General features: G+C 43.0%; 6 protein-coding genes, 1 long non-coding RNA gene and 1 other non-coding gene across 15 annotated transcripts; 1 reads left to right on the top strand and 7 right to left on the bottom strand.

The window, feature by feature from the left end:
* Window positions 1-21995: 21995 nt before the first annotated feature.
* KCNC4 (potassium voltage-gated channel subfamily C member 4) lies at window positions 21996-60700 on the bottom strand. Of its 2 annotated transcripts, none has more exons than XR_013230360.1 (4): window positions 58688-60700; window positions 49526-50468; window positions 38606-44487; window positions 21996-25037 (listed from the first exon to the last, which is right to left on the bottom strand). XR_013230360.1 is itself a non-coding variant. In XM_077334178.1 (4 exons), the coding sequence occupies exons 1-4, from the start codon at window positions 59348-59350 to the stop codon at window positions 22616-22618; spliced, it is 1812 nt and encodes a 603-aa protein (XP_077190293.1). In that variant the 5' UTR covers window positions 59351-60699; the 3' UTR covers window positions 21996-22615. The 2 variants fall into 2 exon arrangements, 1 of the variants encoding a protein (XP_077190293.1); XM_077334178.1 differs by having other exon boundaries at window positions 21996-22635; window positions 44302-44487; window positions 58688-60699.
* LOC143835843 (uncharacterized) lies at window positions 45039-51335 on the top strand. 3 transcript variants are annotated; one of them, XR_013230363.1, is made up of 5 exons: window positions 45039-45328; window positions 45455-45589; window positions 45984-46125; window positions 50608-50652; window positions 51120-51335. It is a non-coding gene; the product is annotated as an uncharacterized LOC143835843 (long non-coding RNA). The 3 variants fall into 3 exon arrangements; XR_013230362.1 differs by lacking the exon at window positions 50608-50652 and having other exon boundaries at window positions 45040-45328; XR_013230361.1 differs by lacking the exons at window positions 50608-50652; window positions 51120-51335 and adding an exon at window positions 49572-49705 and having other exon boundaries at window positions 45040-45328.
* Window positions 60701-70485: 9785 nt separating the features above from the next.
* On the bottom strand, window positions 70486-115754 carry SLC6A17 (solute carrier family 6 member 17). Of its 2 annotated transcripts, none has more exons than XM_077334180.1 (12): window positions 115474-115754; window positions 100187-100567; window positions 95061-95218; window positions 90323-90449; window positions 88550-88731; window positions 87644-87754; window positions 84592-84833; window positions 84018-84210; window positions 80913-81105; window positions 80052-80211; window positions 79615-79777; window positions 70486-78624 (listed from the first exon to the last, which is right to left on the bottom strand). In XM_077334180.1, exons 2-12 carry the CDS (start codon window positions 100464-100466, stop codon window positions 78256-78258), a joined length of 2178 nt encoding a protein of 725 aa, XP_077190295.1. In that variant the 5' UTR covers window positions 100467-100567; window positions 115474-115754; the 3' UTR covers window positions 70486-78255. The 2 variants fall into 2 exon arrangements, with proteins under 2 accessions (XP_077190295.1, XP_077190294.1); XM_077334179.1 differs by having other exon boundaries at window positions 115087-115753.
* A 9343-nt stretch (window positions 115755-125097) lies between these two features.
* UBL4B (ubiquitin like 4B) lies at window positions 125098-125841 on the bottom strand. The gene has a single exon (XM_077336326.1). It carries the CDS (start codon window positions 125785-125787, stop codon window positions 125254-125256), a length of 534 nt encoding a protein of 177 aa, XP_077192441.1. The 5' UTR covers window positions 125788-125841; the 3' UTR covers window positions 125098-125253.
* A 5666-nt stretch (window positions 125842-131507) lies between these two features.
* On the bottom strand, window positions 131508-153006 carry STRIP1 (striatin interacting protein 1). The gene is made up of 21 exons (XM_077334181.1): window positions 152582-153006; window positions 151963-152032; window positions 150253-150327; window positions 148298-148432; window positions 146419-146539; window positions 145687-145755; window positions 144980-145086; window positions 144474-144601; window positions 142099-142281; window positions 141777-141994; window positions 141456-141521; window positions 140834-140897; window positions 140583-140654; window positions 139059-139133; window positions 138647-138744; window positions 137269-137395; window positions 137070-137170; window positions 136440-136506; window positions 136190-136294; window positions 135816-136020; window positions 131508-134523 (listed from the first exon to the last, which is right to left on the bottom strand). The coding sequence occupies exons 1-21, from the start codon at window positions 152861-152863 to the stop codon at window positions 134276-134278; spliced, it is 2616 nt and encodes an 871-aa protein (XP_077190296.1). The 5' UTR covers window positions 152864-153006; the 3' UTR covers window positions 131508-134275.
* Window positions 153007-156206: 3200 nt separating this feature from the next.
* On the bottom strand, window positions 156207-215326 carry AHCYL1 (adenosylhomocysteinase like 1). 2 transcript variants are annotated; one of them, XM_077334182.1, is made up of 17 exons: window positions 215042-215324; window positions 181086-181197; window positions 177847-177990; window positions 177288-177388; window positions 176671-176773; window positions 172714-172808; window positions 168098-168204; window positions 166054-166170; window positions 165801-165864; window positions 164957-165045; window positions 163048-163118; window positions 162639-162733; window positions 162453-162551; window positions 161783-161851; window positions 160330-160408; window positions 157824-157944; window positions 156207-156618 (listed from the first exon to the last, which is right to left on the bottom strand). In XM_077334182.1, the coding sequence occupies exons 1-17, from the start codon at window positions 215150-215152 to the stop codon at window positions 156612-156614; spliced, it is 1584 nt and encodes a 527-aa protein (XP_077190297.1). In that variant the 5' UTR covers window positions 215153-215324; the 3' UTR covers window positions 156207-156611. The 2 variants fall into 2 exon arrangements, with proteins under 2 accessions (XP_077190297.1, XP_077190298.1); XM_077334183.1 differs by lacking the exon at window positions 156207-156618 and having other exon boundaries at window positions 157820-157944; window positions 215042-215326.
* Window positions 167908-168015, bottom strand: LOC143836937 (U6 spliceosomal RNA). Its single transcript, XR_013230850.1, has one exon. It is a non-coding gene; the product is annotated as a U6 spliceosomal RNA (small nuclear RNA).
* A 19797-nt stretch (window positions 215327-235123) lies between the features above and the next one.
* CSF1 (colony stimulating factor 1) lies at window positions 235124-261175 on the bottom strand. 3 transcript variants are annotated; one of them, XM_077334186.1, is made up of 10 exons: window positions 260690-261172; window positions 257405-257543; window positions 254842-254967; window positions 248308-248370; window positions 247282-247452; window positions 245531-245708; window positions 242768-243846; window positions 242233-242291; window positions 241888-241943; window positions 235124-238159 (listed from the first exon to the last, which is right to left on the bottom strand). In XM_077334186.1, the coding sequence occupies exons 3-9, from the start codon at window positions 254962-254964 to the stop codon at window positions 241889-241891; spliced, it is 1728 nt and encodes a 575-aa protein (XP_077190301.1). In that variant the 5' UTR covers window positions 254965-254967; window positions 257405-257543; window positions 260690-261172; the 3' UTR covers window positions 235124-238159; window position 241888. The 3 variants fall into 3 exon arrangements, with proteins under 3 accessions (XP_077190301.1, XP_077190302.1, XP_077190300.1); XM_077334187.1 differs by lacking the exon at window positions 257405-257543 and having other exon boundaries at window positions 247282-247449; window positions 260690-261175; XM_077334185.1 differs by lacking the exon at window positions 257405-257543 and having other exon boundaries at window positions 260690-261170.
* Window positions 261176-288358: the final 27183 nt, after the last annotated feature.

Below are 288358 nucleotides of genomic sequence, written 5' to 3' on the forward strand. Positions count from 1 at the left end.
AATCAACAAAATTACAGGCAGAAAAATGTGTACATTGGAAGGAGCAACGAAACATACAGTGAAGAATAATTGGCTCAGTTTCGCGCTACTGTAAAGGGCCCTGAAGAGTTATCGCTAATTAGAGTAATAGAATCATAGAGTTGGAAGGAGCCATACAGGGCATCTAGTCCAACCCCCTGCTCATTGCAATCTAGTCCAAGCATCCAGGATAAGTATATGTCCAGTTGCTGCTTAAAGACCACCAGTGAGGGGGCGCTCACTACCTCCTTATGCAGCCAATTCAACTGCTGAACTACTCTGACTGTGAAACATTTTCCTCCTACATAGCCAGTACCATTCTACATGTAGTTTAAAGCCATTACTGCGGGGCCTATCCTCTATTGCCACTAGGAGCTGCTCCCTGCCCTTTTCTAAGTGACAACCTTTCTAATACTTAACGACAGCAATCATGTCCCCTCTCAACCTCTTCTTCTCCAAGCTGAACATCCCCAAACTGAACAAAAGATATCACTGCAAAAGCGGCTAATCCTTTTTAGAATGCAACAGGAGAAATCCTATGAGCGTGACAAGGGAACCCTTGTTTTGACCCTTAGAACATGAAGTTAATACCCTGCTATGTAGACAATTGTTATATTGTTATCCAAATCAATGCCACTTAAAATAGTTTCTAGCAATAGGCAGAGCAATCTGGGAGAGTTAAATTTAATACTGCTATGCCAGAGCACATAATCGTATAACTAATTAAGACTCTTGCCCTCTCCCAACAGCAACCTGAAAAGAACAGTGTTATGAAGAATGAGGCAGAGTAGGAATAACAGCTGTCTAACAGCATCTCTAGTAACTGTACTGCTGCCCGTCAACCAGAATACTTAATCCAGATTAGCCATGCATGGAATATGCCAATTAAAATACTGCACTAGTGAGAGCATCAAAATGATGACACACAACCATTCCTGCCATTGGCAAGTGACTGGGGTGGGGGGGGGGTAGCTTCCCATTTCCAGACTGGGAAACTCTTGGCAATTGGGGGTGGAGCCTGGGGAGGACAGGAGCCTCATTGGGGTACAATGTCATACCATCCATTTTCTTTAGGGGAACTGATCACAGTAGGATGGAAATAAGGCGTAATTCCAGAAGCTGGCATCCTTAAATCTTCATCATCATAGTCATCTGTAATCCAGTGATTAGGAATACAACATCTGTATGTGTTGGGACTTCTACTGCTTTTGTTATGGGAGAGGCCTTGGCACCCATGTCCTGTTGTTGGTCCTAACTGGTTGGCCATTGTGTAGGCCACTAGATTAGATGGACCACCAGTCTAATCCAGCAGGGTTTTTAAAAAGCAGAGAAGGAAGGATTGCCATTGTAGTCTGAGTTACATTAACACACTGAGGCCAATTCCACACTCTGGGCTGCCACCAGTGCATTGCTGCAGAGCTGCATGCACCACAGCTTCCTGTGTCCCCCCAGGAAACACAGTGGTGGCAAGAAGGTTCTGCTGCACAAGGAGCAGACGGCGGGGGGGGGGTATTTTGCTGGGAAGTGGGATTGCATTCCCAGCTTCCTGCAAAATACAAAAAGAATGCCCTGGTCACCGTGAAGCTGTCTGGGGCATTTTTTTTTTTTGCCCTGCAGGCCTCTGTAGGGTGGGTAGGCCCATTTTCCTGTCCAGATGGGCCTGCTGTAAGACAGACCCCATTGGCCCTGCAGCACCAAAAGGAAGAATCTGTGTGCCCTTAGTACAGGGGTTCTGGGGCCCGATCCGCATCAGGCCCAGGAGGGCGGCATCCTGGCATCCTTTTCGTATGGACACAGGGATTAGCCCCGGGTCCCTTCTGATGCTACCCCAGCCTTTTCCACCCATGCAGAATCGGCCTGAGTTGTGCCGATGTAGACAATAGAGTTATTCCAGCACTAGAAATTCAGTACTAGCTCAAGCCTCTTACAGCCAGTATATCCAAAAGATAATTGTTAATGATATAATATGTAAGCATAAAACAAAATTAGAAACACTTAAGTCACAGTCCACAAAATAATTGAGGACTGCTGTAAACTACTATGACTTCTGATAAGAGCCAGAACTTTCAACAGCACATCTGGATACATGAGAGAGCACAAGGGAGAAGGGGAGCAATCTTGCTGAAAGGAAAACTCCAGAGGATATTTAAATTGAGAAATTCTGTTTTTCTCATTCTAATTACACTTTGTATGCAAGTGGGTATATGAACCCTGATTTCATTTTATAAGCTAAAAATAAAACAAGAGATGTGAAAGGGTGCCTACTGGCTAACTCCCAATCCCACGTATGTCATGCATCTCAGCAGTTTACCACAAAGTTACAAAAACAGTCTTGAGACACTGTGGTGGGAAATGGCACCTAGGTAAGCAGATGGGGGCAGATAAATGGTGGTTAAGGAAAGCACTCCACTCCTGGATTTCTTCACAACAGTCTCCTCTCACAAAGCTATTTTTTCTTTTAAAAAGAGGTGTTAGTATTCTTCTACTTGTAAGGCTTGCCAGCTCCAGGTTGGGAAATACCTGGAGATTTTGTGGGTGGAGCCTGAGGAGAATGGGATTTGGGACACAGTGACATAGAGGTCACCTTCCAAAGTGGCTGTTTGCTCCAGGCAAATTGATCTCTGTTACCTGGAGATCATCAGTTGAAACAGTGGCAGATCTCCAGCTACTACATGGTAGCTGGCAACTCATGCATATTAGTGAAACGTGAGGCCCAGAAGCCATACCATGTCCTTCAGGATCGTACCATGCCATTCCTCCTACAAACCTTCACACAAATCACCTTGACAGTTATTAAGATATAAATTCCCTCTCTATGTACATGGCACAGTTTTGATCTCTTTTTTGATAGCTGGTTTGAATTCTTGCTCCTAGAGGCTTTAGGTCTTGTGACGTCATTCACCTCTGCTCCTAAAGGGCTGAGGCAAAAGCCAAGAGGACAGAAGAAGTCAGAACACAAATAGAAGCAGCTAGACAGACAGCACAGTAAGGTCAGTCTGTGAGAGTTCTTTCCAGAGACTGCCTCTGGGGATTTCAGCACTTGACTAAGTGCACTCTTCATGTCACTATCACACATACAATATTTTCTTAAAAACAGAAAGGGGTAGTGGTGCCAAATTGAAGAAGAACATGCTTGTGGAGCAGATTAGCTTGGAACTTACTACATCGCAAAGTCCCCTCTGTCATTTCCCCACATCACTTCAGGTTCTTAAAACTGATAACCTGTGATAGTTTAAATACATAATCATTCATGCTGCGCTTAATCATCTAAGCACTTTAAACAAGTCAACAGACTCCACCTAAGGAAGAATGCTCATCAGAAGCACACACAGCAAATGTGAAAAATAGCATATTTGTGTTACATTTATATCCCACTATTCTTTGATTATGGGACTCAAGACAGCATACAAAGGCAACCTCTTAACCAGGCGCTCACCATAACTAAAGGCCTTTGAGGTATGCATGAGGGATGGGGTCAGATTGCACATAAGGGCATAGCCCATAATGACTCATGTGTGATACTTATCCGTGGCTGCTTGTACATGGATATTTGGCTCTCTGGTTTTATCTGTGTTCAGTATGTTCTCTTAAACCCACATTGCCACAATCTTTTCCAAAATAATGCAGTCTAAGTACATTTTTAGCAAGCCATTCATTTCCTTTGACCAGTGCCTTATTGGTACCATTTCCCCTTCTGCACCACTGGAGGGATTTTTGAGGATTTTTTTAAAGCTTGGTCATTGCTATAACACTATAGCAATTATCAGTTGTTTTTTAAAGCTCTCCAAAAGCACTTCAGGGGCATGGCAAAGAAAAATGCATAGAAAAATCGCAAGTGATAGGGCAAAGCATGCAGAAAATACCCATGTGGATAAAACTATTACCAGTACTCATCCCTCTGCATTTGTATATTGGTAATAAAGGGAAGTCCTCACTATGTTGATGCAGCCTGTATGCACTGTATTATTGAAAACTCCAAGGAAGTGTGTTATAAGAGCTTACTTAACACATGAAAACCTTTAGCATGACAAGCAAATATAAATATCATGAAGATATTGACCCATCCTGGGCTAATAAGATTTCCCTTATTGTCACTCAGCCCTTATTCATATTCATTTACCAGCCTTGGAGCAAACAAAGCAGCCATATAACTGCTTGCACCTCATTATCATACCCACTGCTCTGTGACATAAATCTCTTTGTAACTTACATTCATACATGGATTTCAGTTGCGATAACAGCTTTCCCAATGTGTAACTGTTAAGTAGTACAACTAATAGTTGTGAGTAATGGGCAATAATTTTCCCACTGAAGACTTTTAATAGACCGGACACGTACTTGCCAAAGACTGTTTAAGTTTGCAATTAGGCTAACAGTTCCCAAAGGGTGAGTCAAAGGAACCACAGGCAACTTGTAATCAGTGTGATTAGTTAGTATGACATGTTAAGGACAGGCAGGGTACAAATCCAACTAAGGGTACAATCCATGGGGAGTTCTGCAGTAAATGGGAGCTGTGCTGTTGTTCTGTGGTTCCCATTCCTTCCAATAAGGCTTGTTGTGCAGGAGAACTGTCTAGGGAAGGAATAAATATGCACAGTTGTTACCTAATATGAGGCATTTAAGTATATGATTATGCACATATTTAATTTAAAGGGCCAGAATATGTGAAGGAAATCAGCCCTAACATTTTATTTTCCCTTCTCAAACAAGGAACAGCATGTCCTTGTTTTCCGGGCAAAGATGTGACAGCAGCAGACCTATCTATTTAAATGGAAGTCTTTGCCAATATATATAAGGCAAAGGGTGGGATGCAATTTAAAGTTCAAAAGAAGCACATAGACTTGGGTGATGCTGCCTCTTCAGCCTATCCCTAGGGGCACTTTTCTTTTAACCAGGCTTAAATTCTGGAAGTTAGCCCTTCTGGGAGAAAGGCCAGTGGTGGTGAGGGACCATAGCAAGGGGAGGAGGGCTCAGCAATCCCTTATCCATGGGCTCCTGGGGATGATGACACAAACTGGAAAACACTGACCTACCACTATCTCATGCTACTTGACTCTTATTTGAATTGAGTTTCAGTTGAGTTCCAGGCAAAACTATCCAGCTGGGTGAACTGAAAAATCAAGCAGTAGAATAAAGGAAAGAGTACTTCTGGTAGTGGTGGTTGATGTCACTGGGTTTTGATACTGCGTGATCAGCCTCAGGGCAGAAAGCTGGGTTAAATTACCCCAGTGATCACTTTCAACTTTTCTATTTTTTAATGTGTCTTTATTCTTCTCTAATGTCTTCTGTCTTTTTTTTCTGTCAGTGTAGACCTTACAGTGCTACCAAAAAGGTTTAGGCAACTTCTCCACAGGGTCTTGAACTTTTAGAACTACTAAGAAATGGTAAAAAGGGGGGAAAGGAACAAAACAGATATAAGGCAATAAGGAAATATGCATACTGCTTTGGTTATTCTTTTCAAATCCAATTTCCTCATCGGATTTTCAGGCCAAGTATCGTAATTCTAGCTTAGCCTCTTTTTTCCAGATGAAGTATATTAAATATGTTTATTTTATGAAGATGAATCATCTAACATGCTCTAAGATGCTTAGGTTTCTGTTGGGCCATCTTTCTACCTGTGTAGCCCCTTTTTGACAGTAGGTTCTGTTGCCCTGGAGCTGGGTCTCCATGGTAACTCTAGCTTCTCAGACACTCAATGGAAAATGCTGGTATGGAGAGACACATGCTAGAATACTGATTCAGTCCGTGTCTGTAATACAGACTGAATTTTAATACCACTAAGCTATCCTGTTGACTAAAAATACACATTGTTCATTCTCTTCCTGAACTTTAGTAAGCATCTTAAAGTGAATCTTTTGCTGTGACTTCTGCTATAGCCCCGAATTTCTATGAATCAGCTGCAATAAAGTCTCATTGAATGTTTGAAAAAATGTCCATCCCAGTCACCACAGACCTGGGCAGAGTCTGCACTTATTTTGTTTATTCCATTGTCAATCCTGTTGAATTCAGATTGTTTTGAACTCGGGTCTTCCTCTCCCCCCCCCCCATTGAAAGGGAAAAATCTTCTGCCCGTGGTTAGGGTAGTTCAGAAGGGGGGGGCAAGCCTCTTTCTTTCTTTTCTTGAAGGAGGGGAGAGGAGCCAAGCAGGGAGCCTCTTTATTTTTTTGGAGGGGGGGGGGGGCGGGAGAGGATCGAAAAAGGCAGAGAAGGAAGAAAATATCCAGGACCCACAGAAGTTGAGAGAAATTAGGGGCTTCTCCTTTAAGGTAAGCTTGTCACATGACCAGGTGTGACCTATCAGAGGTTCTCTACCACGGAGCTTTCTTTCCCAATCCGGATTTGAAAAATATTGAGCATTAAAAGCACTCTAAGATATCGCACAATAAAGGTAGGGTCACTCCGGATCAGTCCTTCTTGCTGCAGAAGGGAAATTTAAATTCTGTGTAGAGGGCAGGGACTGAATCAACCTGGGATTGGAATAAAAGCTCCGTGCAGCTTACACCCTGGTAAAGATCTTGCAATTGTTCACTGAGGAATTAAATAGGTTTCAATACTAACAACGCAGTATGCATTGTGATATTATCCTCTCTGGCTTCATTTCTTGGGGCTTGATTGTCTCACTTTGGAATATGTCTCAACTGTGTGTTCTCCCAGATTACAAAATGTTATCTAAATGTAGGGACCACTGAGTAATGACACACTGTGATATCAATATTAGTAGATCCAGTTTAGGACTGAACTACATAAACCAAGACATTATCAGAGACTAAGAAGGTAATTTTCTATAGTATAAAAATACAATTAGAGAAGACTGAGTTATTAACAATATTGAGAACATCATTGATGAGGATATCGAAAACGGATTATACCTGGGAATCTGTTTTGAAATTGTTTTGAACATTGGAAAATTGTTTTGAACATTGAAATAAATAATTTCATCATCGCCACCTTGAGAATTTTCTTCTGCTTGCCTTTTAATGAAGCCTGAAAAAGGGGGAGCCAGTGATGTCTGGCAAGGTAGCTGAACAATTCATATTGAGAAACTTCCATCATTTTTTGTAAGCTAGTGTTTCTCAAACTAGGGTATTGGAACTGCTGGGGGGGGGGGGGAGTCCACAGGAATATCCAGAAGGTCGGTAGGCCTTTTGTTAGGAAAGAGGAATCTGTCTCATGCCTATCAAGCTAACAAAAAAACTGAGCCTTCTCAGTATTCTAGGAATGGGAGCACAAATATCCGTGGAAGGAAACAAAATTGGCGTTCCCTTCTTTCAAAGGACAAGAGCTCATATATTCCAATAAGCAGGTGATTCCTGACCCCAAAGAAATCTGTCTGGCCTCAACCAGAGCCACAGCCTTCTCCCCTGTGGCCCCAGCCTGGTGGAATGAGCTCCCCAAAGAGATCAAGGCCCTACTGGAACTCAAACAGTTCTGTGGGGCCTGCAAAACAGAGCTCCTCCACCAGGCTTTTGGAAAATGAGCACTCAGACCCGACACAACCGCCAGGAGACTACAACACCAACAGCTAAATGTCCCCATCCCTTAGACTACTCTCTGTGATCTGTTAATTGTTATATCTCCTTTTTTGATAATTTACAAATGCTATTAATATTACAGGGTATTTTTTCAAGTTCTATGTTTCATAAACACTGCCCTGAGACACCAAGTGAGGGGTGGTATAAATATCAGATAGAGTTGCCACTTTCAGCAGACACCTTGCTTCCAGATCACCACAGAATACAAACCAGAATTGTTTGCTGGGAACCAATAGGTCAGCCCTAGGAAATATAATTAGTTGAATTACAAATGCAGCATAGCCCTAAAGCAGGTATTATTATCTGTAAACAGCATTCACTGTAAACATAAAAAGCTAAGCCCTTAGTGGGCGGGGATGGTCTGGGTGATTGGCCCCTCACCAGGGCAGACAGCATTCCTACCCAGTCGGGTGAGGGCCCAATCGGAAGGCACAGAGCACCTTCCGATTGGGCCCTCAACAGCACAAGCCAGAGCTATGCCCAGAAGCCGCACCAACCACTGTGAGTAGGCTGTCAGTCCAGCTGCTGGCCTCACCGCTGGGGAAGGCGGCTGGGGATGGCTTCTCCGGGGCCTGCTGAGCACACCCACCACCTCACAGAGGCAGTAGGTGTGCTCAGCGGGCCCCGGGGAAGCCACGGCATCAGCTGGGGGAACCAGAGATGGTTTCCTCTGGGCTCGCAGAGGGGGCGGCCCTGCTCGGAGGGCCCAGGGGAAACTGCAGCATCAGCAGGGTGGGGGGTGGGGGTGGGATGGCTTACCCTAGGCTCGCCGAGCAGGCCCGCCGCCTAACAGAGGGAAGCCGTGGCATCAGGTGTGCTGGCCAGCTGTGGTGGCAGGGGGGGGGCTTCAAAGCCCGTTCTTAGGAATGGGCTTTGAATTTAGTTCTGTTATAAAATTGACATGTTTTCTCTTTCCATTTTTCAAACACAAGGATTCATAGAGGATAATTGTCAATGGTGGTTTGCAACTGAATATCAGAAGTTCAGTTTTTGTATGGTCTTTTCTGTTTCTAGTAAGAAGTTCTGGATTTTCCTCCCACACCCTTTCCTAACACTGTTTGACAAGCCCCTACTTGAAATGTAGGACCTTTCTTGCTGTCTCCTGTGCAATTAAGAGTGAAATTGACTAGAATTTGGCCCAAGGTCTTTTCAGTGAAGCCTTGGAGGATAAGATATGCTCTGAATCCTAACATTGTCAACTATGTATGAACAATAAACGTTTTATTTAAATGTTTTATTTTCAGAGTGCAGCTCAGGGGTTCCCAGTGTTGTACCTGGGAATACCATGCCACCTACACAGTGTGGTGCCTGGGAATACCATGACACATTTCCTGGTACCTGCCAAGTGTGCTTAGAAGGTGAGTCAGACCAGCAAGGCTTTGCCCAACAAGGTTTCTAATGGGCCTCTGGAGATTTGATTGGCTGTGCAGATTTTTTTTAATTGCCTTAGCAGCAGATGCCATTACACTACAAGGACCTTCACTATGTGACTGAAGATAAGCTGTGACAGCCATTTTGTAGCTGTACCCAACACTCTGTCAGAATACCAAAGGTGCTCAAAAATTCCAAAGGATTGGGGATCCTCTTGTCCCTCTGCTAACCATTATTCCCACTCCTACATCCTCCTATCTATCTCCTACCCAAACCAATCTTTGTTTTATCTTCTTCACATTCTCCTGTTTCTTCCCTAACACTCTCCAACCCGTTATAGTCTTCTGACATTCTCCTGTCTCTGTCCAACTTGCACGACCTTCTGACACTTTCCTGTATCCAAAAATAAACTCTATGCCCTTAATTCCTGATCTCTTATTTCCTTTATCAATTATCTAATTATCTTATCTAATCTAGGAATTAATTAATGTAACATTTAATTCCTCTGTTTTATGTAATAATACAATATACTCTCAGTTAATAGCAATTCCTCAGGAAAAACTTTTTATATAATAGTTAATGAACCCTGATCTTCACCATAAGGGCATCTCAGTGGCTGAATTATTTAAATGGGCAATCAATTATTTCCTCATCTGGAGAAATTGGATTCTCAAAAATAGCCCTCCTTGTGTTGTTCTCAATTGCGTCCTGGCTGTTGGTGGTAGCTGCTGGGTTATTGTTCTAACTGAACATGATGATGGCCACTGAGTTGTCATTCCAGCTGATCATGAGTGGGGAAGACAAGATGGCCAGTATATGGGGGAAATCAGATGGATCGAGTAAGGGTGGGATAAAACACAACCATTCCACTTTCCCACGTGGAAGTCCTTAGTGTTGTGCTAGCCCCTATAAAATTAACAAAAGGTCCTCCAACTGCAGTCTCATGTCTCTACCATTATTAAAGTGTGCCCATTCCCTGGTTTTCCTTGCATTGTTTGTGATGTGTATACAGCATCTTTCACAGTTCCAGACACGTGTCCTTCAGCTCTTTAGTTGGTGGTTTTATTTCATTCTTCCTCTGTCGGGCACATGTTCTGACTGCACATCTCAATGTACTTTAATGAGTTTTCAGGGGGAAGTCTCTGGTGCAGAATCGCTGACAAAATTTCACCATCTTGAACAACCAAAGATCTTTCCCCCTTAGCCAAAAACATTGGGCGGAACAGTTCTACACCATGCCTCATTCTGCTGAATCCCCAGCACCACCACTCACCTGCTCCTGGAGAACACCAGTGCAGGTAAGTTTCTAATTTGGAAGGTTTAGGGTGGTTGCATAAACAGAGGGGCTGTGGGTTTTTTTATGCCTGGTAGATTATGAGTGAATGGGACTGCAATCCCTGGATTTGGGCATATGGAATTCCCCAGCCGATGGGCCCCTTGTAGTGGCTGAGTCTGCCGTCTTGACTTCCCTCACTGTGCAACGCCTTGAGATGTCACAAAAAGGATGGATTCTTTGACCAGTCATGGCCATGGTTGCGATATCCATACTCTCCATCAGTTTTTGATGCTAGTGCTGGATTTCTCAGTAGCTGCAGTTCTCCAATCACGTAGCATTGACAGACAAATTCAGCCAGGAAAATAACCAGGATTACGGGGCTCTTGTTCGGCTCTTACTGACTCATCACCATTTTGAATTAGTGCCAAGAATATTATGCTTGTGGTGTAGTAGGTGTTTTGTTTTGTTTTTTGCCACTGACTTCTGATGACCCTGTAGGCAAGAGGTGTTTGGGAGTGCCTCCATACTGGCCCTACTTAGCTTCTAAAATCTGATGAGATCGCTCTATTGAGGACTTCCATGTCAGAGATAGGCTGAGAGTAATGTGATTGGCAAACTCCCATGGCATGAATAGGGATTCGAACCTGGATTTCCCAGATCCTAGTTGGACACTACCACACCATGCTGGCTCTCATGATAGAATAGCATGCTGGAATTTGAATTTTTCTTTTTTTACTGTCATGATTTTATATACAACATTTCTATACAAATAAAAGAACATTTTCACCATCTGTATTATTTTCTGGCCATTATCATTACTATTTCTTTTATTTCATGGTCATTACGGAAAAAATTATCGGCCCTGGGTATCACATAGGCAAGGTATGCCACTGTACACATGAGAAAGCTGGATAATGAAGAAAGCTGACAGAAAGAATGTTTATTAATTTCAAATGTGGTGTTGGAGGAGAGTTTTACACACACCACTGACTGCCAAAACAGCAGATCAGTGGGCTTGTCATCAAATCAAGGCTGGACTCTCCCTAGAAACTAAAATGTGGCTATCATACCTTGGTCATATTATAAGAAGAGTCACTGGAAAAGACAATAATGCTAGGATAATTTGGAGGCAACAGGAAAAGAGGAAGACCCAACTTGAGATGGATTGATTGTATAAAGGAAGCAATGGTCCTCAGTTTGCAAGACCTGAGCAAAGCTGTTAATGGCAAGATGTTTTGGTGAGTGTTAATTCACTGGGTCATCATAAGTTGAAAGTGTCTCAATGGCACTCAAGACACACATACAAATTTACCACAATCGATAACAGCAACTTCTGATGCAATTTTACTTCCATGCAACAATTTTTGAGATCCTTGTGTGAATATGCATTGAATGACACATTAATCATTCATGTTGTTTTATGAAGGACCATATGAAGCAATATCCCAGTTCAAATATTCTTATTGGCTTATCTCAATTACTCTTCCCACCTACCCACCCACCCAAAAAAGGTAGTGAAATATTTTGACTGAGTAACAAAAGGCAAATTCTCTCCTGTTTTAATACGTATTTAGTTGTAACAGTGTGGCCTGGCCGGGCAGTTTTCTTTTTCTTTCCCCCCAGGGATGACAGGAGGAATGATTTCAAGCCAATTGCTAGAAAAGAAGGATATTTGTTTTAAAAGCTGTACACTTTAGGTGAATCAGTAGCTTTTCTGCTAGGCTCTTATTCTGCTGCAACACAGAACCACTGGGCTTCAAGGCTTGTATTCACCTCTGGTTCCATTCTGGGCTTTGCCCTCAGGCTCTGCCCAAATATCAGATCTAAAATAATAATAAGCAAGAATTGGAAAGTTGAGGTTTGCAATTGTTACATTTCATTATATGTTTCAAAAGTGTAATGTGTTTGGTATCCAGGTCTGTCTTTTCATGTATTCATCCACTTATTCATGGTCATATAGGGAAGCACACCTGCTTTTGCTGCCCACACTGGCTTCCTCCTATACTAAGGTTTATACTTACCCTTTGTCATCTTGCTAGCTCTTGGAAGTTCAGGGGAGTCAACCCTGATTAGTACTTGGATGGGAGACCACAAAGGAAGTTAAGGTTGCTATGCAGAGGGGGTCAACTTCAAACCACCTCTATTCATTTGTTGCCTTGAAAACCCCACAAGGAATTGCTATAAATCGGCTGTGACTTGATGGCAAAAGAAAAAGAAAGGCTGAAATCAAATGGCTTGTAAATTGCAGGAATTTTGAAGTAATATTTATTTCTTTATTTAGAATGCCTTTCCAGAGACCTGCTTGAAGCAAATACAATACAATAATAAAAACAACATCCATCAAATTATCAAAACAAACCAAAAAATGGCTGTTAAAAGTACATTTATAGCTGTCTTTAGAAAGGGGGGAAGGGTCTGGTTCTTATCCCTTGCTGAAAAATCAAGGCTTGATTCTTTACAAACTTGTTCTCACCACAGCAAAAGAAGTTTGACAAGCACCTCAAGACTCTGCTCTTTATTCATCTCTTTCCCTTTAGAACTAGAAGTAATATTCTTTGTCTTTTTGTTAATGGATCTACGCAGGCAATGAGATGATTAAGATAGAATACTGCATTCATTTTGCTTAGAATGTAAGTTAAACAGGATTTTAGTGGCTTCATAGCTGAGGCTCAAGTCTTATATGTCTGACAGTGTTGCCATGTGAACACAAACCACATGGCCATTGCCATATGGTTTGCTACTCATATGAAGTAGTGTTCATATTGTCACACTGAATTTTGTTACAACAGCAAATCTCATTTTTTGCTGGCTTCACTCATTTAGTAAAACTTGATCTACCTAGTATGGCAAACACCGTAGCATGTCCCTGGGCACCATTTTCAAATACATATTGCAGTGCATGCAACTAGCCTACATGCAATCTGAAGGAAACAAGGTGTTGTGGGCTGTTTGTCTGATGCAAGTCAGGTAAAGGGATTCAAAATTTTTGTGGGGGAGCCAGTGAGAAAGAATGTTCAAGCACGGGAAAAGGGACAACCAGGTTTGGTGTGGCGAATGGGGAATGTACTTGTGTGGGGATTTCTCAGCCCCCTTGAGACTACTGAAGTGCAACAACACTTCAGTGCATGCGCAAAAAAAGGAGAAAAGAACAGGGGAATGGAAAACCAAGAACAGACAGGACACTGATGGGAGAAATTAAGTAAAAATGTAAGTGTGTGATGACTGTACCGATAACAGAATAATCAAAACCACCACAATACTAATGAAGATCCAAAAAGACGGCTGTAGAATGGAAAACATCTGTGTTTGGATCATACATTCCTCACATTATAACTGTATTTTTAAATGGTTGCCACTAAATGACTGCCTAATAATTGGTGAAGAATCAATTACATTCAGCAAAAGGAATCCAATGCAATAGGAATTGCCATGACCTGGATAACACTAGCCCAACCTTGTCAGATCTTGGGAAGCTAGGTGAGTTTACCCTGGTTTGTACTCATCTGGGAAACCCAAGGTCCCTGTGTGGAGGCAGGCAGTGGCAAGCCAACTCTGAATGTCTCTAGCCTTGGAAACCCTGCAGGGGTTGCCATAAGTCAGCTGTGACTTGACAGCACTTCCCATCAATAGGAATTCTGTAGGAAGGTTCATCAACAAACAAATGACAAAGCAGAGGGAAAGGTCTAGCTCTTATCCCTTTATGAGAAATCCCATCATGACTTGTTTCTTTACAGGCTTTGTGTTAAGAGAGCTGAAATGGTTATAATGTTCCCAGTCATGCCAGACATCTGTACTATCACCTGTGGACTTCTTGTGTCATGAGAGGCTTGTTTCCTAAGAAAAGTTTCCAGATCTGCTGTGTTCCTTGCAATGGGTTACAAGAGGAGTTTGGGCATGCTGCATGCTTCCATTGATCCTGACTGCAATGCCCCAATGGATGTGTTTGTCCACAAAGCTCCTGATTCTTGACTTTGTTAGTAATTTTAATATTTCATAATTATCTTTGGCTTTGAGCATATTAAACAAGACTGAAACGGAAATTGTGAAGCTTTCTGCAAGAGAAAGGCTCTAGCTATTTAGTTACCAATTGCAGTTTCTATCTGCTACAGTTTTGTGACAGACCATAAAATCTGTGTTCAGTTCTGATGTTTCAGTTCTGGATTAGGAAAACAATTCAACAGTGTTCTATTGAGACTGGGGAAGCAAACCTGACATCACTTTGGCTTGATCCCCAGTCCACAATTTGTGCTGTTTTCCTCCTCGGTTCAGCTGAATCCCATTTTACAGTACTTTTATTTACTAAAATGCTTCCATTATATTTAATAACAACTCACCAAGTTGCAATCCAGGCATGTTCTGATACTGGGATTTCAGTATGCATTCTTTTTCTTTCTGCGCTTTATTCTTGCTTCCCCCTTTTTCTTTTAGTGCCTGTCTTGCTTTTATCTCTTCTCATCCACTTCTCATCAGATTTTCATGTTTTTTTAATCCCCCCTTCCTTCTTCAAATACACTCTGTAAAATTCAAACATCCTCAAAAGCTATTAATTCTAGTTTTGCTTGGTTCACTCAAATATTTTCTTCTCTGGGAACTAAATGAGGACTCGTATCCACTTATTGAATCTTTATTCACACACCCCCTCACACACCCCAATATTGTTGGAGATAGATTTGTTTCAAGAGTCAATGAGCAAAGCAATGCCAGTCAGCCAAAGATAATTCTTCCTAGGGCTTTGCGACATATGCTGAATGGGAAGTTCAAGGAAAATCATGTTAAAATCTTAGCTGAAAAAATCACTTTTTAATCCATCTCCACACACAAACCCCAAGCCCCTCTCAAAGGAGTAGATAAGACCATTGCCTAAAATTCTTTACATTAATGCTCAATTCAGATGGGTAGCCATGATTTTATTTATTTATTTGTTAGTTTGTTTGTTACATTTGTATACCGCCCTCCCCTCCAGACAGTTTACATGGAACATAACAAAACATCAAACTCAGTTTTGTGGCAAGTAAAATACAGCAATAGTAATAATAACAACGACAACAGGGAATAACAATTTAACAGAACAACAATCAAACAGGTCCATGGTTCAATTAAGGTACATGGATTCCTGGGAGGGAGGTACAGGGTCCCAGCGGGTATTGCTGGTTCCAGTTGACCTCAAACAATCGGCTGGCAGAAGAGCTCCATTTTGCAGTCCCCGTGGAACTGTTTTAGTTCCATTAGGGCCCTGATCTCCTCTGGAAGCTCATTCTCCCAGGTGGCTGGCAGGACAGAGATGGCTCTGGCCCTGGTTGAAGTCAAGCAGACTTCTTTTGGGCTAGGGATCACTAGCCAGTTGGAGGTGGAAGAGCGCAAAGCACTTTGAGGGGAGTAGGCAGAAAGGCGGTCCCTCGTACACTGGGCCCTGACCACATATGGCCTTGAAGGTGATTACCATAACCTTTAGCCTAATCCAGATTTTGACTGGTAGCCACTGTAGTTGTTGGAGGATGGGCCAGATGTAGGACCTCCATGGTGTTCCTGTGAGGACCCTGGCTGTTGCATTTTGGACCAGCTGTAGTTTCCATATCAAGATTATGTATCAGGCCTGTGTAGAGCAGGATACAGATGTGCAGTCTAGAGGCGACCATCGCATGGATCACTGTGGCAAGGTGTTCTAGGGCCAAGTAAGGCACTAGTAGTTTGGCTTGGTGAAGATGGCAAAATGCCAGCCATGCTACTCTCATGTCCTGAGTTTCCACTGAGAGGGAAGCATCCAGGATCATGCCCAGGTGAGCTACTGATAGCTGCACACCAGGTGGGTTCTGAAGCAGCAGAACAAAATCTGAATCCAGTGGCTCTTTCAAGACCTTTTAGAACAGAAGGGCATTGTTAGGCATTTAATGGCATTTACAATGTTAGAAAATAAGCCAGAGATGAAGTAGTTGATCTTGTTATGTTCAGTGATTATATTGTCTGGGTGCATGTGCCAGAAAGTAGGCATCTGGGTTTAGTTCAAGCTCTGATACCAGAGCCCATGTTCAATGGAGATGTATTATTATTGTGGTTGAGGTGGTGTTTGAGAATGGGGGGCTGGAGTACAGGGCAATATTTTTCACAGAGAGCCTATGGACGGGATGTTGTGGGACACTGGTCAATGGAGTGGGCATAGGTGCATGAGAAACTCAAACACAGTGTGACACATACTAGGAACATGGAGGACAGGAAGGAAGCAGAACTGGATGCTAAAACTGGAAGGAGGACAGGGACAAGATTTATACTTGTGAACAGAGGAGGTGGTTGACATCAATATCATGATTCTTCAAGGAAACAGCAGCTGACAGGCAGAGACAATATTTAGGTGGAGCTGATGAAGGGACTAAATGCGTATCTTCAAGAAACATTAAGTAAAACGAAAGAGATTTCAATCCATACTATGCTTTGTGATTACAATTGCAGAGCAATAACCTAATTCCAGGAGTCATCATTCCACTCTGGGGGCTGTGATTCCAGGCCCAGAACACTTCTCCTACTCCCAGGGACTGTCATTCCAGTCTGGGGATTTCATTCTCACTTCAGTCTCAGAGCACTAATTCTATTTCTGAGGCCCATTATTTCAGTGTCAGAACAGTTTATCTGGCCAAAACACATTAACTGAAATTCCATTCCACATTTTCATTGTGACAATTTTTATGTCGTAATGTATTTCAATGGTGTCCATGCAAATTGGCATTCTTGGCTTCCATTATCTCTAATGGGCCTTCAAGCTTCTTCCATTGTTTCCAATGGGCAATCCCATTCCTTTTAGTACATCCCTCTGCTGGGCATTATTAATTGAACTGGTTCTGCTGGGCTTTCAAAAATGCCCACCAGTTTCTTCTGAGAGTTTCTCTGGTTTGACCTTAATCCATTTGAATCCTTCTTTGAAGGTGCTATAACTCAGGCCCTATAAATCTAATCCTTACAAAACTGAAAGGTAGGTAGAGGAGAGTCAGCCGGAGGTCTCCAGTGAGTTTGGTGTCTCTAGCACACTGGAAGGTGGTTCTACTACATCCCGAACCTCACAAACTGATTCATTTGGCCCTTAAATGTTTTTGATGGTTCATAGTTTGTGAACTGGACATGCGATGAACTGCAACAAACCACATTTTCCTGATTCATGCCCATACCTATCATATTAGATTTGTAAATAGTTTGGTTATCTTTTCTGACCCACCTTATTTTGCTATCAGGAGCGGGTAAATAAAGTCACTGTTTTTTTCTTGTTTCTTTTTTGGGTACTGAACTTACTACATTTAGAAGCCACTTGTTTGTCAGACAGCAGGCTGAGGTACAGAACACACTGGTCAAGGTTTGCATCACACAAACTCTGTATCATTGTCATTTAAGACCCTAATTTTCACAGAAGCATGGTAGAGTGAGACATGAAACCACCACAACTATGCCTTTCTATCTTTGCATGCACTCCTGAATGAACATGCATCCCAATCTAAGGAAGCAGATTTCTCTCTGTGTATATCTGTGTATAAACGTGGCTTCACATTACTCATGCACCTATAGTCTCCACAGTCACCAAGGCATAGAACTTGCATGTGCTCTCTTTTCCAGAATCAATGTTGATGTGCTTGAAATTCCAGTGTCCATGACGAATTCTAGATCAGCTGCACAGAACACACAATTCTGTCTGTCTAGGAACAGTATATATTAGAGTATTTTCCTAAAATCCTTTGTTCAGACATCCTAACTAGAGACCCATTTAACATAGCTTATTGAAACATATACACTCCAAAAGTCCCAACACATACTGTAGGCCTCTGAACACTCAAGTACACATTTTAAATGCTACTCTTACACACAGCCCAGTAATAATTCTTCCCCACATATACTCACTTGTCTGTTAATTCAGTCTCTCAGTGGTACCAAACTAATTTTTGCATAGCATCCCACCCAAGTTTTTTACTTTGCCTATGTAAATTATCTTTTTGTGCATGCAGTTTAAAATCCCCCAAACCAGAAGGCTCCTGTATTTGGCATATAACAGGTGCCTCCCCCTTGTAGCCCGTAGCCCCCCCTCCCCCGGCCAGGCCAAACAGCATCTGTGGACATCTATTAGGTCAAGAGCAACTGTTAGTACAAGGATTGAGGGTTTGCATGGGGAATATAAATTGTTGAAAATTGCTGCCAATATTGCTGTACGGTGGTCACCACAATCAAAGCCTCACCAGGGAGACTGGAGCCCAATGAAGGAGGACTTTAGTTTTTTCCTCAAACAAACTACTATTGATCAGTAGCAATTTAGGAAACATACTCTGCTGTACAATATTCTTCATGCTCCAGCAATGCCGTCCCTGTAATTATGGACCCAGTGGTGGATCTTTCAAGCCAACTGGACTTGCAAATGACTCCCCCCTCCATTTCACTGCACTAAGAACTACAGTCTCTCTCCACATCTTTGAGATGGTTGAGGGGGTTGGAATCTATTCCTTACAATGAAAGGTTGAGAGAGTTGGTTAGGTGTAACTTGTTTACTACAGTTACTACAGTTAGAGAAAAGGACTGGGAGCAATGGGTTCAAATTACAGGAAAGAAGGTTCCACTTAAATAGGAGAAAGCATTTTCTGATGGTGAGGGCTGTTCTTAGGTGTAATAGGCTGCCATGGAGGCTGGTGAAGTTTCCTTCAACAGAAGTTTTTAGAAGGTGATTGAAAAAAAAAGGGGGGGGAGGAAAGATGACCCGGGAAACTACAGACCAGTGAGTCTGACCTCTGTTGTGGGGAAGATAATGGAGCAGATATTAAAAGGAATGATCTGCAAACATTAAACATATTGAGCAAATATAAATAAACAAACAAACAAACAAACATCTGGAGGACAATTTGGTGATCCAAGGAAGTCAGCATGGATTTGTCTCCAACAGGTCCTGTCAGACCAACCTGGTTTCCTTTTTTGACCAAGTGACAGGTTTGCTGGATCATGGAAATTTGGTTGATGTCATTTACTTGGATTTTAGTAAAGCTTTTGATAAGGCTCCCCATGATGTTCTGATGGATAAATTGAAGGACTGCAATTTGGCTTTTCAGATAGTTAGGTGGATAGGGAATTGATTAGAGAACCGCACTCAAAGAGTTGTTGTCATTGGTGTTTCATCAGACTGGAGGGAGGTGAGTAGCGGGGTACCTCAGGGCTCGGTCCGGTACTTTTTAACATATTTATTAATGATCTAGATGAGGGGGTGGAGGGACTACTCATCAAGTTTGCAGATGACACCAAATTGGGAGGACTGGCAAATACTCCGGAAGCTAGAGCCAGAGTTCAACGAGATCTGAACACAATGGAAAAATGGGCAAATGAGAACAAGATACAATTTAATAAAGATAAGTGTAAAGTTCTGCATCTGGGTCAGAAAAATGAAAAGCATGCCTTCTGGATGGATGCCTACCCACTTCTAGGTAACACTGTGTGTGAATGAGACCTTGGGGGTACTTGTGGATTGTAAACTAAACATGAGCAGGCAGTGTGATGCAGCAGTAAAAAAGGCAAATGCCATTTTGGGCTGTATCAACAGGGGCATCACATCAAAATCACAAGATGTCATAGTCCCATTGTATACAGCACTGGTCAGACCACACTTGGAGTACTGTGTGCAGTTCTGGAGGCCTCACTGCAAGAAGGACGTAGATAAAATTGAAAGGGTACAACGGAGAGCGACGAAGATGATCTGGGGCCAAGGGACCAAGCCCTATGAAGGTAGGTTGAGGGACTTGGGAATGTTCAGCCTGGAGAAAAGGAGGTTGAGAGGGGACATGATAGCCCTCTTTAAGTATTTGGAAGGTTGTCACTTGGAGGAGGGCACGATGCTGTTTCCGTTGGCTGCAGAGGAAAGGATGCGCAGTAATGGGTTTAAACCACAAGTACATCGATATAGGCTAGATATCAGGAAAAAAAATGTTCACAGTCAAAGTAGTTCAGCAGTGGAATAGGCTGCCTAAGGAGATGGTGAGCTCCCCCTCACTGGCAGTCTTCAAGCAAAGGTTGGATATACACCTTTCTTGGATGCTTTAGGATGCTTTGGGCTGATCCTGCGTTGAGCAGGGGGTTGGACTAGATGGCCTGTATGGCCCCTTCCAACTCTATGATTCCATTATTCTATTCTATGATTTGTGGCCTTTTCCAGCTCTGTGTTATTCTGATTCTGAGAGGAGTTTTTATCTGTAATTGATGCTTGGCCATCAGCCAGAAAGCATGGACTGCTCAGGAATTGATACTGTTTTTCTTCCTAGTTTTGCTGAGAACCTTGGGCTTTTGATGAGCAAGGCTGGTGCCAGCAGCCAAACACACTGGGCAGCTTGCAGCAAAGAAAATAAGGGACAGAGTGGTGCTGCAGAGAGCAAGTACCTAGAGGAGCTTTAGGATAGGTGGACATATGTAATCTGGAAATGTTTTTATGATGTTAAGTGATTGTTGTCTGAGATTGCACATTCTTTTATTACTGATTTGAAATGTTTTAAATCCTTTTATATTTTCCTTTTGTTTTGTAATGGCCTATGGCTACATGCAATAAAATCTGACTTACTTACTTACTTACACTGGGCAGCTTTCCAAGACTTTTTGGCTGCAAAAGGGATTGAGGAGGATGTACCAGGGACTGACCCTCCTGCTGTTGTTGTCAAAGGAGGAGGAGAGGGAGTGAGGGTGGTTTCTGTTCTGAACCTGTAGCATTTCAACTTCCTGACTGGGGCATGAAAGAAAGAGATAATCTGAAATCAAACTCCCCCTCAGTTGAAGTATGACACAAACAGGACTTCTTTGGTATGGGCGTGTCCCTATCCATTTCCACAAATGCAAGTACCTGTGGATAGGTCCCTCCTCCTTTGGCCCCTCCCCCTAGGTTTTCTTGATTGTCAGGGAGCAGTGCCAGCCAAAAACATTTTAGCAGCTCAAGTAAAACAACTGAAAAGATTCTCCTCCCCCCACCCCATTTGTTTGTACATTTTGACCAGCTAGGGAAAAAATTCTTGGACACAGGAAAATAATGCCTCTTATGGAATCTGCTATCCAAATGTTTCCCTTCAGCTCATTTCAAACCGTGGAGCAGTGGGAGAGTCCAAAGCCAATGTCTCCCAGCAGTCCATCCTTTTTGCTTGAGTACACTCTGGCTGTTGAGAGTGAATGCAGCCAGCCTGCTGAGAGAGACTCTGAGCTTAGAACGCAAACAAGCAATCATGTCACATTACAAGTTGTGCAAGCTGTATTCAGGTTACTATATAAAAGGACCTCCTGGCTTTGCAAACATCTGACATAGTAGCTTTGGGAGGAATGAACTGCTAGAGTGATGTCTCGCTGCCAAAACATGCAGGTGGCAGTTCAGCTTGGTTGGTTTTGGATGTCAGATGACAAACCTTAAATATAACCTAATATTTGAGTATTCTGAAAGAGCACTTCAGCAAAAGAAAAAAAAACATGTCAGGCAGTGCTGGTAACCATTTTTAAAAGCATTTTTTAAATGAACATATCAGCTATCTAAGACATAATTTTTATTTTTGTGGGCAAGGTATTTACCCTGGAAGGGGGAAGGTAAACAATGGTAAACCATTTTACAATTAAAAGTTTTTGGAAGTGATATCAATAGTAATGGCTTACAATTGCCCATAACAGAAGTTTTTTGGTTTCACACCTCTCCCAAATAGTTAAGCCAGTTAGAAGGAAGAGAAGGAAACAGGTAAGATTCAAATGGCAATGAATGGGCCTTCTTTACACAAAATGTTTGCAACAAAGAAAGAAAGGCAACAGAAGGAACACACCAAAACTAGATCTCAGCTCCCAGATCTCTTTATTAGAACAGTTTGACAGGAAGAGGTATGTGTACAGTGCAGAAGATAATGATATTATATACTGTCTGGGATGTAGTAACAGTATTGGGGAAAACATAATCACCTCTCTAGTCTAATGCTTCTGTCTTTTTTCAGTTATACACACCCACAGGGTCTTTTGTCAGGAAGCAAAAGTTTCTCCTCACAACATCCACTGGTTCAAATCCCAAAAACAATTTCATGAATATCATTTATGGCAAGGGAAGTGACCGTTGGAAACACTTGGAATGCACACAGTGGAGTCTTTAAAAAAGGCAAGATCTGCAGACATCAGTGGGCACTTACATACTGAAGCATCTGCAGGAAAGGACAGCAGTTATGCCAGCTAACAGATCAGTCAATACAATAAGAAGGAGGTGGCTGCCAACGGAACCACTCAGGCATTTTGGGCAGCATGATGACACTGGTCATGTGGGGACACCCTGGGATGTCTCAAGTTGTTATACATCAAATACAAAGCAAGCAGGATTACAGCAAAGAGTCAGGTTCTCCCAGTTTACATTCTCCCTCTTTACATTTCAAATAGGAGAGCTGCTTGAGCCAATCCCAGCTTCTAGTGACAGTCAGTGAGGCTTCAACAGTCCTGCAAAAACAAGGATTTTCAGAATCTTTCCCAGTAATAGATTCCAAACAGGCAAAGAAGTGTTCCAACCAATGCTACTGTCTTTGTGTGTCTCTCTGTCCCATGACCAACGCTTCCCTCAGAGCTACTCAGATGAGAGGCTTATCTTTTCAGTTCTTTGTATTTAAGGGACCTGGCATTGAAAACACCATTATATACTTTTTTACTCCCACTGATTCCTAGATATGAATAGTTTTAAAGGAAATGTAACAAGGGAGAAAATGAGATCTGTGTGCTGCAGAATCCAGAGGGGTTTCAACAAGAAGAACGATGATGAATCATTCAGCTTTCTAAAGGCTGGAGAAACAGCCCAGACAGCACACAGGGCAGCTTGGCTGAGTCAGAGGGGGAAGACAAAGGCTCAGCAGGAACTGATATCCTCATGTCCTATCAACTGCAGAGGGGGTTAAAGAGCATTGTTACCCTGCCTGTATCTGCCTGAAACTCAGTCATATCATGTTATGTCTTAGGCTACAAGCAGAACCACCATATCCAGATATAGAAACTACAGTAGCTTCTGTGTGCAACCACCCCATGTTTCAGACTGTGTGTGAAAGTTCCTTAGTTAGGCCAACTCGCTGGCTGTACACTAAGTGATCAGTTTGGTCAACGTTATAAAATTTGATAAGAGTCAGCAATTAAATGAGCCTATGTAGTAGATGTACATGCTAAAACTAATGGCTTCAGTGGGATGACTGATCAAACTGAGCTTGGTAACACTTCTATACTACTCGATAAACTGTTGTGTTATTTGCAGTTTCATGTTCAGTATATCCAGGAGCAGGCTTCTAAAACGTCCTGAGAATCTTGCATATGGAGGTCTTTTCCCATGAACACTGATATCACACTTGTACTTCTAAAGCCAAAGCTGAATAACTCTAAAACGATTAACAACTCAAGGGAAAGGCAGAATCTGGATTGTAAACCAGGGAGGGTAGAGCTATGTTATCCTAGAACAGCATCCCTCAAGGCTGAAGAATAACATTTTCCTGCCTGAGCTTTGCCTTGATAAACAACCCACCACTTCATCCTCTATCCAGAGAAGAACACATAGTTCAGTAACCCAAGCAAGGTTCATCAGGATATCTCAGCTTTCCCTAACTAAAGACATCATGGCACAATCTTGTAATCTGTTTCTTCCCTATTAAACATATAGGAAAGTCTTGTTAGGATATAATAATAAATATTACATCTAAAATTGTTATCAGAATTAAATGAAAATGGGTCTGAAGAGCTGCACTGACCACCAATAGATGAAATAAAAGAAAGTCACATTAGTGCTCAGATTTGTTTTCAAACTTTAATGACCACTGAAACAGCTATGTCCCTATTCTAGCCATAAAAGGGGGCAGTTTAATTGGCTGGCCAGCCTCTGTTGGGAAAAAATGTAACCCACTAATTCTTGACCTGTTCCTTGTGTCTGTCCCACTATGGACTCGTAGTGTGATCTGTGATTTACTTAAAAGTTTGTCATCCTTTTGCCTGATGTGTGTCTAACAGCAGTTGAAGGCAGGAAGCCCCATTCAGGAAAGAAGCAGCTGCTCCAAAGTGTATGTGAGATGGAGAGGTTGACTGTCAGAGTATCAATGAATCCATTCCTAACTGTATGGCATACAATCCTCAAATATTTCTTTTCTGATTTCTGATAAAATCCTATATCAGAAGCAGCTAAGGGCTGATTCACACATGCATGCACCTCATTCAGGGTCACGTGATTTTTTTGCTTAAAAAATCACCATTTTTGAGGCTGATAATATGAAGATGTGCTGTCTGAGCCATGATGTCTGCTTCACATGTACAAGGTATCACTTAAAACCATTATTTATTTATTTATTTGTTTATTTATTTATTTTCAATTTTCTAAACAACCCCTATCAGCACAGCTGTCTTGGGGCAGTTTACAACAAAGTTAATGTAAAAAGATCTCACAGAAGTCTATCTTGGTGCATGTACATGTATTTGGAAATTGCAGCATGAATCCATTTCCAAATATATGTACCACAGCTAAATAGATTTTCACAAGATAGTTTATACTCCCTCCTCATGCCATTGTTCTTGTTACTTTAGCACAGCCTTTCTCTATCTTTTTATCATTGAGAAACTACTAAAATATTCTTCAGGCTTCAAGAAACCCCAGAAGTGGCTTGATCATCAGGAAGCCTACTTGTCTATACGCCCACCCATGGCTCCTCCTCTTCCCACCTTCTCCAGGTCTATCATTGGCCATTTTGGGAGGTGGGGGCATGTAGACAAGACTCTATCTGGTTGACTGCCCAAGTAGCAATTAATCCATTCCTAACAGTATGGCATACAATCCTCAATTATTTCTTTTCTGATTTCTGATAAAATCCTTTATGGAGCCTCTTGTGGCGCAGAGGGGTAAGCAGAATGGTAAGCAGCAGAAATGCTGTCTGAAGCGACGTCCATGAGGTTGGGAGTCTGATCCCAGCAGCCGGCTCAAGGCTGACTCAGCCTTTCATCCTTCTGAGGTCGGTAAAATGAGTACCCAGCTTGCTGGGGGATAAAACGGTAATGACTGGGGAAGGCACTGGCAAACCACCCCGTATTGAGTCTGCCATGAAAACGCTGGAGGGCGTCACCCCAAGGGTCAGACATGACTCGGTGCTTGCACAGGGGAGACCTTTACCTTTTACCTTTATCTGGTCATATCTCCCGATGTTTAACCAATTTAAAAATATATTAAAATTAATTAACTTCCACCCATTCAGGAAACCCTTCCAAGGCTGTCAAGAAGCCCCAGGGTTTCATGAAACTCTGCTTGAGAAAGTCTGCCTTAGTGTTTCCGTAATTTCCATTTTAAAAGTTTATGGGGATATTTGTTTTTCTCCACCCCCAAAATAGATACACATGAAAATTCATTTGATATTGCTCTCTTTCATGTATATTTTGTTTTCTAGCTGAATTTTGTCCTCCTTGCTCAAAGGACCAGGAGTCCATGTTTGCTTTAAAAGGTCTTCCTTTTATACTGTGGTTGCATTTGATCTGATTGATCTTTTCCTTCATTATCAGCAAAGCTTTACTGATGCTTTTACTTTAACACTAAGAACAGAGGAGTCTTGCTGGCAATGCAGGAAAACAATTTGCAAAGATAATTTCTGGGCAGCTCAATTATTGCTTTGACATTTATACTTCTTGGCTGGCTAGCAGTTTGTCTTTCTTTTCCCTTCCCCATTTTTTCTCCAGAGGCTCCTTGAAGAAAAATAAGTAATAATAAGATGTAGGAAACTTATATTAAGAAACAAAATATTTTTCTTGCACTATGAGACCCCCTCCCTGGAGCTTAATGCAAAGCAAAATTTAGTACTTTAGTTATACTTTTATTATACTTGTAATCTACTTTAAGTGCCAGTGAGAAAGGCAAACTATTATTATTTTAAAGGATTAGACAAATTCAGGGAAGAGTTCAACGGATATCAGCCAAGCCAAGTCAAATGGAGCAAGATGATGGATGTGGGGAGGAGCAAAAACCAGGAAATACCTCCATCCCGCCGTTCCCATGTGCATCCCTTAAAGCTGCAGCTTCTGTTAGAGACTGCTGTACTAGGGAGAGTGACTTATACACTTCCAACTCCATTGGTCTAAGGGCTTAGAAGGTGCAAGATAATTTCTATCTTCCTAGTAAGTGGAACTTGATGGGGTATGCTCCAAAAATATTCAAGTTTATTTTCAATTTATTTTCTTAAAAAAACATTTATTCATTTCTTTTATTTGCCTTATTTCATGTATATTTTATTAGATGTCATGGTTTCCCAAGGAATACACCTTTTCAGTTGTAATACTTATTTCCAGCCAGTTTATGGTACAGCTTTCATTGACTTGCCATAGAGGATTCTACCTGCCATTTTCTAGCCAATTAAAATGAGGACACATCTCTATTTTTCCCTTCACTGAACTGGAATAAAATTGCTAGGCATTATATCTTTCACCCAAGTAGTCATCCCTGCCAACTTTGTGTATAGAGTAGGCTTTCTCAACTAGGGTTCCATCAAACCACGGAGTTTTTAAAGGGTTTCGATAATTTTAAATATATTTGTAAATTGTGTTACATGTATTTTATTTATTTATTTAGATTCTTATACTGCCCTTTCATACAGCTCTGGGCTGTTTACATAAAATGTCATAGGTTAATTACATAGAACATCATAACAAATATAACAATCATAACATAACATATCAACCAGAACAATATTTCAACAGGAATGGTAACTTTGACAGAGCCCTTAGGTAGGTCAGATTATTCAGTCATGGAAGAGAATGTCTGAGGGAGGGATCAGTGGATGTCGATGGATTGGTCAGCCTCAAGCAAATACCTGGTGGAGGAGTTTCCTTTTGCAGGCCCTGCAAAATTGTGGGAGTTCAGGCAGGGCCCTGATCTCATCAGGGAGTCCATTCCACCAGGTGGAGGCCAGGACAGAAAAAGCACTGGCCCTCATTGAGGACCGACGTGCTTCTTGGGGGCCAGGGATCACCAGTCAGTTGGCAGTGGTGGAGTGCACGGCTCTTTTGGGGGTATAGGCAGTCTCTCAAATACACTGGACCCAGATCGCATATGGATCTGAAGCTAATTAACCAAACCTTAAACTTAATCCAATTAAGAGCCAGATGAGTTGTTGGAGTACAGGCCAGATGTGGGATCTCCATAGTGTATTAGTAAGAATCCTGGCCATGGTGTTCTCCACCAATTGTAGTTTCTGGATTGAGGATAAGGGTAGGCCTGTGTAGAGCGAATTGCAGAAATCCAGTCTAGAGGTGACTTTTGCATGGATCACTGTGGCTAGGTGTTCTGGGGCCAAGTAGGACACTAGTAGTTTGGCCTGGCGGAGGTAGTAAAATGCCAGCTGTGCTACCTTTGTGACCTGGGCTTCCATTGTAAAGGAAGCATCCAGGATCACATCCAGGTTCCTGGTGGAGTGAGTTGCTGAGAGTTGCACACTGTCCAGGGTGGGCAGAGGCACTTCTTCACATTGTCCCTTCCTACCCAGCCACAGGGCCTCCATCTTTGCAGGGTTGAGCTTCCCCTCCTTCCCAAAATGGCCACTGATGTGCCTGGAAGGGGTGAGGAAGGGAGAGGCTCCAGGTGGGCCTGTACACAGCTATGTTTCCCAACCATGTTATGCACAATTGTGCCACTTTTGGGGTTTATTGAAGCTTAAAGAGTATTTCAGGGGGTTTCTCAATGGCAAAAAAAGTTGAGAAAGACTGCTATAGAGAAATAATCCCATTTTTATAGGCAACTAAAATTCTACCTGCCCAGCAACCACAGGGAAGCATCTGAAGGCAAGCAGTGTTATACTGTGGACAGAGTCTTGAGAGTCCCAAGATGGGCATTCTTTTTCAAACAGCTCACAATGCAACCTTGTGCTTTTGCAGCTGGATTTTCCAATGCGAAACAGCAAAATCTACTTCTAAAGTGCATTGAAAATACATTATCCTATGCATGTGGAATGAGACAATCCATTGTTTGACTAAGCAATGGACTTAGACTAGCGTAAACCTGCACAGATTGCAGTCACACCAGTAGCAGCTGGTATTAGCGAATAATAATAGCTGTTTTTTTATACCCCACTTTTCACTACCCAAGTCCCAAAGCGGCTTACAAGCACCTTTCCCTTCCTCTCCCCACAACAGACACCCTGTGAGGTAGGCGAAGTTGAGAGAGTTCTGAGAGAACAGTGTGACTGGTCCAAGGTCACCTAACTGGCTACATGTGGAGGAGTGGGGAATCAAACCTTGTTCTCCATATTACGGGTTGCTGCTCTTAACCATAACACCACGGTGCTTGTAAATACACAGATTCAATGAGAAAGTACTCAGTGTGTGCAAACAGAAGTGATAGTATTATGGCTGCTAATGTAGAATGGAAAAAAAGGTGGGAACATTCTTGTCATTCATATTTTCTGCTAATATTGTCTCCCTGATTGCTGCCCTCAACTGAACCCTGAAATGGCACTGTGAGGTATCAGAGCACCAAAACTTAATGATAGTATGTGTGTTCCCACCAAATTCTTGTCCATTGGCTTAATTCTATGTAGAATGTATATGTTTTTTTCTGCTTATGTAGGAAAAAAAACTAGCAAAAAAGCCTGTTGTACAAAAAATACAACAGCCCTAGCCTCTCCCCTCCCCCCCCAACTCGGGCTGCCCAGCCAAGGCCTGGCAAGGCTGAGGCAGGGCTGTTCAAGGCGGCGGTGAGCACTAGCAGGGGCTACCCCCCCCCCCCGACCCAGGCCTCCAGGACCAGGCCCTCCTCCCTCCCAGCTCGCACTCGCTGGCTGCCTTACCTCTCACGATCAGTCCAGTAGAGCGGGCTGGCACTTCTTCATTATGGAAGAAGTTGGAGGGGGATGCAGTCTGGGGCAGGACAGCATACCTGATTGGCTGTTCATTGGCTGGAAGGCCATCAGGTAGGCAATGAGTCCCAACTCCTCCCACCACCTCAGTCAGGCTTTGTTTATGTTACAGATACTGAAGCAATGGGAAGGCACTTTCCCTCCTGATATGCAATTTTATTAATCACCCATTAGAATTTCTTGTTTCTTCTACTGAGTTATGATATTTCCCAGTTCAGCTCCTTGGAGACTGCTCAGATTCAGACACATTTGGAGTCAATTGCTTTTGCACAGCTGTATCTTGCAATCACTGATAAAAGCCAAAATAGCTTTTGGCCCATGGCTCCCAGCCCACGAAACCCAGAACCTGCCTATGACAAGCTTTTGTGCTTTTTGTTTGTTGATCTGAAGTGCACTTGATTTGTTTGGTTTGTTTACATTATTCTTGGGTACCTTTATAAGCCACATTGGGTCCCTGCTCTGGAGAAAAGTAGCGTTATAAATAGCTTTATTGATATTATCTCAATTTTCTACATTGTCTAGTTCTAAAAAGAACTCACTATGCACTAATTTCTCTTTCAAAACGATTACTATAAAATAAGGATCTACCTTTACATGGGTTGATTGAGTGGGAGAAAAAAGTAGCTCAGGGTGGAATTCTCAGGAATAAGGTAGACACAACCCCACCCCACCCCCAGTGATATGGGATAATTCAACCTATCACAATCCAGATTAGAATAAAGTGCTGCAAACAGAAAGAAGAACTAGACATATGTGAAGAGATGATGCACTCTGTACTCTCCTTTAAAGTGTGTGGAAATTCTGAACCTTTAAATTCATGTAATGTCTAATACTGTGGTGGCCAAACTATGGTCTCCAGATGTCCAGAGACTACAATTACCATGAGCTCCTGCTAGCAGCATGGTATTTGTAGTCTATGGACATCCGGAGAGCCATAATTTGGCTACCCCCTGATCTAACACCACGGTAATAACTAAGTAGGCTGAGCCTGATTCAAATTGTACTAATTGTACTACAAGTGCACCTGCCTTTTCCTTTCCTGGGCCTTTTGTGTTGCCATCCACTGCCTGTTGCAGGGAAAATATGGACTTCCACTTCCAACAGCAAGCAGGGTGAATGAAGGAAGAGCCAGGGGAAAAGACAGGACAACTGGCAACTACCATTTCTCATTTATTGGCACATTTAGTAGGAAATGTGTGCTCTTAGGTTGCTTCTCAGCAATGCCGGGCAGGATGGCAGCTTGGGAGGAGTGGAGTCTGTGGCGCGGCGTTCGGGGAATGGGCCAAGTGTCCAATAGGGAGGTGCGCTTTGCGTGCCTCCCAATTGGACACTTGGCCCTGGAGTGCCACTCGGAGGAGCGAATTAGGAGCCGCTTTGCGGCTCCTGATTCGCTCCTCTGAGTTTTTACCCCAGACAGAGCCCGCTCTAACTCCTCCCCACCAGCCCTTACTGCTTTATTTAGTCCGTGGCGCCCGTGGTGCTGCGGGCAGTTTAAAGATAAGAGCTGAATTTGTGTATGGCCATAGGCCCTAACAATATAAAATATTAACAGTATATCTATCCTTACATACTTGTGGGAGGAAAGGAAGAGAAAGAGAGAAATCCTTTGTTTTCCCACTGTGTGGAGTCTTCTTCTAAGCTTCCCGGTATCTGATTCTCTAATTCCAGTTTTGTTCTCAGAGCAACAGGACTATTAGTCATGCTTTATATACGAAGTTGCATAATGCCAAGTCTAAAAATTGCATAGCATAGCTACATGTCAGTTCTAATAAACCTTGCCTGAAACAATATTATCCTTGCTGATTAGGAACGCTTGGTCCACTGAGGATTTTCCATGTCAGAGAGCAACAGACTTGTCCTTGGTTTAAAGCACAAATCAATTTCAGCTCCCAGCTGTCTAATGGCACCAAGCAGCAAGCAAGTAACATAATCCATCTCACCATGTCTATGTAGATTCCTGCTCCCAAGTCCTCCTTAGCATTTCCACCCTTCTGTCCGGAGACAAAGGCCTCCTTTAGATAGTTAGCAGAGCATTCAGCATATCAAGTTCCGTTCCTGGTTCCCTTACGAACATGCTGCATGAATACAGGGACATTATTTGTGAAGCATGAGAATGGTGAAGGGGAAGGCTTACTTGCCTTCCTGAAATACAAAGGCCACAGCTGTCTAATCAGTGATGGCTGTGGCTAAACCAAAGCTCTGACCAAAGGGACTGTGTATACACTCATTTTCATAGAATCATCGAAGAGTTGGAAGGGGCCATACAGGCATCTAGTCCAACCCCCTGCTCAACGCAGGATCAGCCCAAAGCGTCCTAAAGCAAAATTTTCCAGTAAATTGCTACATGAACAGGTAATTGCTACTTACTTTTTTGAGGCTAACCCTTGCCTTTAGTCTCCCGTAAGCATTTCTCCCCTGCTCTAATCAAACTGATTACAATGCATATTGGACCTTTGCCTTCTGAGTTCCTTCTCTGCAATATCCCATCCCCCACATTCTGACTGGTATAGAAGGTCTTGAAGATCTCCATTTCAATTCCTATCTGACAAAGGAAGTGTTGATTGTCAAAAGCTCATACCTCAAAAATCTTGTTGGTCTCTATGATGCTATTGGGTTCGAATCTAGCTGTTTGACTGCATCCCACAGGTAGCTAGAAACAAGAGAGTATCTGCAGGGAATAGCTGCAGCTGATGCACAACTTCTGACTCACCTTGTCAAGTCCTATGTACCAAGTCTTGCTGCCTGCCTGAGACAGTAGAAACAGGGACATTGTCAAGCATCTCACAAGCCATAAGACATGGTTCAGGGACTGGTGGGCTACAAATTGCTCAGGACAGCTCTAGCCTGTTGCAACGACAATTGGCAAGTTACCTGATCCAAGGTAGATCATATGCTCCTTGGGGGTATGGGCTTCTCTCTGCTGTGCTTGTTTCTCTGTGTAACTGAAAGCATTATATACCAAACTGATGCATACTGAAACTGTTCTTCTACTAGTGTGGACACTGCAGAAATGAAACGGCCCAAATGCAGGTTCCTGAAAAGTGCCTGGCCTCCACATCACAACCCACTTTTTCTTTCCTTCGGTTCAAAAGAGGATTTTCAAGACATAGAGGCACAAGGGTGCATAGGCATGAAAGTGAGAGGTAGAACAAGAAGCCTGTCTTAAGAAACCTGCACAAAAGAGGGGCTTGATTAGATAGTATTAAAGACCTGCAGGAGTATTAAAGATCTGCAGGAGTCCAGCTTGGGATGCAGGAAACCAAGGACCTGAATGTGATGCATAATTTCCCCAAGGGAGACTGAATTCAGAACAGAACAGGGCTCTGTACCTTTTAATAATGGTGCAGAAGAGGAAATTGCAGCAAGTGTGGCTTGATCTGCCCTGGCCAGTTTTGGTATCTGCTTTTCTTAAGTACATCCAGTCCTTGAAATAAGGGCTATGTGGCTTCCCATGTGCATAATTGGCATTATCTAGGCTTTCCTTCCACAATGGAATGCTATGCAGTTGAGTCATTACAGAATATGATATTCTCAGACACCACAGTGACAAGAAATGCATATCAGAGGGTTATCATTATAACAACAAGCTGAAACCGATTATCTTCCTCTCCGTTGAATAAGGAATGCTGTATTAAGCATGTTTATTGCATGACTCACTAAGTGTTGAGGATGGCAGGATTAATAGGTAAATGAATACACTTAATTATACAAATCACACAAGTGCAACCTGCACCCCTACGGAACAAATGCCTAGCAAACCTGCTGGCTATGAATAGCAGATTGTTCACTGGTATGGTGCAGAGTTCACAGGCACCAGAGCACAAGGATTACCAGCTGGTGAAAGCCCTGGCATTTTATCTCTCTCAGGTTTTTAAAATAGGGAGCCTTGTTGCATCTGAGAATGATTTTAAGAGTATTAAAACATGTGTGTAGCCAGAAAACCAGGATCTGTGCAATTCAGATTTCTTTTTAAAATCATCATATCATACATAATATATAATCATCTAATTATAGTTTTAAATAGTTATCTCTTTAAGAAGTATTGTGCCTGGCAGGCACCAATTTTACAATGCTTATTTGCCATGATTGATTCAATAAGCCTGACAAATGGTGAGAAGCTATTGTAGTTCCTACATACAAGACTGGCTCGTCCTCAGACAAATAGACCAATTAGCCTGTTGTCCATACCAGGAAGCTGTATGCTGCCCACCTAGAGCTAAAACACTGGAGCTAGTCCTAAAATTGATCAGTTCCAGGCTCAGAACAATTCAGTTTTTAAAAGGGTTATTTGACATTACAACATGCATATACACTCTCCTTTCTAGCTGATAAATATGCATCATATCCTAAGGAGAATTTGTTTAGTGCTTTTATGGCTCTCAGGACAGCCTTTGACAACATCTCATGCACAAAGCTTTGGAACAACTTAGACCAACTGGGAATTCCTGAACAATTATTACATCTGATTGTCTCTTTATATATTTAAACTACCATGAAAATAAGATGTCCAACTAGTTGCCTCTCAGATCTAGTCCCTGTCCCATAAGGTGTTGGACAAGGTTGTATTTTGGCAAAAGATTTGTTTAATTTATTTAATCTGTATTTATATAACCTCCCAAATAAATTACAAAACTAATAATGTGCATGCTCCTAGTGTGACTGCACACCCTATTCCGCTTTTACTTTATGCAAATGATGCAGCTTTCTCATTTAAGGACAGAATTAAGATGTCTTCTCCAAGTGTTTGTTTCTTATTGCCCATTAACTACACCAAATCCAAAATAATATGTCTCCAGAAATACCATAATGGGAAAAAGCAGACCCATGGATCCTGGATGGGCATTTGATTGAGCTAGTGTCTAATTTCAAGTATTTAGGCCTTCATTTTGCCTCTCCTAATAACTGGAAATGTCATTATTCTTCTCCTCAAGCCCACTACAGTACATCTAGCAGCAATCATGAGATTTTTTTTTTATAATTCCAGAGGGCAATTTGTATATTTTGCTCTGAAAGTCTACAAAGCACAAATTATATAATTTTTGCTCTACCAGGTTCCACTCTGGTTTCTAGCTCTTATACCAAAACTAAATCTTTACAGTCAGAATTTCTCTGGGCCACCTTTCAATTGCCACCTATTTGCATTTTAAGCTCCAACTTGTATTCAGAAGCTGGCCTTACTTTGATCTCTTTGATGGCATGAAAGGTTGTGGTGAAATTTAGATTTTAATTGCTAGATCTAGATTTTTTTCTGGACCTTCTAAAATGGACTGAACATCTTTTTGTTAGTAGACAAAAGCCTCTAGTATCTGTATATTTCTAATCCTTGTTTTCCATCAGACCTTCCTTTAGTTATGAACAAATTCATTACTAGCCTAGAACAATGGGACCATCTTGAGTTATGCAGCAATTTAAAAAGTAAACATGCACCCTCTTTTTGGGATAATCTTCCAGATAATCTGAATTGTTAACCATTCAATTTATTGAAGCCTTTTCTCCTAGTTTGACACAATGTTTTCCCCTTATATTATTCAGTAGATTTTCAGGTAGCCTGATTGAACAGAGGGCCTGCCCATGCAGAAACACAGAAACAGAATTATTCACTCACTATTTATTTAGCTATGATTTATATTCCTCAATAAAATTATTTTTTATTTCTTCACTAATACAGTACTTCCCTGTATTCTCTCATGATTGCCATCTAATATATTTTTGTCTGGTAAAGATAAGGATATCACCAGCGCTGTAGAGATAAATCAAATGGGTGTTAGTCTGTCCATAGCAGTAGAAAACAGAAGGAATCCAGTAGCATCTTAAAGACTTAACAAAATTTGTGGTAAGTTATGAGGTTTCATGAGTCACCATTCTTCAGATACAGCTAAAATTATTCTGGAACGATGGACTTTGGCTCTTTTCTACACTATCCATGTTCCATAATCTAAGAGATCCATCCAAAGACATAACTAACTTTTGTCTAGATGCTCATATGCATAGAAGGGCTCTTTCGAAACTGGAACTGGAGTAATGTACCCATGATGCAGATTGTTTTATAAACTATTTATTACTATTACTATTACTATTTTTACTGTGTCAATAACTTCTGCCATCAGTTCATACTACCAGGATAGCCAGCTCATAAGCTTGATGAAACAGAATGGAATTTACTACTGAATAAACACGCATAGGAGTAGATTCAGGTAGGTAGCAATACTGATCTGAAGCAGCTGAACAAAATGTGGCACTTTAAGACCAACAAAGTTTTATTCTAGGTATGAGCTTTCATGTGCAAGTATCTAAAGAAATGTGCGTGCGCACAAAAGCTTATACCAGAAATGTTGGTCTTAAAGATGCTACTAGGCTTACATTTTGTTCTGCATAGGAGTAAGTAGCATATGTTCAAGGCACTAGCTTTCAGGTGGAGGACAGCAACATGCCCAGAAGACAGCATCTCAACACAAGGTGGGACACACAAAGAGCAGCATCACAACCAGGTGGAAAAGAACTAGGAAGAAGTAGGAAAAGGAAGGAAAGATAGAGAAAGAGGGGAAAATGTCTCCGGTTAAACAAATGAACTGGTCTCTATCTCCCACTGCCTGCTAGAACTGCCAGCAGCATAGGGAGGTACTGCCCTTTAATGCAGGCAGAATGGGAAGTTATTTACAGTGATGCTCTGTACCTTCATGCCATGAAAAGCTTCAGCTGCCTATTTAAGCTACTTTTAAAGAAATAGGGTTTTTTTTTTCTCCAGGCTGTTGGCAACTTCACTCCCTGCTGTAGGGCAGAATTGGAGTCCTTCTGGTCACAGCAGGCAAGGGAGAGGGTAGGTAAGGAGCCAGGTGGAGAAACAGGGTGTGAAACTGGGGAAATGTAGCATGATGGGCTCCAACCATTCCAACATTTATATTTTACACAATACAGATGGAAAGTAATAACAACGATTTAAGGCTGGCAGCTCAATTTTGGGTCACAAGCTGTGTCCAGACAATAGCATCCCATGCTGCTAGGGCACTGCTTGCAAGTTAAATGTGGGAAACAAATGGAACAGTTATTTTCAAAAGCTCTCTTATTTTTTTAAAGGCTATACCTTAGAAGAACACTGGGAAATGAACTGAAAATATCCTGTTCTTTAATGCTGTTACTATAATGAATGCAAGGTGGAAAATAAACAACAGTTGGTAATATTTAGGAAACATCAGAGTCTGACTGGAAGTTCATGGAGGTCAGGGGGAGGAAGGAGAGTGTGACTCAGCAGAGATTTAATTGACAGTTCGGAAAGCCATCAGTACAAGCCACAGACAGATCTTGCCATCCAAGAGGAATGACATGATAGCTCTCTTTCACCCCAGTGTCATTACACCAGCCACGGAGGGAGGGGGGGATCTTTGCTTCTGTATAGGTTGCAGTGGCACTAGTGTTCAGAATCTGAAGACATTTACAACAACAAGGAGTCAGAGACAACTCTGGGGGAAGACTAGCAGGAGGCTCAGAGGACCTCCAACACAAACTATACTCAGAGCCCCTGAATTCCATGGCCCCAGTTGAAGGACCTGCCCCCCTGAAGGTATAGTTCTATGCAATGATGCCAACATGCTCCCGGGCAACCAATTCCCTTTGGGGTAGGGCCATATCCTGGACTACCAGCCCTCCAAGTTCTCCCCACACCCAGCGAGAGGAATAAAGATGGTGGGCCTGTGAAAAGGCAATTCATTGACAAAGAAGCCTTGAGCTGGCAACTTGTGTTCTAGTTTCGGAGCTAGAACACATTCTAAGTGCACACAGTGCTTCACAGGATTGGGGGTCAATAAAGCTCCAATCCTGGCCACAGGAAGCCCAGGACCAACCAGGGACCTTTTGCCCTCCAGGATATTTAAGCTCTGAGATCCCTACTGGTTCATCCTGCTCGGGTGGCTTCTGTACTGCCTGCAAGACTGGACCCAGTACTCAGCTGCTAGGTCTTCCTTAAGCCCTGCCTACCAGAGTCAGAACACATGTCTGGTTGCTGTGTTGTGCTGTACCAGGTTGTTACCCAGACAAATGGCTTCCTTCTGCACGCTGGAATACAAGCAGGAAGCTGTGCCTTTCCCTTCAATAGAGGTCTCATATGTAGAAATGGGCAGTTGAAGCTTTTCACATGGTAAATTGGATCACCTGCTAAATAATATCCCATTGAGTCTCTATTAAACAGACATGATATTTTTTCTCCAGGAAGCTGGGAATCCTGCAGGAAGCACTGTAGATGGGAGGGGGCAGAGGCAAATGCCACACTTTCACCCATGCCAGTTAGTCTGCCAAGCTGACAATGTGTGTGACTGCAAATATTTGGCAATGCTTAGACATATCAGTTCTGGTATTATTGTCATGAGTGCAGCACTGGGCTGCAGTGAAGTTACGGGGGGCAGAGGGGAAAGGAATTACCTCACCTTGCTTTATGTCTCCATTTTTTTGTTCTAAAATAGACCCCCTCACAAGTATCCCACTACATTACATGTTCACTTGTGCTTGAGTTATCAAGTGCCTGTATCCACTCGTTCTAAGGGCAACAGTCGCTATAAAATGGGGGTGTTTTCATGTGCCTCAAGTTTAGCAGGGCCGATCCCTTGGAGAGAGGGTAAAGTACTGATAATTTCATTTCTATGGGTTGATGGGAAAGTTACAAACAGTCAAGTGCTTCTGACTGAAAACAACGGGGATGAATGAAATAAATGGAAAGGAACATGTCTGAATGCAATAATTTTTGACAAAAATGAAAACTGACAGTAGATTTGTGCTTGTGTCCACCCCATCCCCTTTCAGTGGGTGGCCTGTACAAAGAATGCAGAATGTCCTGCATATTCTGCTAACACTTTGGTCACTATTATTTTTCTGATTGTTCAGATCCTGAGATTATCTCTGCCACTGCCACAGGCTGACATGGTGCCATCAATATATATCCAGTCTGTATCCTCTTGGAAATGTCAACAACTATTAGAAGGGAGCTGTAGGTTTTAGTGTGGAGTTAAACCTCATCAGACTGACCTTAGCATTTTCTCCATTAGCCCCTTCAACATGAAGGTGAAATGCAGACAGAGCCTACAAGAACACAGAAGCACATCATCCAAGGGCTTTAGGAACGACAATACAAATATCTGCTAAGTACTACAGTTGGGTTCCACCTGTGTAGTATAGCCAGGAGGTCTTATGACTGTCTACTAGCAAAACTTTCCAGCTCTTTAACATTATCCAGAGTATACCACAAGGAACGCGAGCTAGAATTGCATCTACTTTGTTACATAAAGGTAAAGATAAAGGTATCCCCTGTGCAAGCACCGAGTCATGTCTGACCCTTGGGGTGACGCCCTCTAGCGTTTTCTTGGCAGACTCAATACGGGGTGGTTTGCCAGTGCCTTCCCCAGTCATTACCACTTACCCCCCAGCAAGCTGGGTACTCATTTTACCGACCTCGGAAGGATGGAAGGCTGAGTCAACCTTGAGCCGGCTGCTGGGATCGAACTCCCAGCCTCATGGGCAGAGCTTTCAGATAGCCTTTCAGCCGCTTACCACTCTGCGCCACAAGAGGCTCTTACTTTGTTACATATTTGATATTATTATATGCTTCCTCTGTGTATCTCTGCCATATGATGAATAATAAACTATAATAGAGTTAGGAGGAGGTTTTGCTCTGCTAACATTCAGGTTATATTACTGTAACAATCTCTATGGGGAGCTGTCTTTGAAGACTGACTGGAAATTTCAAATGGTTGGGATGCATGGCAAGTGTATTGACCGATTCAAGATATGGAGAAGTTATCCTGCTCCTTTTTAAAAGCACTACACTGGCTGCCAGTCCATTTGTGAGTGCAATCCAAAATATTGGTTCTGACCTTTAAAGCCCTAGATGGCCCTGGACCAGGGTACCTCAAGTATTGTCTAAGAGCCTGCCCTTCAGATAAAATCTGCAACAGAGGTCCAATTCTGTCTGCTCCCATCTCTGGAAGTCAGGTGGGTGGCACCCATGGCCAGGGCCTTTTCCTGTGCTGGCATTTTGACTACAGAATGCCCTCCATCAGTGCCAGTGGTTTGCCTGGCACTGAATCTGAGATTTAGGTACAAGTTAAAAGCATTATTATTTACCCAGCTACTTTGCTGAGTCTGCAGACTTTTACTGAGGTGGTGGTGGTTTTGTTGCTGTACAGCAACATCTTTTATGTTTTGATTACTATTTCATTGTGTCTTTGCCTAAGAATCTTATCCTAAGTTTTATTTGCTGCTTTTAGAGCCTGCTCATGCATTGCTATTATACTATCCTCTTTAGTTGCTTTAATTATTATGGTTTATATGTTTAATTGAGTATGGTGAGCAGCCCAGGGCACTTTCAACTGGCAAGTGTGGCAAATGGATTTTACAGAATCGAACAACCATCCTAACCATCCTTAGTTCAGCTTATCTAGTCAGGCTGCTTTTTATGCAGTACATATAGGTGCTGATTAAGGTCGCTGTAATTTGTTAAAATGGGTCTGTTTGTTGCCAAGGAGCTGTGTGGAGGCTGCTTGTAAAGAAATCTGTGCCATTATAAAGGCAGCTGATATCATTCTTTGGTATCATGATACTTCAAAGGTTCATGGTTCTACATGTGTGGGTATTCAATGCACAGAACCATACATTTTCAAAGATGTCTGGCGATTTGTTTACTCCAGAAAACCATGCACATGGACAAATGAAGTGTGCTGCACAGCCTATTGATCAGTTATTCACTTCTACAGCCATGTACATACGAGACACATATCATCTAGCTCAAGTTTCAGATTGCCCCAGTTAGTAGGTAGAGGACTTCTGTATCTCTAATATTTGACCATGAGATTATGGGAGATGCTGCACCTGATAGGATTCCGCACAGCTGTAAAAACAAATGGGTCTGAATTCTGGACTTTCCCTGTGTTCTCAAGTGGTATTTACTACCCACCAGGCTCACAAATATGAATCTGTGCATTTAGGTTATACACCAATCATTGGAAGGCTACACGTTCACCATGCACTTGTCTGTACATGTCACTCATTATTTGCCCATTACCAGGAAATATGGATAAATCAAAGCCACAATCAGAGCCTTTCCAAATGACAGAAATTAATGCACTACAGTTGCAATGGCAGCACTGTTATAATCAAAATAGCCTGTTCGAAGAACCTTTTAGTCCCCATTAGATCTGCCAGTCCCAAATTACAACATCATTGTAATTGTTTCTGCTCCTCTTGCTCCTATTGCTCCTCTTGCCATCCTATTAAAGCATGGAAGCTTCTTTACCAGTTGTTACTTTTCATATTCTTGTTTGCATGGCAGCTTTCCATGTTTCCAACTGAGGATTAAGAGTATTTAACTGGTTGTGCAAAAATTGCCCTGAACAAGATACATGCCCTATCTGAAGAAGTGTGCATGGACACAAAAGCATATACCCAGAATTAAACTTTGTTGGTCTTAAAGGCACTGTTGGACTCTTTTTTCATGTCTTTTCCCCTTGAGACTTATCCACTTGATCATGGAAGGGGTATCCCCTTTGAAAACCAAATGGGATGAACTACAGTTCTGAACCATGGGGATTAGTATTTCTGATCCTTATAACTAGATATGTAAATGTCTGTCCTCAAAGACATTTACTTCCTTTAAGGTTCTTTATTAAGAAACCTTATTTTGCCTTGTTTGATCAGGTGACCCAGGGTGTTAATAAGATAATAATGTGAGTCCATTTGGAACCAGAGGAGACTTATCTAACTCCAATATGGCTGTGTTGTCTTGTACTCTTCCAGTTTTGAAAATCATGTTATCCGAGACTAGCTTATAAGGTAAATGAAGTGAACAATAATAAAATTCATTCTTCGGGGGGGAGGTGGGGTATAAATATAAATATAATAATAATATAATAATTCAGATATCAGAAGTTTTTGTTAGGTCAACAATCTAACCTGGACACGAAATACCATATTCTATCTCACTTTGTTTATCTGACTTTTATTCTGCATATCCATACCTGGAAAATTCTTAAACTGGAAAGTTTGTAATACTTTTTGAAAGACATTTGATTCCCAGTGTGGACATGGAAGCTTCCTTCATGTCCCATTGTATCCTATCCATAGCACAGCCATGCCCTTGCACAGCAAGTAAGACTGGCAGCACTTCAGCTTTATTGAACGAAGGCTCTAAGCAGAGAAGAGGCACACTGGTTCAAGCTAAACAACTCAGTCCTATTTGCTTTCCTTTTCCAAACTCTCTTAAAGAACTCCAGTACATCTGCTAACTGCTTGTGGGACACAAGCTGTAGACTTTGATAAAACACAGCTACGCATTGGAAGTCTTTACCCACACTGCATTCTAAAAGATTTGATATGTAATTCAAAGGAAAATATGCCTTGAAGGAGAATTCACAGGAAGAGACAGGGAAGTTAGAATAGAATGGCAGTCACAAAGAGAATAAAAGCTAAAGAAAGTAACTAGGCAAGATGATGTTATGGATTAGTTAAATAAACAGGACTAAGTAGATATGTTTACAGTGCCATCCTAAATAGAGATTACACCCTTCTAAACTCATCAGCTTGAACGGACTTAGAAGGGTGCCTCACTGCCTAGGATTCTGGAGAGAAGGAAGGAAAGATTTAAAACAATAATATACACTCAATGCCTTACGAGTCACACGTGGCTCTTTTACATGCTACCTGTGGCTCTTCTTAGTACCATTTCCCAATATGAGCCTCCGGGGAGGGTGGTATAGAAGTATGATAAATAAATAAATAAATAAAGGTAAAGGTAAAGGTATCCCCTGTGCAAGCACCGAGTCATGTCTGACCCTTGGGGTGACGCCCTCTAGCGTTTTCATGGCAGACTCAATACGGGGTGGTTTGCCAGTGCCTTCCCCAGTCATTACCGTTTTACCCCCCAGCAAGCTGGGTACTCATTTTACCGACCTCGGAAGGATGGAAGGCTGAGTCAACCTTGAGCCGGCTGCTGGGATTGAACTCCCAGCCTCATGGGCAAAGCTTTCCGACGGCTGCCTTACCACTCTGCGCCACAAGAGGCTCTTTAAATAAATAAATAAATAAATAAATAAATAAATAAATAAATAAATAAATAAATAAATAAATAAATAAATAAATAAATATTGTCCCAGCTACATGCTTCAGGAAAGTGGGCATGAGGTTGGCACTTGATCCCCACGAAACAGCTGCCACCAGCAAAATGGGCAAACTGCAAGTCTCCCTGAGAGGGAGCTGCAGAGTGAGCACCACTGGTTTTAAGCAGAAGTGTTGCTAGCTAGTCAGATGGAAACACAAGAACCAATGTTAATTGCTAACACAGAGGAATGATGGTGGTGATGCCACTAAGGAGACAAAGTATATATTCACACTAGTTGTTTTCATGTGTACCTGAATGTATTGTTCACAGCCGGTGCAGTCCATCACCCATGCACTGTTCCAATTAAGGCTCCTGGATTTTTATTCATTTATTTCGTATGCAAGTTGGATGCTTGAGTATTAACCTTCATAAGAAGCCCCCTATATCTGTGTATATACCAACTTCTCCCACTATCATCCTATTGTCTGAGCTGGTCTTTATTATCTTTTGCTCTTTTTTGTTCATTTTGGAATGCTGAACAGGTGCATTTCTGCCTAATCTCTCGAGCTGCCAACCCTACTGATAGAAACATTGTTTTGTTTCTTGTTGGTGGTATTTTATTTTGTACTTTACCCTGCACCAAAAACTTCAAATTCCACAAAGATGCAGGTTGCAGAGTATGTCCCCCCTCCCTTTTTTGTGCCTTTGAGCAGAATCTGTGAGAAGACCAGTAGATTCAGCCCTTTGTATACATACATTTCCTGCAGTCACAAGCCCACGTGAAGGAAACAGACAGGAAATACACAAAAAGCAGTAAAGCAACATCAAGGAACAGATTTCATACAAATCCAAGTGTGGAAAAAAGTGAAGAAATACTAACAAAAAGATCCCAGTGAAGACATACTCAAAGGAAAAAAATAAATAAATGAAAAACAAAAACACCAGCTTGCAGCACTCTACACAAACTGAAAGAAGGTGCTGCTTGTCAGGGGAGACTGTTCCATCAGAGGCCGAGTTTCTCCAGCTGCTCAGTCCCATTTCCTGGCTGCTGTTTCTTTGTTTTACTGTAGTGAAATTTTTAGACTGCTCATTTGTTGCTGTGGGGTTTTTTTTTGTAGACCTCTCTGAGTCTTGTTTTGTAGGAGAAAAAGGAGATTTAAAATATCTCAATAAATATATAAATAAATATCTCCTTCCTTATTTTTTTATTAATTTTATGTTTTTGTGCTTTAACACTCGTTTTAATGATATGTTTTGATTTGGTTTTAATGGCTTCCAAGATAATGCATTTATTATATATGTTTTAATCTGTTAGCTAACTTGGTGGTCCTAATGAGGGAGGAAAAGCAGGATATAAATTCTGTAAATTAAAAAAAATGAAATAAATGAAAAGTAAAATCCTACTTGAACTTGTCCGGCTATCTTGTCCAAAGAGCCTAGAAACACAGCCTGAAGAGCATGAGATGAGCTAGAAGTTTGCAAGCACAAGGTGCTCCAAGAAATACTTTGACTCTCTTTTCCAACTAACTCTTTGTTTTTTGTATATGTGAAGTGGGTTTTGCTTCTAAGTGTGAAAGACACACAACAGCAATCCTGTGAGAGCTGCACGGATGCCTCTAATAAGGGTTGCAATTCAGAGAGTGTTCATGAACCATCCTCAGAATGCCATCCAGGCAGGCACAGTTATACCCTTCTAAATCCACTGGAGCCAGGGAGCTCAGAGAAGGACAGCAATGCTCTGCTGAGAACTGCACTGTAAACTCTGCTGAGAACTGCACTCTCACGGCCATGGGAGACAATGCAACAGTAACGTATCCTCTGCCTGCCCTTCTAAATCCTGTCACACAGCCCTTCCCTCACTTGCAGTACAGCGGTGCTTGCCCCATCAGGTGGGAGAGGAGGGCAACCATCAAAACCGAGGTGGAAATGTGATGCAGAAGACAAAACTCTCCTGGTGCTGCTGTAGCAATGGTATAGCCATACACTCTGCAGGTTCCATGCTAGCTCCCCTACTACTGACAGAAAAAGGACAACAGCCTTAAAAAGGAAGCATTTAATTCACTCTTAACAGACAACAGTGACTGGGAAATGGCCTCAACTGGCTTCAGGCATATATACTTGTTCCTTCGTCCCCAACCTCCCGTTTCTCCACTGGTGCATGTCTATTGGTCTCAGTCATACCTTTCCGGATGCCACCATCAGCAGCACAAGAGAAATCTCCAGCGCTCAGAAGAAAGCAAGTGCCTGCTTTTTTGTTTTTGTCCCTGGTACTTGAGCGCCTCTTGGGCAACTTCTCTTCCTGCGACGATGAAAGGGGCTGCTCCTCATCCGACAGCACCACATTGGCATCACCATTCTGCTTAGTATCTTTGGAAAGAGAAAGAAGATGACACATTTCAGCCCCTGAGAGGAGACCATGTCTGCACCTGTTTTGACAACAGGAATATAACCAGGACACATAAAGCATGCAGGAAAGCAATGGCAGGCTCCTGGAGAGATTCCCTGCCTGGCTCAAAGACTCTTGAGGCCAATGAAGCCTCCCTCAGCTCTTTCACTACTGCTTATCTTGCTGGCTGAGGAATTGTGTGGAGACAAACAGAATCAGTGAACTTGAATGGATCACATTCTATTATGGATAGAGGAAAGGTTTATGGAAGTTTTCCGTGAATAATTAAATAGAGTCCATCCTGTTGTCAGGGTCAGAAAGGGACAACAGGTCGCAGATCCTTCTCAAGGGGGCCTTGACACTCCTCAGATTTGAAAGGAGAAGACATTAGTTAGCAGGAGAGGTAGCCCCCCCTCAGGTCTGAGTCCTTGGCCTTTATTAAGGAGACTCCCTGGGGTATAGCCACCGATTCTTTTCTTTGCCTCCTTGCCAGGGTTGATAGGCGGGAGCTGCTGCCAGTCAAGTGTGACAGTTTAACTGTCCTCCTGCATCACTCTTCACCCCCCACTCCTTAAATGGCTGCCCCTTCTCACCACAGCCATGAACCTTGGCATGTCAAGGTTCATGGCTGACCCAAGCAGTCTCATTCCTTCCTCTCTCATCTGGTCCTGCTGGATTGGGTGTGCCATTGACCTCTTAGACAAGCCCAGCTCTGATGATCCCATCCTTGGGAGGGTGGACCATCCTGCCATGTCAGCTGGCAGGGCCAAATTCTGATGTCCACAGGATGCTGCTGGGTGGGCTCTGTGCCCTTAACCTCTGGTGAGTATGGGGATGATGGGGATACCCCTGGATAGGAAACAGAAATATTGTCAAATTTTATATCAAATCTGATGTAGTACTATCCTTTCTACCTCCTTAGCATTCTGCCACTTTATTCCACTGCAGATATAGAGCAGGCCAAAAAGCTAGCCATTTAAAAGATGCAGGGTACTGAAGAGTTCCCTGAGGGAACAGTCCCCAAGGAAGGCAAAAGAACCCGAAGAAAACCAGTCTCAGGTGACTGCAGTGTGAAGGGAAAAGGTCAGTGCTTTGTTGATTCTGAGAGAACTATAGCAGTTTACATCATCTGCGAGTCTGGCCACAATCTTGGATTCTTTCCAAAGTACACTGAAGTCAGATTCTCATCTTCTAGCTATGATTCTGCACGTAACTCCATTATCATTGCACCAAGATGAACCCAACAAATACTGCACACTTTTGGAAAAAAATGGCCTCCTCTGTGCTGTGGAAGGCATCTGCCTTTGAATTCACAAGTTTGTAAAGGGAGGGGGTCATCTACTGAAAAAATGTTGATTCTATGGCAATGGCAGATGGAATGTATAGCCAACAGCTTATTTGATAACTTTCTAAGCCATGTAACATTAGACATGTTATCGGTGTTCTATACTAGTGCTAACATCATGTTCATTTCCAGGAATGGTACTGGGGTGCTAGAACAAACCTCTTTCTCCAAGGCACTCGTTACTTCATATGGTCATCTCAATCCATGCCTTTAAAAAATCACTGTGCATAATAATTCTTGGATTCCCAGTTCCTGGTTTCAGCAAAAAGTCCAGGTAATATTTTGAATTAAAAAATAACTTGCCCAAACCTCTGAGCTCAGCAGCTTCCTTGTAATCCAAGCCAGAAAGTTGCTCATTGAACCTTGAATCTGAGTAGTACATTTTTGTATTCATCTTCCCCTCCCTATACTGTATGGGAACCGGGGTGGGGGGAATTGGAGGCCAGGGGATGCACACCTGACAGTAGACATTCTCCAACCTTATTTTCATTACTCCACTCCAAAATATTTAAATTGTCAGAGGTTCTATCCCCTTCCCAGATGAAAGTATCTATGGTTAGGATGGTGATTAACTAGGCCTGAAGGAAGAGCTTCCTTCCAATACTAATGCTTCCCCAATATTTTAATTTCATAACCACTAAACACTGCTTGTATCTTAAGCTGCAGGAAAACCAAATCGGCACCAGGTCCTCACAGCACTCATTCTGTACACTGCAGTACTTTAGGACTGGACTGGCCCTTCAGTCTTTTTAAAATTTCTTTACCTTATTTTTGTTCAGCTGCCCTTGGTATCCTGAGATTCATGGATGTTGATAGCCATAGAAAGCCCCTGCTTTGACTTTATTTTCTTTACAAAATGGTCCCTTGGCAATGCAGAAACTCTGACTTATCTATGGATGGTCCCAATGTGGCACCTTACTGATAGGAACAAGCCCACAATGTTCACTGCTTGGAGGAGCAGGCTGGAAGCCTGCAAAGAACTGCATTGGAGGATTAAAAGATTGGGAGGTCTCTTCCTCCAGTATCACAACTGAACTGCCCGAGGCTATTAACTATGGAGTGATAGGAATTACTCTCTATCTCAACAGTCCACTGCTGTATGGCAAATCTCCTACAACAGTGGTTATCTTATTCTAGCCCCAAACCTGATCAATACAGCACAGGAAAGGGGATACATTAACCAGATATGCCATATTTGAAAGCCAGGGAGGGAAGGGGAATAACAGATGCCTAAACCCCCAACTTCAATAATTTTGTATCTGGTACCATATGGGAATAAGAGTTTGGCCCCCTTTCCATTTGCAAGAGCACTTGGAGAAAGTTGTTTTCCACAAATACTAATAACTCCCTCCCCTCATCTCTTTTGCTTTAAACAGGTCAAGTCCTTAACAGTACATTGACATTAATGCCTGGGGATATGTACTCACAGCATATATCTTTCAAACTTAATTTCCTGCTCTGTAATTCTACAAACCATTAAGATTTCAAATCATTTCCATTTTCCCAGTTCCCTCAATTGACATGCCACTGCCAATGATCTAGTAAGTTTGCTATTGGAGAGAATGACAAGTTGGGGGCCTTAAGGCACTGGGAAGTAGGTCACAATTTGGAAATCCTTTTCACTTTCCAAAATCTCTTTCTCCAGTCTTCAACAAAGTCTCAGGGGCTTGGACAGGTCAAGACACCCCCCTCCCGTTTCCTTTGTCCCTTGGCTATTTGCATCAGGCCATTTTGCGTGAAAGTAAGGAGGGCTTTCTATTTTGGTTTATTTATATTATAGTCATATCTTTCTGCATCTATGAGGAATTCCCCAAATTTATAGAGCCCCTGCTTTCTCTGTAGATCTCCCGATTCTGCTACTTTCATAAGCACAAAAAAGGCCAACTTCTTTACTAATAGGGTGAGAGACCCCTAGCTAGCTTTCTTCATTTGGGCAGCAATGACAAGGGCGAAAGTCAAGCTGTTGCTGATACTGATGCATCTGCTTGAAACTTTCATTTGGTCATCAACCAACTCGAGAAAATAGGGCAGGCCATGCTCTTCTTGAATTTCAACATTTTATACAGTTGGAACAGTATTTGATATGATCTCTCAACCATACCCTACTCCAATCTTTCTAGGAGTCATTTACCGTAAAACTCTTTAATAAAAATTCTTGCCTCTCTTCTAGGAGAAAGAAAGTAAATACTTGCTTGTCTTGTATGTATTATTGCTGTATACTCAGGATCCCCATGGAGGCTCCAGAGTACTTTCCACTACTAGCCGTAAGAAACCCTAGGGAGTCACAGTCTTGTCAGCAAAAAGGCCTCACTTAACCACCAATTGTGGGAATAAAAAGGAACAGTACCAAGTGGAAATAAATCACCTCCATCCATGTACCTCTACTTTAACAAGCTATTATTGTTATTATTTATTAGATTTCTCAACTGACCTTCTGAGACCGGCTCAGCTATATATGACTGGGGCTGCCTACCTGACTTAGGGATGCCAAAGATCCCCTCAGACAATCAGGGCAGCCAAGAAGCTCAAACAATTGGTCAAAGAGGAAAACCCATCATTCAAAGAACCCAGGCACAACAATCATTGTGCAAGTTCCTCTTTTACAATTTCAATGGAACATGTAAGGATTTTACAGGGGGCTGTTTTGTATAGTGCACTGAACAGATAACCAATTTTTGATCCAAATCTCTAAAATTGGTTATCTGTTCAATTCACTAAACAAAGCAGCCCCCTGTAGAATCCTTACATGTTCAACTGAAACTGTAAGTTAACCACATTTGATTGGCCATGACCTTTTAAAAATAAATGTAATTATATCTATCAAGGTACTTGGAAAATCTGCAACTGATAGACATCATAGTAGAGGAATTCCTTTTCTTTTATGCATGAGAGAATGACTCTATTATTATTATTATTATTATTATTATTATTATTATTATTAGATTTATTTCCTTTATAAGACTGTGCCTACTGCACACCATCTAGAACAAACAAAAATTTGATTTTTCTTCAAAACTATGGTTTCACTCATTTGTAGAATATTATTTTAATTAATTACTTAAATCCTCCTACATATCAACTGCCTTTAATCAGGTGATGGCCCTACTGATAACACATCATACATCTGATCTCTAGGGCCCATTCCGCACAAGTTAAATGTAGCAGGAGTGTGGCAAATTGTAAATGCTACTAATTTGCAGTTATGCACGACGTCGCACACAATCTGCCACCCTCCTGAAACTGATCCGCAAAAAGCGATTCGTTGTAGCGCTTAAAGGGGAATCCAGAAAAGTGGATTCACCCTCTACTTTCCAAAACGGGCACTTTTCCCAGGTGAACTAGTCTCTATCACCTGGAGATTAGTTGTAATAGTGGAGGTCAACAAAACCAATCACTGACTTTGGTTAAACAGCTACCGTTCCCCTGATCCATGAATAAAAATCTTTTAATGAACCATGAACTTTTAATACAACTATGTACTGAGAAAATAGGCTTGAGTTAATCCCTGTTTTATGATAAACACTGCAGTGTAACATCATGATTTAAGATTTAACACTGAGACATCCATGATGTAGAATTTGCCCTTACACTCCCACAAGGCATTAAGGTTCATCCAGATTCCTGCCACAAGTTTGTCTCTCCAGCTTGGTCCCATCTGAAATTTTGTATCTCACCTGATCTTTTCCTCTCTCCAACTCCTCCTGCTGTTGCTGCTGCCAGGGGGCTGTTGTAGCTCTGAATGCTGTTGTGAGGTGAATTGTCCTCTGATTTGCAAAATGTTGGAGAATCCAGTGGTGCTGGACGAGGGATGTGCTTCTTCTTCTTCTTTGGGAGCTTCTGCTTGGCCATGGCCAATGAGTAATACATTCCAAAATTGTTGACAATTACTGGGACAGGCATGGCAATGGTAAGGACCCCAGCCAGGGCACAAAGAGCACCAACCAGCATGCCTGACCAGGTTTTTGGGTACATATCACCATAGCCTAATGTTGTCATTGTCACTACTGCCCACCAGAATCCAATGGGGATATTCTTAAAATGTGTGTGTTCACTTCCACTGGGGTCAGATGGTTTGGCTCCAATCCTTTCAGCATAATAGATCATAGTGGCAAAAATCAAAACCCCTAAAGCCAGGAAGATGATGAGAAGGAGGAATTCATTGGTGCTGGCTCGCAGCGTATGACCCAGCACCCGCAGCCCCACAAAGTGGCGAGTCAGCTTGAAGATCCTGAGGATCCGAACAAAACGAACGACTCGCAAGAAGCCAAGCACATCCCGTGCAGCCTTGGACGACAGGCCACTGAGTCCCACCTCCAAGTAGAAGGGCAAGATGGCTACAAAGTCAATAATGTTAAGAAGGTTCTTAATGAAGACCAATTTATCTGGGCAGCAAATTATGCGCACTAGAAACTCCAGAGTGAACCAAAGCACACAGACTCCTTCAATATATGTAAGAATCGGCTCTGTCTCCATTTTTTGCATCACAAAGACTTCTGTTGTGTTGCCCACCACCAGTGTCTCAGTCACATTAACATCTATGATGAAGGCTTCATGTGTCTCCAGGCAAAATGTTGTGATAGATACCAAGATGAAAAAAAGTGAGGCAAAGGCAATTACCTGAAGAGAAGTAAAAACAATCTCAGTTGTTAGAGTAACAGGCCTTGATATAAGAAGAAATCTAAATAAAAATGCAATTAACTTTAAAAATTAATTTCATCCTTTCACCTTCTTTTCTTAATCACTACAAAAATAACAGACATGCAGATTAAGCCCTCGGAAGAGACATGGCCATGATCAACAGGTATGGTTGCACATGGTTACATATCATGGTTGCACATGGTTACCTTTTATTGGGGATTTCTTGTCCCTCCATTTTGATTTCACTTCTCCCTTGTGCAAATCAAACCCATTGTTTCTTCACACCAAATTATCCCTATGAAGCTTATGCATTTTTCAATATTCTATGTAGGTCAATACATCAGCATTACATATTGTGTGGGTGTATATATGATGTACTTTGCAAAAATAAATGCCATATAGACTGTGTATAAAAGACTGTACAGTATGCATACATACTGCACTGACAATGAAATGTAGAGAAGCAAAACTATTGTAAATTTACAAGCACATATGAAAAGAAACAGAGCTGGCAAATGAGCTTATCTCTACCTTTTATATTCTTGCAGCTCTAACATCACTTCAGCTTGTTCCCATCTTAGGCAAAGACTGAACAATCCAAGAGATTCAACTACCTTTTTATTTCCACAGGTAAATTTCCCAAAAGACTGATTGTGCTGAAACTTACTGGATGTTTTGGTTTCCTAAAGGCAAGTCTGACACCTTCAACTGACACTAACAATACACAGAAAGGACTCAATTACCCAGTTGAGACTCTGGGTGTTTGTGCTCCAGCTTCATTCATGTGCATTTTTCTTTACCCCTTAGCTCGCTAACACAGACCAGAATTAAAATCTAGTACCACTATCGATGCTTTGATTCATTAATATATGGAGGAAGGCTATATACACAGTGGACTGATTTGTCAATATCATTATTTAAATCACCAAGACTGGTTTCATTTAAATCCTCTGGTAATTCATACATTATCAGAATACTATAATAATTAAAACATTGGCTTGAAAGTAAATAGGGCCTTCATACTCTCCAAAACCTTTAGGCATGCAATCTACGAAATCTTCAGAATTCATCTCTCTCTAAACGAAATGGGCCATTGTCAAACTGATGCTTCTCTGGTTGGCATTCTCTATACATGTGCAAGGTGGCTAAGGCTATGGCCCACAAAACCATTAAACTTACACAGAACTATGAGCCCAAAGTGCGCTTTTATGGTTTTGGTTCTCCTGATCAACACCCCTCCATGATAACTCAAGGGAATAATTTGTTCAAACTAAAAAACTGGATTGGAATGAAAATATTAGTTGTTGTTTTTAAACCTGATTTTAATCCACCCTGACCATGGCACTGACTACTATAACCCTTTCCCTCTTCAGGCTAACCACTTTTACAATCAGCATTATACAGATAAATGCATATTCTTGCTTACAGTCCAACATATTTCAGGAAATTAATGAAATTAATAATTGGGACAAATGTGAAATGACACCAAGTGTACAAACACACTCATGCACACGCACATCATCCCTGGAAGCCATTGCATGTTTTGATTATTTTTAATGAGTCCAGTTCAGTTATATGGACCCGGTGATGAACATGTAGCCATAAAACATAACGGTTCCTTAGAATTTTACATTTCAACTGTACAATCCCAGGAGAAATCTAGTGTTATAGCGCTTCTTCATTGGCTAAAACTCAAAGGGAGCTTATAAATCCCATGAGGATTTTAGAATGCTTCATAGATCAGTGGGCCCAGTCACTACGCATAAGCCTGGTAAATAAGCAATGTCTACTGAAATCAATGAAATGATGTTGGTTCCCATCCATTCTGGAGAGTAGATTCATCATTATGCTAACTATACGACCACATTCCCTTATACAGCAGGTTTTGAAAGACTGGATTTTTGAATCACAAAACTTTCCATTCTAAAATAAGAACTCCCATTCTTGGGATGGGGATCCTGCATGTGATTTGCTCAGTGCTGCCCACCATGGATCCCCCTTGTAGATCACAGTTGGCTTAACACTGGAAGTCTCCTCTTAGTCTGCTGAATGGCCCCAAGACAGCCCCAAGCTCTCAATCCAACCAACCTCACAGAGTCATTGGGAGGATAAAATGGAAACAAGAACAATGTAAGCCTCTTTAGGCCCCCAGTAAGAAGAAAGGCACTGGGGAAGGCACTGGCAAACCACCCCATATTGAGTATGCCATGAAAATGCTAGAGGGCATCACCCCAAGGGTCAGACATGACCCAGTGCTTGCACAGAGGATACCTTTACCTTTAAGAAGAAAGGCAAGGTACAAATCAAGGAAATAATCAAGTATACACTGGGAATTCCCTGTGACTGGTGAATAGGGCTCCAATACTTGCTTAATGTACCAAGTTTCTAGAGATAAGAGGAGCAATGTGGTCATCACAATGGGAAGTGAACCCAAGACTGCTCCACAGGGTGCCCCATGATATCAGTCCTGGGGCACAATCCTCGGTTCACTGACAATGCCAGAAGCAGCATTCAGTTCAGGGGTAGCATCTGGGCTCATGTGCTGCTTATGGCATCATGCACGAGTTTAGAAATGTGAAGGCATGACTTTGCTCTACCACCACTGCTGCAGCTTCCTATCATGCTATGGCCAACCAATAGCAAGGACTATGTATAAATCATGACTGTGACAGCTATAAATTAATCCGAGGCAGGCTATTCCTGAGGCTCTGCCAGACAACCACTTATGTGTACCTCCCATGCACAGGAGGTCCAACTAGCATTTCTATAAACTGTCATGGTTTTCCTCTAATAACCTTTATTGTAGACTTGACAGTTCTCAGTGCTTTTCTAGGCTTGGAAAAGAAAGCCAAGTAGTTTTTGCTGCGTTGAGATTCCATATGTTATCTTGGACAAAATATTTAGGGATTTCTGAACATCTAATGTCTACTGAAAGGGAAATTAAGGGTACCCACAGTGACCACTGAAACCGTTCAGTCATTGTACATTATTTCCTAAGTAGATCAATCCACCTAAATTGTTTCCCACTCTGTTCTTGTACATACATAAATAAGCCAGGGCTGCTCTGGATGGATGGATGGATGGATGGATGGATGGATGGATGGATGGATGGATGGATGGATAGATAGATAAACACAGAGAGGAAAACATTTCCTTATGCAGAACTTAATTGCAACTAATTCAACCCTGGCCAACTGTCCCTGAATGTATGTGGAGTCCCTTTCCTTCAGCACTAAGTAATCACGGCCCATATGTATATGTGTGTGTTTAGGGATAGATAGATGATAGATAGCTACAGCAACTTTTTGAAGAAACATCTTATTCTAAAAGTTAATTTGGCCTGGGGCTGAGAATGGTAAGAGCCATCCTTCAGGGATGCTTGTCCTTCCAACTTGAGGACTCTGTAGTCTGAGTGGGCTATCCACAAGGACACACTCTCTCTATCCACAAGGACACACCCATTAAGTCCATCCTGTGAGAGGGCACGGTAACACTGCCAGAACAGTTGCCACCAGGGCTCTGTTCTGTTCAAAGAGCCTCTGTGTGGATTTATTTATTTATTTGTTTGTTTATTTCCCGCCACTCCCAGAATCAGCTCATGGCGGGTCACAAAAGTCCATAAACCATTTAAAACCCCCATAAAAGGACGAAAAAACCCATTACATTTCTGGTGACCTACACAGCTCTGTCACTATTTTTCATAATGAGAAGTGAGTGATCAACATTAATCTGTGGGTAGAAGGTCTGCTCTTATCTGGAGCTTTTAAACTCTGCTCACCCATGTGCAGCAGAACACTGCAGGCAGGATTTCATGATTACAGCTGTTTGTATGGATCTCCTGCATGCCATTTCTTTGTTCATCTCTGCAGGGGTGCAGAGCTTCTTCAGGGCATAAAGCACTGATTCCTACTGTTACTGCTAAGCCAGCAACACAGTCTTTGCTGAATCTTAATAAGGAGCCAATGAAGCTTTTCCTCTTCTCCTTCTTGCTTGCTGTTCTCATTGGCTTGGCTACCTTCTCTTTCACAGCACTCCACAGAGCACTCTATAGCAGTGGTCCCCAACCTTTTTTTTGGCTGGGGACCGGCAGGGCGACGGCCACGCCCGCGCAGTGCGCATGCTCGGCAAGGCCCTGATTTCCTCTTCCCCCCCTCCCGCAGTAAGAAGCTTCCCGGGCCGCAAGCTTACGGCCTGGGAAGTTTTTTACTGCGGGGGGGGGGGCGGGGAGAGGGAACCGCGGCCCGGCGCCCTGGCCTTCGCGGCACGGCACTGGGCCGCGGACAGCAGGTTGGGGACCACTGCTCTATAGCAATGCATATGTTGAGCTAAGGAGCTTTCTGGATGAGTTTTGTGCTATTCCAGGAGAAACCAAAACAGACACTATACAGTCACTCAGTTTCTGCTTTATGATCTGGAATTACCTCCCATATAGGTGTGAAAAACTCTTATAAATGTAGGCTAAATCTTGGCCTGCTTGAACAGAGTCTCCCAGCACTGTAGGAACCAAGCTAATGCACTGGCACAATTGCATGCTTTGCCTCTTTCCATTCAACACATAGCTTTTTGGAACTAGAAACAAGAGGGCAGGATGGATCGGGGAGTCAGCCTACTGGTAGAAAAGACCCCACTAGGCTGGCTGGAGGGAGGGCCTGAACAAGGAGGTCCAACAGTCAACATACTATGTAATAGTAAGAAGACAGCACAGGATATATCTGGCCTACTTTCTATAGGTAGGACACAGCTTCAGCTTTTGCAATAGCAGCTAAAGATTATGTACAAGATCAGGCTGCCAGTTAACAGGAGTAGCATTTCCCTGTCCATGTACCTAGAAACTATTATTTACCTAATGGTGAGTGAAAAGCAACTCAGCACAAATCACACTGATCACAGGCTACCAGAGCAATCCTAATAACACTTTCGAGAGACTAAGTTCCAAGGAACAGACAGGAGTTGATGTCTCAGTAGACCTGCTTAGGATTGCTCTCTAAATTCACCTGCCATTATTTCCTCTCCACGTTTGGACAGAGACATGTAAAAGTCCAGTTCCCTTGACTAAACTATGATGTAGCAAGAGTGAATGATGTCACTTTATAATCAGGTCCGATCTTTGTCCTATGGCTTATTAGTCAGAATACACAATTATTTAGGAAATGCCTTCTGGCATATAAGGCAAACCACAACTTCATGAAACAATTGCAGTGATTTAGAATTGTTAATAAGAAAATCCTTTAAGTTGTTCATTTAAATTTACTCTTCTGGTGATTAAAAAAGGAACAGGGGCCAAGCTCTGGTAAGTGAAGCCCCAGCACATAACAAAGTACAGAGAAATTATCTATTCAATTACTTGGGAGATGTCCAAAATACAGGATTCATAGCAGGCAACCACAAAGAAAGAAGAGAGTTTTCTGCTGCTCCTAGAGAAGCACAAGGGCACCTTCCAAGACCGCCCATTCATATTTTATGAACTGTTTAAATACTTTTTTCAACTCCAGCATGTAATATTAGACACACAAGTGTTAGACAGTGATGTGGTACAAAATGAGATAACCTTGCTGAACCTCACAGGAGTCTGAAAGCAGTTGAACTTAAGCCACATGTGGATTCTTATCACAGCTGTAAGAGAGCTCAGAAAAGAGGAAAGCCAAGCCTCCATGTCCAACGGCTTCTTCATGGAGTACAGCATACAGTACTGTCAGGTTATGCCAGCTAGATGCAGCCATCCAGACCTGAATATATTCTACTCCATCTGCAGCACCTCTGACCTGCCAGATGACAAACTGGCAACCCTGGGCAACCTCATTGTTCAAAGCCTGCCCAGCAACAAGTGCACGTTAACGGAACGCCAGAGGCTCCCCAAACTAGACAAATAATATAAAACTAAGATAATAACAAAACTAACTAAATAACTCATCAGGGGTTTTTTTTAACCAAAAGTTGTGTTTTGTTTTTTAAGAAAAAGCAAATTAGCAGTGCCATGCAGCTGCTTTGAATACAGGGACGAGGCATGCAATTCATAGCTACCAAAGCTTCTTTCAGGATTTTCACCAACCTCAAGCGACAATTAACTCTGGAGATGGGAAGGAGATACAGTGCAGTACCTGCAGAGTTAACTGCAGCTTTGGCAAAGTGATTTCAGTCACTGGAAGCATGGAAGGAAGGATTCAGCCTCTCCTTCCCCTTTCATCATCTCCTCTACATTTGCAGGGAGCTACTAATTCCTTTTTTTTAAGGGAGATCCTTATCAAAGATTGCTGGTATCCTGCCTAATTTGACCATTAGAAAGCACTTTATGTAGAATAGTGTAAAGGGAGACTCAAATTCCCTTCCATATTAATCTACAAAGACTCTGGATGACATAGCTTTCCTCCCCAAACTAAAACTTTTGCCAAAAGCAGCTACTGAGCTGTTGCTTCAAAAAAAGCAAAACAAAAACTGAAGTCATCCCGCTTTAACAGGAAAAACATCTCTGTTCTCATCATGACTACTAGAATTTAATAATTCTTTATAGGATGGCTCTCTGGCTTCCAAGCAGGGATAATCATTCTATCTCCTTGTTGTTGCAGTCAATGGCTGAGGGAAAATGTTTTCTAAGAAGAGAAGAGGCAGCCAAATGCAGTGTGGGAATGCCCCCAGGAGGCTGTTTTCAGGTCTATTTTGGACCCTCTCATAAACTGAGCACCACCACTCTGGAAATCCAAGACTTCCAAGGCACAGGAGGAGACTAATTCCATCTTCAGAATGTGGCTTTTTGGAAAATATGTGGCTGCCCAAATTATCTCTTTGGACAGAAGAAAACCGTTTGGATATAGTAACTGCCTTCCCTCCCAACACGTGCATTTTGAGATGAACTCTGCCAGAAGGCAAGTGTTCTCTGGCATTTTTACACCTCTAAACGCCAATGATTCTTTTGTGCATGCGTGTGAGATACAGAACTACCAGTACACACACCAGCAATTATATACTCTGTCTGCCTAAGGAAACAGATATGTGAATGGCTTGAGTGTGAAAGCAGAATCTGGCTGTATGGCAAAGAGGCTTGTGATTTATGTCTCTAAAAGCGAATGACTGTTAATTCCTATGGAATTGAATGGGAAAGAAGTGGGTGTGAAAAAGGAAGCAGAATTTCTAAGAGCAAGTATTGTGCAGATTTCCATTCGGTGGCATTTTGAGCCCCAAAAATTGGAAGCAGACAGCAGGAGAATCGCTGATTGGCTTGCAAGCTACTATTCTGAAGATGAAAAATAAATGACTGCTAGAATGGAAAAGATCATGTGGCAGTGTCACAGCTGTCTTAACCCAAGGGAAGGTTTGCTTTCGATTAGCATGGTGGAATGCTACCCTCCCCAACTTGTAATAAGGACCTTCTGAGGACCCCAACTTTTCCCATGGTTTCTTTTTCCTGCTTTTGTTAAGTGTATGTACACTATTACGCATGCATGCATAAACATGCACTTGGGGGAGTACATATGTGTCTGTGTACATATGTGGGAAAAGGAAACATTTGTTGTGTATACCCGTTAGTAAATCCAGCACACAGGAAAGTTAGCTGTTCATTCTTGGACTCTCCTAAAACTCTGTCAGAGATGTAAGAGGGGAAAGAATCTCCAAAACATTTGGACATACGTTTGCAAGCTCAAGGGGCAGGGGAGATGGCTTCAATACTGCACAAGGTGAGTACTACACTGCAGGGCATAGTTCCAGTGTTGACAAGAGTTCCCAGAAGCAACTCATGTTCAGGGACTCTCCCATTCAGTACCTTGGAGTAGATGTTTTACCTCATGAAGCACATGCCAAACAAAGAAAACTATGTGCAATCAAACCTGGACTTGCAAATGGAGGATGGAAACATGCCCTATCTCCAGTGCTTGGGCAGGAGAAAGTAAGGAATGAGACTGAAATGAAGGGAGGAAGAGAAGTGAAAAACCAGTAAGGTCACTGGTATAGAGGTGAGAAGAGGAAAGAAAGTCCATTCAATGACCTTGGGATGAAATCTGAATTAACTACTGAGCTTCAAGTTAACTGAAAGTGGGGAACCATCATGCTCCAGGGAAAGGTCTAGCTGAATGGTAGGAACCCATATAGCCACAGTCCCATCTCTTAAAAAAAGAGTATGGGGAAAGGATTAGTGTAGGCTTGTGCTACCATGGTGACCTATGACCCAGTCCACCAGCTGTCACCCCCACATCACTCCAACTCACCCTAGCTGCCCTGGACGAATACGGATCCTCAAAGAGAGCCCACATCCTGGGCTGCCAATTGCGACAACAGCCTCCTCCTCCTCCTCCTCCTCCAGTGACCCCAGGAGCTCCAGGCAGCCTGTCATCCACACCCAGGCGCTGAAGAGTCACCTCCCTGGCCCCTTCATCCTCGGCCTCCTCTCCGGCCCCCCCACTCCCAGGCTCAGGGCTCTCAAAGATATCCAGGGCTTCCTCAGCATCGCGGTGCTGGCGGTAGGTCATCCAGCAGCAGGGCTCCACGTCAGTCTCGTCAATGCCCCAGTAGGTGAGCTCCTCCTCAAAAAGGGGCCCGCAGATGTCTGCAGGGCAGTGCAGTTTGCCCGTGCGGTAGTAGTTCAGTACGTAGGAAAAGATGCCTGGGTGGCGGTCAAAGAAAAACTCATTGCTTTGCCCATCGAAGTCAAAGTTGCTCTGGGCATCAGGGTCAGCCAGCCAGGCCAGCCTGGTCCCCGGCAGCGTGCGCAAAGTGCTCTTGTACGTCTCATGCCTGGTGCCGCCCACGTTGATGGTGATCTTGTCCGACTCTTCCCCTTTGCCCATCTCTTCCTTCAGGCATGTTTTGGAGGGTGGCTTGTTCCCTGATTTGCGCCCGCGGTAAGATGAGACACACACCGAGCTGATCATAGAGCACGTTAAGTGGCCCAGAGGTGCCCTCTAAGCACCTTTCTGCTGGCAAGGAGCTGAGGGGAGGGTTCTTCCCGCTTGACCTCTGGCACCCCTTACCTTTGGCAGGGAGAGCTATTTCAGAGACCAGCCAGGGCCGGCTGCTCCGGTGGGAGGCGAGGCAGTGAGGAGAGGGCCTCTCACCTCTTCCCAGCACCACCCAGCCGCAACAAGTGCATCTGCCCCTGAAGAAAAGCGCCGGAGAGACAGGCAGCTGCCCTGGCTGGCTAACCCCGAAGCCTGGCAGTTTCTGCCTCTGGCTACGCAGCTCGGAAAGGGAAGGTGCGGGCCCTGCGCCTCCTCGGCAGGGGCTCATAGAAGGTGCCAAGGCTGGCAACGAGGTAGGAACAAACAAACAAGCCCTCGCCGCGGCAGCACACGAGGGGCTCTTCTGGGCTCAGCAGGTTGCAGACGCCACGCCGAATCTTCCCTCAGTGGGCAGGCGAGCCTCCCCGCACTTGGAGAGAGGCGTCGTCAAACTTTGCACGATCTCTCCGGACGCGGCCGGATGAACAGCCCCGTGCAACCCCCACCGAGACATGCAGCCCACTACCTGGCTCTCGCTTCGCTCCTGCGGCTGCAGCGCTGTGGTTTTCTCCTCAGGCACGGTCGCGGACCGTCGAGAGAAATCTCGGGCGTGCCCGGCGCTCCGGGGGAGACGCCGGGTTTATTTCCCCGACGTGCGAAGCCGGGGAGGGAAACGCGATCTCGCCAGGCGCATCCTTCGCACTTGCTCCGGCGGCGCCACGGGGGGCCGAGGCAGCGGGGCTTGGCTCGTGCGCCGCCTGCTCTTAGGCTCCGGGAGGGATCCGCTTGCCTTCGGAGGCGGTCGGGTCCAGGCGGGCTTGTGCTCTCCCGGGCGCGGCAGCCACGGACGGCGGCGGGTCTGGCCGGCCTGCAGGTGCGCTTGCGACAGGGCGGGAGGAACCCGAGTCAGCCCGGAGCTGGATCATTTTCAGACTGGGGGAGGAGGAGGAGGAGGAGGGCGAGCGGAGGGAGTGGAGCGCGGCGCTTAGGCGACTTGGCCTCGCTGGCTCGCTCCCCCTCCCCTCGCCGGAGCCGGGCGGGGCTGCAGCGGGAGGCACTGATCACAGGGGCAAGTTGGGGCGGCCCAGAAGTTGCCGCGGGGCGGGAAGGGAGCGCTCGGGGCCAGTCGCCCAGCCCCCAGCGCGCCCTCTTGCTCGACGCCCGGCGCCAGGGACGACGCCTCGACACCGGCTCCACACAAGCCCCCCGGGCTAGGAAGCGAGCGGGGACCGGCGCGCTGCGCCTTTTGTCCAGCGGGGGCGCTCTCCGGAGGGCGGCTCAACGCAGGACAACTCCGGCAGCTTCCCAGCAAGTGGCTCCCGCCGCCTGTTGCCCGGATACTCGGCTCTTCTGGCTCGGCCGGCCCAGCGGGAGACGGAGATTAACCCCACCCGTGCCGCGCCGCTCCGCTCCCCGCGCGAAGGCTGCCTCGTGCCTCGCTGCGCGCACTCACATCGAGAGGGGAGCACGGAGCGCCGGAGAACTTGAGGCAGGCAGAGGCGCCGAGAGACACCACTAGACGACCGTCGCCCTCCGCACCCCCACCCCCCCCAGGCCTGTCCCCAGAAAGCATGTCGCAGGGACCCACCTCCGGCCACTGGAGTCCCCCCCCCCATGCGCCACCAAATGGGCCTTCAGACGCCGCTCGGGGGCGGGGGGCCGCCTAGGGAACAGGCCATACAGAGGCCGCCCCAGAAGAAGCCCCGTTCCTGCCGCTCCCGGGGAATGGCCTGAAGGATCGGCAGCACAGCAGCGCTCTCCCTCAGCTGAGGGGGTTTGTGTGTGCGTGTGTGTGTGTGGGGGGGGTCAGTTCTGGATCACCGCGTGCAGAATCCCGCACACTTTGGACCTTGAGAGTGCATTATCCAACAGGTGTAAGATGAGTTCGCGCGGGGACGGGGCAGGGCTCCCTGGGATTTCCTGGAGCAAGAGTGGGAGGCCACCTTTAGTATGCAGCCACCCCCAGGTTCCAGGGCTAAGTTCCGCAGCTGAGCTGTTCGGCAGAAGAGCACCTTACTTAGGAAGACGCCTGGTAGAATTCTGTAAAAGTTGCTTCCCAAGAAAACGTGCGTGGTGCCCAATTCAGTTGTGGGTGTGAATGCGAATTGTGGAATATTTCTCAGGATACACTAGAGCTATTGCCCCTCTGGCAGGAATAAGTTGTTTTGTTTTCTCAGATGTGATGGAGCTTCTCAAGCTCTGTTAGTGAGCCAGGGTGCATGCTGATAATGCAGAACTGAACACAAAAGCCATTCTAAAATCTGAATAATCTTTTAGCCAAAGTAGTTTATCTATTTGAATAACAGGCGTGGGAAAAGCAATAATTACTTTTAGAGCCATAGGTGAAAACATTCTTGAGATTTACATCAGTGCCGTGTACTGACACATCTGTTAGCCGCAAGTAACAAGACAAAGAACAATATAGAACTTGACTTATGTCAGTCAGATTGGGCCCTTTAGCAAAGCTAAGAAGAAAATCTGTTGTTCTGGCATCTGTGTATACAAAAATATGTCCAGCCGCAAAATAAAAAATACCAAAACAATCCAAAAGTATATTGATGTGCTATTTAAAATCCAGAGTTCCTTTAACATTATCTTCTCCTCTTTCATTCCTTATTGGTCTGTCAGTTGGCTTCTGAGTTGCTAGGTACCCAATTAATCAAAGCTTTCTGTAGTTTCCCCCATTAATGAATATGCCCAGAAATATAATTTAAGAAGAAAGAAAACCCTTGATTCTTCTCCAAGAGTTTCTTCCCTAAACACTCATTTAAAAGCAATGTTGTGCTCAGCTCTCACAATGTTATGGCAGGGCTTCTGGCTGCAAATGAAACTAAAACAGTCTCCATTTAACTGCAAGAGAACTAAAATCTCAGGAAAATATGACACTTCAAGAGAAAGGGTAGGTGCAGGATTGTGCACCAGTCCTTGGAGAAGATAGCACTGAAGTCAGCAGCCACAGGCTTCCCATAGAGTTGATATCAGGCACCTCACAGAGCTCTTGGCACGTGGCCCACAGTGATAATTACTTGACAGATGGTTAATATTTTATTGGCAGGCTGAAATATACTGTGTGGACCAAGAGCATAAATGCATGGACAGAAAAAATGATAAGATTTCCAGTTGCACTTGTGTAATTGCTTTCTTGGTATCAGGCTAGAGACCAAGTCAAATGTATTCTGATAAGCAGAGCATATTATTTTTCTTCTTTCTTAGATTATTCTGCCCTAGGGAGCTGGCAAGTATTGAGACCCTTTGGGATACGATTTGAAGGGGGGGGGCAGCAGACTGTTTCTGCTGATGGGATATTAAGATATATACTTCTTGAATCATCTAGCCCAGTTGTTCCAAAGGCTTCTGGCAGGAAACTTTCCCACCGTTGTTCCTGGAGAGCAAACTGAACTGGGCTGGTAACACTCATGCTCAGTGGGAACCTTATCCTTTCTAGCATTTCTTTTTCTTCATGTACTTGATCCTTATGTGGGTGATATAAACAGTCCTTGGAGTGAGTTAAGGCAAGTCCCCATCTCGTAATTATTAGGGCACTAGCTGCAGTGCCCATTCATAAGAACAGGCTTTGAAAGGCCCGCCCCCCCAGGCCCTCGTGGGCCGCTGATGTCGCGGCCATCTCCCTAAAGCCCGGCAAGTGCTCTTGCCGCCTCTGCGAGACAGCGAGAGCCTTTGCCAGGCCCTAGGGAAGGGAACCTTCCCCCCCTACCGTTGTTGCGGCCTGTTCCCTGGGGGACAGCAAGAGCCCTCACTGCCTCTGCGAGCGCTTTGCGGGTCACAGAGAAGGGAATCCCCCCCTGCGAGCGGGCAAGGAGGGAGGATGGGAGGTGGAGAGGCAGGGCCAAGCTGGCCGCACCCTGATTGACCCTATTTCATCTCAGACAGGGAGGACAGCCTCCACCCCCAGGCCTGTTTCACAAATATATAAGAGAACAATGGATGGATAAGGATTGTAAAATAAAATCGGGGGGAATGGGTGTCAGGGTGATTCATATTAAGCACAATTACAGTTTATTATAAGTAAGAAAAAATGGATACACAACCCTTTCATTGTGTGCTTTGAAACTGTTGGAAGCCACTTCTATACATTCAGGTTTTGTCATTTGGAACAAACTCAGTGTGCACAGTTCTCAGCCTGCAGTTTAAAAAAAAAAAGGGAGATGGAACACTATATGCAAGGAGAGAGCAGTAGAGATGGGCTGCATGAGTAGGGGAGAATATTACTAGAAGGCCTTCTGGTTGGTTGGTCAGTTTGTTTGTTTCATGGCAGCTAAAATTATCATAATGTAAATCTGACATCTGTATGGGATTCTGATCAAGAAATGGGAGGAGTAAAGGAAGAACTCAGGTTCTTTTGAGGAAGACAAGCTACAAGTAAGATGTTCAGATTTCAGAAGGGCCTGCTAGACACGATGTATGGGAAGATGTAAAGCACTGTTGTTGGATACATTCAAACACTTGCACAAAGATCAGTGTGTTTCCAAGTGTGGTTGGTTTTATACTTCATCCTTGTAACTGAAGCATTGTTATTAATATAGGCCATTTGCTCCTTTTAACCTGAGGATTTGTGCCTTTCGTATACAAATAGGCTAATACTTAAGCCCATTTAACTCACAATGGCCAGTCAAAAACCAGTGAACTGGGCATGTATATAGTGATTCCTGAGGAATAAAGATATATAGATGGAGACATTGCAGGGGAAGTTACCTCATTTTGTCACTCACACTTGAGTGAGGTTGCCAGCCCTGCATTGGGAAATACCTGTAGATTTGATGGGTGGGGTCTGGGGAAGATGATCTTTGGGGAGGGGAGGGACTATAGCAGGGTATGATGCCATAGAGTCCACCCTCCAAAGCATCCATTTTTTCCAAGGGAGCTGCTCTTGGTCATCTGGAGATCCCAGCTAGGGATCTCCAGATGCCACCTGGTAACTCTACACTTGGTTGAGTTATGCTGGCCCATAAAACTGGAACCAAGGCAGCTCACGTCCCTCTGTCTGTGGCCTGCAACTTGAATAAATACAAGTTCAGATCTTCCCATCTTTGATTGTGCCCTCTGCTTTTCCATTTGCTCTGGAGTTACACGGCCCAGCTGGGTCATGCTTGATCCGGTGTGACACCTCAGCCAAAATCTCATTCAAGATTATTTCCTTCTCCAGGAGCAAGTGGTGTGTGTTTATGTTTTTTAGGCTGTGATTAAACAGGTCTATAAAGAGCAGTCCTGATGTATGTCACTTGGATGAGCTTGAGCTGAAGGAGCCTGGTAAGTGGAAGAAATTGAATTAGCAAAGCGTGAACTAGCCGTCCAGTCAGACGCTGGCTCTGCATTTAGAATTGCAATTATGGTAACTGCTAGCACATATGGAACTGCTCTGCCAGCCTTTGTTACTTGCTGCTCAAGGCACAGCACCCAGCCTCTGAGACTAAAGAAAGACACAGCCCACTTCACTGTCATGAGGAGGGCAGAAATCATCAGTATGATAAATAGATTAGGCACAGATTTCCTACCAGAAACACCATGATTAATTTGATTAACTTCCAAGAAATAACCACCACCTCAAGTATGGAATGTTAAATAGAAGCAAGTTTTGTTCTGAGACCTGAGAAGTGACTCATTATTTATAGACTATGAATAAATCTATTATTGATAACTATATGAAAGTGAAATAGCAGTTACTGGTGGATACTGCAAGTGGTATCACAGTGCTTTATTTGGGATAATACTCAAGGAAAATAAAGCTGCTGGCATTTTCAGCTACAGATTTAAGGCAGAGATAGTGCCTAGATAATGTGATTTTTTTTGTCTATCTTTCCAAGACCATCTCTAATAATTGGTTCATATTACAATATGTCCCTCTCTCATTTTATTCTCTCAGTAACCCCATGAGAGGTTAGGTGAGGAAACAGCAACTAATCCAAGACTACAGAAAGAAAGAAAAATAAGAGATATCACCATATATGACATCTCTGCTACCTCCCCCGGTGGCAAATTCTGATAAAACCCTCAAAACTCAACATCTTGGTTGAACCAGAAATCAGGTTACTGTGATTCATAGAATCATAGAATCATAGAATCATAGAGTTGGAAGGGGCCATACAGGCCATCTAGTCCAACCCCCTGCTCAACGCAGGACTAGCCCTAAGCATCCTAAAGCATCCAAGAAAAGTGTGTATCCAACCTTTGCTTGAAGACTTCCAGTGAGGGGGAGCTCACCACCTCCTTAGGCAGCCTATTCCACTGCTGAACTACTCTGACTGTGAAAAACTTTTTCCTGATATCTAGCCTATATCGTTGTACTTGAAGTTTAAACCCATTACTGCGTGTCCTCTCCTCTGCAGCCAGCAGAAACAGCATCTGATTTTTTCAGTGCAAGTCATCAAATGCTTCATGCCATCCCCCCTCCTTTGTAAGGTTGTTTTTTTGGGGGGTATTATTTCTTGCTATTTTCTTACATCCTTAGAGTCCATCCACCTAGCATGGCCAGATGCAATACAGGGCAGAGCTCCTTTACAAGAACCTGTCAATAACATCCTTGCCTCTCCCTTGATACATCTGATATCGCAATAGCCTTGGCAAGTAAGATTTGCCACTACTCTGCCGCCGGCTTACTTGTTCTGACATAAAGAGAATGACTGAATGTGGTTTGGGGGCACTTTAATATTTAGGGGCATGTTGAACACTAGGAATTATTACTTACAGCTGGTATTCATAAAGAGAGTCCCCATGTAGTCATGCTTTGGAAACTGGGCCTGCATAGGCCAGCTGAAGAAACGTAGAGATCTCCCATGATAAGCAGAAATGAATGGCGGATGAACCTCCCTCCTAATTGCCTCTGAGCAGCTGCCTTTCCCAACGGCATAGCGCCCACAGTGGTCTCTTGCAGTCCTACTCAGGGAATTCAGCAGCTGATTTGCCATGGAGCAGGGTATGTAGATCCTTCTACCAAGAACGAGTTCCGTCTGCAGTTTGGCTTTGCTTGTATATGCATCTCTTCTCAAGTTTACACCAAAGAGGACTATGCAATAAAAGTGGATGAAGAGGACTAACAGTTATGCATCTATCAGCCACTGAAACCCCTCTCAAAAATACAGCTGCAGAGCTTTACACTATTGTTGTACCCCCTTATTTGTTCAGGGAATAAATAGCTGTGGTATTATATTCCTTCATTTTCTTGTGTAAATTACAGGAGGGACTTTCTCCTGCCCTCAGTTCCAGCACACTTAGGTGAAATGATTTCTCAAAGACTGAATGGTCCCCATTCACTATGTCTCCTATGCAATGAGCATCTTCCAACTAATATTTCGATTAAGCATTTGAGGTCAAGTGACCTTTGAAAATATTCTCCCAAGCTGCACTTCCATTGCCAAACTCTTCAGGATAACACTCTGACAAAATTCCAATGAAGACAAAATGCCTCTTTTGAAAATCAAAAATTCATTATCTTACAATAAATGCTTTGGACAGACCTGGTGGAGAGAATTGAAAAGGAGGCACATTTCCACTCCTGCTTTGTGACTGTTGTTGTTGTTAGGTGCGAAGTCGTGTCCGACCCATCGCGACCCCTTGGACAATGATCCTCCAGGCCTTCCTGTCCTCTACCATTCCCCGGAGTCCATTTAAGTTTGCACCTACTGCTTCAGTGACTCCATCCAGCCACCTCATTCTCCCTTGACTTTGTAATTAGAGGAGATTAAAACCATTAGGGGAGATGAAGGGGGAAGTTATTCATGAAAGAGATGTAAAAGTTTCTTGGCCTACATAAGTGTAGTTGCCAATGTGGGACTTCACAGTAGTCACAATGAATCTGAATAGCAAACTATGAGAAAGTGAACCCTCTTTTCCTTGGGTACCTGAGTGATTTGTTGATGCCAACCAGCTCGAGGCCTTTAGATAATTGTAGACAGTACAGACAATGCTCCATGCATATATCTGTATGTGACACTTGCATAACAGAGGGTCTGCCTATGCCAGAGTTCCTTTCTGCAGCAACACAAACAGTCCCTGCCCCAACTCTCACTCCCACACATTTATTAAAGGCACAAGAGACTCCCTTTGTTTGCATTTGTAAAGCCAAACTAAGTGCTTAGCATCCCATCTACCTAACAAGATCCCCACAGGCTGAAGAAGCTGGGAAGCCCCACAGGTGTATACCCCCTGCTCAGCAAAGTCTGAGTCCTTCCTCCAGCCTGCGGAGCCTTTCTCCTACTTCAGTGGTATTGCTGATGGAGGAAGGCCACAAAGCTTGCTGGGCAGAGTGCCTGGATGCACTGCAGTGAGTGTGAAAGCACCACAAGATGAACATTAAAAGTGCCTGAAACTAGGAGGCATTTCAATGAAACCAAAATATATTCCCAGCATTAAACAAGCATGAGTGAAAGTATAATCATTAGAATAATATTTATTGAAATCTAGTGACTTCCAAGTTGCAGTGTGCAGAGTCACATCAGCAGTTTGGTATTGTCTGCTCTGAGTAGCACCCATTCTCCCAAACCAGTTTCAGCTGCAGATTTGGCACGAAACTATATATTCTACCATTGAGCAATTGCCATAAAGAAAGATATTACAGATTCCATGAAAGGAGAAAACTCCACTCAGATCAATTACAATGACTGTGGTTGCAGTACAGTTCCAAGTGGAACCAACATTCTCCATGCCTGTGCTTTGTATCTTACAACAGTTAACCAACTGTAATGCTAGGCAATAAATAACTTGTATTTTGGTCTGGCAAGATTAGTGAAAATCAATGAACTCCTCTGACGTATTCTTTCTGAGGTTGTTGGCATCTGTTCCTTTCGCCAAGTAGTGAGAGCTTTGGGAATGAGCTTGTGCGTCTTTTGAAGGGAGATACCTGGTGGTTGTACACGCCTCTCAGTGGTGTCACTTTTAATCTATACTTTAAACTATAGCAGGACCGAGGCTGAACCCTTCCACAGCTTTGGTATCACCATGAGTCATAAATGAAGCATTTCCTTGTTCTAGTCCATCAGTATGAGAACAGGGTTGCAAGAACATGTGCCTCATTAGACCCAAATCTTCATGACTATTTTGACTTTCACTCCATCTATATAAGTGATGAACATATAATGACAGAGTTATCCCATGTGCTAAGACTTGATGCATGTTTATATGCATAAAATTAAATTGTGTTAATTCAGTGTGTGTGTGTGGGGGGGTTGCTGGTGAGCATAGTGCAGGGGTTGGACTAGATGACCCATGACATCCCTTCCAACTCTATGATTCTAAAATTGAAACCTGAGCAGAAATCCAAGATTGTTACTTCATTTTCAGGAAGCTATAGCTATGATGAACTACTCAACAAAACAATTCTGTTTGCCTCATAGATTCTGGCATACTGCACAGGAACAGACAGAGAAGAATGAAAGTAGCCAGAAGCATGCCTTTTTTAATAGGAAAAGAAAACTTTCTGCAGGGTTGGGGAGTGTCCCAAATCTTCAGCTCCAGAATCATTTAGAGCCAGTCAAATGCTAGAGGATTGTAGTCTAAAGCTATTAGTAATATACAGTATTTATTGATAACAGACAGAACGGCATACATACAAACTTTTCTTTCCATTTGGGGACACCATAACTGTCTTAAAATTAGCTGCTCCAGTGCAACTAAGAAGTTCTGCGTGTGTTTTCAGGCTTCTATTCATGTGCTGCTTGCTGGATAAGCAAGAACTATGGGCATAAATTGAATGCATCCTGGAATATAGGTGTGATTATCTTTTTAATATGATGCACATTCAAATGTACACCCTCTTCCACATTCTAATGGAGAAAATCCTTTTTAAAGTATCACTCCAGGTGAATCAAATATGTTTGGTGGGTAACTTCGGTGTTCTACATGGAGGTGGCTGTAATAGTAGCTCTATTCATACTGTCCAAAGTGGTTTACTACATCTTTCTGCAGAAGCCAGTATATGTCATGCTGTTTATCTTGACAGGCCACTGTGCAACCAGCAGCAGTGTAGTGCAGAGAAACTGGGACTCCCGTGGCATGCCCAATGAGCACATTTTCTGATGGACATAAACATGTGATATTAGCAAGTCCTTCTATCCCTTAATTGTTTCCCATGACATGAGGTAGTTTAGTTATACTGCACAATGAGGGCCGAGTGCAGGTTTTCAGGAGGCCTGGAGAGACAATTCCCACCTCCCCTCTTCTGCCCACCACCAGGCATTTGTTTCCTCCTCCCTTCCCACCCACCTGCTTGTATGTTCTTCACTTGTCTGCTCTCAAGGGAGTGCTGGCAGCAGTGGGTCCTGCCAAAACTCCTGGGCCTCAGCAGCCACCCCACCTCAGAGTATTTTGGGACTGGCCTTTTGCCCAATTCTCCCAGAATGGTTCCAGCCCAGAGAATCATTTATTTCCTTCCAGTTGGCCAGTAGGTCTGATGACATAGGAAATGAGCTAAGGCTGGACCAAGATGGTGGGCAAGAGAAACAGAATCACAGGCAGGTGTTACAAGCTCTTGACTAGTCAGCAGGTAAGTGGCCATCTGATAAGGAAATTGGCCCCTTCAGTTATCTCTCCCTGGTGGTGGTATGTTGCCTTCTGCACAACCTCACAAACCACCTTAGTCAAAATGGAAGGGAAAGTGATTCTCCAGGTTGCTGATTTGGTAATCCCACCTCTCAGGCCAAGGACTTATAATATGTTATTGATATTAAGCAGCAGAATGTTTTTTATGCATTTACCTAGTATCTCTATTATTTTTTTCAGCCTTTAAAATACTTCACATGTAGTACCTTGTGAGGGACGCTAGTATTACGGGTAGGGAATGAGAGTGGCTTGTCTAAATTTGCATCTGCTATAAAATTGAAACCTGCAGCTTCCCTGAATCACAACTCATTCACTCACCACTGCAGCCAAGCAGCTTCCAGTGCATTTCATAGCAGCAATGATACTTAAAGAATGCTTCTGCAGAATGCTAGGTGCTGCACGAATATATTTCAGTCAGACGGTCTTGCTCCAGACCGCATCCTTCACAGAAAGCCTCTGAAGAGTGTTCCCATGTGCTCTGGTATTATAAACAAGAAGGAAAGGAGACCCCAGAGACATTGCATGGTAAAGAAGAAATTCTTTTAATTGCAGGGTGCTAGAGATTGTTACAGTATTTCTCCCGCACAACACAGTTCTCCTGCTGACACAGGGTGCATAGGGTAGATATACTAGCTACATTATATATCAAACAAATCACTATGATCTGTGCTCCCCACCACCACTCCCTGTAAAGTCTCATGAGAAACTTGTGCTTTCCAAATGTAAGCATGGCATGGTGTTATGACAGTTCAGAAATCTTAATTAGCCCACCCCAAGTGCAGCTTCCTTACTGTCGCTAGAGATATCCCTGTGGGATTCAGAGTACTTTTGCTCAGTTGAGGCCACAATGCATCATGTGCAGGGTTGGGGAAATTCCCGGACATTTGTGGGAGTGGAGCCTAGGCACAGAATGCCATAGAGTCCACCCACCAAAGCTGCCTTTTTGTCTAGGAAAGCTGATCCCTGTCATCTGGAGATTGGCTATAATTCCAGAAAATCTCCAGACTCCAACTGAAGATTGGCAACAACTGCACTCTGCCTGACTTCTCTCTTCTAGTTTTTCTCCATCAAATTAGTCACCCTGCTTTTTCTTGCTTCAGGGTTTACTAGGAAGTCAGTGAACAGTTCTGTTGATGGATCAGGTCTATATCTTCAAATGAACTCAGCAGTAGTTTGTGGGAAATGTAGCCGTGTGACCTCTATTGTTCTGCTGAGGTGTGTATTCTACGATGTTTTCTATTCTGAGAGCAATAGAACATCGCTTTTGAGCTCATCTTTTAGGAGAGAGCATTTATTTTTGGAAAGATCTTTTATTCCTGTCTCCATAGACCTGCTGGACCCAAAAGGCATGTTTGTTGAACTGGGCTGAAGTTAGTATTGGTATGAAAAACTGTACATCTGGAGCTGCGAAACTATGCAAAGGGGACTGACTGGCAGTGAAATAGGAAACATTCAGAGTTCTGAATGTAGCTGTCTCCCAGTCTACCAGCAATAGCTCTTGAGTCTAAAAAGTAGGGTAGCAGCAAAATAATCTAGTACTGTTTGACAGGTTGAAAAAGATGTTGCATTGTCTTGCCAGATAGTTTATTGAAACTGCAGAATATACTGCCTTAGCTGCAGTAGCAACCCCTCCCCCCCAAAAAATCAAAAAAACCTGTGTATGAAAGGGGGGATTTACTAGAACATTAGATAGTTTGGAGACAGGGTATAAACTGTCAGCTGATAAGAGGAAAACAGCTCCAGAAATAGCATTTTTGGGAAGATGATTAATGGAGCCTTCCTCAGCCATTGGGAATCCCAGTCACAGTTTCAGCCCTAAAATTCTGATCATTCTGCTCTAGCTCTATCGGATGAAGCCGAGACAACTATTTTGTGGTGTAATAATAGCTAACCAATGTCCATTGCATGATGGATGAGACATGTGGCTGACTGAGCATACAGAACAAGGTGCGCCTAAGCCCCCAGAGGGCAGGGAACTTTCCTTATGCCATCTGCAGTCAACCCTTTTAGTTTTCACCATGTGATGAAGCCATGACATTGGTGACCATTTCCTCACTCAACATTCATGCCTGAAACCAGTTTTAGAACCTGTTGATCTGGAGGCATATTTAAGCAAACCATGAAACATGTTCATCACGTGGCAAAGTCAACCTGAGTTCAATTTATGGAGTCAGAAGCAGTGATAAGACCAGGTTCTGATACATCAACTACAGATCAACTTAAACAGTTGCAGATTTCATTTGAAAGCACAGGTCCCATAACACCACTAAGACCGTTTATGCACTGGAGGTTTCATGCTGGGCTGTAGGCTGGAGTTTTAGTCATGGCTGGTTGCCCCACCTCTCCCTGCACCCACATGGGGGAGCATTTGGCCCAGTGCACCTCATCTGCCCCTGATATGTGCTCCTGCATGAGAACTGGGGCAGTGAAGTTCCCAGTGCATAATTAGTCTAAGAGTGTGTCCGCCTGTGTCTTTAGCTAAACCAGAAAATATGCAGTGGGTTGCATATGAAGGCCTTCCTCATGATAAACCATCCTTGTGATAAAATTAAACTCCAATGTGCTTTTCTGGAGTATGTCAAACCCATCCATGTGACTAGTTGCACCACAGTGAAGACAGGGGTGTACACTGAATGCCCATCAGTTGAAAGTAATGCAGTCTGGATAGATTACATCTATATCTGAATGCACACCCAATTTACACCTAAAATATCTGAACCAGAGAAGATTCATACATGGAAGCCTACTTACCATCACTTGCAGATTACATTCTCTGGAATGGGGCATAAATCTCTTGTGTGCTGTTATCTAAAGTTGCTTCCTGGCCAAGTGGAATTAAGACTGTGGAGTTCAGTGTGCTAATAAGGCTGGGTTGGCTCAAGGCAACCATTTCAACAACTTAGATATAAATAGACAGAAACCTGATTGTGTCTAACGGGCCAAAATACAGGAGATATAATAAGGAAAAATATCCTGGGCCAAGTGGGTTAATTCTGCATGCTGGGCTAGTTTCCAGGTGCTTGGGGTACATTCCAGGTAGGCTACCTTGTCAGAAGGGCTGCTGGAATGTTGCTTTTCCCTTCTGGGCTTTTGTGCTTCAAGAAGTGTGTGCTATAAGAAATTAGCAACCCTAGATGCACAGAGGCAATAGGAGTGGACGGGGCAGTGGGTATTGAGGACACTCTCCTTTGGTTTGCTCTGATTCAATGGCTTTTGTTTTTGCAGAATATGGACACTTCTGAACCATATATATAATGGTAAGATGACTTTCCCTATACTAAATGTCAAAGTGAAAATATTGACTTCAGAAGCTTCTCACACATAGCATCCATGTCTGTATGGAGTGTACATGTGATCATCTCTTTGGGCTCAGTCTTGTCACTATGAGGTACAGCCCAATCACCAAACCATGCCACTCAATTTCACCCCTGCCTGAACAGCCATATTGTTGGGAACATCCAGCAGCCACGCTCACCCAACAGGGAACATCCATAACAACAGAAGCTACAGAATGGCTTAGAAAGTGACTGGGTTACAGGAAAAGCCAACACTAATACAACAGACATAAACACAACAGCAGTTACAGTCTCCAGCACGCGCACACACATACACAATGGAGCGACTGCTCAAGGCATCTAACATTTACTCCCACCACTTCCCCAGCCTAATGCCTAGCAAATGCCACAACGTAATACTGTTACATTTCCACAGAAAGAAAGAAGGCCGTGTCCCCTCTGTGCTCCCCCCCCCACCCCCACATGGGCAGCTCAGCAGGGTGTGGTCACCAGTCATACACTAAAAAATTATAAATATATAATATCAAATATACAATAAAATAGATCTGTACAGCACTGAGAATGAAAATAGTTTCACGGATCACTTTTGGAATATGTTTGTCATTTAACAGCATTTACACCGACATTTACAGAATAAAATATACAATAGAAATAGAATCTATAGGTTATTTCTATATATATGTATACTTACATATCAGATAGTGCTTCTTTGTTTCTTCGTCGCCATTGGCATGATATTGCCACAAGATGAGAGAAGAAAACACAGTGGGCCCACTGCAGAGGTGGTAGGCAAAATCCATAGAGGCATACCAGAGATCTGTTTGAGTGGAGGATCTGATCCACTGACTTCAACTGAAGTGCATTAATTTGACATGGGCTCCAGCCTGTTTCACCCAACTCCAGTTAAGTTTGTCAGTGTACATAGGCTGAGAAGCATGGCCAGCAAAAATATACATATAGATTAAGAAAGATGCTAATCCCTGACAGACTGCACCCTAAAGCATTACTTGGAAGAGGAGAAACGAGCATGGAAAGGGAGAGAGAGAAAGCAATAAAATTAGTAACCTACTTTCCCAATGTGCAAAGTTCCCTGACCTGGGAAGCCCAAGCTAGCTCATGTCAGAAGCCAAGCAGGCTCTGCCTTGGTCAGTATTTCAATGGGAGACCATGAAAGAATTCCAAGGGTGTCACACAGAGTGAGGGCAAGGGCAAACCATCCCAGAATATCTCTTCGCCTTGGAAATCCTACAGGCTCTTCATAAGTCAGCTCTAACTTGATGGCCAAAAAAGGGCTGGGGGCAAAGAGTCTTAGAGTCTGAGAAATGTGAAGAAACCATTGAATGTTTGAAAAAGTGCATCTGCAGCCCAAGAAATGGCAATCTCTACCTACTGTCTGATTCACATTATTTCCTGGCACAGTCCAGTCCTGATCCTGCCCACACACAAGGAGAGAGACAGAAGGAGCAGACCTGACATAGCAAAACAGCGCCACCCACTGGCACCCATCCATGGAATCCAATCTCCAGAAGGTAGAAGCCCTTTAGCTTCTTTGATTGCCGTAGACATCTTGGGTTCATTGCAGCAGAATACCATCTCTGACTCACTCCCCAACTCTGAATATTCTGCTTCATATTTTATTATCTTCCTTGCAGCACTTCTGCTTTTGCAGCCTGTTGCTTTGTGATACATTTGTGCATGCAGAAGGGGGATCAGAGAGGCAATTAAAATACAAAAAAAGAGAGAATGGATTAACCGCCTGCACTATTTATGCAAGCATTTTCTGTTTAGCTTATATTGCTTTGTCTGGGGCTAACAGGCTCATTAACATCTGTGGGAAAGGGGACTCTGAGAGTAACTGCATAAGGCAGTCAGAAATCCAGTCAGGAGATGAGGTGTTCAGAGAAAATAGAAATATGACTGTCACCTTGACAGGGACAGCTGTTGAACTGTAAGATATTGTGAGCTACCAACCTGCACATGCAATGACGCTGCTGAGCAAAATCATTGAGAAACATCTTAAACAGGTTCTCTGTCTTAGCAGCTAAGAAAATTTGGAAAGGAAAAGCAGTGATACTGTTGGGGCCTGACTTTAGGGATGGAGATTCCTGGGCACCAGGGAACCAACAAAAGAAACACTATCATTGTACCTTGATGGGGATTTCAAAGGGAAATGGTTTCCTATTCCATGCTAGTCACCTTACTGTCCTGAAGCCCAATAGATAAAGCCAAGCAAGACACTTTACTTCTACTCTCACTTCTGTTGGCCATCCAAACTGGATCACAGACTCAATGGACCACATGGCCAATTTCCTACTTGCAAAGGGCTCTGTAGAATGTACTTAACTTTTGCAGTTTTTTTCAGAGATGCATGCATAAGCAAAATTTGAAGTTTCAAAAGCAGAAAACTCCCTAGAAGCCAATATGCTGCGAGAGGCTTAATTTGCCTGAAAAATACCAGGACAATGGAATATCCTGAAAAGAAAGGAAGGCCTAGGGAGAAGATCTTACAAAATACAACCGAGACACATGTCAGCATAAAGAATTCTCCATTTTTTGTTTCTATGCTGCCTTACTCACAGGTTGGATTTTTTGCCCAGCAAAAAATGCCTAGGTAGCTTCTGAGTGCTAAGATTCTGCTCTAGGAGCTTCAATATACAGATCCTCGATGCTCTTGTCAGGCAAACATGAAATAGCTGCCACATGGAGATGTTTAATAGCTGTCTCAAGTTTTCAACTGAGTCTCAGCAAGCTGTCCATGTGCACTGGCTGACTGTGCAGGCTGGAGGATTTCCTCTGTACCCCAGCAAGCCCTTTCATTTCCTGGGGTGGAAAAAAATCCCTCATCCTGTCCTGTAGAGGGGTGGTTGCAGGCTACTTCCATCAAAAATCATGCAAAGTAGTCTCTACCATTAGCCTGTTTGTACACCCCAGCCTTAAAATGGCCCACTAATCACTGCTGTTTGCTGCAGTCATGCACTTCTGGAGCCAGGAATAGACCTAGCTTAAGCCTATGGAGAAAGATGGCAATCTGTTTTGTGAGAACTGGAGCCCATGGCCATGAAAAGGCACAGAGCTCAATTTTCCTGTGTCATTTCCCATAAGACTCCTCTAATCGCAGGGAAATAAGCGAAATTTAGCCGAGGCTGTCTTTTGTGAGCAAGCATTCATGCACAAATGCCCTAATTTTTCCATCTCCTCCTAAACACTCGAGGCATAGAGTGCATCATTCTTATCCCCCCAGGCCCATTTCATCCATTGTTACAGACTCCAACTGGAAGGGTCTCTCCAAAGGCAGATGCTGCTGATCGGAGCTGGGACCTTCTGCAGGCCAAGCATGCCCTTTCCCTCAGACGCTCTTGTCGCACATTAACTACTGCTTCATTCCACAAGTGATATGTCAGCAACAGGAACAAAATCTCTATTGGCACGCACCGTGAGAGAGGGGGAGGCGGAAGCAGCCTTTTAAAACTTGCTGTTCACCCTTGAAAAGTAAAATCAGATTAGGTGCGTGCTCCCACACATAAATTGTAAATCATGAGAATGATCAAACTCCAAATATATCGACTTAAAAAAAAACTTAACAAAGGTTGAAAAATTACACTGCATATCTGAGTAACTTTTTAAAGATGCTCACTATGTGCACACTCCCACACAGGAATTGCCCAGCAGAGACATATGCAATCTCCAAGCAACTGAAATAACAATAAAATAAAACTTTCAATCATAGCTTAAAATGGCACAGCATGTTTGAGTCACCAACTGAATGCAACTGAGCAGGAAACCGGAACTGTGTCACCATTAATGTCATAAGGTTTAGCCAACACATGTCTGTGCCATGTGTGCAACAACATTCCACCTGAATAAGTCGCTATCTGGAGGAAGTATTACATTTTCGTTCCATTTTGTGCAGAAAATGTGATATTCCAAAGTACTTGTGCTCACTTGTGCATCCTATGCATCAGTAATTTTGAATGTGCTTTTAATACCCCAAAACCTGTGAGACGTCCCAGCATGCCCTTCATGGGTCTGTAGAGAATAGCTACTAATCTAAAGAGTTTTCATTGAGAAAATATATGTTGTCAAATCTTGGATCAGAACTATGTTGATGATGCCAGGACTCACACCATGAATTCCAGAAAGTTACACAAATGCCAGAGTTTTGATTCTAACCTACACACATGGCACATGTGCACATACAGAAGTCTGCACCACTACATGAACCAACTTTTGGTAGAGGAACACTATGAGTAATATTAGTGATCCCACCAATGCAAACTCCACTGAAACAAGATCTCCTCAATGCTTACAGTTTTGGGTCCAACAGGAACAATGATGGGGCAGATATATCATGTGATGCCAGAGCCAAGCATTGTAATGTGTAGTTCACATAAAATATACCTTGGCCCAGACTTGCACAATATGTTTACCAATGAACTGGTGCATTATCAACACGAAAAATCACAGGTGGGCTGGTATCATATCATATCAAGAAAGTAAGCTTTGTTGTGCTATGAACAGTGGTGTTACGTAGCTCAGTGCGCTGAGGCACTCTCTTCTTCCAATGAGAGGAAAGGAATGGGCAAAGGAAGGATTACAGGAACCTGCAACCCTTCCTGTTAGCTCTTGCCTGGTTTTGTCTCCTGTGTCCAACATCTGGTTGCATGAATATGAGTGATTTGTGTTTTTCAGTACCAATTAGTTAAATTTTCCTTATGCCCATAAAATTTATTGCAATGTCTTATTATAATTATTGGTAGAAGTTATAGTACTAATAGCAGCAGCAGTAGTAATAGCAGTAGTAGTATTCGCTGAGGAGGATGCCACTATTTTGGCTGGGCCCTGCCAGGAGAAGGCCTGTTTCCACCTTTACACTCTGCTGTCATCATCTGGACCTTATTCCTGTAAATTCTGGAAAGGGCATCTAAAGCACCGGTTCCTTTTCTAGAACCTCCTCTCCTTTGCCCAGGAAGCAGGAGGGACACTTGTTGACTATCACAGTTCAGATTCAGGGGTGGTAGCCATAAGGTAATCACTGCTATAGCGTCCATTGGCAACGGTGCTCATCTCCAGAGGGGATGTACTTCCTGGACCTAAGTAGGAACGATGTGTGGGCATTGGAGAAGGAGTCTCACTGGGAACTTTGCTCAAGATGAAACGTGTCTCATCGTTGTCATCTAAGTTAGAGATATCCTTCATCATACGTCCTTTCTTATATGTTACCGACAGCGCATTGGAGCCATCTGAAACCAGATGGAATTGGCGTAGGATGAAGACAACAGGAAGAGGAAGGGTGGCCAGAATGATCAGTGAGATAAGGATGGCCATAGCCCATGGTGGATAATAGAGAAACATCTCAGCAGCCTGGAAGAAAAATATAATCGGCATCTGTCAATCTCATTGGAAGTTTAACTCTAGAGCAAAAGATTAGTATTCTTCTAGCATCAAGACAAGCAAACCTTGGTTACTTGCTCTCCATCTAGAGAAGGATCAGCATGTACCATATACAGGCAATTTTAATAAATTACAAGAATTTCTGCCAAAAGATGACTGCCCTTCCTTTTTTTTTTGGCACACTCATACTGAAGCATCTGGCATAGTATTAATCTCTTAAGAATAATGCATTAGGGCATTGTTCTCTTGTAGGCCATAGCATCTAAGGAGGAGGAGGAGGAGGAGGAGGAGGAGGAGGAGGAGGAGGAGGAGGAGAGGCAACAGCAGCAATAATAACTTTGCAAGGTTGTCAAACTAGGACAATAATATCTGGAGAAAGAATAAATGCTAAAATGGGTTATTGTGCTCAGATTCCACACTTTCAATCACCCTACCCTAATTCAGGATTAAGAGCCTCTTGTGGCACAGAGTGGTAAGGCAGCGGTCTGAAAGCTCTGCCCATGAGGCTGGGAGTTCAATCCCAGCAGCCAGCTCAAGGTTGACTCAGCCTTCCATCCTTCCGAGGTCGGTAAAATGAGTACCCAGCTTGTAATGACTGGGGAAGGCACTGGCAAACCACCCTGTATTGAGTCTGCCATGAAAATGCTAGAGGGCGTCACCCCAAGGGTCAGACATGACTCGGTGCTTGCACAGTGGATACCTTTACCTTTAATTCAGGATTCCTTTCTCTTACATCAAGAAAGCCTGCATGACCAGCAGTTGTTTCTGAAAGATAGTATCTTGTTCATATTTCCAATTGGAGAAATTGTTAGAAATCCAAACACTTTGCAGAAAGGATCCTGTGACTTCATGGTACACTGGCATGTAACTCATGTCTAGCAAATATGTAGAATGATCAAAATCACATGGACTAGATATGGATTTGTCATCATTGGGATACATCCTTATTCACCAACTTACCGCTTCTCTGTTCCAGGCACTGTAACCTGGTGGGTGGAGTCCTAACTGGATGATGCTGGCTGTCATTAAGCCAGCCATGCAGATAGGAGAGATATACTTCCATGTGTAGAAATAAAACCGGTAAGGCCGAAAACCCAGCATTTCTGTTAATTCTTGAGTGAACCTATAAAGAGCAATGAAGCAAAACCAACTGATGAAGCACAAAAGCCTGGTTCCTCATTCCCCACAGAATGGATTTTCTATCAAGAACTCTGGCAGAACCAGCAGTCAAAAGAAACACCCAGAGGCTGAATGCTTCAAGAGCAATAAAAGCCTTTACATATTTAGTGCTTATAGAGGTGCTGTTACAAGTGAAGGTTTAGGAATTGAGCCAGGCCATTAAGGAAAGAAAATATTACTACCTAAACTCCCTTGGGACATTTTGAACAAACTCTTACTTCTTGGTGCCGTAAATCCAAGCCACAGCAATGTTTTCCAGGATAACCACAACGGTGAGCGGCAATGTAGCAGAATAATCGTCAAACATCATGACAAAATAGTTACCGGAACGTTGCACAAAGATCAGTCCAACAAAGAAAGCAAAGATGCAGCAGCCAACTGCAAAGAATAGAGGGTCATCTTTAGAACATGAATGGGTAGCATAGGGTCAAATGTAATTACTCCCTTCTGCGAAGTGGAAAGCCTACTTCTGTGATGTGTTTGTCTTAGCAGCTGGGAGACGTTAGGTTAAACTCTATTGCTTATCCCCTGTAACTTGCCACCCCCTTGAGCTTTCACAGAATCTGCCTCTCTGTCAGATGGCTACCCAGCCTCTGTTTTAAAATGGAGACACCCCCCCCCCCGGAGGAAGCCTGTTCCACTGAGAAACCACTCTGTCAGGAACTTCTTCCAGATGTTTAGACAGAATTTCTTTTGGTTCTGGTCCTCCACCATGTAGATGGTAGCTCTGGACATTTTAAATGGTCACTGTCATGACCCCTCAGATTCAGGGACAGACTCTGATGAGGGTGAGCAGGGGGAACAAGAGGCAACCCTGGGTGAAGGGGGCTCAGAGGAAGCTAACCCCACCAGAACCCCCCTCCAGAACCAGAGCCTGTGAATCCCAAGGCCTCAGATGAAGCACCGTCTCCTGAAGGCTCAGCTCCATGTGATGCTGTCAATAAGAGGGGCTATTATTCTGGACCCAAAGACATTATGGCTAGGAAAAAAGGACATGGCACACCTTCCTTGAGCACCCTTAAATGCTTGGCGAGGAAGAGCGGATCTGCTGTGTCAATCATTTTTCAAGAGAAACATACCTGTTAATACTTCCTTGCGCACTTTGAAAGTATCAATGATGGGGGTTGTGATGCCAGCCATTGTCCCAATCATGCTTCCCAAGCCCAGGTTTATCAGCATTAGGAAAAACATCACTGACCAGAAAGGAGAAGCTGGGAAGTGGGTCATTGCTTCCGTAAAAGCTATGAATGCAAGGCCGGTTCCCTGAACTGACTGAACAGAGTCAAAAGAAGATTGTGATTACTCTTTGAAGAACAGACTATTATATAAGCAGATGTGCATGCATATATTGATATACTTAATTTCCCCATCTGAAACCTGCTGAACTAGTACCAGGAAAACAGCACTATCTGGGGGCACTCTAAGAAACAAGTCTGGAAATTATCTCCCTAGAACAGTCAAGGAATCTTGAAGTCTGAACAAATGGATGAAATGTTATTTTAGTTTGCAACCCTTTCAAAGAGGAAACCTGCCCCTTCATCCACAGTAAAATTTTGGACATACATTAACAGTTCATGCTGTCATTCTAGAGGTGAAATTAAAAGTTTTTATTTTGGAGTGGTTCAGTGAGTTATCATTGCTCTCATTCTCAGGAACTTGGGATCACAGTACACATTAGGGTTGTCCTGTGGAAGCTACTCTAAATCACTCGTGTGGAAGGTATTGATCCAAGTTAGCCACTTATGTGCAGAAACCCAGTCTGCAGACTGGGTAGTTTTCATCACACCACTCTAAATACCCATAAAGAAAGTGAAATGGAGCCCTGCATGTGTGTAAATGACTCACGTTTACAAGGGAGAAAATATAATACAATATAATCATGAAGATATCTTATTAAAATAGTCAATGAATAAAACATGATTTAAAAACCAGTGAAACCAAATCAAAGAATTTTGAAAAAATATTTTACAGACATGTTAACACAATATAACAAACTTCCTAGATGGTGATATTGCAACATCTGCATGATCAATGTTTATGTCCGTTATTTAGCTGTATTTTTAATTGCTTTGAATTGTTTTAAAATATTATTTCATTATGTATGTTTTAATTTGTCAACTGCCTTGGGGGTCCTTGTAAGGGCAGAAAGGTAGCATATAATTTTTGTAAAATAAAATTACATTAATAATGAGAGTACCAAAAATACCAATGAATTCTAAACTAGTGAGTGCTTGGGAGTAAATGCTTTGCTGTGGGAGACCAAGTGATCGCCAGCTTCAGGTCTGGAAATTACTGGAGGATTGGGGCTAGAGCATGGGAAGGGAGGGATTTGGGAAACAGAGGGACCTCAGTTAGGTATAATGGCATCCATTTTCTCCAGGGGATCTGCCCACAGTCACCTGAAGATCAGTTATAATTCCAGGAGATCTCCAGGCTGCACCTGGAGGCTAGAAACCCTATCAGCAGATGGCATCCTTCCAGTTCTAGCTGGGCTATTAAAATGGCTGCTGAAGGGCAGGGCCAAAGAACACTGTCTGTCTGGTGTCCACTTGGTACCCCTGCAGTGGCATCACTCCACTGGGCTACTAAGGTCAGTAACTGGAGCTTGCCATGACTTATTCTCTTGAATGAGGCAGGCTTGTTTCCTGGTACCCTCACCTTTTTGTCCATAGCAATCTGTGACTGCAGAGATTGTTCACGATGGGAGGGAGTCCAGCTTCCCTTAAGGGATGGTCATACATACCCAGAACATTTGTGGGTCTTACAATGGCGTTTTAAAAACTGATTTCATATCTTGTTATAGTTTAATTTGTGGTTACTGAATGACATACGTTTTAGGATGCTGTTTTTTCTTTGATTTGCCATTTTTTCACAGTAATGTTATCTCCAAGAAAAGATTGGAAATCCCCTGCTTGGGTCTAGTTTCTCAAATGCCACAGCCAAACAAATTCAGTCTAAAGTTTTTACCCAGCTCTGAACATTTTACATCTGCAGACAAATTTTACAGCCTCTTTTTGTGGGAGTCAGAGTGATCTAGTGAACTAAGTTGGTCTGCACACCAGCAGACACTTTTTTCCAGGATACCCGAGGCCTCTTCCCAGTTCCCACTCAGGAACAGAAATCCCAGTGATGAAAAGATGCCAGTTTCTTATTCTATACATTCCATTCTAGAAGAAAATTTGGTTTCTTAGGGGGGAAATCTTTGCCGGTTCAGAGTGCCTGCTAGGGAACAGCCTGACTCCAGGAAATCATTTTCTACTGGAAAGGGATCCAAATTGCTGGAAATATGATTCAAAATTAACGTTAGGAGATTAATGGTTACAGAATCTCTCTTTAAGTAATCTTATCCAGAAGTGTACGAGCAAGAGACTGAGTCTGTTTTCCTGGAAAATTATCATCTAATATTTCTCAGCATGGTGAGGAATCTCATTCTTAGGCCTGAGGACCTAGGATTGATTTTTTCTGCTAATACATCAGACCAGTAAAGTATCCTGGAGAGAAGTGCTATAGCTAGATTTTTCTCCCAAGAATGGATCTAGTTTTTCTTCAGTTACACCTTCATATACTTTTTGTACCATTCCTGATTGTTTATATGAATAATCTTGCAATATTTATACTGGGCTAGTCTTTTGTATGTCTTGTGTAATGATTTTGCAAGAAATAGTGCTTTTAAGTTGCTTGCTACTTGTTTTAGTAAGCTGTTTTCAGGATCTTGCTGCCACTTGGAAACCACTGCAGAATTGCTCTTTACTTAAACTGCCTCCAGAAAAACTTTAACTTGAGCTTCTCCCTGATTTGCTAGTTTCTATATGCAAAGAAGACATTTTAAAAACTTTGTCATTTGACTCTCTCCCCACCCCATAATCTTAACATAAAGTGACCAGATTGTCTCACTTTTGGAGGGACATCTGGGGGCACCTGGCAAATTGTACTTATGTTGAAATTAAAAAATGTGTATTACAATACTATTTTTTCATTCTATGCATTCTATGAAACTTTTTATTGCTCCATATAGACCAAATTTTTAATCAAGAACCCCCCGGTCAATGGTGTCCCACTTTACCAATGCTCACCTTATTTTAACATGGTACATCTACAGGAGGATTGTACCATGTGCTTTTTCTGAACATAGAGATTGGCTCCCAGACCTCAGTGAAAGTGATGAAGCCTAGTTGTAAACATACCTTGTTAAGCTCATCTTCCAGTAGGCAGGGATCCAGGCCTAGCTCCTGGAAGTGATCCTCCCTTACTGTCTTGATCACATGGTACATCTCACTGTAGTCTTTGGCTGTGAGATGGGAGAAGTTTACATGGGGTGGAATAAGGTCATGGCTCAGGATTTTGTGGTTCAGGTAACCCAGGATCTTCTCAGCATTCCTAAGGAGAAGAAGCTAAAAGTCAGGACACAGTCATTTCCTGGCCACTGTTGTTCCCTTGTCCTGGGACACCTTCTATCCACAAAATAAGGATGGCAAACTTCTAGCAATTGATATAAGAAGAGGTCCATTGCACCCTCTACAAAGACAAATTGAGAGATTTTCTCTGATCTATGGAATGTTCTGGAGACCCATCAAGCTATCTGATCAGAAGCAAATGACAGCTTTAGGCAATTAAGACTGCAGGCCACACTAAAACCAAAGCAAATGTACCTGGTGTTGTGGCTGAAAAAGGATGACTAGCATGAAAGCTATGTCATTGTTCTGGCTATCTCCTTTAGACATAGTTTAGTCTTGGACAAGGACTAGAACTGGAACTTACTCTATCACACACTTCTCATTCATGACGTTGGCTTTGAACCCCAGCACAGCAAAGACTACCAGTGTGGCCAAGACTGAAGTGAAGAAGTTGATAAAGGAGACCAGGGCTGCATCAAAGTGACAGTTATTGTCCTGTTTATTGTAACTGGAGAATGCGATAACTCCACCAAAGCCCAGTCCTAGGGCAAAAAAGACCTGTGTGGCTGCTTCCCGCCACACAAGGGGATCCAGCATCTTATCAAGCTGTAAGGAGAGACAAGAAGGAATCTAAGTCATCCATCACTCATCTTGGTATGCATCTGAGATCCTTATACATATCACATAGCAGCTGAGAGCAGTGTATACTTGCTTGCATGTGCAGTTTGTTTCTGCATGTGCTACAGAAAGCACATACATTATCCTCATGAATTACCAAGGACTCTATTGGTACAATCCAAAAGATGTTAGGATCCACTGAAATTGATGCATATCAAAACCTAACTTTTAATTGTACATTTAAATCCTATAGATGTCTAATTCTTGATAACACCCTGATTCTTTCTTGCATGGCCAAGGCTGTATACCATTTAAATTTGGCAGCCTAAAAATAAAATATTTTCCAAATATATATATTTTAAGAAAGCAAGGTTCTTGCCTCATGAGGAGACACTTGAAAAGAGGAGTACTGTTCAAAGGGAAGTTTAGAAATCAGAAACTCACCAATTCAGTTTTTCCCTACCAATAAGGAGGTGGAAAGTGCCATCAAATCACAGACAACATTTGGCGAACCCTGTAGGGTTTTCAAGATGAACAAAACTGTTTTGTAATTTCCTGCCTCTTTGTGCCAACCCAGGACTTTCTTGATCATCTCCTATCCAAGTGCTAACAGCCTGTTTAATTTTTGAGATCTGCAAAGATTACAGTAACCTGGGTCATCATGTTCAGGATGCCAATTAGAATTAGCCCCCATTTATTTTTAAGAAAGCTTTAGCTGATTAACCTACTGATTAAAGTCTGCAGCCTTGCAAAATACACTTAACAGAATATGCAAGACAGTCAGACTTGATATTAGCAATCCTTTGACTGCCTTTTGTGAACTAAGCTGGTCTAATTCTAGCTGAGCAGTACATATAGTATCATATCCCCCTTTCAATGCAAGAAATGCACCCAGCAACCTATCAAAGTGCATGCTGATCACACATAGCATTGAACCTTTGGCCTGCTAGCATCCTGGCAAATTGGATGGAAATGCAATTCATAGATGATGATGTCACTCCAAGTATTTCTGATGACAGATGTGTGCTTGCAAAACAGCCTATTTACAATAGAAGCAAGTAGGATTATGGTTCATGCTTTCATACTTCTTATTAATCAGGATGAATGTCTTCCATCAGCTTCACAATATGAATCATCTACATCATTATTTGAAGAATTAATTAGCTAGCTAATTAATTGATACATATTGCTGCTGTTCTACTGCAATGGGAAAAGCAGGTCAGTTTTAGCACTGCCATTTAAGGGGATACAGTACCACTGATTGTTATACAGCCTGCATAAAACTTGGTTATTTGCACTATGGTATGGTGAACAGCCACACTTTATATTTTAGAGGTGGTTAACAGATACTTTAAATAAACATATGCCAATGTGTTTGATCTATTGATATGTACGTGTACAAAGCCAGTTTTCTACTCATCTCTTCATTCATGTGAATCAGATGCTACTTCATATGAAGTGGGAGTCCCTTCAGCTTAATTTATTGCTGTGTGTGTGTGTGTGTGAGTGTGTGTGTGTGAGTGAGTGAGTGAGTGAGTGCACGCATCATTTAAAGTGCACTACTGTCAGGATATTTTGGGCTTTGTGTTAAAAATCTGAAATCTGGCATTTGAATCATGCAAAACATGGACATTTGCATGATTTAATTTATTTGCATGCTCTGGTTTATTGTCTTTGGGGTATAGCAAACAAACATCACCTGAGCACATTCGGAAAGGAAATAGCTGAAGATGAGTGGAACCAGCAAATTTACAACAGCAGAAAAATAAGTCTATGTTTATCAGACTGAAGTGGGCATAGGAACACACCTGTCAATTGTGTTTCTAAGGCTGTTTGCTCTATCCTGGAAAATAAAGGCCAGTTATTAGGGAAAGGAGAATCTGTATGAAATCTGTTCAGCAGAAAAACTCTGACATGACCCACACCTCAAATAGTCATGGAGGACAAGGAGCCAGTGGCTCTTATCCAGATCCCAGCACTGAGCATGGATCATTTGAAAGAGAGTCACTTAAGCTACTTTGGTTGCTGGGATCTTAAACCCCTTAAAGAAGCCCCTGCAGACCCCTGCTCCACCCCAGATCCAGATCCCTACCCCAACTTTGCTACCTATTGCTAGCTAATACCTGAGCTATGTACACCAAAAGAAGGCCAAATATCCAGCAAGAGTTCATGGAGCAATATCAGAATGCTAGGCAGAACAGCAATAAATCTGCAAAAATCTTTGTGATTAACTGAAAACAGCTGCAATTAATGTGAAACTCCTCACTTCTGAGTTGCTCATTCTGTTTAGTCAACAATCTGCACATGCTGGGTCTGGAAGCACTAGGGCTGTCATGTCCTCCCTGTCCACCAACAGGAGGAGAGGGACAGGATTACCAGATCCAGGTTTGGAAACTCCTGTAGATTTTGGAGTGGAGCCTGGGGAGGACGGGAACCTCAGTAGGCTACAATGTCATAGATAGAGTCCCCCCTCCAAAACAACCATTTAAGGAATCCCCACATCCCACCTGGATGCTGTCATTCCTATGTATGAGTACAAAATGCATGCATGTTATGTCATTGTAAAGAGTAGGCACACATTATTTTCTGTTATATGGAGTGTGGCCCCAACCCTCTCCCAATTAATGCTTCCATGTATTTCATAGGGGTACCTAACAAGTAATAAAGGCAAGCAGTCTTCACAACTAATGTGATGCTAATAATAAATTTTATCCCCAATTATCTACACCAAAGAATTCAATGTTGAGAATGAATCTGCTTTGACTGCTCAGACTGTATGACACTGTTGAGGGGCTTACCTTGGGAGTGAACATGTGCAGGATTCCATCTACTGCCCCCCTCAAGAGCAAACCCCGGACCAGGAAGCAAATTAGTACCACGTAAGGAAAGAGGGAACTGAAATACATCACCTAAGAGGAAGAATATCCCACATGACATAAATTAGCAGCAGACTGTACAAAATGATTGCCTTTTGGATAAGCATTTCAGGATACCACATGCAAGGCCGCAATGGAAGTTGACCTATTTACATTCTAAATATACTAGCAGTAAAGACCATTGTACCAAAAATACAGTGGACTCTAGGCCGCATGCAGTCCCTTTCAATACTCCCCCCTGTGGTATCCTTAAACACTTGTGGCCTTACCTGGCATAACCAGCTGTAATGGAGTTGTGGTGGTTTCTTTAAACTTTTCCAGCCAGCCTCCCAATGCAGGCAGGGAGTATTTAAACCAAACAGGGCTCTGCATAACAGCTGATCATGCCAGCCTCATGCAAGAGCTGAAGCAATAGTGTACCATTACTAAAAGTCACACCTTATCTGGCCTCCTTTCTTATAGGCTCTTACACCAATTTTTCTTCCTTTTCACATGGCTGCTGTGAGGTACATGGCTAGACTCTGTGTGTATGTAAGAGACAGAGGCAGAGACAGAGACAGAGACAGGTGTGCCATCAAGTACTTCTGAGCCAAAGCATGTTAATGTTCTCCAAAGCATCCTGTCTTTAAGAGCCTTGTTCAGGTCTTCCAAACTGCCTAAATTCAGTTTGCTATGTTATAGTTGCTGGATGTGTGAAGGTGCAGGCATAGTTCACAGCAGTTATTGACTGCTATCTAGGATTATCAGTCAGGAGTTACATGAGGACTGCACCAGTTATGAATTGCTATGAAGTGTTCACGGTTTTAATTTGCTTCAGTTGCTTCCTACCTTCCCAGAGGACTGGATGCCTTTGATCATGGCCAAGCCCACAATGCTCCAAGCTACCAGCAGACATATGGTCATTCTCCAGTTCAGGCCACCACTGTCTGAAATGCTGTTGGAAATATCCAGGGCTTCACGGTACCAGAAATAAGTAGTGGCAGAACTTTTTTCACATTCGGGTTCCACAACTGAAAATGACAAGAGGTTGCATGAATTACAGACTTTTCCTTTGGCATCTTAAAAGACATGACTTAAAATGACAGCAAAAACTGTCTGAGCGGGACAGATGCAACTGGGCACTTGTGAAAAGATGCCTATGTGCATTTAGAAGAGAGGTGAGAAGAGCTCCTCTTTTTGTACCACACTACCCAAAGGAGCTTCAAAGTGGCTTACAATCACCTTTCCTCCTTCTCCCCACCACAGAACCCTATGAGGTAGTTCAGGCTGAGAGATCTCTAAGAGAACTGTGACTGACCCAAAGTCTCCCAGCTGTCTGCATGTGGAGAAGTGAGGAATCAAACTGGTTCTCCAGATTAGAGGCTAGTTCTCCTAACTACTACAAGCAATTGAAACAAGAACCAGTGTTGGCTCTAAACATCAACATGAATAAAATTCATGTGGAGAAACTTGTGTAAAATGTCTTCTTTTATTCTGATAAACCTTGTGAAAGACAGAGTTTCCATAGTGGCTCTCTGTTTTGAATTCTTCTTCAGACAAGGTCTAATGTTATGAGTTGTTCCGCAAAAGGAATCTTTACCAATATGATCACCTTGGCAAGTAAGACTCCTCTAAGGTTGTGCATATTGGTAAAGATTCCTTTTGTGGGACTACAGTTAAAAGATTTGGGAGTAGGTGATGTGAAAGACCTGTCTGAAACCCTGAAAGAGCTGCTGCCAGTTCAGGTACTGACTTTGATGGGCTGGTGGTTTGATGCACTATAAGATAGTTTCATGTGTTCATGTGTACAATTTGTTAATAAACCTAACAGGTTAATAATGTCTTAGATCCAATGAAAGATTATTGTTTACTATTTGCCTTGCTTCTGTTGAAACTTTTCTTACAAAAATTTTACCCGTGGGCATGTCCGCTATATATGCTTTAAACTTTCAGAACCATATTTCTACAATATGCATTTTTGCTCTCCTTGACATTTTATTCAGTTTGTTGGGTATCGGATACCACAAGTATCCTTTATTGAAACAATAAATAAACAGCTTTATTGAAACAATCCCTTCATGTTATGGAGATAGATATGGCTGGATTATTTACAAAAATGGTTCTCATTCCTTCTCAGTTATGGGTATATTAAACATTTTCCTCATTACTGGTTATAACACCAATACCAAATTTTGGATTGGACCCAACTTTTTCACTCAATCTCATCTAATTGCCTTGGCTGTCATCCCACATGAACATTGTCCAGGCAGATTCCATGGTCCCCAGAGTAGCCTCCATGGTGATCAAAGGAGACCACTTCCTCCCTTTCACCACTGGAAAATTGGTTGGATCTAGTCCTTTGAGTTTGAGTCCTTTGAGTTCTAAGGCAGGGGTAGTCAACCTGTGGTCCTCCAGATGTTCATGGACTACAATTCCCATGAGCCCTTACCAGCATTTGCTGGCAGGGGCTCATGGGAATTGTAGGCCACGAACATCTGGAGGACCACAGGTTGACTACCGCTGTTCTAAGGTATTGGAATGACAGCAGTGGCAAAGCTGGCCTCTGTTCATTGCCCACAGAATATTTCCATAAATACACCATTGAAAAGACAAGGTACTCACCAGCTACTGTGCCATTTTTTATGATGGGGCATTCACTCCATGGCAGAGGATATTGGAAGGATTTTAAAAAGTAAAAGATGCTCCACCCTATGATCACATTGTAATAGAGACCAACAAACAAGCAAACCTGGCAAAAAGAGAATGTAACCGTGTTGGATCCTGTCTGAAAGAAGATCCTTTAAACAAACATTGTGCTTATTTAGCATGGACAGCTTAGTATGCAAGTTACATACATTCACAAGACTTGAAGAAGAAGAAGAGTTGGTTCTTATATGCCACTTTTCCCTACCTGAAGGAGGCTCAAAGCGGCTTACAGTCGCCTTCCCATTCCTCTCCCCACAACAGACACCCTGTGGGATGGGTGAAGCCGAGAGAGCGCTGATATCACTGCTTGGTCAACCTTGGAAGGTTGAATGTATCTTTTCTCTATATTAAAAGTGGTAGGTGCTTCTGACTATGTGCCAGGCCTCTGATTGGCCCTCACTGGGTGACATGCCCCAGTAGGGTGAGGGCACTTGCCCATTGAAGGCCAATCACATACTCTTCCCCACCCACATCCTCCTCCTTCTCTATGACACTTCCTGCACTTACCAGGAAGATGAAGAGCTGGCACCAGGTAAGCTGAGAAGCCGTGGGAAGCTGTCCAAGCACCATCTGCCCCACTCCATGTCAGTAGCAAGATGTTGAATGTAAGCCAGGACAGTGGGCAGAGGGCCAGGGCCAGTGGCCTGGCTTGCCTTGCTGGGCTGCTCCAGTCCTGCCACCCCTTCCTTCCTGAAGGAGACCCAGATGGACTACAGAGCTGAGCCCAGATAAAAAGCACCAAAGAAGGCCAGAGTTCATCCTTGTGGGCTAGTGCCCATTGCATTCCTGGAAGCAATGGACTTTGCCTTTAATTTTTAATATAACAGAACACTTTCTGAATGGCTTTCATTGCTAATGATATAAACTCTCTGTGGTATATCTGATTCTACAATCTTTAAGAAGCCCAAAGCTTTGCTTTTTTGTGTTACAAAGCTTAGAGCTAATAAAAAACCCACCATCATGAAGGACAACAATTATGCACGCACACACACTCTTCTCCCCCTCTAGGATTCTGTAAGTCATGAGTGGCTTAAGAAGGCCGATTTCCCTCTTTAAATGGCTCTGAACTGTTCTCTGCACTCTATGCCTCCTGGACCATGATAAGTCCTTGTTGGGCTGCTTTGTTTCTTTTGGTTAACTTATTCATAATGTTCTGCATACCTAAGAGGGCCCCTTGAATACCTAGAAACCCTTCCTTGCCTGTGGGTGGCTTAGGATTAGGGTTGTGTGCTTTGGCTGCTGAAGTGGCCGTTCCAGCCCGAAGTGGGCAGTGCTGTGGCATGGGGGAGGGGAGGAGCAGTGCCAGTACCAGAGCGCCAGTCGACGCCCCTACGCAGGAACACTCTGCATGCAGGCACCGACTGGCTTCCTACCTGTGGGCACTGACTGGTGCACTGGCTTTGCATGTGTGTGTGTGGGGGGGGGCAGTTAATTTTCTCCTCCCTCACTTTCTCTTCCCTGAAAGTCTCCATAGAATTGTCCCTTTTCCTGCCTTCTTTCCTCCTTCCTATCCATCAGCCAACCTACCTTTATCTGCCCTCAGTCTTCCACTTTTCCTCCCTCCCTCTTGCTGGTAGCCTCTCTCTGTCAAAAATCTATGCATCTATGGCTACCTGACTGGATCAGGCTCAGTTAAAATAAATGTAAATTGATCCCTAATGAATGATGATCTGATAAATTTATCTTCTTGTTTCTGAAAGACACTTTGATCTGATAAACATCATTATGCCGTGTACTAGTCCAAGAACCACTCTCTAATTATATATGTGAACTTCCAACCCCCATTTCATTGTCTGGGCACACAAAAACTTGCACCTTAAATAAGATTTTGTGCTAGTGGTTCCAGTGGACTCAAACTGTTCTGCTACTTCAGACCAACACAGCTAACTATCTGAACCTATTTTTTTAAATTATTAAACTATAATCTGTGTATGGAATACATGTAAAAACTGAACCAGAACAAATGCCTCTAGCTCATCAATATCTTGACATGCACCTGTAAACTACCTTCTTTGATATCTATTGCCTGCCTATGCACTTAGATAGATGGGTTATGCTCTTCTGCAGTAAAATGCTCCTGTGTAAACCTCACCCAAAGGTCCAGGAGCTATGTAAGGGCACAGCAGCCTCCAGGTTATATAAAGAAGATGGGAAATATGCAAGTAAAATTTCTCAACAAAAAACTGTGAAAGACTAATGGGAGGTATGCATTGAACTAAATACAGTTAATTTGATCCTGCTGCCAGCAGTTCACAAAGGAAAGGTGATAATTGCTGAATAAAAACAAGTGAGTGGATCTTTTGCCTGAGGTAATGATGAGTTCTATCTCACACATAATTCTCAACTGCATGATTTTCAGTCAAGGTACTTTTATTATATGACAGGGAAAAGGTAGGAAAGAACACTGAAGTGAGGGTGAAGCCAGACCTCTTGGGATGAATTTCTCTAGTGATCTTCAAAGGCTGCTGCTAATATTTATGCACATATAAATCTCTTGAAGTGAGCCTCTTGTGGTGCAGAGTGGTAAGCAGCTGAAAGGCTGTCTGAAAGCTCTGCCCATGAGGTTGGGAGTTCGATCCCAGCAGCCGGCTCAAGGTTGACTCAGCCTTCCATCCTTCCGAGGTTGGTAAAATGAGTACCCAGCTTGCTGGGGGGTAAACGGTAATGACTGGGGAAGGCACTGGCAAGGCCACCCTGTATTGAATCTGCCAAGAAAACGCTGGAGGGCATCACCCCAAGGGTCAGACATGACTCGGTGCTTGCACAGGGGACACCTTAAATCTCTTGAAGAGACCTTCAGCTTGGAGCCATTGGTAGTGAATCTTGATTTGTGTGTGTGCTCTGAACATCTCTTTGCTAGCAGAGAAGTGCTGGTAATGTTTGAACCACACCTACAAAGCCCATTCCATGGAAGAGATAGATTTCCATCACTAACTTCTATTTATAGTTTATGAAACTCAAAAGCAGACCTTTTTGGAAAGACATATACAAACACTGAATGGTACGTGATGTTACTTAGTGATTTTTGACTCTGATTTCTTCTTTTCCTTTGTATCTTACTTTTTACTTTTATTACTAGATTGTAAACCAATGGGCAGAAACTCATAAATTTCACCTTAGTAGAACTTATAGTCATTTTCAGCACTTAATATTAATAAACATGACTCCATTACCAGGACTAGTGTTGTCATTATTGTTAATTAGAAAATCACTTAGGATTTCTCAGGATCAGTTCCAAAATGTCTTAATCAGAAGCTCTGACAGTATCTCTTTCAAGATTGTTTGAAAATTGGGGGGGGGGGGGAGTCAGGAGTGAGAGAACAAAAGGGGCAGTTCTGTCAGGCATTATATAAAGGGCCTGATTTCCTAGCTGTGTTAATTGCAGCAGCCCAAATCAATTATGGAGTGCTCCCCACTTGCCATTTGAAAACACTAAAAGCCTCTGGACAGCTGTGAATCAAGGGTGCAGTATCACATCTGCATGGTTCCAAGCAGGATTACCAATCTGCAAGTGGGCCCCAGAATTTTGCTGGAAGTGCAACTAATCTCTAGCCTACATAGATCAGTTTATCTGGAGGAAATGGCAGCTCCAGAAGATGCACTCTATGGTATCACATTTTCACTGAGTTTCCTTCCCTCCCCAAGCCCTGCCCACTTCAGGCACTACCCTCAAATCTCCAGGCACTTCCCAAGCAAGAGTTGGCAAATTTAGTTCCAAGCCCCTTGAGGGTTCTTAGGACACAAGCCCTTTTATTTCCAGCCCTGTGGTGGTGGTGGTGGTGAAGAAGAAGAGTTGCTTTTTATACCTCACTTTTCACTGCCCAAAGAGGTATCAAAGCGGATTACAATCGCCTTCCCTTTCCTCTCCCCACAACAGACACCCTGTGAGGTAGGTGAGGCTGACAAAACTGCTCTGAGAGAACAGCACTATCAAGGCTGTGACGAGCCCAGGGTCACCCAGCTGGCAGCATGTGGAGGAGTGGGGAATCAAACCTGGCTTGCCAGATTAGAAGCTGCCACTCTTAACCACTATACCATGCTGGCTCTTATGACTAAGCTAAGCAGGAGCTGGGAGTAAGCGGCAGTGCTGAGCTTGGGTTCTGCAGCAGTAGAGAAAGAAGGTACGGTGTGCCTCTGTGTCAGTACTAGGCCTGCTGATCTTCTGAGCCTCTGCCAGCCAACTAGGACACAACCAGGCTCATTGTATATGATACATAAGGTAAAGGTAAAGGTATCAACTGTGCAAGCACCGGGTCATGTTTGACCCTTGAGGTGACGCCCTCTAGCGTTTTCATGGCAGACTCAATACGGGGTGGTTTGCCAGTGCCTTCCCCAGTCATTACCGTTTACCCCCCAGCAAGCTGGGTACTCATTTACCGACCTCGGAAGGATGGAAGGCTGAGTCAACCTTGAGCCGGCTGCTGGGATTGAACTCCTAGCCTCATGGGCAGAGCTTCAGACTGCATGTCTGCTGCCTTACCACTCTGCGCCACAAGAGGCTCTCTATATGATACATAGAGAGGTTCAAATTGCTCCCATGCATGACTATGCACCATGAAGGACATGCCTGATCTGTTTTTGTTAGACAACTCATGTAAAACCAACTGTGCCCACAACCATTCTCAACAGTCTCATGCTTCCGCCAAGCACTCACAAGGCAGCTGGCGAATCCAATGCCTCCCAGCCGAGGGCAGACATAATTCCACACTCCTATACTGCCCCTACGGATCCTCTGCCCCACAGCTACTTCCAGGAAAAAGAGAGGGATTCCAATGATGATAAGCAGTACCAGATATGGGACGAGGTAGGCACCTAGCAGGAAAGAGAAAGACTATTAGAGATGTTCACATTACATTCTACAAAGCAAAGGTCAGCAAAAGTTGCAATGGGTCAAGTGGCAGAGAGAAGGTTGTATGTATTCCTGTATGTGTGTTATGTCACTTATTTGAACCATTAGCCCTGCAGCACAGGATCTTCTAGCATGCTTATGTTATATCTCAGTTGATCCTCACATGATCCATAAAGAGAAAAAGAAACTCCCTGTATATATCTAGGCGCACATCCCTAAGCATACATCAAATGTGTGTGTGTATCCCACACTAAATATAGGTAGAGATATTCAAACTGATTTTTTAAAATTTACACTGTAAAAATCAAAGTACAATCTGAGAATTGTCATATTTGAAATGTTTCACCAAAAGTGAGTATGTAGCCTAGATCTGGAGAATTTTGAATGTTTGCAAAAACAAGGGTTCCATTAATTGGTATTCATTTCCTTCTGAAATTCTGTAAGGCATAATAACTGAAGAAGACAGAAACTAAAACCCAGCAACAATTAAATGCTGAATATTGCACTGGCAAATGTCAAATGGGGATTTAATTATCTTTATCTTCAAAGCCTCACAACATCCCCCTTCTTTCATCCAAATTCCCTCATCTTTTCTATGTTTGTGTGTGAGGCAAAGCACCCCTAATTTCTTGCAAAGGGTTAATGTGAATATGAATGAGCTTATTCCATCTTGCAGGTATTAGCAATTTGGCCTCTCTGCCTACATGGCTTTTGGCATCTTCAAGGCTAGAGTAAGGGATGTGATCATTAGTTCTTCTTAAGAACCTGTGACCTACCATATCTGGGTGGGGTGGGGAACAGGAGTGATTATGTAGTTTTCTACAAGATTCTAGGCAGAATGTGTCCTGATTGGATGGTTACCATCACTTGACACCAGTCAATATCATAATTGAATTAAGAGTCTGAGAGAAGGAAACAAACTTCAGGGGTTTGGGGTGAATTGAAGCCTAGACTATGATAATCTTCCATTGCAATGCATGACTACATAGAAAGTGCTTAACTGAATAAATGTCACAGAGATCAATTTCTCAGATTTTTGTACTGACCCTCATGAATATCTAGATCAATGGATTTAAATCAAAAACATTTGAGCTTCAGAATATGTACAAATATGCCACCAATAAAGCAGATGGCACCCAGCTCTTCCTCCTGATGGATGACTGCACTGACTCTCCCTCAGAAGCATTAGCCAGCTGCTGGAAGCAGTGATGAAATGGCTCAAGCAGAGTCATCTGAAACTCAACCCTGCAGAGATGGAGGTCCTGTGGCTGGGCAAGAAGGGACCATGGGAGGAAGCATGTCTGCCCACCCTGGATGGAGTGCAGCTTATATCGGCTTAACTCCACCAGGAATCTGGACATGATCCTGGATGCTTCTCTTACAGTGGAAGCCCAGGTCACAAAGGTAGCGCGGCTGGCATTCTACCACCTCCACCAAGCCAAGCTACTAGCGCCCTACTTGTCCCCGGAACACCTAGCCACAGTGATCCATGCAACGGTCACCTCTATAATGGACTTCTGCAACTCGCTCTATGCAGGCCTACCCTTATCCTTGAGCTGGAAACTACAACTGGTGCAGAATGCCGCGGACACGATTCTCACTATTACACCATGGAGATTCCACATCCGGCCTGTACTCCAAAAACACGTCTGGCTCCCAGTTGAATTCCGAATTAAGCTTATGGTTTTGGTGATCACCTTCAAGGCCATACGTGGTCTGGGCCCAGTGTACCTGAGAGACTGCCTCCCTGCTTATACCCCCCAAAGAGCCTTACATTTTGCCACCTCCAACTGGCTGTGGATCCCTGGCCCCAAAGAAGCATGGCAGACCTCAACAAGGGCCAGAGCCTTCTAGGTCCTGACCCCCACCTGGTGGAACGAGCTCCCTAAAGAGATCAGGGCCTTTATGAACTCTCACAATTTTGCAGCGCCTGCAAAAGGGAGCTCCTCCACCAGGCATTTGCTTGAGGTTGACCAACCAAAAACACCCACTGCCCCCCCCGACACCCCTCCTTCCATGACAGAAGAATCCAACATACCCAAGGCTGTGTCAATGTTCCTGTTAAAATATTGTTCTGGTTGACACGTTATGTTATCATTGTTATACTTGTTATATTTGTTACAATCTTCTATGTAATTACCCCGTGATATTCTGTGTAAACCACCCAGAGCCATATGGATGGGTGGTATAAGAATCTAAATAAATAGATAAATAAAAGAAAGAAAGAAACTAATTCAACAATAAAGTAGATCAAAACTGGTAAAGGGTTTCTACAACATAATGATTGGAGGACATTTTTGTGCCATCTATCCTACTCAAAGGGGTTTACAAATAAAGGCACCTTAAATTCATTCTAACTAAAAATGTAAAAATAAAACAAGCCATAAAAAAAAACACAAAACCATGTAATTTGTTATGCATAGTCTAAGGATCCTGGAAATGAAACATTTCTACTCCCACCTTTCTGAAGCATGTGGAATGTGGAAATCTGCTTCATAACAGCAAACCAGGCAAATCATAGAGGGGATGGGTTGTCAGCTGCCACTGCACAACTAGCAGCCACCTCACAGCTGGACCTAAGCTAGCCCTGGAGCAGTGTTTTTGAACCTTCCTAATGCCACGACCCTTTAATACAGTTCCTTGTGTTGTGGTGACCCCAACCATAAAATTGTGCAAGTGTTCTTTCACAGAAATTAAACCGAAACTGACCAATGGTATGAAGATCCATTGTTCATGATTGTATATATCGGGTTTTCCCAGGGTTTCTCCTTTCATTTCTGCCTCTTGTCCCACCATGTGCGGGAGCCTGCAGGAGGAGCGGCAATAGTGGCACCACTCTCCCCCGCCCCCCCGGCCAAGCTGCTTGCCTTGCTGCAACTCCTGTGAGAGGGCCATTCAACCTCCAAAGGGGTCCCGACCCCCAGGTTGAGAACCACTGTCCTGGAGGAAACCATGAAGTCGGCACAGCCCTGTGCTGCCAGTCACTGCATAATGGGCCCAGACTTTTTCCTGGGAGAGGCTGCCAGGGGAAGAGGAGAGACACCTGAAGAGCGAGTGGGGTGGGGGTGTGAGAGAGAAGGCAGCAGGACAATGGGAGACACTATGGGGCGGCCAAGGGAAGAAAAATGAAATACTGGGGCAGGAGACAACTGGAGAAATGATAAACCCCCACCAAGTCCTTTTGGGTCCCTCACTTATGTCTATATGTCTATAAACGCATGCATTTTAAATATATGCACATTCATATTATATACTGCTTTCACAATTGTTATTCTAGTGCCAGTTCTGTAATTAGAGAGCACAGCTCCTTGAAGGGTTAGATGAAAGTTCTGCATAAAGGACTTTCTTTAAATAGCAACAACATTCATCTCTGGCTAATTGGAGAGAAATTAGCAGACTGAGCAGCATAAATCTCCAACCAAAGTAGCCCAATGCCTAATGCTGGAGATCCTGGGGCCAATGATTCAAAGCAAGGAGTCAATATTGCAGGCATGGTGAGAATTCTAATGGATAAGAAACTGCAGATGCAGACATTTTGATCTTGCTTCACATTTAGGGATGTCAAACAAGCAGAATCAAAACAATTGGGCACATCCCACTTAATTTTCGACACAATTCACAAAAATTCAGCAAGTTAGACTAAAAGCAGTATCTCTTGTTTAACTGTATCGGCCCCCTTACACTAAATGTTGTGGCGGAGGGTTTCCCCAATATTCAGTCACTGAAAGCACAGGAGTCCTTGCGACAAAACAGGGCCAAGTGTGTCATCAGCTGAAAACCAAGTGGATTAAAATCAAGCCCTCAGGGCTACCTCAGTAGGCCTAATTCTTCCTACAATCAGAAAGAAATGAAGACTAAGAGGTCACCTGAAAACAGTTATTTCAAAATGGCACAAGAACCAGTCTGAAACTTGTTCAACAAATGGACTGGGACAGGGGATCTTGAAGACATTCACTCACCAAGCTAAATTGTAAAAGCCACTTTGGGTCCTCACTGGGGAGAAACACCAAAAGGGAAAGAAAGAGAGAGAGAGAGAGAAGCAAGCAATAGGAAATCCCATGGCCAGGAGCTTTCCCAGCCCCCCAGAGATGGAGACTTTTGGGGAAGGGTTGCCAACCCTGGGTTAAGAAATTCCTGGAGATTTGGGTTGGAGTCTGGGAAGGGCAGAGTCTGAGGAGGGGAAGGAGCTCCATAGGAATATGATCTCATCCAGCCCACTCTCTGAAGCTGTCCTTTTTTTCAGGAAGCTAAGCAGGGTTGGCTTAGGTCAGCACTGGGATGGGAGACCACCCAGGAAGTTCAGGGTCACTATTACCCAGAGGCAGGCAATGGCAAGCCATCTTGGAAGTCTCTCACTGGGAAAATGCAGCTGCAGCAGGAAGAGCCAGACTGCTGCCCCCCTACTGCCCCAAAATTCCTTACCGCCCCCCTGGATCTTTCCACGCATACCTCCCACTTGGGGAACCTCTAGTTTACACAATCACATAATCTGAGATATTATCAAAATTTGCTTCAGCCACGGATAAGCAGAAAGTCTCTTGTGATCCCCAGCAGCAAGTAGGAAAGGGGGTACACTGACTGTCCCTGACAGTCCCAGAATAATCTCAGCTGCCTTGATGACCCAGCTTGGGCAGAAAGGTAGCATACAAACCTAATAATAAATAAACAAATATGTGAACTGGAGAATAACCTTGGTTTTATATCAACAGAGTTTGAGTCAGAATAATAACCCCAAGTGATATTTTTTCTTTCCCAAATCCCCAGAACCACAGACCAGACTAATGTAAAGCAACATCCATGGGGGGCAAACACTGAGATCTGACCAAGGTTATGTGCCGTTCCTATCAACGGCAGGAGCAAAGCAGATGGCATGCATGTAAAAATGTATTTTGGATTGTGCATGTTGCCTTCTTCTTTAATTAATCTCTTACCTCCACCATTCTTTTGACACAAATATGGAAAACGCCAGACATTTCCGAGCCCCACAGAGTAGCCAACCTGAGCCAGAATGTACTGTAGTTTGCTATTCCATGCTGGCCTTTCCTCCCCAGCTACCTCTCCATTCTCCTGTTTGTTCCAGTTCTCTGCAGCCACATTTAAGACACTGTGTCTGTAGTCCACAGCCTCCTGATGGGCCAGCAAATCAGCCACTGATTCAGTGACAGGCTCATTACTGGGTTCCCGCTGTGTCACTTTGCTGTTCTTAGGCATTGAGATGATCTGGCTCAGCCACTCCTGCTTGAAGAGAGGATTTGGGGGTTGTCTGAAAAGCCCTTGGAGACTAGTGCTCAGGTTCTAGTCATCTGTGGGACCTGCAAAACAAGGAAAAATGAAATTAAACCCTAAAACTTTTAAAATTAAGGATATATTTATAATTCTACAATTCCATTATGTATTGTGTGCAGAACTCGGTGTCCTAAGAAGCTCAGCTTTCATTATTTTAAAGAACAGCAAGTTTCTAGCTTTTAAGGCTTGAAAGTGTGTGGCAACACCTTTAAAATACAGGATTCTTGAAGGAGAATTCTTGCTGTTCCAAGGTCATGCAGAGAGCATGTCCAAGTGGGTACTAGAATAAGAGTTGTTTTTTATACCCCACTTTTCACTACCTGATGGAGTCTCAGAGCAGCTTACAATTCCCTTCCCTTCCTCTCCCCACAACAGATACCCTGTGAGATAGGTGGGACTGAGAGAGCTCTGACAGGACTGCTCATTCAGAACAGCACTATGAAAGCTGTGACTAGCCCAAGGTCATCCAGCTGGCTGCATGTGGAGGCCTGGGGAATCAAACTCAGCTTGCCAGATTAGAGGCCACCCGTCTTAACCACTACACCAAGCTGGACATCAGTCGGGCATCCTAACCTTTACCCCATGCTCAATCTCAATTTGGACCAGTAGAATTTTTTTAATTGACTGTGCATAGCAAAATCAATGGTCTCCTCAATGAATCAATTCACTATTTAACTGCAATTCCTTCTCCTCATTGTCTTGAATCTATGGATTGGCAAGGACCTGTTCCTAAGGCTTCCACTCAATCTGTTTTCAAAGCCAACAATATGTCAGGAACTATTTAGCTTAAAATATTGCAGCCCTGAAGAACCCGGCAGGCTTCAGTAGTTCTTATATGACAGCAGCTGGCACCAAGGTTATCTTGTAGCTGCTGACATTATCACAGCAACTGGAACGGCCAGGAAACCTCCAGTAAAATTGCCTGTGACAATTTTACAACAGATAGTATCTTCAAAAATGCTTTGGCACGACATGTAAAGCCATTGATTTATCCTGCCTCTCCATTCAAAGAGGTGTTTGTTCTTCAGCATAGGTTTGTTGTTCAGCAGAGCCAATGCAAACCATAGCAGCCCTACTCAGCTCACAGAATCTCTACTAGGAACACTCCAGACAGCTTGGACTCTGACTGGTTCCATCACTGGCAGTGTATGACTTCCCTGAACATGTGTCCAAATGAGACAGTGAGGTCTTTCAAAGGCATTGTTGCCCCAAGATTTTTCTGTTAACAGACATTCAAGTGCTTGAAAGTGACATTTATTCTGTGGGGCATATAGATAAAGTCTCATTATACATTTAAGAACTGTCAAGAGCAATACTAAGCTTGCACAGGTCCTACCACTTACAGAATACTGCTTAAGAGACTTTCTGCTGCCCTATGTATGCATACAGTATAAATTTCCGAAATCCTATCTCTCCCATTGGTTTTTTAGACATGACATTAGGGTTGTTTGCCTGCTTTCAGGGCTGCAGGTGAGGGCCGGCATAGCCTCACTTTGGATTAAATAGCACTGTGCTCCTCTATTTACAGCAGAAGCTGGTTGCAGATGTAAGGGATAGTCTAATACTCTGCAATTCACCTGCCACAAAAAGTAATCATTGCAATGCAATAAGAGAAAGTTAAGCAGTCAAAGCTACAGGGGAAACATCATCATCATATATATAAACATTTAAATGTGCATATCTCATTCAGAGTTTGTTATCAGTTCTATGCAGAATTCATTCTGTTGGTACTATATATACTTTGCCTTCTACACCAGGCAAAAAATACGGAGGTGGCCACTGTGTCCAGCCAATACTTTGAACTGGATTTCTTCACAAATCCCCACCACTTGGAATAAAGTGCCTACTCTTCATTGCAGGTATGGATGGAGAGGCAGGCAGACAGATATCATCCCAGTGAAAATAAAGCTCTTGGAATCCTAGTAAAGTCTGCACAAGGACAAATACAACGGTAAATCAAAAGGTATTGTTACTAGGGTTCCGGTTCATACATGCACAGGTTTATTCCAAACAACATGATTCTCTTGAAGGAGACAGGATGATCACAGGGGGTTATTATTAAGAAGTTTTAAGAAAACTTGCTGAGAAAAAGGCCATTTTTTGAGACACAGCAAAGGATGCAGCTTTCAAAGATAACATCTCCAGTAGCAATTACTGCAAGGTGCAAAAGGACAGAATGAATGGCACATTATAACCCAAGTAAACCTTATTGTTAATATTGTTTTAATCTAGGAAACTACTTAAATCAAATGGATGCATCATTCTCAGGTTCTAACCATCGAACTGACATGTATCTTAGCAACAGGTAGCTTAAAATAGCATTTCTAATAGAAGCAGGAACTGGACTGGTGAACTGTGAGTTCTCAAAAAGAGGAAAATAACAAGGCGAGGAAACAAAACAGTCCAAAATATCTAATTGGTAAGCATTTCTATTCCCTTGTGAGCCTTTCTAAAGCTACCAGCAAATGGCTTGCTTTTTGAGAAGGTCACAATTGCCATCTGAGTTGGTTTTCACAAACATTACCAGGAAAGTCTGGGACTCTGTCAGTGTTCTCACAGGCAAGCTTTAACTTGCAAGTCAGCTCCCTGTAATATCTGATGATCACCCAGTCCATTGTAAACCACAAAGCTGCTCAATATAGAGGGAAACCATTAGTCTGTTTAGCCTAGACCTGTCTCAGGCAGTTCTTTTCCAGACAAAGCCCTGACATAACTTGTTCCACAATTTCTGCAAGTGCTTAATCATGTAAATAGATCCTATGAGTTATCTATTTACAACATTTACATCTGACTTTTCTGTCTTCATCATAGCCAACAAGATGGCCACCACAATGGCCAGTTGAGGTTACACCAAAGTAAGGAATGAGGCCCATAAGAAAAAACAGAGCCCAGAGACAGCATGAGACAAGGATGCTGTCCTTGGTGCTGATCCCTCCATCTTCTGCTGCATAGTATAGCAAGAGATATGACACAATCTTCATGTTCTGCTGCACTAGCAGGCTTCCAGATGACTGTACATTATACAATTTTGTTCACCATGCTGCCTCCATAGTGGTTACTTCAGATCATCAGTGACTGACTTTTTAGACATGGAAGAAGAAGAGTTGGTTCTTATATGCCGCTATTCTCTACCTGAAGGAGTCTCAAAGCAGCTTACAATCACCTTCCCTTTCCTCTCCTCACAACAGTCATCCTGTGAGATGGGTGAGGCTGAGAGAGCCCTGATATCACTGCTTGGTCAGGACAGCTTTATCAGTGCTGTGGCGAGCCCAAGGTCACCCAGCTGGTTACATGTGGAGGAGGAGTGGGGAATCAAACCCAGCTTGCCAGATTATAACTCCATGCACCTAACCCCTACAACCAAAGGGCCTACCCAAGTGAATGAGAATGCTTGACTTAATTTTTTTATTACATTTTTATACTGCCCTCCCTTGTGGCTCAGGGTAGTTTACACAAAAAAGAGATGTATGAACCAAAATCTTATTTGAATTTCCTAGTGATTTTCCACAGACTTAAGTAGAGATGTGACTGAGCAACAGTGAAGCCTGCAGATAACTTTCTTTGGGGAATTCATCAGCACTTGCTTCAAAAAGGCACAATGTCTAAACATTCTGAAACTAATCTTTAATCAAAGCTAATCATCTTGAAAAGTATACTATATCACAGTATAAATATGAGATGCTGTGATGGACTCCATTTTCAGTCCCCATATATTACTATCTTTGTTCTTGGATATATTTGTTCTTGCAAACTCTTCCTCAATTCACTGTTTGCCATGCTTTAGTTGATGCCATTGGCTAATCTGCTTTTATGTCAGTTTCATCATGGCTTAACTGCTCTGATGTCACAGAGGGCATTGGCACCCTTGAACAGGAAGCTGATTCCAACATGCTGATGATCCCTGACCCCAGAGAAGTGTGCTTGGGACCTTTTTAGCCCTGGCTCCAGCCTGGTGGAATGAGCTGCCAGCAGAGGCACAAGCCCTCACAGAGCTTTTTAAGTCCCACAGGGCTTATAAAACGCACTCTTCCACCAGCCATTTGCTTGAGGATAGCTATGACCATCAGAAAGGGGCTCCCAGCCAGACCCCTACTCCTGCCATCTTATGTATGGCTAATAACCAGCATTCCATCTATTTAACTTCCAGAAACAATATGGGAAAACTGATGCTTAATTATCAAGGATAAGGATTTTAGTTGATGTAGTTTTAACACTTATAAACTGTAAAGGTTTTTAATTATGTTGTTGTGAGCCACCCCAAGACTGTTTGGAGAGGGGCGACCTATAAATCAATATATATATATGTTCCCAAGACAAGGCATTATCCAGAGGAGGAGCTGAGTTCACTGCAGAACTTAAATTAGCCAAGCTAGAAAGACTGTATTACCAGTCATTGTTAGTTTTGTCAATACTACTGTTGTAAATGGTCATCATGCTTATCTTGTAGTCATTTGAACAAAGATATCGCAAATTGTACCTTGTGCATTTCATGAGCCTTTGGCCCTGCTAGTTACATTTTTCCTTTTTGCCTATGCATAGGTCTGTGAACTACAGACACTTTGCTCATGATGATGTGAGCTCTGGGCCATGCCAACTGATGCTACAATAAACCCATTAGTCCTCGACTTCATTTTGCTTTTTGTACACAATATTATAACTTGATTTATTGTATGTATCCCACCCCTCTCCGGTAATGAGGGGTTCAGGGTGGCTCACAATATTTTTAAAAATAAATATGAACCATAAGGTTCATCACTAAAAGGAATTTTAGAAGGGTGCCCTGGCTGTCGTTAGCTCCGTCCACCTTCAGCTGTCGTGCTTCTCAAAGAGAAACTCACAGGCAATATCAGCTGTGTCTTCAACACTCGTTTATTGTGCCTTCATTTCAACAACAAGCCTTCTAATGTCCATCCATCCTCCTACCTCTTCTTTCCCTTCTCCTCCCACCTCCTGTTTCTTCCTTCCTTTTATTCCTTCCATGTGTTACCTCCGCCCCCTGTACTTATACGGACATGCCTCTCCCTTCCTTTTCCCTCTTCCCTCTCAGGGTGTGTTCCACTTCCTCTCTGGGCCCCACTATCACTGTCTCCTGTTTCTCCCTCTCCTTGCTAACGCCTCTGCTCCTCGTGTTTTGGCTACTCCAAGTTCTTTAGGCTCACCCTAGCTGTTTAGGGAAGGGGGGTATGTTCTTTGTTCCCCTCCCTGACTACTTCTCCTGAGCCTTGTGAGATTCTATCACCCCCAGACTGCTTGTGTTCCAGGTAACCACCAGGTAAGTTCTTCTCCCTCTCACACCCCTTCCAAGATTTTTCCCTGTGTTCTCCCCTTACGTGGGCATGTGGCAGTTTGGGGATGGAGATTTCTTCCTGTCCATCAGGGATACTTTCCATCCCTCTGCCTTCCCTTTTCCAGGTCTTCTCCTGCCCACAGTACCCCAGAGCATCTGTGTTGTCCAAGTGTACAGCATTGGGGCAGGTGGGGCCATTGAGGATCTCGGCTGGTGCTTTGGCAGCTATAGGGACAGGGCTGTCTGTTGTGGCATTTTTTCAGGACTGCCATTCCCCTCCAAAGTTTGGGGACATATATCTTCTTTTCATTACATCTCTGGTCATCTCCTCCGTCCCCAGACAGGAATAGAGGCAGTTAAAATATTAACCTTCTCCTGGTACTGAGAAATATTCCATAAAGATAACAGCTAGCAGACCAATAGCCACTGAAAATAAAGGGATTAGCAAAGGCCTGCCAGAACTATTCTTACATGCCCTGTGGAAGCTTGACAGGTCCCACAGTGGATGTGCCCCTTCTGATAAGGCATTCTACCAGGATGGGCCATGGTGGGAAAAGCCCTCACCCTAATGGAGGCAAGATGGATTTCCTGAGGACCAGGTGCTGTCCAAAATTGTGCCATGGTGAGTGCAAGTAGCATGGAAGAGTTGGGAGAGGCAGTCCTTCAGGTATGCCAGCTCTCTAGGACAAACATATCAAACAAATATCTCAGAGGCTGGAGCTGGCAATCTGTGGCTCTTGCACTAATATAAACTAGAAGAGTTTATATTAGGGTATTATCCCCCTTGTTGAAGTCCCTCCCTTCCCTAAAAGAGGGTCCTAACTAGGGTCTTCCCCCAGAACTCCAGGGATTTCCCAACTTGGAGTTGGCAGCCATAAGGGGCAGTGAGGGCTGGTTTGGTCTCCTTGGGACTCGCCTGCTGCCTTTGGCTGAGGCATTGTGATTGTCTGCCTGCCATTGCCACCACCTTCTGCTCCAGCCAGGGCACAATGGGCTCCTGCCTCTGCCACCTGGGCTGCTGGAAAGATGGCTGGCTATTCATGTGTGTAAGGCAGAATCTCTTGGGCCACACTTCCTTGAGCCATCCAAGTGGCTTCCCACATACAGGCAGCTTCCCACATGCAGGTGCCTAGGGAAAGCCTCTAGCCCATTTACCAAATCTGCTTGCTTATGTGAGCATGAGAACAGAATGACTGGCTGAGCCAGGTTCACTGTGTGCAGCAATGTAGGTGAGAGAGAAAATCCTGGTGTTTATGTAAGGGGCACAGCACAGGTGAATCACTGAGGATCAGGGGCAGAGGAGGCCCTCTGAGTTAGCTGAACTGGAGCCTACTAATCTGCTGACCCAAATGTGCACAGTTCTTCTCCTGCCTCCCTGCCTCAACAGTTCAGGGAGAATTAAATTAGAGGTGAAGCCATAACAAATGCCTGCTCTCCAGGCTCCCTACACATAAGTGTAGCATGTTACAGTCTTAATGCGATTGGGGGATGGGAGTTATGCAAAGGTCAGGGATGGGAGCAGGCATTCAGTAGTGGCTGCTGTGTTTGCACACTGTACAGGAAGTTGCTGGATATGCACCTGTGCAGTTACACATGGGAGGGCAGGGAATATGTTGTGTGGCTGGATAATGCCATGGAGCTGGCATCCTTGTAGAATGGTGGTGCTTGAAGATTGCTTGTGGTGCTGGGGAGCATCACAGTTCCCCTTGTGGTTCATGCTTGTTGCTGAATTTCAGACTTTGGCAGAGAGATGTGGGAATGTGCAGCTGCCTCACTCCCCTACCCTACTCACCCCTACCCAAAGCCTGTTGACCGTAGCACTTTCTCCAAGGCAGGGATTATGAGGGTCTCCAACTGACTCAACTTGGTCACTTGTCTTTGTCTTTGACATCTGCAGCAATGGAATACAGTATTCCAAAAGCTTCTGAAATGTGTCAGTCTTTAAAGAGCCATGAGAGTCCAGAGCTACAGGAGCAGTCTCAGTTCTGAAACTAGGCTTGAAGCTGGATTGGAAGGAATCAAGTGTAGTGGTTTCATCTAGGAAAACCTGAAGCTGTTCAACTACTGCTCTCTCAATTACTTTTTCCAGGAATGGTAAATTTTACACTGGTGGTAATTGGCTAGGTCCTTTTTATCTGGAGGTGGCTTCTTAGGATGAGCCTTCAAGGGAAGCAATCCTGAGAGAGAGACTGATTAATAATCTTCCTCATGGGCCTCACCATCTCTTTTCCTTGCCAAGAGGGGCAAGGATCCAAGGAGCAGATTGTAAGCTTCACACCCATCAGAATCCTGTCAACCTTCTGCAAGGAGAGCAAGCTGAAGTAGTCCAAAACAGGATCAGATGGAACCAATGGAGACTCCAATATGCTACTACCCCTCAATCTGGCAGCGAGGTCTTGGTGGTGTGAGATTTTACTTACAAAAAAGTATGTAAAAAAGTCACAGCTGAAGACCAAATCATTATCACATTCTTAACTACACTGAACAGTTGAGCTGGCTATGATCAAAAGGGACACTGACCAGAGCATTATTCAACTAAAAGAAGCGGTACAAGATTGGATGACATAGCAGACATGATGGAGGTAGAAAAATAAGCCTCTTTGCTGCATTCACCACCACTTCATAGACTTTCAACTGAGCTTGTAACATGTTGCTTCACTTTGAGACCATTGCCAGGACCACTCTAGCCATCTGAGCTACCTCTTTGTATTTCTCATCGGCGCAGTATACCAAGGGGCAGAGGAAGACAGAGGACATAGAGGGTGTCAGGGAGAGACTCGATCAATGGCAGACCAAAGATCATTATTCCAATGGTTGATAAGCTCATCAAGGGAATTGCCCACAGGCTCTGGTAAATCCCACAGGGCATCCTGGAATCAAACTAGATCCAGAAATCTATGCAGGCAAGCAAAAATTAGCTTGCTGCCTTTGTGCAGGGAGGTGGTAAATCTCACACCATTTAAGAGGAAGAGATCCAGCCAAGGCACCACTCTATGATCTTCAATGTACATGAGCAACTGCTGTTAAATTCAACTCTACACAGTGGTCCAGTAGCTTCCTTATATATTGATGAGGGGTAAAATACAGAGCTGGATGCTTGCTTAAGATCAACCACTGAATTCACAGCAGAGTTCAGATTTGACTAGTTCATAGCCAGTACATTGTAACAGCTCTTCCAAATGTGTGCTTTGTTCTTCCTGTAACCATGGAAAACGTGCCTATTTAGAGCCACTCAAATGCCAAAAGCAGCACTGAGGGATCTAAACACAGGTAGCTTCAGGGCCCCATGAGATTCATCATAAATTATATACTCAACATGTACTGAATCTGCATCAGGATTAAAAGGCAGTGGATCACAATAAGCTATGCATAATTCCATGGGGAGTTGCCTTCTTTGTATCTTATTGCACCAGTGGTGTTTCCTGGCTTTATCTCTTGTGTATGTTTCACATGTCCATGTTGTGCTTCTTGGTTGCTGAGAGCCATCATCAACAAACCATATTTGTAATGATATTCCACCTTTACAACTATCCCTTTTTAGTCTGTTTCTAAAAATTATTATGACCTATAAATATATACTGTTACTGTCATGATCCACAATTGACCTAATAGTCTTTCTGGGAAAGCAAAAAGGAATACTCTGATTCTCTTCTCTACTTACCAGGTAAAGTTTACCAATATAACCATCACTCAGGTTTATATCCCAACTACAGAGGCTGATGAAAAAGAAACCGAAAGCTTTTATGCAAGTGTCCAGTAGGGAAGTGATCACACACCTAAACAAGATGTACTGATAATCATAGCTGACTAGAACACCACCAAAGTAGGCAACAAAGCAGAATAAAATATTGTTGGAAGATTTGGTCTAGGAACACAAAATGAAGCAGAAGAGCAACTCGTAGAATTCTGTGAAGGCAACAATTGGTTCATTGCAAACCAGGCAGCCAAGCAGATTATTGTTTATGTGGACATCATCAGATGGCCAATACAGAAAGCAAATAGATTACATAAGCAGAACCAGAAGATGGAGAAGCTCTGTTTTTCTGCTGCAACAAGACCAGATGCTATGGTACAGCCCATGAATTTTTATTATCAAAAAATTAAAATATACCTAAAGAAATACACCAAAATATTAATAGTGCCAAAATACAATCCAAACAACATTCCTGAAGTTTAAAGATTACGTAAAGAACAAGTGAGTATTACTAAGTTCAATCAAATGAGGTCCAGAAGAACAACAGGTGGCTGAAAACAGAGATATTATCAAGGAAGAATGTGCAAAGATTATTCCTATACCCAAAAGAAATGAAAAGGAACAACAAAAAATGGAAAGGACAAGAGATCTGTTCCACAAAAGCCAAAAAAAAAAGGAAATCTAAAGCAAAGATAAACATGGAAATACATTAATTGAATAGTTACAGGATAAAATAAAGAAAAGATGGGAACAATACACTGAAAAACTATAAAGAGGAGATAAAAGGATGACAGATTTCTTCCAAGAAGAATCTTTTTAAAACAAATCACCAGGAGTTCAGGCAATATCAAAGTGCTAATTCATGCCAATAAATATGGAAAACAAAACAATGTCTCACAGAGAGAAAACACTTAATTGATATTCCAGTTCCGAAAAAGGAGATGTCATAGACTGCAGCAACTATCAACCATCACATTCATTTTCATACAAGTGATGCACAAAATCTTACAACAGAGACTTACCATGTATGGAACAAGAAATGCCAGATTTTCAAGTTGGTGTCACAAAAGAAAGAGGCACTTTCTGCTGGTTATTGAAACATATGAGAGAATTTCAGAAGAAAATCAGCTTATGTTTCACAGTTTACAGAAAAGCTTTTGATGGTGTGGATTATGAAAAGCTATGGTTGGTTTGAAAAGAAATGAGTTTGTCACAACATCTGATTGTTTTGATGGGCAATCTGTACTTTGAACAAGAGGCTGATATTAGGACAGAATATGGAGAAACAGAATGGTTTCCCTTTGGAAATGGTGTCAGACAGCAATGTATTTTATCTCCCTGTCTCTTCAATCTGTATGCAAAACATATCCTAATGAAAGCTGGATTAGATTTAGATGAAGGTGGAGTGAAAATTGGTGGAAGAAACAATCTGAGATATGCAGATGATACCACATTAGTGGCAGAAAATACTGAAGCCTTAAAATGACTGCTAATGAAGGTTGAATCAGAAAGTACCAAAGCAGTATTATAGCTGAACATGAAGAAGACAATAGTAATAACTACTGGGAAATTAAGCTACTTTGAGGCTGATGAAGAAGAAAGAGAAATTGTTCTATTCCTTGGCTTCATCATCAACCAAAAGGGAGAACCAAGAAATTAGAAGGAGACTAAGACTGGAAAGGATAACCATGGAGGAGCCAAGAAAGATTATTAAGTGTAAAGATGTTTCACCATGTTGTTGTTGTTATGTGCGAAGTCGTGTCCGACCCATCGCGACCCCATGGACAATGATCCTCCAGGCCTTCCTGTCCTCTACCATTCCCCGGAGTCCATTTAAGTTTGCAGTTTCACCATGACCAACATCAAAATCGAAATAATTCATGCCATACTATTATTCATTACCATACATGATTGTGAAAGTTGGTCAATGAAGAAAGCTGACAGGAAGGAAGTTGATTCATTTGAAATGTGGTGTTGGAGGAGAATTGTACAAATACCATGGAGGAGAATTGTACAAACTACCAGTGGATCAGTGGATTCTAGACCAAATCAAGCCTGAACTCTCCCCTAGAAGCTAAAATGACTAAACAAGGACTATTGTACTTTTATTACAGTATGAGAAGACAAGAGTCAAGATGCACTAATTTAATCAAGGAAACCACAGACCTCTATTTGCAAGGCCTGAACACGGCTGCTAGATAAAGTACCGTATTTGCCGGCGTATAAGACGACTGGGCGTATAAGACGACCCCCCAACATTTCCACTCAAAATACAGTACTATGGGCCACTATGGGCAGCTATGTCTATCCCAACTGAAGTGCACCCGGCGTATAAGACGACCCCCCCCCACTTGGAGGCATGTTTTTCAGGGGGGAAAAGTAGTCTTATACGCCAGCAAATACTGTATTTTGGAGGCTGTTAATTCATAAGGCTGCCATACGTTAGTAGCAACGTGATGGTATAACACACCCATATGTAAAGCCCTGGAGATGATCTGTGATCTCAGGAGCCAACACCACCTACAGCAGAATGAGTGTAGATCTGTAGTTGATGGTCTTCAGCCGGGAGATGTTAGCTTAACCCCCCCCCCCCGCCCCCAACTATGAATCCACTTGCTATCCTTGGGCTCATCACAATCTCACCACCCCAGTTCTCTGTGTAAAATACTACTCCATCATCTGCTTTATAATGAAATGCTGTGAAAATTACAAAAGAGCTTTGGAAATATACTGATACTTATAGTACTACTAATATATAACAGATGTCTATAACAGATATATTACTACTTATATATTATATATAACAGCGCCTTTGTACTTGGAATAAGGGTGTCGTGGCACTGAGATATATCATATATTACATAGACAATGCCCAGAGGATCATCTGGAAGTCCGGCAGAGAGAGCCAGGGAGCCGGCAGGGAGAGCCAGAACATTCATTACAAAAGCACATGTGAATTTTCTTTCCCAATATCAAATTCTTTTGTCTCTCTCCCCCCTCCTCTTTTTTAATGACCAGCCAAGAACTTTGCAACATTATTAGCCAGAAAGTGAATAAACAACTCTATTAATCTGGTACAGGCTATTTTCATTTCTTGATTGGTGGTATACCAGTATACACTAGCTGTAACAATATGACTCTGTATTTGAACCTAGTGAAAGACACTAATCATATGACTGCCTTAATGCCATGATTATATTCACAAGACAACATTTTTTCTACTGGAAGGCAGAGAAGAGAATAGTAATCTATTATAAGAGCAAAATCCCCATCTCCCTACATAAAGCAGCCCGGGAAGGAGTGTTAGAAATAGAGCCACTCAGTTGCGGAAGACAGCAGCACCATTATAAAATAAATCCAAAATGTTCTCCCAGAAATAGCCATGTCCTCTCCTTGTTCTGCCATATGCTGAGTGAGGTTTGGTTCTCCCCCCTCAGATGTCAAAAAATTGCTGTAGTAATAACAACCAAAGAAGGGGAAATGTTCTGTGAGCAGTCAAGGCAGTGCAGAGGCAGGCAGAGACAGGTATAAGGCCCAGAGCCACTGGAAGGAGAAAGGACGCATTTGGAGACAGTCAACCTATAAGCACCAGTGCTACGAGACATTAGGGAGCCTTTGTCTCCTTTCCTGTTTGTTGGCCCTCTGGGGCAACTGGTTCACTGCTGTGAGACAGGATGCAGCAGCTGGACTAAAAGGACCACTGACTTGGTCCAGCAGGGCCCTTCTTATGTTCTCTCCTTAGGTTACCCTTGAGAAGGGGAGAGATGGGAAGGACAGGTGGAGAGACAGCTCTGACTGAATAATCTCAGAGGTCACCACAATGCCTCTGAGGGACTTGACATTTTTTTTTATTCTTTAATAAAGTCTATGGCATTTTTAACAGCACAAATTGCCTTGCCATTCTAAATGCATCCCCCGGCCCCCTCTTTTGTTGCTGCTGCAATGCACGGAACCCTTATTTTACAAATAAGGGTTAGGCCACCCAGTGAATTAATCCATAGTTAGTGTTAGAATCTTGGATTTCCTAGAGCCACCATTCTAACTAGTGGTCCACATTAATTCCAGTCACCATCAGAGAATGGTGTTTCTGGAGGACAGGCATCCTAAGTCATGTTTCCTGGAGAACATCATTAATATTTTATTTATTTATTTATTTAGATTTATATACCGCCCTCCCCGAAGGCTCAGGGCGGTTTACATTACTAATCAACGATACATGAAACAGTCTTCGTTAAAACATACAGTAAATATGCATAAAGAGGTGCTTCTAAAAAGATTTCATTTTACTGCAAAACCACAGAGTGAGAAAATATGCACCACAGAAGAGACCTTACTGAATTATCATACAGTTTCATGTCACTGTAGACATTATGTGTCTCAGCCATAAGATGTGCTAATTTATAGGGGGGGGGGTCATGAGAATTCAGTGCCGTTTGTCCAGGGCACATTATACCATGTTGGCCTACCTATTAGGTGATTCTAGGTGGCAGTCTAAGATATTTGAAATGTCTCTGATGAGGCATACATGAGGAATCCAGAGAGACCTGGTTGCAGGCATGGGTTGATAGTGAAAGAGGAGGTAGCACTTGACAAGTAGCTGGAGATGGGTGAGAAACTTCCCAAGGACCCACTTGTGGGATATGGTGGCACCATGGGAATAGTCCATCTAGGGCACGACATATCTCTCCAAAAGTCATTAAGGGGTTGGTTGGGAATGGTGAAGCTCCACTAGAGTAGAGGCCACACGCGAGCTATTTCATGTAGGCAGGTATGCTACAGTCAAACCTCCATCCTTCCTGTCTGTCTGTAAATAAAACCATTCTGGACCTGTCAACGCCAAGGTCTTTGATGCACCAGCCAGGAATCACAGCAACTAACAGCCAAAGTCTTGCAAATGAATTTATACTTATATAAATGAACTGCACACTTCTTTCCACTGGGAGGTGGAGTCTATTTCCATCCGAGGTAGAAATGGCCCCAGAAATGGACTCCTGCCACAACTGCTATTTTCCTCAGTGTCAGACCACAAAAGCCATGCTATGAATAGCCTCTCTCCAACCCCATTCGCAGTGAGAAAATGAGGTTTCTGGTCTGCGCTGCCATAACGGGAGGGGGGGGGGGGACTCTGGCTCCGGCGTTAGCTGTTCATGCGGGTGGGATGGCTTCTGCCTCCGCCCCCAATGTTACCACCAAGGTCAGGCTTCGGGAGGGACGCGGGAGACCGCCAAGCGCGGCCGGAGCCTGAGGCGGCCCTTCCACCGGCCCCCCGCTGTGCTCCGTCCCTCTCGCCGCCAGCCAGCGGGGCCCGCAAAGGCTTCGGTGGTCCTCCCGTGGCGCAGCGCTCGCTGCTGGTTCGCCTTCAGGTGATGCGCTCGCCTCGCCTTCCCTCCCCCCCCCCCCCGGGAGAGGCGCGATCCCTTCCCAGACTCGCCGGCCAGCCGCGGGCGAGGGAAACAAGCAGGTCCCCCCTCGGGGAAGGGCAGCGGCAGAGGGAGGGCGAGGCAGGAACAGGCGAAGTCGCGCAACTGCTGCCGGGCCGGGGGGGGGGGGGCGAGGCGCCTTACCTTGGCCAGGGCCCGCGCCGGGGACAGCGAGAGCGAGAGAGCGGCGTCGGCCGGGCGGGCAGGAAGGTGAGCGGAGATGGAGATGGCCACGCAGAGCGGCGCGCTCGGGCTTCAGGGCTGGCGCCTCTCTCGCGGAGCGCAGCTGCTCCGGCCGCCGCCTGAGGGTGCCCTCCGGGCCCGGGTGCGGCTCCAGCCCGCTGTGGCTCCCCGGGAGAGAGCTGGGCGGGCGGGCGGGAGCACCTTGGGCGAGCGCCTTCTCTTTCCCGAGGACGGGAGCTGGTCCTTCGCCTGGGCGCGGCTGACGTAGGGTTGAGTCACTCGGCGATGCGCGTCAGTCGGGGGGAAAGCGCGGCCCTTCGGTGGCTCGCCTCCCCGCGAGGGACTCACCTGGGCGCCGGGCAGCAGACTCCCGCGGGGGTGGGCCCGGCCTTCAAGGGGCAGCCGGGGCCCGGTCGGAGTCGCGGCCAGGCCGCCAGGGGGGCTCCCGGGGCCCGGGGAAGGCCAGCACACCTCATGCTGCGCCCGCAGGACAAGGAGGAAGAGGGCGCGCATCCCGCGGCCCGGCGGGGGCCAGGGAGTCTCTCGCCGGCGCAGGCTCGTCGCTAGCACATGGACGGTGAGGTCCCTGCGGGGGTCAAAGACCAGGGACGCGCTGGAAGCCTTCAGCTCTCCAGTACATAGTACAGAGATAGTGCCAGACGTCACTGGGAAGCCCCCTCCCCCCCAACAAATAAAGGCATGGGACGAAGGATCCACCTGCAGCTGCGGGTGATTGGGTACAGATCCTTCCACTAGCCAACCTATCCAGCTGCGGATACCAGATACAAACCTACTGGGTCTTGGGTAGAAACCAGTCTGCCAGAGCCAATTGGTGGCTCTAATGTTCTAATGCCTTGGACCTCGAGCTCAGTTCTTTCACACATCACATTTATAATGTGTAAAACCAAACAAAGAAATGCATTTTACTGATACAGCTAGTGAAGCAGTGTTTTTTTCAGGAAACCTGTCTTTGGGGCTGAAAAGCCTGGGAGCTTGGAATACTGCCTTCAGCCACATTCAGCCACACACTGTTCCACCACGGCTCCTGCCTGCCTTCCCTGCCCTGCCCTGCCCCTGGAGCCACCATATTCTGCCAAATGTTTAGAATACACAGCCCCAGTTCCACAATGCTCTGCAGGAGCCCAAGCCATGGAAAACAGCTTGCCAACAGGATTCCACCAGCAGCTTTATAGGCAGGTGAACTGAAGAACAGAGAGACTCTTGACCAGGGGTAGTCAAACTGCGGCCCTCCAGATGTCCATGGACTACAATTCCCAGGAGACCCCTGCCAGCATTCGCTGGCAGGGGGCTCCTGGGAATTGTAGTCCATGGACATCTGGAGGGCCGCAGTTTGACTACCCCTGCTCTTGACTAAGCATTGGGAGAGAACAGGAGCAGAGCAGGCCCTTTCTACAAATAGCTGGTGCTTAAAGAGAAACTGATGAATCTCTCATTCTGGAAAGCAAACCAAATGCTTATCTTGACTTAAACATACATGAAATAGCTCAGTAGCACCTTAAAGACCAAGAAGATTGTGATTCAGAAATAAATTCCCCACCACTTTCTGTCCCCACTTAACAGCATTCACAAGTGACCCACTCCAGACTGTCTCTGTGTGAGAATGAGTGTGTGTTTAGTGCCTTGAAGTCACTTCTGACCAATGGTGACCCTATAAATTAATGTCTTCCCAGACATCCTATCTTTAACAGCCTTGCTCAGGTCTTGCAGTCTGAGGGCTGTGCCTTCCTTTATTGAATCTATCTCATGTTGAGTCTCTCTCTTTTTCTGCTCCCTTCAACTTTTCCTAGCATTATTGTCCTTTCCAGTTACTCCTGTATTCCCATAATGTGACCAAAGTACAATTGCCTCATTTTAGTCAGTTTAGCTTCCAGGGAGAGTTCAGGCTTGATTTGGTCTAGAATCCACTGATCCACTGGTAGTTCATGGTATTTGTACAATTCTCCTCCAACACCACATTTCAAATGAAGCAACTTTCTGTCATCTTTCTTCACTGTCCAACTTTCACATCCATGCATAGTGATGGGAAGAAGCACTCTACAATGGTTCTTATTTTTTCCCATTTTAACTGATATGATCAGGTCAATTAGCTTACATAGTCTGTTGGCATGCACTGGCTTCATTTTATTTAAGTAAATGGAAAAAAAAACCTATGTTGATTTGTCCCACAGTAAGTTACTGTAACTGGCTAAAATGAGAGCCAGATCAGACTGTATTCAAGTGTCACAAACAAATTACAATTGGATAGATTCAAGTGGGTAGCTGTGTTGGTCTGAAGTAGCACAACAAAATCAGAGTCCGGTAGCACCTTTAAGACCAACAAGGATTTATTCTACAATTGGTAAGTGATGGAAATGAATCTGAAATCCTTCGGCTCACAGTCTCCCCCCCCCCCCCTTGAGATTGGGTTTACTGGGTTGAGATTGAAGACTTCTGGTTTGGGAAGTTTTTCAATAGGACCACAATTTGATGTGACACTCAAATTCAGATGCTTGAACAAAACAGGTGTGTATTTTAGACATACACCAGTAATTCCACCCCCCTCCCCATGTAAGCTTTCATTAGCCAAGGCTCACTTCATCAGATACATACAGCTTTGTCTCACAAAAACATATACCCTGGAAAATTTTGTTCATCTCTAAGGTACAACTACAGACTAACACAGCTATCCACCTGAAACCAGTATTTCAATTGATTGTCAAATCCTGTTTTTGATTTATGGTTTGTGGATAAGAACCATACACACACCTTGTCCATGTGTTTGAGAGCCTGAATCTGGACATTACAACAAACAGTGGTTAAAATTAAGACTTCCTACTTCAACCAGCCTGGTGTCGATATGATCACCACAACTGAGGGGAAGGAGTATGGAAGCCTGATGATGTCAGACCAAATACATTTTGTGGCTTGTGATGGCCAAATGCAACATATGCCTGAGTAGGGGCCACCCATAAGATATGCTACACTTTTAAAAAACAACTTTTTGATCCTCTTCCTGGTACACTTTTAATAGCTACATTGTTTGCTTACTACATGAAAGGATTTTTGCTAGCCTGTGTGTATGTCCACAGACAAGAGAGTGTCATGCAAGGAAAGATGGTTAGGATTGGTAACCAAAGAAAATAAAGAGAATCGCTTCACTTTGCTGAAAAAGAATAACTAAAACATTTTTTAAAGAGGTTCATCGAGATATTGGAATGATACAGTTTTTGAGGAGTCTACAGTGTGATTCCAACTAACATGATACAACAGCTTTCCTAAACTAAAGCAATATGGATATGGATCAAGTACAGTACCTGAGTGGGACCTTGGGAACCTTGTAAGCACTACCCAGAATTTCATGATAGATGTAATTAATAAATATACAGAGTTGATCAATACATTCATTTGTTGGATTTGGTTGTTTGGTGTGTCATTAAGGTAAGAAGACAGAAAACAGATGAATGCACATCGTATGCAAATGTCTTGTCCTGAGTTTATAAAAGATTTAGGACTTGTTTACTGCAATCTGAAGAAAGTTTTCCTGAGAGTAAGCATACTAGAAAAAATGGGACTCACTTCCCAGAAGGCCTGTTTAGGATTGCTCTTGACAGATCCAAAAAGGAAAATAATAGCTAAAATCTCATCAGGCAGTGGGCATGTGAAAAGCCATGGAGAGCCACTGCAGAGAATGCCAACCTTGACCTGGCTTAGTATAAGGCTATGTGTTCAAGTTCTTGCAAATGTATTCAGCAAATGTGAACAGCATTTGCACAGATATGTAAAGCTGCTTGGTTTAGGAGTCTGAGTGAGTCTATGGGAGCATCTCAAGATGAAGAAAATGAAGGCAAAGGTCACCTTCCCAATCTCAGCTTGATCAGAGATAGCATATGTTATAGAGAAGCCTCCCTCAATGCAGAATCTCCGGGGATTTGTATGATGCATGTCTGTGGAGAATAATCCCTTGCCCTGCCCCACCTGAGACACAGCAAAGATTAAAGCCAGCACTCAAATACAGACGCAATTCCATAAATTCACCAACAGCAGCCTATAAATAACTTGCTGGGTTTGCAGCCGCCCTCCTGTGATCCCGATTCTTACATCTTACTGCTGCCATCTGTCACCATGGAGATAAAATCACATGGCCACCAGCCATTCATTCATGGCAATTCCAAGATGACAGAATGGAAAGGGAGGATGAATAATAAGGAACAATTCATACCTTAGATTTTTGTAGGGGGGATTCAAACCTCATTAAATACAGGATATAAGGAGAGAGAGAGAGCTAATCACTCCACAGGTGTTGTAGGAAGGATTTAATGCGATTTTTTTAATGTCAGTTTTCAGGAAACAGGCAGCTTTAACAACGACAACTAGACCGGTTCAGATTTATCACTGCTAGCTTCTGATCCCAAGAAAACTACACATCGCAGAGATAAGTTCCAGGAAGGGTTACTTCTCTAGCTATTTGCAATCTTTCAGACTTCTCCTTCCAATACATACATCTCTTAAAAGCCACAACAGCATTCCTTAAGGCCTGTGAGAAAATAGGTATTATTGCTGCATTCTGAAGAAAATGATAAGAAGCAAAGGGGTCAGTGCTATAGCCAAGTAGGGTGGCTGTCCTTTTCTCTGCTGCTGTTGCTCTCAGTTACTTAGTGTAGTGCAGGGGTTATGCGGGAGCTCCCCAGGGTTACACGGCCTTCCACAGACGTTTGGATAGCTGATGACATCATTAGACATCATTCCTCTGTTGCTCTACAGCCTAGTCTCTTTCTCCACAATGAAGAAGAAAGAAGAGTTGGTTCTTATATGCCACTTTTCTCTACCCGAAGGAGGCTCAAAGCAGCTTACAGTTGCCTTCCCTTTCCTCTCCGCACAACAGACACCCTGTGAGGGAGGTGGGTAAGGCTGAGAGAGTGCTGATATCACTGCTGGTCAGAACAGCTTTTATCAGGGCTGTGGCGAGCCCAAGGTCACCCTGCTCGTTGCATGTGGGGGAGTGCAGGATCTAACCTGGCTCGCCAGATTAGAAGTCAGCACTCCTAACCACTACACCAAACTGGCTATGGAAATGGTAAATTATTGATTGATTGACAGGCTAGCTCCCTCATCTTCCTACCTTGCCCACTTCTCTGAAAGGGCAGGTCACAACTTTGGGGGTTCCTCGAAGCCTGAAAATTATGTCAGGGGTTCCTCCATAGTCAAAAGGTTGGAAAAGGTAGATGTAGTGGTTAGTAGCAACAGCCTCTAATCTGAAGAACTGGGTTTCATTCCCCATTCCTCCACGTGCAACCAGCTGGGTGACCTAGGGCTAGGGATACCAGCTTCCAGGTGGGACGTGGGGATCCCCTGGAATCCCCTGCAACACAGATCAGTTCCCCTGGAGAAAATAGCTGCTTTGCAGGGTGGCAACCCTATGTGGGGCCAGTCACAGTGCTCTCAGCCCTACCTCACAAAATGACTGTTTTAGGGAGAGGAAGGGAAGGTTGTTGTGAACTGCTTTGAAACACCACAGGGTTGTCAACTCTGGGTTGGGGAATACCTGAAGATTTGAGCGTGGAATCAAGGGTGGGTGGGATTTGGAGCAGGGAAGGACCTCGATGGAATATAAGACTATGGAGTCCGCCCTCCAAAGCAGCCATTTTCTCAGGGGAACTGATCTCTTTGGTCTGGAGATGAGCTATAATTCCAGGAAATTCCAGGATTTCCTGTCATATGTTTGCGGTTCAGTGGATCCTATGCTCATCAGATAGGACCTTTCTCATCATGCTGCCTGCAGGCAGTCCGTTAGGTGGCTTGGTTAGAGAACTGGTTATGAACTGGCCCTGCATAAAAGTATAATTTCCCCCAAACTGACATACGAAAGGTTCTCTCATGTAACTCTTTATAGTTAAATTATGGCCAGTGTACCTCCAGATCCCAATTCCCCATTTCCTGGTCCTATCACACATATTCCACAGACCTTTCAAGATGTTGAGAGCTGGTGATTCAGCAAGCATCATTGTCTTCATGGGCCTAGCTCACCTCATGGAAAATTAAAATTAAATTGCACCACTGCATAGAATATGGCTGCGCAAATAGGCCAGTAATCCCATCTAATACAAGCATAGAGCAAACTGCAAACAGTCATATCCTGTTGCTTGGCATCATCATCTGGTAAATACAGGCACATTGCTTTTGAATGTGGAGGCTCCAGAGCCAGACAAACAGCCTGCTGTTCATAGAATCATAGAATAATAGATTTGGAAGGGACCTCACGGGTCATCTAGTCCAACCCCCTGCACTGTAACCTGCCACCCCCTTAAGCCTTCACAGAATCAGCCTCTCCATCAGATGGCTATCCAGCCTCTCTTTCAGATTCTAGGACAGGCTTTCTCAACCAGGATTTCCTGAAACTCTGTGTTAATTGCTAATGAGCAAACAGGGCAGAGGGACGACTGTTCCACGCTCCAGTTATTAACCAGACACAGCAACTAACAATAGCTGGTCAGACATAATCTTGCAGCTGGTCCATTTGCTGTTGCTACTTGCCAGGAAAAGCATGAAGTTTTTGCATCAGCTGACTTGTCCGCACGAAGTAACACAGCTGGAAATCAGATAACCGGTTAGCTGAGCGTAAAAGTGCAAAGTAATGTTTTGTTCTGGCTCTCTAGTTTCTGCTTGGCAAAGGGAGGGCTAGCTGGAGACATGATGTTTCTGGGCCTGCAAATGTGCACTCTTCCCCCAGCCTTGTACTTCTACAGAGCAGCTCATATTTCACAGCTGCCATGTGATTTCTTTTGCCTCTCATGATATTTAAAGCCTCTCCTTGACGTCAAGCCATCTCCACAGTATTCTATTCTGTTCTGCTTTCAGGATTTGCTCTCTCACCTTCTGGCTGGCTCCTCCTATTATCCTCCTCGCAAGGCATTTAGGACTCTTTTGAAAGCAATAAAGAAGAGGTGGGTGGGGGCTGCAAGGAGGGACATTCTTCTGCCCCTTTGTTTACAAAAAGAGCATAATTTTCCCAAGTCACCACAGGCAAGCCCCTCTACCAAACAGATGCTTACTCACAGCCTTGGGAAAGTTGGTAATGAATAGACCTATGTAAATATGGGCCTCCTGCACCTAACCTTCCAAGCCTCAAAGGGAATGGAGGAAAGAAGCTTGTTTTGGATCAAGAAATGTAGAACAGGCGTTACTGCTAGGTGAGCATTGGGGCAGATTCCTTAGAGCAGGGCTGTTGAACATAAGGTCTAGGGGGCCAGAACTGACCCACCCAGGTTTGTTATGTAGCCTGGTGGCAGCAGCAAGAACAACAAAAAGACCTGCCTCAGGTGGGATGGCTGGAGGGACAATCCCCTTCCCCCCCTTGGTTGGAACAAGCTGCCACCCCCTCCTCCTTCTGTCAGGAGGAGGCAGGAGGGGTTCACTGCTTCCCCATCAGTGTGTGTGCAGGTTGGGCCTCTCCGTTTGCCTCCGCAGCAGACGTTGCCTCCTTTGCCACCACCTTCTTCCCCTCCACTCTCCTCTCTCACTCTTTCTCCGCCACCACAATGCCTAAGAAGCAGCCCATTGGGAGGAAGGAAGAAGGGAGGGAGAAAGTCATTAGGTATGAGGGGGTGGGGTGGGGTGAATGACAGATGGAAACAGGAGTTAGTGGGAGTGTAGGAATGGGAATACCAGAGTACATGGGGGACTGGAGGGAGAGGCTCAAAAGACAATGGTTGAAGTGCATGCAGAGCCAAGATATAGGATTTTGAGCATCCTCACTTCTGGAGACTGGCAATATGAGACTTTATGAAAATAATTTTTGTAACATATTCCCCATCACTCCAAGCATGGGAGAATGAGCTTAAGAATGGGACAATTATTAAACCTCCTCTACAAGGGAGACACAACTGTTGTTCTCTGCAATTAGTCTATCACCTCCTTCAGAGCAGCTGCGTGGCTACTGTGTGACCTTGCATTGAGTAAGCTTGCTAAAAAGAAATGGCATCTTCAGCTCTTCACTTGATTGGTGGCTTAGTGGAAGAGAAAGAAGCACACTTCACATTTAAAGAAAATAGCGTTTATTTGAAGATGACAATTTGAAATTACCTGCTAGGAGCCAGTATGTTATTCATTAGGTTTTCGGCTTTTTGATTTGTGGCTGATTTTTCAATGAAGTCATTCGGTTCTTCTATAATGTTTTCATCCGTTTTTTCTTGCAAGTAGTCATTGGATTTTTTTTTGTTCGTGATGTATACGTTTCTTTTTATGCTGTTTTTCAAAATTGACTTTTCATGCTTTTTCATTGTTAGTGGGTAGGTTCCCCCTCTTTTTGTGCTGTTGCATTTTTTTGCAGGTTCTTTTAAGAGATTGCCTTTTTCTTTATTTATGGGCCACTGTGTAAGACAGGATGCTGGACCAGAGTAGACCATTAGTCTGATCCATCAGTGCTCTTATGTTTTTGACATATAAAATAATTCTATCTAGTGAAGCCCAGGACTGGGAGGTTGGCAGCAGAATCAGACAGCTGGAGAGCATACAGGATCAGGCCTCATATGCTGACCACTCCCCTTCAAAGCTGGGAATATGGAAGCCTTGCCAGGGAGATGGTCCTGGCAACATTCACAAACCTATGGCTGAATAGTTCAGTTGACCAAGACGTTCTGCTGCTGCCCTGAAAGTAGCCTCCTTGGCCACTGGTGGAGCAAGGGAGGGTTGTCAGACCCAGGTTGGGAAACTCCTGGAGATTGAGGGTAGAGTCTGGAGAGGACAGGGACCATGCCACAATGACCACCCTTCAAAGTATTCATTTTCTTCAGGGGAACTGATCTCTGCAGCCCGGAGATGAGCTGTAATTCCAGGGGATCCCCAGGTCCCACTTAGTGGCTGTCATTCCTACCTGAAAGTGATCATTTTCCAGCAAAGGACCTCCAGAGAGAGATTCAAAGACAAATCACTAGACTGTGCGTAGGTTTAGTTGTATCAGCTAAGAAGTAAACAAATCTCACACTATTCTTAACCACTCAGGTGTTAAATTATTTGATATAACTTTATTACCAGTGACAGCAATCTTGTATTCTTTGGAGGTTTGAATAAAAAAATCACAAGCTGCAGCTCTTGCATTCATGACCTTTGCAGCTCCCCCCCTTCCCTCTGACCAGTTTCACTTCATGCAAATGATGTAGGGTCTACCCCCAAACAGTTATTCTTCAATATATATATATTAAATCTCTTTGATAAGCAAAACACTTGGTCCCCCTTTCCTGAGATCTTCAGAACTATGTGAAGATTGTTAACATGTTAAACTTTCCCAGGCTAAACATCTCTGTGTTCTGTGAATTAGAAGCACCAAAACCCTATCCTCTGAATTCACATCAGTTTACTTTCCCTTGAACGGAAGCAACGAGAGCTCAACCCATTCCCCATCATGGGTATTATGACATGCTATACCTGTACATGTTACTAGAAATCACATCCCTATATGTGCAGCCATACCTGTGGCAGAAGAAAAATGTTTTAAAAATGTGTTCTGATGCAATCCTGTGGAGCCAGGCATCGATAAGCTTGTGCATGTTTGATTCCAGCAGCATATTTATGAGAAGGCACTGATAAATGTGGCTGACATTCTAGCATTTTTTGGACTTTTCTGTTGATTTGAGAGGAAAAGAAGGAAATGCACAAGGCCACGGAGCCAAGAAAATGTTCCCTCACTTACGATCAGCCGCTGGGATGTCCCATTGCCTTTACCCATTCAGGGAGAGGGCTTAGTTCTTCCTTACTAGCATAAGTCACAGTGACAACTTGACTGGCCAGAGGTGCTAAGATATTAAAGTGTTAGATGGTCCCTGGAGACACAATCAGTTGTAAAAAACTGGCACAGAAACAGGTGTTAATGACATTTGGGGAGAGTTCATGGATTATTTTACATTCCGCCAAACCAAGTAAAAAATTGTGAAGTAATTTAGCACAGCACTATTTTTTATGCAACCTGAAGTTCTGACTTTTTGTACCCTTCCCCCCCCCCCCACAGTACATAAAGTTATTCCCTCCGGCTGTGCACCTCTTGCAGCATCATGGTTTATTCTGAAGTTCATAGCTCAAGCCTTTCTTGGGAGTCTGCTCAGAGTTCTTTCAGCAGCACTTCTCTTCCAGGATTTCTCAAGGTTCAGTCTGGGTTGCTTGTTCCTTCATGGTTTCAGACACTGGGGGCTTGGGCTGGCCCTCTTGATCTGGAAGCTCACTGGTAGTCACTGGGTCTTCTTCAAGATTTAGAATATATCCTGCTATCTCTTCAATATTTTCCAGGCTCAGCATACCAAGGTCTCTGTAGTAATCATTCAGGACTCTCTCCAGAACTCTCACTGCATCGGAAGTTCTGAAGTGTTTCTCCAGGACCTGAGACAGTTGATACCACACAGAGTGGGGTCGGACAGGGGCTGGTTTGGATAGATCCTCAAAGAAAACCTGCTCCGGCTTTTTAATGACCAGATAAATAATAGATTCTGGCCCAATTGGATAGTCTGATAATCTGTGTTCTCCCTCCAGTACTTTGCCTCGGAACAAGAGTGTCTGCTGGTTCACAGGAACATTCAGTTGTTCTGACACAAGGCTCTTGACCAAAGAGATCCTTTCCTCTCCAGATACCCGGAGACGACATTGCTGGCCAAGGAGCCTCTTCACAGTAAGCAGCATTGCTTTGCTAGGTGGGCTAGAAAGCCAAGCCCTACTTTCAAGAGGTAACAGCCAGACCCCCTAGAAGAAACAGAGGGTAGGGAAGTGATTGGCTGATTTCTATCTGATGTCACAATTCTATTACGGTCAATGCTTGAGAAATACTTCTGCACTCATAAACTGTACCTGTGGGTGTAGATTAATTTCTGGCAGAAAAACGTAGCAATATTTCTATATTAATCACGTTCTATATAAATGACCTTTTTTGAAGTTAATCTGTTCACGATAAATTAAATGTACCTACAGGAGCATGTCATGTAAGATGTGCTTCTATTTTGTAAGTAAAATTTCTGTCTCTTGTTACCTTTGGATTCAGATGATCCCTGTGACTGGTTCAAACAGCATTTCCCCCTTAAATGGAAAATGAGGGATACTGAGGAAAAATTCCTGTGCTCCCAAGGCAAATGTTTTTTTTTTACATTAAACCCAACAGTATCTGCCCACATTCTGTTACTCCTGATTAGTTGGGGAAAATTAGTTTTTAAGGAGACAAAGCAACAGGAGGTAACTGAGATCACCACCAATGCTTATGTGGATTCTTTCCTTGGAGAACTCTCAAATTAAATTAGTTGGATGTTTGACCAGAAAGGTTTTATTAAGGGGAAATAACATACATTGACAACACACACACAAGGCTACCGAAGAATGAGAGGGGAGAAAGATTTTTAGAAAAGGCTGAATTACCAGCCTTGATCTGGGGAAGAAGCAGCAAAATGACCAGCATTTCACAGAAAGGGAAATGATCTTGGGGTTGGAGTAGATGACCCATGAAGTCCCTTTCCAATTCTATTATTCTATGATTCCATGATTCTTTGAGACAAACCATCACAAGTCAAGAACCGGATGTAAGAAATTCATATTCAGCAACACCTTGTTGAGTGTTTTTAAGAGAATCAGTTCATCAGTACATTCCACTTCAAGTTTTCAAGAGTTAAATAATTTTATCCCATCCTTTTCCAAGGAACTCACAATAATCTTGAAAAGTAGCCTATGTCGAAAGAATGACAGGACCAAATTCACTCTGAAAGCTTCACTGCTGAATAGGGATTTGAACTTCCTTGGTCTTAATTCAACACTCCAAGCCCCAATACGATGCTGACTGCATGAACAATTCCTTATACATTTCAAAACTCCTGACACTAGACTTATAGGATTCAAGTATAGAGAAAGCTCCCACAAATGTTTAAAACTAGATCTGATGAATAGCAGATCACTCAAATTAGAGCTAAGAGAAGGAGTACTACATCAGGATCTAATGAGGAGAGGCTGGAGGAGAAGGAAGTTACTAAGAATTCTAATGAAAAACAAATGGATGTGGAAAGGGGGATCCATAAGGTTAGGGTGATATGGCTTAAATTTCACAGCCATGGTTATTCCCATTTAACTTGACCTGCTCTTTGCTTTCTTAACAGAGCAATGAAGAATGGCTGATGTGGTAGAATAAGGCTACCACCATGAACAACTCTGATTATATCTGCATTTCACATTGAAGAATTCAGAATGATTGAGGACTAGCAATACAGACTTCAGGCACAGAGGTCAAACAATATTTTACAACCACTGCTCTATAAGGGGACTGTATGAATTCTTACAATTGGGCAATGGAAGCTGTAGCATTTTTAGACATATACTACACAATTGTTCTCAGTTATGTAATTACAGAATCAACGTATGTAATTGCACAGTGATTGCTGTAATTAGAATCTCAGATTGCCAACTGAAACATGTGATGAACTGAAACCTGAGTCTGTAGATGAGGAAGAATCAAGGCTACAGGACAGAATGAGGAAGATACTTCAGTTAAGCCATTGCAATGGCAATGTATGTGTGGGTGTGTGTAGGTCCAATTTAGAAAAGGTGCACCCAGGGAAGAGCAGAACATAAAGGGGAGCAATTTGTGCCATGACTGAGACTGCATAGTGCATACTCTAGAGCAGGAGTGGCCAAATTGTGGCTCTCCAGCTGTTCATTGATTACAATTACATGAGCCTCTGCCAGCATGGTAATCATAGTCCATGGACATCTGGAAATACATAGTTTGGTCGCCCCTGCTCTAGAAGACATCAAGGATACCACAGAGTTAACACAGAGTTACAACACATTCATGTCGCAAGCCATTGTACAGTACTACAAACATGTGAAAAATACAGGTGAAGTGGAGAAAAATGGAAGGGAAAATTTAGGAAAATGCAGGAGAAATTAACTGAAAATAGATGTTCCTAACCTCTAGCTGAGCCCCAGGGAAAACTGTTAAGGTTTCTAACAACCCAAATACTAATTCTGATGAAAGGAGCAGACCCAGTTTTGGTGTGACCAATACCGCATAGACTCAAATTGTCATGTTTTTCCAAAGCAGGTGCCAACCACACATTATTGAACCAGAGTCACATGAATTCAATCTAGGTACAGTAACAGAAAAAAGTGATTCATCTGTGACCACTCTTATTTTTATTACCAGTCACAACCCACACAATAATATACATATGTCCAGGATGGCCATGCACTAAAAATACTATACCGGAAGTGTTACCATTCACTTCAGGAGGATAACTGTCAAAGCCTAAGGTCACTCTCCAAATAAAATACGGAATTCCAAATTTCCTTGTGAGTAAAAAATTGGAACAGTTACTAAAAAAATCCTCCCCAAATCTAAATTGCTTAGCTGCAAGTTGCCTTTTGTGTGTACTAATTTTGTATCTAATTCACATTACTTCACCCCTGCTTCTACCAAAGCAATGTTTAAAAAAAAATCTGCACAACCAATTAAATTCAAAAGCCTTGTTGGACAATAGTACTACTTGGCCCCACTCACTTCCTAAAAACACTTGGGAGTGTCAGAAAAGGGGCTGGTGGGTGTTACGTTGATTTTACCTGCTATTCCATCATTTTATTGATAAACTAGCAGAAAAGTCCATTGTGAAAAAGCAAAACAAAGGGCTCTAGGCAACCTATGGTCGCTTTCAATATTCCATCCCAGCCTGTAAAAGTGGAGGGGGGGGGAACATGGATGGACAAGTCCCTTAAAAAGTTCACAGCCTTGGCCAAGATCCCTTAAATGAACATGACTTAGGTCTGTTCTGGTTGGATGAGGAGTCCAATGTCCCCACATGTAAGGCCTGCAGGCATCTCATCCCCAAGCCTGAGGGAGACAGAGTTCCCAAACTGAAGGCAGCATTGTGCAGAAAAACTTTAGAAAGCCTTGAAATCTTTTCCAAAGTCAAGTCCACAAAAATTGCCCATCACAGCAATCCACAGGATTGACATGGCCAGCTCCTCCTCCTGGATCTGTTTTATAATGAATCTAATCAGGATCACAATTTTCTCTGACCCAAGAGGCTTTTTATGAGCTCCTAGCTAAGAGGGCAAGAAATAGCAAAGACAAAAAAAAGTGCAAATCCACTTCTCAACAGTGGGCCCTCAACACACGCCTGAGCCTGCCCCATCTCTCCCAGAGAAACCTAGGATTCTGTCTCTGGGGTCAGGATCTCCCTTGGTATCCATTTCAGGATGGAAGGTGGAAATGAATCTGACTCTGGGTCAACTTGGAACAGAGAGCAACGGCTCTGTAGTCACCACCTCAGCCACCTATACTGGAGACCCTCGAATATGTATGGTGCTCCCTGAGATAATATAAGAGTGGGACGATAATTTCATCCACACTAGGAATGCCAATGCCTTATTCTCATTGGGCTGTTTCTTATCCGCCCTCAGCAACAGTTTCCCGCAAACCTCATTCCTTTATACCAGTAATGAGGGCCCTCATGTTGAATGCATCCAACACAACTTTGGATCCAAGTCCAGATGACAGTGTAGGAGGATCCTTCCCCTATGTCTCTGCATGTATGGGGAACACAAATGATGCATATGGCAGAATCCTTAGAAATGGATGTCAGTACTTCAGAGCACAAGCCAAAGGACAAAATTTTAAGTCGGCTATATTCAGACCCCCCCTGGCTATATTGCCTTTCCAGTACTGGAGGGTCTGAATGATATTATGCATGAGTTGGACAAAAGCCTGCATCGATATAACCCACTTCCAGAAGGGTGGGACACTTTTACAAGGTTAAGAACCATTTAGTTGCCTTACGACTCATCCTCCACTGTCTTCATTGGTTACAGAAGACATGCAGCCTAAAGGTTGTCAATCGTATCATTTTGCCCCTATGGCCAGAGAAGATCAAAGACTAGACATCTTAGTTAGAAAACTTTATTCCTCCATTGTGTTGAGCTTCAAAATTTCCAACTACAAAATGATCATTGCTGGTTACCAACTCTTTCTGTGGGAGAGAATCTTGCCCTTCCTGGAACTTCTACCCGAGGACAAGTGAACCTTGCTAAGGTGCTACACACAGAGGCCATCAAGCCCTCAAAACGGCAAATCAGTACTGGTAAACATTCTGTGGACTCTGCAGCAGGGGCAATGGCAAGCTCTGTTGTCCTCAGCTGCCATGCTTGGCTGAGGTCAACTGCTCTATCTATTGAAACCAAGCAGGAGGTTGAAGGGTTATCCTTAGAGGTGCTACTCCTTTCTCTTTCAGGACGTCCAAGACATTTTTTGATAAGAAAAGCAGACTGAAAAGCAGTAGGGGTGTCCCAAACCAGTCCCTTCCAGTTTAAGCAGAGGCCCTTTCTGTGGCAACCCTGGCATCCTTACCAGAGAAAGTACCGTTATTTGCGCAACACACACCAGGGTCTTGGGCTGAGCAGAACAGCAACAATGGCCTACAAATAGCACATAAGGACTGAATACCTGGAATAGATTTTTGCCTTCTGGGGCATCCCACTAATCAATCTTTTTATGAGGGAATATTAAAGCAGCAAACTTCTGCTCTCAAGAGGGAACGGGTACAGGTTATTGAGGAGGGCATTCCAAATTCATAAGTTGAGGCTTCTTGTTTACCTTTTCCTCTTACAAAGTGATAGAGTAAGCTAGGAGAGGCCCAACATGCTTCTGATCGCTCCATTTTGGTTAGTTAAATTTGGTTTCCTACCCTTATAGAGAAGTCCAGGGGACAGAATCTTATGCTGCCCGAACAGTATCAGCCAAGTGCATCATCACAATTTACATTAACTCAGCCTGACAACTTGGAGGCCTGAGACAGGATTCTAGTGTTTTCTCAGGAAATTAATGATGTACTCACATAAGCCTAATATCGGAAAGTTTTGCTGGAATAAATTGAGACAATTTTCCCTCTGGTGCAGTAACACAAAAATATCCCATTACTGCCCCCTAGCATTTTAATATTTGTTACACCTAAGGTCCCCCCCCCCCATCTTTAAAGGTCCACTTAGTTGGTATTTCTTGTTAGGACTTGGAAGTTGACAGGTGCTCACTTTTCCTGAAAGGATTATGCAATTTTTGCTCACCCTAGGAGCTGTTGATTCTCCAGTGGTCACTTTTCCCTTGTTTTAACACAACTGACAACCAAGCCTTTTTGAACCAGTTGGCTAAGCTCTTCATGAACCTAGTTTTTTTAGGAGCAGCCATATCAGCTAGAGGGGTTAATGAGCTGGCAGCCCTTCAGGTAGACCCACCATTTTAAAAGTTTCTTCCAGAGAGTGATTCTTCAACCTAGTCTTAGGTTTTTACCTAGTGTTTAGATTTCACTTGTCCCAAGATATAATCTTACCTGCTTTCTTTTCCATACCAACTTCTGTAAATGAGCAATTATTACACATCCTAGATGTTAGAAGAGCTTTATTATGTATTTAACTCAAAAGAAAAGAGTTTCACAAGGATAGGACAATTTTTGTGTGTTTTCCCAGACATAATAAAGGGATGAAAGCTGCTTCTCAAACATTATACAGGTGGATTGTAGCTTCCATAAAAAAATGTTTCATGTTGGCTAGGCTTCCTTGCCTTCTAAATATCCATGCTGACTCTACGAGAGCCATAGCTTCTTCTGCAGCATTATTTGATGGCATGCCTCTAAGGGAGATTCACTGGGCAGCAACATGGATATCAGTGGACACATTTGTACACCATTATGCACTGATCTACAAGCAAGGCAAGAAGCCCAAATGGGAAAGGCAATTCTGCACTTCCTGTTCAAATGAAAAGAGCATGCTCCACCACTTGATGAGTAGTTTATTTGAATCCCCAAGTAGAACTGCACAGATCAATGATGAGAACAGGGCTGTACCTACCTGTAACTCTTATTATCTTTTATGTAGGTACACTACTTCAGCAGCACTAGAGGTATGGAGAGCAGGGATGCTGCTGCATAGAATGTGGTCCCCTGAAACATCTCCAATGGCATGCCTGCTCATGAGATACTTAATAAGGTTTCAGGTAGATACAGTCCTATTTACTCTTTTCTTCCAAAGTCCAAAATCTTCTAGGGGGGGAACAATTTGAATCTCTTCTCAGAGATTACTTGAAATTCCAGAATCCACACACAAGCAAGAATTATATGAAAAGTATTTTGCTTTTTTAATGCTTGATCATATTTTATGTGACACATGCTTCGGTTGCACGACCATATAGACACCACCACACTGTTCACAGTGCAGAAGGTACACTACCTTTGCAGGTTGTTACCTCTTGAAAAAGCTGATAATACTCATCCAAGTTGCATCACAATTGTTGGGCTGCCTGCCTGATAGCACTTGCTTCAGCTAGCTGCATTTACTTTACTTAACTCTTATTGTAGGAGGCAAAGTATACATTGGTCCCTGCTGCTCTCTGCTTTAAAGGGATGATGCAACCTCAATCATGGAAGTTAATCTTACGGGAGTGTTAGATATATATATATATAGTGCAAAGTGCTGTCCCTTCCAAACCTATGATTTGCACTGACATCACTGCCTTAAATATGTTTACTAAGAATTCCCATTCATTTCATGGGGCTTATAATAAATAGCAGAAATTTTAAAAAAGATATATTGTAGTGCTAGATGCTAATATCCATTGTACTTGCTCATTTCTGAAGTACAAACTACAGCAATTCAACTCAATTTTATGTGTGACTTGATTCTTATAGCAGATACCATCTCTCAGGGAAGAAAAAACATATATTTTCTAAGAGGTCTGCTTACCATTACCAGATGCCTTCACTTTCACCTCACTGTTTACACACAGCAATGGTTTGTATCGATTTAGATGCCTAGTTGTCACAATAGTGAGGTGGCAATCCACTGTCTAGACTGCCGTTATTGGTGGGGGCTCACATGAGTATGTGCTCCTCTACCCAAAAACATTTCCACACAGAAGTGACTGTCAGGCATCAAGTTAAGCTTTCTCTCCAACATGATAGCGTTCTATGTGTGTTCAACACTTGGTGAACGTTCACATCATGTATGTCCCCAAACTGCAGTCTCTAATAATACAATGGAAACACAGGTTTCTCATCTCTGCTTGCAAAAAAGAAGCCATATTAGGTCATTATCATGAGGGATTACTTATCTGGGCATCTACATACTGAGGAGCTTGGATACTAATAGGCCACAGTTACAGGTACGGCTTAGCCAGGTAGCCAAGAAAGGTAAGTACACTGGCAAGTGCACCTACTAAAAAGTGTTTAAAAACTAGATTCTCGGGCAAATAGAAGGGGGAAAGGATTGCACATGGAGGAAACCAGAAAAACCAATGTTAGGACTTGCCTCTCTTAGGTGTAGTTTTCAGGAAATATTCCTTTTTTGGGGGAGTGACAATTTAGATAGTTTTATCCAGGGAATAAAAATGGGACAAGATCCCTGATTTTAATAAAGCTGCTTTCACACTTCCCCAAATGGAGCAAGCCAGTTATGTTACCACCACCTGCCAGCAAAATGTAATAGGTGTGAGAACTGTTGCCACGGCTATAAACGCATTCTATTCACACCAATTATACTGTCCCTTCATGCACTAATGGGACCACAGAGTCCTCCTTTATCTACATCAACACAGACAAAGGTACACCATTTCACTTTTCCTTCCCCATCCACTACACACCATGGAGCTGCTGCTCTTCCCTAAAAACTAGGAGGAAAGGATGGCATTCTGTCCACTGGGAGGTGCAGGCACAGGCGCAGGGCCCAGTAAGGAAAGCTTCCATTCAAGCTTTGGAACAAAGTAGCCAGCCAAGTTCAGTGAGCAGAAGCATTAGGAGTATTTAACAAAAAGGAGCATGGGACATTTCCCTTGAACCGTAGTCAAGGCTGATATTGGTATTTTTCTGCATGTTGTTCAACTAATCCAGTTTTCAAGCTGAACCACTGTGAACCCATTTTGCGCCATCCAAATCAACCAGAAACAGAGGCAGCTCAAAAGATTTATGAGAACCATATTGGCAAGTCCTTGAGACCTGTATAAAGCCATGCTGCCACTTGGAGGAGAAAGTAAGAACTGCAGATTACAAGCTGCATGAAAAAATGACATCTCCTCCCTAAACCTGGCTGACTGAAGAGGAAGAACCTAGCCTTGTGCACATAACATCAGGTCAGTCTGAGATCTTCCTCTTATCAAGTATCACTGCAGCAACTCTTCCCAGCAGATGGGTCTTGAGAAAACCTCTCTTTCTAGCCACAAATCATAATTCATTTGGAAATCTTCAGGCAGCTCCACACGTTGACCCAGCACACTCTGCAAACAGTTATCCACAGGGAGGAATTCTGGGTTGTTATGCGTGCGGTCATAGCGGCGAGAGTTGAAGCGCTCTATGCTGGCACGCAGAGCACACTCTTCAGCTTGGAAGTCCCATGGCCGTGCATCCAGATCTGCAAAAGTCATGGAAAACATGATCAGCCTCCGGAGCATGAAGGCAACAAAGAGGTCCCAGACACATGAAAGAATAGCACTGACCCAAGAAAGCTTATGCCAAAATAAATGTTGCTAGTCTCTAAAGTGACAGGTCTGTTTTGTTTTGCTGCTACCACACTAATATTGTTAGCCACCTGGAATTTATATTCCTATACCTTGCCTAGAAACCTCAGATTCTCAGCTTTCAGTTGGACAGGAAGTCTTTCAGAACCCTGAAGACCAGAACTTTCTTCTAAACAGCTGACTGGTACCTACAAGTGAACTGTGGGAATTTTGCAGAGGGTTACCAGGTTACCTGCTTTTGAGTCACTGGTGGACAGTGCCAGATGGAACTGAAGTTGAATAGCTATTTACAGTCTCCCAAAAATTCAGGAAAAAATGAAACAAAAGCTAAATAATTTTCTCCTTATTACTTAGGCATGTGAAGTGAGGAACTAGATTAATACCATATTAATAATCCACGTAACAAACGTGCGTAACAAACAAAATGAACTTCAGTAATTTCGGGGGAGGGGTGGGATAATCGAATATCGAATAAAATAAATAAAATGTAGCAAAATTAAATGTTACAGAAAAACAGCTCAGCATTTTTCCTGAGATAAGAAAAAGAAGAGTTGGTTCTTATGTGCCACTTTTCTCTACCAGGAGGAGTCTCAAAGCGGCTTACATTTGCCTTCCCTTTCCCCACAACAGACACCCTGTGGGGTGGGTGAGGCTGAGAGAGCCCTGATATCACTGCTCGGTCAGAGCAGCTTTATCAGTGCTGTGGCCAGCCCAAGGTCACCCAGCTGGCTACATGTGGGGGAGCAGAGAATCAAACCCAGCTCGCCAGAAGTTCGTTGTCCTAACCCACTACACCACACTTTTAAAACTGCCTTTTATGATGAACGTGCACAAACCTGAACTAACCAAAAGTTGCATGTATGGCTTTGTCTACTGGCTACCAAGATAAACTAATTAGCTTGGTGAATGTTGAACTCAGGTTTCCCTGTCCAAGTCAAGCACTCAAGTCACTATATCAGCCTAACAAAGCAAAACACTTTGAAGGCACAAGATACAATGCACTCAGTAGAGAAAAACTGCAACTTTCCCAGCTTGCTATTATAGGACAGGAGAGATGCCTTATGGAGTCATAAACATATGTGTGATCTTTCAATAAAGAAAAACACCTCATGGTATATGACTTGATATGGGAAGGAGGTTCATGAAATGTCTGGAGAGAGCAGTGAGGGGGAGACGCAAGGCATACCATTGCCATAAGCCCAGTCATCATTGAGGCGATGCCGTACTTTCTGGTATATAGCCGACATAGTCTTCATGTTGCTCTTCCTCCACTGTCGTCCCAAATACTTTGTCTGCACCTTGAGAAGCTTCAGAACATAGAGCTGCATCATGGCTTGCTTCACCTTGAGAGCTCGTTTCAGAATAGGAGCAGACTTGAATACCACCAACATCTAGGGAATTAAGGTAACACAGGGTAAGTTCCCTGAAGCTGTACTTTTGCCTCCATTTGCCCATGACTAAGGCTTTGGCAAATTTTCTACAAAGCTTTAATAGAGCTAGGAAGAACATATACAGCAGGACCACAAACAGATGAGAGTCTACAGAGGACCTTGTACTCACCATTGTCCTAGAGTGTTTCCACTTGGTTAACTTATTCAGTATCCTAAGAAGATTGATGCAGGAAAACAGATTACGCCAGCAAAACTGATTGTTGTCCCCAGCTTCCTATAAGACAAAGCAGCACTGAGTACAAGTGAACCAATGGAAACAAGAAAAAAAGTCAGAAGTAGAAAGTGCCCCTTGTTGATACTGCTAAATTTAATGTCTAAACCACCTCTATGTATCCCTTTGTACAGGCAGCTTTGCTCACCAGGCTCTCTGCTGTCAGCTCAGGTAACTCATGTACCACACAGTATGGATAATCTAAAACAGAAATGCTAAAATAGAAGAACACACAAATAGATCAGAATGATAAGAGCAGAGTATACTACCTCCAACTCTGTTGGAAACAGCCTGGTTCAAACATATGAGAAGCTTGATGAAATGACGAATTCTGCAAGCTTGTTTCCAAATTCAGAAAGACAGAATGCACCTATCTTTAAATGATTGCCTGTCCACTCTTAACTAAAGCCAATGTGAATATGATGACTACAAACCAAATCATACTCAGAAATGTTTTAACACCCCCGGGCCCCTCCTCCAAGCACGACAGTATCTAAGAGTCCAGCCATGACCTTGGAATCTCTCTATGGAAGGTAAGTCAAGATGTTCAAACATATTTTTGTGCTTTCCACCTATGAGTAACTGCCAAGTAGGGCCATTAATGAGGTAGGCATTTCCTCCAAGAGGCTCTCATCACTGACTATGTACAACCACTTCCTTTGCTAGCTAAATGTTGGGCTTTAAAGCCTTCTTCCAGATGTCCTGCTGCAGAGTCACATTTGCCATCACAGCATTCTAGGACACAGGTACGCGAGTGATATGCTTACCTTTCACTTACCTGTTCTTAGCAGTGATATACGACATGATGTTTTGATTGAAGAATTTCAATATAAGAGGGATACAGTTGGCAAACACCAGGTGCTGGGCCATGTATTCAAACTGGTTAAGGGGAACAAACACAATAAGACATATAAAGCAAGCACTTCCCAGATTCACTTCATTACCCTTCTTCAAATGTTACACCTTACTATGCTTACCTGATAGACATGATTTAGCTTGAAGTGCTTAAGTAGCAGCAGCAACACAGCAGAGATTGCTTTTACAATGATCTCTTTATGCCTGTTCACATCAACTCCCAGTTTCATGCTCTGCAACACTGTTGTTCTGGAAACAAAAGCAATGGTATTAGTGAGCGTGATGAGGGTAACCCTCCTGCTCAAGCACTATTGAATTCAAGTGCTCCAGAGCACTCAATCAGAAACCTTTTAAATCTCTGTCCTTCTCACCTTGAAGAGCCCCCATGAGGAGACACTATCATTCATAATTCAATAAACTGATAATAAACATAGACGATTATGTGAGCTTGCTCTACAGCTTTCTCTAAACACTTTTCAATTTTCATCAATGTTAATATAATGAAGAATGCAAGGAGCCATACATGGCTTCACCTACAAACAAAAGCAAGATATTGACGATTAAGAAGATATTGAAGAAAGTACCACCAACCCGACTCATGGGGGTATAGTGCAGCCTAGTCTAGCCAATCCTGTGAAATATTAATTGCTTCAGGCAGCTTTTAGTCTTGCTAGAAGAACTGTATATTATTGTAGTAAATTTAGAGAAATGAAGTCCTCTACTGAAGCACAAGGTGGGAAGGCTACATAGTATAGCCCAATCTTGTCACCTCTCGGAAGCTAAGCAGAGATGACAGAAGACGATGATGAGCTGGTTTGTAGACCCTGCTTCTCACTATCCTGAGGAGTCTCAAGGTAGCTTACAACCACTTCCCTTCCTCACTCTACAACAGGCACCTTATGATGGAAATGGGGCTGAGGGAATTCTGAGAGGACTGTGACTGGCCCAAACTCACCCAGCAGTCTTCATGTGGAGAAGTGGGGAATCATATGCAGTTCTCCAGGTTACAGTCCACTGCTCTTAACCATTACACACCATGCCAGCACTTGGGAAACCACTAAGGAAGGCTCTGCAAAGGACAGTAATGGCAAACCACCTCTGCCTCACACTGGCCTTGAAAGCCCCTTGCTGGGGTTGCCATGATTGGCTGCCACCTGATGAATCTTTATACGCACACACTAAAGCACAATGACTCTCCTGGAGTTTTTTTCCCCCCCAAAAGTTGTCATGTAATGACCTATTTCCACATTACTAATTTGAAAGGGCTGCCAATTCAAAGGCAGGCTGGATTCAAACAGCTTTCCATGGGTACTCTGAAGGTTCTACATGGGGCTTCTTTGATTTACCAATCCCCAGTTTCCGAATTATAGCCTGCATATATTCATTTGCCAATTTCTATCATCACTGTGCCAGTCCATCACTTCACCAGGCAAGTAAAAGTCTATCCCACTTAATTCATGACATGTCACTACTTGCTTCCCCCCCATTAATGGCACTCACGGCATTTCCTCTGGTAAAACATCTGCCAGGATGTTAATAGAGTCAGTCTTTGCTTTAGAGGTGGGTGCTGCAGCCAGCAGGATTTTCAACAAGGCAATCTGTGGATGAAGATCTAAGTGAGATACAGAAGACATTCTAAAGTAGATTCTAAAGTGTAGGAAAGAAAAACTACATTCTAGGAAAGAAGAGGCACTCAACTAAAGATAGTGAGTGACAGATGAACACGATTGGTACACGATGTACCAATAGATGACACATCTGAATAAACTTGTTGCACAACTCATTAATGAAAAAAAGATGGAGGCTAGATATTTCTCCCATTATAAAAATGGTAAGATTAGAGTGCAAACATAAAAGGAAGGGAAAGAAGGGGTGAATGGGAACACACATGATGGATTAGAATGAGGCTCACCATATACTGGGGCAAGCTAGGAAGTAGACCCTGGTACAAGATTTCTGTAGGAACTTGCTCAACCAGTTCTTCTCCCTGTTATAAAAGGAAATCATCACAATATCCTTTCTATTACTGAGTTCATACCAAGAATTTTCTGAGTACAATTCTTGCTCCGAGCCTGCTGTGCAGGGAGGAGTGGTATACAAAACTAATAAATTCATTTTCAGAACCCAGACAAAAACTGCTTTTCATCACAAACATCTTTAAAAAACAACCCACACTTCATATAGATGGAAACAGTGCTATGACCAGCTGGTTAGCGACACTAAAAGTGTTCCACGTACATTCTCCAAACTAGGGACCCAGCTAATATAAAATCCTTACCATATGTTCTCCTTATATTTGTGAAAGGGCCATCTGGGCGGCCTCTGTCCAGGTGGTGTTTAGGCCCTGTCCGGGAGCCCAGAACCACTGGTCTGGCCAGCTCTTCCTCTCCAGCGGGCCAATTTGGATGCACCTAGCAAAGCTGGGCGCGTCCGGATTGGGCCGGCCCCAGGAGTGCCCGCCTCCATCAGGTGAGCATCAGCCACTTGCCCAGCCTCCAGCCCAGAAGGTTCCTCGCCACCGAGGAGAGCACTTGGACGGCTTGTGCCCTTCTCCGCGGCTCTGTGCCGACACCTGCAGCCACCACCTGAGATGTGGTGCCACTGCTGCCAGTGCCGCTGGGAGGCACCTTTCCCTTCCTGCTTGGCCTGCCGTGCGTCAAGAGCCCTTTCCCGCCCACCCGCCAGCTCTCCGCTTAGCGTCCCCCAACGTGGCTACAGCCCTTGTCGTGCCACCCACCCGCTCCTGAGGAGCCACCCAATAGCCCTCTCACTGCCTCGCTGATGGTACACCAACCCTTCCCACCTAACCCACCGCCTCCCGAGCTGCAACCCTGTTGCCACTTTGCTTCCCCTCCCTGCTGGCCCTGAAAAGGCTTCGCCACATCACAGACTTGCTGACAGCCCTTCACGCCCCACCATAGCCCTTCACGTCCCACCACTGAGCGCGCCCAGTGGTGGGTTGCTTCCCCTCCCCATTGCTGCCCAAGAGGCCTCTTCCTGGCCCGCTGATTGCACCCCAACCCTTCCCGCCCCACCTGCTGCCTCATGTGTCCCCGCCCCACCGGCAGCTTGTTCCCCCTACCCGCTGGCCCTGAAAAGGGCTCTGCCACATCGCAGATGCGGCGACAGCCCTTCCCGCCCCACCAGCCAGCTTCCAGGGACTGCACCCACCGGGGTGGGGTCCCTTTCCCTCCCCGGTTGCCCACAGAGGCCCTGCCACCCCTGCTAGGATGTGCCCACAGCCCTTCCCACCCCACATGGCACCTCCGTCCCTCGCCTGCTGCCCTCCCAAAGCCCATGTATTTTAAATGGGCTTTGCTCCTAGTTATACATAATATATAATTAATCTCCCTTCCCTTCACACCTTCAGCACAAACTAATGATATTTTATTTTTTATATATACCGCCCTCTCCGGAGGCTTCCAACATTACTTACCCCTGACAAAGGAGAACGCAAGTACTCCTCTTCCATTTGTACTTGAATTTCTGCAATAGATGTATACTTGTGCTATAAGATAACAAAGCAAAGTAAATTAACCTTACTATATTGGCAGCACAGGAAATTCAAACAGTTCCCCATCTGGCATTCTTACCACAGAGGAAATAACAATGGATTAGGATAGGATTTAAAACCAGCTCATGTGAGACATTTTCTACAGAGGCACACATGAATTAAAGAGTACCCACCAGTTTCAGAGTTTTGATACTCTCATGAATGGGTCTGGGAAGTCCCACAACAGTGTTGGTATCACTAGAAAAAAACAAAGCACAACTAGTCAGGCAGCAAATGTCATAATGCAAAAGACAATATAAAACAGTAAATTTGTGTAAACTTGTATACGGCATTGAATCTAATTCAAGGAGCGTCTCTTTATTATTTTTCTATCTCAATTTGCAATGGGCATTTAAATGAGCATGCATGTGTGGGTGTTTCATTTCTTAAAAACTGGACACATTCTCCGATTTAAATCCAAGTATCTGCTTTCATAAGAACCTACATTCTTGGGATTTTCTTCTTAACCTTTTCTTTTGCAATAAAATTAAATAAGACAGATCTCTATAAGGTTTCCTGCAGTTTAGTAGTTTTAGTTTATACTGTCTAACACCATGCTACAAACTTGTAAAGACATATTTTTTAATCCAATTAGGTATAAACTTTGTATAGAACTTGAAATAAAATATTATAGAGGTGTGATAATAATTCTATAATTATAGTTCTTTGGATTTTTCTTGTACACTAACAATGACCTAATCCTGTAAAATGCATGGTGAGCTCAAAATTCAACAAGACAGTGCTGTTTTAACTCACCTGCCTAAGGTATATCCAATAAATTTACTTCGACTGGATTCCAAAAACATCTCAATGTCTTTTTCTCTGTAGAAAAAAAAGTAAGAATGATATAGAATCAAACTTTCAAACCTTCTAACCATACTAGAGTCTTCACATAGTTCCAGAAAGCTATGACTATTTAATACTACAAATGTGAAAAGATGAAGGGCATTCCAAAGCCTCACACTTAGGTTAGCACTAAATAGGATGTATAAGAGAAATATAATTAGCCTCCTTCAAAAAAAGCATCCATATAATTAACATGACTGCATCAGCCCAAGCCGTCCTGGCTTTACTCACCTGACCTTGGGTGCCCAAGGCAAACCTTTTGGACAAGTCAATCTGTCAGCTGAAGGATGCTGGATAGGGGGAGGCATCACCTCATCTCTTTCAAGAGGGAATGTCTCTCCTTCAAGACTATTATCATCATCATTCTCCTCCTCATCTTCACGGGAATCATCAGTTTTGTAGGGATCCCGCTCATTGAAAGCATCTAGATTATCCTGTTTAATAAGAGCCTGCAAGAACCAACATATAGATCAAATAGCATATTAACCCATGTGATCTTGTAGATATTATTTTTCTCAAAAACTGCAAGTTTACCTCCTGTTTGTCAGCTCACCTTATGTTCCCGTCGACCCCGTTTCTGCTGCTGCTCAATCAAATCAGAAGCAGATGCTGGAGGAGAAGCAGCCCTCATATTACGGATTACTTTGATACTGTCCTCAGGTAGTGGGGGAAGTCCCAGCATCACCCGTTTTTCTCCTTTCATATCCTGAAGTTCCTCAAATCCTCCAAGGGTACACTACATAGGTCAATGCAGTTTGGTTGTTTTATCTTTTAAGTTATTTATACACAGCTTAAAAATCGGCTTACTATCAATAAGTCAAGAGACTGATGAAAAAGGGATTTGTTGCAGTTATATGCCAACAATTCTTCAAAGAACCATTTGTGAATGCCAGATACATAAGCACTGGACCACACAACCAAGTTTAAAATACTGAAGTTATAGTCCCATTTTCACAAATAATTTTCTGAAGAATGAAATGAAGAATACTCATTAAGTTTTTAAATTTGAATGTCACATTCCTACTAGCTATCACACTTAGGAAATATATATTTCTTCCTTCAAAAATCTCAGAGACGCTTACATGGGGATCCCAAGCAGTTTCCTGTCCAGGCACTGACCTAGTATAGACCTGCTGAACTTTAATAATACAGAAGATTTAATAATACAGACGCAACTAGCATCCTTAGACTATTTACACAGCCGCTGTTCCTTGGTTACCAGATGGCAGGAGAAATAAAACAGACTCTGAAAAAGCAACAGAAGGTAGGTTGGAAGGTATATTAACAGTTGCAAGGGCAGTTATCATCTGAAACAGGGCAGCTGTTGAGCTCATAGAATTGTAGCCTTGTCACTCTGAAAGCTCTTATGCAGACTATGCTTCGCTTTGTCAGCATCTAAAATACTTCTGCTGTTTCTGCTATGCTTTAAAACTGTGCATTAGTTCACAGCAAGATTATCTATAATAAGCCCACTTTTTCACAAATAGTCAGAAACAGAAGTATTTATTTTAAAGGTGAAAAAAATGATTTTTGAAAGAACGGATTAGGTTAAGATGATGACTTTGGGTGGACTACTTTTCAAATTCAAACCAGCAAATTAATTTTTGTTAGCTTAATACTAAAGTGAAATTCCTCATAATATTTTCTTAATAGTTACCATCTTATTTCCTAGTTTAAAAACTGTACATTTGTTAATTCTTCTTTTACATTAGTGATTTTTCCTCCACATGATACCTTAAAAATTACATGAGTGATGTTCCCCTGTTTTCATCCTCCTTTCTAAGCCAGCTCAGAGAGTAGTCAGTTACTCCTCAGACAGGGGAAGTATATTTTTTGTTGTTGGACAATGTGAAATAGGATCCTTGAGGAGGTGCAGTGTTACTCTCCATTTTTCAAAAGGGCTATAAGGATGTAGTTAACAACTACACCAGCATGGTGTTGTTGTTAAGAGCAGTGGCTTCTAAACTGGAGAAATAGGTTTGATTCCCCACTTGTCCCCATGAAGCCTGCTGGGTGACCTTGGGCTAGTCACAGATGTCTCAGAGCTCACCTGCCTTACGGGGTGTCTGTTACAGGGAAAGGAAGGGAAGGAGATTGTAAACTACTTCAAGACTTATTAAATCAAGAGTATAAAAACCTACTGTTCTTATTCCTGTTTGTTTTATTAGGAGTTTGATGAGCTTGTTGGAAATTTGATCAAGAGGTACTATGGCAACAGCATTATGTGTTTTAGGTTGTTTTTAATGTATTTGTATTGTTCTACCACAAATTTTGTATTTGTAAGCTACCTTGAGTATTTAAAGAAAGATGGGTCATAACTGTTGTGATATATCAATAAAATGTAATTTTCTTGGGCTTGACTTCATAGTACCATCTACTGATTTCAGGCAACCACTAACCCAGAGATCTGGATGCCTAAATTCTCAGATAATAACAAATGCAGAATTCACTGCCCTTATAGTGTGCAAAACAGCTACAGCAGCAAAATGTTGCAATTGTTACACACAATATATGTAAAAATACGAAAAACACAGTAAAACCTCAATATCAGAATGGTGGGCCACTTCTCAATTATCTACTCCAACTCAGCAACATTTGTGGCCCTTGGAAGCATTATGCAATGTACAAAGAAAGGTGGCACCTGTGCCTGCTGCAAAGTTAGAATAAACCATCTCCCCAAATGGTCAGAATTGTAGGACTTTCCCACAAGGTTCTCCCACTGGAGGAACAAGCAGACAATCCCACAGTGGCACTGATTTCAGAACAAATTAGTGGAAAGAACCTATTTAAGCATATTCTACACATATCTCTGTATGGATCTGAGACCAGAAATTAAAACAGACCCACATTTTTTTTGACTGAACATCATTTATAGCATTAAGGGTGTCATATTTGACGTGCTGTTTTTCACAACGAACAGCATCTTACCAAGACAGTCTTCCAAAGCAGCAGCAACACCTTCTTCATAGGGAAATGTGGGGCATGGCCACTGCAGAACTTGGTCACCATCCCAAACAGCATAACAGAAAATGGCTCGTTGTTATAAAGTGGTGCCCCTGTAATGTAACATACCCGTATCACCTATTTTGCATAAAGACTCCTCAGTTCTTCCAAGTACACTGCTCATAACTTCCTCTTTTGTTCCTGAAATTACTGTTTATATACAAGCTTACTAGTGTTAAACTCACATTCACAAATGTGGTTCTTTTGCTCCTGAAATTACTGTTTATATACAAGCTTACTAGTGTTAAACTCACATTCACAAATGTGATCCTGCTCATTCAGTTCAAAGGAAACAAGCCTCCTTCCACACTTGGCCAAACTCATTAAAAACGAATTCCAAGTTCCTGGAGTACTAACATTCTATTTACCTCAAATAACAGATGTTAGTAAGAAGCTTTATCAAGGTAAGTGGGAAAGAAAAGAACCCGTACCTAACTCTGCTCTGAAAGTTTGTCTCATTGTCTTCCACTCAGGCTTGTCCCCTTCACATTCCTGACGGACTGTTTCTACAATAAGGTACATAATATTCAGCAGCACCCTGGAAATGGATTACAAAGATTAGCAGGTTGGAGAAATGTTGACAAAATTGTTTAGCTCACTCAAAACAATTTTACAAAAGTGTGGGCTAACCTTGCCATCGGATCATCCACAGGAGGGGGAATGGGAGATGAGAGAGAAATAAATTTATGTTTATCATGGCTTAAAGTTTGGACACAATTATCTCCTTGTGTAACTAGCCATTTCCAAGTAATAGAAGTTACCCCATGTGAGGGGACAACATAGTGCACTGATTGTCCAGAAACAGTATCACCTAGAACAGAGTTCATTCTATAACACACTATTCACGCAAGCTTTTGGTTTGGATTCCTGTCTTTTTTCCTTCCTCTGGTTTTCTCTCACTGTCCCAGTCTTGGGTCTTTAAGTACAATATTGTATACCAAATCTAAAAGTTGTAAGTTTAGTACAAATGGGGATGGTGGCTTACAAGTTAAAAGGTCCATTGAGTAAGCATTGCTCAGGTTTACAGGCGACTATACAGTTTGTATAGAGGATGCTGGAGGAAACAGGGAGAATCATCCTTGTTAACCCATCAAAGAGGTATGATCTCATTACTACTTTCTATGCCAATATTCCTTACCTTAGATCTGTGCTGTCAGCCAGAGAGATGGCTGGCTTCCGCACTGCACTGCTGCAAGCTGCACTGTTGCTGGAAGATAAAGCATGTAGTTTTATGGCACATAATATGGGACCAAAGACTATGGTTTGAGATTAAGGCACTATAGAACAATTTTTTTACTGCTTCACTGGAAAGATACACCAACATGCTCACACCTTTCTTCAATTCCCTCTCAAAATCATCCAGAATTGAGAATAATTGACATGGGGTCTTGCATACTGAACTGCATTAATCTAGTCAACTGCCTTCTATGCCAGTGTACTAATCACTAAAAGCCTCAACAACATCATGCCATTTTTTTAGCCAAGAGTACTTTCACAAATGCTGAATAATGCATTTTGCAACTGTGACAAAGTCCACTTGCAAGTAATGACTAAAATGTGCATTTTGTCCCTTCTCAGAAAGGTAGTCATTCTGCATCAGGCACTGGAAAAGCAGATGAAAGGCATCCACACTGTCATCTATAACCCTAGATGCAATTGAGTCTTGAACTCCAGGGTCTCATGCAATTCCCTCTGAACTCAGCAGGAAGCTTTTCACAGAAACAGATGAAAATTGGATGGATACCAAAGCCTAGCATCTGATTGTTTTTCACAAGCTGTAAAAATATATATCCTGGTGAGGCAGATCATAAACAAGCTAACAGCCTGCATTCTTTTCAGAGGCCCTATTTTGAAACAACATGTAACTCACTCAATTTCCATGTTCAAAAGTTCTACCAAAGCATTGAAAGTGCCAACTTCCAGTAGAAGGAAAATGTTGTACCGCATCCAGGACTGAACTTCAGTCTCAGAGCTGCATTCATCAAATGTGCCTGCAACCACAAAGGCATTTTCTTTGATCAAATGCTTCCTTTATTAGATCAAATTCTGCAATGTCTATGTATTTAATTTACAGATAAAAAGCAAACACAGAGAGGACATGACATGTCATCATCTTGAAAACTCAGATATCCCACCAGTTATGGTGCTATAAAGTAGCAATCCCCAACCTGTGGGCTGCGGACCACATACGGTCCTTCGACTAATTGGAGGTGGGCCCTGAAGGACGCCTCCCCCCCCCCCCGGCCCTTTACTTCATCCCCCCCAGCCCTTTACAACACACTTCGGGTGTCATTGTCTCCCATCACTCCCAGATGGGACTATCTCGTTGCAGAGAAACAACCTCAGGGTTCCCACTGATTTGTCATTGTCATGAGTTGAAATTTCCATGAAAATAAAATGTTCCTTATGTTCATTGTTGTGGCGTGTCTGTATCTTATTTTGAAGGGATGTTTAAACATTACCGTAGTGATCAGAGTGTTAGGGCAGTGGTTGAGAGTAGAAGAGTAAACTCCCCCCCCCCCCACCGGGCCTCAGTAAAAGGTGTTGAGTGGTCCCCGGTGATAAAAAGGTTGGGGACCACTGCTATAAAGGCAACAGCTTGATACTTAAAAAAAATGCCCAAAATATCAATTTACCCTAAACATCCGGAACTCATAGATGAGTTAAGGTACTGTAGCAAAAAGCGTGGTAGTGCTTCAATATTCTACAGTAAAATACTGACCGGGTGTGGTTTAGTGCAGGGGTAGTCAACCTGTGGTCCTCCAGATGTCCATGGACTACAATTCCCATGAGCCCCTGCCAGCAAATGCTGTCAGGGGCTCATGGGAATTGTAGTCCATGGACATCTGGAGGACCACAAGTTGACTACCACTGGTTTAGTGAATTACAATCTTTCAAGAGATAATTCCACAAGAAACAACACTATGGATTTAGGTTCTGTTGCTTGATGTTCTACTTGAAACAATATAAAAATAATTAAAATAGAGCAAAAACATCCAGTATTATGATGCCACTTTAGTTACCATATATTGAACTAAAAATTGCAGAGCAATTTCTCAGGGTTAGCGAAATGTGCAAGCCAGCTCTTGATTCAAGGACATTCTGAGCAGAGATGGAATATAACCCTCTCATAGTTCACTGACATGAACTTTGCCATCAAACAAAAACACAGTCTAAGATGAAATGGATTCAGGTTAATCATGCTTAGGGAACTTAAATGTACGGCAGAAACTAACAAATCAGCTCTTTCTCTACTAATAGCAGCTTTATATCACAGGGAAAAGGCTTAATAAAAATATAACCAAATAGTTCAATTAATTCAGTAGTTGTCAACCACTCTAATGCGGCAACCCCAACTGCGGCCGTGGCGTGCGTTCGCATGCGCCCAGGTGCAAAACAGTCGGCCAAGAGACCTTCTGGGGAAGCCCCTTCCCCCCCAGAGAAGGCAGGAAAAGGTGATGGCGGCCAGAAGCGGCAGCGGTCGGCAACAGGCGATGGTAGCAGGCGGCAGTGGGCAGCAGCAGGTGGCAGTGGAGGCAATGGTGCACAGCATGCACAGGCACCCAACAATGGGGGCATCATAGAGGTCACCACCACAGCGGCAACCAACCTGGGGACCCCACAGAAGGGACCAGGTGACCCCAAATGGGGTCACGACCCCAGGGTTGAGAACCACTGAATTAATACTTCATCAAACCTTTATTGAACAACTGAACTAAGCAGTATCCCTGACAATAATGAAGGTGTACCTTGTGCAACATAGAGGATGGCTCGGGCCACCCTGAGCCTTCTTTCCCGAGCAGTGACCTCAAGCCCATCAAGAAGCCTCATGGCATGAGTACGATGTTGATTGATGCCCAGTTCTGTCCATTTCTTATCCAGCACTGTAAAGTCAAGCAATATGATATGATACTGTTTTTTGAAGTGTGTGCACATTGTATGCTAGTAGCCAATACTGATCTGCAATTCAGTATAAATTTATTCCTAAGGATAAAAATGAGGGAAATTGCAGCGCGCTCACTGTCAGAAAGGTATCTAAGTAATAGTGGGTTCAAAATTTGCTTATAATATGACCAGATGAGTTTTGGCATTGCTGCCTTTATCAATGGTCAGGCATGCATGCATGCATGCATAAATAAAGCTGCATACATAAAATAGAGGAACAGATATGTTAAATATACAGTTCGCTCCTTTAAATACAGTGATATAATATGTTAACTATGTGGGACACTAAGGACCTTAATCAATTCTATGGACCAGGCGGCCAGATAAAATTGAGGCCTCTTATGTTTCTAAAGCAGGCCCTGGTCCAGATGAGCACTTCCAGTGTCCAGTGAGTGTCCTGTATGAGCCAGCCTTTCTCCATAAGAGTGTGGTCAGTGGTGGCATTAGTATGAATGTAAACTAGAATTTTAATGAGGCTATATTTTAAGGCCTCGGTTTTTAATTTTAATAAATATTAATATTCAATTTTACAACATGTTTTACCCCACAGAGGCTTGAGCACATTTTTCTTATTTTGTCCTTGTTTTTTTGGGGGGGTCTTGACTTAGGTCAGGATATTTACTCCTTTTTGTTGTGTGTTACACAGAATGAACGATATAGAATGCTTTATTACAAAATTGGCCAGCCTCAGTCCAACACAGTAAATCCATATCAGCAGCAAAAAAAAATTATTGAGCTGAATTAAAACAGAAGATTTCGACACTTAATAGAGCCCGTGCCCAAGTGCAAACATATGAAAATCATCATGCTCACAACTTGTAATAAATTTGGCTTATTATATCCCAGTATGCAATCTGTTTAATCAAGACATTTATTTGAGGAAAAGGATTGACAGATATAAGATATTTAGTGCTATTGCTTGTGCTTCTATTTACACACTGCAGGATTCAAATCATCTGCAGACTAAGGACCAAAATCTTTCACTATCTACTACATGTGACCACAACCAAACTGTAAATAAGCCCCACATGTACATCAAGGACAGCAACTTCTACAGCTCTGAAATGCTAGGTTTAATGCCCTTCAACTTGGTAAAACAACACACTGAAAGCTTATTTTTATTTAACTCTTATTTACAATTCACCTGCCACAAAAGACCACAGATCTAAAACAAACTATCCATATAAGACTCCAATTAAAGCAGAAGTCACACTGAAATAGATTAGAACAGCCTGTCTCAACCTTTTTATCATTTAGAAGCCCGTGAAACATTCTTTACGCTTTGAGAAACCTGAGAAGTTATGTCAGTCAGCCACACCTCCCTGCCACACTCCCTGAAGTTACATGTCACCAAACGTGCCATCACCAAGACACTCCTACAGGATGTGACATCATGCTCCATCCCCCTTCACCCACCATCAGAAACAGCCCAGCGACATACTCCACTGGGTTGAGAAGAGGGCAAGGATCTGCCACTCTATAGCCATCTGCCCCCCTCCCCCATTGTTAAGTTAAAATAAGAATACCTACCTCTCTGGACTACAGTTGCTACCACATGTAATGAACCTCAGCCAAAAAGGATTTTTATGACCAGAGTTCCTCTCCTTTCAAACCCCTTCAGGCCCATCACTGGCCATTTGAGGGGGGGGGGGTTGACATGGTCATATCGTCTTACTTTCTTTACATTTAAAAATATATTAGGACCACAAATAGACAGAAGTCAAATTTTCAAAATGGAAAAAAAAAACAGTACTCTTACCATGGACTCTAAAATCCTCCTCAAAGCATTTTCTGTTGAGTTGGAATTCAGGACCTTCAGTGTAGCTATACAGTTCTATCAAGAGATAATATTCATACAAAACTAGATGGTTAGTGTGTCCCATTTTAAACCAGACTATAGGATGGTCTGAAGAATATATGTATAGATCTAAACCTGCGCAACAAAGGGATTAACATTATTTATCGATTACATCTTTCCCCCCAATGGGGACCAAAATAATCATACATCATTCTTCTCTCCTCCATATTATTCCATGAGGCGGGTTAAGCTGGGAATGCAGGATTGAGTGTCCATGGCAAGAGATGGGTTTTGAACATGGATTTTCCAGATATTAGTCAGTCTAGTTATTTAACTACCTAGCTTAATAACATTGAGTCTAGAGCAGGCAATATCTTTTGAAAATTGCTGTCATATTTTTTTCTAATAGTATATCTTCTTAAATATATACGGTATGGTATGTACATGCTTAAGTTTATTCCCCAAAATAAACCCACACTAGGGTATTAATCATACATGTGAATGAAAAAGCTAGGATATTAATAAGATTAGGGCTTTCACTGAAAATTCTATGGAACAAATGCTGTTTTCTAATGAAGCATATCAACTAAGAAAGCAAACTACAAAGGAAGCCTCAGCCACTCACTCAGTAAAAGCCACAGTTCTCTCAGACTATGTACTACTTCTGTAACATCTGTAACATCTTTAAACCGCCCGTGGCGCCACAGACTAAATAAAGCGTTAAGGGGCCTGGAGGTGGGCTTTGTCCGTGATGAGGAAGGGTCCGAATTGGACCCTTCCTCACGACAGACAATCGGAGGGACCAATCGGCAGGCGCAAAGCGCCTGCCAATTGGTCCCTCCGATTCCCAGCTCCAGCAACTGCGAGCCGCGCGCAGCGCGGCTCGCAGTTGCTCCCGGCCTGACGCCCGAGGGAGCCCCCGGCAGTCGCGCCAAGCGCGGCTGCCGGGGGTTCCCTGCCTGGCGGCCTGACGCCCGAGGGAGCCCCCGGCAGTCGCGCCAAGCGCGGCTGCTGGGGGTTCCCTGCCTGCCTGCTGCCTACAAAAGCCTGCCGACGCCGCCGACACCGCCCAGCCCGCCGCCGGTGAGTCCTCAATCAATCACACTCACAGGGCTGGAGCCCAGGGATACCTTCCACCTCGAGGAGGCGGCGGGTGTGCTTGGTGGGCCACGGGGAAGCCATGGACTCGCGGGGGGAGGAGGCCGGGGATTGCTTCAGCCATGCTTGCTGTGCCATGGGGAAGCAGCCACTGTGGCGGGAGGGCGGAGAGCCCTTTCAAAGCCCATTCTTATGAATGGGCTTTGAAGCTAGTAGGACAATAATGCTGGACTACCTCACAAAGTCGTTCTCAAGAATACTGAGATGACACAAAGCACTTGGTGGCACTATAAAACCTTTTTATTTAGAAGAGCATTTAGCTGCAAGCTTTTTCTAGAGAGTCGGTTTAACGATGCTGTAGGTTTTTAATCTCATAAAAAGTAAGCTTGTTGGAACTTGAAAACCACCTTCTGAAACAGCTTTTCTGATTAAAGGGTGCAACATGCCTTTTTAAAATCCCTGAAATGCAGCAAAATGACTAGAAACTGCAATGGCAAGTCAAACCATCACAAACACTTGATTTAGGTAAAATGAGCCAAATGTTAGGTCAAACTAATCGAACTCATACTTTACCTGACAGCTCAGCAGCCCATTTGTCGGTGTCTGCATATTCAAACTCAAAGTCTGGCGACTCGGAATAGCCCTGAGAAGATGGTGACATCTTAATGAAACATTAATTTTTTCAAAGAGTGCTCAACTTTTCCCGGGCGTTGCCATCATAACCCATGAGCCTGTCAGCAACTGCAGCCTGCTTTCTAACCTGGCTTCACTCCATTGCTTAGCAGCACCGGGACAGATATTTCACTAGGCTCACGGCAAAGGCACCAGCTGAGGCAGCCCCCTCTCAACAGAGAGCAGCCGTTCACTGCGGGCTCCTCTGTTCGCAAAGCGCACTTTCGAGCGGCTCCCATTTTAGGGCGGACGCCACCTGTCTGAAGGAGAGCCGAAGGTAAAAGCAAAGGCTCGTGTGGAGGCGGCCGATGGGAGCTCTCCCCGTCGCTTTAGGGAAGGGGGCGCTGAGGTGAACCGGCCAGGAGGCCTTCCCTACCTTCGAGGTTTGAGCCATTAGCATCACACGAGGCCTGACAACTGAGGCGCCCAGAAAAGGCCACGGCTCGCCCTTCCCCCTCCCCTCTCTCCTCTCTCGCTCCCGGGATGGGCAAGCGCACGGCCGCGCCGCCCCCCGCCTCACCTCCGAGTCCTTGCGTTGGTTGCGGTTGAGTTCCCGACCTTTCCCTCCTGGCGGCGGAGTCAGCCCGAGCCCCGCGCTCCGTTGCTTGTTATTGACAATGAGCAAGCCCGTACCTCCACCGCCGCCCGGCTCCATCGCGACGCGCCGGCAGCTCTCGCGAGAATTCAGACTCGCCGAACTAGCTTCTCGCCGGAAGCGCCGCCATCTTGAGCGTGGCGGATGTGAGCCACTGCCCCGTAAATGCGCCGTAGAGACGAGGAAACGGCTCCGGATCTGTCGCATCTCGCGCTCTTGGGAGGTGATCTCGTGGTCCCTCGTAGCAACGGTCTTGATAAGGGCTGGGCGGTCTTTCTAGGCAGGTGGCGAGTGGCAGCCCTGACGTGACTCCTTAGAACTCGGAAGCTGAGCAAGACTGACTGGCTAATATTTGGGTGCGAGAATGCCAAGAAATACCCGGATGGTGGTGCGGCGGCTGGCAGTGGCAGCTCACCAGCTGTGAACGTCTCGTGCCTTAAAAAATTCATGGGCTCGCCATGACTAGGTTTGGCAATATGGGATATTCCGAGGCAGAATGGGATGAGGGCAGTGAGCAGTGATTGAAAGGGTGTTCTTAGGACAAGGCCTGGCTGTTTGATTGGCTCCACTGCAGATTTGCACAGAATTATGTCCTTATGACTGGTATGGTAAAGGGTGGACAATGACTTCAAGTTAGCAAGTTTTACCAGGTGCTCATTCTAAGAGGTTGTGCTACAGGGATCCTTTAGCTTCCCCTGTATTGTTTGTTAGGTTTGGATTATTTGTATTTGGTTTTGGAACTGAGCAAGCTCAGATCCATCTTTCAATGGTGGATGATGGAGTGTTGCTCAGATCTTCGACCTTCCCCAAAGTGCCACTTTTAGGCAGGAAACCATATAATGTCTTGCAAGTAAATTGCCAATTAGTAAGAGTATTGCATAATATCATACTCCTCACTGCAACATTGCTCATGGTTATCTGAGTGGGAGATTTCCGACCTACAGGACCTCGATTTCTTGAATACTTTTGGAGCGGGTATTTATTTTCTTGAATTCACCCTCCCATAAGGCTCAGGGCAGTTTACACTGGTCTCTGCAAGACAGAGAAAGATGATAGTTGTTGTCAGTTATACTTATCACCAGGATCACTCAGAGGCCCATGCATTGTGAATAAGTATCACAATGATGAACCTTAGCACCAGTGAACCTATGTTCTTTACACAGTATATTTTTGGCACCACAAACCGTGCTCCTATAGGAAAACAGGCAGAAGTTATGACTGCTGGTTATCACCAAGGATCCAGTGGCCTCTTAATTTCTGATTCACATTGGATATAGTTGATCTTCCTTGGGCTTTCTGCATACTAGTTCACCTGTTTCCTCTGCTAGTAATATAAACACTGGCTGCAATGGCACTTACAATCTATAGTCTTCTCTTTCTGTATTTTGAAAGGCAATTGGAACCAACCCAATTCCTTGCATTGCAGGCTGCTAGATATGGATTTCCTTGCAGAAGTATGGGTGCAGAGCGTTCCTTCAATGTGCTGCAGTCAGTTACTAACAGTGGAACTTATTCCTTTTCTGTAAAGCCCACTTAAGGAACTAAGTGGGAACTAACTTATGGTACCAAGATGTGGGAATGAAGTCTTTTCTTGTGCTCAAGTACGTGTCATGCAGTCTCCTCTACCAAGAAGATAAACAGCTTGCCAGGGATAAAAAGTGAAAGCCTCAACAGTGAGAAGAGGCCACTTGCTTCTTCCCTTTTCCTTCCTTACATCATACAAACAGGATACCCAGAAGAGCCCTATAAGAAAAATGGATCTTGAAGCAAAGATTTTTTCTAATCATTTTATTTAGACTTTGCGTAATGATTTATTGCTCATCTGCAAGGATTAATATTGCGTTCATTAAAAATCATTCATATACAAAATAAACTTATCCCCGTCTGGGTTGATGCTATAACATGCTCCCTCTGACTGAACTGAGGTGTTGCCAGGCATGAGAATTTATTTCATGGCTTATACAGAGATGGAGCCCTTAGCTAAGATATCTATTGACACTGCAACACAGAGGCAGACAAATGGAATGAAAGGTCCCTCATGGGCTTCATGGAAACTTTTAGGAATATGCTCTCTGCTTGGCTTAGAGGGATCCAAGCCAATTCTGGGATCAGAGCCTGTGGTACTAGAGCTGTGCAATTAACAAAAGGAAAACAAAACAAGCCACTCTGTATGTGGCAAACTAAGATTAAAAGAACAGGAAGGAAACAAACATACACAGAGTGAGCCCAGGGCTCATTATACTAAGACAGAAAAGATCATTTGGCCCAGCCAAACTTAAAGAAAAGCAAATCAAATTCTGGAAAACTGAAAGGAGAAGGAGCCCCTGTATTCAAGTCAGCATCGTTGGTCTGGAATACTGGAAAAGGCTTAGTTGCCAATATGCAACTCTTGGTAATGGATAAGGGTAATTTAGTGATTTGAGATTTGTACAGTAATTTTGAGTGTGCAAAGCTTTAATGGCTATGAGGCTCTCCAAATCACAGACTGTTCTCAGTGGAGGACCAATCAGAAAGACCACAGCCTATGTAACCCAGCATAGGTCATACAATTATAGGACACATTATATTAAGGTGGAATTAGGAATGTTATATTCAGTATTTACATCACGTTTTCTGCAGTGTTTACATAAAAGGCAGAAAGTTCAAGGTTGGTCATGTGCTCACCATGCTTCATAGTAGTCTCTTGACATTGCTGCCCACTGAGATTTCAGCACAAGTGTGAATCAATCAGACCTACCTAAGCAACACTTGCCTGAACCACTCTTAGCTGATTGTGTGCTTCCAAGGTGCTGAAACTTCCACTTTGTTATGGCACTAAAATATGAAAGCTGGGCTACACACTGTGATCTCACAGGAGAGATACCAGTGCATCACATTTGACATACTGTGCTAGCTTACAGATATAAGGTAATTAAAAGCAGCAGAGCACTTAGCATAGCAGTGCCACTGAAGGAATTCCACCTTCAATATTCATTTGCTACAAATGGAGCCTGAAGATGGAAGGAATGTTTCACACAATGAATCATTCTTTGTAAGACTTGAAAAACTAGAGCTGCTACATCATCTAAACATTGCCTGTGCAATGCAAGTGAAGGGCTGGCCTAAAGGAGGTACTATTTCAGCTCAAAAGGGCTGATGGGAGGGGGCACTAACATTCTGCAATGCAAATACTGATATCTTCCAGGAGAAAAGAAATCCTCACCCCATTACCTTTTAAAAACAGGATATTAATACATCTTGTCTTAAAGAAATCTGAAATCTAGATTACAGAAAGGCAAAGACAGTGGATAGGCAATATCCTTTCAAATTAGCACCCTAACTTCTCAAAAAAAGGAAGAAAAGAAAACTAGTATCCAGCTAGGCTTAGTGTAACTATGTATGCAACTACAAGTTTCATGTAGAGGGGGCAAAAACCAGTGTAACTGATGGTATTTGAATCATTTGTTGAATATATGTTTGTAATCTTAGGTGGCCACAAGGTGTCAACTCTGTCCAAGTGCAGGAAGAGGAGCTCTGATCTAGCAACTAACAAACCGGGGCTCATTAAGGCAATTTAGAATATTCCACACAGAAAAAAATAGTACTCTTAATATTTTTTAGATATATTAACTAGAACTAAGGTGCACTGGAAAGGTTTAAATTAAAATAAAGAAAATCACCACAGGAAATGAATGCCCTTTGTTGCCAAATGAAATCCTCCCACTAGCAAGTGAGGTAGGGGGATGAAACCACACTATTTCAGTGGTGATGCAACATGGAAATTCCAGGTTGTCTGCAGGGTCAGACATAGACATGGAAATAATATTTTTAAAAACCAGAATGAAAAGGGACAATAAGATCACACGAAGAAATAAAAACATTTCAGAAAGTAAAACAAAAATACGTTCTTTAAAAATATTCTTGCTAAAGCTCTCGTGTTGAGTTATGTGGTCTGGTCCTTCAGAAATATGGTCCATCAGTACCTACACAGCAGAGAAGACATACAAAATTAAGCGTTAGGCAGCTCACTGAGTCACAGCAATTAACCAACTATACTCTTTCCAGCAGAATTGTATACACCTGAGTTTCCTTAGAGTTGCCAACTGTGTGTTGGGATATTCCTGAATATTTAAGAGTATGGGGAAGTGGGGTTTGGGAAGATGAAGAACTTCAGTGTGCTAAAATGTCACGTTCTCCCTCCAAAGAAGCCATTTTCTTTAGGGGAATAGATCTCTGTCATTTGGAGATCAGTTGTAATTCTGGGAGATCTCCATGCTCCTCCTGGAGGTTGGCACCCTAGGTTTCCTGCAGTCAAGTCCCACATAAATCTGTTGCAGGAAACACAGCAGAGCATGTTATGGTGCCTTAAAGTAGTCACATTGATTATGGCAAACTTTAGTTCACAAAACTCTATTCCACAATGTATTTATTTATCTACTAGATTTAAAGCCCGTTGTACTTGTGAATACAACGGCGCTAGAAAGGGTGGATGGGAGAGGAGAGTTGTGTGAACGAAGAAGACAGATCTGCAAGGAGGGAGAAAAGAAGAGAAGAATGCAGAGGGGGTAGAAGGCAGGTGTAGGGTAAGGAGGTGGGCCAGAGGTGGCCGAGCTAAAGAGTGAATGGAGAAAAGAGGGAGGAAGGTAGCAGCAGATGGAGAGGACACAAAAGAAAGAGAAAGATAAAGGTTTGAGAGGGCTCCTTGCCCCCACCCAGGCCTGGCAGTGGCGTGTCCTTCCTCCCGGGGCCCATACCTGGGGCCTTTTTGAGGCCCTGGGTGTGCTGCTAGGCCCAGTAGGAAGTCTCCTCCCCCCCCCCAGTGGTGACACAGCCTTTCCGACGGACCTAGAAGCACACCAGTACTGAGGCCCCGGGTGTGCTTCTGGGCCTGGGGGGAAGGCCTCCCTCTGTACTCACGCTGTCGCGCTTGGCTGGAACTCTGGCCTGCCTGGTGAGGGCCCAATTGGAAGGTGCTCACCCAGACCGGCCCTGCCCACTTAGCCTTTAACCAATTATTTATACCGTTCCCCGAGTGGTTTAAAGATAAGGTGCCATGAGACATTTTGTTTTGACATCGATTCTGACTACTACACCAAGAAAACTAAAGACATCTACAGTTCATGCTGTCAGACCTGCCTAATCTTCAGAAGACAAGTTGTGTCCCCTTTCCCTTCATGGAGATAGTTACCTGTAATAGTTTGGTTTGAAGGGCCCATTTTTATTGAGACCCAGATATTTTGCCTGATCATCTGTTAGTTCTGTCAAGTGGGCATCAAATGAAGGCAGATGCAAGCTGGCAACATATTCATCTAGGAAAACAAAAACAAAAGAATGACTGAGATAATCAAAAGGGTTTTCCAGAATTATTTAGAGTCCAGATACATCTTTGAGAAGCAGTTGACACTGCTATTCCCACTAGATTCAATATAAGGTTAACTTGCAATTCCAACACAGCAACTCTGGAACTGTTGTTCAGGATCAAAAAAACTGTATGAATACTAAGGCCTGTCTGTTCATAAAGTATTTCACTTCCTTCATATTCAACCCTGGAACTTCAGAACAGAAAAATCACCACCCTGAAAGTGACCTATGCAGTGACAGGGTCTTGAAATCTCTCATTGCAAACAAAGTATTTAACAGATGCTTTGATTTTTAGTTCTTGCCAGCAAGCACAGCAGATACTTCTGCCTTTTGTTTTTTATAATCCAAGCATCTCATCAATGGTTTTTTAAGCAGGACCAGAAACAGGTAGGTTAAAAAGCAATACACAGTACTGACAAATTTTACAAGACTACTCTGTTCCTATGCAAAACGTTAAAAATTGCTGGTGAATACTGGCAGACCCAAGCATTTCTTTTTACATTTATACCTCATCTTTTCATAATACCTCATCTGTTGATAATGGTTTCCCAAGGATATATTCATATTTATAGTCATATCAACAATACACAACAGATCAAAATAAAGGAACACAAACAATTATATACCGTATTTGCCAGCGTATAAGACGACCGGCGTATAAGACGACCCCCTAACATTTCCACTCAAAATATAGAGTTTGTTATATACTCTGCGTATAAGACTACCCCCTCTTCCAAACACCAAATAAAAAAGAAAAGAAAGCAAGAAACTATGCTCGGATTAGTGATTACTTCCCTTCCCCCAAAAAAGGTGAGAGTCATCTCTCTCTCTCTCAGAGCCGGTGCCTCTGTGCATTGAACTGAAACAGTGTCCTCTACAAACTGAATGGGGACGGCTTCAAAACACCAGAAACCACGGGAGGGGAGCAGAGGCTGGCACCTCCCCCCCTCCCCAGCATCCTCCTCCTTTCCACTCCTTTGCCACTGGCTCACCCGGCCGGCCCATCGGGAGCTCTCTCTCTCTCCCCCCCTCCCACTTCAGAGTATTTTGTGGGAGGGAGGGCCCGTCGCTACCATGGCGAGGTGGGGTGTGCACGCAGGCACAAGTTTGGCGGGCCCAGAGAGTTCCGAGCCGGGAGGAGTTCACAAGACAGCAGCAGAGTTGGTGAGCCCAGTGGGGGGGGGGGGAGCGCCACCGCCGCCTCTGCCTCGGCGTCCCTTAATTCTGGTCACCTTAAACTATGGGCACTGGGCGAGCATCGGGAGGCCACTATGGGCAGCTATGTCTATCCCAACTGAAGTGCACCCAGCGTATAAGACGACCCCCCCCACTTGGAGGCATGTTTTTTAGGGGTAAAAAGTCGTCTTATATGCCGGCAAATACGGTATGCAAAGAAGTCAGTATAAACACATCTAAATTCTAAGGGTCTATAGATCAGGGGTATTGCATGAAATATTATGGGCTAGGCACACCCCAAATCTTTAGATATGTTACACCAGGTTTCTTGAATGTTTTCTTTACATTTGTGAAGCTTGGTTGAGTCCCCAAAGCCCTTCAAGACGAACATATAGGAGTCTCAGGCATTGGGATAACCTAATGCAGTCATTATTAAAGCAAGGCAGCATCTACAGGAGATCAGCATCAATACACAGCCATTGTCAAAGACAAAGAATTAAAGAGAGCATGGTCAGTTATACCCTCAGACCCCCACACCCTCCTGAACCCAAATTCAGGCAGAAGGTCCACTGTCCCACAGTAACCATTTTTGATCTAACGTGCCAGAATAGGAGACAGTCTGCCTATCTTACAACCAGGTAGCTCTGCTAGAGCAGGGGTAGTCAACCTGTGGTCCTCCAGATGTCCATGGACTACAATTCCCATGAGCGCCTGCCAGCGGTTGCTGTCAGGGGCTCATGGGAATTGTAGTCTATGGACATCTGGAGGACCATAGGTTGACTACCCCTGTGCTAGAGGATTGTTATGCATATCACAAAGTAACATTTGAGCCTTCGGGGAGGGCGGTATATAAATCTAAATAAATAAATAATAAATAAATAAACATAGATAAGAACATAGTCTATCTGTAGTATAAAGGAAGGAGGAGGGGGGCTGCTTAGAAGAGGCCTCAGATGGGCTGATACAACTCTGGTGCGGGAGAAACGGCCAAACTGGCATTTGCCAGCTATGGCACATAACGCTTGGCTGCCCATCACAATTTTGTGGTTAATAAGAAACTAAACGTTCTGCAAATATAAATGTGAGTTATCTATAAAACAAGGACTTCTCACTAGTCAAAAAGTAACTGCCAAAGATTCAATCATGCTGTGTCTCACCCATCTTTTTAGGCAGCAGGTACACATCTTGTTTATATCGTCCCTCAGGAGCATTGTAAAGCTCAATCAAAGCCAGAGCCTGCAAATATTAGAGAGACACTGAAAATATATTCTAGCCATTCTTCCCAGCACATGCTGCCCGCACACTGAAAAGTTAATCTTAGTGGGATTTTACATGCCTTGAAGCTAACCAATTAGCTTCTGATCAGTACATTTATTTTAGAACCTCTACTTAAGGAAAACGGAAAACAGACAAGCTGTCCTGAGGCTTCAACATTTTGAAGTTGTTTACCAAACTGCAGTAAGGGTTTTTTTTAGCACAGGATAACATTTGATAATGAAAAGGATTTCTTTGCTAGTTTCAAGATGGGATGACAAAAACATTATTAAATACACTCCAGTCACCTGAATAAGCGCACAGTGGCATTTTATTAAAGACTAGAGCTGTTCAGCTGATGAAACATAATCCATCTATTTCCCTTGTACTTTGACTTGGTCACATTTGGAATAACGTTTTAAAAGGCAAACCATGCCCAAACTCAGAAGAAGACTTGGTTCTTATGTGCCGCTTTTCTCTACCAGAAGGAGTCTCAAAGCAACTTACAATTAGGGTTCGGTGCTTTGGCATCCAAAGCAGCCATTCCTGCCCGATGCAGCCAGCGGCGCGGGGGGAGGGAGAGGAGGTGTGGACGCTGGTACCCACACCTCCCCTCCCTCATGGTGCCATGTTGCTGGCTGCTTTGGATTCCGAAGTGCCCAACTCTACTTACAATCCTCTTCCCTTTTCTCTTCCCAAAACACCCTGTGAGGTAGGTGAGGCTGAGAAAGCCCTAATATTACTCTAGTCATTAGAGTAATAATCATTATGCTTTTAAAAAATTAAGCAGGATGGACACTCCAAAGAGGTGAGAGGTTTGCAGAGGTTATAGATCACACTTGTTTGCAGATTTGCTGTGTGAGAACAGAAGAAAATCTTCAATGTTTCTTTAACAATACAAGTGCCTTTAGTGTTGCAGATAAAAGCTTGTAACACATGCGGGTAAGGTAGAGGAAAAGCTCAGAATCCATGAAAAAACTGGGAACTCTACAATGTTGCCTTATTCATTATACAGCTTCACTTCTAGTTTAAAGCCTTTGTTCCTCAAAATCATGTTTGATAAATGTTTAAGATTAAAGAATGCTGCAAAGTAAACATGCAGGATTACATGCAATGTATATTTGTACACAAAATGTAGAGTAAGTTGCACACTAGTATTTTAATGTACTTATATTTAATACTATGTGTCTGTTTAAAATGACATGTAAAATACTATTCACAGAAATATGCTAAATATAGTTTAGCTCAGAATTAAATTGTTAAAGAACTAGGACAATTCTTAAATATATTTAGCAATCCCAAGAACACAAAACATTGTAAATATATGGTCCGAGATGGGCCAGGGATATCATATACCTGAGTGGTAGCTGTGATTGACAGAACAAAGGTAGGGACAGTTGAACAGCTCAGATTGAGAAGTCGCCCCTGGAAAGATAGGACAGAAATAAATCTGTGATAAATTACCAGCACATGCAGCTTCAGAACCATGACAAAAATGTGCACAGTATTTCATATTCAAAAACCTACTAGTCAACAGATGCATGTAAGACCTGGACTTAACACACTGTGCTGCTGCCCCAGCTGCTTTAAGCACATAAATCACAAATACCATTTAGGCCAGGACCACTCCAGCTCCAATCCAAGAATAATAGCTATGCAGATTATTAGATTAAATTATTTTTCATCAGGAAAACACTCACTTCCAGTTAGCAAAATATGTACTGAATCCATACAGGTAAGAAACGTGTTAAAAACTCCCTAGCAGAAACCCTGAAGCCTCCCCATATCTAAATCCCCACTGGTTTTCCATAGTATTTGTTCTCCACTGTAAAGGATGAATCAGATGTCAACCACAAGGTATATGGAGAAGGAAAGGAGGACACTTTTCTCAGCATAACAGTTTCTCCTTGGTTGCAATGTAAAAACTAGTATCTGTCCCATCATCTTTTAATGACCAGAACCTGACATAGTTGACTCCTGATATCATTCTCTAGAGGATGTTCTGTTTGTGTCTTCCCAGACATACCTCAGCTAGCAGGACAACACGCTTGCCATCAGGCCAGATTACATGATCCACCTGAGAACGAACACGCTCCCAAGTCAGCTCTGGAGTACGCAGACTAGCCTGGGAGAAAAGAGATTGAGACAAGAGTTCCAACAGCAGACCTTGCTGAGAGAGTCGTAAGAGCAAATAAACTTAAAGAATGCTCACCACATCAATTTCTGTATTGGAATGACCCATATTACACACAATGCAGCTATTCTTCATTCTGTCCAAGTGCTCCCTGGTCACCACATTTTTATTTCCTAAAATGAAAAGGGTCTCAATCAAACTGTAGGGGGGGGGGGGGAGGGAGGAATTGAACTTCCAAGTTTTCCCATTCTACAATTAAAGTGTTAATTGCAAGGCTGCATAAGGAACTGGTCAGACAGCAGTACAGTATGTATTCCGAGAAGTTTAATGTCTTGTTTTAACACAGAACAGAGCGGGGAAGTTCATCTTGACAATGAATCAATATTACCTTGTTCACCAGCATGACAGAACTGGATTGCAAAGGGGAAAAAACAGCATAGGAAGTCATGTATATACATTCTTTCTCACCCTTTCCAGAATGCTTTACCTGTACAAGTTATGACCACATCCACCTGACGAATGACTTCATTGAGCTTCACTACTCGAAACCCATCCATGCTGTCAAAGAGAGCACAGTAAATGAACATGACTGACTGCAGCAACATGAGATAAAATAGGAGTGGCTCAGACTACTCTGAACAATTAAAACCAGCCACAACTCCATTCCCTTGAATCTGATGCAGCACTACAGAATCCACTGAGAATATCACAGTGTGATAATCATGTACAAGTATTCTATTTTATGATAATCCAGTTTCATAAACCAGTTGCAGTTCTCACCAAATTATAATTCATAACTGATAACTGATGGCAGCTGTGGTTTGAAGAAATACTAGGTTTAAACACTTTGAAGCACAATATATTGTTTATAATTGGCTTTCCTTTTTGAACTGCAAGTCAAATTCATACAAAATTTAACATCAGCAACGAAAAAAACTTATTTGAGAGCAAAATGCTATTGAAGTATATACTTATTAGAGTCTTTAGAAAAGCAAACTAATCAGAATACTCAAAGTTTGTGCACTTAAACATTTCCTTTCTACTTATTTAAAACTTTTAATCCCATTTTGCAACCATGAAGTCTCCACAGTGGCTTATAAAACACTGTAACAACAGTAACAAATACAAAAATAACTTTCAGTGACTGTTTAGTAAAAACAAATCCATGGAAGAAATTGAAGTAGCATTTACTAATTAAATTGCTGGAGAAGGTGGCAAAAGTTTTAAGGTGGCACATTACAATACTGCTAGTAATGGAGCATGGTAAACTGTTCTGATGAGGGAGTTCCAAGCTGGACTGTCACCACAGAAGACCTTATCCTTGGCTGCCACCTGCCTTCCCTCTAAAGGCAGGGGCACCCAGAGCAAGGCCTCCATCAGACAGCTTCACAGGGAATCAACTGATCCCTCTGCTAACATATTTCAGATCATTTATGGATTTATAGGATAAAGCTGCTACCATTTTGAATTTCCTGTAGTTACTTCATTCTCACTGTTCAGCCTGCCAGTTACAATCCTCTTTTCAAGGTTTACTCTCTGGGCTCCTTCCTACAAAGGTGAGACAGGTGACAACCAGAGGCAGCCTTTTTTAGTGGCGATGGCTCACCGTTGTACAAGCCATCGGCCCTGAACAGATGTCAGGTTAACTCCCAGGTTTCCCTATTGTACACTAAAATTTTCCTATGCTTTACAAATATAGAACTGAGAGAGTGTATTCACATTTCCTGATGTTGATTGCATTCCTGAAAACTACAAAGATTGTGTGATAGTCTGAAGAGAAGAATGTATTCTGTAGGACAAAGATAAATAAATAGAATGCTGAGCAGATACACTTTAAGTGTTCAACAGTGAAGGTAAAGCAATCCAGTTTAAAAATTAAATGGCTACTCCAGTTAGATTTTATTGCTTCTCTAAATCAAATATGATGTTGCCTTCCTATTCCATCTTCGGATCAGACAGCAAATAGGCAGTGCAGCTTTTCGGGATTATCTTCATACTTAGTTAACCACTGTTCCCTTTATGAGAAAGCACACTAGGAGTTTGTTGCATCTTTTCATTTAATATTCATCGCCTGTTGACAGATGTATTTGAGTGAACTTTTCTTTAGCACATGTTGCAATTTATAAGGTAAAGCTATGAACTGCATGATTCAATGATGCATACTGACACTCTCAAAGGAGGTCTTACTATCTGATCACAAGGGATGGAAGATTCCACCAAAGATTTATACCTTAATGAGGAGAGCCTTGATTTATGAGGGCTCTGGATACAGAAAGGCTCTTCTTAAGTGGACTGATTTCATTTCAGCCTTCTGAAGTGGGTCAAGAGAACGGCAAACAGTAAGAGAAGAGGCTAGTACTCTCAGACAGCAGCATTTGTAATTCCTCATTTCTTACCAAGCTTGAAGAGCACAGATGGGATCAATCTCCGTGATGTAAACTATAGCTCCTAGAGCTTTCAGAGCTGCACAACATCCCTTTCCAACCTGCAATACACAAAACCAGCAACAAATCAAAGCATTCATTCATGGGCATACAATTTTCCCCACACATGAACTAGATTCCCAGTATGACAATAAGTGCAGAGACAGTCAACTAGAAGCCGGTAAGAAGGGTACCATTTGTCTCCTGGTCCTCACATTTAGGTTAGCATGATTACTACTTCCAGTAATGGGCTTGTGTCTAAGAAAATGATTACAAGAGGGGCTACACAGAAGTAAGCCACAGTTCTGCCATTAAAATGAGATAAACGCAGAGACACAGCTCTCCTATAAAATTGTGGCAATTCCACCTTGAACATATGGAACTGCCACTGTAATCTAGTTTGATCCTAAAATACATGGAGTTTATGGTGATACATTCAAAGGACACTGGTACTGACAATGCTGAAACAGAGCAAACTGTCAAGTTTCCAGATAATCTGGAACATAATGTCCTCTTCAATTATGTATTAAACTCTTACCAGATTTTATTGAATTAACACAAATGAGACCAGATATTTGTATCTCATTATGTGCAAATTCAAAACTTGCTAACATCAGCAGCTTGCAATTACCCTGACAGTCATTACAATTAGATACATAATGTTCTGATAAGACACAATTGCTTCCAAATGCTCACTTTGTTATCCAAGTGAAGAAGCCAATACTAATATAAGCAGACAATGAATACTATGCAAGGGTAACTTGCTGAGAGGCGCTAAATCAGCCAGGCTACTGCAGGATCACTTTTCAGAACTCACCTCACCATAGCCACACACTACCACTTGCTTCCCTCCAAACATCACATCAGTTGTCCTCTTTAGGCTGTGGGACAGAAAAGAGACTCTCACTGAACCAAGTTAGCTGCAGTGATAAGTATGGACTTAACACACTGTCTTTATACAACTGAACATCAGAAGTTTTGATTTAAACTACAATACAGAATATAGTGCAGCCGCACAAGATGGAAGCCTGTGGTGGTTCTCTCCTCCCACCCATTTATATCAGACTCACCCATCTAAGATGGATTCTCTGCAACAGTACAAGTTATCAAATTTCTGCTTAGTGACAGAGTCGTTGACATTCATGGCTGGAACACACAGTTTCCCAGCCTTTGATAGCTGGTATAATCTGAAAGGAGACATGGAGAGGGATTTGAGAATTTCATTTAGCATCTGCCAAGAACTTGATAGTTAAGATAGAGGGACACTGTGTATAACCTGGACTAAAAAACAAAGTTCAACATTTTATTTTCTCCAATGGTAGCAGAGTATGTATTACGGTAAGAGAGTTTCAGTGTCCCTAGTTAGATTCTGCATTCAGGATATACACTGTCTAAAAATTTTTAGAAGGTCAGAAAAGGAAGCAAGGCTGCAGTTAGAAGATATGTTTCAGCAGAACCTTTGATAATCATATACAGCTTATTGGAAGCTATCTCATCACATACATCATCAACAAGAATGAGAAAACAATAGGTTTTTCCTCATATTACTACATATAAGGTAAAATGTGCCAAACTATGACTGACTCCTGGCAAGTTCTATCTCATGGAGTTTTCAATGCAAGAAATTAGCAGAGGTAATTTGCCATTGCATTACTTTGCTACTAACTCCCTAAATTATTAGGCTAACAGTACAATTCTAAGCAGAATCATATCCTAACTCCATTAAAGTCATGGCTTTAGAAGGCTGCAACTTCACTTAGGATTGCACCGTAAGCTTATTAGTGTTCCTAATTACTCTAAGTAAATGTACAGAAACAGAGGAGCATTTCCTGGAAAGATTAGCTAAGAAATTAGTTTCACTTCACTGAGTTAACTGCAAATAATATGGCCACTGGAAGCTTTAACTACTGAAAGAGGTTGTATATACAAATACAGTAAAAGTTTTGTCACCTGACCCTTGGCTACCAAGAATTATCCATTATCCAGCACTGCCCAGAGAGTAAGCTGCCATACCCATATGTAGCCCACCTCTCCAGACAACCACTCTGGCATCCCTTGTCATTGCTGGGCTTCTAACAGCCAGTGGTGTCAGCTGAGATGATCTCCATGCGCTTTCTTCCCCATCAGCCTGCCTCAAGATGTCAGGATGGCTCCCCAAGCAGCTGGACTACTTGTAGGTCTACTGCATGGGACAGCTTGGGGAGAAGGGTCTTGACAGGCAGATGGCTGTTGCCATAGGGTTCCTAATGGAATGTGATTTGGTTGCTGTGACTTCTCTTGGGTAATGGGTGGGGCAAATAAATAAGCTTGAGTATCTGGCACATCTGATTAACCAGCAACCCCCAGTAACCACGAGTGTAGTTTAACAAAGCTTTTTCTTCATGTGCATTGAAATACTGATGAAAGGGAGAAAAGAAAACAAATAGCAGCAGTTCAACTTTTTAAATTTTCTCCTTTATTAAGAAGAGGAATTGGTTTTCATATGCCACTCTTCTTTACCCGAAGGAGTCTCAAAGTGGCTTACAGTCACCTTCCCATTCCTCTCCCCACAACAGACACCCTGTGAGGTGGGTGAGGCTGAGAGAGCCCTGCTATCACTGCTCGGTCAGAACAGCTCTATCAAACCTGGCTCGGCGGATTAGGAGCCACCGCTCTTAACCACTATATCACGCTGACTCCCATAACATAATAAAATATAATATAAAATATGTCAAGAGGAAGCCAAGAGAGGATTGGTGACTGGCTGGAAGTATTCTTCACATTAACTTAAATATCAAAGTTGATATCCTATACATTACCAGATAAGGCATTTAACCCTAGCTCAGCTATACACAATCCTTTTTTAGCCTTAATGAAGGCACTTAACCTAAGTTTAACTTGCTGCTCCTAAATGATGACACATCATTAATTCACAAAGATTTTATGAACAGATTGAACTTTACTGAATGTTTTGTTCCCCCCTCATTTCTAGGGGCCATGCTAATCTTCTCTGTATTGTTCCAATTTTAATATATGTGCTGCCGAATTAGGGCCTATAAAAGACCTCAAAGTTTGAAATTAAAGCAGTACAGCCAAAAAATGTGCCAGATTCCAGGTTCCATTTTGGCTTGTTACCTGTGCACACCCGTCACACTTTCTTCTACAATCCCTCTGATCTTCTTAAATACATTTGGATATTTCTTATAAACCCAGTGGGTAAGGTCTCCCCCATCATCCAAGATCTGAAAACAGAAGAAATAATCAGTTCAGACATTCTAGTGCTAATAAGCCATGATAACGCTAACTTCACTCTAAGGAAGAGGCCAGGGTTTCATGGCATTAATGAGCTCGTCCCATATAAATCTGATTGTCTGACTATGCCACTAATGAGAAGCAGGGCATTGTTGAAGCAACACGGGTGGCTGATATTCTAATACATAACATGGGGAATTCAGAGAAAATGCACAGTACTGTGAAATCTGAAGTGAGCACTGTGATGAAATGATATCCATGTAAGCATTTGATACTTTTCTTTGCAAATGTTGCGTTTACTCTCTGAATGTTCAGGGGTTAAGCTTACAAGCAGCCTGGTCAAAAGAGAGTTAGACTCCTTCCCCCTTCCCAATTTCAAACTCAGGAGGAACAATAAAGCAGTTTAGTAAGATAATTAAGGAAATCAGGGAAGCCAAGGGACTCTAGCCTTGTCACACAGGCAGTGGTGTGGTCTTTGCCTTGGCCTGTCCTGGCTTATTTTGACAAAGGAGTTTGTGGGGCAAAATTTTCCCTTTAAGAAGGGAGGGGAAGCCATTCTTTGAGGCAGTGGAGGAGAAGCTGACATCTTAAATAGACATGCTTAAAAAAACACAACCAATGGATAAAAGATGTATCTGAACTGAATAGAGCCTGCACAGCTAACCTAACGCACATAAGAAATATCAGCTTATCACTGCCATCCCAGAAGTACGGTTTTAGGGGGAAAGTATTGCGCATTTAATTTATCTGATGTTCTCTTTGCTCGGATGCTATAAAATTATGCTGCAACAAGTCAAATGATCATGTACCACAGGCATTCAGCAAAATATTGTTGTCAGGGTCTGTGGCTGGAATCGAAGTCTTTATTCGGGCAAAGCCTACAGCACTTCAGTGCTGCAAAATACTGGTCTCTCTACTGTGAGTAATACCAGAACAGCCACCAGTTTGAGGCTTATTTTCGATATTTACTGGTAAACAAAATAGTCTTCAAAAGGTTTTCTAAAAAAAAAAAACACCATAACTATTACAAAGAATACCTAAACAGTCAAACAAGGCAGAACATAAGACATTTTAAAATGAAGTGCTAAGCAGGGCTGGGATAAGAAGTTCCTAATACTGCCCACACGGGGCTTAAATTGTCTCCACAGTCCGGTTCTGGAACTTCATAAGGCAAAAGCTCAATTGCATTTGGAGTACCAGACCACATTGGCCTCATTTATACATTGTTGTATAATGACTTTTTCTAAAAGAGACAACTATTTTAAAGATATACAATGGACTTAAAACTCCTTCATATAAATTATACTATTCACCGGGTAACTATGCAATAGTTTGACAGGTTTTTATGAAGCAAGATAAGATAGCAAGTTGAGTTAATATGTAAGTACATGGATGTCACATATATTGTAGCATATTATAATAAGGGCAACGATTAAAGACATGCCTACTCGCTATATGTATTCACTGGCACATACAGGCATGTATGCAGTAAGGAAATAGCAACCAAAATGTGAACATTAGACAACAAAAAGGATCGGGCTGTAATATAAATACATTGGATGAAGTCAGCTCTGCCTCACAAAGGTAATTATTACTATTCCTAGGTATTAGTAATAGTAATAGTAATTACTACTATTCCTAGTTTTAGAGTTCAGAACTCTAAAACTGCAATAACAGGCTGCTTTTCCCTGTCTATGCATCTACTTGACTTCTCAAATAGAGCCCAGGAAGCATGCCTCTATCACATTTTTATCCTCCTCTCCTTGTAACATAAATAGAATTACATGTTATCCTTAAACCCTCCCGAAGAATGTTAGAATAAGAGTCTATGACTTGCTCAAAACCGCATGCTGAGCTTCATGACAACATAAATATTTGAACTTGGGTCCCCTAGGGTCCAACACTTTATGTACAGAACTACAATGACACTCTGCTGAGACAAGTATCAACAAACTAGGAAGCCAAATTAACTTTTCCATTATTTCATCACAAAGCATCATTGAGTGGGGGGAAAGAGAAGGGCAGAAAAAGGAGAATGTTTTAAAGAAGCCTACTCCTGACCCAAGAGATCTCAGTATTTACTGACCAGTCTCACATATTCTATTCTTGAACAAGATGACTGGGGGGCGGTGGGGCGGTATAAAAATCCAAGAAATAAAAATCAATAAACAGATCTTATTTATTTATTTATTATTTTTAGATTTATATACTGCCGCTCCCCAGCAGGTCTCGCGGCGGTATACATAATAAAATATTAAAAATACAATAAAAACCCCCATAATTTACCCAAATAACAGTAAAAAACAATATAACAGGCAGCAGTGGACAGAGGGAGAGCAACCCTTTTGACTGAACTGAAACCCTGATTGTTCTGGAGATTACTTGCACCACAAAATGCACAGAGGAAGTGCCACTCTGTTGATGCTTCTGGATGTCTCAATGGATACTGATACCATCGATTGTAGACTGCCTATCTGGACTGGAATTGAGAGGCACCATTCTGTGGTGGTTCTGGACCTACCTGGAGAGTAAGTTTCAGAAGGTGGTGCTGAGGGACCGTGGTTCAGCCTCTTGGCTTTTGGTCTCTGGGATCCCACAAGGTTCCATCTTGTTCCACTATGCTCTTTAACATTGATATGAAACCACTAAGTGAGTTCATCGGGAGATTTGGGCTAGGTTGTCACCAATATATGGATGATACTCAGCTCTATTTCACACTTTCAGCTGATTCCACTCAGAAACCCTAAACCAGTGCCTGGAGGCAGTTTTTGAGACATAATAATTTAAATTCCAAGTATTTGTCCCAATCACTCCAATGATGATCCAGCATAACTAAACAAGGACATACATTTCAACCCACTCCTTTCAGACTAAATGGTCTCCACAAGGCCCCAGTCTTGGCTGTCAAAACTATTCCTGCCACACATCTTAGAGTTCCTGGAATATTGTGTAAAATTCTTAGTAATGGTCCAACAATATTATGTTACCACACTAATGCAAACTGTGCAGCATACAATAACTGCCCAGAACCTTTAACATTAAATGCTTTAACACTGCAGGAATATATTATCTATCATCAGAAGGATAATAAAAAATAGCCTTCCCAGTACTCATGGTTGTTCTTATAACAGAGTTCAAATGCATTTTCCAATGATCTGCTACTGCCTACTTAGATTTCCTTGACAGTAGGGTATTTTTTCATTTGGAGGAGGAGGAGGAGGAGGAGGAGTTGGTTCTTATATGTCGCTTTTCCCTACCCGAAGGAGGCTCAAAGCGGCTTACAGTCCCCTTCCCTTTCCTCTCCCCACAACAGACACCCTGCGAGGTGGGTTAGGCTGAGAGAGCCCTGATATCACTGCTCGGTCAGAACAGTTTTATCAGTGCAAAGTCATGTGGCTCCATAACAGCTGGCTCCATAACAGCTTGTGGGGGAGTGCAGAATTGAACCTGGCATGCCAGATTAGAAGTCCGCACTCCTAACCACTACACCAAACTGGCTTATCCTGGATTGTTTAGGCTAGTGGTTCTCAACCTTGGGATCCTGACTGCAAGTGAGGTCACCTGGCCCCTTCTGCAGGGTCACCAGAACAGGTTGCCACTGAGGCGGGCGGCAATGCTGGAGCCATAGCACTGGCCACCTCCACGCTGCCTTCCAGATCGTTGAGTGACATTGTGTCTGCACGCGCCACTGCTTGGGTTGTGGCGTTATGGCAGTTGAGAACCGCTGATTTAGGCTGATCCTGCATTGAGCAGGGGGTTGGACTAAATGGCCTGTATGACCCCTTCCAACTTTCTGATTCTGAGATTCTAGGATACATCCTTGCTTCACTCCACTGCAATAGCCCTAATCAATTCACCAGATGGACCACATCTTACTTGAGCTGTAGGCTGGTCAAATAATTGTTGAAATAAAAATAGGAGATAGATGATTTCTTCAGTTTATCCCATAATCTCTGCCTAGGTACTGAGTCTAAGGCAACTCTAAGATCCATAAAGTCACAGTCAACATACCATTATTTGAGCTAGAATATGTGTCTACAATAAACTGAAGAACATGGCAATGGTCAACTGTACTAATACCTCCCCATGTAGGGAAATTTGTATGTCCCTTTTGGTTGCCATCTTACTCCAGGAAATGAGTAAGATTTTTTTTTGGGGGGGGTGTTTGGCATTCCCTCAATGACCCTCCCTTCTTAACCAATGTTTTATAAATATTTTAACTGTTTAACTACTTTTAACTCTTAAAAATTATTTTCATGAGGTATATTGAACAAAATTTGAATTCAGGCACCTTTAAGACCACGAAGTCTAATTCTAGGTATAATTTTTGTATGAATGAACATTTCTTTATTAGATATGTTTGGAAGAGGGGTTTATTTTAATGGTTTAAAAAAGTGATTTTATCATGTCTGATACAAATAGTTAGGCATCTTGGCGAACCTTAGAAGGGCAGAAAGGTAGGATGGAGATTTTGTAAATAAATAAAAATATATAATTACCATGTTGGGCTGCCATCCATCCACATTAACACAGCGGTCAATGCACCACCAAAAATCATCTTCAGATTCCCCCTTCCAGGCAAATACAGCAACACCTAATTAAAAAAATGTGTTGCATTTTGTTGAAACAGGAGTATTCGAAGCACACTTGGCATTAAGCCAGTATTGATACAGAGAAGTCAAGACAAGAAGCTTTTACCCTAGCACTTCAGCGACATCTGCACCAATACGTAACTGAAGCTGTCTACAAATTGTATATTTGAAAGAAGCTATGTTAGGGCACCAGATTGAGAATTCAAGAATCTACTGAACTAAATGTGTGAGAGCCAGCAAATAGCATAGTTAGTGCCTCTACTTCTTTGTTTCTTTTCATTTAGACAATCTAAATGACTAGGCTATTTGGAGAGTCATTAGCTCAGCAGCATGAATAAATTAAGAGGACTCTGATCCCTTGCAGCAGTGTCTAGATAGTAAAGTATAACTACAGACAAAGTTCAACAACAGCCCACCCTGTTCCAGCATTATAGTCTTTTACAATCCACAGAATGCCTTGGAGTCCCTTGTTCAGTGCTACTAAACTAATACCTGTTTCTTGCTTGCTAGATGTAACATTCTTCTAGATTGGTTTCTTGGCCAGAATATGCAGGAACAGAGAGCATAGTAAAACAAAGTCATGTGGCTCCTTAAAAAATAAATGGATTATGCCTTGAGGTTTTTATAGTTTTTATAGGCAAGAGATGCTTCCAGAATAGGGTAAGTAATCTAAAACTAAACAAGCTCTCATTAGCGTAATCTAGGCTCTTCCAACAAGTTTAAGGGAGTCCACCTGGGTGTGGAATGTTTCTCTGTACAAAACTGGCAGACTACTCAACAGGCTGGTCATGTAGAGAATTTACAAAAATATTAGAACAACGAATTTGACTTTCATTCTTTTCACCACCAAGTTTTAGAAACCCAGACAGATAAGTGTTAAAGTCATACAAGTTTAGCATAAGCCCAGCAATAATACAATATTTTCCTACAGCCGTCGATATTCTAAATGATCATTTTGGAGGGATAGGGGAACTGCCCATTAAGATTGACATACTGGTCAACTGCCTATTATTGTGCCACATTTAAATATGTCATAGAGCCAAGAAAATCACCATGTAGGAAGCAGTTTACCTTTTCATTTCACTATGGTGAAATTTTTAGCAAGGCCAGAAATGTGAGTTGCTTGCCTCCCAAGCCCTGCAGCAATCGGGGGAAACCATAGCTATCATAGCAAAGCTTTTCCTCCTTGCTACCTGCTTACAAGAATCCACAAACATTATTTTGCTTTTTGCTTTTGTTTTAAAATCTTCTCTTGGAGAAGAGTGACAAGTGGAGTGCCCCAGGGATCTGTCCTGGGGCCTGTGTTGTTCAACATATTTATAAATTATTTGGATGAGGGATTAGATGGGGTACTTATTAAATTTGCAGACAATACTAAACTGGGAGGGGTAGCAAACACAACAGAAGACAGAATCAGAATTTAGGATGATCTTGATAGGCTCGAGAAGTGGGCTCAACTGAATAAAATGAAATTCAATAGGGACAAATGTAAAATTCTGCATTTAGGTAAGAAAAACAATTTACACCAATAAAGGATGGGGAAGGCTTGTCTTGGCATCAGTATGTGCGGAAAGGATCTAGGAGTCTTAGTGGACCATACATTGAACGAGTCAGCAGTTTGACTTGGTGGCTAAAAAGGCAAATGGGATTTTGGGCTGTATCAAATGGAGTATCGTGTCCAGATCACAGGAGGTGATAATACCACTTTATGCTGCTCTGGTTCGGCCTCACTTGGAGTACTGTGTTCAGTTTTGGGCACCACAGTTGAAGAGGGATGTAGACAAACTGGAGCATGTCCAGAGAAGGGCAACAAAGATGGTGAGAGGTTTGGAGACCAAGACGTATGAGGAAAGGTTGGGGGAGCTTGGTTTGTTTAGCTTGGAGAGGAGACGACTGAGAGAGGATCTGATAACCATCTTCAAGTATTTAAAAGGCTGCCATATAGAGGATGAAGCAGAGTTGTTCTCTCTTGTCCCAGAGGGATGGGCCACAACCAATGGGATGAAAATAATGCAAAAGAAATTCTGTCTAAACATCTGGGAGAAATTCCTGACAGTTAGAGTGGTTTCTCAGTGGAACAGGCTTCCTCAAGTTGTGATGGGTTCTCCATCTTTAGAGATTTTTAAACAGAGGCTGGATAGCCATCTGACAGAGAGGCTGATTCTGCGAAGGTTCAAGGTGGTGGCAGGTTACAGTGGATGAGCGATAGGGATGTGAGTGTCATGCACAGTGCGGGGGGTTGGGCTAGATGACCCAGGGGGCACCTTCCAACTCTATTATTCTATGGTTCTATGTGTATGTGTGCTTTCTTCAAAGAGTGACCCCAACTCCATGTCCAGATGATGCCTCTCAAAAAGCCCAGAATCTTTTTGACCTGGAGGAAATTTGCCTCCCAACCCCAAAGTGGTGATTGGCATTTCCCTGGCATGCAAAAAAGAGCCACAAGAACCCTTTTGTAAGAGCACTTTTGCTAAGGTCAACAACTCAGTTTTCTAGAAGGTTAAAATGTTCCCCACTTTTTTTTTTAATGTTGTGGTTTCTAATTTTTGTCATAGGGAACTGGCCTGTTTGTTCAACATAAAGGGTGGAAAGGCATTGCTGGCACGTGACAACATAAATCACATTAGAGGATGAGCAAGTATGAACCTGAGACGGTCTGGCTGATGTTGCTGAGTCCAGTGATGGTGTTGCTAGAATCTATATGAGAACAAAGTTACCACCTTGGTTTGTTGCAAATCTTGGTAACAGAATCATGTTACTGTTAAGCAATTTATCATTGAGGGTGAGAAGTTTTCGGTTAGCAAGCTGTCTGTTGGCAAGAAAAGACAGCCCCCATTGCCATGTGAGGGAAACGTCACTATCCTGCATGGGTTGTATGTGATCAATAATGCACTGGACTGGCTTGAACTGTTGTGATCACTGATGGTATTCTGTTGTCATTTTCTTCGGCCTTGTCTTGTAGCAACCTGTCTCTGGATATTGGAAAGGTGCTTCTAGATTCTTGCTCTTTTCTAACCACAAAGTAAGTTTATCTTTTTGTAAGCATTAGTTGTTCATTTATTTAGATATTGTTCCACACTTGCATTGTCCTATAGTAAGTCTATTCCTACATGAAGCAACATTGACTATTACAACAGGCAACCTTATAACAGAGATCCATATCTGTACTGTTTTTATCGTATTATCTAGTAATTATCTTGCTGATCAAAGAGATCAGCAAATAAAGCATAAACTAATGACAACAGAATTTTTGTAAGGATTATTTCACATACACCAAAATAAATTTATTTCATGTATACTGTCACTTATTTAATCATTATCTGGTTCTCCTTCGAATGTTTGTTCAAGAAAATAATTCTTCACAAAATAATTATTACACTTTCATCCAAAATAGGGGTCCAAAATATCACTTTTTGTGACTGTCAAACCTGCCTAGTTAATCTCAAATTGCCGAATTCTGATAATAGAGCTTTCATGCTTTACATTTCTGCTATTTCCAATCCCATTCCAATCCTATTGGTTGCACTGATTTACACTGTGTAATCCGCCTTGCGTTTTAGTGAGAAAGGTCAAGTATAAATAAGATTTAAACATCTGGCAAATGAAAATAAATCAAGAACATGTTTTGGCTCAGCTATATATGATGATATGATACTGTGATGGGCAGGCTAGGTTTCGCCTCTCTTTATTGATATCCCTAAACATGACAGAGGTTGTTGAGGGGGTAGGCACTATGTGGGTGGAAAAGGAGGGTCACATCTACACATTATTAAGCACTCAAGAGTGTGATGGAGCTAATGAGCACAGCAGTAAATAAAAATATAATTTCTGTATTTGTGACTCCTTCAATCGTATTTTACTCACCAGCTTCAGCCAATGCAGCAGCCACCTCATTTTGAGTGGAATAAATATTGCAAGCAGACCAACGGCACTGAGCTCCCAGTGCACACAGTGACTCAATCAATACCTATAAAACAAAACAAATACACAATGAACCTGACTGCAATGGCAGTCATTGATTGGGAAGTTGGCACATACAATTGCAGAAGTAGAAAGTTATTAACTTCATTTAAGTGTACAACTCACACTTCTCCAAGTACTCAAGACAGATAATACATAATATAAGTAATGCAACAAATTGTAATACCTGCAGGACAAGAGAAACACAATTCTATAGTCATTTTATTCATTATGTGGTAATGCACCTCAGTCAAACAAGCCGCATGCATGCATAAACAGACTGCTTAGATTCTGATGTTGCCAGAATGCAGATTTTTTTTTGGCAGAGTAGTGAGGTATGTATGCACATCCACAAACATAAAAACAGATGGCACAGTAACCAGATTATGTCAGATTACCATTGTGTATTTATACAGCTCTTCCTGTTATCTCCCTCTGCTGGAATGGATGGATGACCTGCACAGATAGCAGTTATGAGGAAAAGCCAGCTTGAATGCAAGTTGCAGAACAGGGATACTCACCGCAGTCTGTGCTGTAATGTGAGTACATCCTACAATTTTAGCTCCAGCTAATGGCTTCTCCCCCTGAGCTCGTTTTCTTAGTGAAATCAGAGCAGACATATCTATGAAAGCAAGATAAAGAACTGTTAATGAAGTTAAATATGCTCTGCAAATTTAAACAGGTTGGTGATCCCCAGCCCAAGCGAAGTACACCTGGCCTCGACCAGGGCCAGAGCTTTTTTGGTCCTCGCTCTGATCTGGTGGAATGAGCTTCCAGAAGAGCTGGAACTTTCACAGAAAGAAACATACATACAAAGAAACAGGGTAACAAACATCCTGGACTGATTTGGGTGGAGCCCATGTAGCTTGGGTCGGTTTGGGATCCACTCCGAACCACAAAACAAACTGCCTTTTTGGGTTCATGTCCATTCCTATTGCCTGGAATGTACTCTAGCTTTTTTGAATATAATTCTTAAAACCTAAACAAAGTCAGTCCAACAGCACCTTCTGCCAACACCCTGGCAGTGACTATAATTTTCAAAAAAAACAAAGGAAGTCAGTTCAACAGTCCATCCTTTACCTTGCTCTGCTATTTCTATTTCCCGGCGCCCAAACTCTGCCTGCTTGATATTTTTAACACAGAAATTGCTGCTGCCCTTGGAATTAGTTTGCTGCTTTTCTCGAGGGGAAACCTCGTCATCCGAGCTGTCTGTGTAGGATGCCGCTACAAGAACAAAAACAAAACATGCTTTGTGAGAACAGAATATACGTGAAGGAGGACCAAGACAATCACGATGTATTATCCAGTACTGACATTTTACCATCTGTACTATTTTAACTTTATTCTGGTAATTCATCTTAAAGTCCTGGTCAATTTGTTTCCTATTTCAAGTATTTCACTTCTTGGCTTGTATACACTAGCATAAGGTGGCACCATGTGGGTTTCAAAAACTGCATGATATCAACATTCTTGAAAGATTACTGGCAGACAAAACGTGTCTTAAAAAAAATTTTTTTTGACTGCCTTTCAAACAAAATAAGCCAGTAAATTAAGGAAACTTACAAGGACCTCAAGATGCTTTATTACTATGGAAAAGCAATCTGTAACTCTATGAGAAACAGCACAGCACTGAAAGTTCTGGCTTTGTGTATGCAAAATACACAGACATAACAAGGGTCTTTCAGACCATCTGTATACACTGAGGAAGGGGGGTGACTTTTACAAAGTTTAAAGACAGAAAAAATCAAGTGAATTTTCCAACAAAAAGAGCTGTGAAGGGATAAGAGGCTGCAGTTTCTGTAGCCAACGAAGGCTGTTACAGCATTCCAACTATGACAGAAAAAGATGCTTAGCTGGGATGAGAGCTTCTAACTGGAAGATTAACATGACCAACTGCTATGCTAAACATCTGAAGTGACATCCTTAAAAATACATGACTAGTTTCTCCTTCGTTCTTAATCTATAGATTCAGAGCAGTGATACTCAGTGGCTCAGGAGCCATATCTGGACCTCTGACACATCACTGTGGATGAGCAACCTTCTCCACTATAGTTCCCATCCTATATTTCAAGAAAGCATGCAAGGCTGTCTTGTAATTGGCTAGTGGTTATCACCTAGAAATGTGAAATCCCCACCCCCAGTTTTTCTGATGGAAGAAATGAAAAATTGGGAGGAACATTATTTTTCTCTCTCTTTTAGAAAATGAAATACTTCTTAAGGGAGGGTATCTTCATGCCAAATATGTAATATGGAAAAATATGAGCACTGTTATGGCACATTGGGGTATGCTGTATAAATGCAAGGCTGTTACAACACCCATTCATACGGGCATCCTCTTGTTACATGGAGGAAGGAAACACTCCCCATTTATGATGACCACTTGCTGCATTGCTTGGAAGAGGGAAGATAACTTTCTGGAACCCTAAATACCAAGGGAACATAATATAATACCATTGGCTAGATGCATACTTGTGGGAAAGGGACAGATGCAGCTCCCATTACAAGTTGGATCAAACTGAACCCCTTCTAGCTAAGGAAGAGAGATTTAAAAGATTCAGCTCACTCAGTGAAAGCTGCTCAAGCTGAGGAGTCTGAAACTGACAGGAAGCCGAGTGAAGTCTACAATGGTTATAAAATTCCCTTTTCTTTTTAATGATTTCACAGTGTGCATAAGGAACTCATTTATGAGCTTGACCATTTGCTCACTTACCCATCACCTAGTCAATCTGTGCAATTTACTAAAAGGGAAATAGTAACTCCCTAAGGATGCAAGCACAACACCCTACTTACACTGGGCCTCTGGGAGACAGTTTAGTCTGGCCAATGTCACCCTACTTGAACAATGGGTGGAGAAAACAGGATTTCCCATAAGCAGGTACAAACCCCTTCACACACACATGGACACCCATTTGCTCAGAGCTTAGAAGCTGGGGGGGGGGGTGGAGGCTAAGGAGCTGGTGGAATGAGGATAAGGACTTTCTCAATTTTTCAACATAAGACAATTTTCTAATGGAAAACTGAGACATTTTGGGAAGCACTGAAGTAATTTCCTATGAAATATTTCTCTTTTTGAGAGAGAAAAACCTTGTCTTAAAAAGCATTTCACTTATTCCAACTATATAGCATGAAAAAAATGTGAGGATCATCTCTGCTTTTTCAGTGAAAAAATTAGGAAACTATGGGAAGCATTAAAATGAAACTGATTTCCTTATAGAATAGGTAAAATGCTTTAAGGTAAGGTATTTCTCAGTCAAAATACACAGCATGAAAAAGTCTGAAGACCTTTTCAACTATTCTAATGGAAAAATTGGGAAATTTGGGAGAAAATCTTATTTTTTCCCCTTCTGCTCTCCTCTCTTCATTCCAGATACATGAGGGTTGGCTAAGCTTCAGCAGTGCTGGGGAAACAACAATACATGTTCAGAAGTACTTTAGAAGAAGAAGAAGAGTTGGCTCTTATATGCCGCTTTCCCCTAACCGAAGGAGGCTCAAAGCGGCTTACAGTTGCCTTTCCATTCCTCTCCCCACAACAGACACCCTGTGGGTTGGGTGAGGCTGAGAGAGCCCTGATATCACTGCCCAGTCAGAACAGTTTTATCAGTGCTGTGGCAAGCCCAAGGTCACCCAGCTGGCTGCATATGGGGGAGTGCAGAATCGAACCTGGCATGCCAGATTAGAAGTCTGCACTCCTAACCACTACACCAAACTGGCTCTTTAGTAAACAGATTATCCATATATATATATATATATATATATATTTAGAAGTAATCATTATTTTGTGGGGTTCATGGCAGAATGGTGCACAGGACATGTTACAGTCATGTGGCTCTTTTTATTGATGGTAATTATGTCTGCAAGCTGCAGAGTAAGTTCCACCGACAGAGGAAAAATGAACAGTTGTTTTCCCCAAGTATAAAAAGTCAATTGAATGTATTTTAAAACAGAAAACCAAACTACGACTGACCTTTACAGCTGCGGCAATTTATGCCTACAGAACTGTTTGTATTGGTGGTATCCATTAGGCTGAATCCAAGATAGAAATAATTAACTTTACTAGCAGAGGAAACCCAATTAATATCAGTTGCCCAGAGCATACCCTCTGTGGATCAGAAACCAAAATACACAGACTTTTCCTACCTTGATATTCTGCTAACAAGCCAGTCATTGCCTTTCGGAAAGAAAGAAATGTGAACCCAGTCCAGCCCTATATTATATTATTGGTGCAACAACACTTTCATCTGTTGAAAAGTGGCATAGATTAATATTTGTTGTGGTACAAACCAAATACGAAATGCAGGAAAACAGAGGTAGACATTTACCAGAGCTATAGCTATCAGTGGAAGACTGTGAAATGGAACGAGATAGGGACCTGCGACCAGTCTTGGTTGGAAACTTCGTGAATTCTTGCATATCATCTGCAAACTGGATTTGCTAAAGAATAAGCACAGACAAGTTTTTAAAAACCATTTATCAATAAGGATTGTTTTTTCCAAATTAATAACAACACAAATGAACTTTACAAGCCAGAACTCTGTTTGCTAAAAATCAGATCCACGTATAAGAGCTTGCTGCTTCATCCTATTTCCTCCCTGCAAAGGTAGATCCATTTTCACTCTCTTGTTCTATCAGGTACATATGTATCCAACACAAATTAATTTCCCCCTATAAAATATCAACATACAATCTTCTTTAAAAGGAACTCCCAAGAATAGTTTAGCAGTATAGCATACAAAAAATATGAAATGAATTCTGCGAAGCCAAGTTGTGTGATAATGATGATATTGCTACTAAAGCAAATCAGTCATACATGCTAGCTCAGTAATGAGAATAATGGCATGACAAGAGCCAGCCTACTGACTCCATAACAACAAAATGTGCATTACAAGAGCACATGCTGCATTTGAGAGATGTGTTTATAATCCAATTTAATAAAATAAACATTCTTGCCTAACAAATTGTTTAACATAATAATTTGAAACAGAATACATCATCTATAGGGCCTCTGTTTCCTCCCGCCCAGAAATCCATTCATGTGTTCTGCTTTGGACCTGTTTGCATTGTTATAGTCCGTTACCTCTGTTATAGTTTTAATGTTAATATATTGTTGTTATGAAAAACAAGGTTCCATGTACTGTTTTCTATGTTTTATGTAAATTATCCTGAGCCTCAGGGGAGGGCGGTATATAAATACAAATAAATAAATAAATAAATAAATAAATAAATAAATAAATACATACATACATACATACATACATACATACATACATACATACATACATACATAAAGTAGAGAAATCGCAGGCTACATAAGATGAGCATTAATCATCAAATACTATTCAATAAGAAAAGTTTACTAGTTGGAGAAAGATCTTTAGAATGTAGCCCAAGAATGTCCTTAATTCATGGAACAAACCTCTGTCAAATACGATCAGGAGTTACCAACAATATTCAACCTTGGTACAAGCTCATTAGTCAAAATCATTGTGCGGACTATATAATTAGTCCGATGTCACAATTAAATGGACAAACTGTTATGTTCCATGTGAACAGACCTAGATGAAATTTGCTGGATCATAACAGGACTGTTTTATAAGGACCTTAAATGGCATCCAGTCAGGAATTGACCCAGGAAAAGGCCTGCTTTCACTCCCGCAGGAGACAAGACTGCTTTCATTAAGAAACTCGATATCACCTGCCATTGTTTCCTTCAGATATATATTGGAGCCCATATACGGATGGCAGGTGAGATGGTAATCTGAAATTGTTCATACTTCCCCAAATACTTTGAAGGCTTGAAAAATCCCACACAATCCATTGGAGAATTTCTTTCCAGAAGTAAGCAGCTCAACAACATAACAAAATATAATTGACTATTTAAGCTAACAAATCCCATGTGCTGCTTGCACGGCCATGCAGGCAAGACAATAGCAAGGGGCCTGCTGAGAATTACAGCTGGAAAACAGAGCCCTAGATACAAAAGAGGAAAAAGGTTGCCTATTACATAGGTATTTACACAAACATTAAGCCTTGGGTGATGTCTTCTGAAATTATAACCTTTGCCATGGTGTGGTGTAGTGGTGAATAGAGTGTTAGACTGGGAACTAGGAGAATCAGGCTCAAAAGGAATGAGAGCACAAAATCATATATATTACCATTCCCTCGGGGGAAAGGCAGTATAAAAATGTACTAAATAAATATGGACTTAAGGATAAAAATATGAACAATATTACCACTTATTTGTGTCCTAACTCAAAACATTGAGTAAAATCTATTCACCTATATGCTTTCTTATTAAATAGCCAACTTCACAATTTTATTTTGGTCTTTAGAAGTTAAATAAATGAAGTTTTATCAAAGCATATTTCTTATCAACTGTGTCAAATGTTCATGAATTCTATAAGAGAAACTCATTGTTCACTACCTCCTTAGGCAATATAGTTCTGAGTAAGATGTAATTTGCTGTTCCCTGAAAAAGTTATTTCTCTATTAATTTATTTGTTTTTGCACTATAATACTCTGCTTCATGCCCAATTAATCCTTGTTTAATAAATACCTAGTATAGATTTCTGTAACTTCTACAGATAAGACCAACCAGTAAGAACTGGGTTCAAAAGTGATATTCAGCTTAAATACCAATTTATTATACTTAGCTGGAGAATTAATAGGGACTCTGTACTGTATTCAGATGTTATCAGGGACATCTAACAAGTCAGACCTCAAATGAAAAACTCACAAATGAATTTCCATCTTGATTAAACATTAAACAACATCATAGACTATTATTTATGTGTTCCCTCATGTGACCATGGGTTGAACCATGAATTTGTTCCACTAACAGTGGTGCTTTTCTTGAGATGGCAAGAACAGCCTGATGAACCAGGAAAAGGTTGCCTTTAGGCAAATGGATCCATTAAATTCTCAAACTGGTATACAAGAACAAAAGCAGTGAATTATTCTTAATACAAACAATTTAAAAAAATATATAGATTATAGCAATAATGAATCAAAGTAATCTTTTAATAGCCAAGTCCAACAGAGTCCACTTTGCTCCATGAAGCTGGCTTATATTGCATCAGACCATTCGTCTCATCAATATCAGTTTGTCTACTCAGCAGATCTCTGGGGTCTCAAGCAGAAGTCTTTAATATCACCTATTTCACATTCTTTTAGCTGGTGACGTCAGGGGTTGAACCTGGGATTTCCTGCATCCCAAACAGATATTCTGCCACTACCCAGTGCTCCGTGCTGCTGCTCATTCACAGGATTGATAAAAATAACCCAAAGAACATTTTAGAATCAGATCCCATTTTTTATTTAAATAACTTAAAAATATAAGCATCTTCTATTGAACACATTAAGCAAAAGTCTGATATAAAAAAATAAACATGATGCTATCATATGGTATTGTGGCACATTATGAATAACTATCACATAGGAATTATAAGGTAAGGTTGGTGTTTTTATTTTCCCATAGAAAGTAATTATACTGAAACGTTCTAGACTATGTCCTAAATTTCTATTTAATGGAAATACACTATGCTGCTCAACTAGTATTAGTCTCACCTTCAAAGGGCTATGATCATTTCCTCATTACATAAGTAAATGTTGTGCCTTGCATATATACAGCAAGTGCCAAGCTGAAAGCCATTAATTCCATAATCACCCACCTTGTCTGTAAGCTGATAATTATTGAGCGTAAAAGGCATGCATAGTATATGCCCAAATGTTTTGATTTATACTGCTAAATTGCATAAAGGGCTTTATTTGGCTGCAAACAAATACATTTTTAATAGTTTTACAAACCAATCAGAATGAATTAGAATGTATTTTAATAATCTAAGAAGCCTTCTTAAGTGATCTTAATGGTCATTTAAATCACAGATTAAAAATTGGCTTGAACAAAAATCATCACCACTCCTCATTGAACTTGTCCTCAAGAATGCAAGTAGTCCTTTGGTATGGCTAAATAAAACAGAAGTCCAACAACATTTTAAAGGTGAACATTTTATTTATTTACTAGAGGCAAAGTCCATTGCACCCAGGAATACAACAGGCACTGGGATGCACACCTGCACTGTGGCCTTCCTAGAGGCTGGCTACATGGCAAATGCTCCTGCCCACCCCTGGACTCTTGAGGCCCTGCCTCCAGCCTCAAGGAATATTGCTGACCCAGGGGTCACCAACCTCCAGCTGTGGCCTGGAAATCTCATGGCTATTTTGGAGGGGAGACTCTACAATGACAACTCATCTCCAGGCTCCTGGAAATGAAAGAGCTTGCTTGGGAGGGGGGAACTCTATGGCAGGGAGGTTGCAGGATATGAGAGGTTGGGACCTCAAGATTTGCTGGAATTGCAGGTCATTTCCAGGCAACAGAGATCAGTCCCCCTGTAAAAAAAGCCCTGGCTTTGGATCCTATGGAAGTACAGGGATGCCAGGCTCCAGGTGGGAAACAAAGAGCAATGCTGGGTGGCAGTAATTGCTAATTACAAAAAATTAGTGACCAAGTTATGTGGGAAAATCCACCTGCTCTGGGACTCCTGATCCTTGCCTCCGCCCCTTCATCCCAGTGTGAAGGCTTCTTCCACTTCATCCCTGCTTCCTCACCTGCTGTCTCTCTCTCTCTCTCTCAGACACATAGACACACATGTACACACATCTCTTCCTCTTCCATCCTTTCTCTTGCTTCCCCAATGTCCTCCTTGCCCCCTCCCTGTTGTCTCTCTTGCAGGTGCACAGATACACTCACATGCATGTACATACACTCTGCCGCCTCAGCCACCTGTCCCACAGCTGCCTTCTGTGGGCCCCTACTGCTGCCCTGCTCTCTTGAGGGCACCCCCACTGGGTGGGGGTGGCGGTTCAACAATGCTCAGTGCCGGTCTGGCCAGCCGCTGGTGCCTCAGCCGCTCACCCCAACCCTGCTCCCAGCTTTGGCTCCTTCATCCTGGCAGCGGTGGAGCAAGCGGGGCCAGCACTGGGTCTTGGCAGCCACCACTGCCCATTTTCTGTGTTCCTCTGCCGCTGCCTCAGCTGTCTGCCCTACTGCCGCCTCCCTCTACTGGCACACTCCCTGGGGTGGAACTAACAGTCTGTTAGCATATCCATCCAGGGGGGAGCACCAGTAGATGTTCCCACATCAATAAACATCAAATAATCCATGAACTTGTCACAGCTTCTTCCTTTAATGAAAATATTTGATAGCAAAATTTTCTTAAAGAACTGAAAACCTTTCAGTCAGTACATTCTTCAGTTCAGTTCAATATCAGAGTAAATAAAAAACCGTTGTATGTTACAGTGTTTCATGTTACAAACATGAAAACATTGGTTGGCAAAGAACTTACAGTGGGTTTCTCAGTTACTGCCTCGGTGTCAATTTTTCTCAATGTTACCATTGAGAATCCCCTGAAATATTCTTCAGGCTTTGAGAAGTGGGATCTCCAGGTCCCAGCTAGAGGCTAGCATCCCCACCACTGTTCAGGAGTGCCAGGCTCCAGGTTGGATCTGGAGAACCCACAGAATGAAAGCTCGTTTCCAAACTACAGAGATCTCAAGTTCTCCTGGAGGAAAGGGCTGATTGGGATAGGGACAGAGAGCTGTGTTGCACTCCCCTCTATACACACACACACACACACACACACACACACTCATGGAGAAAGAGAGACAAAGAAAGACAGAAAGAACACAGAAGACAAAAGCATTCCTCCCTTCTGAGATTGCACCCTTATTAATAACACCATCACCTCTCCATGTAGGAAATACCTGAGTATCTCCCTCCTTGCATTGCTCTGAGAAGCCATTGGCCAGAAGGTCCAAATTCAAAGGAAAAGAATCCCATAATAGTCAATAAGCAAGTAAATGCGTGAACTGGATTTGATTCCCTGCTCCTCCACATGCTGGGTGACCTTGGGCTAGTCACAGTCCTGTTCGAAACTGTTCTCACAAAACAGTTTCTCTCAGAGCTCTCTCAGCCTCACATACGTTACAGGTGTCTGTTGTGGGGAGAGCAAGGGAAGGCTATTATAAGCCACTCTGAGACTCCTTTGGGGAGAGAAAAGCAGGGTATAAAAACCAATTCTGCTACTGGGAAGGTGCTATTGGGAAACAGTGTCTCCTCCCCTCCACATATCCCCATGGCCTCATGGTGCCTCTGTGCCCTGTCTATACTTTCCCTATCTTCCATGCCATTGGTCTCACATTTGCTTTGTGGTGATGGTCTTGGAAAGACTGCACAATACCAAGGTGGTATCCATATGGAAAGGGAAAATATATATCTTCCCAGTCCCACCTACATCTGCATTATTTTCCCTGCTGCAATTGCCTGTGATGGCTACCCCTAAAGCATTCCTTCCTTTTCAGAATGCAAATTGCAACCCACACATGACTTACTCATGAGTAAACATTCCCAGGGCAGAGGCTTTTCCTGGCTGTCCTGGGTCCCAGAGAGCTGACATGGGGATATTTATGGGCCTACCATGCCCTCCCCCCTCCAGATGGCACACAAAGGTTGCATCAGGAGGTAGCTTACTCCCCCCTCCATATTCTCCAATATGAAAGAGATCAGGAGGCAAGGGCAACATACTGGCAGCAGGACAACCCCTCTTCTACCCAGGAAACGTCTGATACTGGCAGGAAGTTGGAGGCGAACAGCAGGCCCTTTATTAGCTTTTCCTGGTAAGGCCCATGACTTACTTATGAGTAAACATTCCCAAGGGAAAGGCTTTTCCTGGCTGTCTGCATGCAATTTGACCTGATTGGCCATCACTGGCAGAGTGCACTTTGAATTGATTGGTCTTCACTGGCAGAGTATTCTCTCCCTATTGGCAGTGTACCTCAGTAAAGGTAAAGGTATCCCCTGTGCAAGCACCGAGTCATGTCTGACCCTTGGGGTGACGCCCTCCAGCGTTTTCATGGCAGACTCAATACGGGGTGGTTTGCCAGTGCCTTCCCCAGTCATTACCGTTTACCCCCCAGCAAGCTGGGTACTCATTTTACCAACCTCGGAAGGATGGAAGGCTGAGTCAACTTTGAGCCGGCTGCTGGGATTGAACTCCCAGCCTCATGGGCAAAGCTTTCAGACGGCTGCCTTACCACTCTGCGCCACAAGAGGCTCTTAGTGTACCTCAAGGGAGGGCCAATCAGGTAGGGAGTGAGTTGGCTGCACATAAGTTCAACTTTATAATGTTTAGGGATAGTGATTTATTTGATTTATATAACATCCCTCACTCTCAGGGCGGTGTACATGGAACAGCAGAATTAGTACATTTAAAATAGGTATAACAATATGAACAGAGGGTGTAATAAACAAGAACAGGCGAACAGCAGTCAACATTCGGGACTTTGTGTTCAAGGTAATAGATCAAGTCATAAAGGGAGACATCAGCTGGATGGCAGCTTTAGGTTGGGGTGTGTGCAGTGTTAGAGTTGCCTGACAGGGGGCCAGGTAATTTCAATATGAACTTTCATGAGTCACAACTCACTTCCTTGGATACCCAAGGAAGTTAGCTCTAACCCATGAAAGCTGATATTGAAATACATTTTGCAAGTCTTTAAGGTGCTCACTGGAATCTTCAGTATGGCTGACATATGGGTGATACTGTTCCCCTAGAATGACTGTAGTATAAGCTGGGCAACTGAGCCTCATCTCCTGGGGCCTCTGAAGTGATGTGGCATTCGGAAGCTTAGATCGTACATGTGGACAACAGACTACAGAAATATCACCTTCTATTAGACTTCTGGCATATCATAAGGGCTGCACCAAAGAAACACAAGGATTCATTCTTCTGAAGAGAGAGCTTCAGAGGCCTCGGACATTTTAAGTACTACAATGTCAAGTCCCACTAGATTCAAATATTACATCTCCAAAATCTAAGCAATCACTACTATTAATTTTTTAAAAAGATGTATTAGAAAATTAATACAGGCAGGGAAGCACATGAACACACTGCTTAAGCATACATGAACAAGATGGCAGTTAAGATAACAAAGCATGTTTACTTTGTTAGGGACAAAAACAGTTCATTACTGCTTAGAGCAGGGATAGTCAAACTGCGGCCCTCCATGGACTACAATTCCCATGAGCCCCTGCCAGCATTTGACTCCCCCTGGCTTAGAGGGGAATGCAGCTTCCTTGCATTAGGTGGTGGCAAAGACTCTAGAGCTGTCACTCTGTTGTTGTGCAGGCCGGTGGCTGCTGAACAGAAAGAAGCTGCTAGCGGGACACTTTCCAGGGAGGTTACCAGATTCCTATCCCCAATGTACTCTCAGGCCAGTAAAGCAGCTTGGCTTTCCCATTTCCATTCCATCCTTACAACAGCCCTCCAGTAAAACTAGCAGGTAGTCAGAGTGATCTTCAAAAGCCACATTTTACCCAGAAAATTTCTGCTCAGGACCACCTGTGTGGTCCTTTACATTAATCAGACCTTCGTAGTACCAACAAGCAGGGATATTTTAGTCAATATGTTAATGCCAAACTATAAAGAACTTTTAAGTGGACTAAAGCAACACAGATTTAAAAATTGGAAATCACTATCAACTTGCCACCATAGCACTGTTAAGGTATTTAACTTGAACTTGGACAGCATCATCTGAAGTTGTGATTCCAGAAAGCCAGTGACTACCCCAGACTGTGGTTCTTTATAGCAAATATACAGTAAAGAACAGCAAGCAGAACCCAGAGACTTTCCAACTTAAGACTCTTCAGACAGAGCAGTAGCTATGTGATCTGAGTTACGATACTCTTTTTCAGCTTCATCCCAAGCAACTGCGGTATGAGGAAACACTAACCTAACCTACAGGACTGTAAGGATTACTTGGAATATACACAAAATACTTTGAACATTTCAAAGTGCTATATAAATTATCTTGACTACATAATAAAATCATTTACTGCAGTACTTATTAGCTATTTCACTCGCACCATTTTAACTTAGACAATAACCACTTGAGATTGCCTAAAAGTTGATATTCGAATACAGGGGAATTCTAACATTTGTGCCAAATCAAGTTTTCTGTTGCAGGATTAAGAGGAAATCTTCAGTTATAAAAATGTTTGCATACTCTGGAATAATCCAGATGTGTCCCCTGAACCACAGCAGAGAAGCTTCAAACACTGAGAATGTACAAAGGTTTCAAATAAGGGATGAGGGATTACTATTTCACTGCTGACATGAAGGCTAGGGAACAAATATTTGTCACATATAGAAGCCCTGCAAAGCAAGCTCATTTGTCCAACCACTGAAATTTGTCTCAACCACAATAAAATTCTAAAAACAGAAAACAATCACAGTAAGTTTAATATTGGGCAAGAAATCAAAATATTCAAGATGACAACATAGCAAAAATTGTAGCACATCATACAACAATAGACCAATAATCTAGGCCACAGGCTATCATTTAAATACAGTTCATAGCCATAAATCTACACAATTTGAATCCACACAATATGTGAATTTCATACATTCCTGCATTATGTTCATACATAGTAACCTTAAACATACCTTTTCCCAGAAGTCCAGATTAACAGAAGATTACCATTTGTCCTGCAAAAGGCCCTTTTTTATCTAGAGACAAGACTCTCTTGCTGCAGACTGGCCAGTGCTCCATTTTGCCCACCAGCATTTGACCAGAATACAAGGAGAAACATACCAAGTTGTATCTGAATCCGGCATTTAAGCACCAAAAAGGACAATTTGGATCTAGAAAACTGCTTGCTAATGAAATCAACTGCTGAATTTAGCATCATAATCCCTGCACCAGCTTTAAAGGAGCTCATCTGAACTCTGCAGCTTAGTGAAATCTGTTCAGTCTAAAAATATTATCAAACATTGCAAGCGGCTTACTAATGAAATGAATTACTCCAGCATTAAATCAATTGCAAACTTAGTGAGCAATCAAAAAGGTGTTTGACAAGGGGCTGCAATATAGTTCTGGGCGGGGGGGGGGGAGACAAGTGACATCTTCATTTTCAACGTTGATGTCTACATACTATCCTCCTTGTTCAGAGGGTAGAGTGAACCTGGCATTGGAAGGAAAATCTTCTCTAAAATCTCTCAGGCACCAGTTATGACTGCCGCAAAATGTCTCCAGTGCACCGTGCTGTGGAATATAGACCTCCATGTGTTTGTTTTTGGAACAGCCTAGCTGGTTTGCCACATTCAGGACCTGCTGATTTGGCTTCACCCAGAAAGCTGCTTCTTTTTCACTGCAGATCAACACTCTATATTTCTGAAGCCAAAAGCAATCTTTATATTGTCATCTTTTTATTGGAACGCAACCTTGTTTCACGGCTGGAAGTACTTTTCTCAACTGGGTGGAGTGCAATGTTTAGCAGAAAAGAAAAAATATTTTTTTTAACCTCAGTACTCCAATACAAAGTATGGGAAATAGATTTTAATTCTAGCCTAGAGCTTTAATCCATGATCTCAAATGCAACAAGACTTAAGAGTTAAACCATATAAGGAAACAACATACCATCCTAGATATTGATTGATACCTCCTAAAATTACTGAGGTGGACCTCTTCAAAACCTAACTATACAAATCTAGATTAAACCTTATTGTCTCCAAATTCTTTCACTGGATTAAATCTCAGGTTCTCAGTTAAGAGACTTATTCCTCAGATATATACACTGACATTAAATAATTAACCAAATTAGGTTTTTTCTCTAGAAAAGGATAGAAGAACTCATCAATAATGAAGGGGATAAAAACTTCCAACAGAATATCACAGTTTGCTATAGCTATTTTAACTGGAGACTATCTAGCTAATGCTTGTTCATTTAGGGCATATTTTGTAAATTTTGGAAGAGAGGCTGCTATTTGCTATTTAATAAGTATCTGAATAGTCTATGTGATGACAAGGGTGGGGCTATGGCTCAGTAGCAGAATGTGCTTTGCATGCAGAAGGTCCCCAATTCACCCCTGACATCTTCAATTAAAAGGATCAGGTAGTAAGAAATGGGAAATAAATCTATTTGTGATTCTGGAGAATCACTGCAAGGGTAAAAAATATTGTCCTGATATAGGAAGAGTCAAGAGCATTCTTCTAACAATTGCTAGAACCAACCTATTTAATCCAATCTCAGTGAAGTCTGCCTGCAGAGCTGAACTGCACTGAGTTACAACCACACTGGGGTGTGAAAAGTAGTCATAAGTTTTGCCAAGTAGCATTCACATCAACCTCCTCCACACCAGACTATTAATTTGATTAACCCAGATCCTCATATCAGATGTCTTAAATTTATGATCTACAGCAAAGCCCCATAGTTGTTAGGGCAGCTATGAAATCTTGAGCCAAAACCAACGAGTGAATGTGTCTGGATAAATGAAGTTTTCCCAAAACAATAAAGTCCAAACATCAAATTGAATAGCACCCTCAACAGTCCAGCTAAAAATCGAACTAAGTCTCTCAAACAGAAGCTGGTTTGTATAGCTGTTACTTCGCTATGTGTTGAACTAACATTCAGCATCAGTCCTGAAGACCCAACCATGGTAGTCACATTAATGAGAGAGACCAGAAAGGGGAATAGCATGCAATTACCTAAACTCCTTCCATTATTGACCAGGCCATTTCATAACATGACTGCCCCTATCCTTTACATAAGTGAGACATCCAACCTTCCCACCAGCTACATACAACCTCCTAAGCACAGTATCCTCCATCAAGATAATACATAAAAGAAGTAAAAGCAAGATACAAATTAAGAATACCAATATGAAAAATCTTAACCATCTTAAATACCCTTCACTCCTGCACTCCATTTATCAGGTTTCATATAACAATTCTCATCGATATGTGACAGTCCCTCCTCCTCACTGAAGGAAGAATACAACCTTTTATCATCCTGGCTGTCACCACAGGGCAATATACATGGGAATAAAAAACCCAATATAAGTCATGGTTGGGGAAGGAAAAAAAAGGCTGAGATCACTACTTATCAGTTCCTGAAAGTAAGGGAGTTGGGTGAAAGAGAAACAATAAAACATCCAAGTAGGCCCTCAAAGTCTATCTCAAGTAGAAACCTGGAGAAAAATGTGTAAGATTTTCTTCATACTTGAGATTACTGAACTCATTTCAGCTCATTAAATTGCTTTTCATAGAACAGATCGAACAACATTGAACTCTGCATGTAGCTTCTCTGACTTATTTGTTCTGTACACAGTTCTTATCAAAAAACTGAAAAGACTAAGCTCAGAATAAACCAGAATAAACTAGATCTTGAAGGAAGATAAAAATCTATAAAACCCAGCAAATTACAACTATTGGATAAAAAATCGAGGCATTTAAATCTTAGGATGTTGGAGAATAAAGCTGCAATGGGTTTAATGAAAGGCTTACCTGAAAAATACCCAAGAAAAATACCCTGAAAAAATACCCAAATACACTATGAGATGGACTGAATTCAGTATTTGAACAATGACACTTTTTATTGAAATTTAGTGTAGGTGTGCATATGTTCCTTTAAGAGAACAGCTGTTATGGGAAGGGGTGTATATGTCAGATGTAGGAAGTTGGAGCGAATACAGCTGTAGGATCATGTTTTAACTGCTATTTGGCTGAGGACTTAAACAGATTTTTGGATTTGACTTGGAAGCAATATAGAAGAGACATAACAAACTGGTGACTTTGTTGGGATGGCTTTTTTGCATTCGAATACCTTTTTTGCAAAGTCCAGATAAACCCCCAATGTACATCAATGAGTCATAATTTTATAATAATCTGTTTGCAATTAGTGGCACAGATGTGGGAATAGAAAGGTAACATATTTTTTACACATTTCCTCTTGCAGATTGAAAATACAAGATTGTTCTTACTGCACTGAAGGATTTGGGTTGTGCCCGGGGTAAGGGTGGTAGCTAGCCATCATAAATTTTGCCAGTGTGAATAGAAGCTGGAGAAGTCAACATTACAATGTATTGTTGTTCTGAGAGACTTCATTGCCCATATGAGTTTGGAGCATTGGCTGATAAGAGACCAGCTAGTTGAAGACAACTATGCCTTACATAAAAGAATGTTGCAGAGCTAAACTGAGGGGATATATAGCATTCTGATCCCACAGAGCAGAATGGGAACTGTTTTTGGCAGCCAGCAGTGCCTGTTAAATTTTGGGAGGCTCCTATTGGTGTTTCAAGGCTAGATAATTCCACCCCCGCTCTGGTTGTTTTGAAGTTCAGTAAGCATTTAAATTGAGCAGATATAGTTCATCTGGAAAGTTGTGCTGTTCACCCTGCACAAACTTTCACTATTCAGCTTCAAAGTTTGTGCCGGTCATCCTGCCACCAACTTCACTTTGCAAACCAGAAACTGGCAAAATTCATCTCGAATTTGAGTTTGTGAGCCAGTTCATGCTCATCTCTAGTACAGAAGCAAGAGGCTAAAACAGATAAACACAGGGGTGCTAAGGATGCTTAGTCTGAATATGGTTCATTTGTAAGAGTAAGACCACCTGGGATTCTGTGGCAGGGAAAAATGCAAATGTACATCATCTTTTAAGATTGTGGAGAAGAAAGGACCATGTACCTATTTATTGTTAGATGGCTGTGTATGGAATGCTTCCCATTTGGTACCCATGTATTCTAGTAGGAGTTAAACTGGTTCTGAGCCAGATGACTCTTTCTTGTTACTAGTAATCCAAGATGAGGTTGGGCCTAATCATAATGGGGTCAATTCGGGTCTAGTTGGCACCTTTAGATATTTCTCAAGATACTTTACTACCATAATCTGCTGTAGCGGTAGAGAAAAACCAAACAAGTACAAGGTGATCACTTATTTGGATGAAGGATTAGGTTATGGGTAAAGAAACAGTGTGTGTATGTTTCTTTAAGAAAACTATTGTTAGGGCAAGAGGTGTATATAAGTTGGATGCAGAAAGGGAGAATGAATGCAGCTGTAGGAAAGTGGTTAACTACTATTTGGCTGAGACCTTAATAAACAAATTTTGCAATTTGACTCAGAGGCATCATTGAACAGACATAACACCATATAAAGTCAGGAGTCAAATAATCTAATTCTGAAATGTGATGGAAGCTATCCAAAAATAGGAAGGAGAATGATGTTAAAAACTGTCACTATGTTTGAGGCCTCAGCCGAACTCTATGATACAGAATACCATCCCATCACACATATGACTGCTCCTACAATCCTGTTCACTTTTTTCTTCAAATTCCACTGAAGCTCAATCACACAACGGTATCCTGTGGCTTTGTGAGCAGAAGTCCATCCACACTTTTCAAGCCATTCCTTAATTTTACTCTCTTGGGACAATTACACTATTGTATACTTCATATGGGGGAGAGAACTGAACCTGGGGAAAATCTCTCTTCTTGCCTTCTCACTTGCATCCATCCATATATTCTGGTCATACATGGGCTCTTTCAACAGCTTTATTAAGACCGCATTTCATGAAGTTTGCAGCCACACAATGATAACTTCTGTCTGTATTCTGTTGAATGTTTCCTCACCCTCATTTCGAGTTTCCACATTCAGACTTCATTCCGCATCACTGAGCAGACACACAAATTTTCCTAATCAGTCCCAAAGTTAACTCAACATAATATTAAAAGCAGCATCAGAAAGTTATAGCTCATTTGAATAATCCAATTTATAATCCGATATATCCGATATATTCTGAAGAATCCACCTGAATATAGTTTCATACGTGATTTCAAATAAATTAAACAATTGCAAGACCAGATTTGAACCTTCTCACTTAACAGCCCATCCTACATACAGCTAGAATATGAGTACCTTCATGTTGATCTCTGAAGCTTGCAAAGAGTGTTGGGATGATTTTGACTTTCTGTACCCAAGATCTATGAGCCTCTTGTGGTGCAGCGTGGTAAGGCAGCAGAAATGCTGTCTGAAGCTGTCTGCCCATGAGGTTGGGAGTTCGATCCCAGCAGCCGGCTCAAGGTTGACTCAGCCTTCCATCCTTCCGAGGTCGGTAAAATGAGTACCCAGCTCGCTGGGGGGTAAACGGTAATAACTGGGGAAGGCACTGGCAAACCACCCCATATTGAGTCTGCAGGACTTCAGATTGGCTGTGCAGCTTTTAAAAAGTCATGTTAGGGTGGGCAGCTGCTACCAAAACAAGAATCTTCACTGTGTGAGTGAGGATAAGGAGATATTTTAAACATGTTTTTTGAAAGGCAGATTTTCTGCCTAAAATATTGAAGAGTTACCACTGAAAGTCAAGAGCAGACTGGGAAATGAAAGTGACCTTGGAGCAAGCCAAATTAAGTGGACTCTGCAGTGCTACAAGTCAATGCTGCAAGGGTCACTAAGCTCAGTGGTGCAAATAGTGGCTATTAGCTCATCCACTGCTAGCTTCTGCCAATAAAACACAGCTAGTCTACAATGCACTTGCCTCTGATTTTGTTTCACTGGACAACAGAATACATTATAGCCCAGAGCTTACTTTGAAAATACCCTGCTCTCACAGTTCGTCCTCGATCATTAGACTTGCCACCCTCGTATTCATGAAGGACGAATATTACCAAACTGTTTATATTTTAATGTGATGACTACCCATGTGTATCAACTGAGAACAAGTTAGTGAGGATGTGTGAATGGCAATCAAGACTAAAATTTGTTTTTTCCTCTTGCAAAACCTCTGTCCCAAAGGATCTATGCAATGGCAGTGATAGTGGCAAAGAAAGGTTACTTCGCTACCATTACAGCATCCACTATTTCACACTCTCCCTTATTGTCCAAGATAGCTTAGTATCTGCTGATTGTTAAATTTGAATCTTTACTGTCCCAGGCATTAGCCATGATACTTTTGACAAGTTTTTTGCTGCGGTATCGAGAATACATGCTGATCTCAATGTCAGTTGTAACATAGGTACACCAGAAAAAAAGACCTGATGCATCACCCAGTCTATACATTATTCAGTTTTATTTTATTTATTTCATTATATTTATATACTGCCCTCCCATTGTTGCTCAGGGTAGTAATATTTTAACCCAATTTCCATGATGCATGTTAACAAGATCCTAGGATCTGTGAAGGCCACTATTTGTCCCCTGAACCCTTGCCCATCCCAGCTACTAAAACCATGTAAGGACCATATCAACAAACCCTTAGCATCTATTATAAATCAGTCACTAACTCCTGTGGTCCCTCAAAATGGTGGTTATCTGTCCACTACTTAAAAAGTCATCCCTACAGAAACATTATGTAGCCAATTATTGCTTGGTCTCTAATCTACCCTGTACTGAATTTACTGAATAAAAATAGTAGACCAATTCTAAGTCTTCTTGGATAACATACCTGCTCTACACCCTTTTCATTCAGATCAAGATATGAGACAGAGACAATGCTGCTAGCTTTAGTTGACCTGTCTGAATGCAGGCAAAAGCCATGTCTCTGTTATTACTCAGCAGCAGCTTTTTTTTTTTTTTTTTTTTTATAGAAAGTTTTTATTTTATTTTCCAGAGTTGAAGAGTTGAAGACAGTGATATACATGCAATCTACATTGTTAATACAGAAAAGGAGAGCTATACTCTTCATTTGATACACTTGGTTCCCCATTTTTAATCCCTTTTGTAAATAGTTCAGGTAAGGGCCCCATTGTTCTTGAAAGGCCTCTTAGTGTCAGTTTGGCTATCTTGGTAAGATCAGCTAGTTTATTCACCCAGTCTTCTGTCGAGGGTAGTTCTTACGTTTTCCATTTCTTGGCCAATTCTAGTTTTTCTGCCGTCGTCGCATAGAAGAAGAAGCTCTGTATGTGGGTTAGGAAACACTGTGGAAAAACATTTTGGTTCCCTGTTTCAATCTTAAAAACCCTCTTCTCTCCATTTAAGATTATAGACTGGCTACAATATTATGGACTTTTACCCAAAGCTTATAGACTTTTTCACGTTTGCACCACATTTAGAAAGAGAAGTCTACCTTGTTACCATCATTTCAACATTTGTTTGCATAGTTTCTGATAGTTTTAACAATCATAAACAGTTTATACTTAACGTAGTCCTAGAGCCCTCCACATTTTCACTAGAAAAAGGGAAAAAGGAAAAAAAAGAATAAGCCTACTTAATTGTACAGAAAGAAGAGAAACAAATATGTATAAGTATACATTGTTAATACCAGAAATAATAAAATGGAGTCTTCATTAATTAATAGAATAGATTTTTCGTTAGTTATATTTACACCTCCTCAGTTAAAAACCTTCTTTTAGTTATGCTTTAAATTTAGGCTGAAAGTCACTACAGAAATATGCTAGATAATTCAAACTCAGCTATCATAGGAAATCTAAAACCCCACACTATAATGTAAGCCCATTCCATTAGGTGTCTCCTTTTAGTTATGCTTTGATTTTGAGCTAGTAGGCCTTAGACCCCAGATTAACTTCTTAACTAGTTATATTGCCTATATGGCTACATACAGGAGGTAAAAGAGGAAAGGAATTTCGACCACTGTGTTGCATTTCCATTCCCCAAGCTTCTTAAGGAGGTCTCATTTCGAGGCTTATTACATCTTGTGGCTCCCGTTGACTAATGTTCTGTCCTATTGGTCTTTGGCTGGGAAAGTACAGTTGTAGTCTTTCCCTCGAAGTATACATCGATAAATCTTGAATCAGTTGTACCTCCTGGACTCCAATATCAGTACAGATGTTTTTCCATGAAGCTCCTTTCAATCGATTGCTTTCACCGCAGATCCATATGTCTTTCTTGTGTATTGTTGCTTTGGAGTGGCTATATATCTTCTCAGGTAGGGTGTCCTTATCTGAGCTGCAAGACTCTGACATCCCCTTTTCCATCTCCATAATTTCAGATTCCTCTTCTGCTGGTAATTTTCCATCTTGTTTAAAGCTATCATCAGCCACTACTATTGGTTCATCATTCCTGTTAGGGACTTCTTCCTTAATGCCTTTAAACTCCATGAGCATATTTTTAAGTGAACCATTTAGAGATTCTTTCAGGTCTTGTGTTTGTTTATCTAGAAGATATGCAAATTTTTTAAACGAAAACATGTTCCAGGTTCGGAATTTTGTTAATCAATTATGCATATGTTGTTTCCAAAATATATTTGCAATTTTGCAAATAGCCAGTAGAGGTCCTACAGAGTCCTAACGAAAGCAACAGTCTGTTTTGAATTAAAGGAATGTTTCTAGAGCTTAGTTCTCGCGAGATTCCACGGCTCTAATCTCTCTTATCTTCGAAGACCAAAAACAGATATGATAAGAGCTGTTAGTTATTAGTTTAAGTTGATTTAAGTCCTTCTTCGCTTAGAAAAGAAAATTAGCCTGCCTCATGATGAGGTGGCATCAAGCAGAGCCAGAAACGGGGGGAAAAGTAAAGACGGAGAAGCAGAAAAGCACTTGCATCTCTGCGTTGATTAATGACTCAATATCTTGGAATTTGGCTGCTTCACCCCCTCAGTGGTAATAAATCCTGTCACTCTGGCTTGTTTGGATTAGCGAGAGCAACTCTCCACGCCGAGAGTTCATTCCAGGGAAGAAGGTGCCGAGGGAAACCCCACTCACTGTTTGTAGGCTCGATCTGATGTCTACCAGATGTTTTCACTCCGGAGTTGTGGTGAGTCGAAGGTCTTGCTGGGAGGTATCCAATTATCTTTGTAGATTAAAATAAGCTTTGTAGATTGCAGAGTTGAAAAAAGATGAAAAGGAAAAAAGATTTTAAGATGGCGGACGGCGCTTGCTGGACCCTGTGCACACTGAGCTTACGTTCCAGTGGGAGATTAATTTCCCTGCGGAACAGAGAGGCCCCAGAGATTCACAAGGAATTCCTGAGAAGATTTATGGTTGGGTTAGCGTACCCAAAACCCGATTCTGTCAATCACAGCAGTGATTGACCCTCAGTGGAACAGGAGCTCGAAGTATTCGAGCTATCCAAGTGCCATGGCTCCGCCTCCTTTTTCACTCAGCAGCAGCTTTTGATACAGTAGATCATGCCATCTTCTTGAGATCCTTGTAGACAGAAACAGATATCAGGGGATGTGCCATGAACTGGTTCAAATTACTCCACATGGATCAGACTCAAAGGGATGCTACTGGAAACCAGTTATCGATGAGAAATCTATCTTGTGGGTTCCAAATGGTGCAATTCTATTCCCTATGCTTTTCAATATCTGTGTAAAGCTCAGTGTAAAGTTAGGATTGGTCAATGTAAAGAGGAAACCAGGCCAACAAAGAACACACTTGTTAGGTACGATCAAAATGGACACCAGCCAGAACATTACACAACTAAGGAAGTGGTGCAAGATTAGAAATCGTGGCAGCAGCTGTGCCATAGGATGGCCAAGAGTCAGACTCAATTGAGTGCCTAACATAATTTTCATCATCAAAGCCCTTAGGTCAAATCATTCAAAATTTGGGGGTTGGTTGACATCAGTATGCTGAAAACAATTGGCTCCACATAATCTTATACAAATCTCCTGGTAATGCAGGTAGAGGTCCTAAAAAGCTGACTGGATGCTGTGGTTAATAGCGAACAAACTGAAACTAAATTCTGAAAAGAGAGAGGTAATATACTGGCTAGGAAAGTGGAAGGCCCACTTTTGATATAATTCTCCCCACTTTTGATATAATTCAACTGACCCTTGTTTACTCAATTAAAAGCCTTGGGGCATTATTAGATCAATCCTTCTTAATGGATTATTAAAGACACAAAAAACACTTTACCAATTCAGCCTAGCCTGTAAGATGCCCCCTTACTGACTGATCTCACTAACAGGATCCATACTGCAATAACATCAAGACTAGACTACTGTAATGCATTGTACATTGATCCCCCCTCAAAATCATTAAAACATTAAAAACATTAAAAACTCCAAATAGTGCAGGATGCTGTGGTCCAGTTATTAGCAGGAGCTAGACAGAGCAAACATATTATTCCCATTCTGCAGACGGTCCATTGGCTGCCCATCAGTTTAAAGTATGGACTATCACATACAAAACCCTTCATGTCTTTGATCTCTTTTTTGAAGGACTACTTCTTCCCCTATGCTCCACCATGACTGTTTACGCACTGGAGGTTTCATGCCAGGCTGCAGGCTGGAGATTTAGTTGTGGCAGGTTGCCCCACCTCTTTCTGTACCCACATGGGGGAGCATTTGGCCTGGTGCACCTCATCGGCCCCCGATTGTACTCCTGCACGGGAGCTGGGGCAGTGAAGTTCCCAGTGCGTAAATGGTCCATGCAATATGCAAATCAAACTATTCAAAGGGCTTTTCTATGCAGGTAATAGACATGCACCATACAAAATGGTTTACCTACTTACCTAGATAAATTATTAGGGACCATTGTCTATACAGTTGTGTATCACTTATTGTAAGGAGGATCCTCTTATGTAACTCTGCACTGCTTAATGTGTCATGGTAATATTTGCTATGCTTCAGTTCTATTTTTTAGATTTCTCATTGGTTCTGAAAACCCTAATCCTACTGTATTGAGTACTGAACGTCTCATTTTGTTGACTGTACTGCCTTGAGTACTTGTAAGAAAGATGAAGTATCAATAATGTAAATAAATAAATGCCAATGAGAGAGCTAAGGGCATCCAAAGGGAAGATTGGTCTTCCCTGTCTCTATAACCTTGACTGACCAAGATCAAAAGGAAAGAATGAAGTTTACTGGCAGCTACACAGTTATAATTCTACTACCTGCTGATTTGTGCTCAGTATGGAGTTGCCAGGCAAGTTGCCAAATGGTACAGTAATTAGTAGGGGAGCGGCACAGTTGCTATGGGAGGAGCAATTTCTAGTGCTTCATTTAGTCTTCTTTTAATACGGTTGAGTTGTTGATCTTTTAGGACAGGATACTGACAAGCTACTGTCAATTCTTTCAGCAGATATTAGAGTTGTCCAAATACACAATTGCAGCCTCAACAAAACTGAGTTTTGTTGCGTGACTTCAGATCAACATGGCTACCCACTTGAATCAGCCAGAAGAATGGTATTTTTAAAAAAGAATGGGGTACATAGATGACTTTGAATGATGATGCCTTAAATTACATGGCTTTTGGAAGCACAGTATAAATTTGACATTGTATCTGTCTGGTATACTCGATTTAAAAAATGCTTGTTAATTCAGTAAATGATATATATGAGACTTGTGTTCAAATGTTCCCATTAGCTTAGCAAAACCAATTACTGAACTATTGTTTGTTATTTTATTGTCTGCCTATCTCACTAAGACTTCGAAACAGATTACAAAATGTTGTTAATACAATCAACAGGATGACACATCCAATAAACAATGCAATAAGATGTGGATTGCAGAAATCTGAAATAGAGATGAAACTAAGCTTAAGCATAGATATAACATGTTAAATGATATGGAAATTACAAAGTAGGAGCATGCTCAGAGAAGTAGATAGAAAATACTATTCATTGTAGTACAGCCCACAATCCCCATCCTTTTAACTAAATCATCAGGAGAGGGCAGTAAATAAATATAATCTTTATACAGCTTTTGCTGTATAAATAAAAAGGTAGGGGGTAGGGGGTAAGTGGGCAGAGAGTGGGCAGGGCCTGTCCAGACTTTGGGCCAATCTGGAAACTATGCAAAACTGAAGTATTCAGGAGGGCTTTTTTACATAGGTATTAAGGTTGTATTATAATACAGTGATTCAGAAAGATTGTATTTATTTACTAGAAATAAAGCCCGTTGTAACCTTGTCCAACATTGATATAATTGTACAGCATTGCTAGTTGGAAACATGTTACTATGAATAATTTTTTCTGGATTATTCTCATTCCTTATCAAGATTTAAACTTTATTGTATAAATAGAAAATATTGCCTATACGCAGACACTGTTTCTTTTCTGTCAAGTATAAATGTAAGAAATTTCATATTTCAATTTCCCTAAATTTCCTATTATTCCTAAAAAGGTGGTACTGTTCTATAGCTTCAAAATTTAAAGAAATATTTTACTAGAAATTCAAAGCATTTGTTAAAATTCAAAAAGACAGAGAGATCTCACAATCTTTGTTCTCAGGACCAACCTATATGTTGTATTTACTATATGATCACTATAGCAGGGCACTGCAATTTGGATGGGGACTATACTATTTGGAGGTGGGCAGAAGGGGCTCCTACCTTCCCTTTGCACCATTTTCCCAACCCCAAATGGCCTTCAGAGCAGTATTTGCCCTGTAAAGGGGGTGGGGACAGCACATACCCGAATCAGCATGGTGTGTCAGCTTTGGATTTGGGAGACCTAGGCTTAAACCATGACTCTGCCATGGAAACTTGCTGAGTAACTTCAGGCCTGTCACACAAACACAGCCTAATCTGTTTCATGGGGTTGTTATAAGAATAAAATGGAAGTGAGGGGAATTATGTAAATTACTTTTCATCCCCATTAGGGAGAAAGGTTATGTACAAATGAAGTAAATAAACAAGCATTCAGTGCAAGTGCAACCCCCTAATGAGGCATTTCAGGTCATGAATGCAATACAGTATCAGACAGAAGCAGCAGCCCCTCATAGAAGCATACCAGAAATAGAATTCAATGAGATCTGAACACACTGGAGAAGTGGGTAGATGTGAATAAGATGCAATTCAACTACGATGAGTATAGAATTTGACATCTGATTGACAAAAATGAAAAGCTCACATACTGGATGGGGGCTATATACCTGGGTTGCAATGTGTGTAAACAAGATCTTGGCATATAGGTGGACTGTAAGCTTAAATATGGGTGCAGAAGAGAGCAATAAGGATCACAGGCCTGGAGACCAAACCCTGTGAGGAAAGACTGAGGGTCTTAACAATGTTCAGGCTGGAGAAAAGGAGTTGGAAGTGGGGGGACAAGACATGATTGCTCTCTTTAAGTATTTAAAAGGCTGTCATTTAGAAGATCAGGTTTTTATTCCCTGTCGCAAAGTGGCTTACAATCACTTTCCATTCTTCTCTCCACAGCAGGCACTCTGCGAGATAGGTGGAGCTCAGAGAGCTTCTGACAGGACTGCTTGGTCAGAACAGCTCTATCAGTTCTGTGATGAGCCCAAGGTCACCCAGCTGGCTGCATGTGGAGGTGTGGGGAATCAAACCTGGCTTGCCAGATTAGAAGCTACCACTCTTAACCACTAAACCTGGTGGTGGGCAGGGAGCTGTTCTACTGGCAGCAGAGGATTGGATTTGCAATAGTGGATTTTAATTACAAAAAAAGGTACCAGCTGTTTATTAGGAATTCCTTTTTACATTAAGAATAGGTCAGCAGTGGAACTAGCTGTCTAGGGACATGGTGAGCTCTCCTTCATTGGCAGTCTTCAAGCAGCAGCTGGACAAATGCTTATCAGGAATGCTTCAGGCTGATCCTGAATTGAGTGAGAGAGTTGAACTGGAGGGGCTGGATGGTCCCTTTGAATTGTATGAATCCATGATTAAGCCTTGTTTCCTGTCTGGAGGTTTACATGAGCCAAGCCATACAGAGCAAGACACAACAATTAGCTCTATTGTCCAGATATTGTCATGGATAAGATGAACAGCTGGGATGCTCAGGCAAGGGAGATGATAGAGAATAATTCCCAGTTTGAAATATGAAGAGCAGAGCAGCAGACAAGCTTTATTAGCAGCAGACATTACTCTTTCTTTCATCCAGCAAGGATAAATATGTCCAGTTGTCCCCATATTAACTGAGAAAATGCAATACAGAAAGGATGATAGCTATTGGTAACAATGGGTATATGCAATTTGGCTCTCTTCTACTTCAAGTACCATTAAATCTACAGCAACAAACATAGAAGAAACTGAGAAATTGGCTTATGACAACTCTACCAACCCATCTGATGACTGGTAGAAGCAGCAAAATAATATACAAGAGAACAAGCCAAACTACTCAATTTCCATTATTATATGAGAAGGGCTAGTTAGTCAGTTCTATGTATAAATAATGAAGATTTTGATAACTGCTCTCCTACATGCTTAGCACATTTTTAAAAACCTAATGCTTCGAAGTCAGATTGATGTGGGGGTTAGGATAGTGGACTTCTAATCTGGCCAGCTGGATTTTATTCCCCACTCCTCCCCCACAGCAGCCAGATGGGTGACCTTGGGCTCCTCACAGCACTGAGAAAGCTGTTCTGACCGAGCAGTAATATCAGGGTTCTCTCAGCCTCGCCTACCTCACAGGGTGTCTTTTGTGGGGAGAGGAAAGAGAAGGTGACTGTAAGCCGCTTTGAGACTCCTTTGGGTAGAGAAAAGTGGAATATAAGAACTAACTCTTCTTCTAAACTTTTTGGATGGTCCCTTACAAGTTACAGGTCATTTTTTTAAATAAAAAGAATGACAAAGTGTAATTCTCAGTACACACAGTTGCAGGAAGTAGAACACAAGAGAATTAGCTTGATTGAGTCAAAGAAGGTCATGCATTATTATGTACACAGTCACTCAATCCAACTTTAATCAGAATTGGCAATATGCTCTTATTTGGAGCTTGCCTAGATTCAAATTAATCTTCACCCTGTGGGGCTGGAAAAGAATGTGAAATATTCTGACCAGAATTCCTGTGTGTGGGAAGAACAGTTGAAGGTGAAAACTTCCACAGCACACAGGTTCAAGTTATACAGCATATTTTGCAAGGAGAAAAAGCAATGGAAAAGGGCACTATTACTGATCTGTTCTTCTCAGGTATGCCTGAAAATATGAGCCATATATTTGTCCAATTTTAACAGCAAAACACCATTTTGTAGTTCAGACATCCACAAATCAAACTGCCACATACACAAGTACACTGTTAGTGCTAGGAAAGTAATAGCACCAGATGTTTAGCTGAAGGCAGTTCACCTGCAAGCAGCACAAATGCACTTGGCCCCTCCCCAACCCCAAGGATTCTCAATTTGCATCACCATACTTCCAGTCTGATTTATTAGAACACCATGTCCTTGGCCAGCTAAACCTTTTTCTGTTACAAGCCAGAAGTGAACAGATTCTACAGTAGCAGTAAGGCAGCTACCAAGGTCACAGTATTGATCAGAACTCATAAGAGTTCAACTAGCTCAGTGCAGTAGGACAAAACAGTCTCTGAACCTTCAAGAACTCTGACTAGGCCAAAGGAAAGAGTTTGGCAGGATTTAAAAGAGGGTTATTTAGCACTTACTTTTGAATAATTAAAGGTTAACTTTGTGATTTTATTCCTTCCTTCAAGTCGTTTCCCATAGTGCCACCTTCAGAAATAGTTTTGTCAGTCTAGAAAAATATGCTGAAATGCACCCTAGGGGAAAAGCAATTAAATTGCACAAGAACATTTAAAGCAGTTTCTGACTAAAATCACTCACAATGAAAACCTAACTTTGTTAAAGGAAAGGAGAGTCAGAGACAGTGCTGGTAAACCATGAAGGTCATTAGGTAGCTATAAAACTGTAACCAGTACTTTTACCACATGATATTCCATGTCACTAGCCGACATTTACCACATTATAAAGTGAATGTAGACATTTGTAGACCAAGGAATGCAAGTAACTCCCTGAAGATTTCATCCAATGAGGCAGTCTTGGCAATAATTCCATATAAGTTACATGCTCACAGGTTTTTATTAGATTTCTTGGTCATATATTTTCATTTGTGGCATTATTGATAGCCACAGAGGAGAGCAAATCTCTTACAAGGCACAAAAGCATGCTAAATATGCAGATGGTATAGTAAATCCAATGTAAGGGAACTCAGTAATAAGACAATATTTTGCATACTATATCCAATATTGAATTGTCACTTTTCAGTTCTTGATCCAGTCAGTGATTATTCAGGATCAAATATACCACCAAGTTAGTACCGGAACAATAAGGACTGCAACATAGTTCAGATGTTCATATGCAGCTCAAAGTACACTCAAAATAAAGTAGAAATCGGAAGATAATTGTAAACTGAAAGTTTACAAAGGCTAGATTCTACTACAGCAGGGGTAGTCAAACTGCGGCCCTCCAGATGTCCATGGACTACAATTCCCAGGAGTCCTTGCCAGCATTCGCCAGCGAATGCTGGCAAGGGCTCCTGGGAATTGTAGTCCATGGACATCTGGAGGGCCGCAGTTTGACTACCCCTGTACTACAGTCTACTACAGAGACTTCTGGGAATCCAAAAGAAGTGCTACATTCTTTAATTTGCAAGGAAGTTTAAAAATCTACAGATATTGTCTAATTATGCACATTTCATCAACAATTAAGACAATTCTAATGAGACTCTGGGGAAACTTGTCAGGTTGTTCCATAGGACCAAGCTTAACAAACACAGAACAATCCCCCATCCTATCCATAACTTCTGAACAGCAAATGAAAACTATTATTAGTTTTACTGCTTAGAAAAAACTACACATCAACTTCCATGCTTGAGACAGGCGGGGATAGAGCAATGCTGGGCCTCACCAGTCACCATCTACTGGCACACTCCCAGGGGTGGGACAATGGATGTCACGCCTATACATTTTCCATTTCAGGAGGCATGCCAGTAGATGCATTTCTGCATCAAAAATGTATTTATCTACCCACATCTTGAATTGCTTTGCTTGCCTATGGAGAGGAATGTATCATCAGGAAGCAATCCTCAATATGTACATGAAAGCATTACATGTCTGGGGGGGGGATGGGTATTCAAGAACCAATGAAGTTCAAAGGAAGCAAATATAATGATTGCTGGATATAAAAAGCAATGGTTAGCAAACAGGATTCCAGCTCTTGCATATTTTTTTACACATTATCATTGCAGAAGATTCTATACTGCAGGAGAACATGACTCTGCTGACACTGAGAATTGGTTCTAAGTAAAAAACAACAACACAGATTCCATCTGTAAGAAAACTATACATTTAAAAAATACTGCGTTTTCCATAACAGACTAAATATTATATATTTGTAATGCAGCCAAATACAATGCTTGTTTTTGGAAATATGAGCCAGAAGTAGACTTAAGAACCACTCTGAAGTATCCAAAAGGTTTATAAGGTTTCAGAGGGATAGAGGCAATAAAGTTTCAGTAATTAGAACAAATTAAATAAGTATACTAGTATACATGAAGATGTCAGAGAACAATAATCCTGTATTTTGTAGAGCAAAATATGTCCTGACCATTTCAATCTCCACTTTTTGTTACCAAGTATAAGAATGAATAGAGCCTCTTGTGGTGCAGAGTGGTAAGGCAGCAGACATGCAGTCTGAAAGCTCTGCCCATGAGGCTGGGAGTTCAATCCCAGCAGCTCGCTCAAGGTTGACTCAGCCTTCGATCCTTCCGAGGTCTGTAAAATGAGTACCCAGCTTGCTGCAGGGGGGTAAACGGTAATGACTGGGGAAAGCACTGGCAAACCACCCCGTATTGAGTCTGCCATGAAAACGCTAGAGGGTGTCACCCCAAGGGTCAGACATGACTCGGTACTTGTACAGGGGATACCTTTACCTTTATAAGAATGAATACAGAGAAATACCCAGATCCATCAAAATATCCAGGATCCTATACTCTGCAGACAAAGCAAGCTTGACAGGCCTCTGTAGCATCAATAATACAAAAATATTTCATCGGAGAGCCATTCTACAATAAATTTACACTAGGAAGAAATCAGCTATACATGTCCCCAGACAATGGAATCCTGACTAGGCTACTCGGCTACTCAGAGCCAAAAAATACCTAATCAGTATTTTTCAGGAACTAATCAACCAGGGTTTTGTTTGTTTGTTGCCATCTAAAATGGCTAACCCTGACAAAATTCTGGATTTTTAGGACTGCTAGACAGCTGCAGTTGACATGCATTTAAAGGACTACATCTACAACTTTCTGTCCCTTTGGAGAGAACTGTTAGCTTGGAGAAGGCATTTAAAGGGACTACAAACCCTTTAAATGCCTTCAGAGCTCATTCACGCTGCCATGTCATGCAAAAAGCATTAATATTTCTTTAAATGCTTTCTTTTTAAGAAAGGGGGAACCGAACTTGCCAGATCAGATCAGTTTGGGGTCTGACCCTTTTCAGGGTTCAGGGTCTGAGACCCTTTTTTTTTTGTGCCCATCCCTAATTAGCATTCTAAAGGAGGTAATAGGTATTCCATGTTCTATGGGAGTGGACTTTTATTTACCTTTTTATTTCTTGCTCTGAATCAGAGCATGATGTGAAAGGCTCTACTTGTTTGCTGGCATCTGCAGAAGTGGCAATAAATGTGCCTTAATAAGAAAGTGCTTAATAAAAAACTGCTGAAGATTATGCCACCAGTAAAGAAGCATTTTACTAATACTCAAGCAGTAAGGTACTTCTGACCTAAGTTCAAGCAAATTCTGCCTCAAATTAAAATGGCAGGGGGAGAAGAGAGCAGACAGTACCACCTCAGCTACAAAGTTCTGCGAATTTGGTTTAAACAGGTGTCAATCCAGACAAAATAAAATTTTTCTTTTACTTTAGAATCTCTAAAGGAGAACATGCAAATCTTCCTATGACTTACCTACTGTTATGTTCCCCACTAGCTACTACCATGGCAATTTGACCAATGTCCCAAGATTCCTTTTGGGCAGGTGGCTGCCCTTTAGTGCCCCCTCCCAGTTTCTCAGGTCCTTGGGCCATCTGGTTTCTTATCACACTCTGAATATTATGGCTGCCTTTTCTGCCTCTAGGTGTTACGTTGTAAATCATGCATATTCTTTGTAGATAAGGGAGTACCTTCTGTAAGATCACAGACTGTGGAAAAATGGCATGGGGGATGGCAAGCGGGACTTTCTCAAACTTCTGCATGTGATCAGCTTCAGCAACAAAGCATTCTATGTAGTTGTTAATATGTCTCTCAAATAAACGACTGAAATTTCTTTATAAACTTAGAGCTTGCCTTCTTGGGGAGAATGGACACCTATGTGCCTATGAAATAGAGGAAATATATGCTCCAGCTTAAGGTCTATTATCTACAACTTTCTTAAGAGCAGTCAAGAGGACTATTTCAAGAGAACTATTAAAGAAGTGCACTGATGTGTCTTTTTGGACTTAAACTTGGCAACAGATCATATAATAATACTATTTCACTTGTCAGCCTTTGCTACTTACATGAACCTGCCTTATATTGAATCAGACCATTAAGGTTGGTATTGCCCACTCCAAGTGAGAGAGGTTCTCTAGGATCTTAGCTAGAGGTGCTTCACATAACCTACTTCATCCTTTAAAACTGAAGATCCCAAAACAGGGAGTGAACCAGAAACATTCTGCATGTGAAGCAGATGTTTTACACCTGAGCCACAGCCCCTTCCCCTATCATGCTGGGAGAGAATGTGAGATAATCAGAACAGAATTACTCAAAAAGGATCACATCCTTTTTCATAAATCAAATAAAGAGCTCTCTATCAACTAAACACTCAACTAATGCCAAACTAACCTGCTTGCTAGCAACCTGATCTAGTATGGAAAAATCATATTGGAAACTTTCTGTATGATGCAGTCATTCCTGTCAATTGTTAAGGCATGTATATCTTGGAACTTCTAAAAAATAGACAGTTGAGTTTGTAACATCTGTTTTTATAAGGAACATAAACTTAATTCAAAATACAATGAAGATTTAAAACATAATATCCACTAAGATTTAAAACATAATATCCATCATAACTTCATTTTCAATCCTAATTATATAGTAAGCATTCAAACAGATAAATCCTACCTAATGTATGAACTTGGGCCTAAATTACCTCATAGGGCTGTTGTGAGGATAAAATGGGAGGGACAACGAAGTATGTCACCCTGAACTCCTTGGAGGATGGGCAGAATTAAAATATAGTAGAAGTATGTGAACTACAGAAGAAAAGTTGGTTTTTATATCTCGCTTTTCATTGCCCGAAGGAGTCTCAAAACAGCTTACAATCGCCCTCCTTTCCTCTCCCCACAACAGGCACTCTGTAAGGTAGGTGAGGCTGAGAGAGCTCTGATGGGACTTCTCAGTCAGAACGGCACTATCAGGGCTGTGACAAGGCCAAGCTCACCCAGCTGGCTGCATGTGGAAGAGAGGGGAATCAAATCCAGCTTGCCAGATTACTAATAGCTCACTAATTCAGGGTAAACTTATAATAAATGGGTCCGACACAATCTTTGAATATTTGCTTCATTTTTCCTTACTTGGGCTCCTCAAGCAGCTTATATCATTGTGTCCTCCATTTTATCCTCACAACAATCCTGTGAGGTACATTAGGGTTAGAGGTTGCATCTTGTGCAATGTTGCCTAGTGAGCTTCCGTGGCACAGCAGGAATTACATTCTGAACCTCCCAGACTCTAGTCTGGCATGCTAACCACTGCACCGTATCAAAGTGGTTACACTCTAGCCCTAAAAATATGTTGTGAATGCAGTTTTCCTGGATTTCAGTGGAATTTGCTTCTATCAAATATATTGGGTCTAAAGAATTCTTCTGTAGGTGATTCAGATGAATACACCAGCATATCATGAGTAGCCCAGTGTGCCCCATGTACTAGGCATGTACAGTATAGACATGTGTATCTTTACTACATGAGTTCAAGGATATAAGACAGGACAGAAATGTTTTAAATAAATAATAAATGGCAGTGAGGGGATTTGACCCTGTTTCGCAAATGAAGGGGGCTTATACTCAGGTCCATCAAGGTCAGTATTTCTTGCTCAAGAGAGGCACCAGTTCTCCAGGCTCTTAGGTCTTTCACATCACTGCCCGGCCCTTTTAAAGTGCAGATCCCAGGGACTGTTCCTGGGACTTTCTACATGTAAAGCGGAGGCTCTTCAATTGAGTCCCAGCCCCTGAACAAAAATGACCTCACGTATGAAACTGAGGCATAACTTCGGTATAACTTTTTTCCCCAGCCTGACGCACCCCAATTATTTAAGTACTAGACAGAGATTCATCGTTCATAAATAGAAGCTTGCAGTCTCAGAACTCTTCTGCAATTTGCTGCATGGCACTTCCATTAGATCAGGGCTTTAAAAATTGAGGAGGGGGGCAAATTAGGTTTGTAAAGGTTTCCCAACATGGCTATGTCATCATCACACCGTTTCATAAATGGAAGAACCACAGATGCACATGTATTTATTTTTATAATTGCCTATTGGGAGACAACAACAACAAAACAAATGCAACTACATATTCTCTTTCTCTTTTTGCACTCTTATACTATACATATTTACGAGCAAAATTTGACAAAGCTTAAAAAAAACCCCTAGCATTCAAGTTTAAATGTATGACTGAGGTCAGCTCTAACAGTCACTTCTGACTGTTTAATAGCAAATTCAGAAAGAGTTTACGTTTTTAGTAAGAAAGTATGGGTAAAGCCTCTGGGAACTTGCTTGGTGGGAAGGTTCACTCTCCAAACTATTTGCATTTGACACCAAGCTGATTAGATCAATTATGCACAAAACAATTACAACTCCTCAGTTAACCCTTTTGAAGAACTGGACAGAAGGGAAAAGGTTCAAATGTGTTTTTAAATAAAGGCAGTCTTTTAAATAAAGGCAGTCATACTTCAGCTATGAACAAAAAAGTTATAATTCACCTAAGAAAAGCAGCACTCTGTTTGGAACCATTGTCCTGTGCTTCCTTCAGGTTTTATCCACAAACCATGTCTCATAGGCCAAAAGAGAACAGAATGTTCCATTGCATTGTTTATGGCATGTCTGATTATTTTTATATATATTGTAATCCTCCTTGAGTTTCAGAGATAAATGCAAGTTATAAATTAAGTGAATAAAGTCCAGCAGAACAAATCTAAATTTATGTACTCAGAGGAGGTGCTGTTCCACTAACAGCAACAATTATGGTGGGTTATAGAAGGCTTTAAGAGCCTCTTGTGGCGCAGGGTGGTAAGACAGCTGACATGCTGTCTGAAGCTCTGACCATGAGGCTGGGAGTTCGATCCCAGCAGCCGGCTTAAGGTTGACTCAGCCTTCCATCCTTCTGAGGTTGGTAAAAATGAGTACCCAGCTTGCTGGGATGTAAAATGGTAATGACTGGGGAAGGGAATGGCAAACCACCCCATATTGAGTCTGCCAAGAAAACGCTAGAGGGCGTCACCCCAAGGGTCAGACATGACTCAGTTTGCACAGGGGATACCTTTACCTTATAGAAGGTTTTATTTTTTAAAATACCTTAAATTAGGCAAAAGCACAAAGTAAAAACCATGACCTGCATTTTGTGATCTCCCTGGTCAGGTGTTTTAGGAGGATAGCTATGCTGATCTGCAGTAGAACAACTAGATTGTTATCAGACAAAGGGAGCTTTGATTCCTGAAAGCTCATACTCTGAAAATCTTGTTGGTTTCTAAAGTGTTGCTGGATTCAAACCTAACCAGTCAGGTATGGCTCAGTGAAGTGCCAAAGGCTAAACAAGAATATATTCCAGGTAGCAAAGACCCTCACAATTTTGTCTGAAGGTGTATTCATGCAAATCAAGCCGAAGCCACTATGAAGGTCTTGATTTTATCACACCTGTTCTACAAACCATAGCAATGGTTCAAAGGCAACAATAACATAACCTTTTAGTTATAGCTTTTGAGTTCCCTAGAATTCTCCTTCAGGCAGCAAGTTCAGCACTAAATACCAAAAGGGGTGGGAAAACAAGAGAAAAGGAAAAGGATCTGGCCTAGATCCAGTTTACAAACTAGAACTGAAAACCATCCGGGAGGCAACCAGAAGGGGAAGAGCAAAAGGCTGATTTATATAATCCCAACCTGTGGATTTAGTTCCATGTCTGAACACATTATAATGGTCCACATATGATACTACAATAGCCATACAAATAGTGAATGCTATAGATTTGAAGGGGGGCGTAAGAGGTGATGTTCTTCACCTTTAACCTTCAAGAGTCCTTTATAATGAAAAATCGTAAGGAACTCTAATTTTGATCCTCTCATGATTTTGTGTCTAACTGACAGAAAATTCTTAACCAAGCAATCCTGAAATATACTAGACTAGTAATCAAGCCCGCTGTAAGAAAAATACAGCGGGCGCTAGGTAAGGGAGCCCCCGGCAGTCGCGCACAGCGCGGCTGGCGGTGGCTCCCTTGGCCGGTGGCATCGGAAGCCACCGGCAAGGGAGCAACTGCAAGCCTGCATTGTTGCATCTTGTTCCTGCATTGTGCAGGGGGTTGGAGATCCAACTTTATGATTCTATGATCTTTTGATGACTGGACATAATTGTGAGTTGTATATTATTTAAAAAACTACAAATATAAACCCCCCCCCAAATAAAAAATTATGCTATCTACATTTCAAGCTATTTATTCCATTTAGGAGGTTAGCAGTGTCTTGGAATACAGATAGGCTACAACAGGGTGTAACAAAGCCCAAAGGGCTAGGAATTATTACACTAAAATACCTGAAAGGCCTTCAGCAGGAACTCTTACAATGGACACATCTATCTATAACTATTAAATGACTAATAAAATCAGAGTCCAGTGCCACCTTTAAGACCAAGAAAGATTTATTCAAGGCGTGAGCTTTTGAGTGCAAGCACTCTTCCTCAGACTATGAACTGACCATCATGAGAGTGGGAATAAATGACTACTAAGGCATAAGTATTACAGTGATTTTAAGATCAGAATTAGTAAAGTAACTTTAGATCAGAAAAGAAAGTACATGTTTCAGCTTTTCCTAATGTATAGTTGTGGTTTTCTTTCTGATCCCTCCCCAATAAAAGTCCTGAAGTTTTACATCGGTCCGAAATCAAAAGGTGCAAAGTGTGAATGAGAAGTCTAAGTCGATCTTTCCTGGGGAGCAGCCAACTGAAAGCCTACACTACAGATCACACCGAGGAGCATGGGGGTCTCACATTGATGCTAGCCTGCCATGTGGATGACGAGCCACCCCCGGCAGCATGTAGCTCATACACCATGAACAGGCGCAAGCCATACTCTTAGAGGAGAACCCTCGACAGTAAACAGAGAGCTCCAAGCCAGCCTTTCAGCTGCAGAAAGCGGCCGGGCCAGCCCTCCCCAAGGCCTCCTTGCCTTTCAACCTCGACCCAGCACTCTCGCTGCCAGCAAAGCAAAACGCCTGACCGGCTCCAGCGCCCTCCCACGCCTCACCTCTCCGCAACTTCTTCCTCGGCCTTATTTCCCCACACGCCACCGCACAGGGTCACGTCTGCAAGCCCCGGAAGAGGCTTTCCGTGTCAGGTCTCGGCTCGAAAGGCGCCGCGGTCTGCGAGGCATGTGCAGAGCGCCTCTCACTACAAGCGACCTCCGGGGTCACGAAGGGAAGCTCGCCAGCCATAGGGCATGACTTTCAGGGACGCCGCTGCCCCTTCGAGACGGAACCCGGCCCGGCCCACCAACACCCCCGTCTTGTCCCGCGCGACGAGGGAGGGAGGGAGAGAGGACACCGGCTGGCCGGCCGGCCGGCCCGCACCTTCTTGGGCGCCTTGGTGAGGGTGGACATGAACGAGAATTTCTCGGCGTCCTCCATCTCCTTGGCTTGCTTCAGCTCGTCTCCGACGGCCGCGTCCGGCACAGAGGACATCCTGCGAGAGGAACAAAGGGCAGGCCGCGATGGCAAGGGAGCCGCTGCTGCTGCTGCTGCTGCCGCCGGTGCTGCCGCCGCCGCCTTCTACCTGCCTCCCCCCACACCGGCTCCGTGACCTCGCTCTGCAACCACCAAGACTGCAGCCACCGCGTTTCAACAGGGGGCGGGACCGGGCAGCCACTCGCGTCACCACGCACGCGCCCAGTAGGCCCGGACGCAGAAGCCGGGCATTCGAAGCCACGCAGAAGGTCCTGCCAGTAGCATCACCACGCCAGCCGGAGTGGGGGCGGGGCAGCGCCGCCGAGGAAACGGTGGGCGGGCGGAAAGTTCAAGGAGGAGGTCGCCGTGACCGCGGTCGCGGTGCCGATAGGACGGACTGGACTTCGGTTGGGGCCTGTCGGAAAGCTGGCTGGCCTACACATGCCGCAAAAGGAGGTGGTAGACGAGATAGATTAAAAAGGGTGGCCAGATTTTTAATGCTCCCCCGTATAAAGTCTACCCGTGATTGGAAAAAAATAATGAGGGGTAGTTCTACTGTTACCCAATGGATGCTGTGCTATTTTTCCCAAACCAAAAGGAGATCTGTAGGCTAAATAAGTGTTCTCTAAAGTATGTATTCATTTGTTTCTTCTTTATTATGATTTCACAATTTTAATCAAAAAAAGTCCTAAGAAAGTGCAGGAAAACGGGCAGAATACCTGGAATACCATTTTGATTGTTAAACATATTTAAGAAATGGAAAATATGAATATAGAACTCTTGGAACTTTTGTTGATTAAAATTGTGAAATCATAACAAAGAAGACACAAATGAATAAATACTTTAGAAAATTTATTTAGCCTACAGATCTCCTTTTGATTCATTACTTGGAGGAATCTGCAGTTCGGATATGTGCTATTCCCCCCCCCCAACACTCACACACACGCAGCATTGAAAAATGGAATCCCAGACCTTCAGGCTAAAGTGATACATTCCGTTCTACTGTCTCACCTTCTACTTACCTCCTCCTTTCCACTTCTCAGTGTGTGGACCAAGCCTTAATTAGGTAACTGTTGGATTCTATAGAAAGCATAACAGGGCATCTACTCAGTGCTTAGCCACAACATCTAAATCAATGGAACATTCTATGCCACTGTTCTCTTCCCAAAGGAGTCTCAAAGAGGCTTACAATCCCCTTCCCTTTCCTCTCCCCACAACAGACACCCTGTGAGGTAGGTGAGGCCGAGAGAGCCCTCATATTCCTGCTCAGTCAGAACAGCTTTTTCAGTGCTGTGGCGAGCCCAAGGTCACCCAGCTGGCTGCATGTGGAAGAGCGGGGAATCAAATCCCAGCTCGTCAGATTAGAAGTCCACTCTCCTAACAACTACACCGAGCTGGCTTCAAAGTCAGACCATGATTTCAGTCCCTCTTGATCCCCCCCCCCCCATTTATTTTTATTGGTTTTATTATAGGAACTGAGCATCTCCAGAATATTCCTGAGGAAGGGGGATAGAAATCTATTAAATAAACAACATTTTAGTTCAGAAGTTAAGCAGCATACAATCAAGAAGTGCAGCGCTGAACACCTACTTTCTTGCCTTAAAAGTGGAGCATGTGTAGGCTAATTTTTGTCACTTAGTGACAGCTCCATAACTATGATCCAGAGCAGGAGAACCATTTAGGATAGGTTCAGAACCCACCTTGGATAGTGTAATACTTTTATTAGGACCAATATAAATGTCACAGCTACTTGTTTATTTTATTTACCTAGTTGGGGTCCCAGAGTGGCTTACAACATTCTTGTCTCTGCTATTTTATCTCCATAACAACCCTGTGAAGAAAGTACCTGAAAAAGTCTTCAAACTGCTTACACAATTACCTTTCCCCACGACACCCTTATCCCTGTGAGGCAAATGAGGCAGAGATAGCCTTGAGGGAACTATGACTGCCTCATCTGGCTTCATATGGAGGAGTGAGGAATCAAACCCAGCTCTCTAGATTAGAGGCTGCCACTCTTAACCAATACACCAAGCTGGCTATAAGGCTGAGAGGGTGTGACTGACCCAAGATCATCCAGTAAATTTCCATGACAGACTAAAGATCCTAACCAGCAATTGAAGAAGTGTGTGTGCACATGAAATCTTAAACCTTGAATAAAACTTTGTTGGAGTTAAAGGTGCCACTGAACTCTACATTTGTTTTCTGGATTCAGACCAGCATGGCTACCCACCTAAGCATGTGAAAGCTTTCAAATTGCACCTAAGCTTTCTGGGAAGAGGAAGGGAAAATGGCAATCTCCATTTGAGGATATAAAAGCCACCAGTTAAATCGGATGTCTCTCCAGTACCAGGTAGAACACATATGTTCCTTAAAAGTTCAAAAGCTGAGGTTTTTTTTTTAAGTGTCCAGCTTGATTAAGAGCTTAAGAAAACTTGAAGGCATGGACACAGGATTTCAGCAAATATTTTGGTTAGTCCTAATAAAAGGTTTGTATGGATAAGATACATGAATTTAAGACTAAAACCAAAGTTATAAGTTTTGAGAAAGGATAATAAAAAATCTTTTTGAAAACTTGGACAGAATCCAGTACGATTTAATCAGAGTACAATGCCGGAAAGTTATGAATTGTTAGATTTTACAGCAGATAATTTTAAACCAAGAGGGGTTAAGGAAATATCAGAAGGGACAATTTGGTAGATTTTTGGTAGATTTTATCTTTGTAGATAAAGGGAGTACCTTCTGTAAGATCACAGACTGTGGAAAAGTGGCATGGGGGATGGCAAGCTGGGCTTTCTCAAACTTCTGCATGTGGTCAGCTTCAGCAACAAAGCATTCTATGTAGTTGTTAATATGTCTCTCAAATAAACTACTGAAATTTCTTTATAAACTTAGAGCTTGCCTTCTTGGGGAGAACGGACCCCTATGTGCCTATGAGATAGAGGAAATATATGCTACAGCTTAAGGTTTATCATCTACAACTTTCTTTCTTAAGAGCAGTCCTAATATTTCAAGAGGACTATTAAGAAGTACAGATGAAACATTTGCATCTGTTTTGGGTTCAGATTTGAGGATATTTTCATTAAATATGTGTAAATACTTCATTTGCAAGTCAGCCAAATTTCATTCACAGCACATTAGTGGAATTTTAGAGCATATATGTTAAACAACAATTGCTAAAAGCCATATAAGACCAACCTAAAATATTAACACAAAATCAGAAGGTTCAGGTTTTATCTGATTTACCCACTTCAGTCTTAAAGAATTGGAGAGATTAAAAATATTTAGCCCCCAAATGTTCATCAAATACAGTACAAGTGGGGTTTTCCATTGAAATTATTGTGAACTGGAATAGTCTGTGGGATATTATGGAAAATAAAGAAGCAGAAGAATTGCTTTAAAAATGATTTTTTTAATGGTCCATAGGGGAATATGGAAATCATACCAGCATACAGTATTATATATTTCCTTTTAATGCCATTATTGTTGTTTTTGTCTCAAGAAAAACACTCAAAGAAGTCTCATTCTTTGGAGCTCACTGCTCTTGCCTAAGGTAAGCTTGTCCAACAGGTACTCCCCCATGCTGTTCTGAGGCACCTCCAAGTGCTTCAGGTTGGTGATTTGGCCTCCAGGTTGGTGATATCTACTCCAGGAAGTCAGACATGTGGGAATCTCCTTCAATGTGTCCAGCAGAGTTAGGTTCACCTGTTTCTCAAGCTGCAAGGCTTTCTGCAGGGCTTCCAGGCTGCTGCTTCAACTCATTCTGGTCTGACTTCTTCTTGTCTTTCAATACAATGGGACCTTACTTTTTCTGGTAACTCAGGAACTTCTCAACATGCTCCCTATCTTCCTGGAACTGCTCCCTGAAGAACTGGGCCGTATGGCAAAAAAATGGTATCATCACAGTCAAAGTGACTGGCTACAGAGAGGTACACATAGCTAGCACAGAGCTCCAAGTTGACCAGTTGGGTTCACATCATCCTTACATGCAGGATGAAAATTCTGGTTCACCTGTGATGTCTTCTCTGCACTCTAAATGAAAGGAACTCTCAAGAATAATTCAAGAACTTTAGCTACTGATCAAGTGAACAAGAGGCCGAAAAACCATATTGCCAACCTGAAGTGCCTGGGGGTAACCCAGAACAGCATGAGGGAATACCTGTTTGACAAGCTCATCTTAAGCAAGAGCAGTGAACTCCATAGGATGAGACTTCTTTGACTGTTTTTCTAGAGACAAAAATACTATTATATAGTTATAGTAGTGTTACATAGTAATGCGTCAGGAAATCCAGATACAGCAATCTCAAAATCACTGTCTGGAAAGCTTCATTCCATAAATATTCAGCAACAGAAAAATGAGTAGCAGCTATATTTATACCTTAAAAATCATCTATCAGGAAGCACATTAAAAGAAAGTTGATATAATGGTTAAATCAGAACAAAATAATCTTCTGCATTTATGCTCCAAATTTGGTGATGAAACAGTTTTATACACCCTTGATTGAGGATATACGTAAGATGTTTTGCTGACAGAACTATTTTTGGTAGACTTTTTAATGAAATTCTTGATTTAGATAGAAGGAAAATAGAAAACAATGTAATGTTTTATCAAAATTTATGTTGTAGAAATTGAATCTCTCTGATTAAATGAAGTTTGGAGACATTTTAACCCAAACAGTAAAGAGTATATGTAGTTTTTAAATCCTCACAATATATATTTAAGAAAAGATTTGGGTTTTTTTCCTCAAGGTAAGTACATTGATAGGTACAATAATTTTTCTTATTGTACTCTGATTTAAGTTCTATTAAGTTAAAAGCTCTATTAAGTTAAAAGACATCTCCCCACCACCAAAAGTTAAGGAACAATTTACCTATCTGAGAAGCAAACTTGGAGAATTCTTTAATAATGATAATAAAAACTTTATTTTTCCAGTCCGCTCTTTCGTCGGGCTCAGGGCAGGTAACATCAAATAATAAAATGCAGTCATAGATAATGTTAAAAGCATGTGTTAATTTAAGTTAGTTAAAACCATTTTACAATTTTTAGCTGTGTCTGCTTAATTCAATTTTAAACCTGGGGGGGGGGTTTGTGGATTCTTTGTGGATGGATCTTCCCTCTGTATTCCAACAAATGTTCTCCAGGGAAACATTGCCTGAGACAATTTTTCTCCCTCTCTGTCTACCCACCCACCATGATGAAGAGTTCTGGCAATTTTGAAAGCTCACATACTGTATATTGCTTAGGGTGAGGGATTAGTATCTGGGCCAGTCTAAGGTCCTCAGGCTCTCATGGAAGATTACTGGGTGACCTTGGGCCAGTCACACACATTCAAACTAACATTCTTCACAGGGTTGGTGTAACGATAAAATGGAGAAGAAACTGATGTAAGGGTTTTAGTTTGGTTTTTAATTACATTTAGATCTTGGCCTATTGAACAGTGCTATTTTCTGGAAAAACAATATTGAATTGAATTTAAATGTACCATACGAATTGGTAGAGGATGAAATAAATATTATAATGATCTAATAGGTTAGAAATTTAGCAGCTTAAATGATTCTAAAATAATTTTTATGTATGGTGGTATGTTTATAATTCTGAACACTAAAAATAAATTAATGTGTTATGTGGCATTTGCTTTTAGATTGTTCTGAGGCTCACCACCTGCCTCACTTATGAAGGCAGAGGCAGCATGAGTAAGATCAGAAGAAGTAGTTTTGGTTCTTATATGCTGCTTTTCTCTACCCGAAGGAGTCTCAAAGTGGCTTATATTTGCCTTCCCTTTCCTCTCCCCACAACAGACATCCTGTGAGGTAGGTGAGGCTGAGAGAGCTTTGATATTACTGCTCAGTCAGAACAACTTTATCAGTGCTGTGACAAGCCCAAGGTCACCCTAGCTGGCTGCACGTGGAAAAACAGGGAATTTTTCCTGGCTTGCCAGATTAGAAGTCCATACTCCTAACCACTACACCAAGCAGATCTGATGGCAGGCCAGCTCACAGGGGAATAGACAGTCCAATAGGGCCCCTAGTTCCAAGCCACTGAAACCTTTATAGGTCAAAAGCAGCAGCTTGATGTATGCCTGAAAGGATAAGAGAAGTCAGTGAAAATCCTTCAACACAGGGCAAATGTTCATCATAGCATTTCCTAGTTAATCATCTAGCTGTCATATTCTGAAGTCATTTAAGGCCCCATGTATAACTCTATACAGTAATTTAACCTGGCTGTTGCCAAACATAGATAACAGTTACAAGGTTATGCATAAAGGCAGGGTGGAAGCTAATTGCTCTCAGCACTCCAAAATTAAAGATACATCTGCCCATAAATCTCCCATTTTGACATATTTATGTCCTTCGCTATGTTTTCCCCTGGAATTGAACCCAAACAAATGGTAACTTTATAATAACTTTATAAACTAACCTTGTTATCCCTGATTGGTTCTGGAATCTGTTTAACATGTTCAGTTTGCTGTATGTTAGCTTACTGCTCACACTTTACCGATGTATGGACTGGTAACTACCATTTCATTCAATCCAAGGAAGTGTGTGTGCACACAAAAGTTTATACCTAGAATAAAACTTTGTTGATCTGGAACGTGCCACTGGAGTCAAACTTTGCTCTGAGGTTATCATCAATTTAATCTGATTAAAAGTGCAACTTCATAATTCACCGAATTGCGCATCAGCAGTACCCCCAAACATGCCTGGACATCATTTCAGTTTATTGATCCTCATCCAGTTCATTCTTAATTCCAAGCTTCTACTTCAGGAAGTTCTAGAACTGGCCACTGTCTTCCTGACGTGAAGGAAGAAAAAACTGGATGTCACTGCCATTTTAATGATGCCTTGCTTCAGAATTCTCCCAGTACTTCCAAGGATAGGTTGAACAGAATAAATCTCTATGGAATCCTGTAGCACAAATACCATGATCCCTAACACCACTTTACTTCTGGCAGTATTCCACCAGGTAATAGAAGAACTCCCAAAACACGGAGTTTCCAATCCTTATTCGTCCAGAAGGATATGATGCTCAATAATATCAAAGCTGCTAAGTTCATTGTATTTAGAACCTGCCACTCCTGTACCTGACGGCTCGTGACGGCTAGCAACGACAACCCACAGTAAAACCCTATTAAAATCCCCATTATAAACCCTCCAAGTGGCAGAAACCAACCTTCCCACCCTTCGGTCTGAACAACTCCCCTTTTGTGTTGGGGGGGAGGCGGGACCACAAAGGGGAGTGCCATGGAAAGCTCTGGAAAGCTATAAAGTTGTACTTTCCCTGTCTTTCTCTCCAAGCAGGTAACATGCAATCAATTCAAACACTATATCGCTTGCACTTGAAAGCTCACGCCTTGAATAAATCTTTGTTGGTCTTAAAGGTGCTACTGGACTCTGATTTTATTGTGCTACTTCAGACCAACACGGCTACTCATTTGAATCTATCCATATCAAACATACTCAGCAAGTCAGTGTGAAATTAATCTAGTAATCCAAATGGAAATCAGGAACTGTGAATGTCCAGTAGATTTCCAGGCCTCTCAGCCACACTGCCTAGGGCAATGGAGGAGTAACTACCAATTTTTCCAGGTAGCTCTATTGCATGTTGAATTTTGGAAGCACAATCTTAAAGGAAACTATATAGACTTTACACAGTAGATGAAAAAAGGGCATTTATTGCATTAAATGATTCTCAAAAACAGGCTTAAAGAGAACGGAGAAAAGGGACTGGCCAATGAGTAGGGAGTCAGGGCAGAGTGAGGTGTAGGCGAGATGGAAAATCAGAACCTTGTTGAGTAGGAAGCACAAGAAACAGATAAGCAAATGAGTTTCAAGGGAGAGCAGGGGAAGGCTGTGGAGTCACATCAAAATCACAAGATGTCATAGTCCCATTGTATACAGCACTGGTCAGACCACACTTGGAGTATTGTGTGCAGTTCTGGAGGCCTCACTTCAAGAAGGACGTAGATAAAATTGAAAGGGTACAGAGGAGAGCGACGAAGATGATCTGGGGCCAAGGGACCAAGCCCTATGAAGATAGGTTGAGGGACTTGGGAATGTTCAGCCTGGAGAAAAGGAGGTTGAGAGGGGACATGGTAGCCATCTTTAAGTATTTGAAAGGTTGTCACTTGGAGGAGGGCAGAATGCTGTTTCCGTTGGCTGCAGAGGAAAGGACGTGCAGTAATGGGTTTAAACTTCAAGTACAACGATATAGGCTAGATATCAGGAAAAAGTTTTTCACAGTCAGAGTAGTTCAGCAGTGGAAAAGGCTGCCTAAGGAGGTGGTGAGCTCCCCCTCACTGGCAGTCTTCAAGCAAAGGTTGGATACACACTTTTCTTGGATGCTTTAGGATGCTTAGGGCTAATCCTGCGTTGAGCAGGGGGTTGGACTAGATGGCCTGTATGGCCCCTTCCAACTCTATGATTCTATGATTCTATGAGTCAACAGGAGATGGGCCTCCCACTTCTGGCCTGAAGGTGGCAGTGTTACACCATGTTCCATTTTTGCCTTTTTCCTCAAAAGTAAAAGTGCAGGCAAACAAATATCTCAGAAGGTTGGCCCTGTCAATCTGCTGTATCGAGAAGTCTTGTTGCACCCTAAATGATTATGAGCTGTAGAATGGCATAAAATTATCATTAAATACAGTATAACCATAATAAATATAGATGGGGAGGTTAAAGTGTAGCCATGTTGTTGGTGGGGAATCCAAAAGCAATAGCAGTATAACATTTTTAATTAGGGCCAAAGAAGGAAGGAAGTAAATTCCTGATAAGAATATTTGCTTATTCGAATAGCATTCTTTCCAGAATTTGGTTTGTTGAAGCCTCTGAATGTGGATTCAGACCCTGTGACTCACACCCTGTGTTTATATCCTGTGTTGGTGTGGAAGAAATTTAGAGTCCAGTGGCACCTTTAAGACTAACGAAGTTTTATTCATTATTTTGTTTGTCTTAAAGGTGTCACTGGACTCTAAATTTGTTTTGCTGCTTCAGACCAACACAGCTACCCACTTGAATCTGTGTTGGTGTTGGTTTAACAGAGTTTACAGATTGTCTGTTTCTGTCTGTAAGAGGAATGAATCATTCCTGTTGGATTCAGGACTACCCAAACTTGGGGTCAATGCATCACATTCCTGGGGCACTGGCCCCTTAGGGGAATGCTAGGAATGTCTTTATCTGCACTTCCAAGAACCTTGCCAAAAAGAAGCTGATGGAGAATGAGGCAGTAAGGGAATAAATAAGGGAAGGGGAGTTGTGTGCCTTTAAAGGCTGCACCATGGAAATATACATGCAGAGGGGGCTGTGGAACTGGATTTATTAATGTATGGAAACTATAAAGTAAATATAGTGGATACAGTACTGGACTCAGATCTGTGCAACATCCAGGTTCAAATCCCCACTCTGCCATGGAAGTTCACTGGGTGACTTTGGGCCAATCACACCCATTCAGCCTATCCTACCTCATGGGGCTGTTTTGAGGATGAAACAGAAGAGGGGGGGGGGTGATGTAAGCCACTTTGAATCCTCACTGGAGAGAAAGGCAGGGTATAAATGAAGTAAATAAATAAATAGTCAGTGCAGCTGCAGCTGCAGGGCTAGGAGATGTTTTCCTTTGCACTCAAACCAGATCCTGTCACCTTGTCTTGAAGCACTGAAAGCACATTCAGTTTCCATTTCTGTAACTGATGTGCAAAACCACTTGGACTCCAGAGGAAGCCACAAGGCTGTGTTCTTGAAAATCTAACATAACCTACTTACCATAACATAGATATGAAATGCAGAAATCAGAAAATGCTACAGATCTGCCTGTAGTACATCAAAATTCTGACCTGTTTGCCTCCTCAAGGCCCCCTAAATCTCCCAGAAGTTTACATGTCATAACCAGTCAGTATTGAGGCTAATTGTAATATAACTGACATGCAAAGGGATATCTCCCTTCTATTTTGTGAATGGGATGCTCTGCTCAGGGAAGAGCCATCTTCTGTCCACATGGAAATAAGTGATAGTACTGAGGAGTCTCCACCGTGCTAAACCAACTCTTCCCTCTTTTAAACAATTATTAAAGAAACAGGATCCTCAGTGTTAGCATCTTGGCCATCTTCACCCTAGAGTTATCATTTGGTTGCATTGTGCCATTCTGGATTTTGGAACAGCCATAAGTGGGGAGGAGGTAAAGGGGTGGGAATGTCTCTTCAAGTGTCCTGAAACTGAATTGAGTTCATTCTTATATTTACTCTTAAATCTGTATTCTTGTTATATATGTCTGTATCGGGTCTATTGTGCAAAAATATTGTAGGCAGCAAAGTCAGCTTGCTTGAATGTTTTTGGCATATCTGGGGGCCTTTTCGCACGGGGATCTTTGTTGCAAATTGTTTGCGGAATGAAAAATCGCCATTTAAAATAGTGGAATTCGTCGTTATGCATACCTGCCTTTGTAGTGGAATCAGTTGCGTTTTTTAGCGTTTCCCACAGGCTTCCGGTCTCGGCAGAAATCGCTAGAAAGGAAGCGCTATTGCCAAGCTCGTCCCGCCCCTGGCCGTCAAGCAGCCAATGGGCAGCCGTTAGCATGCTCCCAAACAGCCCCTTTCCCTTTAAGAAAGGTTTAAAAAAAAAAAAAACAGACCCATAGCAACGAATCTAGGTAGATTCGTTACAACGGAGAGACCCATCCAGCTGCCTAATGTGAGCTGTCGTTTGATCGTATGATCGTTGGCACGCTGCCTCGAGTGATAAAAAAAAAATCCCCCCCCCTCTCACGGGCCCGATTTTTGGCTCAATTAATGTGTGAAAAATAAAGGGACTTTATTTCAGCAAACGGGCTTTTATGTGGTTTGTGCTTAGTGACTAAAGGTAAAGGACTGAAGCCAGGGAAGCCTCTAAACAGAAAGAGGCTCGCTGGTGCGTTTATCCCCGCTCGCTCGGAGAAAAAAAAATGGCGATCGCTTCGCCGGAAGTTTGGAGGACAGGCTCAGGAGGAGGGACTTTGAAGAACCCGCAACAATGGTAACGCACAGGTCTTTAGCGCTAGTGTTGCAGATTGGTTGCAGGAGTGTATCGCTATCCGGAGGGTGAATCCACTTTTCTGGATTCCCCTAAAAGCGCTACAACGAAGCGCTTTTTGCGGGTCGGTTTCAGGAGTGTTGCAGATTGTCTACAACGTCGTGCGTTATGCCAAATTAGTAGCATTTTCAATTAGCAACCATTGTGCTATTTTGAAGCCGTGCGAAATGGCCCTGGGATTTGAACCAAACATTTGTCTGATTGAGATCCAGGTAGTACATCCCGGAAAAGTTTTGTTAAGTGGATAGGTCCAGGCCCTGGGAGTGTATCACTATTTGGACACAAGTCTGAGTGTTCTGAAGCCTAGCTCAGTATCCCACAAGGCCATGTGAATTGTTTCACCAGATAATCGGAACCAGGGATTTGTGGGATATTGTACACAGCTGCAGGTAACAATTTCTCTACCAAAAGTTCTACACACATCACTATCCATCTAGCAATCTCACCTGTCCTCCAAGGGTCTGGGAGTTCTTTCTTCCATTTTGCCTTCACGTCAAGCAGGCGAGGCTGAGAGAGATTGACTGGCCAAAGGGACCCAATCAGCTTTACATTACAATGAGGAGTTTTGAATCTGTATCTTCCAGGTCCTAGTGCCACATTGTAACCACTACACATATATTATCACATTGCATCAGGCTGAGGGAAAGCAAGATACAGTTGCATTTGCTACCATGGGTGGTAGGGCTAGAAAAGCACAGTAGTCGAAGTAATGAGATCACCTCTGCTTCTTTTTCTGGAAAATGTATGACAACAGCTCACATGAATCAATCACAGCCTGGCCAATAGGACCATAGAAGTCACTAGGCCTGGACATATTTTACTAGCCTCACCTGCACTGGATATCTATGCTATAGAAGGGGGGGGGGGGGGCTGGCTGCATGAAGATGATTTTACCATCAGACAGGGAGTGATAAGCTTTCCTTCCTTGATGGTACATAAGACATAACATAAGAAAATAATTTTGAAGTACTGCATTTTTATTATCATGATTTATGATGCTGTGCTGAAAAAGGTCACTGTACCCCCCCCCCCAAAAAAAAAGAATTGCCACTATCCATTGACATCAACCCAATATAACTAGACCTAGTTCAGGGTAAATAGATTGTTTTTAAACATTTTAAAGGAAAAGGAAACTTAACAGATAGAAAGGTCCTGGACTCTCTGACCTATCTAACAGTCATCTTGCTGCCCCCTTCAGGTTCTTCTTCTCTTCTTGTCTTTGTACACCAGACATTGTCTATTCCAACAACAAAAACCTCCCAGAAACTGGAGAAAAGCTTCTAAGCCTCTCTTTAGGCTTATATATAAGATCTACAAACTGGATATCAAAGCTTGATCTCCTTCCATCAAATCTTGCCCTCTGTGTTAAATAAAATATTTTATTTTGTTGGATTTTATCATTGTCTCAGTGCCAAAAAGAGAGTTCTTACACCTTTCCTTAAATTTCCAGGGCTGAGTTTAAAAGTCAGATCTTCTGTCAATGAAAGGTTGGGACAGACAGTTTTATTAATGACAATATACAAAAACCATGCTACTTGGACAGCTCAGTCTGTGAGGAAACCATACTTCATTAATGGAGTATTTTACTCATCTTATTTACCTGATAGCATTGGTGCAAATAATACAAATAGCACTTCAGAAATAAAGAGATGGAATACCTGCTTGAAGAATGAGGAGAGTGGAAAATAGAAACAGTGTTCAAATAATTGGCCTATATAACCATCAGATCCTTTGTAAAAGTACAGGGTAAACAAGAAGGGTGGCGGAATCATGCAGCAAATCCTGATTTGCATGAAGAAGAAGAAGAAGAGTAGGTTCTTATATGCTGCTTTTCTCTACCTGAAGGAAGCTCAAAGCGACTTACAGTCGTCTTCCCTTTCCTCTCCCCCCAACAGACACCCTGTGAGGTGAGTGAGGCTGAGAGAGCCCTGATATCACTGCTTGGTTGGAACAGCTTTATCAGTGCTATGGTGAATCCAAGGTCACCCTGCTGGCTGCATGTAGGGGAATGCAGAATCGAACCCGACATGCCAGATTAGTCCGCACTCCTAACCACTACAACCAAACTGGCTCTGATTCGTATGAACACGTACGCCATTTTTATTTAGGTTCAGAATATAGGTTTCATCCTGAAACAAATAAGAGGAAGCATCACATAGGCCCATTATGCACGGCCGCCGAAACGGCGATTTCGGGTCACATGGAAAACGCAGAGGGGGAAGACGCAAAGCACACCGGTTATGCACGGGATGGGACACGACAGCGGCAAAACCCAGAGTAACCAATTATGCACGCAGCGATCCCGGCGCCGCCTCTGGTTGCGCCCCGGTCACCCGAAAGCTGCGCTTTCTTCCGCGTTTTGCTAACGCGGCTTTTTCGGCGGCATGCACCGAAGCTGCGGCCAGTTGCAGCCGGCTCCGTGTGTTATCAGTGATTTTAGTCGCCGCCCTTCCACCCCGAATGTGTGCTATTTCCCCCATGCATAATGTGTCATAAAGGAAACAGAACAGTTGTTTAGGGTAACTTATTTTTATTCATTTATTTGATTTATATACCACTGCTTCCTACAAAGTGGGCTTGGGGCGGTTTACAATAAAATAATAAATTATTTATTAGATTTATAAACCACCAATCCAGATAAAAACAGTACCCCTTTCCCACCTGCTAGAAACCCGCCCCCCCAAAAAACAGGCTAACTAGACTGAAAGATCTGAAAACAAGGGGGAGCCAAGGCAAAGGAGGGAGGCCAGTATCATTACCAGAAAGCTCTGACCTCTGCCATAGCCCTGATGGAAGAGTGCCATTCTGCAGTCCCTACAGAACTTTGACAGCTCAGTCAGGGTCCAGATTTCAACTGGCAATTCGTTCCACCAGGCTGGTCTTTCTGTCTTTTTGAGCAGCTTGCAGCAGAAGTTAAATCTATGGAAGCCCTCCTAAACTGAGCTGAGGAAAGAAAAAGAAAAGAAAAAAAATCATCCTCAAGCAGGTCCATTTGATCAGCTCCATTCCAGAACACAGTAGAAGGGAGCATCAAGAAATGCACTGCAGAAGAACATTTTTCAGAACTTTGAAAGGAGGTAGAACTATAAAACCAAAGTAGAATGTGAAAATACTGCCGTTTCTGGTTTAATCTCCGATTCCTATAATGCTAAAAGATGGTCATAAATTTGTCACATCCAGAATAGCAAACATCTCCTCAGCAAGTATATTGGAACAGTCTGTATAGGCAGAGAGCAGATTTATTCTCGCCCAAGGAGACTTATGGATCCAAATGGATTCCAGAATGCTCTGCAGGATCTGAAACCCCCAGAAAATTAGTTGAAGTGGTAGTGGAAGAATAATAATGACGATGATAAATAATAATTTTTAAACAAGAAAACCCAAGGGCTAGATCCCTCCAACCCAGTCAATTACCATCCAGTTTTGAATCTAGCATTCCTGGGTAAAGTGACTGAATAGGTGGTTCCAGGACAGCCATGGGAGTCTTTGGAAGAAACATCAGCGCTTGACGCATTCCAGTTACCTATGACTGACTCAAGAAGGAAGCCACTGTTCTCAAACTCACCCTGCCACACCTTATTTCAGAGGAAACAGTTATATGTTTATAGGCTCTAAATATGACTTAATTATATTAGTTTTTAAAGAGTTTTTAAATGTACTTCAGGATTACTTTTTATTTCCCGTTGGGTGGATTTGTTCTAGAGCAAAGCCAGGGCATGCAGTGCAATTCTAAGCAGAGTTAACACCCCACTAAGCCCACTGACTTGAATAAACTTGGAAGTGCATAACTGTGCTTAGAACTGCACTGTCAGTCTTAGCAAGAACAAAGCAAAGAACTCAAAGAATGCCATGACTGAGGCTGGCCTTATCAGGCTTCACATCTCAGTACTGTTGCCAGATCCAAAGTACTACGCTTCAGGGAATGCGGGTGCAGCCACGATAATTTTCCAGAGAGCATCAGTTCTTGTGCGTTCCAAGAATTCATCTGGGGAAATCTGACCTACTGGATGGGCTTTAAAAAAAAGTCTTTGTCTTGTATTCATTGTGCTGAAATATGCAAGATCTGCTCTGTGCTTGATTGAGCAGAATACAGTTTCCTGCAGGGGGCATTGGAAGAGATGCAAATTTAGCATACATGGGATAGAAACTTCCTGATAATTCTCACATTAACTCCTCAAATGTCCTGATTAGCTCAGCAAGAAACTTCTTGCTTTTTGAGCACGCCTCATCCCCTCTTGCCTCCAAAATTGTTGTTGAAGAATGCCTGCAGCTATCTATCTTTAAGCAGCTTGTGACTTTTCTCTCTGCATATGGAAACTAGGGATGCCAGTCCCCAGGTGAGACTTAGGAAAAGTCTACACTTACTTTGTTTATTCCATTGTGGATCCTGCTGAATCCAGATTTGAACTTGGGTCTTCCTCTTCCCCCCGCCTCCCCACTGAAACAGAAATGTGTTCTGCACATGGTTAGGGAAGCTCAGAAGGGGAGGGGGGAGCCAAGCACAGCAGGAGTCTCTTTTCTTGAACGCGGGGAGGGGATAGGATTGGAGACAGCAGAGGAGGGAGGAAAAAACCAAAAGGCAAATCTCTACTGATAGAAGTTTAGGCTTCTGGAGCTTCTGCTGAGAAAAATTAGGTCTTCCCCTTTAAGGCAAGTTAGGGCTTCCCCTTTAAATCCTGGAAACCAGGAACTGACGCCCTGGCCAATCAGGGCTTCTCTACCACGGAGTTCAGGAACAAAATCGAAATAGGCAGAGCTCCGTATGCTTTCTCATGCTTTCTCAATCCGATTCTTCAAATATTGAGAGTTATGTCCACTCCAGGATATTGCAGGATAAAGGTAGGGTCACTCCAGATCAATCATGCTTGTTGCAGAGGGAAAATTTAAATTGGACAAAATAAAAATGGAAATCGCATTCAGTGGAGATAGCAGGGACTGAATTGATCTGGGATTGGAATAAAAGCTCCATGCAGACTACACCTTAGGGATCTTCTGGAAGTATAGCTGATCGCCAGGCAACATAGATTAGTTTCTCTAGAGAAAATGGCTGCTTTTGAGAGTGGACTCCATACTAATGTACTCCAATGCAGTCCCTCCCAACCTCAAATCCTGCTCAATCCCAGCTCCACTCCCCAAATTTCCAGGTATTTCCCAACTCAGAGCTGGCAACCCTAATTGAAACTCTACAAACACATAGAACTTATCTATGCCTATAGTGAGCAAGAGTCCTTCCAAGGTAATGATAAAAGATGGTCCCTACTTGGCAGGAAGGCACAAGTGAATTCTGACTTTGGGCTGCCCTCCTGTTAACAATGATTTGATTCATCTGCTTATGTATGATCTTGGTGATGGAGGAAATGTTGTAGTTCTTTTCTCTTGATAAAAATACTTAATGAGGTTCTGCACATTCCATACATTCCCTGAAACAGAAAGTACAAACTCCTAATACCTTCAGCAGTTCATTTTCCTGGTATTTATTGGCTTTATTTATTTTTATTTATTAATTTGACTTATAGCTCGCCACTCCCACAAGGCTCGTGGCAGGTCACAATGATAAAAACCCCATAAAAAACCCTAATAAATAAAATCACCTAAAAAGCCCAACAACCCAACCTAATCCAACCATTCCAAACCAGGCGGCAGCAGCATTATACCACACAGCTCATAACCCAAGGGAAGGAGTAAAGATTCACCGCGAGCATAACCCTGGGGGGGGGGGGGGCTCCTCAATGTGATTAATTCCCAGGAGACTATTCTTTGGCTCACACCTGTGAATATATTATTTAGAGTCTGAGAAATGTATTTCCCAGCAAGCATCACTTCTGCATTAGTGCATGAGGAAAGATATATAGGTATAATGAACACCAACTGAGCAATGTTTGTGATGTTACTGTGGCAATTTATATCAGCCTCTCCCCCTTAACACTTAAGCAATTTGATGACTTTTTTTTGGGGGGGAATCATTTCAAGTTCTTTCCTAGATTCAGAGAACCACGACGATAAGTGCTTCTAGTAATATTAACTTGGCAAGCCTATTTTACCAAAGCTGTTCACATTTATTATAGAACAGTTCCTTTGAGATAGATGATCATAACTAGATCAACATCAAAGTAAGAAAAACAGATCCTAGACATTGTCACCCAATTTTCTCACTGGATGCTGCTTTTAAACTTATTGGAGACATCAAAGGGTTAGACTGCTGTAAATAGCATTTTTGTCAGAGACAAAGGACTAGATTTAGGATAGAAAAGCACAATGTATCCTTACAATGTCCTGAATCATCCGATTACAAAACATACACACAGCTCAAAGAAGCAATTATATACAGCCTTTGTTGACTGGACCACTGTGCCTAACAGGGTCAGACCTTGGTCAGATTATATGAACCAATAGCAAGCTGGCCTGCCTGAGTGGAAAACTATACTAAAATCACAGCTGCAGTTAATGTGGGAACTGGAGGTCCTCACTCTGTGGTAATTCCAACCACTAAATGGTGTTTAAGTTCTATTTGTTAATCTTTTGATCATGATCCCTTATGCAAACTATTACTGGTTTTGATTGCATGTGTCTTGTGCTGGATTCCAGAAATAGATTGGGTATCATAAACTATCCACCAAGCTTCCAGAAGGAAATCCATAGATTTTTTTGTATTTGTTTTCTTAGTTGTCTAACACTCTGTGGTATTTTGATATAATTTTCCAGTACCCTAATACTCAAATGAATTGGGATAGTATTTTAGTGATTTTCCTTTAGTGATTTTTTCCTTTACCTTGGGTATCATTGGCAGAAAATTGTATTGTACTTTATGAATTGCATTGTTTTTATTGGAACATATTGGAAAGCACCCTGAACCAGCTATGTTGGGAAGGGCAGTAAAGAAATTGCATAGATTGATAGAGGATAGATGATAGATATGACCATTAGAACAGTGTCCTCCAACCTTTTTATTACCGGGGACCGGTCAACGCTTGACAATTTTACTGAGGCCCGTGGGGGGGGGAATAGTCTTTTGCCGAGGGACGTCACCGCTGCTGCCTGAGCCCCTGCTCCGCTTGCTTTCCCGCCAATGCCCCTGACTTCCTGCCACCCACTGGGGGCACTGCCAGCAGCAGCTGCGCAGTGCCACGTTGTGGGGGAGCCCCAGCCATGGCGGCTGCCAGAGACCACCAAAAGTGAGCCGGCGGCAGAGTGGCAGGGCAGCCCCCGAGGCAGCAGCCAGGGAGGATGAGGAGGAACAGCAGCCCGGTACCAACTGATCCACGGACTGGTCCTGGTCCCCAGACCGGGGTTGGGGACCACTGCATTAGAATACCTTTTAGGTAATTACAGATGGATTATTTCTCTATTACCATTGCATCTGCTTAGCTGAATCATAGATAGCTTTTGCCCATCGTTCTGGCCATACTTTAGGCTGTGAGAACATATCTCCTAGGACACTCCTAGGCCATTCTGAGGTCAGGGACCACCTTCCTGGGGTGAGGGGAGAGCTGACGGCCCGGGTGCCGCACACACATGCAGCAGCTGTGCGCAAACGCGTACGCGCAGTTGCTGCGCATGCGCGTTTTTGCCACCAGGTGGCACTAACACAGTTGTGCAGTTCCCGCGCATGTGTGTTTTCACCACCAGGGGGCACAAACGTGCATGCGCTGCAACTGCACGCATGCACGTTTGCGTCGCCGGTGTGCCGGTGGCCGTGCCTGCCTCTTCCCTTCCTTCTCGCTGTGGGGGGGTGGGGAGGCACGCGCGGCTGCCGGCGGCCCGGTACAGTGGCCTTCACGGCCCGCTACCGGGCTGCAGACCGGGGGTTGATGACCCCCGCTCTATAGGGTATTTTTCATATTCTACTCCATCATGCACGATACAGATACTGTTTATGCTGACACTACTCATTAGTAGGCACCAATCTGGACTGTTGTGATAGCTTGGAACACCACCCAGACTTTTTCCTGAACACACACAGAAGATGCTTTAACCATTTGCAGCAGGGAAGAATAGGGAGGTTCGGCACCACAGCTTTTCAGGCTACCTGGGACCAAGTTCTAAATTAGGGCTCCCCTTAATGACAATCTAGCAACTACATAACATATTAGTCAAATAAATATCTTGATGTAGCCACAATATACATGACACATACTTTGCTGGTGTTATGGGTTTCTCTGTCTCTCATAGGGGCCATACAGGCCATCTAGTCCAACCCCCTGCTCAACGCAGGATCAGCCCAAAGCATCTTAAAGCATCCAAGAAAAGTGTGTATCCAACCTTTGCTTGAAGACTGCCAGTGAGGGGGAGCTCACCACCTCCTTAGGCAGCCTATTCCACTGCTGAACTACTTTTGACTGTGAAATTTTTCCCCCCGATATCTAGCCTATATCGTTGTACTTGTAGTTTAAACCCATTACTGTGTGTCCTTTCCTCTGCATCCAACAGAAACAGCATCCTGCCCTCCTCCAAGTGGCAACCTTTCAAATACTTAAAGAGGGCTATCATGTCCCCTCTCAACCTCCTTTTCTCCAGGCTGAACATTCCCAAGTCCCTCAACCTATCTTCATAGGGCTTGGTCCCTTGGCCCCAGATCATCATCGTCGCTCTCCTCTGTACCCTTTCAATTTTATCCACGTCCTTCTTGAAGTGAGGCCTCCAGAACTGCACACAGTACTCCAGGTGTGGTCTGACCAGTGCCGTATACAATGGGACTATGACATCTTGTGATTTTGATGTGATGCCCCTGTTGATACAGCCCAAAATGGCATTTGCCTTTTTTCCGCTGCTCTCAAGCAGCCTCTTCTACACAGCCAAGAGGATAAAAGTTGAAGCCAAGCTTATCTGTCTCCTAACTGCTTGAACAGAACAGTGAAGCACAAGGAGTACTTCCTGCCCCCATTTCACCTCACCCCAAACCATCCCTGTGTTATAAATCATGACTGCACACAGGAGTTAAAAAGTGTTACACATCTGTGTTTATTATTAAATACATCTTCTATTAAATAGACACATAAAATGTTTTTTTATATAAAATTCATTGTTTTGGAAAATATATATATATGGCACATAAACATACACACAGTTTGAACCAGAACTGTAAATCCCTTTAAGATACTTTCCAGCGGGTTTCTCCTATATAAAGAGCCAAGGAAGGTGGGGGGGGGGGGTAACTGTTGGCAAATATAGGTATTAGAGTTTTATTCCAGGGTCTGTTTTGCCAGCTAGTACATATTCAGGACGGATCATTAGCAACTACTGTACTGGCTCAGAATCGCAAGCCTGGCCATCGGATAGTAGTCCCTATCATTTGATAGAAGTTATTATTTTATCTATTCTGCTCAGTGAATCAAGTGAGTCAAAATCAGTTTTTGTCTGACTCCTGTCTCAGGTATGCTATAATCAGTATTTCTAGTCTGATCAGCCTGAGATGCCCTCCTCCCTGAATAAGAAGCTCAAGCACCAGTTGCACTTGGATTCAAATTCCTTTCCTATAGTTGCACACGCTGCTGCTCTTTGGACATCACACATCACCAATGTAACAGCTTCCAGGCCATGGCTCCTTCTTGGTTCAGCAATATGTGAAACAAAGTTATCTGGCTGACCAAGCAAGCAGGATGCAGGCCATGTTTCTTTCTAACATCTGGTGGTCAAGATTCACTATTGTTAAACATGAGAAGTTTTTCTGGCTATTGTAGCTGTTCTGATGGGACTATGTAACATCATGATTTCACCTGGCCTTTTTACATAGCATCTCCTAAACCCATCTAGTCTATAAGCCAGGGCAGTCGTTCCAGCATACAGTAAATCTGGCAGAACCTCTTGAATGCTGGCAAATCTGCATGCAAAAGGAACAGTGAAGGGGGGGGGGGTTGGAAGCTGTGCAGAACTAGCTCTCAACCAGGCACCATGATGCAGGAAAAAGTTACTCTCCCATGCTAGGAAACAATTTCCGCTGTTCACCCAGCACTAATGGTCTTAAATCTGAACCACCATTATCTTTTCTGTTATAAGAAAAGATCTTGCCAGGCTCTTGACACAAGCTCTCTGCAAGTCATAGCAGAATGGCAGCAAGTAGATGTTTGAGGCTGGCCTCTTCTCTTCCAAGACAAGCTAAAAAGAACAAGCAAGCCTGCCACTTCCACAGGAATTATTGAATTAAGTAAATGGAATGCCAAGATGTAGGATGCTAGAGATACACACATGGCAATATACCTTAGCATCTGAGGATGTGTCACCCACACTGAAGCAGAATACTTTACCAAATATCAACTCATTTGGCACACTAAAACAGGTCTCAAAACCTTGGGCAAGCGTGGGCCTTGCTTGCATTATTAATGCAAAACATACACAACATGACTAAGTGTCAATTCCTTACAGTGAGGTCAATTACACCCACACCTTCCTCCTACAACAGTTTCTCTTAGCACATTAAACCTTTAAGTGTAGAAAAGCAACATTGTGAACCCAAGGCCAGCTCAGGATCATTAGCCATTTGCTATAAACAAAAGCCAGCAAGGGAATGGATGGACCAAGATGAAGCCAAGTCTGGCCCTGCCTCTTTCCAATCCCACTGGGATAACTAACTACACATCACATATGCAGCACATGCCAGTCACAGCCCGGATGCTGGATTCTAGACACAAGACTGGAATGTTCTCTGAACATTGCAAGCCAAACATTAAAATAAACAGTGCAACAGCTTTGCTTTATTTCAGAAACGGGCAGTGGCAAGTCCAGTTGGCACTATAGATCTAATTCTCCACTATAACATGGAAAGGGGGAAATGATAGGGCTCTTCTTAGGAAAAGCCTGCTGTGTACTGACTCTACAGTCTGCTAAGACTGAATTTCAGAATGCAGAGCTACACATGACAAGGCAAGCATACAGTTCCCAATCTTCATAATACTTATGTGACAGTGGACCCTTGCTGGGGGTACCTCTGAGCTCGTCAAGGCACTTAAACTATACAGTTTCTAGGATGGCAGTCAGTTAATCATACACAATTTTTATAAGAGGTAGTTCCAACTGTACAAGAGCAAATAAATGACTATGAATGACTTCTGTATTTCTAAAATGAAGTACGCTTCTCTTTGGAAACATTGTCATAAGCAACTTTCTGCAGATTTAATTGATTTCATTAAAAAGTTAATTTGTGAACCCTAGTTAAAAAAATTAAAAGTGGATACGACACGACAAGTCAGAATTAAAATGCTGCAAGTCCTATGAGACTACGTTGCAGGCCCCTAGGATAGCCAATAGCAGCTCTGCCTATTGCCCTAGGCTATATGGGAAGCTAAGAAAGCAAGGGGAATAAATCCGGGAGGGGGGAAAACTGGCCCAGAGAATAAGTTACACACAAAACATGAGATGGGGGGGGGGGACAACAACAAGGGGGCCTGCTCTTAGCAGCTACAAGTTGCCATGAGTAAATTTGCTTACAGAGGGTCCGACTTAAAAGCAGCTAGATGGATGAGAGCCTGTTCCTTAAGAAAGGAACCAGAAGCTCCGGAAGAGTTGGCTGAATTAATTTTTTCCCCATGCTTCCCCAGGCACGTGGCTGTTCACTATCAACGACTCCCCATAGGCACTCTGGAGCAGATGTCACCCTTTTCACATCAGTGAGCAACAGGACAACAGGTGCAGCAATTCCTAGAAGCTTACTCCTCCATCAGATGAGGGGTTTTAATATCCAAGTCACCTTCCAAACAGTTGACATCTTCTGGGTTTCTTCCTGCTTAAGTTCATCTTGTTGACCAACTGGCAGAACAAGAGCTCCGCTGCCATGTGTGACAACAGGGAAGCCAGCCTCAAGTGCCAAAGTTAAAGTGCCCCTTTTCTATCCAGCTCCTCCCATTGTCATGGAGAAAGAATCTCTGCAGGAAGAGATGGTCACTATTTCCCAGAATTCAGCTTGCAACTTCTTGCCAAAAGAAGGGGATTATGTCCAAGCCCCATGTGTTCTCTCAGCACACAGAAGGAAAAGCCCGGCTGAAAAGAAGAAAACAACCATCAGAACATAACATCCCATGAGAAAGGTTGCTAGCAAACGCAGGGTTCAGGCACCAAGAAGAACTCCATCTGGCTCACAAGGTCTCTTATTCTGAGGCCCAGAAGTCACACTGCCAGTTATTCCCTCCGTGGGAGGGGTGGATAGTAGAAATCTTGTAAATGGGACTGACATAACTACAAGACAAAATGCAGGCAGAGGTGTGAAACCTGCCTTTAGCACAATTACCATCTGACAAAGGTGTTCCTCAAGCTGTCCCCAAGTATTCATACATACCACTTCCATGTACAAAAGTGAACTGGGTATGCATATAGGCGGCTAAACTGAAGTGTTTACTTCCCATTCCATGTACCAAGACTCTTCCTACATTCCTAGTCCAAAGGTGCTCATTTTACTTTTTACCATGACTCCTTTGCTCCCACTCCTTGAGCCACTTTGAATGTACGAAGAGGTAGTATGATACTGAAGTACTTCTAAGCAGATTACCATAAAACCCTGTATTGGCAGGGGCTGTGTAGACCTAAGTGCATACTGTACTGAATCTGCATGAACCTAAACTTCTTTCCAAAGCCAAAGGAGTAGAAAGAGAATGTTTAACCAGAATAATGGATTAGTGTTTACCTTGTATAAGATGCATCTGGAACCTAACAAGGATAAAGTAGCTGGTGAAGGGATTTTCAGGGGAAATGGGCTAGCAGGAGAAAGTAAACATTCCCTTCCTGTCCTCACCTTCAAAGCACCCCCACGCCCAGAGGAGTTCTGCCAAAGAGTGCTTTGTCAATACAGCTGCCATCATTAACTTGTAACCACAACCCCCGCCATAACTCCTTGCCCAAGGCTGCCTAGTGAGTTGATGGCTAAAGCAAAATATTAACTGCTTAGCATAAGCCTTCTTGCTCTGCTTGTATCAGCCCATCTGCCATATGTGGGGGTGGGTGACTGATACAGAGGGAATGGTTGCTGTTAGGTGCGAAGGTGTGTCCGACCCATCGCGACCCCATGGACAATGATCCTCCCGGCCTTCCTGTCTTTTACCATTGCCTGGAGTCCAATTAAATTTGCACCAACTGCTTCAGTGACTCCATCCAGCCACCTCATTCTCTGTCGTCCCCTTCTTCTTTTGCCCTCAATTGCACCCAGCATTAGGCTTTTCTCCAGGGATTCCTTTCTTCTCATGATGTGGCCGAAGTATTTGAGTTTCATCTTCAGGATCTGGCCTTCTAAGGAGCAGTCAGGGCTGATCTCCTCTAGGAATGACCGGTTTGTTCACCTTGCAGTCCAAGGAACTCTCAAGACTCTTCTCCAGCAGCAGAGTTCAAAAGCCTCAATTCTTTGACACTCAGCCTTCCTTACGGTCCAGCTTTCACAGCCATACTTGCAACTGGGAAGACTGGGATAGCCTTGACTAGACGCACTTTTGTTGGCAGGGTGATGTCTCTGCTTTTTAGGATGCTGTCTAGATTTGCCATAGCTTTCCTCCCTAGGAGAAAGCGTCTTTTAATTTCTTTGTTGCAGTCCCCATCTGCAGTGATCTTAGAGCCCAGGAAAATAAAATCTGTCACTACCTCCATTTCTTCCCCATCTATTTGCCAGGAATTGAGAGGGCTGGATGCCATGATCTTTGTTTTCTTGATGTTGAGTTTCAAGCCAACTTTTGCACTCTCCTCCTTCACCCGCATCAAAAAGCTCTTTAGTTCTTCTTTGCTTTCTGCCATTAGAGTGGTATCATCTGCATATCTGAGGTTGTTGATATTTCTCCCTGCAATCTTGATCCCAATTTGTGACTCATCTAACCCTGCCTTTCTCATGATGTGCTCCGCATACAAGTTAAAGAGACAAGGCGACAGTATACAGCCTTTCTCAATTTTGAACCAATCAGTGATTCCATGCCCGGTTCTCACTGTTGCTTCTTGACCTGCATATAGGTTTCTGAAGGGACAGATAAGATGCTATGGTATTCCCATCTCTTTAAGAACTTGCCACAATTTGCTGTGTTCCACACAATCAAAAGCTTTAGCATACTCAAGGAAGCAGAAGTAAATGTTTTTCTGGAACTCCCTAGCTTTCTCCATGATCCAGCATATGTTGGCAATTTGATCTCCAGTTCTTCTGCCTCTTCGAAATCCTGCCTGTACTTCTGGAAGTTCTCGGTCCACATATTGCTGGAGCCTAACTTGTAGGATTTTGAGCATAACTTTGCTAGCATGAGAAATGAGTGCAATGGTGCGGTAGTTTGAACATTCTTTGGCATTGCCCTTCTTTGGGATTGGAATATAAACTGACCTTTTCCAACCCTGTGGCCATTGTTGAGTTTTTCAAATTTGCTGGCATATTGAGTGTAGCACTTTTACTGCATCATCTTTTAAGATTTTGAATAGTTCAACTGGAATGTTGTCACCTCCACTAGCTTTATGGTTGCTCAGACTTCCTAAGGCCCATTTGACTTCACATTCCAGGATGTCTGGCTCCAGGTCAGTGACTACCCCATAGTGGTTATCAGGGATGTTAAGCTCGCTTTTGTATAGTTCTTCTGTATAATTTTGCCACCTTTTTAAAAATCTCTTCTGCGAGGTCTCTACCATTTCGGTCCTTTATCATGCCCATCTTTGCATGAAACGTTCTCTTCATATCTCCAATTTTCTTGATCTCTGGTCCTCCCTATTCTATTATTTTCTTCTATTTGTTTGCACTGTTAATTTAAGAAGGCATTCTTATCTCTTCTTAGCTATTCTCTGGAATTCTGCATTCAGTTGGGTGTATCATTCTCTTTTTCCCTTGCCTTTCACTTCTCTCCTCAGCTATTTGCTTCCTCAGACAGCCATTTTGCTTTCTTGCATTTCTTTTTCTTTGGGATGGTTTTAGTTGCTACCTCTTGTACAATGTTGCCAACCTCCATTATGAAAACCCAATGGACTGTACCAAAAGGGAAAGGTTAGAAGAAATCAAATAGCCAGGCTCCATTCTCTGAGGCCACAGGAATGAAAGCCAAGCTACAGGTATGTTCTGCAAGCCCTTCTCACACCCAGGTTTCCCTATGGAACTCAGCCATTTGGGGGACAGCCTAAGGGGTGGAAAGGGCTGTTAGACTTGCCTTGCCAGGCATTCACTTAAAATGCCTCCTCCTCAACTCCTTTCAAATTAATTTAGTTGGACTTCCTGTGAAGCAGGTTGAGCTTCACCTGGAGTTCTGTGCTTTGGTCAAAGTTCTGCTCACACTGACTGGGGTCATGCTCAGGTACAACCTTCACAGAAAGGCTTGTCATGCAAGAATGGGAGTTCAGCAGTCTTTTCCCCAGACTAGGAATGCCCTGTAACTGCTGCCCTGCAGGAGAAAGCCACATTCTACTACACCTGTTTGATCTGACTGTAAAAACCTCCCCACATAAAAACAAGGTAGCAAGTTGCATGTGCCCAAAGGCACTAAGCTGGCTATTAGGGTCAATAACTTTGGTTACTGGAATTCCTTAGCAGGTCTTCCCAGGCGAGGCTCTGCAGGAGCATATCAAGAGTCCATCAAACCCAATAGCTTGTTCCCAACAGTGGCCAGCCAAGTAGCCCACAAGCACAGAATAAAGGCAACAGCTTTCCCTGCCTCCAACAGGCAAGCATTATGTTTCATTACCACACAGACTGTGTGAAGACCTCAAAGCCTATTCCTGTAATCAGAAGTTTTTATCACAAGTTGAAACCGCACATTCTCTGATCTTACCTCATAGTTCCTCATGCGTCTGCAACTCCAAATCCTCCTCCCCTCCTCTCAATGGACTGCAAAAAGAAAGAAATACTGAGAAGGAAGAACAGAACACATCACTGGAAAACACTACTCCAAAGGACAGAGAGAGAACTGGGGAAGCAAGGCTGAGCATATGTCAGCTCCAGCAGTCTTTACCCAGCGTACACAAAAACTTAAAAAAAAAATAGGCCAGGTGTTCAAACATGGAAACTTGCAGTACCAGAGAGAGGGTGTCACAAGCCACTCTAGCCTAACCAAGTTGCTGCCAGACTGAGAAGCCCTAATTTTACATTCACATTGCCTCTCCTTGTAGAGCCTTACCTTTCTTCTTGTTCTTCTATGTCATTTCCCATACTCTGCTGTCGCCTCCTTGCTAGCACCTGTGTGGAAAAGAAAGGCTGAGCACTAGAAGACAGATGTCAACACAGGACAAGTCAGGAGACCTCACTGCCCATCACGATTGAGTGGATAAGAGTAGGAGGGGGATTGGAAACAATTGTGTTTCTGCCTGGGACAACCACGGGTGTGATTGGACTTCTTATGCATGGCTCTAGCAAGTGCACTTCTTGTGGGGACCTTGTTAGTATTCAAATCCTAACCAGATGTACTAATGAAGAGTGTTTTGGCACTAAACAAAGTAGCCTGCTGCACATCTGGGAGTGGGGGTGGAAGGCAGAAAGCATCTCTGCAAGTAAAGGCATGCCACCTGTCTCTTGAGCCATTTTAATTAAGGTGACCAGATTGTCCCACTTTTGGAGGGACATCTGGGGCACCTGCCAAATTGTACTTATGTTGAAATTAAAAATATATATATTACAATACTATTTTTGCGTTCTATGCATTCTATGAAACTTACCCGGGATTTATGCAAGTAGAACAGGAGGCCTCCTACTGCCAGCAGGATCCCCAGGACGCTGGGCACCAGTACATAACTCAGAGTCATGCTTTGGCTATCTCTGAGATCAGGCTTCTTGCTGGACTTGTCTGCATTCAGAGGAACGAAGTGGAGATCAAAGTTGGGCCCCGACAGGCTATCCTCAGGCTCCCTGTCCTTGGCCAGGCCCTCTTCTCCTCTTCCTGCTCGTCTCTCTCGGAGCTGGGTACTCTGCTGCATTCTTGGGGCTTGGCCTCTGCTGCTCTGCTCACCCCAGGAGTGGCTGTCTGGGGATATCTGTCTTGCAGATGCTCTAAAAGACTGCTGACTGGTGGAGAAAGGTTCTTCAGCTCCAAGGATGGGAGACAGTGCTGGGTCACTGGGTGGGAAAATTGCCCAATTGCCACTGGGGGGCCCCACTGAGCTATCCCATGGCTCTAGAGTGGCAAAGGATGTCAGGCTTAGGCTAGACGTGCTGCTGCTATCAGTCCTGCCTGAACCAGATGGAAGTCCAGGAATGGCCTTGGCCACATCTCTTGTCTGCCGAAGCCACTGATTATGGGGGGAGGCTTTGTCTAAGCCAGAAAGGGATATTTGGCTGCTGGCAGCTTCAGAACCAGGGAGGGGAGATTCAGTCCCCATGGATTCAGCTTGCTGCCAGCTGGCTGGCAGGGAGGGGGAGTTACTGGGCCTTGGGAGTGAGGATAAAGTCAGATCCTGGAAGGATTCAGTATCCACGGCCCCAGGGTCAGGTCCCTGTGATAGAGATGTCAACACCAATGCTTCTGGTGCAGAGGACATGGCAGCAGCCCCAGCATCTAGGTCTGGGCCCTGGTAGGTGCTCCGAGGCACCCTGGGCCTGCTGCTACTCTCTGGCTGGCCTTGGGTCTGAATGGTGCCAGGCAGCATGAATACTTGGAGAGTGCTGGCAGCTGTCTCCTTGCTGTCCAGCTGGTCTGCAATGGAAGGAAGAGGCTCGAAAGTCTGAAGGAAAGGAGTCATGGGTCCCCGAGTGATGGGGCTTGTGGCTGGACAGTCGCAGTCTCGGTCAGTCACCACACCTGAAAGATCCAGATACAGAAAGAGAGGCCATAGAGTAAGCAGCCTCGAGGTTGCAAGGGGCAGAGGAGAGGCTTCCGGCTTGGCTCCATCCCTGCCCTCAAATCACCAAAGAAGACAGTCTAGGGAGACCATGGCCACAACCAACAAGGCAAGCCACAAGTATGAGCTGGCAGAGAGAGGAGATGATCCAGGAAGGACTTCAAGACAGCAGCAAGAATAAGGGCGGTGGCAACAACAGCAGAGAAAGCTCATGCAGCTTCAGTAAGCGTTGGATCCAGCTGGTTAATGAGGCAAAGCAAACGCAGGTCCCAGAATGTGGAAGCTGGGACTACAAGGCTGCAAGTAGAAGGATAAGCCATGCATCACTGTGACAAATAGCTGATCTGAAAAGCAGTGGGCTAGTCCTCCTTTGCTCTTTGTCCCAGAACCCATGCAACCAACACAGACAGCACATGGGAACAAGATGGCTGCATTCTCCATATCAATACTACACAGCACCACCCAGAGAAGAGAAGGCTTCACCAGGCCTACTGGCTGTCCAGGAGAAACAAGCAACTCATGGGCTGATTTGGCTAAACTAAAGAGATGGACAGCTCCAAACTGGCCTCAGATGTCAGCAGCTCTTTAAATCATACAAGCAGCTTTCAAAAACCTAAGAGGCAGACCAGCCAGAAAGACTCTTGTTTGCACTACCCCTGCTTACGCAGGCTCTTAACAGAGATGCAGGCAATCAAGAGTGTTGCAGCCCTTGGTCAGGATGAGCTTAACAGAGAGAGCTCGTGTTAATAACCCCAGGGTGATAATGGCAGACCAGGCTATTTCTGAATCCATCCAACTACAGACAACAGGCAGGTTCTTTGTCACGTGGGAGTTAACTGGTTTTTGCATGAGCAGATCCTTTCAATATTAAGAGGGATCTCATACCCAGTGGAGTAACTGTGCTTGTTCGTCTAAGGTGACATCTTCTGTATTTAGTGCATCTTCTGTGTTTAGTGAAACAAAGGGGTGTTTGGGGGCGGAGGGGTTGTAACATAAGCATTTGTGGATTAAACCCACTTCATTGAATACATGAAATGAAGCCTCAGGAAAGTTGTGCTTCAAAAGCCTTTATCCACAATCCATAACTGATCCATCCTGGCTTTCCTTCCCAAAAGAATTTGGAACTAGTAGATTACACAATAATACACTACAGCAATCTAACAATTCCCAATCTTACTTTTAAAAAGGCTCCAATGTGGAGCTGGGGAGGGGGAAAAGGGAGATGTTAAATGGCATCCACTGTGGGGAAGGCTCCAAGGCAAGGAATGTGTGGGGGAAACTACTCTGCAGATGCTCAGCTGCCCTGTATTTCCAGCACTAAGAGCTGGAAGCAGAGCCAGAAACACTAAAGTTCTAAAACTGGACATGTTCTAAATCATAGCAACACCTATTGGGGCAGGAAATAGATACCTCCTTAAAGCGGTTAGCAGTCATGTGTGTGTTCATAAACAACACACAAGTTTTAGTAGACACAAAAGCATTCTACAGAGATATACACACACAAAACTGCAAGCGACAATCCCAACTCATCATAAACACATCCAACCTCCCATTCACCCACAGAACCCACCATTTAGGTTATAAACATAAAACATAAACTGCTGTTTGTAGCTACAGCCCCCAGGTGAGACTCTAGCCATTTACCTGAAGAGACAACAGCTTCACTCTGTGAATCTGAACATTTATGGAAGCGAATGCTGCAATCTCGACTGAAATCTTGCTCTTTCTGTAGAAGATCTAAGACCAGGCGGAAGTACCTGCGCACCAGCTCTAGCATCTCTGCTGCTGACAAAGAGAACTTCTTGATGCAGCGTGCTGAGCTCTAAACCAAAATTAAGCACAAGTGAGACACTGAGCCTCTTCTATCTAACACCTTACCATTCAACCACCTCTGAAGGCAGTTTGCCAGCAAGGGCAGTGAGTCTGCATAAACAGGTTGCTCTATCTGACCTTCCCAGGGAAGGAGGGGGAACTGCATATCTAGTAGCCAGCAGAGCAAGAAAGTGCTCCACTTCTGAAAGAGCTTTACTCCGTAACACTCAAAATACGTTCAGGTGGGTGGCTGTCAGCTGGAAACAGAAGAACAAAGTTTGAGTTCAATGGCATCACTAAGACCAACTAAGTTTTATTCTGAACATAAGCTTTTGTGTGCGCATACACATTTCTTCAGATTAAAAGAACTATGCATGCACACAAATACTGTATATTTTTTATCATGATCTGTGATGCTGTGCCAAAAAAGGTCATTGTATCAATGAAGATCCCCCCCATTGCCATTATCCACTGACATCAATCCAACATAACTTGACCTAGTTCAGGGTAAATAGATTGTTTTAAAACATTTTTAAAGGAATAGGAAATATGACAGGGATAATACATTTCTGCACACACGTGTGTGTTTTGTTTTACAAACGTTCAACGTTATTCATAAAACTCCACCCATTCACAAAAATCAATATTTTTTAGTTACTGGCGCTTTGCAAGCAAACTGTTTTCTATCTCTGTATTTGTGTATATGCTTACATTATTGATCTGTGAGAAAATGGCTCCCTCCCAAGCCTGATGCCAAAAGCATTATTTATTTATTTATTTGGTTGTTTATTTATTTATAGTTATTTGATTTATAGACAGCCCCTCTCTGCAAGAGAGCTGGAAGTAGCCTTACAATAATAGTAAAACATTAATAAGCAAATTTTAAAACATCCGAAAATTAAAACTAACTAACAAGGCCCATCTCAACCAGCTTTAATCAGGCTTGCAGGACTGGTTGTAGGCCAGGTAACATATGCCCAGCCAGGGAAAGGGCGAGGGGAACCGGAGAGGAGAGAAGAGGCCTCTCTTCTTATGTATCCTTTAGTCAGCAGAGTTGAATAAATTCTTCTCCAGCCCTCCTGAGAGTATAATAGTAATAATAGTAATAAAAGGACCAGGCAGGAGACCTGGGTTTAAATCTCTCAGCAATAGGTTCCCTGGGTAACCTTGAGCCACTCAGTCTCTCTTAGCCAAGCCTCCTTTGCAGACAGATTCAGGTGGGTCTGAAGTAGCAGAACAAAGGTTGAGTCCAGGGGCACCTTTAAGACGAACTACGTTTTATTCTGGTATAAGCTTCTGTGCGCGCACACACTTCTTCTGGTAGTTCATATTGGAAGAACCATGCATGCACACAAAAGCTTATCCCTGGAATAAAACGTAGTGCCACTGGACTTTTTTCCACTCAAAGTATGTATTAGGGATGTTGCAGGATTAGAGGCCTGAAACACTTGCATGGCCACATTCTACACAAGGCTTCAAATTGCAACAGATGAGACTGCTAAAGCCTTTGGCTGTTTTGTGGTCTTTTCTGATGCCCCACCACTTAACTGGCATTTTCAAGGAGCCTGATCAGCACAAAGTACCTGGCTTTCATCAGCTTTAGTTTTAAAACAATCTTCATCAAGATTAGCATGACTTTCTGTCAACATGTCTTGAATCCTGGAGTTCACAGTGTCTTCCTTGAATTTCATTTCATTGCGGAGAAGGTGTCCCAGTGGGCGATATGCAGCTTTGAGAAAGCAGACAGGATCCTTCTGGAAGGTGATAAAGATAAGCATCAATCTTTGTCATGGAAGTATTCTGGAGCACACCTGAGAGGAAAAGACTGTTTTACAGAGGGCAAACAGAGGAACTGTTCATTAACTTGGAATCTCTTTAAGATTTAAACCTAAACCTTCTGCATCCAAGATTAGTAGATTCTTCTACTTAATTCTTTCTACATCGATGGCTGTTTTACTAACTTACGGAGAACTCTGAGGCTCCTCAAGAGCTAACTTGTAATTCCACAGTGAAAAGACCAGCAAAAGTGGACATGTGATGGAAGACACCGTTTATCACTAATCTTTATCTACAACAAGCAGGTGGAGTTCCAGGCAACACAATTTAAGAAGAACATAGCAAGACCTGGGCAGAGGCTCACTTGATCCCAGAGCCTGCTCTAGAATGTGCCCTAGAATTCTCTGCAGTATACTATCTGTCTTCAAGGGACTTACAGCAGCGTCAACAATGTAGTTCCTTAGCAGCCATACGGTGGCTCGTTGTCTGGTACTTGACATGAGAAGGGTAGAGATGTGACTGCAGAATGCATGTTTCAGAAAGAAATGGGAAAAACCTGCTCTCCCACCATAGACCTCGCTACAGTTTTCATCCAATGAAACCAGAGGTTTAGAGAAATATTAAAACCAGAAGTTCACAGATGGTATTCACAAGGCACAACATGCCTTTCAAATTAAAACAATGCAGCACAAAGAGAGAGTGCCTTATATCCAAGACAGTGGACAGCATTAGTAGCTTTTGAGAAATAATCCTTGGTACTGGGTGCTCTTTGGTAGGCATAGCAGCCTCTTGTGGAAGGAATTGCAAACAGGTGTTCATCCAACAGTCCTTACCAGATCACTCTCTTCCACATAATTGAAGGTTATCTTGCAGGAACTCTTCATCTGGGTATCAATCTGCAACAGAGGCACCAGAGTCAGGGCACATCCTCCAAGAACTTCAGTTCTCTTACCTTGGAATCACATTGGAAAATTCTCTCTTCTAAGCTACATTAAGGCAGTGGTCCCCAACCTGCGGCCCGTGGCCCGCTGCCGGGCCGCGAAGGCCATGGCGCCGGGCCGCGGCTCCCTCTCCCCGCCCCCCCCCCCGCAGTAAAAAACTTCCCGGGCCGCAAGCTTGCAGCCCGGGAAGCTTCTTACTGCGGCAGGGCGGGGAGAGGGAATCAGGGTCGGGGCGCGCCCGTGCGGGCGCGGCCCGATGTGCGGGCGCGGCTCGTGGGGTGCGGCCCGATGCGAGGGCGCGGCCCGATGCGAGGGCACGGCCCGATGTGCGGGCGCGGCCCGATGCGGGGGCACGGCCCGATGCACGGCGTGGCCCGCACGCGGGCCGTGAGCCGCGCCCCAATGCCCTGCCGGTCCCCAACCTTAGAAAGGTTGGGGACCACTGCATTAAGGGATGATTACAAGATTCTGGAGGTCTAGGATGCCACCATGCTGCTTATTCGTATAGACTCCAGTTCTCAGCCACTTGCTCTTCAAAACCTTTGATGATCAGGGACTGATGAGAAAGCACAGCTGCATTTCTGTATATATGAGCACCGTTTAGGATGTTATTTACTACTAGGGGCAAAGCCCATTGTCTCCAAGAATACAACGGGCTCTAGAGCTTGGCAGTGGGAAGAAGAATGGGAGGAGTTGTCCAGTCTGTAAGGGCATGGGGTTGTAAGGGCATGGGTGTGGAGATATGGGTGTCAAGAACCTGTGGTGTGGAATGTTCGTTGATTGTGGGAGATGACTGACCTTTGGGAATTGTGGCATAGTGGTTACAGATGTGATTTCCAGATCCATGTCCTCAGATATGTGAAGGGAAAATCAGACTGGAGACTCTTCTTAGGGGGAGATTACATGGCAACCAATTCCTCCCAGTTCTGCATCATTTCCCTTCTTGTGTGAATTAGGCCACATTCACCGAAATGCCCCTCTGCCCTAATACACATAGGGTAGTCACAGTACACAGGTGACCACCCTGTTCCTTCTGTCTCCCATATTTTCACTGTTGGTAAAATGTTATGTGCCCACATGCTTCTTTCATGGTTGCTCCTTAGAAGAACGGATTTTTGTACCCTACTGCTTACTACCCAAAGGAGTCTCAAAGCGGTTTACAAACACCTTTTCCATTTGTCTCTCCACAATAGTCAACCTGTGAGGTATGTAGGGTTGTGAGAGATCTGAGAGAACTGGGAATGGGCCGCAGTGACCCAGCAGGCCTCAGGTGTCTCAAAGCATTTTCCAATCGTCTTCCCCTTCTCTCCCCATAGCAGACTCCCCATGAGGGAGGTGGGGTAGTGAGCCTCACAGGGAAGCTGGCAACCCTAAGAGGAAGACTGTCAGTGCACAAGAGTCTTGACCTTAGTAAGGTTTTTAATACTGTTTTTTATTTGCCAGGCCAAGGTTATTTGCCAGTTACTATTTCAGTAACGATGTGTCTCCAGACATTTACTTGTTCTCTATTTAGTTTCAGGCTGTAAATATTTATATAGATCTTCCTGCACTTTCCAGACTCACAGGACTGATGCTGGTCTGCCTGTCTGCGCCCCAGAATACAAACAGTTGCTGATAAGGGCTGGCCATAACCCATAGGCCAGGAGGGACACTCCTGCACCACTCCCTACCAACTGCAGGCAAAAATGGCTTATTTGAAGGCTGGACTCTGAGGCATTGTACGATTTTGAAGTCCCATCTCCAAACCTCCAGGAATATTTCCAACCCAGGGGTAGCCAACCTACAGGTGTGGCCTGGAGAGCTCCTGGAATTACAGCTCACCTGCAGAGTATAAAGATCAGCTCCCCAGGCAGAAAGGGCTACTTTGGACAGGGTTGTGGTAGAGAAGAAACATTTAAGGCTTCCCACACAGGTTGTTGTTGAATTGAAAGACTTGAGGCCTACTACACAGGGCTGTTGTGCAGATGAAACAGGAGACAAAAGAGCCAGCTTCCTCTGCAGAATAACGCTGTGCAGTGGCCTCAAATCTGCAGAGAGTTGCAAAGAAGAAAGACACATGGCTTGGCTGTGTCTAACCCCCGGCCAGAGCAGTATTTTAGAAGGAGCTTTTCTGTGGCCTCCCTGTCAGCCAACTGTTTGGCAGAAGGGGAAAGTCCCCCCCCTCAAAAGGAAGGCCCTCAGTCTCCCCTGCGTTGCTCTTGGAAAGGCCTCCCTCCCCTCAGTCAGGGCCTGTCTGAGGCTCCTTCGCAGCAGGCCTGAAGGGGGGAGGGGGAGCACTCTGCAGCCTCCTGCCAGCTCTGTCAGGGTTCTGAGGCCATTTGCAGTTGGACATGACAGTTAGGACAGCCTTGGGGTGAAAAGGGCTGGCACAGCCTGTGTTCACATCCCCTTTGGCAGCCCTGCTGACCTCCTCTCCCTTTGGTGGTCAGGAGCAGACTGGCAGACAGACTGGGCTGGGTGAATGGAATTTTGGTCTGTCCTGGTGAGGGGCCAATAGGAAGGCACTTTGCGCGCCTCCCCATTGGCTGCTTGGCCCTGGATGGACACTCGGAGGGCTCAATCAGGAGCCGCTTTGCGGCTCCTGATTGGGCCCTCTGAGTTTTTATACTGGACAGGGCCCGCCCTAACTCCTCCCCAGGTGTCCTTACTCTTATTTAATAGGACCCTGTCCTATTTAAAGATAGTAAGTAGATGTTTGAGTGTAGCCCACCACTTGCATCCTTTGGCTGGAGCACTGCCTCAGCTGTTGATCCAGCAAGATGCAGAAAGTGTACACCCTTTCCCATTTGCTCAGCCCAGCTATTTAATACTACCTAGGAAATACACAGCATGTATATTACTTTTCCCTGGAGTATGTGCATTTTCAAAAGAGCAAGATAGTCTTTTAGCCTAAACTTACAAGTGCATTTGGAATTATCAGAGAGAGCAAACATGGTATAATAGCAGTAAGGGAAAACTACAGTCCTATTACAGCTTTCCTGTGAGCTATAGGTGCTGTTGCTCATTTGTTTCCAATGAAGCCTCACCTTATGCCCTCCATTTTTCTAATGACTAGCCATCAGCTCTGTGCTCAAAGCCCTGGCTGTTGTTTGGGGCTCCAAATCATTTTGAGTTATCTTCTAAGTGTCTGGCAAAAAATGGGACTGCCAGGAAAGAATGTCCAATTGGAAACAATTGCTCCATTATATGGCTTGAACCATTGCCAACATTTGTTGGGTCACTGTGCAGCCGTGGCACAGCACCGAATGCACAGTCTGGATTTGCCATCCTAATGATCTGAGAAAGGACAGACAGTGGAAAGAGTCTCACTTTTGGTTTCATTTTCAGCAGTCAAATAGAGATCCAGTGTTAGCTGGCCTCACAGTGTACTGAACTATACTTCCTACAGAACCAAGAGCAGCTGTAGCTGCACAGCAACAACCAGCTAAGTAACCTAATCCCTGGCAAATTGTGCAATAATTTCCAATCTGCAGCTGGGCTTCACCCATAACACAACATTTAAAGGAGAAAGAGTACAATTTACTCTTACAAATTCCATAGTTTAGGGAGGCAGATAGATTAGCTGTGGAATGTTCCAAATCCAAAGCACTGTTCCCATCTCCTCTGAAGCTCTTTGCTTCATTCAGGTTTCATAAATGAAGTGGAGTTTTGTGGAAAACAAAAAGAGTTTTAAGATTTTTTTTGTAAGTCAGTGAGTAAAGTCAGAGGCATCATCTGAGCTGATAAAGCAGTCTTCCCCAACTCCCGGGCCGGGGACAAATACCAGGCCGTAGAGCCCTCGGTACTGGACCGTGATGAGGGGAAGGGAGGCGCTGGTTCACCAGTGGGCGCGCCTCCCTCCTCCCCCGCCCCGCACGGCACTCACTATGCCAGGAGCAACTGGCCACTTCGGCGGTCGATTTTTGCTATATATTTCCTGTCACATAAGAGGAAGAGCCTGACGAAGAGTGCTTGCACTCGAAAGCTCACGCCCTGAATAAATCTTTGTTGGTCTTAATGGTGCTACTGGACTCTGATTTTATTGTGCTACTTCAGACCAACACGGCTACCCATTTGAATCTACCCCTAGGAGGCACTGTAAGTAGTTAATCTAGCCAGTCTGGAAGCTTAGCATGAGGCTAGCCTGCTTAAATGGATGTGAATACCAGAGGTTGTGTAACACTTGCCATCAGGACCGCATCCATGGCATATACCAGCACAGAAATCAGCTTTAGGAGTGGAAGTTGTTCTTATCCCTTGACCAAACCTACTTGCAATTACTCACATCATATTTGTCTCGTGATAAGAGACAAGCCCAGCCTCAGAATGTTTTGAGGTGGGGCAGCTGCGATTGGATGTTCCATCCCCTATTTCCACAGCATTTACGGAAATCACATGGCAGAAAGCACTACCAGCTGCATGCAACAACCAGGGCTCTGGGGAAAACACCTGGCCAAAACACTAACGCAAGCGGATGGTCACCCTGAAAGGAAGTGTGTGATGCCTGGGGAAGTCACACAACCCACTGGGAGAAATAATGGCAGGCTGAAACACCCTGCTTAACAATCCCATGGCTAGCAGAATTGTGCATATTAAGCACACACATTCATGTGTAGATGTATATAGGTGGCAGAATACAGTGTCTCTTGATGCAGCAATTAGGTGCAAAGACCAACCCCCCCTCTCCAATGGCCTCTCCTCCCAACTCATACCTTTATTTGCCTGGCACTGGGACAACTGGCGTAACAACAACTGAGCCACAGATTCATTTGGTGGCTGAGAGCTATTACAACCAACCCATTAGACCTCGCTATCTTATCTGAAGTACTCTATGAACAATTAAAAGCATCAAGTATTGCTACTTGAACCATGTGGTAAAAAACTTTCTTCATGACTCTAAATCCTTGCTTACTACAGACAGCTGCACAAGGACAGGTTTCACTTCCAACATTTCCCATGTTTGCTTCATGCAACCTATAGGCAGCCATGACGCTATTACAAGTTCCTTAGCACAGCTACAGCACTGGGCAGGCCCCAAGGGTGCCACCAGACTAGGCAGTACTACATTCTCTCCCCCACACTTTTTAACATCTTCATGCGCCCTCTAGCTAAGCTGGTACAGAGTTTTGGGCTGGGCTGTCATCAATATGCCAATGAAACCCAGTTCTATCTCCTCATGGATGGCCATCCAGACTCCCCCTTGGAACCATTTGCCAGATGTTTGGAAGCTGCTGCTGGATGGTTAGAGCAGATCCACCTGAAACTCAATCCCTCCAAGATAGAGGTCCTGTGACTGAGGGACAGGGGGCTGGGTCAGGAAGCGCACTTACCCAACCTAGCTGGGATGCAACTTACTACCACGCCCATGGCTAGAAACTTGGGAGTGACCATCAACTCATTGACTTTAGAGGCGCGGGTCAAGAATGCCCATCAGGCATTTTTCCATCTTTGCCAGGTACGGCTACTACCACCCTACCTATCCTCTGACCATTTGACCACAGTGATCCATTCAGCAGTCACCTCCAGAATAGATTTCAATAACTCGCTCTACGTGGGCCTTCCCTTGACCTTGACTCTGAAATTGCAGCTGGTGCAGAATGCAGTAGCTAGGGTTCTCACGGGCAGGGGTAGTCAACCTGTGGTCCTCCAGATGTTTATGGACTACAATTCCCACGAGCCCCTGCCAGCAGATGCTGGCAGGGGCTCATGGGAATTGTAGTCCATGGACATCTGGAGGACCACAGGTTGACTACCCCTGCTCACGGGGACATCTTGGAGGACCCACATCCAGCTTGTCCTGAGGCAGCTACATTGGCTGCCAGTTGCAGTCCGGATACGGTTCAAGGTTTTTGTTTTGACCTTTAAGGCCCTTCGCGGTCTGGGTCCCACATACCTGAAGGACTGCCTTTTTCCCTAGCACCTTGTGCTCTGCGGGTGCTAATTTACTGGTCATTCCCTGCCCCAGGGAGGCACATCTGGCCTTGACCAGGGCCAGGGCCTTTTCAGTCCTGGCCTCTACCTGGTGGAATGAGCTCCCAGAGGAGCTGTGGGCCCTGCAGGAGCTTTCAGCACTCTGCAGGGACTGCAAAACGGAGCTCTTCCACCAGATCTATGGTTGAGGCCAGCATAGCAAGGAAGAGCTGAAGAGCAACGGGCTCTCCCCCCCCCCCCGTGTTAAGAATGTACACTCACTTGGTAATTTGCATTCCATTCTCCTGCTCCTATATTAGTTTTTTTCCTTGAAGGGTTGGAAGGGTATAGTCCACTATATTTTTAATTGTTTGGAGTCTGTTGTGTACATGTCCAGTGTGGTTTTAAATGGGGTTTTAATTCGGACAAGCTGTAACCCGCCACAAGTCAGACATGAGAGTAGCAGGCAATAAATCCAGTAATAATAATAAATAAATCACGCACTGGCATAACTGAACACTTTTTGAATTAACTCACCAGATCTGACAGATTTTGCAGGTGATGCTCAGTGACAAGACGTTTGCAGTATGGGCTCAGCTTAGCTGCACAGCTGTTGCAGGCCACAAGGAGGAACAGAACCAAGGCAATGTGGGAGATCATTATCTAAACAACGGAGTGGAAAGAAGATGTCAGAATTAAAGTTTTGAGGTGTTCTGCCCTCCCATGCACCCCCTCCCCATAAGCTAGGATCCTTCTGTTTGAATTCACCAATGTTATGCCTGACTAGCCTATTACATATATGGCATCTTCTTGTTGAATTTACTCAGCTGACTAGAAGTCATTGTTTTCTCCCTTGCATACATTGTGTTTCCAAGTAATGAGTGGCTCACTTCCTTTCTTCTCAAATTACATGCAATAACTTGCACTACATAACTCTTAGGGAGCTTCCGCAGCTTGGCATGCAGAAGGTCCCAGTTTATTTATTTATTATTGAATTTCTATCCTGCCACTCTCCAGAGACTTGTGGCACGTTACATTACATAAAATCCACAAAACCTCATAAAATCCCCCATAACCCTGACCACCCATAAAACCCTCAACAATGTAATATTGGCAGCATAGACACACACACAACCAAGCAGCTCAACCTTGGGGTGTGGTACACAAGACATTAGCCTGAGAAGGAGCCCTGTTGTTCTTAGCCCTGGCCTCAACCAAAATTCTGGCAGAAGAGCTCCATCTTGCAGGCCGTACATCCATCCAAAATTCTGGCAGAAGAGCTCCATCAAAGCCCACAGCTCTCCCAGGAACTCATTCCACCAGGTAGGGGCCAGGACCAAAAAGGCCTGGGTCAAGGCCAAGGCATGCTTCCTTAGGGCCAGGGACCTCCAGCAGATTAGTACCCACAGAGTGAAAAGCCCTGTGGGGGACATAAGGAAACAAGCGGTCCCTCAGATAGGTAGGGCCCAAGCCACAGATAGCTTTAAAGGTCAACACCAAAACCTCAAACCTGATTTGGGCCACAATTGGCAACCAATGCAGCTGCCTCAGCACAGGCTGGATATGGGCCCTCCAAGGCCCCCCCAGTGAGGACCCTATCAGCTGCATTGTGCACCAGCTGGAGTTTCTGGGTCAAGGACAAGAGTAGGCCAGCATTCAATCCCTGGTACCTCCAGTTAAAAAAATCTAGCAGTAGGTGATGTGAAAAGACCTCTGCCTGAGACCTTGAATAGTCCCTGCCAGTCTGAGTAGATAGTACTGACCTTGACAGATCAAGGGTCTGATATTTTGAAGTGGAGCAGCTATCAGGGCACAGGGGTTTTTTGCGGGGAGGGAAGGGGGACACTGTTGCTGATCGCCCTAGCCACACGCTTTCCCACCAATTAATTTGAAAGTGCTCCACCACCCATTTCCCCAGAATTGATGGGGAAATATATGTGATTGGTACATGGAAGCAGGATACCCGGTAGCCATGGGTACAGCTCTACTAGATGTTATAACCAATGCTGTTGGGGAAAGAGCATGAATTCAGTGCAGGTGGCTGTAAATGCAGGCAGCAGGAGGGCTTGTGAGCAGAGAAGGATGCAGTCAGGTGGGGGAGATGCACGAGAGGGGTCTGGTGGGAGCCAGGAGGGGCTCATCAAGACAGTCTGTGCAGAGCCCAGAGGCTGCCCAAACTGCATCCAGTGCTGGTTCCAAGGTAACTCTTTGACACAGTAACTCTTTGACTCAGTAAACTTAACTGAGTTTCAAGAGCCTCAATATGTTATAAGATTAGCCAGGAGGCCTTTCCTCTGGATCTACTCTGTGCAGTCCTTTACATTAGCGATCCCTAACCTGTGGGCCGCGGACCACATGTGGTCCTTCGACTAATTGGAGGTGGGCCCTGAAGGACACCTTCTCCCCCCCTGTCATGAGTTAAACTGTCAGTTTAACTGTCATGAGTTAAAATTTCCATGAAAATAAAATGTTCTTTATGTTCATTGTTGTGGCGTGTCTGTATCTTATTTTGAAGGGATGTTTAAACATTACCATAGCGATCAGAGAGCGTTAGGGCAGTGGTTGAGAGTAGAGGAGTAAACTATCCCCCCCCCCCACCGGGCCTCAGTAAAAGGCATTGAGTGGTCCCCGGTGAGTGGTCCCCGGCGTTGAGTGGTCCCTGGAGATAAAAAGGTTGGGGACCACTGCTTTACATGTCTCCAATGGCAATCTGGTGCTCCCCCATCAGCCTGCAGAAATTCCATTTGTCTGCTTATGGAATTTCACAGTAGACACTGCTGCAGTTTATGGGATGTTGGATTTCCCCAACTGAAGTTTCTATTATATTTTAAGTCAGATTTCAGAGAATTAAAGTCCTCTTTCTGTTCTCCCCCCCCCTCGCCCCTTCCCCAGTCCCCTTACTGGACTATGTCAGTGAAGTCACGAGGCTGGGAATTTCCAAATTCCTAGGATAGCTGGACTGCACATCTAGATGAAGATGGCTTGGCCAGTGTAACACAGCATTTGTTCTCCCTGCTCACACAACAAAAGACAAAACCAAAATGGGGTATTGTCCCAGAAGATACATTTATGATCCAGTCTACTGATCCGTTTCCTTTACCTCTTCCGCTCCTGTGTTTTCCTTTCACTATAGCCTCTGCTCCTTCACTCCCCTTTGACAGCTCCCGCTTTTCTCTCCCATGTAGCTGTTTTCCAGATGAGAATAAATTGCTCAGAAGTACTTTGACATCTTTACTTGCCTGCAAGTAAGTTCCATTATTGAAATAGGACTTACTTGTGAGTAGATCTGCTCTTTTAAGCACTTCATCTTGGAATTTCATTTGTTATACTGCCATTCCATTAAAGTTCAAAACAGCAGAAACCAAGAGTAAGCATTTCTATTATCTCCACGAATTATTAACTACCATTGTGTGGTGTAATAAATTAGAATGTTGAATATCCTCAAGTTTCACTTTGTCACACACACACACAGCAAGTTCACTTGGTAATTTTGGACCAGTCATTTGCTCAGTCTAGTCTACTTCAAGTGGTTGTTGGGAAAATAACATCTGGAGAGGAGAACCATCTCTGCCACCTTGGGCCTCTTGGAGAAGAGGAGGAATATACCTCATCTGTAAGATACTGCTGGTGCTATAATTCTGACAAACTACAAATAGTCCCAGACAAAGACTGTATAGAAGATGACTGAAATATTGAATGAAGCAATAGATTCAAGTCCCTGAGCGTAAGCAAAAAGCAGCTGTTCAGAGTCTTATGGATGCAAGAGAATATGCAGTACATCTTTCTCTTAAATAGCACATCTGTGCCAGTGACAGGGACATTAGCTGGACCAGAGTTTGCCCAAGCTAACTATGGAGTTTGGCCCTGAAGCTAATCTGCAGGAGTTCCTGCACAGTACTGAGCATCAGAATACTGCTCAGCACAGTATTAAAGTAAACTACACTTTAAATTGGAACCACATTCAGCAGCTCCCCAAATCCCCTCAGGGATATGCTGCCATGAAAGGGCCACACTAGCCTCCCACAGCCACATGACAGGAGGTCCATGGCAGGAATCGTTACACAAGATGCCTTCTACGGCATTTTAATATTCTGCTGTCTTACTTGTAGCAGTGTTTATATGTTGAAGTGAACACATTGCATCTCGCATGTTCATAAGAAAGAGCCAATGCCAAGTGAAATCAGAGACCAGTAACTGGATAAAGGTGGAGTTTGAAGCACATGTTCAGCCGAATTAAGCGTTCACTGCAAGGACTGTAGGTAAATTCACTGCAGTTTGTGAACAGATGGAAAATAATGCCCAAGCCTCCTTCACACACAAAAAAGATAATAAGTGATACCCTATCCAAACCCAGGTATTTTCAGTCCATCAAAAGGTTGGGGGGGGGTGTTCTGCATTACTCCATAGCATCCAGGCAACACCCAAGAAAGCCACTGCCACTCAAATCTTACTGCATCTTCCACCAGCCCTTGGGCTCATATTTTCCTGTGCATCACCTTTATTGTTCCTCTGTCCTCCTGCACCCCTGGACAGAAGTCCCTCCTTTGCACTCAATACAGATCTTTACATGTACTCTCCTTTCCCTCGGAAACTTCCATCCTGCAGTTCAACTCTAAGCTCCTACTTTAATCAAAACACACACTCACACCCCTTTTCCTGATGTTGTGACAGATCTGATGCCACCACACTGCAATACTGGGAAAGTCCCTCAAATGCACCTAACTTCCATCCCACTGGGCAGAGAGAATGAAAGGCAGGGGGAGGGGAGAAATAAGCTGGAAGAACATTACCTAATTTTGGATTTTTACTTTTCATCTGCAGGAAAATTAAACTCGCCACAGGCTCCCTCTTCAATGAGAAAACATACACCTAAGTGCAATTCCACAGCATTTTAAGTACTTAGCCCTCATCTAGTTCAGCCTCACAACCACCTCAAGGAAGGCAGCGGATATTCCCTCTTCAGAGAGAGGTCAAGCACTGTCCCTGAAATGTGAAGCACCAGGGCTCAGACTGCTAGAAATCTCAGTATCTGAGCTAGACAGCCAGTGTAGTGGAATCAAATCCAAAGTCAAACCCCACCATGTCACTGACGTTTACTGGGTAACTCTGTATACATCATAAACTGTCATCGTAATTTACCTATAGTGATGTTAAAGAGAGAGAATAAAAAGGTAAGCTACTTTGGGTCCCCATTGCAGAGAAAGGCAGGATGTAAATGAAGCAGAAAGAATAAATAAATCCCATTAGCTTAGACCTCTGGAAATAAACTAACTGTTAGCAAGGAACAGAACCTTGTATATTTATTTATATCCCACCTTTCCCCTCTATGGGGACCCAAAGTGGCTTAAAGGATTCCTCCATTTTATCCTCACAACAACCCTGTGAGGTAGGTTAGGCAGAGTATGTGACTAGCTAAAGTGAGCTTCCATGGGGATTCAAACCTCAACTTCTAAGATCTTAGTCTGACACTTCAACCACCACACCACGCTGGCTCTACACCATGCTAAAAGGCCCTCTAAAAACAGCCAAATCTAGGTTAAAGGTTAATTCTGCAAAACTATAGAAACTTAACAACCAAGTCTTGGCAAGAATGCAGCTTGTCCCAGTGCAACAGACAGCCCTTCTACCCAAATATGGGGAGCGATCTGTGTAGCTTTAAAGCTTGCTTATTTCCATCGATGCAAAAAAGCCACCTCAGGAGACACCCCACCCCGCAGCTGCAGTTCAGCCAGTATTTACCTTGTTAATATTAGCATACCTGGCAAAACTATTAAGGGATACGGCCCATTACACTGCAAGCCTCTTCAGGAGCAAGCAGGCAATCCAAAGCGAGAAGCTTCAGGTCAGTCCTTAGGGACGACGTGCCGTGTGACCCGGGGGGGGGGGGCAGAGAGGGACCGAGGGAAACTACAGCACAGGTGGCAGCTGAGAGCAACAATCCAGTAAAGCCGACGCACTTTGATCCAGACAGAGACAGAAAGACACAGGCCAGCCCTGAACTCCCGCCTTCGACCAAAGCAACGTCAGAAGTGAGCTCGCCTCCCTGCGCGTTTATACTCAAGAGCACGGGACGCTTAGAAAGGCTCGAGGGTTTACTCGGGAGCAAATTAGCAGCGAGCTGAGCTCTCCAGCTGCAGGGCCAGCCACACTTGGAAGCAAGAGCCACTCAAACTCGCCCCTGCGAGGCAGAAAGAACAGGACTTGGTCTGCATCTTCCAGGGGACACTTGGAGACTCGGCCGCTTAAGTGGCTTGCGGCTCAACTCCTCTAATGTGCAGCTCTGACCGTTCGCGAGAGGGAGGGACGGAGAGCGACCGAATCCGGTCCTGGCCGCAGGCAACAGGCTCTCGGGCTGCACACCCCGCGCCCCCCGAAGGGCTCCTACCTTCGGCGCGCAGACGTCTGCTCCGACGCTCGGCGAGGTTTGGGTGGGTGCGCGAGTGGCCGCAGGACGCGCCCTTCTCTGTGCGCGCTACTCCCGGTGGTGGCGTGCCCGGCGGGCTGGGCTGAGACTTCCCCCTGCGCGTGGAGCCGACGGGAAACTGCTGCTGCGCGGCTGACTGCCTCGGTCCGGGCCTTATAAAGAGCTCCTTGGGAACATGTGGTTTACGGGAAATTACCCTTGGGTCGGCGCCAGTTGCTGCACGCGGGCCCTTCTCTGCTTCCCCGCGCCTCCAGCCTGCTTGTAGTCCTCTCGCCGACTGTCTCACTGAAACCTGAGGCTTCCGAAGGGAGAAAAGTTTAAAGATGGCCTTTGCCGACCCTTTCCTTTCCCCGACTCTGCAGATTGGATGGGCTGAAGCCGCGTAGTGTCGCTCTTGATTCTGAATCTGTAGGGGTTTTGCGACGGTGTAAAGACTCAAGGACTTTTCCTTGAGTCATTCGAGCAGCGCATTAAGTAGCAATCACGTTGTCGGGTGAGCTGCCCGGAGAAAAATCTGGCTTCAAGTCCTGTTAAAGATTCGTTGCGGAGCCCTGAGGAAACTGCTCTTCTGCAGCCTCCGTTTCCCATTTGAAAAACTGGGGTAATAGTGGCTTGTTGCACAGGGTTTCTTTTACCCAAAGTGGCTGAAATATATTCCATATATTCTCACAACAGCAACCCTATGAGGTAGGTTACACCAAGAGAGTGATTGGCCCTATGTCAACCAGCAGGCTTCCATTACAGAGTGGGGATTAAAACCTGGCTCTGCCAGATTTAGACCACCAGAACACAGTCATTAAATCCTTGTAAGACTGGGACAATGTAATCTTAAGGACTGCAGCCAGAGAAGAGTTAACAGCAGTTCTTGATGTGTTGGAAGAACCTTGGGCTGATCAAGATGTAGGAGGCATTTCAGTTCTACTCCATTCTTTGCCTGTATCTTTAAATTCCTGGGGGCTCTTCCTGATGGCACCTCTCTATGGAAAGTTGAGTTCATATTTATAGGACTGGTCTGTGTAGTGCTCTAAATTACAGAGGTGCTTTCAAAATTTATTTTTCATAACCATGAAAGATATTATTTCAGAGGCTGGCACTTCTGTGAGCTGTTCTGCCACTCGGGATGGCTTCTTGTTAGACAGGGAGATCAAAAAGCATTTTTTGGAATTAAACTATACCAAATTTAAGAACCTTCAAAAGGACCCAAAGGACTGTGAGAATAATAGGGCATAGGAGCAGGAACACACAAGGACTTGCACAAGGCTTCCGCTTTCAAATCGCCAAGAGTTTCCTAATCTGGTGTTAGCAACCCCATCTCCTTCACACCCAGCAGCTAAACTACCTCTGTTTGCCCCTGAGTCTTAAAGTTTCCATTTCCACATACACATACACAGCCTCTACTTAGTAAACTGGGCCACTTGTGTGGTGCAGGTCACGGAACCAAGCCCACTTGCGTGGTAGGAAGTCCTCAATTCTGGGGTGCAATTGCAATCCCCCTGCAATCCCCTCTCCATACTATTTCCCCTTTCCCTCCTCCAGCGGCTCCATATCATCTCTCTCTTATCTCCCTTGTTCTTGCCTTCTGAGCCATTCACCAACCTAATTTTTATCTGCCTCCCATAATCTTCAGCTATTTTATTAATTTATTTACTTGACTTATACCCCACTTTATTCCACAGTGTGAACTGTGAAGAAATGCCTTTTACTGTGAAAGTTGAGACTGAACAAAACCTTCAGTCTGAGTTTTAGTAGTCCCCCCCCTTTGGGTAGAGAACAGGCAAGGGGGGGGGGGAGTCAGTTTAATTGCTTTCCATACTTGCAGACATACTTCAATCCACCTTCATACTGATGCTAATAGAGGCAATGGGTGACTCAAGCTCTCCTCCTTCTTCAAGTAGTGAACAGAGATTTTGTGGAAGGATATATCTGGAAAACTCCAAGAAATGCCACTCTAACCCAACCAGACCTGGCCAGTGAATGGAGAAATAGATGTGATAAAAAGTTGCAGCAAGAAGGAAGGACTCTTTGGTGCTGAGTCCATGGAAAGGTTCCCTTTCTCTTCTGTTGTCTAAAACCCATTAAAATGACCCTAGATAGCAACAAATCATCCCCCACTCAACCACCCCAAGCCTCAGGGGAGGGCGGTCTATAAATGCAATAAATAAATAAATAATTTTAAAATCCTGGGGGGAAGCAGGGTAGCTGGATGGAAACGGCTGGATCCAAGAGGGGCCCAGATCTACCTTGCTCTGGCCTCAACCAAATACCTAGTAAAAGAGCTCTATCTTTCAAGCCCTGTGGAACTGAACTAGCTCCATCAGGGCCCTCAGCTTTCCTGAGAGCTCATTTCACCAGGTTGGGACAAGGACCAAGAAGGCTCTGGCCCTGGTTGAGGCCAGTTGAACCTCTCATGGTCCAGGACCTCCAAGAGATTTGCACCCACAGAACAAAGTGCCTTGATGGGGACATAGGGAGACAGGCATTCCCACAGGTATATGGGGCCCAAGACGGCCTTAAAGATTAACTCCAAAACCTTGAACCTGATCTGAGCTACAAGTGGCAACCAATGCAGCTGCCTTAGTACAGGCTGTTTGTGGGCCCTCCAAGCTGTTCCTGTGAAGACCCTAGCAGCTGCATTCTGCACCAGCTGCAATTTCTGGGTCAGGGTCAAGGGTAAGCCTGCATAGAGTAAGTTACAGAAGTCCAGTCTGGAAGTGACCATTGCATGGATGACTGTGGCCAAACATGTAGGGCACTAGCAGCCTCACTTTGTACAGATGGAAGAATGCTGTGTGGGCTACCCCTGTGATCTGAGCCTCCATTGACAAGGAGGCATCCAAGATCATACCCAAATTTCTGGTTGAGGGCAAAATGTTAAGCTATACCCAAGCTAGCGTGAGTAAGCATGCTTCCTGGTCTGTCACTTTCCTACTCAGCCATTGGACCTCTGTTTTGGAGGGGTTGAGTTTCAGGCAACTCTGTTCTAACCATCCAGCTATGGCTTCCAAACAACTGGCAAATGTATCTGGGAGGGGGGGTCCATGCAGCTGTCCATCAGGAGATAGAGCTGGGTGTCATCTGCATAGCTCCCAACCAGCTGGCCCAGAGAGCATATAAAGATGCTGAATAAAGTGGGGGAGAGGACCATGCCTTGAGGAACCTCACAAAGAAGTTGATAGGGATTCAACAAGTCTTCGCCCACAACCACCCTCTGCATCTGGTTCCAGAGAAAGGAGTTCAAACGCTATAGGGCTGTCCCCCCAAATCTGGCCCTGGCGAAGACGGCAGGCTAACAACTCATGGTCAACCAAATTAAACACAGCTGAGAGATTGTGCATCACCACCCCTATCCAGCTGGCACCAGAGATCATCTGTATAGGCTCTGCCTCCACCCCATGGCCAGAACAGAAGCCAGACTGGTATGGGTCAAGCACCAAAGTTTCTTCCAAGTATTCCAGGAGCTGGTCTGCGATGGCCTTTTCAACCACCTTGCCCAGAAATGCCAAATGCAAGACTGGGTAGTATTTGGCCAAGCAGATCCAACAATGGTTTCTTTAGCAGAGGTTGAACCCCCCCCCCCTTCAAGGCCTCTGGAAACTCCCCAATAGACAGGGAAAGGTTGACAATATCTCTCAGAGGGCCTCCTATCCACTGGTTGCCCTCACTGACCCTAGTAACTTGTCCACTTTGGTTACAGAGAGCTTCCTGAAGCTGTCAAACATATTCCCCCAAGATGGTCAAGGGTCTCTAGTTCCCTTTCTGTATCAACCGTGGCAGGAAGGTCACAGCGGAACAACAGGACTTTATCTGCAAAAAAAACTCATTAATGCCTTATAGCCTATTTCCAATTGAGTTTTGGCACCCTTCCTCAGTTGTGCTGGGTGAGAGCTCGCAGATGCGATTTCAGTTACAAAAATTTCACATTTCGCCACCTTCACCTCCATTTCATTCACCTTCATAAGGATATGATAAAATATTCTTGCCACCTTGTCGTGAGTCTTCTTCCATACCTGCTCTAGCTGTCTCTCTTCCCTCTTCCTCTCCTGCAGATCTACCATATACCACAGAGCACATTAGAGGCGAGGGTGGGAAGGGCACAGAGGTGTGATCTTGTCAATGATCAGGTGGGACTGCCAGTCCTCCATCAAAACTACCAACGAATTGCCAGGATGTATCAGTTGCTACAGAACATTCAGGAATCGAATCGGATCCATAAGTCTCCATGGGTGGGCTAAAATGCACCTGTCGCCCAAGCAGGGAGGAGGTAGTACCCTGAGCCTGGCCTTCAGGGCATAGTGGTCTGACCATGGGACAACATCAGCCACTACCAGATCCACCTCTAACCTAGCCTCAAAGATCAAGTCAAGGGTGTGGCCAGCCTGATGGGTGTGGCCAGTAACAAACTGGGAGAACTCCAGTGTCACCATGGCTGACACCAAGTCTGAGCCAGACACAGAGGATGGCAAATTGACATGGATATTGAAGTCCCCCAAGATTATAATTATTGCAATGCCCAGACCACCTCCCCCTCCAGGAGGCTCAACAGGGCAGATGTGGTGCATTAGGCAAACAGTACACTGACAAGATGACCAACTTCTCCACCAAGCCCCACTCTATGCTGACACACTCCCCTCCCGAGAGCAATGACGCTGGGAGAGCCCTGTAGGAGAAAGCCTCCTGGATAAGGATCACCCACCGCCACCACAGGGCTGAGACTGGTGAAGGACCAAAAACCCAGGAGGAGCAAGATCTTTCGGGACAACTGTCTCACCCTCTCGCACCCAGGTTTCAATCAGACATGCCAGGTCTGCTTCCTGCCCTGTGAAACATCAGTGTCGGCTCCCTCCTCCATCACATGCCTGGGGATGGGATAGAGGTTAAAAGGGCAGTGAATCTTCCAGAATGTATGGCATGAGTGCTCTCAGACTCAGGATTCTGGTCACAGAAATCCTTATTTTCACAGTTGCTGGGTAGTAGAAGGAATGGCTGCCCCTCCTATCTCTGCAGCACGTAAGCACAGCCACTGCAGGTGAACAAATGGTGGCATGACAGCATGTTGTCCAACAAAGGTTCAGGTGACATACGAAATCAACAAGGGCTTAAAACCAGTATTCTTCTGGCCTGATGTTTCAGACTGAGCTGCTTATGGGTGAGCAATGACCTACTGGTGTGTGCTGCAAATGGTAGGCTGCACCTAAGGCCATCAGGCCTTCCACTATAGTGAGGTCTCTTGCTGCTGGGCTGTCACTGCTGGTTAGTGAAGGGCAAAATAAAGGGGCCTTGTGGCAGTGTCATGACATCACGTCCAGTGAAGAGCCTGGAGGTGACATCACAGCATTGTGGCAATGCTCCAGATACCCCCCAAATTTCACGCAGATTTATTAAATTCCTAGAGTGCCATGGCAATGCTGTGATATCCCCTCTGGATACATAACCAGAATTGATGTCACACCACTATGTGTCATGCCATCGGCCCTACATCACCCCCCAAAACCACCCCTACATCACCCCCTGGGGGCTCCCAGCAGAAAGCAGGTAACTCTGTCTTCAAGTGATACTTAGTGGCTCTTTGACATGCCACCTGTGGCTCTCTGAGCACTGTTGCCCAGCATGGCACCTGCCCCACATTTCACAAACGTGTGAAAGACTCGAGCTCCCAGTGGCGTTTGTGGTTCCTCAGCCTTCAGCCTTCCTATTAGGCGAGCCTATTTTAAACTCTGACAGACAGAATTGACATTAAAAGCATTTTTGTACAATATCTAGTATATTTTGTTGCTCAATAAAGATTGATGCTGATGACAAAACCTCTTGGAAGAAGAGTTAGTTCTTACATGCCACTTTTCTCTACCCAAAGGAGTCTCAAAACAGCTTACAGTCGCATTCCCTTTCCTCTCCCCACAACAGACACCCAGTGAGGTAGGTGAGGCTAAGGGAGCCCTGCTTGGTCAGATCAGCTCTATCAGTGCTGTGGCGAGCCCAAGGTCACCCAGCTCGTTGCATGCGGGGGAGCGGGGAATCACCCAGCTCATCAGATTAGAAGTCCTAACCACTACAGCAAGCTGACTTTGTGAACAGTGAGTCTTGCTTTTGGGAGCTTTGCTAAATTGTGAAACTCATTCAGATACATGAGAGTTGCAATGCTGGCTCCTTCAGATCACAGAGGAAAGTGAGGCTGAACAAATGCTAATCAGTTTGGAAAATGCAGACACCCAAGTAGAAGGTAAAGGTAAAGGTATCCCCTGTGCAAGCAGCGGGTCATGTCTGACCCTTGGGGTGATGCCCTCTAGCGCAGTGGTCCCCAACCTTTCTGAGGCAGGGCATCGGGCCGTGCCCGTGGGCCGCAAATGCGCCATGCGCGGCCGAATCGTGGCCCAGCCCTGATTCCCTCTCCCCGCCCTCCCGCAGTAAGAAACTTCCCGGGCCGCAAGCTTGTGACCTGGGAAGTTTTTTACTGCGGGGGGCGGGGGGGCGGGGAGAGGGAGCCGCGGCCCGGCGCCATGGCCTTCGCAGCCTGGCACCGGGCCGCGGCCTGCAGGTTGGGGTCCACTGCTCTAGCGTTTTCATGGCAGATTCAATAAAGAGTGATTTGCTCTTTATTTATTTATTTATTTATCTTCCCCAGTCATTACCGTTTACCCCCCAGCAAGCTGGGTACTCATTTTACCAACCTCGGAAGGATGGAAGGCTGAGTCAACCTTGAGCCGGCTGCTGGGATTGAACTCCCAGCCTCATGGGCAGACAGCTTCAGACAGCATATCGCTGCCTTACCACTCTGCACCACAAGAGGCTCTAGACACCCAAGTAATCCAACTCAATCCAGGCCCTTAACTAGATTGGGACAGGGTATAGGAGTATCACTGTTTAAATAAATAAATAATTGCCAGAATAATTCCCATCCCCTTTCAGTTCTCCTTATGCTTTTAAAGATCCAGGAATGGCCTATATCTGAGTCTTTAAATATTTTGAATGGCTACATATGTGTTGTATCTGTTGCGTTGCTTTTATCTTTTGAGAAGAACAAGATATTTGAATTCAAGAAAAATCCTTCTATGTAAAACATGCCGATGTACAGTTTTATTGGTTTACTCAAGCAATTCTTAGTCTGTAGTCAAAAAAATGGAAAGTGCATTTATCTTCCACATGGTCCATGAACAGGAGAAAAGAGTACAGGGGCTTGCATAGAATTGGCTGGTGTCACCTGCAGCCTCTCTGTCAGATGGCTATCCATCCACTGTTTAAAAATTTCCAAAGATGGAGAACCCACCACCTCCCAAGGAAGCCTGTTCCACTGAGAAACCGCTAGAACTGTCAGGAACTTCTTCCAGATGTACAGTAAATTTTCATTTTCAGGTATAGTCAGAATTCTAATTTTGATTCAAACTTGAATTAGAATATTATGGTGCCTCTTGCATCTCCATATTTTGAGATAGTTCAAAACTACAATGTCATTCTCTATATCTCAAATTTATTTGGTTAACATTGATGTAAATAGAGATTTTTCCAATATCAGTAATAATTATCTATTTCCCCTTACTTCTCTATATTTTGTTTTCTTGCAGCCCGACGCTAAGATTTTGTGGACATCAAACAATGTTTCTTTGGTGAGCTACCTGACTACCACTCCTCATCTCTGTACTCTAAAATCTCCAAATGTATACAAATGCAAATTCCAAAACATTCACCCAGAGCATTATATATGCATGTCTTTTATTCTTGCAAGCTGCACTTTAATTCTGCAAGTATGTGCTTATGCATTGAATTGTCTAGTTAGGATCCAATCTAGTGTGGAAATCTTACCAGTGTTGAAAATGTGGGTGCCTTAATCCAAGCTCAGCCTTCATCACCCAGTTACTTATGCATTTTGATTCTAAACAGCCCTTTCTGGCAACCTTCCCTTCCTATATGTAATTGTTGAAGAAAGTCTGTTTCACTGAATCTGAAGAAGTACACTTGCACATGAAATTTATACCTTGAATAAAACTTTGTTGGCCTTAAGGGTGCCCCTGGATTCAAAATTTGTTCCAGTGAGGGTATTGACACCCTAGGTCCAGCTACTAGTAGTACAATTAGCAACAAGCATTTTTTAATTGAAAAAACAAGAAAGGTGTGTTTGTGTGTGTGAGGGTGGGGGGATTTCAGCATTTTATGGAACCTTTCATTTTACCATTATCCATGTGCTTTGTTTGAAGAAGAAGAAGAGTTGGTTCTTATATGCTGCTTTTCTCTACCCGAAGGAGGCTCAAAGCGACTAACAGTCACCTTCCCTTTCCTCTCCCCACCACAGTCACCCTGTGAGGTGGGTGAGACTGAGAGAGCCCTGATATCACTGCTCGGTCGGAACAGCTTTATCAGTGCTGTGGCGAGCCCAAGGTCACCCAGCTGGTTGCATGTGGGGGAGTGCAGAATCGAACCCGGCATGCCAGATTTGAAGTCCGCACTCCTAACCACTACACCAAACTGGCTCTTCCTGATCATCCACTGGATAGAGGATGGTGAAAAGAATGAGCCATATGTGTAGCTAAAATGAAATGTTAGGAGCTAGAATTTTAACATTGTCTATCAGCTCACATGGAAATGTAAAATAGTCAAATGATGGAAAACAGACCCCTGGAACTGTAATAACCTTTCTGATCAGGGCCTCCAGCCAATTTGTTAATGTACAGTTTCTCTTTGCAAAAGTGATATTATGATATTCCCTTTTCAAAGAAGAATACCTTAGATTATTTTTTCAAAGGGTACATTATGTATGTATATTAAAATATAGGCCTTTATTTTTTTCCCTTGAGAATCTTGCAAAGAGAAAATTAGAATCATAGAATAGTAGAGTTGGAAGAGATCTCATGGGTCATCTAGTCCAACCCCCTGCACTATGCAGGACACTCACATCCCAATCACTCATCTACTGTAACCTGCCACTCCTTTACCTTCACAGAATCAGCCTCTCCGTCAGATGGCTATCCAGCCTCTGTTTAAAAATTTCCAAAGATGGAGAACCCACCATCTCCCAAGGAAGCCTGTTCTACTGAGAAACTGCTCTAAATGTCAGGAACTTCTTCAGGATGTTTAGATGGAATTTCTTTTGAATTAATTTCATCCCATTCATTCTGGTCTGTCCCCCCAAGGCAAGAGACAACTCTGCTCCATCCTCTATATGGCACCCTTTTAAATATTTGAAGATGGCTATCAGATCCCCTCTCAGTCGTCTCCTCTCTAGGCCAAACAGACCTTAATATGTATATGTACATTAAGGAGGGATAATTATGGTTAAATGCAATAAAATGAGAATGTTTACTGCAGTTTGACTTCAAAGTGGTTAAATTATTTTATTTAGTAAGTACAATTGAGTTCATAGATCTTGCTTGTTATGGTCTTAATTTCCATTGTAGGCAGGTCTCGAGTGAGAAGAGAACAAGCCTGGTTCCTGTGGTTCCTAGGGGAAGACTGGATTTATTTACCACCAGCTTTTTAGTCTTATTCACCATCAGCTGAGTTCTGTCTTCTTGATGCCACAGATAACGGGGGGGGGGGGGGGGGAAGGATGTGGCATTGTCTCTTCCGAATGAGTGGAACAAGATTAATGAATATATAGATCTTGAGAAGTCTGACTAAGCCTTCTATAACAGATAGCAATCTCAGCAATTTCCACATGAGCAAACGAACAAGTTTTCCCACAGAGAAGACTAAGATCTATGTACTGGAAACACAGCAATGTGTTTATATACCAATAGTGGACAAATGAATGTACATTGAAATAATGTTAAGTGAATTATTTATCTAAAACTTACATAGACTCATAGAGTTGGAAGGGGCCACACTGGCCATCTAGTCCAACCCCCTGCACAATGCAGGGTCAGCCTAAGTAGCTGTCCAGCCGCTGCTTAAAGACTGCCAATGAGGAGAAGCTCACTATCTTCTTAGACAGCCGATTCTGAGGGGCTTTCCGCACCGGGATCTTTGTAGCAAATTGGTTGCTGAATGAAAAATCGCCATTTAAAATAGTGCAATTCGTCGTTATGCATACCTGCCTTTGTAGTGGAATCCAGTTGCGTTTTGTAGCGTTTCCCACAGGCTTCCGGTCTCGGCAAAAATCGCTAGAAAGGAAGCGCTATTGCCAAGCTCGTCCCGCCCTTGGCCGTCAAGCAGCCAATGGGCAGCCGTTAGCATGCTCCCAAACAGCCCCTTTCCCTTTAAGAAAGTTAAAAAAAAAAACAGACCCATTGCAACGAATCTGTGTTGATTCGTTTCAACGGAGAGACCCATCCAGCTGCCTGGTGTGTTTGAGCTGTCGTTTGATCGTTGCCACGCTCCCTCCGAGTGAAAAAAAAAAATCCCCCCCCCTCTCACGGGCCCGATTTTCGGCTGAATGAATGTGTAAAAAATAAAGGGAAAATACATCAGCAAACGGGCGTTTCTGTTGTTTGTGCTTAGTGACTCTGTGGAGGGACTGAAGCCGGGGAAGCCTCTAAACAGAAAGAGGCTCGCTGGTGCGTTTATCCCCGCTCGCTCGGAGAAAAAAAAATGGCGATCGCTTCGCTGGAAGATCAGAGGAGAGAGCCAGGGGGAGGGACTTTGTAGAAACCGCAACAATGTTAACGCACAAGTCTTTTTCGCTAGTGTTGCAGATTGGTTGCAGGAGTGTATCACTTTCCGGAGGGTGAATCCACTTTTGGGGATTTCCCTGAAAGCGCTACAAGGAAGCGCTTTTTGCAGATCGGTTTCAGGTGTGTGGCAGATTGTCAACGACGTTGTGCATAACGGCAAATCAGTAGCGTTTTCAATTGGCAACCATTGTGCGATTTTGAAGGCGTGCGAAAAGCCCCTGACTCTGACTGTTAAGTATTTCTTCCTGTTAATGTAGCCAGTACAATTCCACATGTAGTTTAAAGCCAATACTGTGGGTCCTATCCTCTGCTGCCAACATGAACTGCTCCCTATCTTCCTCTAAGTGACAACCTTTCAAATATTTAAAGACAGCAATTTATTTCTCAAATATATCACCACACACACACCACAAAGTTGCACTCATCCTGCTAATAATGAAGGAACACAGATACAGAGATGTGTTGGAAACTGGTGTGGACCCCTATGTCCACAGGCTCAAGCACACACAGTCCATGGAGTGTTGACTTGGAACTGGGTGTAGAGGGATCTGGACAGCAAATGGAGGCATCAGGTGGCATTAGATCTCCAGAAACTTTTTTCAAATGTGTGTGTGTGACAGATATCACTATATATTAGTAAGGTTTCAAGTACTGAAGTAAAATCAATAAGTAAGTGAATGGTTAAAATTCCTCACTAAGAAGACCTGTCTGTGCTTAGCTGGACCTCTGCTCTGAGGATAAAAGCTGAAAGCTGATCTAGACAGTGTCTGGATAACTGGGAGAGATATTACAGCAGAGGGAACTTGGGCAGTGAGGTGATACTCCCAATTTAGGCCAAAGGAGAGGGGCGAATTCTTCTAAGGAGAAGAACTCTGACCAGTAAAGAAAGGTGGAGGGAGAATCAGAAGTGGGGATTTCCTTAGACTTAAGAGAAAATGTGCTTCAGACTCTTCAGAAAACAGGGGAATACTAGTACGTTTAGGAAAGGAAATTGGAGGTCCTATCAGTGAATACCTGCCTACTAAAAACCCAGGAAGTTCAGAGGAACTCACAAAGCCAAAAGAAAAATGTGTTTTGAGAAAAAAGCCTCTCAGTGAAAACAAAACCATATAAGAAAAAGTTTGAAAACCTCTCAAAAGCCTGTAATTAATACTTTCTAACTGTAAAATTCTGATTATAACATTAAAACTTGAATTCCTTATTACAACTACCCTGCCCTCTATGTAAATTAAAATTTTGTTAGTTATTAACAGTGGCTCAGTGCCATTCTAACTAACCCAAAAGATCTGTCAGGGACAGGGAGGGACAGTTATCTTCATTTTAAAACAAAGAAACCACACTACAAGGGCAGCTCAGCCTGTAAGGGAATAAAACTTTGTTTTGAAGGGAAAATTTACCTCAGAGTTGAGAAGTGTGTGTGTGTGTGTGGGGGGGTTTCATAAGAGAGGGGGGATAGCAGGGATTGACCTAAGAAGTGGACAGCACTCATTGGGAACTGGTGTGTCCCTACTGACTTCTCTGGGCTTGGATCAGGTACAGCAAACCATTCAAAGAGGGCCACTACTAGTGTTTGCTTTGGATGGCTGTATTTTGCCATTCCTGTCAGGATCTGTCTGTCAGCCTCCTGCTATGGTAATTTCATATGGTCATTAGCCAGGTATAAATGATGTATCAATAATTATAGTTTATATAGCATTGTTATTGATGTGGAAACATCTATTGGTGCAACCCCTCAAATGGAAGGGTTTAGGCTGGGCTTAGAAAGGGAAAGAGAAACATAGACATAAGGTTATGGCACTAAAGCCATACCATTGAAGGACTCTAGCAGTCCCAGCCTGCAAATAAGAATTTCCTGCACCATAGCTCAGACAGAAGGAATGGCCCCAGCCATTTGTAATCTCAGAGAAGTCCATCATTTCAGGAAGGCAGGAAAGCCAGGGGAGGCCCCTTTTCACACAGATTGTATGGTTGGAGCTTATCAAGAAGGTTAAAAATATGGAGAAATATCATGCCCAACCCACGAATGTCCTGACAAACACCCTTGCAGACAATTCTGTGCATGAAGAACACATGAATAGTGAATAGTGAATAGTGAATAGTGTGACCATTAACTTCCATTAATGTCCCCTTTCCCCATGTATCAGCATCCAGGTTTAAGGCGTTCTTGACCCCACTGCTTGAGGTAAATTTCTGCTAATGTTGCTTGAATTTCTGGATGTTTCCTCTCTCTCCCCCCTCCCCCCATAACTAAACTCAGGTATGATATCTGGGGAAGACCCACAAGGAATACAGTGTGGAATCTGCCATTAATGTTCTTAGTCTGAAGTTTGTGTCCAGAGGGACACAAGTAAAATTATGTAGATGAGTGTCTATGGAAGAAAAGTTCAAGAAGCTCTTCTTTTGAGGACATTCCTCTCCAAATTACCCAGTTGAAAGGAAAAAGCAATTCCTGTGCTCATGGGGGAGGATTTGGGGAATTCCCATCCTGAGAAACTTTTGTTTAAATGTGGACTTGGCTAATGGAATTTTGTAGCAATTAAAAGATGGGCTTCTAGAGGTTTCTGCTGTTCATCTATTTGCGGCTCTTAAAACTCCATCTCCTCTCCCAGCTTATACTGAGTAGCCAAAGAAGCAAGAATGAGCAAATGTGTGAATTAAAAATCTGAGAATTGCCAAGTAGAAGGCTTAGTGCTCATAGAGGGACCAGAATTCTTGACACAAAACATTATAATGATCCCTAGCAGAGAAGGAAGTCATTAAGGCCAACCTCATTGTTCTCTTAGAACAAGAAGTTATTGTACATGTGCAATGTTTGCAACTTCCTGTTGTGACATTATCAAATCAGATGACATTACATATCATACACTTATTGATTACCAGGCTGTGCAACAATACACTCTAGTTGTAGGACCAGTGGCTGCTAAATGTAATGAAATTATAGCCACAGTGGCCAGGGGTTCAAAACAGTTCTCAGTTATTGAAATGGTTAACACTTTCATAGCTGTCTAAATTGATCCCTTCTGTTGATATGTTTGCTCTTGCACTCATAAGTACCCAGTATTCTTTCAACAGAACCCTTTAGGTTCCATTCCATTTTCTATTCCTACAAGGTTCAGATGTTGAAAAAACTAAGCCTTGTCCATTATAATTTTGTGATCTCATCTGTAGACGAGATCTACTCCACCTACTATGCCTGAACAAATGAATTCACAAGAGGGGTGCTTGCCACTGGATTTATTTATTGTTTATAATTTTTGTATCATGCCTTTCTGTCCTTACAAGGGCCACCAAGGCAGCAAACAATTTAAAACATGCATGATAAAATCACATTTTAAAACCATTAAAAATAACTAAAATATAAAACCAGCAATTAAAACATTGGTTAGGAAGGAGAGGTTATTGAGGGAATATAAAAAGCAAACCAGAACAGTTTCTGATGATGGAAGACGACAACAGAGGGGCAAAGATGAATCTCCCAGGGGAGAGTTTGGTGCCATGAGAAGGCCTTCTTATAGGCTGCCACCTATGTAATCTCGGAAAGCAAAGCCTCTTAAAGCAGGGCCTTCAAAGATGACCATAGAGGTCTTGCGGTATTTGTGAATTATTTGTATTAAAAAATGGGTTTTATTACACGTTCACCATGAATCGTAAACTATTTGTTCATGTTGTTCACATTTCCAGCATGCATTTGAACTACTTCTATGCATTATAACTAATTTATCTGGTGATATATACCAATGGCACATCAGTTTATAAAAATTCTCTTTTAAGATTAAAACTCAATGTAAATTAGAGATCCTTTAACACATATGTTCTTATTGATCTATTTGTATATTGTATCCAAAGTTTTTAGCCCATTTTATCATACAGAGTTTTGTTCATTCTTCCTGTATCTCAGATTTCAACACAAGTTCATGCACTTTGGCAACAACATGTTTGTCATTTGTATATAATTCCATTTCAAATTCAGTTTTAGATTGTTCAAAACCATAAGATCTTTATCTGCTTTAAACATTTCTGATAATTCAGTATAAAAAGAAATGGCACATATATCCTTCTTTTATTAAATTTTTACTTCATTTCATTACGTTCCCCTTGAAAGAATATTAATATGTCACAATACGTTAACAACTTACGTTTAGTTAACATTTCTTGTCTAAGATGTGCTCCTTGTGCTGAGAACCACAAAGGTGTTTTTGAATACCCTAGGTTTGTATTTATTCCATACTCTCAAAATGGCACATCTAACAGTGATTTAAAATTCAAATTAACTTTAACATTGTCATACCATAAATAGCCATGACACTCAAATCTCAAATCATGTCCTTCAATAGCCTCCTGTTTCTCAGCCACACCCACTCTTTCATCCAAACTAAGTAGGAAGCAGCAAAGTATAATTTCAGGTCAGGTAAATCTTCCTCTTTTCTTTGCATCTTATAATACCTTAAATTTAACTCAAGGCTTCTTCTCCTGCCATACAAATTTAGATATATCCCTCTACCATTGTTTGAATGGTACATCAGTTGTCAAAAATTGTATTATCTGAAACAAAAAACAACATTCTAGGCAAAAAAAATTATCTTAATCGCAGATATTCTTCTCCAACAGAGACAGTTGTACTTTATCCCATCATAACAAGTCTTTTGTAACTTCATTTCATGTCCTAATATAGTTATTTCAAAATAACATAGTTTATGTTTGTCAATAGAATACCCAAATATTTTACCCTCTTTTGAACCTTAAAATCTGTTTTATTCCTCAATTCAGTTTGATCTTGTATTTTCTTATTTTTTGTTAATATCTTTGTTTTCTGATTATTAATCTTAAAACTCACTAAGGCTTCAAATACTTTCAATTTAGCCATTAATAATTCACTTCCCTTTAGGGGATGTTCCAGAGTTAACACCAAATCACCTGCAAAAGCGCTTAACTTATAAGTCTCTTTTTTAATCTTTATACCGCCAATCCTCTAATTTTGTCTTATATCTCTGTTCAGCATTTCAGGATCTAAAATAAACAAGACAGGGAAAATGGGCAACCTTGTTTTGTTCCTTTTTCAATCTTACATGGTTTTGTTAGGTCTCCATTAACAATTATTTGTTCTGTCTGTGAATTTGATTTCACCTATTTTATAAAATTGCCTCTGAAATTCATATCTTTCAGAACATTAAAAAAGAAAGTCCAGTTCAGGTTGTCAGTTACCTTCTCTGCATCTGCAAAAAAACTCAATGCACCCAAATTTTCAGTATGTTTTTCTAAATATTCCAAAATGTCTAACAAAGTTCTAACATTATCCTTCATTATCTCTTTTAGGTTTTTAAAAAAAACCTACATTGATCTTCTTCTTGCAAGTTTATTTTCAGCCTTTCATCAAGAACCATTGCAAACAACTTAGAATAATGATACTAGTCTATAGTTTCTTGTCAAATTTAAGTCTTGTACATCTTATCCATCTTTAGGAACTAATGTTGTATTTGTCTTTTTCCAAGTCTCTGGCATCCTTCCTTCCTGTAAAATAAAGTTCAGCATATTTTGTAAAGGTTGTAAAAATTTCATCCTCAAAACACAGATCTGATAATCCATCCATCTGGTCTGAGATTCTTGATTAATTCTAATCCAGCAATTTCATGTTCAATTCACAAAAGAATTTCATAGTGATATTTCAATGTGAAATTGTTGAAACCAAATGATGGAAAATTTCTTCCTAGGAACCAGTTTCCAACATCTGGAATATCAGCAGAGTTTGGAAAAGGTGGTAGAATTTATAACCAATTTGAATTGAAAAAGAGAGTAAGCATGGAGTTGGAATGACAATGTTTAGAATCTGATATAGGATTAGCTGCTTTCCCACTTGCTGAAGGATTCTGTTTTCTTCACTATAACCTGCTTGAACATTTGAAAATATGCCAGATATTAGAAATGTAATCTAAACTTGCAACATTATCTCATCTAAGGGAAATATAACATAGGAGCACTTACCCTGGAGAACTTTGAAACATGTATAATTGTTAGTACATGGAATATTGTTTCTTTAACTAGATGAAATGAGCTATTAGCAGGGTTTCTAATGATAACCCGAACAGCAAATAACGATCATAGGGCAATTCCATATCAGTGGTGCAACTCTGGAGTGCAGCAGGCTCTGCCACTCCTTGTGTCTCCGTGGGAGACACATTTCAGTGGTGGAGCTTGTCCACTGCATTCTGCATCCCCATGGGGGACGCATTTTGGTGGCGGACCTGATCTGCTGGTTTCTGTGTCCCTGCGCAGGACGCAGACATGGTAGAAAGGTGGGGAGGGAGTTGCAGGAAGGTGGGATTACATGAGAGTGCAATTCCACCTTCCTGCACACAAAAAATGCCCTATTCAGCCCTGCAGCTCCGTGATGCACTGCAGAGCCAAGTGGACTATTTTTTGTCTCCTCCAGGACTCCATAGGATGGGGAAGAGGCCTGGCTCTTCCTGTCCACAGAGGTCTCCACTAGACTCGGCCCTGGTGGTCCCCAGAATGCTTAAGGGAATGCAGAAAATATCCTTAAAGTAGGGCAATGGTGGCCTAATGCACACCAGGTCCGGAAGGGAGCCGGCCTGGTAGCAATGTCATGTGGAAGCAGGGATTAGCCCCACTTCCACGTGTAACCTCCCAACCTTATCCGCCCATGCGGAATCAGCCATAGAGACTCTTCTGAGTTAGTTTAAAGATGAAATCAAAGCAATTCTGAAGGAGAGTTAAAAAGTAAGGTAAAGTCTTGCTTAGTCTCCAATTACAGGAGGTTTGTTGCAAGTGGATTTTTCCTTCAGCCCAGCTTTCTCGGCAACATGTCAGTAACTTTCACTCTCCTACCTGGATTATACTTGGAACTGGATGTCATATGACCCAATACCCAAACTTACAAAATATTTCTCATGTCAAGACTTTAGCAGGTGTGAGCAGGCTCCTATAGGTGCTCTGGAAATAGTATATGTAATCCAGGAACCTAGGAACTATGGGGGGAAATGGACTGGGAAGACATATCTACCTCCTTTTGTGATCATACCCCATGTAAATTATGAGGATGATGGAGAAAGAGAGAATCTGCTCCTACTTCAGTAATTACAATCTATACTTTCGTTTTTGATTTCATCAATCCTAAGCATGCTTCTTGGGAAATAATTTCCATGAGACATTTATCAAGTGAAATAGGTTCAGCTTTAATGGGCAAGACCAGGCAAGATTTTGCAACAAGATCTTTGTGCGAGCAAGACTATGGATAATAATCATATTGGTCTGTAGCCAGTATAAGTGCTGCCAGCCAAGTGGAACTAATCTTGAGTTACAATCACAGCCATTGTTTCTGTCCCCTGAGGCTGTTTCATACCCACAGAGTGGTCCACAGAGTAGCCACAGAGATTTTCACACTCTGCAGGAGTAGCTCACAGGGCATTCCATGGCTTTGGATCAGCAAAGACAAATCCCTCAGGGTCTGCCGGCATCAGTGTGAGGCACTAGATGATATCAGGAACAGATGGAGTGAAGGAGAAAGGGGAAAAGGAAACGAATAGCTGTAAACCATGTGGTTGCATTTTACTGTCATTGAATTCTTAGTCAATTCCAGAGAACACTTACCGTATTTGCTGGCATATAAAATGACTGGGAGTATAAGATGACCCCCCAACATTTCCACTCAAAATACAGTACTATGGGCCACTATGGGCAGCTATGTCTATCCCAACTGAAGTGCACCCGGCGTATAAGACGAACCCCCCCCCCCACTTGGAGGCATGTTTTTCAGGGAGAAAAAGTAGTCTTATACGCCAGCAAATACTGTACTTGTAGTCTGAGGCAGAAATTTCTGCCTTTTACCATAGTATGCAGTGCCTTGAACCATACTATACTAGAGAACAATTGTTAGAACATAAGGTTTGCAACCCTTCTGATGAGTCATCTGGCTGATTCGTTTTGGAAGTGTCTTGGCTCATCCTTCCCTCCCAATTCTCCTTCCATCTAGCCAAATAAATTCTTCGTGACATTTTGCAATTGCCTCAGTTCTGTGATCATGATGTGCATATAATGTCTGAGGAAGAGTGCTTGCACTCGAAAGCTCACACCTTGAATAAATCTTTGTTGGTCTTAAAGGTGCTACCGGACTCTGATTTTATTGTGCAAAGCTGGAGTGGCCGCTGTTTGGAAGGAGAAGTTCTGATCTTTCTTGGTCCTGTCCACATTGGTTTCATCTTTCCTGCCCCAGTCTTTGTACTGTGTCACCAGTTTTTTTCTTTCATTGTTTTTGTTAAACTAGATTTGGGTGAGTATCCATCTAAACACCGCCCTAAATAAACTAAATAAAGCGCTAAGGGGTTCTGGGGCGGGATGTGTCTGTGATGAGGAAGGGTCCAGATTGGACCCTTCCTCCGGGCAGACAATCAGAGGGACCAATCGGCAGGTGCTTCGCACCTGCCGATTGGTCCCTCTGATTCCCAGCCCCAGCAACTGCGAGCCACGCGCAGCGCGGCTCGCAGTTGCTCCCGGTGTGACGCGGCGAGAGGCGCTTTGCTGCCCGGGGGACACGCAAGACTGTAAGTTTCTAGCGCCCGCTGTATTCGTCATACAACGGGCTTTATTACTAGTTTTGATATAAAGCAACAGAATTCTTGAGTCCAGTGCTACCTTTAAGACCAACAAAGATTAATGTGAGGATCTTCAGTTACACAGAAAAGCAAACTCTTGACTTGAAGCAAAAGATTTCATTTATTAAGCAAGAAAGTACTCTCATCAAAATATTGTCAAAACTTAAGCCAAAGCTATAGGTCTTCACATATATCCCGGACCCTGCTGCCCCCCTCCCATGGGAATCCAGAGAGAGGAGGAGAACATCAAATAGCCAAAACACTCAGATAAGGAAATTCAAGGCTCTAAGGGAAAAGGGTGGGGCAGGGAGAAGATGGATCAGTTAGGGGTGAGAAGGACAGGGGGGGGGGGGTGGAATGCAGGAAAGTGCATTAGGGCCATAAATAAAGCAAAGGAGACAAGTTGCCTCCAACCCCTACAGGGCTGATACTCTATGTACCTAACTATATAAACATCACTAAATAATGGCAGAAACAACAGGGTTCTGACAACTAGAATAAAACTTCATCATCTTAAAGGTGCCACTGGACTAAAACTTTATTCAGCTAGGTAATTGGCAAATCACTGTAGCATTACATTAGAACAAATCATCCGTTGGTCCTTGAGTAGAGCAGATGGCTGTGATTACTTTCAGCACAGGTTTATCAAGAACAAGTCATGTCAGACTAACCTTATCTCTTTTTTTGAGAAAGTTACCACCTGGGTCAGGGGAATGCTGTGGACATAGTTTATCTCGATTTCAGTAAAGCTTTTTATAAGGTTCCACACGATATCCTTGTTGACAATTTGGTAAAATGTAGTATGGATCCTATTACTGTTAGGTGACAGATCACACCGAATGGGTGCTTGTTAATGGTTCATTATCCTTTTATAGAGAAATGACAAATGGAGTGCCTCAGGGACCTGTCCTGGGCCTCATGTTCTTTATAAACGATTTTGTTGTTTATAGATGATTTTGAAGAAGGAATAGTGGGGTTGCTTATTAAATTTGCAGAAGATACTAAATTTGGAGAGGTAGCAAAGACAGAATCAGGATACAGGATGATCTTGACAGGCTGGAAAACTGGGCTAAATTGAATAAAATAAAGTTCAATAATGACACATGTAAAGAACTGCATTTACATAGGAAAAGCAAATGCGTCATTACAGCATGGAGGAGACAAGTATGTGTGACAAGGATCTAGGGGTCTTAGTAGATCATATACTAAACATGTGGCTAAAGAGGCAAATAGGATTTTGGATGGTAACAAAAGAATTATAGTGTCCAGTTCACATGAGTAATGGTACTGTTTTACTCTGCTCTGGGTAGACTGTGTTCAGTTTTGGGCATCACAACTGAAGAAGGATATAGACATATCCGATCACGCCCAGAAGAGGGCAACAAAGATAGTGGGGGGTTTGGACACCAAGTTGTATGAGGAAGGTTGAGGGAGCTTGGTCTGTTTAGCCTGGAGAGAAGACAACTAAGAGGTGTACTTGAAAGTACTCAAGTACTTAAAAGACTATTATATAGAGGAGGGAGCAGAATTATTTTCTGTTACCCCAGAATAGGCTTTCTCAACCAGGTTTTTGTGAAACCCTGGGGTTTCCTGATGGTCCTGAAAGGATTTCTTGAATTGATGGGAGTTCATTAATTCTTAATATTTTCTAATATGACCATAGATGATGATGTCAACCTTCCCACCCCCAAAATGGCCAGTGATGGCTGTGCTTCTCAACCATATTCTGCACAATCTTGCCACTTCTGGGGTTTCTCAAAGCCTGAAGAATGTTTCAGGGGGTTCTAAATGGTAAAAAAGTTAAGCAACGCTGCTCCAGAGGGTTGAAATTAATTCAAAAGAATTTTCAACTAAACATCCAGAAGATGTTCCTAACAAAGCAGTTCCTCAGTGGGACAGGCTTCCTCAGGAGGCAGTGAGTTCTCCTTCTTTGGAAGTGTTTAAGCAGAGGCTAGATAACCATCTGACTGTGAGTGGCTGGGCAGGAGGTTGTGTCAATACTTGGCTCTTGTGGCCTTTTTCTATATGCCCAGGGAAATGCTGATTGGCATTTTGGAGTCCTCCAGGCTAGACTGGCCTAGGATTCTGGTTTGGGGGGGATCATCTGGGTATGAAATTTGGGTCACTGTGGATGGGCAGATAGTGAGTTTCCTGCATTGCCTGGGGAGTTGGACTAGATGATCTCAAAGGCTACTTTCAACGGTATGATTATTATAATGTTATGTATCAGTTCAATAGACACTCTGAATTCATAGAATCATAGAATAACAGAGTTTGAAGGGACCTCCTGGGTCATCTAGTCCAATCCCCTGCATTATGCAGGTCACTCACAACCCTGTCTCTCATCCAATGTAACCTGCCATCCCCTTGACTCTTCACAGAATCAGCCTCTGTCAGATGGCTATCCAGCCTCTGTTTAAACATTTCCAAAGATGGAAAAGAAAAGCCTAGCCTTCCAGTATCATGTACAGGGGAATGGACCCAATGCAAGACTGTGGCAATGTAAGAGCAGCCACAGCAGCAGCAAGAGACCTCAGAGTATTGTTAGTGCCCCAGCCACAGTCTAAGACAGGGGTAGTCAAACTGTGGTCCTCCAGATGTCCATGGACTACAATTCCCATGAGCAATTGCTGGCAGGGGCCCATGAGAATTGTAGTCCATGGACATCTGGAGGGCCGCAGTTTGACTACCCCTGGTCTAAGAGCCAGCTTGGTGTAGTGGCTAGGAGTGCAGACTTCTAATCTGGGTGATTCCCCACTCCCCCCACATGCAGCCAGCTGGGTGACCCTGGGCTCGCCGCAACACTGATCAAGCTGTTTTGACTGAGCAGTAATATCAGGGCTTTCTTAGCCTCACCCACCTCACAGGGTGTCTGTTGTGGGGAGAGGAAAGGGAAGGTGATTGTAAGCTGCTTTGAGACTCCTTCAGGTAGAGAATAGCGGCACATAAGAACCAACTCTTCTTCCTCTTCTAAGACTGGGTTAAGCATGTGTACCCTAAGCACACAGGTGCAGTTAACTTAAGGGTGCTTAACATGCTTGCAGGCAGCTGAACCATAATCATTAAATAAATATTTCAGGTTAATGTTTTCATATTTCTCTTCCCTTAATATTTGCTTAGAATCCTCTGAGAAAGATCCTGTTGAGGCACAAATCAGTACAGCTCTTCTTGATTCCTAGAGCTCCCAATTAATTTATCACTGCTAAGGTCCAAATCTGAGCCAAAGGTCAACTCTGGAATATGTAAATTCATAAAGAAGAGACATCCAGGCATATACAGAATGTCTTTCCTTTATTGCTGTATAATTACAATTAGCTGCCACTATCTGGATCCAAACGGTCATGACTGGGGAAGGCACTGGCAAACCACCCCGTATTGAGTCTGCCAAGAAAACGCTGGAGGGTGTCACCCCAAGGGTCAGACATGACTCGGTGCTTGCACAGGGGATACCTTTACCTTTACCTTATCTGGATCCAGGCAGACTTGAGCCATGACAACTTGAAAAAAAAAGAGATTGACCACTCCATCATCAGCTGTCTTGTCCTTACAAGTGCTTGCTCTAGAAATCATGACTGTAATGACTTTCTGACCACAGAGTGCTGTGCAAAGGGGGCCCTTCCAGAAGGGGATTGATGGCATGGCATTTCTCCACTACAGAAAGGAGAAGAGTAGCAGCTGGCTTAATGATAGGTTTCTTAGCATCCCTTTACCCCAGATCTCCCCAGTCCACAATATACTTCTCAAGGCCGCATGAATTGAAGTCGACCAAATGCTATGTCTCCCAGGGAATTGCCTCAGTGAACTCTGTTCTTTCCTTGCTTTAAATACACATATATATTTGTTTACAGTACGAAAGGCAGCCATGCAAAACCAGGAACCCAATCTCACTGGGGTATTGCCCCATCGCTCCTCAGTCTGCCATTCTCTTGGACTGGTTATGTTTACTTTGACATTCCTGTTTTTCTTCAGTGGCTTTTCCTCTATTGTTGAGAGAGAAGCATTTGGTAAGCCAGTGGCACACAGAGGCCTCCCGGGAAGATCTGCTTGTGTTAGATGTACCCTCTTCTATTAGGGGAGTTTACCTCCTGCTCTGCTTCTCTTCCAGAGTTCTGAGCTTCTGTTTCCTTATCCTACTTGCTTCCATATCCTTAATTGCCACCCTACCATCCTTGTCTTCACTGCATCAAAATTCATGAAGCCAGGGTTTAATATAAGGGGAAAGAAGCTCAGAGCCATCAATTCACTGCCTTTTCTGGCTGATGTAATGGCCACTAAGAACACTACCTTCCTTGGGAGCAAAACTATGGATCAGGAGGCTAGGGACTTGAAGGATGGTTTCATCAGCCCACCGTAATACTATTGGCAAAGTCCACTGTGGGATAATATAAGGTGAAGGGGGAGAAAAACATTGGCCAGCCCCTTTGAAGAATGCTGGGTCAATGTATGGATAAAGTCAGGACTTCCCTGTACCTCCTCATGGAAAGCAGCTATGACTGCCAGGGGGGTCTTTACTGAAGATACAGCTAAATCAACTCATGCTAACAAACATAGGTATTCCAGCACTGATGCTAATAGGTATGTAAAATTCACCCCTAGCAGATTACCAGGACTCAAAACGAGTCCATTTCTGTCATAAGAATATTTTGTTGAGGGTTTACAAGTCTGGAGAAAGGTATCTTTTATTCCTGTGCTCTACAGCCAAATCCTCTGCTATCAAATATAGCCTTGCTACATTGTGCTGTACCAATGGATCGTGTATCAGTTTAGAGAGGGCAGGGTTTTGGGGTGGAGTGACTTCAGTGGGATTTACTGCCCTCTAAAGCAGCTATTGTCTTCAGGAAAACTGTACTCTGGGAATCAGTTGCAATTCCAGGAGATCTTCAGGTCCCTCCTGGAGGTTGGCAAACCTACCGGAGGAGGACCACCTGTGTCTGTATGAACCTGCCCATAGTTTGAGATCTTCTGTAGCTGGCTTTCAGAATATAACATTAATGGACATGTAGAAACAGAGCTTCCTTGTGGTAGACCCTGAGTCTGCCACTCCCTCTTCCTTGAGACTCCTTTTTACTAGCAGCCTTCAGGAGATTGGTTAAAACAGTTAGTTTCAGGAGCGCCTTTGAGGATGACTGAAATAATCATCTCTTCAAAGCTGACTTTTAAAAAATAAGTTAAATTTTTGAGATTTTACTAATCCTAAGTAGTTTTTTGTTCCATATTGTGACTGATTTTAGGATTCTAGAACTTTAGATTTGGATGGGCCCAGAGGAGGATTTTAACTATTTCTGCTTTCTTCTGTATTTTGTATTTGTTTTAATTTTAGTATCTTGATTAATTATTTTGCTATTCTTTTATTTTTATGTCATCTGAACTGTTTTTTTCCAAAGTAGGACAGGAGAACTACATAAGAAAGTATGTAAGTAAATAGATACACAAACAAACAAACAAACAAACAAACAAATATATTTATGGCTGTAAAATGGCTGTCCCACTGCAATTTCTAACCTATGACTGAAGAATTGTAAACATACTCTACCTTCCAGGGTTGTTCCAATGGCCATTGAAATAATACATGAGAAAGCACAATACAAAATAGTAACACATATTAATACAAATCACCGTATCACCAATAAATAATACTTTAAGTAGTAACTTCATGATTATTTGACATCTGACTTTCCAGCAACCTCTACCTAGCAAGGGCCACTATAAAGGTAGTACTGGATGTATTTCTCCTTACTTGTCTCCATTTCATCCTACCACAAAGGGACATGACCCAGCCCCAGATCCTGTTCTGCCTCTTTCTGGACTGAGTCCTGCTCAGACCTGGCCAATAGTAGGATGGTCCTGCAAAGTGACGGAAAAAACAGGCTCCTCCCCTGCTGCAAGTAACTGGATCCAAGACTGGCCCCAGTGGTGTTTCAGGACCCTAAGCTGTCACTTGAATGACTTGGGAGGAGAACCAATGCTGGGAAGGACTGCAAGCAAGGCATCTGAGCAACAGCTCTTCCCTTTGTCTGTTCTCTGCCTTTTCTATTCAAGGATGTTCTGAACACAGAGGTTCCACTCATCCCTCATGGCTATTGATAGGCCTATCGTCCATTAATTTATCTATAGTGAACAATGCAAATGGCTCTAAAGCAGTAGTCCTTCCTACTTCTTTTGGCAATATATTCTGTACTTCAATTATACTCTTTAAATAGATCAATAGATACATAGACAAGCAGTATCTCTGCACATTTAGAGTTCTAATTCTATGAGGCCAACACTCTCCCAGTCAAGCAGGCAGAATGTTGGCTGTATAACAGTCAGATGATGACGTTGTCCAAGCATAGTTAGCACGAGCACAACAAAATGGCCCGGTGTCTGGTGCTTTGGACCAATCCTTTCAAAATATTTTTCTAGATAACTAATAATTGAGGAATTACACTGAAAGCCTAGAGTTTAGCACATTAATCTGCATTAAATTTTTCACAATTGCTTCAAAATGTCTAGTCACCAAATCATTTTTAAAAGTTTGATGAAGAATTAGGTAATACCATTGAACATGAACTTGAAGAGAACTGCCGTGAGCCCTTGGGGAGCGACGGGATACAAATCAAATCAATAAATAAACAAATAAATAAACAAACAAATAAATAAATCTTAATGGTTTTACTTTTATAAGCACTATGCCCAGCCTTATATTCTCTGTGGAAAATTATATTTGTTTTTGTGTAAAAGTTCAGTTTTTTTTAAATGTTCAGTCTAAGTTCTCTTTGAAATAATGCTATTTTTATAGCCATCAATATTTCAAAACAAACACTCAGTTCTTTTCTTCCTGCTGTTCTGAGATGGCAAGCTGGCAACTGAAGCAAGTTCAAATATCATTTCTGCCATAGATTATTTATTATTTTCTGCAGGTCACAGCCTCAGTTCTCTACCTTTTAAACAGGAACAATAGTGGCCTTCCTGGTCCATTCCGCACGAGTGGTAAAAACGGGGATGGCATCTATATGGGGCCGGGGCTAGTCCATGTTTCTATATGATGACACCAGGCTGCTGCCCTGCCAGGCCTGGAACAGATCAGGCCCCAGAAGCCTTGCACTAAGGGAACACAGAATCATCTATATTCCCTTTTGGTGCTGCGGGAGCTAACGGGGCCTGTCCCTACCCTACGGAAGAGGATAAAAATGCACTGGATGGCTTCACAGTACACCCTGGTAAAACACAATCCTACCATCCTGTGTACTACAACCCCCCCCCCCCCCGCAACCCCCCGTGTGGTGGAACCTACATGACACTGGGTATCCTGCTGAAATGTGTCCCACATGAGACACATTTCCGTGCTGGAGATGATCTGGTGATGAAATGTGTCCCCCGTGGGTACTCCGTATGAAGTGGAGCATGCAGCTCCGCAGCACTGTATCAGCGGCAGCCCAGAATGGCGCCGCTGGTACGCAATTGCCCCCTGTCAAGTTTGTGGCAAGAATCTATTTGCAAGAGCCGATTGCCAATTAAATTCCAGAATATAAATGATAAATTAATGTTAATGTTGCCTCTGAACTGCAATAAGCAATATTTGGGGGAGGGGGGGAAACAAAGATGATTTTTTCATAATGGATTTTTTATTTGACATGTCTGGCATGTATTTCAGTCTTCCACAGGAGTCATTCAATAATTGTCTGTTTTTATCCACCTGTCAGTTAATTCATAAACCTAAATAGTAAAAACATACATCCTTCTCCTGCAGAACTGACTCAGCTGAGTGGGTGAGCCAACGCACTCTGATGCATAACAATGACAGCACTGAGACCTCTTCATGCTAACTGGCAGGGAGAAGAGTGAATTATTTCTGAGCAGTGAAGACCCAGCGGCTTTCACTCATGCTTTGGGCAGGAAGTAATACGAACAATTCCAAAATAGTTCACAGCTGAGTCATGCTTAATGCTGCATTGACCCAGCGAGGAAAAGGGGAAAATAGAGCCAGAGCTGAAACAATCCCTCCTACACAGCAGGTTTTGAGACACACAGTGCAGTCAGGAACAAAACCATTAAAGGATACAGGAAATAATCTGTTCTAAGTTTGCTTGTGGAACCCACTGCCACAAGATGCCACTAAGACCAACAATTATTACTCATCCAAAAGAGACACTGGATGGTGAATCAGGATAACACCAATAGGTAGAGTTGAGAGGAAGCATTTTGAAAGGATTTGTCAAAGAAAAAAAGAACCTTAAATGTCATGCTTCAGGGTATGTGAGAAGTACCCTTCAACATTTGCTACAGAAAAATGGCAGTTGACTTTTCAGGAAGAGGCTCACAGGCCAATCCTAAAAATAATTGTACCCTTCTAAGCCTACTGATTAGAAGGGAGTAATTCTGTTTATGACTACACTGTAAGGGGGAGGGGGTCAAAGAAACTAGATAAGCAAGACATTTCCCTCAGT

The sequence above is a fragment of the Paroedura picta genome, chromosome 4 (assembly GCF_049243985.1).
Source record: "Paroedura picta isolate Pp20150507F chromosome 4, Ppicta_v3.0, whole genome shotgun sequence".
NCBI classification, from domain to species: Eukaryota; Metazoa; Chordata; class Lepidosauria; order Squamata; family Gekkonidae; genus Paroedura; species Paroedura picta.

Excerpts from the sequence above, each read along its gene's own strand:
- SLC6A17 (XM_077334180.1), bottom strand. The coding sequence starts at position 100,466 with ATGCCTAAGAACAGCAAAGTGACACAGCGGGAACCCAGTAATGAGCCT. Across the intron at positions 84,211-84,591 it reads AATGAGAAGTGTGTGATAGA|GAATGCTGAGAAGATCCTGG; the intron begins GTAAGTTCCAGT and ends TCTTCTCCTTAG. Across the intron at positions 78,625-79,614 it reads GTGCCTGGAACAGAGAAGCG|GCTGCTGAGATGTTTCTCTA; the intron begins GTAAGTTGGTGA and ends TTTTTCTTCCAG.
- STRIP1 (XM_077334181.1), bottom strand. The coding sequence starts at position 152,863 with ATGCGACAGATCCGGAGCCGTTTCCTCGTCTCTACGGCGCATTTACGG. Across the intron at positions 150,328-151,962 it reads ATGGGCTGCTGAGCTGTCAG|AACTGTATAGCTACACTGAA; the intron begins GTAAAGTATGAG and ends ATCTCTTGATAG. Across the intron at positions 148,433-150,252 it reads GGAGGATTTTAGAGTCCATG|TGCTGGATAAGAAATGGACA; the intron begins GTAAGAGTACTG and ends TTGACTTTACAG.
- KCNC4 (XM_077334178.1), bottom strand. The coding sequence starts at position 59,350 with ATGATCAGCTCGGTGTGTGTCTCATCTTACCGCGGGCGCAAATCAGGG. Across the intron at positions 44,488-49,525 it reads TGGAGAGAGGAAAAGATCAG|ATACTAAGCAGAATGGTGAT; the intron begins GTGAGATACAAA and ends CTCTTTCCAAAG. Across the intron at positions 22,636-44,301 it reads TGATGGTGGCATCCGGAAAG|GACTGTTGAAGCCTCACTGA; the intron begins GTATGACTGAGA and ends TTGTTTTTGCAG.
- UBL4B (XM_077336326.1), bottom strand. The coding sequence starts at position 125,787 with ATGCTGCTTACTGTGAAGAGGCTCCTTGGCCAGCAATGTCGTCTCCGG.
- CSF1 (XM_077334186.1), bottom strand. The coding sequence starts at position 254,964 with ATGATCTCCCACATTGCCTTGGTTCTGTTCCTCCTTGTGGCCTGCAAC. Across the intron at positions 247,453-248,307 it reads ATGTGGAAGAGAGTGATCTG|AAGGATCCTGTCTGCTTTCT; the intron begins GTAAGGACTGTT and ends ATCACCTTCCAG. Across the intron at positions 245,709-247,281 it reads CTAAAGCTGATGAAAGCCAG|AGCTCAGCACGCTGCATCAA; the intron begins GTACTTTGTGCT and ends ATTTTGGTTTAG.
- AHCYL1 (XM_077334182.1), bottom strand. The coding sequence starts at position 215,152 with ATGTCCTCTGTGCCGGACGCGGCCGTCGGAGACGAGCTGAAGCAAGCC. Across the intron at positions 177,389-177,846 it reads AATAGAAATAGCAGAGCAAG|ATATGTCTGCTCTGATTTCA; the intron begins GTAAAGGATGGA and ends TTGCTTTCATAG. Across the intron at positions 166,171-168,097 it reads AGTGTGACGGGTGTGCACAG|ATTATACCAGCTATCAAAGG; the intron begins GTAACAAGCCAA and ends GTCTCCTTTCAG.